The sequence below is a fragment of the Sus scrofa genome, chromosome 5 (genome assembly GCF_054392235.1).
Source record: "Sus scrofa isolate SSC_HxYL_T2T_F1_AM1 chromosome 5, Sscrofa_HxYL_maternal_Yorkshire_Landrace_v2.0, whole genome shotgun sequence".
Taxonomy (NCBI): Eukaryota; Metazoa; Chordata; class Mammalia; order Artiodactyla; family Suidae; genus Sus; species Sus scrofa.
The window spans coordinates 25186988-25405228 of NC_139387.1; the positions used below are offsets into that span (position 1 = coordinate 25186988).

At 47.1% G+C, this 218241-nt stretch overlaps 10 protein-coding genes and 3 long non-coding RNA genes across 90 annotated transcripts; 8 read left to right on the plus strand and 5 right to left on the minus strand.

Moving 5' to 3' along the window:
• Positions 1-22385: 22385 nt before the first annotated feature.
• PYM1 (PYM homolog 1, exon junction complex associated factor) lies at positions 22386-42588 on the minus strand. Of its 5 annotated transcripts, none has more exons than XM_013997620.3 (4): positions 42419-42588; positions 42001-42103; positions 23727-23820; positions 22386-23337 (listed from the first exon to the last, which is right to left on the minus strand). In XM_013997620.3, the coding sequence occupies exons 2-4, from the start codon at positions 42077-42079 to the stop codon at positions 22854-22856; spliced, it is 657 nt and encodes a 218-aa protein (XP_013853074.1). In that variant the 5' UTR covers positions 42080-42103; positions 42419-42588; the 3' UTR covers positions 22386-22853. The 5 variants fall into 5 exon arrangements, with proteins under 5 accessions (XP_013853074.1, XP_005663942.1, XP_084812201.1 ...); XM_005663885.4 differs by having other exon boundaries at positions 42001-42131; XM_084956075.1 differs by having other exon boundaries at positions 42001-42155.
• DGKA (diacylglycerol kinase alpha) lies at positions 41889-69091 on the plus strand. 14 transcript variants are annotated; one of them, XM_085024742.1, is made up of 25 exons: positions 41889-42640; positions 45214-45341; positions 50840-50993; positions 51419-51492; positions 51829-51961; positions 52214-52288; positions 52746-52795; positions 53159-53233; positions 53429-53548; positions 53661-53775; positions 54352-54440; positions 54571-54690; positions 54886-54984; positions 55157-55240; positions 55455-55528; positions 55666-55740; positions 56406-56491; positions 56583-56672; positions 66416-66576; positions 66817-66881; positions 67118-67208; positions 67761-67959; positions 68070-68190; positions 68381-68441; positions 68714-69091. In XM_085024742.1, the coding sequence occupies exons 3-25, from the start codon at positions 50930-50932 to the stop codon at positions 68795-68797; spliced, it is 2205 nt and encodes a 734-aa protein (XP_084880868.1). In that variant the 5' UTR covers positions 41889-42640; positions 45214-45341; positions 50840-50929; the 3' UTR covers positions 68798-69091.
• A 79-nt stretch (positions 69092-69170) lies between these two features.
• On the minus strand, positions 69171-78555 carry PMEL (premelanosome protein). Its single transcript, XM_021091780.2, has 11 exons — positions 78449-78555; positions 75155-75265; positions 74854-75000; positions 73407-73541; positions 72869-73030; positions 71978-72622; positions 70851-70967; positions 70537-70621; positions 70222-70427; positions 70031-70118; positions 69171-69420 (listed from the first exon to the last, which is right to left on the minus strand). The coding sequence occupies exons 1-11, from the start codon at positions 78522-78524 to the stop codon at positions 69279-69281; spliced, it is 1914 nt and encodes a 637-aa protein (XP_020947439.2). The 5' UTR covers positions 78525-78555; the 3' UTR covers positions 69171-69278.
• A 795-nt stretch (positions 78556-79350) lies between these two features.
• On the plus strand, positions 79351-85725 carry CDK2 (cyclin dependent kinase 2). 5 transcript variants are annotated; one of them, XM_005655594.3, is made up of 8 exons: positions 79351-79645; positions 80362-80439; positions 80551-80671; positions 81908-82078; positions 82770-82871; positions 83570-83713; positions 84017-84220; positions 84498-85725. In XM_005655594.3, exons 1-8 carry the CDS (start codon positions 79530-79532, stop codon positions 84600-84602), a joined length of 1041 nt encoding a protein of 346 aa, XP_005655651.1. In that variant the 5' UTR covers positions 79351-79529; the 3' UTR covers positions 84603-85725.
• Positions 85726-86946: 1221 nt separating this feature from the next.
• Positions 86947-106293, plus strand: RAB5B (RAB5B, member RAS oncogene family). Of its 14 annotated transcripts, none has more exons than XM_084956087.1 (8): positions 86947-87212; positions 88226-88286; positions 99158-99277; positions 100866-101127; positions 102145-102296; positions 102566-102688; positions 103269-103362; positions 103696-106293. In XM_084956087.1, exons 4-8 carry the CDS (start codon positions 100965-100967, stop codon positions 103809-103811), a joined length of 648 nt encoding a protein of 215 aa, XP_084812213.1. In that variant the 5' UTR covers positions 86947-87212; positions 88226-88286; positions 99158-99277; positions 100866-100964; the 3' UTR covers positions 103812-106293. The 14 variants fall into 14 exon arrangements, 12 of the variants coding, with proteins under 12 accessions (XP_084812213.1, XP_084812212.1, XP_084812207.1 ...); XM_084956086.1 differs by having other exon boundaries at positions 86947-87012; XM_084956084.1 differs by lacking the exon at positions 99158-99277 and adding an exon at positions 87972-88099 and having other exon boundaries at positions 87189-87679.
• A 367-nt stretch (positions 106294-106660) lies between these two features.
• LOC110260685 (uncharacterized) lies at positions 106661-108784 on the minus strand. Its single transcript, XR_014803390.1, has 3 exons — positions 108724-108784; positions 107123-107168; positions 106661-106799 (listed from the first exon to the last, which is right to left on the minus strand). It is a non-coding gene; the product is annotated as an uncharacterized LOC110260685 (long non-coding RNA).
• A 110-nt stretch (positions 108785-108894) lies between these two features.
• SUOX (sulfite oxidase) lies at positions 108895-113740 on the plus strand. Of its 3 annotated transcripts, none has more exons than XM_085024718.1 (5): positions 108895-108949; positions 109631-109696; positions 110350-110474; positions 111025-111202; positions 111435-113740. In XM_085024718.1, the coding sequence occupies exons 3-5, from the start codon at positions 110425-110427 to the stop codon at positions 112842-112844; spliced, it is 1638 nt and encodes a 545-aa protein (XP_084880844.1). In that variant the 5' UTR covers positions 108895-108949; positions 109631-109696; positions 110350-110424; the 3' UTR covers positions 112845-113740.
• A 175-nt stretch (positions 113741-113915) lies between these two features.
• Positions 113916-141284, plus strand: IKZF4 (IKAROS family zinc finger 4). 37 transcript variants are annotated; one of them, XM_084956011.1, is made up of 13 exons: positions 113916-114217; positions 118704-118831; positions 124008-124062; positions 124215-124440; positions 125087-125184; positions 127272-127421; positions 129170-129263; positions 130812-130916; positions 131901-132161; positions 133010-133177; positions 135975-136124; positions 136777-136908; positions 137476-141284. In XM_084956011.1, exons 6-13 carry the CDS (start codon positions 127335-127337, stop codon positions 138234-138236), a joined length of 1758 nt encoding a protein of 585 aa, XP_084812137.1. In that variant the 5' UTR covers positions 113916-114217; positions 118704-118831; positions 124008-124062; positions 124215-124440; positions 125087-125184; positions 127272-127334; the 3' UTR covers positions 138237-141284. The 37 variants fall into 37 exon arrangements, with proteins under 37 accessions (XP_084812137.1, XP_084812136.1, XP_084812141.1 ...); XM_084956010.1 differs by having other exon boundaries at positions 124011-124062; XM_084956015.1 differs by lacking the exon at positions 124215-124440.
• LOC106508334 (uncharacterized) lies at positions 116807-127284 on the minus strand. Of its 3 annotated transcripts, XR_014803384.1 has the most exons (4): positions 127222-127284; positions 120602-120778; positions 119916-120072; positions 116807-119485 (listed from the first exon to the last, which is right to left on the minus strand). It is a non-coding gene; the product is annotated as an uncharacterized LOC106508334 (long non-coding RNA). The 3 variants fall into 3 exon arrangements; XR_002343978.2 differs by lacking the exon at positions 119916-120072; XR_014803383.1 differs by lacking the exons at positions 119916-120072; positions 127222-127284 and adding an exon at positions 126954-127014.
• A 4013-nt stretch (positions 141285-145297) lies between the features above and the next one.
• Positions 145298-147337, plus strand: RPS26 (ribosomal protein S26). Its single transcript, NM_001097481.2, has 4 exons — positions 145298-145324; positions 145585-145762; positions 146866-146996; positions 147232-147337. The coding sequence occupies exons 1-4, from the start codon at positions 145322-145324 to the stop codon at positions 147265-147267; spliced, it is 348 nt and encodes a 115-aa protein (NP_001090950.1). The 5' UTR covers positions 145298-145321; the 3' UTR covers positions 147268-147337.
• Positions 147338-185850: 38513 nt separating this feature from the next.
• LOC146403272 (uncharacterized) lies at positions 185851-187851 on the minus strand. The gene is made up of 2 exons (XR_014803385.1): positions 187645-187851; positions 185851-186966 (listed from the first exon to the last, which is right to left on the minus strand). It is a non-coding gene; the product is annotated as an uncharacterized LOC146403272 (long non-coding RNA).
• A 68-nt stretch (positions 187852-187919) lies between these two features.
• On the plus strand, positions 187920-208199 carry ERBB3 (erb-b2 receptor tyrosine kinase 3). Of its 2 annotated transcripts, none has more exons than XM_021091799.2 (28): positions 187920-188152; positions 191587-191738; positions 192585-192771; positions 193739-193864; positions 194766-194831; positions 195207-195325; positions 195434-195575; positions 196354-196467; positions 196556-196676; positions 198261-198334; positions 198488-198578; positions 199091-199296; positions 199470-199602; positions 199806-199896; positions 200113-200267; positions 200868-200921; positions 201543-201684; positions 202882-203001; positions 203115-203213; positions 203388-203573; positions 203741-203896; positions 204345-204420; positions 204874-205020; positions 205110-205207; positions 205304-205492; positions 205652-205723; positions 206069-206363; positions 206548-208199. In XM_021091799.2, exons 1-28 carry the CDS (start codon positions 188071-188073, stop codon positions 207069-207071), a joined length of 4017 nt encoding a protein of 1338 aa, XP_020947458.1. In that variant the 5' UTR covers positions 187920-188070; the 3' UTR covers positions 207072-208199. The 2 variants fall into 2 exon arrangements, with proteins under 2 accessions (XP_020947458.1, XP_084812098.1); XM_084955972.1 differs by lacking the exon at positions 187920-188152 and adding an exon at positions 191184-191344.
• A 1023-nt stretch (positions 208200-209222) lies between these two features.
• On the plus strand, positions 209223-217260 carry PA2G4 (proliferation-associated 2G4). Of its 3 annotated transcripts, none has more exons than XM_084956065.1 (14): positions 209223-209438; positions 210603-210723; positions 211512-211668; positions 211922-212027; positions 212120-212189; positions 212316-212408; positions 214281-214344; positions 214571-214649; positions 214803-214881; positions 214971-215104; positions 215375-215469; positions 215590-215717; positions 215858-215911; positions 216127-217260. In XM_084956065.1, exons 3-14 carry the CDS (start codon positions 211614-211616, stop codon positions 216190-216192), a joined length of 1023 nt encoding a protein of 340 aa, XP_084812191.1. In that variant the 5' UTR covers positions 209223-209438; positions 210603-210723; positions 211512-211613; the 3' UTR covers positions 216193-217260. The 3 variants fall into 3 exon arrangements, with proteins under 3 accessions (XP_084812191.1, XP_020947459.1, XP_084812190.1); XM_021091800.2 differs by having other exon boundaries at positions 211540-211668; XM_084956064.1 differs by lacking the exon at positions 210603-210723 and having other exon boundaries at positions 211540-211668.
• Positions 217261-218241: the final 981 nt, after the last annotated feature.

Below are 218241 nucleotides of genomic sequence, written 5' to 3' on the forward strand. Positions count from 1 at the left end.
AAGAGAGCTTACAGACTGGGTGAAGCCAACCCAAGCAGCTGAAAAGAGGATGCCAGGCAGGAGGTGCTCCTCCCTGAGAGTCACAGGGCAGTGGGAAGATTCACAGAGTAGGCAGGCTTTGGTCTGGGCTGCAAGTTGGATGGAGTAATTGAGTCCCGAGGAACAGGGATAGCTAAGCTGAGAAAAGCCAGCTGTGCTCAGAGAGAGGTTCTGAGGCTCCACTTCGTTCACCACGGAGCCTGCCCCAGCCTAGCTCAATGCTATAGGTGGTGCTTAAAGAATCTTTGTCAAATGAATGATCAGGTGGGAGAGTGCCTGGGAGGGTCTTGGATGCTATTTTAAAAAGAAGAGAAATTTTTACATTAACCCCCACCCGCAACGCTACTCTGAGTTCACAGTGGATTAAGAACCTGACTGCAGTGGCTCAGGTCGCTGCGGAAATATGGATTCAGTCCCCAACCTGGTACAGTAGGTTAAAGGGGACAGCACTGAGGCAGCTGTGTGTGGTGCAGATCGAAGCCGTGGCTCAGAGTCAGTCCCTGGCCTAGGAACTTCCATGTGCCTCGGGAGCAGCCATAAAAAAAAAAAAAAAAAAAAAAAAAAAAAAAATCCAAAAAACCCTATTTGTGTTACGCATTTTTTTTTCTATTTTTTTCCTTTATTTTTTACCTATTTATTTATTTGCGGTTGTTTTTTTTTTTTTTTTTTTTTTTGTCTTTTGTCTTTTGTTGTTGTTGTTGTTGTTGTTGTTGCTATTTCTTGGGCCGCTCCCGCGGCATATGGAGGTTCCCAGGCTAGGGGTTGAATCGGAGCTGTAGCCACCGGCCTACGCCAGAGCCACAGCAACGCGGGATCTGAGCCGCGTCTGCAACCTACACCACAGCTCACGGCAACGCCAGATCGTTAACCCACTGAGCAAGGGCAGGGACCGAACCCGCAACCTCATGGTTCCTAGTCGGATCCGTCAACCACTGCGCCACGACAGGAACTCCCTATTTGCGTTTTTATCTATTTTTTTTTTATTTGTTGTTGTTGTTGTAGTCTGCTGTGTTAGGCAATTTATATATCATTTCATTCTCACTATACTCCGATGAGGGAGGAATTATTCTGGCCATTTTTCATGAGAGGAAAGGAGTCCAGAGAGGGACACTTGCCTAAGGACTTGGAGTCCCTCTGCTGACTCTGTAACCCGTGCTCTTTCCATGCACCACACTGACTTTTAGAGCTTTGTTCTCTAAGTGGTCAGGAGCCACAGACATCACCATCATCATTTGTGCATCACACAATATTTACATACCATCCAAATGCACAAGGAAGGAGGGATAGGAAGGTTGGGAAAAGGTTACTGAACTCATGCTCTTAGTAGGACCTCAGTTCTGAGCCCTCCCCACACCGAAGACTGAAAGGCTGGCAGGCCACAACCCTTCACACCCCAGGGTTCAGGGTCAAGGCAGGGGATCCTCCTTACTCATATCACTGCCCTCAGTGATGCTGGTCCTCTTGACCCACTCAGCTCTCAACTGGGTAACAATCAAGTGACTAAGTCCCCAAATGGCCAGTGACAGACAAGGAAGGACAGAGCCTCTGTCTGCTGAGTGACTGATGAGTAGCTGATGCCCCCAGGAAATGAAGCAACCCACTCCATTCAGCCCCCTGCAGGGCTTTTCTCAGACCTGCCTTTCTCTTCCTCTTTCCACCCCTGCACCCCTCAATCCCTCTTCTTCTGTGAACAGGACATGGACCAATTGAAAATTATATGTTTTTTTCCTGATTAAAGTCTTTTGTCTCTTTTTTTTCCCCTGAATTAAAGGTATCCATGTGCTTTTTGTAGTAAATTTGGAAAATACCAAAATAAGCAAGGAAGAAAATGAAAACCACCAGTAAATTCTACCCGGAGAGAATGACTAGTAACACTGTGATACATTTCCTTGAAACTGTCTGTGGCTCTGAGTTGAGCTCCAGCTCTGCCAGCCCAGCCTCAGCCCCTGAAGACTGTGGGTGGGATGGAAGAGAAAATGGTGGGAAGTGGCCTGAGAGGATGGTGGGGAGAGACAGGAGCGGAGGTGGGTGTGGGGAGAGAGAAAGGAGTAGAGTAAGACCAATGATGGCAAGTTATTCCCTCCCCTTAGGCACCTCATGTAGCAAAAAATACAGGGAGGAGGGAGAGGAAGGAAAGCTAAGGAGTGTGTGTTGGTGTGTTAGTGACAGAGATGACGGTTATTATAAAAGGTAAACGGTGTCGGAGTTCCTGTTGTGGCTCAGCAATAACGAACTTAACTAGTATCCATGAGGTTGCAGGTTCAATCTCTGGCCTCGCTCAGTGGGTTAAGGATCCAGTTGCCTTGAGCTGTGGTGTAAGTTGCAGGTGCAGCTCGGATCTGGCGTTGCTGTGGCTCTGGCGTAGGCCGGCAGCTGTAGCTCCGATTGGACCCCTAGCCTGGGAACCCCCATATGCCGTGGGTGTATCCCTAAAAAGGCAAAAAGAAAGGTAAAGGGTGGGCACTTCTGGCCTTGGAAGTCCCTGAGGGATGGAACCGCTTTTTTTTTTTTTTTTTTTTTTTTGGCCACACTCTCGGTGGCACATGGAAGTTCCCAGGCCAGGGATCGAATCTGAGCCGCAGCTGTGGCCACACCAAATCCTTAACCCACAACACTGGGCTGGGGATCCAACCTGCATCTCTGCAGAGACCAGAGCTGCTACAGTTGGATTCTTAACCCACTGCGTCATAGCCCACAGTGGGAACTCCGGAGCCACTTTTAGATACTAAGGAGCCAAGGAGAGATCAGAGTGAAACAGTAAAATCTGCCAAATAACTCATTTCGTTTAAATCTCCGCAACAACATCCCTGTGGGCTGGCGTTCTCACCTTCTCCAGAAAAGGAAACTGAGTCTCTAATAGGTTGCTTCAGGTCACAGAGCTAAGGAAGCAGCAGAGCCTCAGACTCAAGCTCTGATCTTTGCCGTCTCCAAAGAGTTGCCGCAGGAACCCAAACAAACCCCTTGAGCCAGGAGCTGCAGGCCGGGCATGTATGCAAGACTGCATGACTAACTGTTCCCATAACGGCATCATGACCACCCCTTCCGCCAGCCCCCCTGAGCCGGGCTGACCCAACTCTTTTTTCCTCTGAATTTGTCATCTCTCACTGGGGGAGATATGGGAATGTGTGTGAAGGGTTAGGACATGTGGTCTGTCTGCCCCAGAAAGAGAACATGAGTCCAAGAGAAAGATCTCCTGGGTTCTTTGGCTGGCTTACTCCCTGGAAACTGGTTTCCCTCTCTGCTCACACATTGTGACAGAACGGTTTGTATAGAAAGATTCTTAATTAAAATATTTTAGGAGTTCCCTTGCGACACAGTGGGTTAAAAGGATCCAGTGATATCACAGCTGTGGGTCAGGTTCCATCCCTGGCCTGGGAACTTCCACATGCCAAGAATGCAGCCAAAATATTAATAATAATAATAATAATAATAATATAATATATTTCTGGAGTTCCTGATCTGGTGGCTTGGGTCACTGAGGAGGCAAGGGATTGATCCCTGGCCCATTTCAGTGGGTTAAGGGATCAGGTGTAGTTCGCAGCCACAGCTCAGATTCAATCCCTGGCTTTGTTAACGTCCATGTGCCATGGGAGTGGCCTTAAAAAATAAAAAAAAAAAATAAAGATTTTAACAGTAGCAGCAGGGAGCAGGTAAGACTCTGAGAGTTATGTTTGTTTATTTTTGGTTTTGTTTTTTCATTTTTGGCTGCCCTGAAGCATATAGAGCTCCTGGGCCAGCGATCAGATCCTTAACCCGCTGTGCCAGGCCGGGGATCAAACCTGCATCCCAGCACTCCCAGTCACCAATCCTGGTGCACCACAGTGGGAGCTCCACTGTGAGTACTTTCTGATGATCTGGGTCTGTGGGGCTGTGGGTGGAAGGCAAAGGTTGGTAGGAGGTCTCTAAGTTCAGGAGAAGCCGATCTCTAAACCATCTCCCACCCTCCTCTGACAGCCATCCTGAATGAGTGAATGGGTGGCCTGAATGGGGTGGCCTGGGGGGCTAGTCATCCTAAAATAGAAAGGGCAAGTCTGGGGCCTGAAGTAGGAAATCAGAGGTGAGAAAATGAAAGGTGGGAGTTCCCGTCATGGCTCAGTGGTTAACGAATCCGACTAGGAACCATGAGGTTGTGGGTTCCATCCCTGCCCTTGCTCAGTGGGTTAATGATCCTGCGTTGCTGTGAGCTGTGGTGTAGGTTGCAGACACGGCTTGGATCCCATGTTGCTGTGGCTCTAGCGTAGGCCGGCGGCTACAGCTCCGATTTGACCCCTAGCCTGGGAACCTCCATATGCCACGGGAGTGGCCCAAGAAATGGCAAAAACGGCAAACAAACAAACAAAGAAAAAAAAAAAAAATGAAAGGTGTAGCCAAGTTAGAAGTAGCCTAGACCCTGCTCCTGACCTAGAGAAATGCAGGAGAAATGCGGTCTTAGCCTCTGGCCTGTTTTCCGTTCAGAGCCCAGAGGGAGTCAGGAGAGAGGGAACGCACCCTGGTAGAATGGGATTGAGTTCAAGCCGCCAAGCTGTTACCTTGGAAACCTCTGTTTTTAAGAGGACCCCCCCAACACACACACACACTCCTTTCATTAGTCATGAGTTCCTAGAAGCCAAATAGGACTAGTGGCCAGGATTGTGCACAGCTGGAATGAGTTAGTAACCAGGAAGTGGGAGGGGTTTGGGATGGCTCAGGCCTGGGCCAGCATAATCTGTTCCCAGGATGTCCCAAATTTCCTCAATCCCTATTACAAACACTTGTTAGCATTCCCTCCCACCCAGTGCTCCTTGAACGCGCACCCCATCTGGGACTGGCCTGAACTGGCTTGGTTGAGAGGACATCAGACTCAAATCCTTAAGTTCTTCAGATCCTGTCACAGTGTTGGGGAGACCAAGTTTTTTGTTTTGGCTTTTTAGGGCCACACTCATGGCATATAGAGGTTCCCAGGCTAGGGGTACAATAGGAGCTGCAGCTGCCAGCCTATGCCACAGCCACAGCAATGCCAAATCCAAGCCACATACGTCTGCAACCTACACCACAGCTCAAGGCAACGCCGGATCCTGAACCTCCTGAGCCAGGCCAGGGATGGAACGTGCATCCTCATGTATACTAGTCAGGTTCATTAACCGCTGAGCCACAACAGGAACTTCCAAGGGAAGACCAAGGTCTGCTCCCCTTCTCCAATTCAGACAAAGGTGTTATCCCATAGAACGACCCTGGAGATGCTGGAGGCTTCTGCTGATGGCGCCATTACCTGGCACAGTGCTGAGGGGATGCATGAAGAGATAATGTCTTGGAGTTCCCTCGGTAGCGCAGTGGTTAACGAATCTGATTAGGAACCATGAGGTTGAGGGTTCGATCCCTGGCCTCGCTCAGTGGGTTAAGGATCCAGCATTGCCATGAGCTGTGGTGTAGTTCGCAGACGCAGCTCAGATCCTGCGTTGCTCTGGCTCTGGTGTAGGCCGGTGCCTACAGCTCCGATTAGACCCCTAGCCTGGGAACCTCCATATGCCGTGAATGTGGCCCTAGAAAAGATTAAAAAAAGAAAAAAAAAGAGAGAGAGATAACATCTAGCCTCTGGATGAAGGAGAGGAGTAGAGGAATAAGGAGTTTAACTGTTCTTTTAGCATCTGGGATGATAGGGAAATGATGGTAACAAAAGGATTTTTGCGCCTTTCTGGGAACGACAACATTTCCCCCCTTTTTTTTCTTTCTTTCCTTTTTTTAAAAAAACTCAGTGAATCTTCTTATATTTATAGTTGCGCAACCATCATCACAACCCAGTTTTACATTTCCAGAGTTCCCTGGTTGCTCAGTGGGTAAAGGATCTGGCATTGTCACTGCAGCGGCTCGTGTTGCTGCTGTGGCGTGAGTTCAGTCCCTGGCCCAGGAACTTCCACATGCTGCAGGTGTGGCCAAACAAAGAAAAACACAAAACAAAACAAAAAACCCCCACATTTCCATCCCCAAATCCTTTTACTTAATAAAAACCAAACTGATCAGAGTTCCCTTGTGATGCAGCAGGTTAAGCATCTGGTGTTGTTACTGAAGGGGCTCAGGTCCCTGCTGGGGTGCCGTTTCCATCCCTGGACTGGAAACTTCCACGAGCCACAGGCCTGGTGGGGGAAAAAAAAAACAACCAAAAACCCAAACTGAGCTTTATTGCTTTTCTCAAGCAAATTGGGATGTGAGGGAGAACTTTGGCCTCCTGTCTAAATTCTATGACCCCAGGAAACAGATCTACCCTAATGTTTGGGGACTAGCATAGCCTGGAAAATCTATGTTTGGCTCACTTTAGTGTTGGCAAAAGTGTTTGTTAGGGGCTTGGCAAGGGACAGAGTTTGGCACTGACTTCCCCTTTTGAAGAGGGTAGAAACCAGATGGGGGAGGGGAACCTTGGGAAAGACCCAAATTTCACTGTTTTCTGTCAAGCCAGCTACTGTGGAGAAGGCTGTTGGGGTGAGAAGGCTGCCCTTGATGGGGGAAGCATCTAGGGAGAGGGTTCTCTGCATCCCCTCCTTTGCCTCTCACTGGCTTAAGAAGGATGGTGGGTGTTCCCCAGTGTAGTTCTGTTTTTGTTTTTTAGGGACTTCATTAATTACATAATGGAGGAAGCATCGACACTGGACAAGCATATCCTGCACAGAGTGAGGGAGAAAGAGCTAAAGGATTTTAAAGTGACAGAGGGGCACGATTCCAGTTTGAGTTGGAGCTGCAGGCAGTTTTGGCATAATGAGCACTGCCTCTTAGCTGTGAAAGAAATTTCTGAAAAGGGAAATAGGAAACAAGAGCTGAGAATGACCATGGAGACAGAGTCTCCTTGCCTGCCCGCTTGCATCTCTCACAAGCGTTCTATCCTAATAAATATATTTCTTGCAAAAAAATAAAAATAAAAAAGAGAGAGAAAGACCACCGATCCTAAGGAAGACAGTATTCTCAGAATTTTTATCCAGAAGCCATTCTTAAGTTTGTGTGCTTGCCTGTTGCCCATTTTTGTAAGACCCCTTAGTGTGTGTGTGTGTGTAATTACAGGAGTGACGATTCCATATTGTAAAAAAACTGAGATGGTACATAATTATCTGCCTATTTTCAAAAAGGAAGCCAGGAGTTCCCTGGTGGCTCAGCAGGTTAAGGATCCAGCGCTGTCACGGCTGTGGCACATGTTCGACCCCTAGCTTGGGAACTTCCATATGCAGCAGGTGCGGCCAAAACAAACAAAAAAGAAGCCAGATATTGATGTGGTGAAAGCACACTGGGAGAAAAGATTAAAGAGCTCTTTCAAAACCAAAAGCTGGAACAGGTAGAAAAATATCCACAAAGCAAGGCTGGCCACTAACCAGAGTAGCCATAGTGATCAATAAGATCAGAAAGAATTTTTTTTTTTTGTCTTTTTGCCTTTTTTTTTTTTTTAGGGCCACTCACACGGCATATGGAGGTTCCCAGGCTAGGGGTCTAATTGGAGCTGTAGCCGCCAGCCTATGCCAGAGCCACAGCAACAAGGGATCCAAGCCGAGTCTGCAACCTACACCACAGCTCACGGCAACACTGTATCCTTAACCCACTGAGCAAGGCCAGGGATCGAACCCGCAACCTCATGGTTCCTAGTCGGATTTGTTAACCACTTCGCCACGATGGGAACTCCAAGGTTAGAAAGAACTTATTGGCAAGGTCATCCCTCTGCTATGAAGCCAATGGTGGTGGCCAGTGGCAAAAAGAGAGTAAGAGAGAAGAAAGAGAAAAGGGCAAGGGTAACAAGGTTGGGAAGCTGACAAGCATGTGAAACCAAACTCGGTTTTTTTATTTTTTTTTTATTTTTTATTTTTCCTAGGTCTGCACCTGTGGCACATGGAGGTTCCCATCCTAGGGGTCAAATTGGAGTTACAGCTGCCAGCCTACGCCACAGCCAATGCAACATCAGATCCCAGCCTCGTCTGCAACCCACACCACAGTTCACGGCAACACCGGAACCTTAACCCACTGAGTGAGGCCAGGGATTGAACCTGAAACCTCATGGTTCCTAATCAGATTTGTTTCTGCTGCGCCACAACAGGAACTCCCAAACTCAGTTTAGATTAAGGTCATGGGAGTTCCCATCGTGGCTCAGCAGTAACAAACCCACCTGGTATTCCTGAGGATACGGGTTTGATCCCTGGCCTCACTCAATGGGTTCAGGATCTCCCATTGCCATTAGTTGTGGTGTAAGTTGCAGACACGGCTAGGATCCGAGTTGCTGTGGTATAGGCCAGCAGCTGCAGCTCCAATTCAACCCCTAGCCTGGGAACTTCCATATGCCCTGGGGTTTGGCCCTAAAAGGAGCAAAAAAAAAAAAAAAAAAAAAGTGTATGTGCATGTGAGCACACTCCTGGGTATATTCCACATACACGAATTTATATTAAGGTCCTGTATTGATGGCAAAGAGAAAGTTATTTATCTTTCTTTTTATGACACTTAGGTTGCTCCCATATCTTAGCTATTGTAAACAGTGCTGCTATGAATATTGGGGTGCACATATCTTTTCAGATATATACCCAGGAGTGGAATTGCTGGATCATATGGTAGTTCTATTTTTAGTTGTTGTTGGTTTTTTTTGTTTTTTTTTTTTGTCTTTTTGCTATTTCTTGGGCCGCTCCCACGGCATATGGAGGTTCCCAGGCTAGGGGTCCAATCGGAGCTGTAGCCACCGGCCTACGCCAGAGCCACAGCAACACAGGATCCGAGCCGCGTCTGCAACCTACACCACAGCTCACGGCAACGTGGGATCGTTAACCCACTGAGCAAGGGCAGGGATCGAACCCGCAACCTCATGGTTCCTAGTCGGATTCGTTAACCACTGCGCCACGAGGGGAACTCCCTATTTTTAGTTGTTGTTTTTTTGTTCTTTGTTTTTTGTTTTTCTTTTTAGGACCGTACCCATGGCATATGGAGATTCCTAGGCTAGGGGTCCAATTGGAGCTGTAGCTGCCGGCCTACACCACAGCCTCAGCAATGCCAGATCCCAGCTGTGTCTGCAGCTACACTACAGCTCACGGCTACACTGGATCCTTAACCCACTGAGCGAGGCCAGGGATCAAACCTGCGTCCTCATGGATGCTAGTCAAATTTGTTTCTGCTGAGCCATGATGGAAACTCCCTATTTTAAGTTTTTTTTTAAGGAAACTCCATAATGTTTTTTACCATGGCTACACTAATTTTCACTTCCACCAACAGTTAGTGAGCCTCTTGTATCTGAAAACTTGCAACAAGTTTGGGAATTCTTTGACCATTATTTCTTCACAGAGTTTTCTGCCCCATGTTCTCTTTCCTCTCTTTCTGTGACTCCAATTACACTTATTTATATTAGATTTCTGATATGAGAAGGTTCTGGAGTTCTGTTTGCATTTTTCAATCCTCTTTTCACTCTATATTCTACAAATTAGTTCATTTTTGTATTGATCTGTCTTCAAGTTCACTGACTTTTTCCTATCTCCAAACTGCTGTTATGTTTATTCAGTGATTTTCAAATTTCGAATGTTATATTTTTCAGTTCTAGAATTTTCATTTGGTTCTTTTTTTTTTTTTTTTTTTTTTTTTTTTTTTTTTTACTGGTTTCTACTCTTCTGATATTTTTAAATTTCCCATTTATTATGAGCATGTTTCTCTTTACTTCCTTCAGTGTTGTTATAAGACTTGCCTTAAGGTCCTTGCCTGATGGTTCTAATATCTGGGTGACTGCATCAGTCTGAGTTCAGCTAGGAAAGAAAACCCACAGAGTATGTTAAACAAGAGAAGTTTAACATGCTGATGACAGACAAGGGGCTGTGGTGCCACACCCGCAGGACTTGCTGGAAATCTGCCCTATGAGGCAGCAGGGAAAGCTGCTCATGGGAAGATGTCTCACCTTTCACTACAAAATTTCCTGAGAGGGTGGTTACCATGGAGAGCTGTTGGCTTCTGGTTACCATGGGTGCTGCTGGTCACCATGCACTGGAGAAGCCATGCATTGCAGCAGCCTGCAGAGGGAGCACATCAGAGTTGCCAGAAGGCTTTTCTCCTGCAATGTCTCTCCAGCACCTTCTACTGACAAAACTTGTGTCCTCTGGCAAAGGAAAAAATATTCAAAGGGCTCCCATCCATTTTCATAGAATAGGCAAAAAGGGTGACTTTGGAGCGGAGAGTCGATAAATCAGTAACCAGAAAAGTTATTTTTGGATCTTTGTAGATTGCTTTTCCCTTGAGAATTTATCACACTTTCCTGGTGTGTGTGCGTGCGTCTGTGTGCGTGTGTGTGTCTGTGTGTGTGTTGAAGATTTTTGTGTGTATCTGCAACTTTGTGAGCATTACAGTATTGAGATTCTCTTTTCTTTTTTTTTCCCTTTTTCTTATTTTGGTCTTTTTGCCATTTCTTGGGCTACTCCCGCGGCATATGGAGGTTCCCAGGCTAGGGGTCTAATCAGAGCTGGAGCCACTGGCCTACGCCAGAGCCACAGCAATGTGGCATCCAAGCCGCGTCTGCAACCTACACCACAGCTCACGGCAACGCCGGTCCTTAACCCACTGAGCAAGGCCAGGGATCGAACCTGCAACCTCATGGTTCCTAGTCGGATTCGTTAACCACTGTGCCACGACGGGAACTCCTGAGATTCCCTTTTCTGTTACAGTCCTCTAAAGAGTGTTATTGTTTCTGAGCAGACAATTAACTAGATTAGAATCAAACTACAAATCCTGCCTCAGCAGTAGTGGGCAGTAGCTCAGATTTTATTTAAATGATTTTATTTATTTATTTTTGTCTTTTTAGGGCCGCATCCACGGCATATGGAGGTTCCCAGGCTAGGGGTCAAATTGGAGCTATAGCTGCTGGCCTACCCCACAGCCACAGCAACACCAGATCCAAGTCGAGTCTGCAGCCTGTACCACAGCTCGCGGCAACACCAGATCCTTGACCCACTGAGCAAGGCCAGGGATTGAACCAACCCCATGGTTCCTAGTCGGATTAGTTTCCGCTGCGCCACGATGGGAACTCCAGCAAAAAGAGAATTTGGAGACCATATTTTATGACTTTCTGCCCAGAGACACTTTCCAGACAATAGTACAGGGATAGGAAATCCAAGCAGAATTATAGTGGTTTTGCTGGGCTGCAGGGACAGAGATCAGATCTCGGAAGAGTACTGGAGAGAAGAGAGCTATGTGAAGAAAGAGCTCCACAAATTTTCATAGTTGCCCTGAGAGTTTTTGGCTGGACAATAGGCTGCCTATGCCTGGGAGTGAGAGGGGAGACTCCATGAAGCCAGACAAAAATCACCTACCAGGTAAAGAACAGCTGCTGAAAAATTATGAAGTGAATAATTACTGGCACTTACAGAGGGATGGGAAAATTATAGAGTTCTAATCAGTCACACTGCAGAGACTTTGTTGAATACTTAGAGCATTCAGCAGAGACATTAAAAAACCTATGCCTGGGAGTTCCCGTCGTGGCGCAGTGGTTAACGAATCCAACTAAGAACCATGAGGTTGCAGGTTCGATCCCTGGCCTTGCTCAGTGGGTTAAGGATCCGGCGTTGCTGTGAGCTGTTGTGTAGGTTGCAGACGCGGCTCGGACCCTGGGTTGCAGTGGCTCTGGCATAGGCTGGCGGCTCCAGCTCTGATTAGACCCCTAGCCTGGAAACCTCCATATGCCGAGGGAGTAGCCCAAGAAATGGCAAAAAGATAAAAAACAAACAAACGAACAAACAAACAAAAAAACCTATGCCTGGGAGTTTCTGCTGTGAGCAGTGGGTTAAGATTCCAACTGCATCAGCTCAGGTCGCTGTGGAGGTGATGGTTTGATTCCTGGCCTGGGAACCTCCATATGCTGTGAGTGCAAAAAAAAAAGTTATGCTTTAGGAGTAGGGCTCCTCCAAACCAAGGCTACTCTGGAGGTTCCCATTGTGGCTCAGCTGTAACAAGCCTGACTAGCATCCATGAGAGTGCAGGTTCCATTCCTGGCGTCACTCAATGGGTTAAAGGATCCGCCATTACTTTGAGCTGTGGTGTAGTTTGCTTACGAGTCTTGGATCCTGCGTTGCTGTGGCTGTGGCATAGGCTGGCAGCTGAAGCTCTGATTTGATCCCTAGCCAGGGAACTTCCATATGCTGCAAGCATGGCCCCAAAAAAAGAAAAAAAAAAAAAAAAAAAAAAGTAAAGCTACTCTATACGGTCTCTAATAGAATTAAAAACACACCTCAGGGAGTTCCCATTGTGGCTTAGTGGGTTAAGGACCCAAGGTTGTCTCTGTGAGGATGTGGGTTCTACCCCTGGCCTCACTCAGGGAGGTTATGGATCTGGCATTGCCACAAGCTGTAGCATAGGTAACAGATACAGCTCAGATCTGGTGTTGCCTTGGCTGCAGCTCTGATTTGACCCCTGGTCTGGGAATTTCCATATGCCACAGGTGAGGCCATAAAAAAGAAAAAGAAAACACACCTTAAAAGTATCAAGCTGTTATATAAGTAGTTAGCTGGCTGCCAGAACAAAACCCAACATTCTTTAAAGGAAAGCAATAAAGTCCAGAATTTCAACAATGTAACATTTACAATGTCTAATAAAAGATTACTAGACATGCTCCTTCCAACCACCAAATAAATTAGTAAATAAATAAATAAAACTAAAAAGGGAAATATGATGTATATAGCTAGTAGCTATCAGGCAATAAAAACAAATCCAGAGGAGTTCTTGCTGTGGCTCAGCATGTTGAGAAACTGATATAGTGTCCGTGAGGATATAGGTTTGATCTATGGCCTTGCTCAGTGGGTTAAAGATCCAACATTTCCACAAGCTTCAGTATAGATCACAGAGGTGACTCAGATCCAGCACTGCTGTGGCTGTGGCATAGGTTGGTAGTTGCAGCTCTGATACGACCCCTAGCCCAGGAACTTCTATGTGCCACACATGAGCACCCCCCCTCAAAAAAAACAGACCCAGAGGAGTTCTCTTATGGCGCAGTGGGTTAAGGAACCTGGCTTTGTCACTGCAGTGACTTGGGTCACTGCTGCGGCACAGGTTCAGTCCATGCTCTGGGAACCTCCAATATGCCAAAGGTGCAGTCAAAAAGAAAAACAAAAATGAAAACATGGAGTTCCCATCGTGGCTCACTGGTTAATGAATCCATCTAAGAACCATGAGGTTGTGGGTTTGATCCCTGGCCTCACTCAGTGGGTTAAGGATCCGGCGTTGCCATGAGCTGTGGTGTAGGTTGCAGACACGGCTCAGATTCTGTGTTGCTGTGGCTGTGGCATAGGCAGCAGCTGTAGCTCCGATCTGACCCCTAACCTGGCAACCTTCATATGCCACGGTTGCAGCCCTAGAAAAAAGATGAAAAAAAAAGCAAAAAACAAAAACAAGAAAAACCACACCCAGAAATGAAAGAAATCATGGAGTTAGTAGACATGAATTTTTAAACACCTATTAAAATTTCAAGAGAAAGGAAAATCATAAGTAAAATGCAGAAAGAAATCAGGACTACAAAAAGAAGTAAAAAATACCATTGTATGGCCTTAGCAGCAAATTAGACAATGCAGTTCAAAAATCAGTGAACTTAAGAACATAGAAATAAAACCATCTAAAGTTAATCACAGAAGGGAAAGCTGGGGGGGAAATGAACACAGCCTCAGTGACCTGTCAGACAATATCAAGTACTCTACCATACATGTAATTTGGAATACTGGAAAACAAGAGGAACAGAAAAGAATATTTGAAGAAATGATGGCAAAAAATCACCAGATTTAATTGTTAAAATATCAATACACCCAGAACCAAAAAGTTTGATGAACCACAAGCAGGATAAACACAAAGGAAACTATACCAAGACATAGTATTAATCAAATTGTTGAAAACCAGTGATACAAAGGACATTTGAAACGAAGCCAGAGGGAGTTCACTGGTGGCCTAGAGATTAGGAATTTAATGCTTTCGCCACTGCGGCCTGGGTTCAATCCCTTGTCTGGGAACTGAGATCCCACATCGAGCTGCTGCACACTGCAGCCAAAAAAAAGAAGAAGCCGGAGAAAAAGATCATTACACGTGGAAGAAAAGACAGGAATAACCATTAACTTCTCATCAAAAATGAGACAAGACGAAAAACAATGGAATGACACCTTTAAAGTACTAAATCAAAAAGGTGTTTGAGTTCCCGCTGTGGCTCAGTCTTAACGAACCTGACTAGTATACATGAGGATTCAGGTTCGATCCCTGGCCTTGCTCAGTGGGTTAAGGATCTGGCATTGCCATGAGCTATGGTCTAGGTCACAGACGCAGCTGGGATGTGGTGTTGCTGTGGCTGTGGCGAAGGCCAGTGGCTACAGCTCTGATTTAACCCCTAGCCTGGGAACCTCCATATGCCATGGCTGTGGCCCTAAAAAGACCGAAAAAAAAAAAAAAAAAAGAAAAGAAGAAGAAGACAAAAAGACTTTTTTTTTTCTTGTCTTTTTGCCTTTTCTGGGGCTGCTCCCATGGCATATGGAGGTTCCCAGGCTAGGGGTCACATCGGAGCTGTAGCTGCCGGCCTACACCAAAGCCACAGCAACTCAGGATCCCAGCCGCATGTGTGACCTACACCACAACTCACGGCAACGCTGGATCCTTAACCCCCTGAGCAAGGCCAGGGATAGAACCCGAAAACCTCATGGTTCCTAGTCAGATTCGTTAACCACTGAGCCACGACAGGAACTCCGACAAAAAGACATTTTAAGGCAAACAAAAGCTGAAAAAATTTATCACTTGCCTTACAAGAAACATTAAAGAAGGTTCTTCAGATTGAGGAAAGATGATACCAAGTGAGAACTAACATCTACACAAAAGAATTAAAGTCATGGAAATAGTAAACATATGCGAAAATATAAAACACATCTAAAAATTGTTTTAGGAGTCCCCGTCGTGGCTCAGTGGTTAACGAATCTGACTAGGAACCATGAGGTTTCGGGTTTGATCCCTGGCCTTGCTCAGTGGGTTGGGGATCCGGCATTGCCATGAGCTGTGGTGTAGGCCACAGACGTGGCTCGGATCCTGCATTGCTGTGGCTCTGGCGTAGGTGGCAGCAACAGCTCCAATTAGACCCCTAGCCTGGGAACTTCCATGTACCACGGGTGTAGCCCTAGAAAAAAAAAAGACAAAAAGACAAAAAAAAATTTTAAAGATTATGAACTCATTAAGACAAAAATAGTAATAATATATACTGGGATATATGCAGAAGTAAATTGCATGACAACAATAGCAAAAAAAAAAAAAAGGGAAGCCATATTATTTGAAGGTAGACTGTGATAAGTTAAAGGTTCATATAGTAAACCCTAGAGCAACTACTGAAAAAAATAAAGAAATAAAATTAATAGAAGAGAAAATGAAATACTAAAAATACTCACTCCAAGGTCAGCAGGAAAAGAGAAACGAAAGGAGACAGGACAAGTAGAAAACAAACTGCTTAGTGGTTGTGACTTAAAGTCATCCATGTCAATTGGAATTGTCTGTTTATGGACTTGGCTTATTTTTCTATTTGAAAGCTTGTCTTTTCTTGCTGCTTTGCAAGAGCTCTTTACATAATAAAATATAAATCCTTTGTTCTAGATGCTTTCTGCCTTTGATGTTATGGTCAGGAAAACTTTCCCTTCCCCCAACAGATAGCATTTTGATAAGGAAGATGACAATAGTTGAAACTCTTTTTTTGGCTGCACCCATGGCATGTGGAAGTTCCCAGGCCAGGAAATGAACCTGTGCCACAGCAACAACCTGAGCCACAGCAGTGACAATGCCAGATCCTAACCTGCTGTGCCACCAGGGTACTCCAAGAACGATATAAACTTAAACACTGAGATAGAAAAGCATAAGCTATATTTAGGAAATAAATATTGAGTTGGTGAGTTTGGCTATAAAAAGCACTCAAGGAAATCACAGGCTATAAGTTGCAAAGGTAATTCAGGACCAAAACATTGAGTGCTATCTTGGTCTATTCAGGCTGCTAGAATAAAATACCATACGGTAATGAAAAAAAAAAATCATTATATATTAAAAAAAAGAAGGAAGAGAGAATGGAAGAAAAATACCATACCGGGTAGCTTATAAACAACAGAAATTTACTGCTCACTATGGGGAGGGACAAGATAGTGGTAGGTGATTAAGAGCTACAAACTACTATGTGTGAAATAAATAAACTACAAGGATATATTGTATAGCACAAGGAATACAACCAGCATTTTTTTTTTTGGCAGTGCCTGAGGCATGTGGAAGTTTTCAAGCCAAAGATTAAACCCACGTCACAGCAATGACAATGCTGGGTCCTTAACCCACTTGGCCTCCAGGGAACTCCTAGCCAATATTTTATAATCATTATAAATGGAATATAACCTTTAAAGACCTGAATCACTATGTTGTACTCCTGAAACATATAATATTGCAAATCAACTATACCTCAATAAAAAAAAGTTGGAGTTCTCTTGTTGCAGTGAGTTAAGGATCCAGCGTTGTCACTGCAGCAGCTAGGGTGGCTGCTGTGCTGTACAGTTCAATCACTGGCCCAGGAACTTACACATGCTAAGGGGGGAAAAATGAAAAAAAAAAAAAGTTGCTTGCAATTAGGCTGTAAGTCTGGGATCAGGATGCCAATATGGTAAGGTGAATACCCTTTTCCAGGTCTTGGACTTTTTTTTTTTTTAGGGCCTCACCTGAGACAAGTTCCCAGTCTAGGAGTCGAATCGGAGCTGCAGCTGCTGACCTACTCTATAGCCATAGCTTGGGATCCAAGCAACATCTGCAACCTATACCACAGCTCACGGCAACACCAGGATCCTTAACCCACTGAGTGAGGCCAGGAATCAAACGCTCATCCTCATGGATACAGGTCAGGTTCATTACCACTGAGCCTCATCGGGAACTCCAGGTCTCAGACTTCTTGTATCCTCACATAGTGGAAGGAATTCAGGAGTTCTATGAGGTCTCTTTTATAAAAGCATGAGTCTCACTCCTGAGGGCTCCACCTTCATGACCTAATCACCTCTCAAAGACTCCTCCTGCTACCTTTTGGGGATTAGGATTTCAGTATATGAATTTGGGGAGACATAAACATTCAGACCATAGCAATTGCCTTGATTACTTGATGAAGGGGCTTGGTCTCCATTGGGTAGGCCAAAGGGAATCCACTAAACATTGATGAAATGATACCATCAACACTGGGCTTAAGGGAAGTAAATCTTGTTTAAGGTCAAAGTGTGTGGCACCTATTGGGGAAGCGGGTAGTGGAGAGGGATCTAAGTTGGAGACCAGTTGGTGTCCTTTTGCAGTCATTCAGAAGAGATTAAGATACCCACGTAGATAATGGATAAGGATAAAAATTATATGATTACTCTAAAAACCAATAGCCTCAGGTTTCTTCCAGTGTTTAGTTTTAGACAAATTGAATCAGAAGCATCAACATCCAGATAGGAGATACTGGAAAGGCAGGTTTTAGACATGACTGGACTGGAGAAAGATTGGGAGTTATTAACAAAGAGGTCCTGATTGAAATCACAAATGGAAACAACGTCACCAGGGAAGACCTGAGTACAGCAGAACCTTGTGGATTTCTAGAATGTTGAAGGGCTCCTATTCATCCTTCCAGACTAAGCTTTAGACTAGATATCATCTCCTCTGGGGAGGATCCCCTCATCACCTCTCCTCCTCGGCTGATTTAGGAGTCCCTTCTCAGATGCCACAGGTCCCTGTGTATGCCTCTAACAGAGTATCTTTTTTTTTTTTTTTTTTTCCTTTTCTAGGGCCATTCCCGTGGCGTATGGCGGTTCCCAGGCTAGGGGTCCAATCGGAGCTGTAGCCGCCGGTCTACACCAGAGCCACAGCAATGCGGGTACCAAGCCTCGTCTACGACCTACACCACAGCTCATGGCAACACCGGATCCTTAACCCACTGAGCAAGGGCAGGGACCGAACCCGCAACCTCATGGTTCCTAGTCGGATTCGTTAACCACTGAGCCACTAGGGGAACTCCTAATAGAGTATCTTTGCATTTTATTATTGTTTAGTGTTTGCCCCTTTGTTTTTCTTGAGGTTCTAGAAGGGAAGTACCAAGATATATCCAACTTTGTGTTCTCCTGGCCTATAGAAGCCTCTTGAAAAATGTTTGCTGCATTTAATCAAATTCCGTATCTTGTTGCTTTCCTGAAGAAGAGGTCTTTTAACATTTCTCTCAGGAGTGTCTATCGTGGCTCAGCAGAAACAAATGTGGCTAGTATCCCTGAAGCCGTGGGTTTGATCCCTGGCCTCACTCAGGGATCCAGCGTTACTGTGACCTGTGGTGTAGGGGGCAGATGCAGCTCAGATCCTGAGTTGCTGTGGCTGCGGCTCCAGTTCGACCCCTAGCCTGGGAACCTCCATACGAGGCCCTAGAAAGAAAGAAAAATATCTCTCTCCCCTGCTCTCAGCCAATTCTACTACCCCCATGTAGCCAAATATTCTTTTTTGAGTATAACCTTCATTCCTTCATGGCAATTCAGCATCTTCTTTGATCTCCAAGGGAGAATGGAAAGCATTCCTGTTCTCTTCCTTTCTACCTAAGTAAACCTATCTGCTAATTTCAAAAAAAGCTGGAGTCTAGGGACAAGATAACCTGCAAACACTGGCCTCTCGCAGTACCACCTAGTGGACAATAAGAAATTAACACAAGGGGAGTTCCCATCGTGGCGCAGTGATTAACGAATCCGACTAGGAACCATGAGGTTGCGGGTTCGATCCCTGCCCTTGCTCAGTGGGTTAACGATCCGGTGTTGCTGTGACCTGTGGTGTAGGTTGCAGACGCAGCTCGGATCCTGCGTTGCTGTGGCTCTGGCGTAGGCTGGTGGCTACAGCTCCGATTGGACCCCAGCCTGGGAACCTCCATATGCCGCGGGAGCAGCCCAAGAAATAGCAAAAAGACAAAAAAAAAAAAAAAAAAAAAAAAAAAAAGAAAAGAAAAAAAGAAAGAAATTAACACAAGGGAATTCTCTTGTGCTCAGCAGGTTAAAGTTCAGGTGTTGTCACTGCAGCGGCTTGGGTTGCTCCTATGGCTCAGGTTTGATCCTGATGCTGCAAGTGTGGGAAAGATAGAAAGAGAGAAAGAGAAAGAAAGAAAGAAAGAGAGAGAGAGAGAGAAAGATAGAAAGAAAGAAAGAAAGAAAGAGAGAGAGAGAGAGAGAAAGATAGAAAGAAAGAAAGAAAGAGAGAGAGAGAGAGAGAGAAAGAAAGAAGGAAAGAAAGACAGACAGACAGACATGGGTTCTGAGCCTGTGAAGGTAAAAGGCCAATCCTAAAATAACTCACCTCTAGATCCCTAGAATCTTTGGTATTTACACATTGGGAGAGAGGATTCATCTACAAGAAGGAAAGAAATGCTAAATAAATAGTAATATAGTCTCAGAAGTAAAAAGAAAGCCAGGTACTAATGTACTTTGCCATAAGCCTCTATGGTCCTTGGGGAAATAATTAAACCAAAATCCTTCTACCCCACCCATTCCAAATATAAAGACCAGAAGGAGAGTGTGTGATGCCCCAGCTCCTTTGAAATTTCCTGCAAACCAAGGTAAGGTAAATATCTTACATTCTAAACCAATACTCTTAAATATCTTGGAACAAAATTATCATGAGACTTTTTTTAAAAAAATTCTCAAATGGCTGTATATGGAATAAGATTTTTTATTAGATTATAGTTGATGTACAATGTTGTAACAATTTCTACTGTACAGCAAAATGACTCAGTCATATGTATATATACACATTCTTTGTTTTTTTTTTTTTTTTTTTTTAATGGCTCCACTCACAGCACATGGTGTTCCCAGGCCAGGTATCAGATTCAGGCCACACCTGCAACATGTGCCACAGGTGAGGCAATGCCAGATCCTTTAACCCACTTCACCTGGCCAGAGATCAAACCCATGCCTCCACAGCAACCCAAGCCACTACAGTCAGATTCTTAACCCACTGTGCCACATCAGGAACCCCTACACACTATTTTTTAATATTATTTTCCACCATGGTCTATCCCAGGATATTGGATATAGTTCCCTGTGCTATACAGTAGGACTTTATTGTTTATCTATTCTATTGTTTTTGTTTATCTTTTTTTTTTCTTTTTCTTTTTATGGCTGCACCCATGGCATATGGAAATTCCCAGGCTAGGGGTCGAATCAGAGTTGTAGCTGCTGGCCCACGCCACAGCCACAGCCACACTAGATCCGAGCTGCATCTGCGATCTACACCAGAGCTCAGGGCAACACCAGATCCTTAACCCATTGATCAAGGCCAGGGGTTGAACCTGCATCCTCATGGATGCTAGTCAGATTCATTTCCACTGAGCCACGACGGGAACTCCTTGTTTATCTATTCTAAATGTAATAGTTTGCATCTACTAACCCCAAACTCCATCCCACTCCCTCCCCCTCTCCTTTAGCAACCACAAGTCTGTTCTTTATTTCTGAGTCTGATTCTGTTTTGTAGATAGGTTCATTTGCGCCATATTTTAGATTCTACATAGAAGTGATATCACACGATATTTATCTTTCTCTTTTTGACTTACTTCACTTAGTATGATAATCTCCAGTTGAATCCATGTTGCTGCAAATGACTTTTTTTTTTTTTTTTTCTCTTTAGGGCTGCACCCCATGGTGCAGGGAAGTTCCCAGGCTAGGGGTCTAATCAGAGCCACATCCACAGCAACTCAGGATCCAAGCTGCATCTGTGACCTACACCACAGCTCACGGCAATGCCATATCCTGGACCCACTGAGCGAGGTCAGGGATCAAACCTGAAACCTCTTCGTTTCTAGTCGGATTCATTTCCGCTTTGCCACGTAGGCAACTCCCTCTCTATTTTTAGGTTTTTTTGTTTGTTTGGTTTTTGTTTTTGCTTTTTAGGGCCACACCTGTGGCATATAGAGGTTCCCAGGATAGGGGGTCTAATCAGAGATACAGCTGCTGGCCCACGCCACAGCCACAGTAACGCCAGATCTGAGCCACGTCTGTGACCTACACCACAGGTCACGGCAACGGCAGATCCTTAACCCACTGAGTGAGGCCAGGGATGGAACCCTCAACCTCATGGTTCCTAGTCGGATTTGTTTCTGCTGCACCACAACAGGAACTCCTCTATTTTTAGTTTTAATGAGACATATTTACTTTTTCTTTTGGCCACACCTGTGGCGCGTATAAATTCCTGGGCCAGGGATTGAACCCGCACCACAGCTGTAACCAGAGCCACAGCAGTGACAATGCCAGATCCTTAACTCACTGAGCCACCAGGGAACTCTGAGAAATATTTACACTTATTAAGCATCACTCTCTGCTCTTTTCTACTCTATTTTTTTAAGAAACAATACTGGATCAAACCCAAATCCTCATGGATACTAGTTGGGTTTGTAATCTGCTGAGCCACCACGGGAACTCCTGTGGCATAGGTTTGATCCCTGGCCTAGGAACTTCTGCATGCCACAGGGATGGCCTAAAAAATAAAATGGAATAAAATAAAATAAAATAAACACAGTAAGGGGGATAATAAGTCCCCATCGCTATGCAGCAAAATGATGACATATAAATTAATGTCAAATTGCATTTGTTCTTTTTCATTTTATTATAACACTAATTTCTTTCTTTTTTATTTAATAATGATTTTTATTTTTTCCATTATAGGTTTACAGTGTTCTGTCAATTTTCTACTGGACAGCATGGTGACTCAGTTACACATACATGTATACATTCTTTTTTCTCACATTACCATGCTCCACCTAAGTGACTAGATATAGTTCCCAGTGCTATACGGCAGGATAATTTCTTTTTTTTTTCAGGGCCACGCCTACAGCATGGAAGTTCCAGGCTAGGGGTAGAATCAGAGCTGCAGCTGCCAGCCCATGCTATAGCCACAGCAACACCGGATCTAAGCTGCATCTTCAATCTACACTGCAATTCAAGTCAACCCTGTTTCCTTTAACCCACTGATGGAGGCTCAGGATCAAACCCAAGTCATGGCAACTAGTCAGGTTCATTACTACTGAGCCACAATGGGAACTCCTATGACACTAATTTCTGTTCACTGAAGTCTGAGCAAACATACAGAAGTCAAAGTGTTGCTAATTTGGTGATACGTATCATTTTTAAAAATCACAGGGAAGGAGTTCCCTACTGTGGTGCAGTGGGTTAAGAATCCTGTATTGTCTCTGCAGTGACTCTGGTTACTGCTGAGGCAAGGGTTTGATCCCTGGCCTGGGAACTTCCATGTGCTGTGCATGTAGCCAAAAAAAAAAGGGAATGTTACTCCCGAAACTTATCTTCCTGTGCCAAACTGAAGGGGATAAGACACCTACAAGAAGGTGAAAAGAAAAGAGGCAAAGCAAGACATGTTGTCTACTTGAGTTTATTCTGTTCTTTAAAAAAAAAGAAAGAAAAAAGAGAAAAAAAGAGGTGAGGGATGGAGGGGGAAATATCCCATAAACACTGTGAACAGGAACCAAGACTCCAAGACTTGGGCGTACTCCCCCTACCCTCAACCTCCGTTCTCCAAGAGATTCCCACCCGCCCAATTTTCTTTTAAACAAGACACCCAAATCAGCAGCAAAGGTACCTGGGGTAGTCACTGAGATTTTAAACACTGGGAATAGGAGAGGGAAAAGTCCAAAAAAATAGGAGTTGGGAAGACAAGGGAAGGAATGAGGGAGATGCTAGGCTCTGGAGGACGGAGTTGGGCCATGAGAGGTGGAAGTGAGCCAGTACGGCGCTCCCCCTCCTGACTGCTGCTGCCCACCTTCCCCAGGACCCCAGAGAGCCCCATGGTTTGTTTTGCAGTCCATCCCCTGTTCCCCAAGGGCCTCACAGGCCCAGCTCCAAGTCCTCTAGCTCCTCCTCCAACGCCCTCCTCCTCGCCAGCTTCTCCAGCTGCTCTTTGCTAGGCTGGCTGATTTCCCCAGCCTGGATCCGCTGCTGCAACTCTTCCACCTGCCGAAGCTTCTTCTTCAGGTTCTTTATCTTCTTGGCCTTCTCGGTGGTGGCAGCTGAGTCGGGCTGGTCTGAGGCAGCTGTAGGCACTGCTCGGGAGACCTGTGGAGCACTGGGGGCTTGGGCTGTCTCTCCCAGGGTCACCTTCTCGAGAGTCCGGCTCAAGGTCTCCGCCTCCCCTTTCTCCTGCTGCTGCCGCCTCTTCTCCTTCCGCTTCAGGTTGCGTTTGGCTGTCTTGGAGAGGCCTGGCTCACCACCTTCAGGCCTGGATGCGGTGACCGGAGTGGTGGCCTCAGGGCTCAGCCCGGGGGGCAGTTCTGGTTTACTCTTGAAAAATTTCACATATTTGTTCTCATACCTGCGGAGAACAGTGTCAAAGAATCAGACTTTTCCAGGCTTTTTCTTAACCTTTACATATTACTTTAGCCTTTTCTCCTTCTTGCTTCCTTCCTCTACCTACGGTTCCCTCCCCAACTTCCTTCTGTTTTGCAGGTTGCAGGATCCCTAGGTCCGAAAGCTCTGGATTTCTCAATGTTATTTACAGGTTCTGCTGAACAGAGGCCACAGGAACAGGACTAGTCACCTGGTTACTCATCCCTTACTCATCCCTGAATCCCGGCCCCCTCCTTCCATTTCCTAGGATCCTGGGATTAGGGAATTCTTCCCTGAACTCATAAGCAGGCACACATGTTCTTTCTTGCTATTGGGACCCCATTAAATACCCCCTCCTCACGCCTAACCACGCACACTGGGACCTCCTCCTGGGGCACATAGCCTTCTTTCACCCTCCGTTGCTTTCGCCAGGTCCCGTCAGGTCGCTGTGTTGAGGCGATGTACTTGCCTGAAATGGGAGAATTAAGTTGGAGAGTTACTCTAATTTTCAAAGAGATCCCAGGATGAAAGAATGCACCCAGCACCATCCTTCCACTAAATGCAACCATTAAAGCATTCTTTTCTCATAACAACCCTCTATCTCTCTCTCATCATTATTTACTGAGTGCCTATCCACTGTGTAATACACCGTCCCCGCCCTCCGGGAGTTTCTACTTTTATAATCTAGTTGGCAAGACAGGGCAGGCACAGAGGAAGTTTAAAAAAACACAAGAACAGCATGGGGACATAAAAAGACAGTACATGACTAAGAGGCTAAAAAGGATGAAAAAAAAGAATCACGGGAAGGAAAAATGACCTGAGATGTTGTAGAGAAGGGGAAGTTTTATTAAGGTGGATGGTGAAAAACAAAGTTCCGGGAATCTATACTGTAGATATAAAAGTACCAGCACACAAGGCTATGTGTAAAGGATGTTTGAATTATAATAGGTTGCTGCATTATTTAAATTAATAAAAAGCTGACAACTTGAACAGCCATCAATAGATGTGGGTCATCTACATCCTGGAACACCAAGCTGGTATGAAAAAGAATGTCAGATACAGAAGGTCCCTCTGTGTGGCGCAGTGGAAACGAATCAGACTAGGAACCATGAAGCTGTGGGTTCGATCCCTGACCTTGCTCAGTGGGTTAAGGATCCAGTGTTACTGTAAGCTGTGGTGTAGGTTACACACAGCTCAGATCCAGCATTGCTGTGGCTCTGGCATAGGCCAGGGGCTACAGCTCCAATTCGACCTCTAGCCTGGGAACCTCCATATGCCATAGGAGTGGCCCAAGAAATGGCAAAAAAAGACAAAAAAAAAAAAAAAAGTTAGATATAAATGCACTGACCTTGAATGGTATTCGTGACATACTAAGTGAAAAAGCAAGTTGCAGGATGTGTATAGATCCTCAAACTTTGTAATTTCGGAATCCCCCATACACTCTTATTTTGCAATCTTATGCATTTCAATATGCAGTATTTTTAAAAAATCATGTCTGTTAATCTCATCAGAAAAGTGTGTTGTTGTTGCTGTTTGCCACACCTGTAGCATGTGGAAGTGACACGCAGCTGCTGCAGTGACAAGCCTGGCCACACCTGCAGTATATGGAAGTTCCCAGGGTCAAATCGGACTGCAGCTGCCAGACTATGCCACAGCCACAGCAATTCGAGATCTGAGCCGTGTCTGTGACGTACACCACAGCTCACAGCAACACCAGATCCTTAACCCACTGAGCAAAGCCAGGGATCAAACCCACGTCCTCATGGATATTAGTCGGGTTCATTACTGCTGGGTCACAATGGAATTCCAGAAAAGTCTTCACGGTGAAGCTGTCACATTTATAGCAGCAGAAGTTTTTCAAAATTTAAATTTCCACTTGAAGCCTGAATTTTATCATTGGCAACAAACACTGTTGGTTGTTTTCCTTGAAATGACAGGCTCATTTCTTTGGTTTTTAGGAAAATGCCTATCACATACTCAGGTCTGAAGAGTTTGTCAGTGATTCTTTCAAGTGAAAATGGGGTACTATGTAAAGGAAGCTTGTTTAGCTTGCAATTCAGACGACTGCACCAGCGCTTTTCCTTGAGACACCGTCTCCCTTCAGTGCACAGCAGTGTTTTATGCTTACTTCCCATTTATTTCACAGAGAACACTAAAATGTAATTTTTAGTTATAAGATGAACAAATTCTGGGGATTTAAGGTATAACGTGGTGATTATAGTCAGTAAAATGGGATGTGTATTTGAAAGTTGCTACGAGACTAGAGTTTTTTGCTAGTTTGTTTTCTTTTCTGCCGCACCCATGGCATGTGGATCCAACCTGAGCCACAGCAGTGACAACACTGGATCCTTAACCCATTGAGCCACCGGGAAACTCTTGAGAGTAGAGTTTTAATGATCTCACCGTAAATCAACGAAGCGGTAATTATGTGAGGTAAAAGATGTGTTAACTAACTTTATGTGGTAAACCTTTTGCAATATGTGTGTATCAAATAATCACATTGTACATCTTAAATTTACAGAAAGTTATAAGTCAATCATTTCAATAAAGCTGGGGAAAATAATAGATAAATAAAAAGATGTTATTAAAGGGCCAGGATTTTATTAACCATTTTTATTGCATCATCAAGGATATTGTGAAAGTGGCATTATTTACTGCAAGCATGTGGCAGTGAAAGACACAATGACTAGTATGGTTTGGTGCCAGTCACCTTGAGTAGTGCTAAGGGGCCAGCAGTTTGACCCACCATTGTCTTTGTACCCTCAATGCAAATGTCAACCCAGTAAGACAGGCAAATAATGTCTTAGTATATTATCAAAATAGCTATGCTGGCAGACGTCTGGAAAGGATCTTAGAAAATTCCCAAGGGTCCTGGACAACATTTTGAGGGGCACTGGTGTACAGTATGCTTCCATTCTTGTTGGGCAAGAAGCAGCACTTAGAGGTCCATACAGTTCGTGCATGGGAACAAAGAGAAAAGTGTGGAAGGACACACACCAAGATACAAAGACTTTAATGCTGGTTACTTTAAGAGGAATAACAGGGAAGAAGAGGTAGTAGAAACTACTAACCTATTAACTATTAATAATATATATTTTTATTAACAATAATATAATTTTATTAACTATGTAACAATATATATTTTTAAACACATATGTTTATATCTTGTGCTATTATTTTTCTTCTCCTTTTTTTAAGTATCACTTAAAAAAAAAACAAAAAAAAAAAGGAAAAGAAAAAAAAAGTAAAAAATATTTTAAAAATAAGAAGTCAGGAAGTTCTCTTGTGGCACAGCAGATTAAGGATCCAACATTGTTGCAGCTGTAGCACAGGCCACAACTGAAGCTAGGGTTCAATCCCTGGCCAGGGAATTCTACATGCTGCAGGTGCGGCCAAAAAAAAAAAAGGGAAAGAAATCAATGGGAGCTCCCTGGTGGCCTAGCAGTTAAGGATTCAGTGTCATCATAGCTTTGGTGTGGGTTCAATCCCTGGCCCAGAAATTTCTGCATACCATGGGAGTGGCCAAAAAAAAGTAAAGTCTAGAGCCTCCCACATGGATTATACATCATTACATGAATTGGGTTTTTATTCAAAATGCAAAATCATTAATAAATTAAAACTTAAAAAGGGATATGATTTGACAGGTTGAGGGGATGTGGGAAAGAACAAACATAAGCCAAGAAAGGCTTGGATGTGGGGATGGCCTGGAGTATGTAGAAAACAGACAGCAGAGAAGTCCAGGAGAATCAGACAGCTCATGTTGGGGAATAACATGAAGCTAGGATGAAAATTAAAAATGGCCCCAGATCTTAGAAAGCCTTAAAAACAAGGTCAAGGAATTTGGAGTTTATCTAGTGAATAAAAGAGGGATACTGGAATTCCCATCATGGCTCAGCAGTTAAAAAACCCAACTAGCATCCAAGGGGATGCAGGTTTGATCCCCGGTCTCACTCAGTAGGTTAAGGATCTGCCGCTGCCATGAGCTGTGGTGTAGGTCACAGACGCGGCTCAGATCCCGTGTTGCTATGGTTGTGGTGTATGCCAGTGGCTACAGTTCCGACTGGACCCCTTATCTGGGAACCTTCATATGGCATGGGTGTGGCCCTAAAAAGACAAAACATTTAAAATAAATAAATAAATAAAAGAGGGCCACTGAGGATACTGTTTACTAAGCTGTGACAGTTTAAAGACAAAGAATAAAAAGTCAAGAATTAAAAACAGAGGCTCCATGGAAGCTCTGGAAGGCCTGAGCTTAGAGCCAGGCTGTGAAGAGTCAAACTAAGGTAAATGAAAAGGGAAGCAGATTGGGGTCTAAACAGAATCATAGTCAAACAAAATTTCAGGGAAGGAAATGTTCAGGAGATGGTGACTAAACCAATCTGCTGAATCGGGGCTGATGCAAAGTAAATGGGAGGGAGTTCCTGTGGTGGCTCAGCAGTAACAAATCCGACTAGTATCCATGAGAATGCGGGTTTGATTCCTGGCCTCGCTCAGTGGGTTAAGGGTCTGGTATTGCTGCAGGTTGTGGTGTGGGTCACAGACGAGGCTCAGATCCCATGTGGCTGTGGCCTAGGCCAGCAAAATAATAATAATGATAATGATAATAATAAAGTAAATGGGAGAATATTCAGACCTTGAAATGCCAGTTAAGGAGTTTAATATCTGGCACACTGCAAGTATTCAATGAATATCAAATGAAAGAATCTTTTATCCAAAGCAGAGTTTTAGGGCAATTAATCCGGCATGATGAAAAGATGAATTATTAAGGGAAAACAGTGGAGACTGGGTAAATCAGTCAGGGAAAAAAAGACTGCAATAATCCTGGCATGAGAGACAGTACTTGCTGGGAATGGAAAGGAAGAGAATGATGCCATATACATTATTCAACGCTTGGTAATTCACTGACTGGGGGAGGGGTAAAGAGGTTAAAGTCAAAGACAATTCAAAACACTATGTTTTAGTCATCCTAATCTTGAGAATTTAGCATAAGAAAATAGTTCAATTGGAAAAAACAAAACCAGAAAAAAGAAGGGGGATTAATCGTGTGAAAATTATGGTATTACCTATAGATAAAAATTAAAACAAACTTCACATCCAGTTATATAGGAATGGTTTATAATATAGCCATTAAAAATAATAATGACAGGAATTCCCATTGTGGTGCAAGAGGATCAGCAGCATCTTGGGAGTGCTAGGATGTGGGTTTGATCCCCAGCCTGGCATGATAGGTTGGAGATCCAATGTTGCCACAGCTGCGGCCTGGTTGCAACTGCAGCTCAGGTCTGATCCCTGGCCCAGGAACTCCATATGCCACAGGATGGCCAAAATTTATCTTATTTTGATAAATTAGAATCATTAATATGATATAGTAGAATGTAAAACATAATAAAAAATTATATATGCATCAAGACTTGTTATTAAATGTTATGCTTGGTGATTTAGATTGTAAATAATTTTTCCTTTTAAAAATTCCCATTAGGGGAGTTCCCGTCATTGCTCAACGGAAACGAATCTCACTAGCGTCCATGAGGGTGCAGGTTCAATCCCTGGCCTTGCTCAGTGGGTTAAGGGTCCGGTGTTGCCGTGAGCTGTGGTGTAGCTCAAAGATGTGGCTTGGATCCTGAGTTGCTGTGGCTGTGTCTGTGGTGTAGGCCAGCACCTGAAGCTCTGATTCGACCCCTAGCCTGAGAACCTCCATGTGCCACAGGTGCAGGCCTAAAAAGACCAAAAAAAAAATAAAAAATAAAAAATTTCCATTAGGAGTTCCTGTTGTAGCTCAGCAGGTTAAGAAACCAGCTAGTAACCATGAGGATGTGGGTTCGATCCCTGGCCTTGCTCAGTGGGTTAAGGATCCGGCATTGCTGCAAGCTGCGGTATAGGTCACAGATGAAGCTCGGATTTGGTGTTGCTCTGACTATGGTGTAGCCAGCAACTGCAGTTCCAAATTGACTCCTAGCCTGGGAACTTCCATATGCCACAGGTGTGGCCATAAAAAGAAAAACAAAATTCCCACTAATGTTGTTATAGTGGAGGTTTTTAAAAATCTTATTTTGGGAGTTCCCGTTGTGGCTCAGTGGTTAAAGAACCCAGGAGGATGCAGGTTCAATTCCTGGCCTTGCTCAGTGGGTTAAGGATCCAGCGTTGCCCAAAAGCTGTGGTGTAGGTCGCAGATGCAGCTCAGATCCTGCGTTGCTGTGGCTGTGGTATAGGCTGGCAGCTACCCTGACAGCCACCCTAGCCTGGGAACCTCCATATGCTGCAGGTGCAGCCCTAAAAAAAAAATAAAGACAAATCAAAATCTTATTTTGGCTTCAAAACGTAAGTTTGAATCAATGGCTTGGAGAATGGGTACACAAAGGAGCATGAAATTACTTTTGACCAGGTAACTTATAAATATTTTTATGGAGGACAGAACATCTTTGTAATCTTTGGAAGATGAGCAAGATTTAGACAGGTGGAGGTGGGGGAGTGTGCTTATGAGGAAAGAGGAAAAAGGGAAATATTTCAGGCTCAAAGGACACCATAAACAAAAGGACAAATCAGACTAGTTGGGTAGAGGTATTTAAAATTCTTCCTGGATTCCTGTTGCTCTCAAGAGTATTTGCAAGGAAGATAGAACCACACACAAAGGCCTTCTGGACCCAGCTCTTGCTAGTCTCTGGTCCTAGCACCCAGTCACTCACACCCTCAATGCTCCAGCCACTGAAATATTCACAAATCTCACCTGTGTCTTTATTCTCTATGCCTTTTGTTTTTCTTTCCTTTGGCGTGGAATTAACTTTTCTTGATTGTTACCTAATTCCTACTGGCCTTTAAAGGTCAAGTTCAAGTATAAACTCAATGAAGTCTCTTCTGACCTCCGCACCCCAAACCAGTTGAGAAGTTGCCCTTTGTGCATCCACAGCACCTTTTTGGCCTTTTATCATGATCTAATGTTTAACATAATTGCTTGCCTGAGAGCAGAGACTTTGATCTTTGAAGCAAAGGGCCTGGCCCATAGAAGACTGTAATTAATTCAAATTAATGAATAAACACATTTAAGTATCATACTAGGGAATAGGAAGAATCCAGTATATTTTGGGCAAAAGGCATATGTAATAGGAAAAGAGACTAGTACAGATGATCTGCTCAAAGCATTGCTTTAAGAAGATTAACCTGAAAATGTGTAACATAAACTAAAAGGTAGGAAAAATAAGAAAGCAAGAGCTGTGAGTTCCCGTTGTGGCACAGCAGAAACAAATCCAACGAGGAACTATGAGGTTGTGGGTTCAATCCCTGGCCTCACTCAGTGGGTTAAGGATCTGGCATTGCCGTGAGCTGTGGTGTAGGTTGCAGACGCTCAGATCTAGCATGTGGCTTGGCAGCTGTAGCTCCAATTGGACCCCTAGCCTGGGAACCTCCATATGCTGAGGGTGCAGCCCTAAAAAGCAAAAAAAAAAAAAAAAAAAGCAATAGCTACAATGTAAGAAGACTTGATTTAAATGGTCTCTATGGGTGTTGAAAGAAAATGAAATTCATTATGAAAAATAAGCAAACAGGATCTGAAGACTTTCAAGATTTGAATGAGAGGAAATCCCTGAAAGTGCTACAGCGGATTTAATCTGGTGCTTTTCATTCACATGTTTTCTCTTATTTTTCACAATATACCTGTGGGTACGTAAGGTATATAGTAGTAACATGGTTCACATGTGGATTTTAAATGTTTATTGGGTACTTATTGTTGTGGCAGGCACTGTGACAGGAGCAGGAGGTACAATAATGACTAAATAAAGCAAGCAAGGGTCTTGCCTTCTTAGAGCATGCATTCTAATGAGGAGGAAAGGTAATAAATAAGAATACAAATAAATAAATTACAATATCACTTTGAATGTGGACAATTTGGAGGAGAAGAAAAACTACTGATATAAACAAAGTTCAAAGGAGAAGAAAACTTTGTGAAAATAATTCAATTCTAGGTAGGCAGTGTTTTCTATGGAATTAAGGAAAAAAGGACAATGCTAGAAACATACATTTAAGCAAACTGCAGAGATTATAGTTGAAGGTTTAACACTAGTAAAGATGGAACCTGAGAAAAGATAGGGCAAAAGCTTCTTGAATGACCAGCCTAAATGGAAGCCCTCAGAGATACAAATGGCCCATTATCATTGTTTGTGGAGCATCAACTGCATGTTATCTTGGTGGTGTTCTCTGGCCTTGATGATACCCAAAAGTCAAGTCAAAAAGAAGGGAGAGGTTTGCCGATTCCTAACCCTAAAATAAAAACCACGGGCAAAATATTACGATTTCCACGTTGCATCTTCCAGAGAGTCAGAAACCAGAGGTTAGAGACTGGTACTGTAAGGACTTTGTAAGCCTCATTGTTTCCCATCTGCTGTTGTGTAATCCTCAATCTGTTTCTTTAAACTGAAAAGGGCCTTGTTTTCGGGGGTGGCAGGAAGACAGTGAAGAGACAGCACAGCAAGGCTTGAAAGAACTCCAAGGGGTTAGGTGGAAGTAACTGTCAACCTGTTCAAAGTTAAGAAAGGAGATCTGCGTCACAGATCTGAGCCTGAGGATGACCTTAGGGCCAATGACTCTAAGACTGAGATGTGGTTTCTAACATAGAAACTGAGGAAATATAAGAAGGAAGGATACAATTTGGAGGAATGGTCCTGAAAAAAGTCATGATTATTTTTGTCAAGGAGGAAAAAGCGTCAGCAACAGCAGGAAATGATCCTAGAAAAGACAGACCTGGACAGTCCAATTCCATGGAGACCAAAAGTTTGAAGTAAAGGGCAGGTGATTAGCAGTATTAAATACTGCAGAGATATAGCAGAAATTATCACCGACTTGTAAATTAACTATACTTCAATAAAACTTCAAGAAATACCACAGAGAGATTAAGGAAAAGGAGAACTGAGCAGAAAAAAGGTTAATGATTTTGGCAATTTGGAAATCCCTAATTATGTTCAAGAATACAGCCTCAGAAAAGAGTGGTCAGAAACTAGACTACAAATTAATTAAATGCAATAAATATTTATTGAAAGCCTCCTATGAGAAAATACTATACCAAGGATTATAGGGATTATCAAGATCAGGAAAATGGCCCCTACTTTCAAAAAATTTACAGTTTAAGTAAGGAGGAGGGTGGGCAAGTTAGGCAAATAAAGAATAAGACAAAAATATAAATGTAGGAAGTTCACTGATGGCTTAGTGGGTTAAGGCTCCTGCGTTTTCACCACTGTGGCTCTGGTGGCTGCTGTGGCACAGGTTCAATCCCTGGCCCAGAACCTTCCACATGCTGCAGGTATGACAAAAAAGAAAAAAGAGAGAGAGAACCTAAAATAAACATTGCAATATTCATATATATGTCTTGGGTATCCCTAAGAGACCTTGAAACATACATATAAGAGATTTCAAGAGAATAAATATGTAACTAACGAGACCCCATTTGATAGGGGAAGTGCCAGGAAATTAGGAAAATCTCAGGGACTTGACCTTAAAGACTAGCTAGTAGTAGTAGTAATAATAATAATAAATCTATGGCTCATATTTTTGCAGAGAAAGGAAGGAAAAGGGCATTCCAAGAGGAATAAGAAGCAAAGTGATGCCAGTGTGAAACACAGTATGTTAAGAACAATTAGGAAAGAATATTTATTAATAAGTGACTACATTATACTAGGAACTTTACATACACTACCTCATTGGATCAAGACAAGAGCACACTATTATCATCTACAGCTGAGGAAACAAGAGTCTTCAAGAGGTTAAAGATATGTCCCAAGATCATAAAGGCAACATATAGCTGAGTCCTCTTTTTTAGTGGGGGGGTTTTTTGTTTATTTTTGTTTCTGGCCACACACAGCATGTGAAAATTCCTGGGCCAGGGATGAATTCTCACCACAGCTGTAACCAGAGCCACAGCAGTGACAACACCAGGTCCTTAACCCACTGAGCCACCAGGGAACTCCTAACTCAGTTTTTATGCTGAAGCTTACATATCACCACACTGCTGTTCCATCAGTGTTATACTATACAGACCAGTTTCACTGGAGGGTTTGGGCAGAGACATAGTATGTAATGATACTGTACTGAAAAGTAGTTTGTGCTGATATTAGAGAGGAGCAAATGGTCCATATGTAAATTGGATAGTCAATTCCAAAATGATAACAGCAGCTATTGAGTGCTTGCTTCATGCCAAGTGCTTACATACATTTCTTACTTCATTTTCACAACTCCATGAAGGATTATTCTTTTCATAGATAATGAGAAATTTAATAACTTGCCCAAAGTTACAATGTCAGTAAACTGCAACAGAATTTGAAGGCAAGCTATGGATTTCAAAGGCCGTGCTCTTTACACTGTTGTATACTATGTGATAAACGAAAAAAAAAAAAACCAAAAACTTCAACCTCACTAAATAATCAAAGGAAATACAAATTAAAACAATAAAATATCATTTTCACCTATTAAAACAACAGAATTTTTAAAGATGGGAATGCCAATGCAGTCAAAGAAATGATGAAACCAGTATATTCATATATTGTCAGTGGTAAAACCCTTTAGAAAGCAATCTGGCTAACTCAGCAAGAAAGTATAAGGAGTCCTATCACTTAGCAACATTTCCCAAAGGTTTAGTTATATGAAACATTACTTCCATAAGCTATTAAAAAGGATTACCCCAAAAAATTATTAATTAAGTTTAGGAAATTCTGGGTTAAACATTAAGACTAAAATGACTTATGTTCTTATTCACATGATTTTTTTTTTTTCTTTTCTTTTTAGGGCCGCACCCACAGCAAGTGGAAGTTTCCAGGCTAGGGGTTGAATGGCTGCTGCAGCTGCTGGCCTACAACACAGCCACAGCAATGCCAGATCCAAGCTGTGTCTGTGACTTACATCCCAGCTCACGGCAATGCTGCATCCCTAACCCACTGAGCGAGGCCAGGGATCAAACCCACATCCTCATGGTTCCTAGTTGGGTTCATTAACCACTGAGCCATGAAGGGAACTCCTCACATGAATATTAAGATGAGAATGTGGTTTACAGTGGTTATTTGACCACAGGAACCTAATTTTTTTTTTTACCACACCCACGACATGCAGAAGTTCCCAGGCTGGGGATCTCTCGCCACAGCAGTGACAACAGCCACTGCAGTGACGCCAGATACTTAACCCTCTTGACCACAAGGGAACTCCATGGAATCTTGTTTTCATTTCAGTTTTTTATGTTATAGCACATTTCACGGGACAATTAAATGTTCTGAGGACAAATTTTGGGAAGTACAGCCATTCGGGATGATCCAAGTTATGGGTTTTCTTATTCTATTTATTTACTTATTTATTTATTATTTTGTTTTTTTAGGGCTGCATCCACGGCATATGGAGGTTCCCAGGCTAGGAGTCCAATCGGAGCTACAGCTGCCAGCCCACACCATAGCCTCCACAACATCAGATCCAAGCCGCATCTGTGACTACACCACAGTCCAAGGCAACACCAGATCCTTAACCCACTGAGCAAGGCAAGGGATCGAACTCCCATCTTCACGGATCCTAATCAGGTTCCTTACTACTGAGCCATGACGGAAACTCCCCAAGCTATGTTAAACAGATATGCTATATATGTGCATAAAAATAAAAACTAAAAGGAAATGTAACTGTAGCTGCCTTTGAGTTCTAGAATTACCAAATATGCATGTGACTTTTATACTAGTTAGGAAAATATTTTCTAAGTTGTCTACAGTTAATATGAATTAATTTTATAATTAATTACAAATAAATAAAAGTCTGACTCCCCAATCTTGTAATTGTACTTATGGGAAATCTATCCTAAGAAAACAACCCTAAACGCACACCAAAAATTTTTTTTTCTTTTTATGGTCATACCTGCAGCACACAGAAATTCTTGGGTCAGGAGTCAAAGTGGAGCTACAGCTGCGGCCTGTGCCACAACCATGGCAACACTAGCTCCAAGCCAAATCTGCAACCCACACCACAGCTTGCAAGCACCAGATCCTTAATGCACTGAGTGAGGCCAGGGATCAAACCAGCATTCTCACAGAGATGACAGGTCCTTAACCTGCTGAGCCACACAACAGGAACTCCCAAAAATTTGTGCAAAAAATATTCATAGAGTTCTTATAATAAAAATTCTGGAAATAATCTACAAGTCCAATAACAGAAGAAAGGTAAGAGAGGGTCTATGCTCAAACAATAAAACACTCTGATAGTATTTTAAAAAATGTTTACAAAGAGTTTTCAGAGCAAGGAAAAATATTTATGTCATGAGGTTAAACGAAAAGGCAACACACAGGGAGTTCCCCTTGTGGCTCAGTGGAAACGAATCCAACTAGTATCCATGAGGATGGGGGTTCAATTCCTGGTCTCATTCCAATGGGTTAAGGATCCAGCGTTGCCGTGAGCTGTGGTATAGGTCAGAGACTCAGCTGGGATCCAGCACTGCTGTGGCTATGCTGTAGGCCAGCGGCTACAGTTCCCATTCAACCCCTAGCCTGGGAACTTCCATGTGCTGTGGGTGCAGCCCTAAAGAGCAAAAAAAAAAAAAAAAAAAAAGCAACATATACAACTATATATACCATCTGATTCAAAAAATTTCTTTAATTTTTTTTTTTTTTTTGTCTTCTTGCCTTTTCTAGGGCCACTACCTCACGGTTCCTAGTCAGATTCGTTTCCGATGTGCCACGATGGGAACTCCCAAAAATATTTCTAAAATGCACAGAAAAATAAATATCAGAAAGGTAAATGCCAAATTTAACAGTGGGCTCTGGGTGGATGAATTATACTTAACAAAAATTACATAATTAAAATTGTACTTAAGGAGTAGTTATCTGGTAACAGTGTGTCAAATGAACTGGAACAGAGAGATAGAGGCAGGACAGCTATTTAGGAGGTCACAGCAATATTTGCAGAATAAAGGAAACTAGAATTTTGTCAGGCACCAAGATTTACCCAAGTATTCTGTTTGATATTTTGCACATACAGAGAACCATTTCTTTTTATGTGCCAGACGGGTACTTTTTTTTTTTTTTGGCTGCAGGCATGCAGAAGTTGCAGGGCCTGGGATCAAACCTGTGCCACAGCAGTGACAATGCCAGATCCTTAACACAATGAGCCACTAGGGAACTCCCAGGAATGTATGTACATTATTTCATTTAAATTTTAATTCTCACATTATTGTTGTAGGAGTCACTATTACTACATTGTAGAATTCACTATTCCTGTTTCATTCATAAAGAAACTATAGCTTGGATTCCCTATGCTTAAAATCCCCAGGCTAGGAGTTTCTGCTGTGGTGCAGTGGGTTAAGGATCCAGCATTGCTGTACTACAGCATAGGCTACGCTGTGGCTTGGATTTGATCCCTGGCCTGGGAACTCCCATATGCCATGAGTGCGGCCATAAAAAATAAAAAATTCCCAGGCCATATTACTAACAAGTATTGAAGATGGGATAAAGGTAATGGCAGTAGGAAGAGAAGAATGATATTTGGACAACTGGAGTGGGTAAAAAACAATGCAAAAACAACACTCTAGTTAATTTTGTTAATAGCAACAAAATACCTAGTGCTATGATCTAGATGATCCCATACCATTCTTCAGTAAAAGGAACAAGGGCTCCTTGGAGAAATGGCTGATTCTAGGACTGGGGCAGGAAATATATAAGGTAAGCCTGGACCATCCTGTAATGTCAGAAAGTAAGAACTAAAACAACAACAACAACAAACTTAACACTGAAGGAAGTATGTCAACAGGACATGGGGCCAACTAAAAGAGCTCCCAATGTCCAAAGCTGGAACACTTGAGCAACACAATAAATAAAATAACCCAAAGTTCATACTGATATAAATGACTGAATAAATAAATGGGGTCGAAGAGACAAATCTCTTGCACAGAATTCCAAATGATACATATAAATACTTCATCCTTATGGAGGGGAGCATAACTCCCCACTATTTTTTTTTTTTTTCTGCTTTTTTAGGGCCACACCCTTGGCATATGGAAGTTCCCAGGCTAGGGGTAGAATCGCAGCCACAGCTACAGCAACAGCAACTCAGGATCCAGGATCCAAGCCATGTCTGTGACCTACACCACACTAAGCAAGGCCAGGGATCGAACCCAAATCCTCATGGATACTAATCAGGTTCATTTCCACTGTGCCACAACGGGAACTCCCATAACTCCCCACTCTTTAAGTGTAGGCTGTGAATAGTGACTTTCTTCTGAAGAGTACAAAATAGAAAAGATTGGGAGGGGGTAGGGGAGTAACTTTTCAGTGGAGAAATCTTCTAAACACTACCAAACGCAACAAGGAGATCATGGTAAATACCAAAAGTAAAAAAAACTTTGTAATAGTATCCTTGATTTAATATGATGAAAATGTCACTTTAACTTCTTCTTTTTTTTTTTTTTTTTGGTATTTCTTGGGCCGCTCCCGCGGCATATGGAGGTTCCCGGGCTAGGAGTCGAATTGGAGCTGTAGCCACCAGCCTACGCCAGAGCCACAGCAACGCGGGATCCGAGCCGCATCTGCAACCTACACCACAGCTCACGGCAACGTGGGATCATTAACCCACTGAGCAAGGGCAGGGACCAAACCCGCAATCTCATGGTTCCTAGTCGGATTCGTTAACCACTGCGCCACGACAGGAACTCCCCACTTTAACTTCTATGGTTGTCCCCATGAGAAGCCAACACTCATGTAGCCCCATGAGGAATACATCAAATTCCAATAGAGGGGTATCCTGTAAAAATGCTTGATCGATATTTCTCAAAACCCTCAAGATCATCAAAAATAAAGTCTGAGAAACTGTCACAGCTGATAGGAGCTTAAGGAGATATGAGAACTAAATGTAATATGGTATCCTGGATGGGATCTTGGAACAGAGAAAAAAATCAGGTAAAACTAAGAAAATCTGAATAATGTAGGGACCTTAGTTAGTAACAATGTATGAATACTGTTTCATCAATTGCAATAAAGACACCATATAATGTAAGATGTTAATAGCGGAAACTGAGTGTAAGATATATGGGAATTGTCTGTTATCATTTTCTCAATTTTTCTATAAATCTAAAATCCTTCTAAAAAAATCTATTTAAAAATTTTTAAAAAGAGAGAAAAATGGTGCAACATATTGATCCTGGGTTGGCTAGAACAATGGTGCCTTTAACAGAAATAAGGGAGGAAAAACTGATACTGATTATGGTCAGACTGGATTTAAGGTGTAACAGTATATCCAAGAATGAAAGCTACTCACCAACAATTAGAAAAGGGAATTGGCAACTCAGGAGAGGCTGGTGCTAGAAATAAACCATTGTAAAGAGCTAAGGAACAAAAAAACAGTGAGGAAATAGAAGTAGTTATGTGTAGACCTGACATTCAAGAAATCAGGCTATGAACAGGATAAGAAGCAGAAACAGAGCTCCCACAGTGCAGTAGATTAAGTATCCAGCATTGTCTTTGCAGTGGCGTGGGTATGATCCCTGGACCAGCACAGTGGGTTAAGGATCCAGCATTGCCACAGCTATGGCATAGGTCACAGCTGCTTCTTGGATTCAATAACTGGCCTGGGAACTTCCACATGTCGCAAGTGTGGCCAAAAAAAAAAAAAAAAAAAAAAAGAAGAAGAAGAAGAAAGAAAAAGAAAAATAACAAACCACCTTGATTTTTCAATGAAACAGAAAGTGAGGCCATTTGCCACAAGAAGCATTAAAAGGGATGGTCACAGAATGCTGGGAAAAGCAGGGGAAATAGCCATGGCAGAATGTAAGCAAATCGAGAAAGAAGAATTGAAGCTGTGATCTTGGCTGAAGTTAACATTAAGTTATATTATACTGAAGGTGTATATCTGTGTCTTTTCTCTAGCCATGTACTAGGGCCTAGAAGCAGAAGCCAAGAAAACAGGTGATAGGATGATCAAGGTAACAGAAGTGCTGACTTAGTACAGAAGATCAAAATGAATGAAGAAAGCAATGATGATATAGTGACTCGTCACATAGGTCTAGCAGGGCAGCATCAAAAGTAGTCATGAAGAAGTTCCTGCCATGGCACAGTGGGTTAAGAATACCACTACAGTGGCTCAGGTCACTGTGGGTTTGAGCCTTGGCCTGGTACAGTGGGTTAAAGGATCCAACAACCACAGTGTAGGTCGCAGCTGTGATGCGGCTTCAATCCCTGGCCAGAGAACTTCCACAGATCAAAAGTGTGGCCATAAAATTTAAAAAAAAAAAAAAAAGTCATCATGAACATACTGGTGGACTCACCAAAATGGGAAATGTCAAGCACCAGAGAACCTAAGGAGGGGAAAAAAGCCGATTCTGTGGGTGTATAAGTAATAAAGGTGATTGGGTAAAGAAGCTAAAATAAGTGATGGAGGAGCACCTGAAGGGGGAGGCAGTGTCATAGGTGAGGTCCTATGTAGTAGGTCCAGATTGTAGTGACTGTGATGTGTAACTGGTTTGAAAATTCAAAGGAAAGTCAATGGTCTCATTCGGAGGAACTAAAAAGATAAGAGTATTCCAAAGATGTTGCAGTTACTGAGAATAAGTGGTGACACTGAGAAACAGAATGGAGAAAAAAATATGATACAACACCTTTGGGTCCTTGTGGGCAGTGGATGATGGCCCTGAGGTTTTAGAGAAAATGCTCTAGCTGCATTGCAATACCTATGAGAATTACAGTGACAGTGGTAGATCAATGTGCTGGAATTAGGGAAATAAAAAAGCAATGTGATTCCTTCTCCTTTTCCACATAGAGATAACAGAAGATACCTCTTGGTGGGAGAGTAGGGCAAGATGTGATATCTGGATTTTCATTAAATCAGAAAGAAAAGGGAGTTATGGAGTTCCCAATGTGGTGCAACAAAATGGGTGATGTCTCTGCAGTGCCAGGACACAGGTTCAATCCCTGGCCAGGCACAGTGGGTTAAACAATCCAGTGTTACCATTGCTTCGGCACAGGTAGCAACTGTGGTTCGGATCAGATCCCTGGCCTAGGAGGGTACTACATATGCCCTGAGGTGGCCAAAAAAGACCCAAAAAAAAAAAAAAAAAGCACAGTGGGGGATTATCACATCAAAGCAAGTTGAGGATATGGCATTATCACTGCAGCAGCTTGGGGCACTACCATCCCACGGGTTCGATCCTTGACCTGGGAATTTCTTAGTATCATGCGTACCGCCAAAAAAATAGAAAATGAGTAATGTTTTCAAAGTACACATTGAAAGGAATTAGTTGAAGAAGGACCTACTATGTAGAGTGCAGAAGAGATTGTATCACTATGAAATGTGAGGTTGCAGAGAAATAGCAGAGACTTGGGTCGTCATTAAACATGATAGGAGAGGTGGGTGAGATGTAACATGGAAAACATCAAAGCAAGAAGCATAAAAGGTACATTTTAAAACAGACTGCATGTACCAAAGCACACACACACACCATCACTTCTACAGAATACACATACACAATGAGGGTGACAAAAACCAGTTAACACCTTGCCTTATACAGCAGTTTATAAATCGCTTTCACATACACTATCTTATCTGATCATCACTGAGTAAATATTACTATGCACATTTTTCTAAAGATGAGTAAATTAGGATGGGACACAACCAAAATGAAAATCTTGATTCTCAGTTTTCAACACGTAAACCTCACATACACAGGAGACACTTAAGCATCTCAATCAGACAGGCTGGAAATTCTTTTCTATGCATAAGGAATAGTGGGTTCTATAAATTTGTCCGAGGGCTTGCTAAAGGCCACTAAACACTTTCTTGTTTGCCTTCTTCCTCCTTAGATCCCTCAACTCCAGTCACCATCACCAGAGAAGGTACAGAAGGGTGGTGCCATCAAGGAGAAAACTCTAGCTGAAAGTTTTAATATGTTCCACTTCCCTTCACACCTCTGAACTTGAATGACCCAACGATGAAGATGAGGGAGTGGAAAAAGCACTATGCAGCAATGAGGAGGGCTCCAATAGATATAGCTTTCAGAAAAAGAATTAAAACGGGACTGGGATAGGGCAAAAAGCAGGCATACTGAGATGGGGGAGGGGAAGAGGGGAAAAGCAGGAATTGGAGGGAACTGAGAGTGGAGGAGCCCCCCCAAGGCTGAAGAACCCAAAGCAGATATAGAGACTCCAACTGCTGGAGAAAAGCTAAGGGTCCACGAGGGTCCCGGAGCAAAGACCAGCACTGAAGGACCCCTGGGTTTGGGTGACCGGAAGCGGAGACCCCCAAACACGAGACCAGAAGGGGGCGCAGGTGACACCCCGTAGGAGAGAATGAATGGGGAAGGCGGTCCGGAGGGCGGGGCAAAGGAGGGGCCCCGGGATGGGCGGGGCACAGACCCCTTTCCAAGTCCGAACCCCTGCCCCGAGAGCCCGGGGAGAAGCGGCTCCGCGTCTCCCGCACTCACCGCCGGTCTCGTCAGTTACATAGGGAGTCGCCATCTTGAAAACGCAAACCACTTCCGGCGTGAGCGGGCTGGGGTCCCGCCCCCCTCCCCACCGGAAGTGGAGTGGATCGCAGCAAGCCACCATTTTAGTCTTAAAGGGAGAGTACACCATTTCATAGACTGAAGCGGAGGAGGAGGAAGCGAGTAGAAGCGGAAGACTTTAATCTAAGAGCCCGTGGGCTCTTTTACTGCCACTGATACCGTTAAGTGAGCGCCTGCTGCGTATATAGCAGTTCTCTGGATGCCGAGAAAAGTTCCGAGGCACAGCTCCTCTCCTCATAGACACTCTTCGTCCGTCTAGGACCTGCGAGAGAAAAGGGGGCAAGGCCCACCTGCACCCAGGAAGGGAGGAGGGGCTAATAAGTGAGAAAAGGAAGAATATTCAGGCCCGAGCCTGAACCCAGGTCCCAGAGCATCTGGGGGACCTGGGGCGGGGCAGCGTAGCTCTGGGAACGCACTGGGGCGCTCCATGTTGGGGGCGAAGACCCCAACTGACCCTCTCTTAGAAGGTGGGGAGGTCGAAAGCGCGTGCTAATTGCCCTTGGCCGCTCAGCTCGACCCTTCGAACCGAGAACCGCGAGAGGGGCGTGCAATGCGGAGGACGCTGCCGGTCAGTCACCTGTCCCCGCAGCCTCAGAGTTGCCCGCGGCTTCTACGGCTTTGGAGGCGGCGGGCCAGGCTGGGCGGGCAGCCCTGGCCTGGCTCTGCCCCTGGAGCGGTCCCGGAGACTCGGGCGACGAAGTGACTACGGCCCCAGTTTGCTCCGGCCTTCGACTCGGGACCCTTCTCGGGCTTGGCCCCAGGGTCAGGAGGGCAAGGTGAAGGCTTCTGGGCGGACCCAGTTAGTATTCTAATTAACCTCGTCCGAGGCACTGTGACTGGGGATCCAAAGCAGGGCAATGCGCCAATAATCTGGGCCATGCGGTCACTCCCTCTGCAGCCCTGCCCTGCCCCGTGCCTCCCAATTCTTTAGACAACCCAAAGGTTCTCCCTCCCCCTCTCTTTTCGGCAAATCTCGTTCCTTCTGGGCTAAGTCCTGCTGAACTCGTTTCCCTGCAGCTTGGGAGGGGCCGGCTACAGGTTCCTCTCCTCAGGTGTCTGCCCTGCCCCCTTCTCCCCTCATGTTGCTTTTTCCTTATTCACTCGTTTATCTTCCTCCAAATCCCCCACTTTGGTTTAGGTTGATATCCAACAGAAGGACTTACTGGCCACCTCTTACACCAGTCTGCATTTCCCACTTAAAGAACAACAACAACAAATCCTAAGAGCAGTGGCTGACCAGGAACTTGCTACAGCTTTGAAATGAAACTTGAGAAGTTTTCTAGGGTCACAGCTTGCCTTCCCTCCCATACTTCACCTTCCCGAGTCCCACCAGAGATCCAATTCAGAAGATCTCAGGAGTTCCCGTCGTGGCGCAGTGGTTAACGAATCCGACTAGGAACCATGAGGTTGCAGGTTCGGTCCCTGCCCTTGCTCAGTGGGTTAACGATTCGGCGTTGCCGTGAGCTGTGGTGTAGGTTGCAGACGCGGCTCGGATCCTGCGTTGCTGTGGCTCTGGCGTAGGCCGGTGGCTACAGCTCCGATTCAACCCCTAGCCTGGGAACCTCCATATGCTGCGGGAGCGGCCCAAGAAATAGCAACAACAACAAAAGACAAAAAAAAAAAAAAAAAGATCTCAAAAAGACTCATTTAAAAACTGACTTGCATTCAATACAAAGTCATTGCAAGTGTTCTAACACTGCCATCTTTAACCCCTGCTCTTTCAACAAATGTGCTTCATCCCTGCTGGGTTTAGTATCCTGTCCGTAGCCCTGTTACTAATGATTAAAGGTAGGAGTAAGATGAAGCTTGTAAAAACTAGTGGGATGCATTGGTCCTTACTGTACTGAGAAGTTCTGGTACTAGTACTAGTGGGCTAATCTATGGACCTTTCTGCAAGAAGCAGTCCTAAAGTGGCTCCTGTTGACCACCCAATCCTAGGCCCCCTATATGCCCTCAGTCATCCTGCCTCAGTTCTGGGGTTGACAGGAAATGAAACTCAGTTGTCTGCCTAGTAGACCTGCCTGGGACCCAACCCTGAACTCCGGATGTGCCCCCCCACACACACCACCCTGAGGAGGAAGAGGGGAACGAAGAGGCTGGGGAGAACAAGGCTGTTGTTTTTTCCTTTCCCTTTGTTCATTGTGGTTTCTTTCTTTCTGATTTTTATGATGTGGTTGATTAAAGAAATGAGCACCTGGAACTGTAGGCATTAGACGCCTCCTCCTTAGATGTTTCTTGGCCTTTCTTCCTCCCACCCCAACCAATAACTGACTGGGGTATGATGGAGCCCAGACCCTAAAGAAGACACATGTCTAGAGTATGACTGATTCCAACTTATTCCATACTAAATCACCTCATGACCCACTTTGAAGTCTAAAAAAATATCTTAAAAGGAGCATCTTTAACTTCATGTAGGCACACAGCTGAGAATGATGGAGTAAGAAACACAAGTCATACATAGGGTGATAGCACTGCAAGTGTTATTTGCAAGGAAAGCTGAGTACCTTAAGGCTTAGTATCATTCCAGGATTTCTATGTGAGGGGCTCAGCGGCAGAAAACTGATTGGAAGAGGGGCTAGGGGATCTGTTCTTACTTCTACTGAATGTTTGTTTAGGATGGATTACAGTGGGAAGGCCTTACACGCACAGCCACACACAGCAAGCCACTCTTTGGTGCGGTCCCTAAGCTGGGCTATGTCTTTGGATGTCCTGCAGAACTAAGTACAGACCTGGTGCATAATAAGCCTTCAAAAGTACTTATGATTCTATGACTAAGGAGGTCATATAAGAAGGGGAGAGGAAGGATGGGGAGTGGCAGGATCCTGGTCTTTTTTAGAGGGAATGTCCTTGTCTTTTTAAGATTAGAGGGAAGACAGGAGCAGAGGCCCTCTCTAACCCCTGCTTCAGACTCCAGTTCAGATGCAACAACAATACTTCCAAACCCTATTACTCAGCAGCTGTATTTCTGATAAAAATGGAGGATTCTCTTCCAACAAGTCTATCTTGAAACAGTCAAGAACTGCTTAGATCCCTCTGTTTCCACTAGAGGGCCTCCTGTATTCATTCCTTCTCTCCATCCCCCACCAAAAGTATGTATATATTATATGTGTGTTTGTATGTGTGTACATACACACACAACAGGCAACAGGCACACACACCCTTCCAATCAGAGCGCTCCCCTCCCCCTCTCTTCCACTAACAGGAGTAAGAGGGAAGATTCCAGGAGCTCAAGCTTTTGTTACTTATGTTACTTCATTGAAGGGTAGGAGGGGGTTAGACAAGGTTGGGGCGGGGCCAGGGAACAGGATGCCTAGGTCCTCAGTTCCTACCAGTAAGTCCCTAGGCCTCTGTCTGTCTCCCTTGCTCTACCAGCCTTACCAGTATCCATGCTGTTCCAAGTGCTTTAACTCCAGAATAGATACCAGACGGGAGGAGCCGAAAGGATCTCTTCACCCAGACTTCTGGCCAGGGCTTTCTACACCACCTGCCAAGACTAGCAGGTAAAGTGGGTTGCCTGGAGGGTTGGGGCACTGGAGAAAGGGTCGACACAGACCAGCATGCTTTTAGCATTCTCGACCCCAGAATTAAGGGAAGAATCTGAGCCTTGAGAGAAGGAGGTGTCCTTGGCTTGGAAAACAAATATGACACATCTGAAGTTTGGGTTTAACGGAGGTGAGGAACCTGGAGGCAAAGGTGGGCAGATTCTCTCAAGTCGTGTCAAGCTCTGTGGAGCCCATGGTGGCAGGGAGGTGTTTGGTCTTAGAATGTGCGGTCTGGAACTCTGGCCTTGCTGCTGCCCAATCTCCTGAGTATGAATTCAATCCATAGTGGATGCAGAGGAAGTCCCCTGATGGCAGCAGTTAGGAAGGAGAAGGTGAGTCGTTGGGTGGGTGGGCAACTGCCAAGGTGTGTCATCAGCTGGCCCGCCCCCTATCTTGGCCTCCCAGGTTTGGGATGCGGGGAGAGGCTATGAATGACTGGGGGGGGGGGGAAGGGGATCGGAAAGATACAAACAGAGCTGCTACGGGGGCGGGAAGCTGAGTAGCGCAGGAATGTGGAGAAAGTGGCACAGACCAGAGCCCTGGAGATATTCGGGGAAGGGGGAATCGGGTCTAGTGAAATAGAAGTTCATGGAGTTGGGGGCGCCCGGCACCGGCGCGGGCGGGCGGGCGGGCCGGCCGGGATGGGGGGCGGGCGGCTGTGTCGTCAGGAGCGGGGCGGCCCCGCGGCGGCCGCGTCTGCCTGGCCCGTCCCCTCCAGCCCAGCTCGGGCTCCAGCTCCCGCGCCGGCGCTCCAGCTCCGACCGCGCGCCCTCCGCAGGCAAGGTAGAGACCCCCGCGAGCCCCCCGCTGCCTCCCGCCCTTCCGCACCGGAGCAGGCGCGGGCAGGGGCCGCGGGAGGGGACGCCCCACGGGTTGGGGTAGGGCTGCTGGGCCGAGAAGGAGGAAGCGTGACAGCTGGAGTAGGTAGCTAGAAGGGTTTGCGCCAGGAGCGGGGGGCAGCGGGAGGGCTGGCCCAGAACCCGGTAGGCAGCTTTCCCCCGCCCCAGACCTTCCCCTCCATCTCTCCCAGTCGAACGGACGGATGCTGAAGCTGTCTCCTAGGGACCCGAGTCGGAGGAAAGTCAGTTCTGGAACCTCCGCAGCGCTGCACGGGTGAAGAAGGGCTCTTGTTTGGCCTCCTGGTCCCCAACTTCCCACCCCTCTCCTTTCCACACCTGTCACGGGGAAGTTTCTGAAACTACCTGGGTCTCAATCCCACTTTTCACCTTTAAATGGAGGAAATGAGATTTACTGAGGAAGAAATGCAAATATTGCTGGGCATCTCCTCAACCTCATAACGTTCAAGCCCACATCCCCCAACCATGCCAACATCGTAACTTCCTCCTGTACTGCACAATGACACCCCTACACACACACACAAACACCACCACCTTTATCAGGCAACACTACCATCTGTGATGCTTGTGGAGGCTTAACAGATTTTAAGGCTTCAAGCCAAATGATTCCTTCTCAGGGGCCAACGACTAGTAGCAGGGATGGGCAGGAAAAAAAAAGACCCTCCCCCAATCCTCAGGAAGAGGAGGATTGCAAACCCTGGGGTAGTTAAGGGATTCAGAAGTCCAGGTAATCAGGCCTGGACCCCCAAAGGGGAGGCCCTGCCCCTTGGGGTTCCTCGCTGGGTCAGCCTGAGTGTCTAGGGGTATAGCTGATTCTTTGAGTAATGTTAAACCTACATGACTGGGAATGTGAGCAACGAATCTTGAAGTGAAAGAAGAAACTTTAAATGTTAGCACTGGCTGTGGAAATCATATTTATCTCTTGGTTACCAGCAATTTTAGCATTTAATGTTTAAAATAAGATCTAGAAGACCAGAGGCACTGAGATATAATGGATTGGACTAAGGACAGAATGTCTAGAGTTTGGGTGTAACCCTGAGAAAGAGGCTGTCTCTCTGGGCCTCAGTTTCCTCCTCTGCTAAAATAAGAGAGTTGGCGCCTCCCATCTCTGAGGATGTTCTAGGATTCTCTGCCTCCAAGTCAGCTTCTTACTGTCTCATCCCAAGTTGGTAGGGTCGGGCAGGGAGAGGAGGGAAGGGTGAGTCACAAATAGCTGGCGGGCGGGCAACAGACCCCACCCTCCCAGACCTAGCATTGCCTGGACTAGTCCAGGTTATCGCTACAGGGCTGGGATGGAGCAGGACAAAATTGGACTTGTTCCAGGTTTTTAAGGCCCTGGACTACTAAAAGAACCCCCAGGAGCCTTATTATATCCAAAGTCCCAGCCCAGGGATGTCCTTGGACCCTGACAGTCTAGTTTCTGTAGCCGCCTTCTTACCCTCCTAGAGGCAAAGTACAGGATCCTGATATTACATGTCTTCGCCTGAGATATGACACAACGGGGGAGGCATGCAACTGGGCTTCACTGCTGCTGGGGGTCTCTAGAATTTATGCCTTCCTGGTCAAAGGCACCATTTTTCCTGGTCTCCAGATGTGTTTCTCTGGGTATCACCCTTGTATAATAATAATAATAATGATAATATTAATAAGCTAATGTTTATAACTTTCTCTGTGCCATACAGTTTGCTAAGTATATTGCATCTATTACCTTTTTTAATCCCCACATTGTGTCTGATTTCTCCAGTACCCATTTTACCGATGAGGAAACAGGTTCAGGGAGATGAAATAACTCTACGAAACAGAATTCTAATCCATGGCTATCTAATTCAAAAGTCCATTCTCTTAACCTCTGCTGTATACTCCATTTAAGGGGGGCTAGGAAGGGTTATTGTGAAAAGAGAGGCAAGAGAGAAATATTGTGTCCTCTCTCCGGTTCGTCCCTTGTTTGCACTCTTCCTGGCACTTTCTCCCTCAGCTTCCACTTCCTAGAACTTTGGAGCCATCTAAGAATCCCCAGAGATAATCAGAGAGGCTAATTAAGCCATACAGGCCCCATTAGCCATAAGACTATTATGTATTCATTAGATCTGTTGGCAGTAGAAGCTGGATTATAGAAAAGGGCCAGATGGGTGGAGTCCTTCCTCCAGATATCAGTGTCCCAGAACCCCCTTCTAAGTGTTCCCAGGGAGTTCCCTTTGTGGCGCAGCAGAAACGAATCTGACCAGTATCCATGGGGATATGGGTTCAATCCCCGGGCTCGCTCAGTGGGTCGGGGATCTGGCGTTGCTCTGAGCTGTGGTGTAGGTCGCTGATGTTGCTCAGATCCCGGGTAGCTGTGGCTATGGCTGTGGTGTAGGCTGGCAGCTGTAGCTCTGATTAAACCCCTAGCCTGGGAACTTCTATGTGCAGCACGTGCGGCCCTAAAAAGCAAAAAAATTAAAAAGTGTTCCTCAGAAAGCCTCCAGAACAGGAATGGTATACTGCACAGAGGTGAGCAGCAGAGATGGCCCAGGGACAGAGGCTACACAGGTTCTTGCACCATCAGAAAGGAAATTCTAGTAGGCCCCAACTGCCTCCTTAAGTCTGACCCAACAACCCTCAATAAGTGGGCGGATGGGCAGAGGGGAGAGAAAAGGTCAGAGCCTTGAATGGAGTACCACAATAAGTCCTTCTTAGAATAATTCATTCACTTAACAAATATTTATTTCGCACCTACTGTATGTGTTCCAAACTGTCTCACATTCCCCTGACTGTCAGGATGGATACTCTGGCATCCCATTTAACCATAGTTGGATTAATAGTCCCCAAATATGACTCCCTAATTTTACACAGTTGTAATCTGTACAGTCAATATGGAGCACTTCCAATATGAAGGGCTCTAGGTATTGGGGATACAGCGGTGAACAAAATTGACAAGCTCCTGCCCTGTGAAACGTAACATTTTGGTAGAAGACAAACAGTAAACAAAGAAGCAAATAAATTGGCAAGAAAATTTCCATTAGTGATCAGTCCCCGATGCAGGAAACAAAGGAGGGTGCTGTGCAAAGGAGGGGGCTCCTTTAGGACAGAATAATCAGAGGAGGTCTCTTGGAGGACCTGACATTTCAGTTTAGGCAAGTCAGCTCTGCCAAGAGTAAGGAAGGGTGTTCCAGGCAGACAGAACAGTGAGTCTCACGGCCCTGAGCAGGGAAGAACTTGGCGTGCCTGAGGAACAGAAAGGAAGGCCGAGTGTGTGAAAGGGGGAGGCAGGTGTGGCCCCTGCCACGCAGTTCTTGGGTTGGAGCCTTAGCTCCTCTACTTAACACCCGCCTTGGGAAGCCCCAACCTCTTTAAGCTCCAGTTCCTTCATCTGTAGAATGGCTATACCAATGATTTCTTGTCTCATAGAATTTGATTTTACTTGTTAATGCAATAATAACCACCATTCCTTGTCGGCCTCCTGTTTGCCAGGTGTTATACTAGGCACTTTATATATATCCTTTGACTTAATCCTTACAATTATGAAAGATAGGTATCATTCGCCTCATTGTATAACTGTAATTTGCCCAAGTCAGGCAGTGGTACCAGAGCTAAGAATGGAACCCAGCTATGACTAATCCCAGTTCTGACTGACTCCAAAGTGTTGCTGCACTTATGCTAATGTACGGTATTATTGTCATTGCTGTTCTTGAATCCTCAAGGCAAGTTGCCTTCTGCACCTTGGTCCCTGGGTTAGTGATCCAGGTGATGGCTCCTCTTTGGTCCCTGTATCTCCTAACTGGAAGTTGAGGCTCCCTAAACACTGCTAACCTAGCAGGGTGGAAGAAAGGTCCCTGCACTCACACAACCCTCCTGGAACGGAGAAGCCAGGCAGATGCTCGGAGCCTTCTTCCCTACCTCCTCCCGCTCTCTCTCTGCCCGGGTCCCCGCCCTTCCCTAATGGAACTTTGCAGGACGCTGGCGAGGCGGGGCGGGGCTGGGGACCCGGCTAGAGCTGGTTCTGTGTCGCGCGCGGCAGAAGCGCTAGAGGTCGTTGCGGGGTGTGGGTGGCGCTGGGAGTGGGTGCCAGAGCGGGGGCCGGGGACCGCGGCTGGAGGCGGAGCAAGATGGGATCGTGCCCCTGGTGGCGTGCCGCCATCTCAGTGAGAACCACCGGAGGGCTGGGACTGCGGGATCCGAAGGGAGATGGGACAGAGCGCAGGCCCGGCAGAGACTGCAGAGATTGGGGTGGAGGGAGAAAAGGTAGAAGCAGACGAGAGGCAGCGCTCACAGAGACACATATAGCCTGCGAAAGCGGGGGTGGGGGCGGAGGTGAGGGTGGTCAGAGATGAATCAAGACAGATTGAGAGAGAAATCAGAGAGTTGGAGAAGGAACCAGAAATGTTGGAGAGAAAGTCAGAGATGAGTCAGAGAAACAAGAGACATAGGACAGACACTGGCAAGGAGAGAGAGAGAGAGAGACAGGGGAGAGGAACACTTGGAAAGGAAGAGACTTAGGGAGGGACTCAGAGAGGAAAGAACAGAAATAATGGTAGGAGTGGAAAATGAACAGCGTAAACAGAAGCAAAGAGGTAGACGCACTGGCTAGTCCTGCCACATGCTCTTGTCATCTTCCTGCAGGCCCACCCCTGGAAGCAGAGGTCCCGGCAACGGCTCCAGGAGCGCTACTACCAGGCTGTCTTTCTGGTCATTCTTAAGAGAAAAAAAAAGATGTCCAAGGAGAGGGGGCTGATAAGCCCCAGTGATTTTGCCCAGCTGCAAAAATACATGGAATGTGAGTCTTCCACTCAGTCGTTCAGTTCTAGACACTTAGATAGTCCCTCCTCCTCCTCCTCCTCCTCAGCCCCCACAGCTCCTCCTATTTCCCCCAGTGGCCTTGAGGATCCTCCCAAGAGATGGCTGGCAGGGAATGAAACCCGAGGGAAATGGGGAGATGCTTGGGATCTTAGCTCTCTACCCATCTTTCTCTGAACCCTGACTGCATGCTCCAAATCTCAGAGAAGAGGAGTAAAGAGGGCAACGGCTTTGGAGGATCTGAAATGTTTCTCTCTCTGTATTTCTGTGTTTCTTCTTGGAATTTCTCCTTTTTTCATCTCACCGGACTCTTCTTTCCTATTGGAGGTCTGGGTGGGACTCTCAGAGTGGGCAGGGAGAGCTGAACACAACTAATGCTCTGCTTTCCCTCTCGTCTCACCCTAGACTCCACCAAAAAGGTCAGTGATGTCCTAAAGCTCTTTGAGGATGGTGAAATGGCTGAATATCTCCAAGGAGATGTGAGTGGCAGCTGGGAAATCCTTTCCTTCACCAACTCCTCCCATCTTTGTTTTTGCTACTCCATTGGGATGCCCAACTTCCAGGGATTATTCTTGGGCCCAACCCTTGCTATCCTCTCTGTGGATACCCCAGCATCCATTGTTACTGCAGCTACCGCTTTAGGACAAAACCAGAGATTCTGTTAACTCAGGATTCAGCCCAAGAAACCATACTCCTGCCTTGGATGCTTCTCAATGCTGCACTTACTGTCACTGTCCCCACCACTCCCAATTCTTCAGTCCCCAACTCTCTCATCCTTCAGACCCCCCCAGGGTAATGCCAAACTCTCATCATAGGCCATTGGGTACGAGGGATTCCAGCAATTCCTGAAAATCTATCTGGAAGTGGATAGTGTTCCTAGTCACCTAAGCCTGGCACTGTTTCAATCCTTCCAGACTAGTTACTGCTCAGAAGAGACTGTAAAAAGAGGTATGGTCACATAGGTGGGACTGGGCCGGGCCTCTAGCAGAAAAGTCAAATGAAGTGTGGATTGAGGGGGGGGTTGAATTGAGTCACATGTTGGGGAGCAGGGTCGGCAGGGAGTTGTAGAGGGTAGCCAGGCTGCTGTAGGAGCTGGAGGGAGGAAGCTTAAAGGGAAGAGTTAGAACAAACAAAGGACAAGAGAAGAGCCAGACTGGAGGGAGCGCCAACCTCAGATCTGCTGTACTTTCTTGTAACCAGATGTGGTGTGTCTCAGTGATGTCTCCTGCTACTTCTCCCTTCTGGAGGGCGGCCGGCCAGAAGACAAGCTAGAGTGTGAGTTGCCATTCTGGACTGGGAGAGGGGAAGAAAGATGAAAGGAGAGAGGGTATTCCCCCAGCCTTCCTTCCCTCATTTTTTCAGGATTCCTAAAGGCTGACAGGGCCAGACAAAGGTGGGGCCAGAGAATGGACCCATTTCCTCTGTTTCCCCAGGCTCCTTATACCTAATGCCATCTGCCTTAGTCACCCCCGTTCCCATGTCTTGTGTATTGTCATGTGGGTGGCCGGGGATGTTCTTGGGAGGTACGGATCGTCTGCCCTATCAGGTGCAGTGAGGGTGGAATCCAGGCTTGTTTCCCCTCCCTTTTTGTCTGCTGTCTCAGTCTCAGCCCCAAGTCCTGGGCTCTTCATCCAAAAGGTTTCTCCTTATCTCTTTGTTTCCCCTGTATTCTGTTATGAGTTCTCTGGATATCCCTCACAAACTGACCCTGGCCCCCTAAAACACCCCACAGTCACCTTCAAGCTGTACGACACGGACAGAAATGGGATCCTGGACAGCTCAGTGAGTTGGGGGACCTGTATGCTGGGCAAGGGAGTATGTGTCCATTTGTCTGTGCTCTCCTGTCCCAACTCTTCCAGGATCTTAAGAAAGAGAGGAAGCTAGAGGGAGAAGTTGAGTCTAGTAGGACTAAATTTGGGAGCAGGCCCCAAGCTCTTGACCCTTAGAAGAGGATGCTGGAGACATGAATTGGGGGCTGCCTTGCAAACCTACGAACACACATAGACATTCATTTACTTGGCAGAGGCACCTGAGAATGAGAGGGGGTCTGCGGGTGGAATTCAGGGACCCTGATTTCTAGAGGAGAGTTTGGGTGATGGTAGTGAGGTGGGATATGGCTGTGGTTCTTATCCTCTTGGCCCCCAGGAAGTGGACAGAATCATCATACAGATGATGCGAATGGCTGAATACCTGGATTGGGATGTGTCTGAGCTGAGGCCGGTAAGGTGATTTTTCCTGCATGTTTCTTCTTATACCTTCTCCCTGGTACATCCCTCATCAGCCTTACCCCATCTCTGACAGGCAGTCTGGTGCCCTTGTCTAGGCTGGCTAGGCTGGCTAGGCTGGCTGGAGAGGTGTCAGATCTGAAGGGCTACTCACACCCAAAGTCTACCCACCCCCCCATTCTCTGCTCAGATTCTACAGGAGATGATGAAAGAGATTGACTATGATGGAAGTGGCTCTGTCTCCCTAGCTGAGTGGCTCCGGGCTGGGGCCACCACTGTGCCATTGCTTGTGTTGCTGGGTCTGGAGATGGTGAGTAGGAGAGATGGTGAGGATGGGTAAAACAGTTGCCTTGGGTTGTGCTTGCCAGAGGTTGGCCCTCTAAGGGCTTAGACACTCCCCAGCATCTGCTGTGCCCTCCCAGACCTTGAAGGACAATGGGCAGCACATGTGGAGACCCAAGAGGTTCCCCCGACCAGTCTACTGCAACCTGTGCGAGTCGAGCATTGGTCTTGGCAAACAGGGGCTGAGCTGTAACCGTGAGTGATGGGGCCTGGGAGCGTGGGAGCAGAAGGGCAGCCGGGCTATCTGAGGGAACACGGCACTCAGAACTTAGAGACACCTGGGTTTGGATCCTGGGCTCTGCCACTGACTAGTTATGTGACCTTGAGGAAAGCCACATACCTTCTTTAAGTCATAGTTTGTTCAGCTGAAAATGAAGTAACTGTGAGCATTAAATAAGTTGATGCAAGAAAGGTGCTTCATGCAGTGCATGTATATACTCTTAAGTCTGCAATAAAAGTTAGCTATTATTATTTTGTCGTCATCGTTCTTGTTATATCTGAACCTTCTTTACATCGTCCAGCTCAGTTCCTGTCATATGAATGGAGTAGGGTTGGGTGTTTGGTAGAGATTGCTCTTTTAGGGGGAAGAGTGAGCAAAAGGCACAAGTCTCCGAGGTGAGCTCCCACCCTAAATTTTAACTCTTTACCACACCCTCACAGCCAGGGGTTGGAGGTCTTGTTTCAGTAAGTGATTCTGCTTTAGCCGCAGTTAAGGAGGAAATAGGAGGAGGGGCTGCACCTAAGGCTCTGACCTTCTTCCCTCTTGCCCAGTATGTAAATACACTGTTCATGACCAGTGTGCCATGAAGGCCCTGCCCTGTGAAGTCAGCACCTATGCCAAGTCTCGGAAGGACATTGGTGTGAGTGACCCCATGCCCATTCCATCACCACCCACATCCTGGCCCTGGCCCTTAGCCCACTGCTGCCCTCAGCCTTTCCCTAAGTCTCTGTTCAGACCCTCTCAGACAAGGGACTGCCATTCTCCCTAAGGTCCAAACACATGTGTGGGTCCGAGGAGGCTGTGAATCTGGGCGCTGCGACCGCTGTCAGAAAAAGATCCGGATCTACCACAGTCTGGTTGGGCTGCATTGTGTGTGGTGCCACCTAGAGGTCAGCTCTGGAGCTATCCCTCCAGCCTTGCTTTGGGGACCTCCCTAAACTGCCTGCTTTCCCTGGCCTCCTCCAGCACATCTCCCTTGCACCACAGTTGCCCTGCTCCTGACGCCACTCTTTGAGTACCAGACCCCAAGTTAAGAGGTGATGGGGTTCCCTCCATGATCCCTCCGTGCCTGCCTTGTCTTTCAGATCCATGATGACTGCCTACCAGCCATGGGCCATGAGTGTGACTGCGGGCTGCTCCGTGATCACATCCTGCCTCCATCTTCCATCTATCCCAGTGTCCTGGTGAGACCCTTGGGCAGCAGCTGGGGACAGGAGTGTTTCCTCAATTTACACATGGACCCACAATGTCATTTAGAGCCGAAAGTCTATATTTTTAGGATTCAAGTCAGACTCTGAACTGTTTATAGGGTCACACAATGCAGTTTCCCTTCTCTCTGCTCTCCTCCCTTCTCAGGCCTCTGGACAGGAACGTAAAGTTAGCAAAACAAGCCAGAAGACCACAGATGATTTAAATTTGAGCACCTCTGAGGCTCTGCGGGTACAGGGCTAAGAGGCTCGGGCTTTGTGGTGGGGACCTCATGGGGGGGAATAAAGTGGGAAACTTGGGGAATGGGGCCTGCTCTCCAGAAGCCCCTCCCTGGTAGAGGAAGGGAGAACCTCGTGGGGGGAATGCCAGCCCTCTGCCCCTGTCTTCAGGGCCCCTCCTCACTCTGGCAAAATCTTGCTTTCCTTATTTTCTTCCCTCAATGCAGATTGACCCCGTTTCTAACACGCACCCACTTCTGGTCTTTGTCAACCCCAAGAGTGGCGGGAAGCAAGGGGAGAGGTACGAAGCCATGTCCAGGGTCTTCAGAGTTTGGGAATCTATGTGTAATGGAGGGGACATGCCCTGAGGAGGACATCAAGAGAGTGGGGTACAGAATATCCATTCCCTGCCATGAGCTCTCCTTTGTCCCCACCTAGGGTGCTTTGGAAATTCCAGTATCTACTAAACCCTCGACAGGTGTTCAACCTCCTCAAGGACGGTCCTGAGCCAGGGTAAGTAGAGGTTAGGGACTCTATCTCAGTGTTTTTGTGCCCCTGCCTATCTGCGTAAGGTGGAAGAGAGTAGGAGAGAGTGCATGTTTGGAGGGGAGGGCTATGGCAGCCCAAGAAACGACTTTAGAGGGCTGCTTTTACTGGTTATCCCCATCTCTGAATACTCTGGCTCATCTTTGTTCTGCTCTCAAAGGATGGAAATACAAGTTTCTCCCTCCCCACTGAGTGGCTATAGTTTTCCCCATTGTATTTTTTTCTCTACCCTTAATAGAAACAAGCCTTTTGACAAAAGGAAAAGGGATTGTAAGAGTTCCCTTCATGGCTCAGTGGTTAACAAACCTGATTAGGACCCATGAGGATGCGGGTTCAATCCCTGGCCTCACTCAGTGGGTTAAGGATCCGTGAGCTGTGGTGTAGATTGCAGACGCAGCTTGGATCCCACATTGCTGTGGCCTTGGTGTAGGGGGGTGGCTGTAGCTCTGATTGGACCCCTAGCCTGGAAACTTACATAAGCTGCAGGTTCGGCCCTAAAAAACAAAAAGAAGCGGGTGTGGAGGGATAGGGGTTGTAAGAAATGAGAGACAGGAAGCACTCTGCCTGTGCAGGAGTTGGGCAGCCTCAGTCCTGTTATCCTTCCTCATCTTCTCTCTCACCTTTTGTCTCAGGCTCAGATTCTTCAGAGAGGTTCCTGATTACCGGATTTTGGTGTGTGGCGGAGATGGCACAGTAGGCTGGATCCTAGAGACCATCGGTCAGTGCAGGGAGAGGCTCTGGGCAGGGCACAGGGGCAGTGGCCTTCCAGAGCTAATTTCCTCCATCCATCTCATCACCTGCCTCCTCAGACAAAGCCAACTTGCCTTTTGTGCCTCCTGTTGCCGTGTTGCCCCTGGGCACTGGAAATGATCTAGCTCGTTGCCTAAGATGGGGAGGAGGTAAGTGTTTAGAAATTGTTTTCCTGGGGAATGGGGAAGTTGGGCAGGAAGGGACAGGCACATAGAGAAGACATCTAGGCATCTGGTGTAGAAAGAGGGTCGGTGGAGAAGAGAGACAAAGACACGTGGATTGTCCCAAAGGAAAAAGAGCTTTGGAAAAAGCAAGGACCACCGTCTGAACCTGGAAGGGTCAAGGGTGACAGTCCTCTTCTCCATAAACCTAAAAATATCCTTCTGTTTCTTCCTGAGTCTTAAGGCTCAGAGAATCAAAGAATATAGGGGTGGAGAGGACAATGTGAGAATAAGGAAGGTTTTATAAGAGTGAAGCCAGATGCTGAGTGATGGAGTTAGCAGGGAGCTTGGCCATGATTCATTCATTTATTCAACCAATCACAGTTGATCCTTGAACAACATGGGCTTGAACTGAGCTAGTCTACTCATATGTGGGTATTTTTCAGTGGTAAATACCACAGGGCTATACGGTCCATAGTTGGTTGGGTCCGTGCATGCAGAGGAACAATGGCTACAGAGGGCCTACTCTAAGTTAAACATGAATTAACCCACTGCGTTACTCAAGAGTCAACTGTAATCAAGGGTCATTCATTCATTCATCATAATTTTTCCCAAGTCTGTTGTGACAGACTCCTAACTGAGCTCCCACTTCTAGTCTCTTTCCTTTCAAAGAGGAAGGTCGAGGGATGGTATCATTAGATAAAGAAGTCATAAAAACAAACAAACAAACAAAAATAAAAACCCTTCTCTAAAAGCAAAAAAAAAAAAAAAAAAGAAAAGTCATTGTGTGGAGTTCCCATCGTGGCTCAGTGGTTAATGAATCCGACTAGGGACTCATGAGGTTGCGGGTTTGGTCCCTGGCTTTGCTCAGTGGGTTAAGGATCTGGTGTTGCCATGAGCTGTGGTGTAGGTCGCAGACACGGCTTGGATCCTGAGTTGCTGTAGCTGTGTCATAGGCTGGCAACTGCAGCTCCGATTCAACCCATAGCCTGGGAACCTCCATATGCCGTGGGAGCGGCCCAAGAAATGACAAAAAAAAAAAAAAAAAAAAAAAAAGAAGAAGAAGAAGAAGTCATTGTGGGGGAGATTGAAATGGTCTTAGAATTGAGGCTTTTGGATTCAGAGTTCAGCTCTGAGATCTTGCAGGAGATTGTGGAAGAGAGGTCTGCTAAGGAGCATGAAAGGTATTCCAGGTTGAAGAATTTTTGTGAGGCTACAGGAACCACCAAACAACATGTACACTAAGGAAAGTGTGTCATTCATTAGGGCTGGGACGCACAGCTGGATGCACCCTGGGCAATGGGAAGAAGGAGGACTGGGTTGCACAGGGTCCAGATTATGGAGGTTGTGAATGCTGTGCTGAGGAGCTTCCAAGTCTATCCTGCCAGAGGTCAAAAGCTGACAACCTACAGAAATAATTTGTGTGCTTCTGTATTGTTCGCCTTGCAGTGTTTTACATTTTTGTTTACCTTGGCGATTTTTAGGAAATGAGTCAAGTATTCTTCAATTTACCACAATCCCCTCAGCTTCCATTTACTCATTCAGTTTACCTTTCTAGCCACTGAGGCATTTGAATGTGTAATCATGAAGCACAGCAAACTGTTGAATTCATGAATTCACTAAAAGAAAAAAATTGGGGAGTTCCCATCATGGCATGGTGGAAATGAATCTGACTAGTATCCATTAGGATGCAGGTTCGATGCTTGGCCTTGCTCAGTGGGTCAGAGATCCTGCATTGCCAGTGAGCTGTGGTATAGGTGGCAGATGCAGCTCCGATCTGGCATTGCTGTGGCTGTGGCAAAGGCCGGCAGCTGTAGCTCTGATTCGACCCCTTGCCTGGGAACCTCTATATGCTGAGGGTGCGGCCCTAAAAAGCAAAAGAAAAAAAAAAAAAGAAAAAAATTTATTGTACTTTGTATATAATATAAATTACTCTTTATTTAAAATATTATTTCAGGAGTTCCCGTCATGGCTCAGTGGTTAACGAATCCGACTAAGAACCATGAGGTTGCGGGTTTGATCCCTGGCCTTGCTCCGTGGGTTAGGGATCCGGCGTTGCCGTGAGCTGTGGTGTAGGTCACAGACTTGGCTCAGATCAGAAGTTGCTGTGGCTGTGGCATAGGCCAGGCGGCTACAGCTCCGATTCGACCTGTAGCCTGGGAACCTCCATATGCCACGTGAACGGCCCTAAAAAAGACAAAAAAAAGAAAAAAATTTCAGAAAGTAGAAATATTTCTGCATGTTACAGTTTAAATCTTGCATGTAAACATATGACCCCCTTTTTTTGGCCTTTTTTTAAATTTATTTTTTTTAAATTATTATTTTATTTTTTAAGATTTTTCTTTTCTTTTCTTTTTTTTTTTTTTTTGTCTTTTTTTTGCCATTTTTTGGGCTGCTACTGCAGCATATGGGGTTCCCAGGCTAGGGTCAAATCAGAGCTGTAGCCACCGGCCACACAGCCACAGCAACTTCGGATCTGAGCCGTGTCTGTGACCTACACCACAGCTCACAGCAATGCTGGACCCCCAACCCACTGAGCAAGGCCAGGGATTGAACTTGCAACCCCATGGTTCCTAGTCGGATTCGTTAACCACTGAGCCACAACGGGAACTCCAAGATTTTTATTTTCTATTATAGTTGATTTACAATGTTCTGTCAATTTCTGCTGTACAGCAAAGTGAGACAGTCATACACACACACACGCACACACACACACACACACACACACATATATATATATACACATTCTTTTTTGGTTTTAATTTTTTAATTTTTTTTTTTTTGTCTTTTCGTCTTTTCCGGGGCCATACCTGCAGCATATGGAGGTTCCCAGGCTAGGGGTCCAATCAGAGCTGTAGCTGCCAGCCTGCACCAGAGCCATAGCAACTCAGGATCCGAGCTGCGTCTGCAACCTACACCACAGCTCATGGCAATGCCAGATCCTTAACCCACTGATCAAGGCCAGGGATCACACCTGCATCCTCATGGATGCTGGTCAGATTCATTAACTGCTTAGCCATGACGAGAACTTCTATTTTTTTTTATTTTTAAAATGATTTTTATTTTTTCCATTATAGCTGGTTTATAGTGTTCTGTCAGTTTTCTACCATACAGCAAGGTGACCCAGTCACACATACATATATGCATTCTTTTTCTCACATTATCATCCATCATGCTTCATCATAAGTGACTAGATACAGTTCCCAGTGCTATACAGCAGGCTGCCATTCCAAAGGCACATCTATTAACCCAAATTCCCAGTCCATCCCACTCCCTTCCTCTCCCTCTTGGCAACCACAAGTCTGTTCTCCATGTCCATGATTTTCTTGTCTGTGGGAAGGTTCATTTGTGCCATAAATTAGTTTCCAGATATAAGTGATATCATATGGTATTTGTCTTTCTCTTTCTGATTTATTTCACTTAGTATGAGTCTCTAGTTCCATCTGTGTGGCTGCAAATGGCATTATTTTGTTCTTTTTTATGGCTGAATAGTATTCCATTGTGTATATATACCATGTCTTCTTAATCCATTCATCTGTCGATGGACATTTAGATTGTTTCCATGTCTTGGCTATTGTGAAGTGTGCTGCAATGAACATATGGGTGCATGTGTCTATTTCAAGGAGAGTTTTGTCCGGATATATTTTGGCTGGTTTTTAAATTCTCAGTATCTGACTTTGTTTTCATTTAAAGTATTAGATTTTGAAATCATGAATTTTGAGTCCTGACTTTGTGTTTTGCAAATGAGACTCTCATATCTGTTTCTGCTAATTCTCTCTGAAACAAGAAAATAATGATATCAATATAGCACTAATGAAAATTTGTGTTGATATTGAAAAAAATCATAAGATTTGAAGAGGGGTTGCCGAAAGGAATACTGCTGTGGAAGTTATAGAAAGATGGATTGGAGGAAGGAGGCAGGACCTCGATTGTGGTAGCCTAGTAAAGAGATGATGAGCACATTGGGAGTTCCCGTCATGATTTAGCAGAAACAAATCTGACTAGTAACCATGAGGATGCAGGTTCGATCCCTGGCCTCGATCAGTGGGTTAAGGATCCAGCAATGCCATGAGCTGTGGTGTGGGTCACAGACATGACTTGGATCTGGCATTGCTGTTGTTGTGGTGTAGGCTGGAAGCTGCAGCTCTGATCCGACCCCTCGCCTGGGAACTTTATATGCTGGGGGTGTGGCCCTCAAAAGACAAAAAAAAAAAAAAGAGAGAGAGATCGAGAGAGATGATGAGCACAAAGCAAAGGCAGTACCAGTGGAGTCATGAGGTGGAAGCCACAATACTAGGTAACTAATGGACTGTGGTAAAGACAAGGAGGTAAAGACAAGTCTAGGACATTTTCTAGGTCTGTGGACTGAGCAGATGGGGGTGCTATGAATTAAAATAAGCAATACAGGAGGAGGACCAGTTTAAGGAAGAAAGGTAGATTCAGTTTTGGACATATTGAGTTAAGGTATTAGTGGAGCACCCAGATGGGGATGTGTGGTGGATAGTTAGAAATTGATGTTAGGAAGTGAGGAGAGAAATCAAAGCTGAAAATACGTGTTTGAAACTCATCTGCTCCTAGGAGGTAACTGACATCCTAAAGTAGATGAGTTCCCCAGGGAAAGAGGTAAGAAGAGGGAGTTCCTGTCTTGGTGCAGCAGAAATTAATCTGACTATGAACCATGAGGTTTCGGGTTCCATCCCTGGCTCAGTGGGTTGAGGCTCCGGCATAGCCATGAGCTGTGGTGTAGGTTGCAAATGCAGTTTGGATCCTACATTGATGTGGCTGTGGCATAGGCCAGCAGCTGTAGCTCTGATTAGACCCCTGGCCTGAGAACCTCCATATGCCGCGGATGCGGCCCTAAAAAAGCAAACAAAAAAAAAAAGAAGAGAAGGTGGATAAGGACAGCCAGATCCTGGTAAACACCCTATTTAAGTATTGAACAGAAGATGATGAATTACTAAGGGACTCTGTATTAGTGTCCTATTGCTGCTGTAACAAGTCACCACAATTAAAACAGCATGAATTTTTTTCTCATACAGTTCCGGAGGGCACTACTGCAAAATAAGTTTCCACCGTGCTAAATCAAGGTGTTGGCAGGGCTGTATTTTTTCTAGAGGCTCTAGAAGAGAGTCCTTTGCTTTTACTTTTTCCAATTACTAGAGGCTGCCTGGATTCCTTGGCTCATGGCCCCCCTTCCATACCAAACTCTGTTTCCATTGTTACATCTCCTTCCATGGCTCTTCTCTCCTGCAGCTTTCTTTCACTGATAAGGAGCTTGTGATTACATAGAGCCAAGCCAGATAATCCAGGATGATCTCCCCATCTTAAACATCCTTAATTTAATAACATCTGCAAAGTGTCTTTTGGCATTTAAGGTACCATATTTACAGACTGTGGATATTAGGATGTGGATCTTTCTTTCTCCCTTTCTTGCTTTCTTGCTTTCTTTCTTTCTTCTTTAGGGCCACAACTGCAGCATATGAAAGTTCCAGGCTAGGGGTCGAATCAGAGCTACAGCTGAGGGCCTACGCCATAGCCACAGCAAAGGGAGATCCGAGCCGCATCTGTAGCCTACACCACAGCCTGCAGCACACCAGATCCTTAACCCACTGAGTAAGGCCAGGGATGGAACCCGAATTCTTACGGATACTAATCTGGTTTGTTTCTGCTGAGCCACAATGGGAACTCCCAATATGTGGACGTTTCTGAGGGGCCATTGTTCTGCTTCCCACAGAGACTAGGAAGAAACAGAGTGGGTCCTCTGTAACTTAGTGATATTTTACAGGCCAAGTGAGAAACTTGAGTTAAAATGAAAAGCTAAAGATATACTACTGGTTTTGGCAGGAATTATCGACAGTCTTTGCCAAGAGAGTTTCAGCAGGGTGGTATGGAGAAAGGCAAATTACACTGATGGAATGTGAGGAAGTGAAGACTTTTTAAAAATCTTTTCTACCCCCGATTACAAAAGTAATAATGCTTGTGTTAAAAAAAACAATAATAACAATACTAATTCAATCATTCTAGACATACATGCCTAGTAAGTAAACATTCCCTGTAATCTACTCCCTAAAGTTTTGGAGTCTATTCCTCCATGTTTTTCTCTCTAGACACATACTGATATGTCTTTAAGCACTGAGAGCATCTCACTGATGTTTTACTTCTTTATTTTAACTAAACAGTTCATCTTGGTTATCAGTATATTTCAGTACAATTAAGATTTGCCTCGGAGTTCCCGTCGTGGCGCAGTGGTTAACGAATCCGACTAGGAACCATGAGGTTGCGGGTTCAGTCCCTGCCCTTGCTCAGTGGGTTAACGATCCGGTGTTGCGGTGAGCTGTGGTGTAGGTTGCAGACGCGGCTCAGATCCTGCGTTGCTGTGGCTCTGGCGTAGGCCAGTGGCTACGGCTCCGATTAGACCCCTAGCCTGGGAACCTCCATATGCCGTGGGAGCGGCCCAAGAAATAGCAAAAAGACAAAAAAAAAAAAAAAAAATTAAAAAAAAAAAAAGATTTGCCTCATTCTGGTTATTACTAAACAGCATTCCATTGTGTGACTACGTCATGGTTTATTTAACTAGTCCCATATTGATAGACATTTGGGTAGCAGTTTTTGTTACAAACCATGGGGCAGTCTATCTCTGCACACAGATGTGAGAATTTCTCTAGGAGAGGAGTTCCCCTCATGGCACAGCAGAAACGAATCCAACTAGGAACCATGAGGTTGCGGGTTTGATCCCTGGCCTCGATTAGTGGCTTAAGGATCCAGCGTTGCCATGAGCTGTGGTGTAGGTTGCAGATGCGTTGTTGCAATGGCTGTGCATAAGCCGGCAGCTATATCTCCGATTAGACCCCTAGCCTGGGAATTACCATATGCTGAGGGTGCAGGCCTAAAAAGCTTAAAAAAAAAAAAGAAAGAGAGAGAGAATTTCTCTAGGAGAGATTTCTAGAAGTGGAATTGCTGGCTCAGAGAGTATGAACATTTTACTAGTTTTGTTGTTGTTGTTGTTGTTGTTGTTGTTGTTGTTGTTGCTATTTCTTGGGCCGCTCCCGCGGCATATGGAGGTTCCCAGGCTAGGGGTTGAATTGGAGCTGTAGCCACCGGCCTACACCAGAGCCACAGCAACATGGGATCTGAGCCGCGTCTGCAACCTACACCACAGCTCATGGCAACGTCAGATCCTTAACCCACTGAGCAAGGTCAGGGATCGAACCCACAACCTCATGGTTCCTAGTCGGATTCGTTAACCACTGCGCCACGACGGGAACTCCTTTTTTTTTTTTTTTTTTTAAATCACACAAGTAGGGAGTTCCCGTTGTGGCTCAGCGGTATCCACAAGGATGCAGGTTTGATCCCTAGCCTTGATCAGTGGGTTAAGGATCTGCCGTTGCCCTGAACTGTGGTGTAGGTCGCAGATGCAGCTCGGATCCTGTGCTGCTGTGGCTCTGGTACGCTGCCAGCCCCACATCCAGTTTGACCCCTAGCCTGGGAACTTACATATGCCTCGGGTGCGGTCCTAAAAAAAAGAGAAAAAAAAAAAAAAGTCATAGGAATAGGAGTTCACTGGTGGCTCAGCAGGTTAAGAATCTAGCATTGTCACTACTGTGGTGCATATTCACTTCCTGGCCCAGGAACAAGGGCATGTGCAAACAAAACAAAACAAGAAAAACACAAATAATGCATCAGTGCATTTTCACTTTGAAAGATTTTAATAAGTAAAATGGGAGTTCCCCTCATGGCGCAGCAGAAATGAATCCAACTAGGAACCATGAGGTTTCAAGTTTGATCCCTGGCCTCACTCAGTGGGTTATGGATCTGGTGTTGCCATGAGCTATGGTGTAGGTTGCAGACACAGCTCAGATCTGGCATTGCTGTGGCACTGGTGTATGCCAGCAGCTGTAGCGCCAATTAGACCCCTAGCCTGGGAACCTCTATATGTTGCGGGTGCAGCCCTAAAAAGAAAAAAAAAAAAAAAGTAAAATGTATAAGTCTTCACATACAGGGCACATCTTCCCTATCCCCCCACCAAATTCTATGTTCCTCCTTAGAAATAACCATTGTTTCTTATTTGCACCCATTCTTCAGTTTTCAGATGCACACACACCCCCTTCTAAACAAACATAAATAGAATCATACCACACACATTGTCCTGGGACCTCTGTTTTCATTGAACATGTCTTGGAGAAATTTCCATGTTAATACATAGAGATGTCATTCTGATTTCTATAGCTGCACATTACTTCGTGGCATGGGTTTGGCATGATTCATGTAAACTCCCCCTCCTAATGGGAATTTCGATTGTTTCCAAACTTTCCAATTTTCCAATTTTAGTGTTTTAGTGAGTATCTCTGCAAATATCCTTGTTCGTCTATCTCTGTGCATGTATGTTTTTGTAGGAGAAATTCCTAAAAGTGGAATTGCTGCATCAAAGGATATGTTTTGATAAAATTTGATAACATTTTGATAAAAGTTGCCAAGTTGCCTTCTAAAAATGAAATACCAATTTATGCTCCAACTAACAGCAAATGAAAGTGCCAGTTTACTTGTAATCCTGTTAACACTTGGTTTTCTCTGTCTCTTTAGTTTGTCAATCTGATAGGCAACAAAAGTTAATTTACAGCTGTAATTTACAATTCTTGTAATTACTAGTAATATCGAGCATCTTTAATATGTATATTGGCCATTTATATTTCTTCTTCTGTGATTAGATTATTTGCCCATTTTTCTATTGACTTTTTTTTTTTTTTTTTTTTTTTGCTGCACCTGAGGCTTACAAAAATTCCCAGGCCAGGGATCAAACTTGCACCATAGCTGCACCAGAGCCAGTGACAATGCCAGATCCTTAACCTGCTGAGCCACTAGGGAACTTCTAATTCTGTTTGGGGAATTTTTTTTTTTTTACACTTTTTAAATATAAGATTTGTAAGCATTTTTTTTCTTTTTTCTTTTTTTTTAGGGGCACATTTGTAGCATATGGACGTTCCCAGGCTTGGGGTCAAATCAGAGCTGCAGCTGCTGGCCTACGCCATAGCCACAGCAATGCTAGATCCAAGTTGCATCTGTGACCTATACCACAGCTTGCGGTAACGCTGGATCCTTTACCCACTGAACAGGCCAGGGATTGAACCCACATCCTCATGGATACTAGTTGAGTTCTTAACCCGCTGAATCACAACGGAAACTCATTCCCTGGCTATTTTCTTTAATCTTCTGTATGAACTTTAGCATTATTGTTAGAGGTGCACACATATTGGAAATATTCACCCTCCATGATGGTTACAGTGTGGAGAAAAAGATCAGCAAGAGTCTGGCCTTAAGATTGGTCCATGGTGGAATTCCTGTTGTGGCTCAGTGGGTTAAGAACCCAACTAGTATCCATGAGAATGCAGGTTTAATACCTGGCCTTACTCAGTGTTTAAGGATCTGGTGTTGCAAAAGCTGTGGTATAAGTCTCAGATGTGCCTTGGATCTGGTGTTGCTGTGGCTGTAGAGTAGGCCAGCAGCTGCAGCTCTGATTTGACCCCTAGCCTGGGAACTTCCATTAAAAATAAAAATAAAGAAAGATTGGTCCATGGGAGCCATGACTGAGCAGCCTGGCCTTTCACTACTTAGAGTTAGAAGGGTCTGCAGAACCAGAACAAAGGATTCCTGGGAATTTGTGGAACTGGGAGCTGAGAGGAAGTCCATCTGAGACCTGAGGCTCAGTGCTAACCTGTCTTCTCCCCCATCCTTAGGTTATGAGGGACAGAATTTGGGGAAGATCCTCAAGGATTTAGAGGCAAGTAAGGTGGTACACATGGATCGATGGTCCGTGGAGGTGATACCCCAACAAACTGAAGAAAAGAGCGACCCAGTCCCCTTTCAGATCATCAATAACTACTTTTCCATCGGTGTGGTCAGTGGCGTGGGACATGGGGGTGAAGGGAGGAAGTGGGAGTTAAGCAGGCGGAGGTCAGAAAGGAAGAGGAGAGGAGAAGGGGAGGGGAAGGGAGCTGTGACACAGGGAAATCAGGAGTGAGGTACAGTGGTGTGAGTTGCAAGAAAAGAATGTTGCTCCCAAACTGGAGAGTAAGAGAGAGGGTTCTGTGCTGAGAGACGAGGCAGCTTCTGATCTCACATGCCCTAAACTCCCCAGGATGCCTCTATCGCTCACCGATTCCACATCATGCGAGAGAAATATCCTGAGAAGTTCAACAGCAGGTGAGGGGCAGGGGGTGGATGCGGGTGTACACCGTGGCAGGAAGCAGGTTGTGGCCAAGTTTGACTCAGTGCTTAGATGGGCAGTGACACTTCTAGGAAGCCACTCAACCAAGCTTCCCATTCCCCATGGGACTGTGGTTGGGAGGTTGACACCCTTCCCTGTCACTTAGCCCACCTCTGCCAGCCCTGTGTAACTTGTCCCCTCCCTACTGGGCCTGGTGTTGGGGCCGACACAGAATGAAGAACAAGCTGTGGTACTTCGAATTTGCCACTTCTGAATCCATCTTTTCAACATGCAAAAAACTGGAGGAATCTTTGACAGTCGAGGTGGGTATGATGAGACCCAATCCCATATCCTTTTTAACTTTTTTTTTTAGTTTAGTTTTTGCTTTTCAGGGCTGTACATTCGGTGTATGGAGGTTCCCAGGCTAGGGGTCGAATCGGAGCTACAGCTGCTGGCCTACACCACAGCCACAGCAATGCCAAATCCAAGCTGAGTCTGCGGGCTACACCACAGCTCACGGCAACACCGGATCCTTAACCCACTGAGCGAGGCCAGGGATTGAACCTGCAACCTCATGGTTCCTAGTCAGATTCTTTTCCACCGAGCCATGACGGGAACTCCCCTTTTTAACTTCTAATTTCTTAGTTTCTCCATCGACAGGTGCCCTCCAGAACTTCCCTTATTCTTGAACCTATGCTTTGACCTCCCAGCTTCCCAATCCTGATTCCCAAGTTCTCAAGACTCACCAGTCCCTGTTTTTCTCCATCCCTTACAAACCTCCAAATCCTAGCTTACCCAGTTTCTTATCTGGTGGAGGGAGGGGTCATACCCTTAACGATGCTGTGGGGTAAGGGCCTGTGCTCTCATCCCCTCAGATCTGTGGGAAACCATTGGATCTGAGCAACCTGTCCCTAGAAGGTATCGCAGTGCTGAACATCCCAAGCACTCATGGTGGCTCCAATCTGTGGGGTGATACCAAGAGACCGCATGGCGATATCCACGGGATCAACCAGGCCTTAGGCGCCATGGCCAAAGTCATCACCGACCCCGATATCCTGAAAACCTGTGTACCAGGTAAGAGGAGCAGCCTTGGGAGCCGAGTGGGTGGGACTAAGGGGAAGATACGAGTCTCTTTGGAGGCACCCTGCTTCTATGAAACCTGTCTCCCTCCTTCCCACCCCCAGACCTAAGTGACAAGCGCCTGGAAGTAGTAGGGCTGGAAGGTGCAATTGAGATGGGCCAGATCTATACCAAGCTCAAGAATGCTGGACATCGGCTAGCCAAGTGCTCTGAGATCACCTTCCAGTAAGGAAAACTCCAGCCAGGGGCTCTGAGGGAAGGAGTGGGGCCAGAAAAGCAGAGGGTCCTGAGAATGTGAGGAGGGACTCTACTAGGTCTTCCTCAGTCACAAAGGGTCTCAAAGCCAACCCGAGAAGAGAGTGTTGGTAGTCAGTTGGTAAGGAAATTGACACCCCTCTGCCTTGACCTCACACAGCACCACAAAAACCCTCCCCATGCAAATCGATGGAGAACCGTGGATGCAGACGCCCTGTACGGTGAGTATTGCCGGTGCTTGCCAAAACCCAACCCTCAGGGTCCATGGATCCTAATTTCCATTCCACAGCTTCTTGACTTCCTCCTGAGGCCTGAAGTTCCCCTGTGTCCCCTTCCTCTCAAATCCTGGTTTCTCAGCCAGAGCCTTCCTACCATGGCCTCTCCAGGACCCTGGAAATCCACTCTGAACTCCACAGATTTCCCCCCAGATCCCTGCTTTGGGCCAGCGCAAAGCACCAGGCCCTGCCTCTGAATGTGCCCCCTTCCCTTCCAGATCAAGATCACCCACAGGAACCAGATGCCCATGCTCGTGGGCCCGCCCCCCCGCTCTTCCAATTTCTTTGGCTTCTTGTGCTGAGGGGGGACACCTCAGCCTCCAAGCCGGCCTTGAACCCACCTCATTGTCCCTGGACTCTACTCCCTAGGCTCTGTACATTGCTGCCACACCCTCCTGCCAGCTCAGGGGAGTGTAATACCCTCACAGTATTTATTATCCTGCACAACCTCCACTATTCCCCATGAACCCATGCACACACACGCACACACACACACACACACACACACACACACACACACACACACATCACAGAAAATACATTGAAGTGCCTCTCTGAATAAAATAACTTTTTTTTCCCACTGGGATAAATGTTAAGTAAGTGGTACACCTCCTTCCTTTATACCTCCACTCCTTAAATGACACAGATTCTCCCAGAAACAAGGAAAAAACAGCACAAGGTTCTGAGTATTTATTTCAGGCAATGGTAATCCCCATGGGAAGATGGGAGAAAAGATGGACATTGCTGTCCACCTGGGTAAAGCATGACAGCACGTGAGCCTACTCAGACCTGCTGCCCACTGAGGAGGGGGCTGTTCTCACCAACGGGGCAAGAGCGGAAGCCCCAGGGCAGACGCAGCCAGGGTGATCTACCATGCGGCAGCTGGGGGAGGGGGAGGGCCGAGTCCTGCTTCATAAGTCTGCGCCTGATATTGGGAACAAAAGGGGGATACTGGTTAGCAATGGTCAAGGGCAGCCTGTTTGTGCTTCTCCAAAGAGGATAAACCATATCCCAGGTTTACTTAGCCTAGATCCTGGGTTCCTCCCCTTCTTCTCACCAACAGGATTCACCCTCTCTTGTTTTTATGGGCTCCTCTGTCCATTCCCCTCTTACCCTACACGCTTCCCTGCCTTGAGGACCTTGGCACGTCAGGCCTGGGGACCGGCCCTTCTTATAGGTAGAGAACTCAGTTCGCCCACCTCTACTCTTAATATCCTTAATAACAACAGTCATCTAAATCATCATTTATTGCATCTTTGCTTCAGAACTGGGTGCTTTATTCACATTGTCTAGAATCCTGACAACAGGATTACACAGGGCAGGTATTAGTTTTCCTACTTTTCAGAGGCTCAGAAAGGTTAAGCTACTTTCCCGAGGTTTCACCAGCAAGACTGCAGCCCACACCTGTTTAACTTCCAAGACTAGGCTCTTTCCTGGACACTATGCTTTGAAGAGGGTGGTGGTCCTTCTTCCCTTGAGGAAAAGTGAGTGGTGGTAATAAGGAATAAGGGGGTTGAGTGGGATGGGGCTCTTACCTGTATATCAGAGATGCAAGTAGCAGAGCTATCAATACCAACAAGATGCCCACGAACAGGGGAGCCTGCCCAAGGCCTGATTCTTGACCTACATAAGCAGAATCCCAGGCACAGCTAGTGTCAGTATCTGCTTCCTGTCAAATAGCCTCTGCCACTCTGCTTCGTCATCCTACCTCTTGTCGGATACCTACCAGGCATGACAAGCTGGGTGCTGACCATTGCCAAGCTGTTGGTGTCAGCCAGAGACACATTGAGGCAGTAGGTCCCTGAGCCGCCCTTCAGCACCTGGTGCAGAACCAGCTGGCAGGCTGGGCTGGGTGACACGGGCTGACACAGCCGCTGGGCGGGGGGCTGGCACCCTGGTGATGAGATGTCCATACAGGCTTCCTTGGGTAGTCTGAGAGAGATGTCAGCTCATGTCAGGGAGTCTGGGAAGGAATATTGGACACCAGAGAGCCGGGCAACAGTCAACCCAAGAGGTCTCAGGGCAGCCAGTGGACACTCACCCGCCTTGGCAAGACACAGTCAGCTCAAATGCATCCCCTTCACTGGATGGCACAGCCTGCAGGATCTCAGCACTCTCAATACCCTCTGCAAAGTTGCAAGATTTTAAGTCTGAGATTCCTCTCCATCTTCCCAAAGGCCCACGGACAGGAATGTCCTAGGGCTGCCTCCCCATCCTCATGCCATCAAGTGAAAGCCCTGATATTTGGTATTCTTCTTGTCCAGGTGAGTAACTCCTTCCAAGGTGTGCTTCCACTGGGCAACCATAGGTAGCTCATGCCTCCCTCCACCAGCCCCTAAAGACAGCAAGACTCACGGACAATGTCCAGGGTGAGAGAAAAGGAGCCGTAGCGATACAAAACACAATCCAGGGGGACTTGTCGCTTCACCAGGATTAAGGTGGCTGTGCCATCCAGCAGGGGGCTCTGGGAACCTGGCAGGGTGGATAGAAAAGGCAAAGTCAAGTGACTCACCTGGAAACAGAAGCAAGATGGCATTTTTCCAGGTAGAGCCAGAGCTACTGGATCCAGGCTTGGCATCAGATAAGACCTGGGATATCTTTTATAGATAAGGAAATGGAGGCTCCGAAGGAGAAATGACTGCATCAGAGTCACACAGGGGGAGAGTTGGAGTTTTAAAAATACCTAATGTGGAGTTCCCATTGTGGCTCAGTGGTAAACAAATCTAACTAGGAGCCATGAGGTTGTGGGTTCCATCCCTCGCCTCGCTCAGTGGGTTAAGGTTCCAGCGTTGCCATGAGCTGTAGTGAGGTCGAAGACGGGGCTCAGATCTAGCTTTGCTGGGGCTGTGGCATGGGGCAGCTGCTACAGCTGTGATTCAACCCCTAGCCTAGGAACCTCCATATGCCATGGGTGCAGCCCTAGAAAAGAGCAAAAAAACAAACAAACAAAAAAACCCCACAACCCTAATGTTTAGCACACCCCACACTGTGCCAGGTCCTGGGCTACACACTTGACATATATTAATTCATCATAGTGTTACTATCTCATTCCTCCCTTTTCAGTGTACCTACCACAATTGCAGGTAGACCTACTTTGGGATGGGAATCCAAGGGTGGGAAGTGGTGTCAGAACCTGGGAAAGATTTCTATGCATTCACAATCAGAAAATGAGATATAAATATTATGCAAACTATCACAGACTGCTCCCTGACCTTCCCTTCAGGGAACAACTCTTCATGGGCAGTGAAGCAACAACCTCTTTCCTCATGGCCTAGGAGAAGACCCTGGGTTTCTGAACTCTGGATCTAGTCTGTGTCATTAAGAGGGACTTGAGGAGTTTTAAAGCCAGTGATGATTCTGAAGGGACCTGATTGCTAAGCTAAGGATTAGGTGACATCTGGGTCCTGAATAAGTCTTTCGGCTCTTTAGAGTGATGACAAATGCCCCACCTCAATGGGCTTCATTCACACTGGCCCTCTTACCTGTCAGACCTTCTGTAGGCATGAATGGGCTGACATCTGGACTCTCAGGCTCAGGGGTTGGTACCTCTCCAGCTGTGGTCTCCACCAACTCTGTAGTTGTTACCTGTGCAACTGTGGTTCCAGAGGGCTCTACAGTTGGCATTACTGCAGGTGTGGTACCCCTGACTTCTGAGGTTGGTGCCTGATCAGGTGTAGTACCCATGCCCTCTGCAGTTGGCACTTGCACAGCTGTGGTTCCAGAGGGCTCTGCAGTTGGCATCTGACCAGGTGTAGTACCTACAACTTCTGTGGTAGGCACTTGCTTGGCTGTGGTGCCAGGGGTCTCTGCAGTTGGCACAGGCCCATCTGTGGTGCCTGGAACCGGGGAGGAGCCACAGGAGGTGAGGGGAATGGCAGCCTGCAGCACCACTTGGGCGGTGACAGGGCCAGACTCTAGGTAAGTGTGAGTGACCACGAGTGCCCGAGAGATCAAGGTCCCAGTGTTGTCTCCAAAGTCCCAGGTGTAGGAGAGGTCAGCCCCAGCCAAATAGCCACTGGGGTCATGGAGCTGGAGGGCAAAGGTCAGAGGTTGCTTTCTCAGGAAGCGCTTGTTCCCTCGGTCCAAGGCCTGCAGCTGAGACACACTCACGGAGAAGGGCACCTGGTCTGGGATTGGAGCCAGAAAAGGTGAGAACAAGGCCTGGGCTGCAGCTTCTCCTTTCATAGCCACACCCTCTAATCCCAAGCCACCTGGCCCTTCAATGGCCTCGAAGCCCCACATTCCTCTGCCCAGGTCTTCCTGGCTTTGTCCCCAGAGCTTACACACCATTTCCTCTTTCCCTTTTTCTGTCCAATGAAGCCTCCCGCCTTCTCCTGCCCTGCAACTGGCCTTGTCCCTTCCCAAATCCTTACCAGTAACGGTGAAGGCTGAGCGAGAGTGAGCCAGGGGCACGTAGCTCTGGGACCCCCGGCGGTGGTAGACAGTCACTTCCATGGTGTGTGTGCCCAGCACTGCCTTGCCTGTCCCAATGCTCAGTCCAGACACAGGGCCCCCCAGAACTTGCCAGTACTGGCCTGAGGTTTTTGGAGAGGAGAGTAAGGAAGGGGATTACTGGTCACAGGGGACCGACACAAGATTAGAGACAGGACACCAGAGAAGGGAGGTTGGGAGTTGTATTGAGGATGGTTATTTCAGAGGGTGTTTGGAAGCTCACAGATCAGGGGACAGAAAGGCATTCTAATAAGGGGTTCTGTTGGCTGGGGACTATAATCAGAGAAGGGTTCCCAGAAGTATCATAGATTGGCTAGGTGCTGTGGAAGAGGAAGGAGCCGGGGAGAAGTGAAGATTGGGGAAACTCACGGAGTTAAGAGGTGGAACCAAAAGGAAGGGGATGAGGTGGGAAGAGGGGAATCCAGGTGTGGATGAAATGGCAGAGGAGGTGTCTCTCACCCCAGGCCTTCCAGACATAAACGAAGCTCCTCCTCTGAGACGAAGGGCCAGGTGGGCAGGCCGCCCCATCAGGGAAGATGCAGGTAGCATTGGGTTCCTGAGGATACACCGGCTGTCCTCCCCACACCTGACTCCCTGAAAGGAAGATACTAAGTCACCCTCAAGCCCTAGCATTCCTTACCATACACTGAAACCTTTAACATGGCTCCCAGAGAGGGCTCTGGGAATATTGCCTAGCTACAAAATATATTCCCCTTGGTATAACTCATGGGGGGTGGGAGTGGGGAAAATAGAAACTATAATTAAAGATTCCTGGGAGTTCCCATTGTGGCTTAGTGGAAATGAATCCAACCAGTATCCATGAGGATGCTAGTTCAATCCAGGGCCTTGCTTAGTGGGTCCGGGATCCGGTGTTGCCATGATCTGTGGTGGAGGTCACAGAGGCAGCTTGGATCTGGCGTTGCTGTGGCTGTGGTGTAGGCCGGCAGCTGTAGTTCCGATTCAACCCCTAGCCTGGGAACTCCCATATGCCGCATGTGTGGCCCTAAAAAGACAAAAAAGAAAAAGGAAAAAAAAAAAAAAGATTCCCATGTGTATGCTTACATAGGAAAGAGATTGATTGGAAGGCCATGTAGCAAATGTTTAGAATGATTTGCTCTAGCTAGTGGGATAAAAATAAAAATAACAAGAGTTCACTTGTGGCACAGCAGGTTAAGGGTCCTGCATTGTCACTGCAGTGGCTTGGGTCACTGCTGTGGCGTAAGTTTGATCTCTGGTCCAAGAACTTCCATATGCTGTGGGTATGGCCAAAAAAAATTGTAAAAAAAAGTGAAAATAACAGCACCAGCTTACATTTATTGAGCCTGTACTATAGGCTAGGGCAGGCATGATGCTAATTTTTTTTCTTTTTTATGGCCGCATCTATGGAATACGGAAATTTCTGGGCCAGGGATTGAATCTGAGCTGACACTGAAGCTGCAGCATCACCAGATCCTTTAACCCACTGCACCAGGCCTCCACCACCACCCGAGCAACTGCAGTTGGATTCTTAACCCACTGTGCCACAGCAGGAACTCCTAAATTCTTTATGTGTCATCACATTTTAATCCTTACACCAAGCTTTTAAAGTAGGTGTCATCTCCATTCTACAGATAAGGGAATAAAAGCACAAAGCAATAAAGTGACTCGCCCAGGGTCACATACTACTAACAAGTTTAAATCTAAGTCTGTCCAACTTCTATGTCCACTGGGGTCTTTGGTCTCATTTAGGGGACTATAATTTTTTTTCTTTTTTCTTTACCTGTGTTTTCTAATTTTTCTGCAATGAATATATATTACATATATAATTTATTTAAAAAAAAAAGCAGAAGGGGCACTCCTTGAGCTCATTGGGGATACCAGGGATTCTGAGCCCTAGGAATGAAGCCTAGAGTTGAAAAGTACTCACCATTGATGATAGTGTTGTTGGCCCAGATGACCTGTCCATCTGGCAGCACCTTTTGGCTTTTAGGAAAGTGCAGGGCAATAGAGAAAGAGGCATTTGCCCCAATCAGTGTAGGCCCATCATTGCTGACCTTCAGCGATACCCGGCCACCTGGAAAGGACAGCTGCATTAGCTGAGACTTCTTGGCTTCCCCTCTTCATATGCCTTTCCCCTCTCTATCCTCCCAAGCCACATTCAGCCCATTCCTGCCCCTCTCCCCACCCCATTGCCATTGTACCCTTCTCAGAAATTGCCCAGTTCCCACCTCTCCAGCAGTCAGGTGCCCGGATTTCTGTCCACTCTGGATATAGCTGACTGTTCCATGCTTTAGTTCTGAGCTGCCTTGAGACACCAAGCCAGTCCCTGCCTCTGGGCCCTAAAGGGAAGGTACCATGAGGGTCTAAGGTCATCACTCTCTCCCTTCTCAGGGGATAACAGTGTCCCATGTCATACCACTCACTCTCAGATTCAAAGTGCATTTTAATTTATGGAATACCCACCACATACCAGGCACTGTGCTAGGTGCAAAGAACTTCAGAAATGGAAAAATAAAAAAAACAAACAAAAAAAAGTCCCAAAGGGATTCAAGTTAAAGAAGATGAAGCAGACATGTATTGTAGTAAATACCCTATAAATTACCCAAATTCAAGGCACTGTTTAATATGAGCCATAACAGACATGCATGAAGTACAACAAAATGACAGACTAAAACAGATTAATTCCATTCTGGTGGATTTGGAAAGACTCAGCAGGGAGTTGTCCTGTGGGATAAAGCATTCCAGGCAGAAGGCCCAGCATGAGCAGATGCACGGAGGCATGGAAGCACATGGCATGATAGGGGACCACTAGCAATGTGGTTGATGTACACTGATAGAGATAAGGCCAAGATGGGGTGGGGGCTTTGAGTAACAGGCAAAGAAGTTTGGCCTTTAGCCTGTAGACAAGGTTATCTCAGAAGATTTTGTTTCTTTGTTTTATTGAGATATAATTAAAATACCATAGGAGTTCCCGTTGAGGGTGCAGAGGAAACAAATCGACTAGGAACCATGACGTTGCAAGTTTGATCCCTGGCCTCACTCAGTGGGTTAAGGATCCAGTGCTGCCGTGAGCTGTGGTGTAGGTTGCAGATGTGGCTCGGATCTGGCATTGCTATGGCTGTGGTGTAGGCCCACAGCTATAGCTCCAATTAGACCCCTAGCCTGGGACGTTCCATATGCCACGGGTGTGGCCCTAAAAAAAAAAAATAAAAATAAATAAAAATACCATAAAATTCACCCTGCAAAAGCTTTTGATCATGATCAGATTTGTAGATTTGTGTTTTAGAAGGATCACTATGGCAAACAGGAAGGTGGATCAGAGGGAGGTGGAAATTGGGGATGGGGGCAAACGAATTATTACAACTGATTGAGAGGTCTGAAAAAAAGGGATATGATGGATCTCCATATGCCTCACCCAGATCCAACAACAATCAGCATTTCGCCACATTTGCTTTATCAGTCCTTTGTTGTGTTTTGTTTTTGTTTGTTTGTTTTGGTTTTGTCTTTTCTAGGACCACACCTTCGGCATATGGAGAGTCCCAGGCTGGGGGTCTAATTGGAGCTGTAGCCACTGGCCTACCCCACAGCCACAGCAATGCGGGATCCGAGCCGTGTCTTCGACCTACACCACAGTTCATGGCAACGCCAGATCCTTAACCCACTGAGCGAGGCCAGGGATGGAATCCAAAACCTCATGGTTCCTGGTTGGATTCATTAACCACTGAGCCAAGACAGAAACTCCCTGTTTTGTTTTGTTTCGGGCTAAAGTACTTAAAAGCAAATCCCACACATGATGTTATTTTTTCTTTCATTCTAGGACTGCATCTGCAGCATATGCAAGTTCCCAGGCTAGGGGTCAAATGGGAGCTGCAGCTGCCTGCCTATGCCACAGCCACAGCAATCCGAGCTGCATCTGCAACTTACACCAGAGCTGAGTGAGGCCAGGGATAGAACCTGCATCCTCATGGTAACTAGTTGGGTTAGTTACCGCTGAGCCACAATGGGAACTCCCAACATCATGTTATTTTAAACCCTACAAATTCAGTATGTATCTGCAAAAAGATTTTTTTTTTTTTTTTGCTTCTTAGGGCCACACCCACAGCATATGGAAGTTCCCAGGCTAGGGGTGGAATCAGTTGCAGTTGCCACAGCAACACTGGATCTGAGCTGCGTCTGACCTACACGAGAGCTCGTGCCAATGCCGAATACTTAACCCACTGAGCAAGACCAAGGATCAAACCCGAATTCTCATGGATACTGGTCCAGTTCATAACCGCTGAGCCACAATAGGAACGCCTGAATATTTTCTTGAGGAAACACAATGTTAGTTCATAACAAAGTTACCAAACCCATCCATTTGAAATTTCATGAATATCTAGAAATGTCTTCTTATGACTTAAAAAAAAAATTAGGGGATCAGGCGTTGCTGTGAGCTGTGGTGTAGGTCGCAAATGTGGCTTGGATTCCGAATAGCTATGGCTGTGGTGTAGGCCAGCAGCTACAGCTCCGATTCAACCCATAGCCTGGGAACCTCCATATGCTGCTGACACAGCCCTAAAGAGACAAAAAAAAAAAAAAAAAAAAAAAAAAATTTTCCAAAAAGCACAATATTTTTAAGAACCTCAGGTGGACATTTACAAACAGAATGTGTCTAGAGTACAATAAGGAACATAGTAAAAGAAAAAGACTTGAAACTGCACCAAGTATGAAGTCAGATCAAGAAGAAGTTCCTAGAAGTCTATGAGACCAGGGGTCTAGAGAAAGTGGTAGATTAGGATTCGATGTAGATATTTCAGCATGCCAGAAACTATCCTAACTCCATTTCTAACATGTACCAGAAATCTGGTCGATTCTGCTGGGGGAGACCTGGAATCATCCCACTGAGCATCCCACAACTAGAGCAAGAGAATCATAAGATGCCCCATTCTTTGTCCACTTCCAACCCTCCCTTCCTCAGAGCAGCACGGGACATTCCAGACCCTCTCACCACTCCCACCCCCACCCCTCGCTCCTGTCACGAGGCCACAATCCCCCAGAGCCCTTTCATGTGATGCTCAGCTGAGACCCCTCTGCCTGACTTCCAGCCCCAGAACAAAAGCCTGTGTTTGCCCATGCCCATCCCAAAGAGGAAATGTGGTACCTCTTTACCCTCTATTCAATACCACATTCTCTTGTTCCTCGTTGGAAATACTCTATCTCAAGTGCCTGAGACATTGCCTAAAAGAGTCTCCCTCTCATTTTATCCCCTTGGATCCCCTGCTCCAGCTCACTGTCCACGGGTCTCAGAATTAGGGCCACAAAGACCCACTCTTCTCTTGCCCTTCCAAGCAGATGGGATTATTTTTAGGCTCAGTCCCAAATCTCCATGTGGAGAGAGAGTTCATGTGCCCATGTCCTCACTAAATCAAATGGGAGGGAGAAGTCTGAGGCATTGCTGGTATTTCCCATTAGGGAGGGGAAAAGCAGAGCAGGTGTGCAACCCCAAATTCACACTTGCTCATGTCTACACTCCCCATACTCACCTTCTGTGGCCCCCACAGCCAGAAAGGCACCCATCACAGCCACATGGAGAAGGCATTTTCTGAGCACCAGATCCATGGTATTCTTCCTTCCAGCAACCAAAGGCACTGGGGCAAAGGACAAGCCCCTATATAAGAAAGGGGTGCTCATTTGCATAGCCCTTCCCCCTTTCCCTCCAGAGGAGGCCTGGGAGGAGGAGGAGGACCTGAGAAAGGCAGAACTGGGGAGGGATCCTGGTCCCTGGACATCTTGCTACGCAGTGACAGTTTCTGGCTTCACAGGGTCACTCTCAACACTCCCCCGCCCAAAGAATTGACTGAAGGGCAGCAACATAGCATAACACGTACCCTACACACACAATCCATCATGGGAGAGTGGATCAATCTATTGTGAGTCAAACCAGAAACCTGTCAAAAAGACTGTAGAAACAGCAACCCTGCATCCAAAAACAGAGATTGTGTAGGATAGGCTGACAGAGGCAATGACTCCTCCGAGGTCCAGGAAACCCTTGCAAGGAGCTTCCCAGCTTCCTGCTTTTCAGAGAAGGTTCCCTGGGCTAGGTGGAATTTAATCTTAGATCAGTGCACATTTTCCTAAGGGTGGTGAAAACCCGGTTTAGATATTAGGAAATCCCTACAGACTCAAGGTACAGGTAGAAAACTCGAGCCCAAATCAAATACTAGGAACACGATATTTCACCTTCCCACCTAGGTTAAAACTTGACTTAATACACCTCAGAAACTTGCGCTGGGAAGGGTCGTTTGGGGCGTGGCGGAGCGCAGGACGGGCCCTTCCCACTCTGACGTTAACCAATAGGAAGATCTGGGGGCGGAGCCAGGGAAACGCGGGAAGGAGGGGCGGGGCTTCTGGTGGCGGTAGGGAACTGGCGGGGGGAGGCGGCAACATTGTTTCAAGTTGGACAAATTGACAAGAGCGAGAGATACGCTGCGTTCCATCCCGACCTGGGGCTGCCGTGCAGGGCCCTGTTTCCCCCTCCTCGGCCCCCGAGAGCTGGGTGCCGCTTTCTGCTGGGTTCCCAGGCCCCCGCTCCAGGGCCGGGCTGATTCGACTCGCTAGCGCTTCATGGAGAACTTCCAAAAAGTGGAAAAGATCGGAGAGGGCACGTACGGAGTTGTGTACAAAGCCAAAAACAAGGTGACGGGAGAAGTGGTGGCGCTTAAAAAAATCCGCCTGGACACGTGAGTGGCCTCTGTACCTGGGACTCCTCTAACTCCGGAGCTCCTTGAGTGCCCCCCACCCCCACCCCAACAGGCGGGTAGCCATCCAGGGACCGGAAGGTAGTAGGGAGGGACTTCTTTTGAAGTGGAGAGGTAGGTTGAAGGACAGTACAGGGTTTCCTTGTGGAGAATATAGGGTAGTGTAGAGTCCATGGGAAATTTCCTTTCCAAAGGCGGGTGATGCCCGAAAATGTACAGTCAGAAAGACTCGGGAAGAGGAAGGAGGCCTCTGATTTGGGGTCCAGGACTCCCCGTGGAGTTGGGTTTTGTAGAAAGCGGTAAAGAGCAACTTTTTGAATACGAACTTTCCTCGCTGTCTCAACCCCACCCTCATCTTAGAATTCTCTCCCCCTTTCAAAAGAATGGCAGTTGAAACTCACTGGCCCCTCTCGGAGGCTGGGTGCTGCTACTCCCCCCACCCCCACCTTTTTTCCCCCAGTTAACCTTCTTCACTTTCACCAAGAGGCTTTGCTAATCTACCCCTGGGAAAAGAAGAAATAATGACCTTAATGTGTCCAAAAGCCCTTCCTGTCCACCCATGAATTAATCCCTGACACCCCTTTTCTCTCATTTCCCTAGAGGATGCTGGGGTGGTGTCTCTGGTGGGGTCATGACTGGGCTGGGGAAAAAGGAATATTTGTAACCACATTCCCATCTGCTTTCCCAACTTCTCCAAGTGAGACGGAGGGTGTACCCAGTACTGCCATTCGAGAGATCTCTCTGCTTAAGGAGCTTAACCACCCTAATATTGTCAAGTAAGTATGCATCCGGGAGGTGCTCTGACAGTAAAGGAAGATGTGTTCTGTTTGTGTTATCTGGACATTTCTCTCCCTCACCTCTGTTCCTGGACATCCCCCCTTCCCTAGGTTGCTGGATGTCATTCACACAGAAAACAAACTCTACCTGGTTTTTGAGTTTCTGCACCAGGATCTCAAGAAATTCATGGATGCCTCTGCTCTCACTGGCATTCCTCTTCCCCTCATAAAGGTAATCCTTCTCATCAGTTCCTCCCCAACATGGGCATGTCTTGGGGGCACTTAAGACAGATAATTAAGACTGAGTGATGATTTGTGATCTTGGCTTCATTCCCAGCCGTCATCCCCCTATCATGCAAACACAATCACACATACCTTTTGTGTGTGTGTGTGTGTGTGTGTGTGTGTGTGTATGGCTCTTTCACCGCTCATTATGCTTATTAACCCTAGGGCTGGGCAGAAGAATCAAAGTTGAAACTCTTGTGAGTCAATTTAGCAGCTCAGGTGGAAGGTGAGATGAAACTCAGATAAAAGGTGGAGTTCCCACCGTGGCTCAGTGGTTAACGAATCCAACTAGGAACCATGAGGTTTCGGGTTCGATCCCTGACCTTGCTCAGTGGGTTAAGGATCCGGCATTGCTGTGAGCTGTGGTGTAGGCCGCAGACGAGGTTTGGATCCCATGTTGCTGTGGCTCTGGCATAGGCCCATGGCTACAGCTCTGATTAGACCCCTAGCCTGGGAACCTCCATATGCCTTGGGAGCGGCCCTAGAAAAGGCAAAAAGACAAAACAAAAAACAAAAAACAACAAAACTCAGATAAATGGGACTGGAGAGCACTTGGTAAATTCTTTAAAAAAAAAAAAAAATTGGTGGGAGAAATAGCCAGTGAGTCTCTATTGTCTGTTTTGCTGGGTTCTTTACTCCTGGAGCTACTTTTAATCTATCAATAAACATTTATCCAACACATTTATTGAAGACCCTCAATGTGCTAGACACAGAATATGGAAAAGAGATGCAAAACTGAATAAGACAGGGAGTTCCCGTCATGGCTCAGCAGTTAATGAATCTGACTAGCATCCATGAGGATGCAGGTTCAATCCCTGGCCTCGTTCAGTGGGTTAAGGATCTGGCGTTGTCGTGAGCTATGGTGTAAGTCACAGATGTGGCTTGGATCCTGTGTTACTGTGCCTATGGCATAGGCTGGGAGCTACAGCTCCGATTTGACCCCCAGCCTGAGAACCTCCATATGCCGAGGGTGCAGCCCTAAAAAGCAACAAAACAAAACAAAAAACTGAATAAGACCTGATCCTTATCCTCACTGGGCTGATAGTCCAATGGGAGAAAGCATGTAAATGTTTAATTACAATCTAACATAATAAAGGCTTTAGTAGAAACTCTGGAGGCACAGAGCAGACCCTAATTTGCTCACTTTGGTGTAAAAACACAGTCCCTTCTCTCCCCTTGTCAGAGTTATCTGTTCCAGCTGCTTCAGGGGCTAGCTTTTTGCCATTCTCATCGGGTCTTGCACCGAGACCTTAAACCTCAGAATCTGCTTATCAACGCAGAAGGATCTATCAAGTTAGCAGACTTTGGACTGGCCAGAGCCTTTGGAGTCCCTGTTCGTACATACACCCATGAGGTGAGCTCCTCTCTGCATGTCTTCTCTGAATTTCTTGGGAGGTGAGGTGTTAACAGGGACATTCACAAAGTTACTAAAAATATCTGGCTAGCAGTTTCTCTATCACTAGATGGAAAGTTATCTCTGATGCCCCAAGAGGTCTTAGAGTATGCACAGACTTCATATTTTGATAGATACTAAGCTAGGAGAGCTGGATGGTACACCATTAAAATTATGACTGCTTGCCTCAAGTCTTCCAAGAAAGTTGTAAATTGAGGATTCAGAAAATTTGGGGTTCCAAGGACCATGGACTAGGCTACTCTAGGATAAGAGGCTGTCCCAGGAGTTCCCATCGTGGTGCAGCAGAAACAAATCCGACTAGGAACAATGAGGTTGCGGGTTTGATCCCTGGCCTTGCACAGTGGGTTGAGGATTTGGCATGACTGTGGCTGTGGTATAGGCCAGCAGCTGTAGCTCCGATTGGACCTCTAGCCTAGGAACCTCCATATGCCAAGGGTGTGGCCCTAAAAAGCAAAAACAAACAGACAAGAAGCTGTCCCGGTTATTAGAGGACATCAGAGGGAAGGAAAGGATGGAAGAAAAAAAGCTTCTTTTAAGAGGCTGAGAGTCAGCAGCGTAGTGTCGAGGAGCTGAGATGTTGGAATCTCCATGCCCCATATACTATCCTTCCCCTCCCTACTCTTGTCCCCAGGTGGTGACTTTGTGGTACAGAGCACCTGAAATCCTTCTGGGCTGCAAATACTACTCTACAGCCGTGGACATCTGGAGCCTGGGCTGCATCTTTGCTGAGATGGTATGCAGGCATGCCCGAGTTCCACCTGGCCCACTCCTCCCCACATTCAGGAACGACAGTACTGTTTCTTGGCCCAGGCTCATGGTCCTTCTCTCATCACAGGATCCCTCCTCTAGAGTAGCACAAAGGAGGTTGGTAGGGAAAGAATAGGACTGTCATCCTCAATGTCTGCCACAGTGTTAGGCTAGCCTCAATCAGCCCTAGCAGCCAGCATTCATGTCTTATCTCCAAACTGAGCTAAATCATTTCTGCAGCCATTTTAGCTTCAGCCTGCTTATATTTGGGAAAATGAGTTCCTTTTAGCATCTCCTTTATTTGGCCTGTAGACCTTACTGTAGGGCACTAGGAACACAGTGGTGAGGCCAACGGTGTTCGCTGTATTCACAACTCTTCTTTAAACTGCAGGCTTAGATCATACCCCCCCTCAACCTCTGGCTTTTCAGATTGAAGGATCCCTAAGGCCCAGTCTTGTAAGGGAGCTCTCATCCCCTTTAATGCAACAGTGGAGTGAGCTGAGTTTTCAAATCAAATCAGCCATATGTTTTATGGTCCCTTATCTGGGTTGTAACTGGGGGCTTGGAGACCATTAGCCTATATATATATATATATACATACATATAATGTGCATTTATCCCCCAGTACATTATCTTACAATTGCCCATATTCGTCTCTCAATTCATCAAAAAATATTTGTTAAGCACCTAGTATGTACCCAGCACCATGCTAGGTGCTGTGGGGAACACAGAAGAAATGGAAGACACAGTCTCTGCCCGCTGTGCTCCTATCTAGAAGTGGCTGCATCACAAGGAGGGGGGATGACCGCAGTGTCTACCCCACACCCCGTGAGTGGCTTGGGATCCCTTTGCTACATGTCAGTGGCACCCCAGACATTCACCCCCTCCCAGCCCCACCCAGCCTTGGGGATCTGCAAAGCCATGGTTGGGGGAAGGAAGGAGGGGGCAAGGAGACAGATGAAGGGACTTCATTGTCTCAGGCTCTGTGTGACTGACCCCATGAAAGACCCTGGGGAGGGAGTCATGGGGCCCTGCTGAACTTCCACTGCCTGTGGGAACCTCCATTATCCAATGGGCAGTTGTGACTGACGTCAATGTGGGTCTCGGCCTTTCCTCTTTCCCCATTTTCAGGTGACCCGCCGGGCTCTGTTCCCTGGAGATTCTGAGATTGACCAGCTCTTCCGGATCTTTCGGACTCTTGGGACCCCAGATGAGGTGGTTTGGCCAGGAGTTACTTCCATGCCTGATTATAAACCGAGTTTCCCTAAGTGGGCCAGGCAAGATTTTAGCAAAGTTGTGCCTCCCCTGGATGAAGATGGACGGAGCTTGTTATCGGTGAGAGTGGGGAGTGGGCACCCATTTCCTCTCATTTACTCCCCCAGGGCTGGGTTTTTCCAGGGTGAAGGAAGAATGAGGCCCTGGACTCCTGGTCTCAGCGTTTCCCTAGCTTGTGCTTCCCTATGGCTGTTGGCGCACCTGTTAGATATAGGGAGGGAGGAAATGGGAACTCTACCTTGGGTGAAAGGAATTGTTTTCCCAATTTCTCAAGATACCTGCTGCCCATTTAGTCCATTATCACGTTACTGAACTCAGCATACATCTCTCCCTCCAGCAAATGCTGCACTACGACCCCAACAAGCGGATTTCAGCAAAGGCAGCTCTGGCTCACCCTTTCTTCCAGGATGTGACCAAGCCAGTACCTCACCTTCGACTTTGATGGCCTTTGTGAACCCTACCCCTCGTCTCACCCTCTCCTCCAGTGGGGGCCTGATCTGGCTTGGCCCAGGGCTTTTAGCCCACTGTTCTTGTCTGGCTGCCTTAGCACTCACCTGCTCCTCTCAGCCAGCCAACTTTGGAGAAACAGGGGGTAGAGGGGAGCAATAGGTGAAATTGAAAGGAAGCTTCAGTATTAGATGCACTTAAGTCAGCCTCCACCACCCTCCCCCCCTCCTCTTAGTCGTTACTTATGAGAGCTGGTATTTAAAAAAAACAAAAAAAAAGACTGACTCTTTCTCCTCCCACCACACAGGGATTGCCATCCAGTCTCTGAAAGCCCAGAAATTATTTTCTGTGTTTGGGAGACCCCAAATCTCCTGCAGCCATTGCGTAAAGCTAACTGATAACAGCGGGGCTAAGTTGGAACTTTTGAAACCCAAGCAAAACAGAAACATAGGGAGGGACCTGTTTTAAAGAATTAGGTTAAAAAAATAGATCCAACCAGTTTATGCCCTAGTTGTAGTGTTTCATCTCACCTAACAGTCTGGGAGATTCAAGACTCCCAGTCTCTGCGGTGCTAGTGAGGCGGCAGTAGAAATGGTTGCTCCTAGTCTTCTTGCCTGTCCCTCCTACAGGCAAGAGGTGTCTGGGACGCTCTGGGACAAAGACAATGCTTCACTGAGGCCTTAAGAGGCAAGTGAAAAATGTTTGAATTTTTCTCTTCCTTTTAAGAGTCTTAGTTCATCAGGTGCTAAGTCCTATCTTCCTCTGAAGGCCACCCTCATAAGAGTGAAAGTTAAGGTTTAGACATCGTTTTGAGAATGCTGACACTTTTTTAGGGCTGTGACTGAGTGGGGGCATTGGGGAAAAAATATTTCTTTAAAAGAAGGATGAACAATTATATTTATATTTCAGGTTATAGTAGTTTTTTAAGTGGGAATGGGTGGATTTGTTGCCCTGTGCACCTTGGGGTTTATAATGCAAATGTTTTAAAAAAATTTTTTTTTCTTTTTATGATTTTGTCTCTTTCCTCCAACCTTTTGTCCTTGAGTGTTCTTGCTGTTAACATTATTTGTAATTTAGTTTATAATTCATTAAAAAAAAGTTCTTAGTTTTATAGCTCATCTCTGTGTTTTACTGAAAGAATGGTGTGTGAGAGAATATGAATGTATGCGATAATTGGTTTCAGACTCCTTTTCCTAATCTCTGTGCAGGGCTACCCACCCCATCCCCATTTTGATCTCTGTGATGCAACTGGGATAGTGCCGAGGGTGGGCAAGGTGGGAATTATTGCCCTGATTTTACAGCTAGGGAAACCGAAGCTTATGTATTTCCTACTTCTCTTTCCCCACAAACTTACATCTCTCCTTGCCCCCACAACACCTACACATAGACATATATCCCATACACATACGTACGAGGTGCCAGTTCCAGAATTTCAAGGTTAGGGTTTAGGAGCAGCAGTATGTTTGGAACTGGGCTCCATGGGAATTTGCATTGACATTGCATTTCCCAGGAAGCTCCCCTTTTTTTCCTTTTTGTTTCATATCACAAACGGTAAAGTTTTCCAAAGTAGTTTATTCATATTTACGTACAATTGAGAATATATCAATCGTCTTATGAAAAATTACTATAACGGGGCTAAAGCCTCCTCAAGTTACCACTTCTAGGAGTTGCCATTGTTTCATCTCACCAAAAAAAATCTCAGACTGCCCGTGGGCCACCCTTCGGAGCCCCACTGAAAGGAGGAAGCACCGATGTGAAGGGTACTTAAATTCCCAGGCTCCAGGTCCCGGAGAGAAGTATTTCCCTTTACGCCCGCGAATTTGTCATAGAGGGCGGGGCGCTGAAGGCAGGCCTGCCGAATACGGGGGAGGGGCGGAGGTCAGTAGCGGCCTTCCAAAGCCTTTCGACCCCGCCTTGCCTGCCATTCAAGTCTCGAATTTTCGAAGTACTGGTTAAAATTTCACTTTGACCCGCCTCCGTCGCTCACCTGATTAGATGTTTATGAGTCAAAAGGCGGGGTCATGAGGATGTCGAGAGTTTATTGGTTGAGGTACACGCCTGTTAGTGGTGTACCGCCCCCTATCTCGGGGAGCTCACTCTTTAGTGGCTCCTCACCTCGTCCATCTCCAAGGTTTCCCTCTCTGTATTGGTGCAGAGACCCGTCTGTCCAGTCCTTTTCTCGTACTCATTGGTGATAGCGCCGAAAGAGATCCGCCTTTCTCCAGAGGATTGGCGGATTAGGGCGCACAGAGCCCACCCTCTGTGGTAGGCGGGTAGTCGTGCAATTGGCTGGGGCCCCCGCCCCAGGGCGAGGAGGAGGAGGAGGGGCAGGAGGGTTTGGTTGAGCTGCAGCTGTTTGTCTGTTCGACACAGGCTTGGGCCCGACGGGGGAGACGGAGCCCCAGGTACCTGGCTGATGGAGCCCGCAAGGGCAGGGGCGGAGGCGCCCCGGAGAGGAGAGCGGCCTGGCCTGAGGGCAGAGGCGGGTCTAGGCCTCCGCGAGGGGTTGGAGTGGCCCACTGGAGAGGGGAGAAGGGGGCCGGGCCCCAGCAGGCCTAATGGGGGCGCTGAGGAGGGGGCCGGGCGGGCTGGGAGCCCGAAGTTGGTGAGTCGGGAAGGCGGCTGGGTGGTGTTGGCTGCCGGGCTGGGCGCCGGCGCGGGAGGCCCGTGGCTCGCGTGCGGGCAGGGGCAGGCCTCTTTGAGCCTCGCCGAAGAGGGAGGAGCTGGGGAGATGGGATGGGGCGGCGGGTGAGGTAAGCCCATGCCGGGAGGTGAGGAGGGGTCAAGCCCGACGCCCGGGCCCCGAGGGGAACCGGGGCTGAGGCTCTCTCGAGAGGTCTCAGTGGAAGGGCCAGAGAAAGGTTCTTAGCTGTGTAAGAGGCATTCTTTTCGGGCAAAGTGACTATTATAAAAATAACTAGGGTGCTCCAGAGTTGAGCCGACAGGGATTTGGGTTCAGTGAGGGAGAACCGAGACAAGCCAAGAGAGCTTTCTTAATCTAGAAGACTCGGAACTGGAGCAAGGGAAGCAGGGTCTCGCATCAGTTATGGGAGCTGCTGGGAATGCTAAAGGGTGAGCTAGAGGCTCAGGGTCTTGCGAGAACTCATGCTTTTGTTCCCATTACGTGTGGAGATGTGGTAACTTGAAGTTTTTTGGTACTCCTGGGGTAGCCAATGAAGACAAAAGTAATTTTTTTTTTCTCTAACTGTTGGCCGTTCACACACTTTAGACTGCAGTCTCTGTTTCTTCTTACCTCCTGTTTCATGTCCTGTGAAAAAGCTAAGAAGTCGGCTTTGGGGGTGTTCATTCGTTTCTTTCCTACTTAATAATGTGGTCTTTATTGGATACCTTGTCTCTGACCCAGCAATGGAGAATCAGTGATTTATTTTCTGCACTGGAAATGGACTTAGGGATCCCGCAGCCATCCAGAGACCTTCTGACCATAGTTGGGGAAACTTTCGTGGCACTTGGACTTGGGTATTTCCCAGGCAGGTAATGGTTAGGTGGAACCAAGCCTGGAAATATGAGGTGATATCACTGAGGAAGGGATTTGGGGAAGAGTGAGAAATTCCATTCCAGAAGGTTGGCATCACCCCTGTTCTTTGTCTCCTTCTTCAGGAGCCCCGGTCTCTGAGCTATTAGAAAGTTGGGTCAGATGGAGAGGCACTTGGGGAAGGAGGTGAGTAGAGAAAAGGAAAATGGATTTAATAAGACGTGAGAGTCCCCTCCTCCCATATATTTTGAATGCTCTACTGACCTCATTAGTCCCCTCCATAGATTGGAGCTTATTGGATTTTCCCTTATTATACTTCCCTCTTTTTCCCTTTTATACCAGCATATTTTGTAACGACATTTCTTCTTAATTAGAAAAGTAATATGTACATATTTTTAAATATTCAAGTTTTACAGAAGTATAAAAAGTATAAATCCTCCCACATATACCTCCCTCCTTTCATCCAGAAAGGTCAGAGATAAGAGATAGCAGATCAGACTAATCTTACTTCCCTTTGGGGGATATGCCACCCAAGGCAATTCTGTTTTCATGTTCCCACCAAACTCTGGTTTCTCATTCTTACAGTTTCCCTTCTGAGATGATACTCTGTTATTTATTGTGCTCCTTTCGCAGTTCATTTTGTCTTGCTTTTATCAAATTCAGACAAGCAGAGAGTTGTGCTCTGGGTTATCCCTCACATCCTTACACACACACACACACACACACACACACACACACACACACACACACACACACACACACACACACACTCACACACACTTTGTGTAGTGGGTATTCTAGGAAATGCCCAAATAGATGGCCAAAACTTCTTTTTCTTTTATGGGCAGGAAAGATCAGTGAATCATTTCGTTTGAGTGAATTATTGGCATCTCTGCCGAAGTGAGGAATTTGAGACTTCTATCTTCTGGTTCATGGTCTCTGCGTGTTCAGAGTATGTGACTGTCCATTCATTATCCCAAAAGAAGAGGCTAGTTCTCCTAAGGGGCCCCTGTATCTGTCTTTCTATAGTGATAGAAGAAGCTTCCAAATTTCTCTGAATTTGAAATCAGTTTTCCTTTAAATCTCAGTACAGTTGGGACATTTACTATACCACCTTCTTAGTTGAATTTGCCCTTACTGGCTTTAGAAGCTCTGTAATGTGCCCAGCCTTTGTACGGTGCCCTCAGAAACCTGGATTATTGCCCCCCACCCCACCCCTGGAGCTTTTATTTTCTCTCCTGCAAAGCCAGTCCTAGAGAAAATTGTGTAGATGTGTATGTGTGTATTTGTATTCTAAATCCTCACTAGGCTTTGCCATTTCCTGCATCCTGATGATATCTTGTCACTTTCTTCTATACATCCTTTCTTGTCTTTTCCACTTTTTCCTTAATCAAAGTTTTCCTTCAAAAAATGATCTGGAGGAGTTCCCATTGTGGCTCAGTGGGTTAAGAGCCCGACTGGTATCCATAAGGATGTGCTGGCCTTGCTCAGTAGGTTAAGGGTCCAGTGTTGCCACAAACTGTGGTGTAGGTGGCAAATACAGCTTGAATCCAGCATGTCTGTGGTGTAGGCCAGCAGCTGCAGGTCCAATTCGACTCCCTAGCCTGGGAACTTCCTTAGGCCACAGGTTCAGCCCTAAAAAGCAAAAAAAAAGAAAGAAAGAAAGAAAAAAGGAAATCTGGACTTGCTCCATATTCAGGTATAAATAACAATCACTTAAAGTATTAACTCTTCCAAGAGTATTTGCTTCTTAAGAGGAAGCTAAGGAGTGGAATTATCAATATAGAATTTCAATTGTATATCTGAAGTTAAAAAATATATTTGAAATATATTTGGAGAAGAGGACTTTCCCATTGCCATTGAAGTCTTACCTCATCTCTTCAACTATTAATTAACTTTGCCCAGAAGCAAGGATTGCTCTCCTATAGTTTGCTTGTTTGTGTGCATTGATATGAATTTGACTTATGAGGGGACTTAGGGTAGGAGAATCCAGTGTATACAACCTGCTCCCTTATCCTAAGGCATTTCAGATTGGAAAAGAACCAAAGTATAAGAGAATGAATTTAAAATAAGGAAATGCTACAGCCTTCTAGGAGGAAGGATACCTTAAAACCCTGCACAAATACACTCCCACTTCCCAAGAATGTTTTAGGAAAGATTTAGTCATTTACTGATAGTAACTGAACGGAGGAAGGAGCCACCAAGGTGAGCAGTGTGTGCAGATTTTGGGGCCAGGTTGTAGTTTCTATTGAGGGGCAGTAGGTACCTTTTCAGAGTGTCCTCTAGCTCTGTGATGGTATGATTTAAAAAAACAAAACAAAACAAAAACAAAAACTTGGATTTCTCAAATCCGAGAGTTAATAGAGATATTGACCCAAAGCTTTTTTGAACACCTAACATCAGAGAACTTTGTTTTTAGCCACAGTTGCTTCAGTGTTAGAGTGGAAGGACTGCATACTTGGTGTGATTAGGCCATCTGAGGCATAGTAACGGGTGACAGGAAAAGCAGTTAGCCCATGTGAGTTGCAACAGTACCTTGTGGGCTGGGTCCCAAGAGGGCCCTCCATCCAAGGAAGATCACAAAGAGGCAAGAGATTCTCTGAGGCCGATTAAAAGCTTTCCTAAATGGAATTAAGAATGTATCCAGATGGCACAGAAGGAGAGGAGTAGATGGAAGAAGGAAGCAGGATTGTTTTGGCCTAAATTAATTTATGGAGTATTTAATGAACACCTACTAGGGACCAGGCATTGTGCTCTGCTCTGGAGATTCAAGATGACATAAAAATTAGTCACACTTGGTGAGGAGTTCATAGTTTAGCAAAGCGGACAGACACAGTTAACTCATGTAGTATAATAATGTAATAAATGCTGTGATAGAAATACAGCCTTAATACTATAGGATTCCAGGAAGCAGTGATGAATTCTGCTGGGGCTGGAGAGTAATTATGCACTTCACAGAGAAGGTGACATTTGAGCTTGGCCTTAAAAGATACATTAGGAGTTTGCTAGGCAGATAGAGTGGGGAAAGGCATTCTGACCTTTCCTAGGTCAATAATAGGGAGTTTGCAGTACCATGCTGATAAGAGCTAAGAATGTTTTTGCCTCTTGGGGAAATATAAGGGAGAGGGTGGGGGAAGTGGAAGGATCTCATTTAAGCCATTGACTCAGTGGTTAACTCTGGATCAACACCATAAGCCAAGTAGTGGAACTCAGTTTAAGATTTTGGTAATTGGGGTATAGACACAGTTGGAGAGTTATTTACTGGCTTCTGCTCTATTTTCTCTACCCAGTAAAACTCACATTAATCTCAAGGCCCACTGAATCGTGCAGAAATTACCACTACTTTCCTTAGCACCTTCCACAGAATTGTTTCTATTTCAGCTGTCCTGGCAGGGGTTGGTTAAGACCTTCTGGAGAGGCATAGTAATGAGTGAGTCTTCCTGTCAGAAGGATATGGGACTGGATTCCAGTTCCTAGGGAAGGCTTGGGTCATTCTAACTTATTTTTTTAGGCCCATAGGAAGTACTTAGCCAAATTGAATAGAGGCAGAAACTCTATGGGATGTAAGCTCTTACTCCTCTGGTCTCTTCTTTGGATTTCAGTTCAGAGTTCAGCATCCCCTGCTTCCTTAAGAGGTTTAGTAGTATAATAGAAGCAAGAGTACCTGACTGGGAGTACTTGCTAGAAGACTTGCTACTAAGCAGTTGTGTGATAGCCGGTTGAATGGTAACACCTGGCAGGTTGATTGATTTCTCTTTTTTTTGCCTCAGTCTTCTCACCTTAAAATACAGAGACTGGACTAGGTGACCCATAGACTACCCCTTATTTGGCAAACTGAACCTACAAGGCTGGCATTTGGAAAGGGGCTTGTCTTCAGTGGCTCTATACCTGGAACTCAGCCTCTATTGATAGATGACAGACTTCTCTGTAGTTGGCAGGCTAAGAAACCTTTTCTTTTTTCTTTTTTGGTCTTTTGTCCTTTTAGGGCTGCACCCACAGCATATGGAGGTTCCCAGGCTAGGGGTCTAATTGGAGCTATAGCCGCTGGCCTACACTACAGCCACAGCAATGCCAGATCTGAGCCACGTCTTCGACCTACATCACAGCTCACAGTGGTGCCAGATCCTTAAACCACCGAGCCAGGTCAGGGATCAAACGCTCAACCTCATGGTTCCTAGTCGGAGTCGTTTCTGCTGCGCCACCACAGGAACTCCGTAAGAAACCTTTTCTATTTATGTTTTTCTTTGCTACTAGGAGAGCTCCCCACACTAAATAACTTGACCCCCCTCATCCTCTACTTTCCCCTTCCCCAGTGAACTGATGCCATGGTCAAGCCTTAATCCTCCCTAGTTGTTTTTTTGCTTTTTATGGCCACACCTGCAGCATATCAAAGTTCCCAGGCCAAGGGTCAAATCAGAGTTGTTGCTGCTGGCCTATGCCACAGCAACGCAGAATCTGAGCCGCATCTATGACCTTCACCATAGCTCATGACAATGCCAGATCGCCAACCTACTGAAAGAGGCCAGGGGTCAAACCTGCATCTTCATGGATATTAGTTGGATTCGTTTCCACTGCACCACAACAGAAACTCCAGTCTTCCCTAGTTAATGGTCATTTGATAAGCCATTCTTGTGGAGCTGAACTTCTAAGGGAAGTTAAGTCTGATTTCTTCTCTTCTGGACTGAAAAGGTTGAAGGGAAGAAAAACTTCCTCCTTCCTTTTTTTTGCATCAGGTTTGAAGGTAATAATCACACCATCTGAGTGGTTGGCTGTGGTTTATTTTTTGCCTTTGGATGGATCAACTATTAGCAAAAATAATATCGCTGAAATAGGAGAAAATCAATTCCTATTTCTGTACCCCAAATCTTTTGAGAGTCTAGCTTTGCATAAGAAACATGGTATCCTTATTAATATGTTGGGATTAAAAGTCAAAGCACAGTCGGAGTTCTTGTCATGGCTCAGTGGTTAATGAACCCGACTAGTAACCATGAGGTTGCGGGTTCGATCTCTGGCCTCACTCAATGGGTTAAGGATCCGGCATTACCATGAGCTGTGGTGTAGATCGCAGACTCGGCTTGGATCTGGCGTTGCTGTGGCTCTGGCATAGGTCAGCGGCTGTAGCTCTGATTAGACCCGTAGCCTGGGAACCTCCATATGCCATGGCTTCGGCCCTAAAAAGACAAAAGACCAAAAAAAAAAAAAAAAATCAAAGCACAAAGATGGGCAGCCCATCAATTACTGTGAACTGAGAAGTTAAGACATATTCATGAGATGAAACATTAGGGTGGGAGATAGTCTTTTCTAACCCAGTAGTTACTAATCTCTGACAGTTCAAGCAAGTTTGCTGGTTGCTGATGGGCTCTGTTTTGATTTACCATCTGTGAGGATTAGTGACCATGGGCTTTGCAATTTGAACAATTGTGATGTTTCCTATCTTCACACTTCTCCAACTCCCTACTGTTTTCCCAGGCCTGGAGTGATGTGTGCTCATGAGAATTCAGTCCATTCTAACTCCCATGTTTTCATATTGAAGAGTAGTAACATTGAGGCTTAGTGTTCTGCCCCTAGGATCACATGCTTTGAAATAGATAAAAATGTGAGGGAGTAAGTCCAAGAATCTAATAACTTTCCCTGTTGCTTTTTAAGAGTATAGTAATGTATGTCACCTAAAGGAAACTTGATCAGCTTATCATCTGTAGGTTTTTTCCTATTATGTCATCTGTTTTCTGTTTTAAAGTGTAGCTATGATGGCCTAGCTTCTTTTGCTATGAACCGGTAGGTGTGAAGACCTACATAAATGTGTTTTTAAAAATAACTCATCCTCACAGATGCTGAGAAGCCTTAAGACAAACAAATTTCTTAAATGTACCCAAAACTTTGGAAATGAATTCAAATTCTGTCTTTTGCTACTTTCACCTATTATCCTCTCTACACCACCTCTAGATCCTCATAGATAAGGAAGCCGAGGGAGTGAGCGGCATAAGACCGCAGTGGGGTAATTGGCAAAACAGAGAGTAAAACTCAGGCTTGCCTGATTCCACGGCTTTTAACACTGCACGAGACTGCCTCAGTTGACTTTGGCTTTACATTTTCATAATTATACTCCATAACTTTACTATCAGGGTTAGAGAACCTAGAGAGTTATATTCAGCTCTCATCTTAATTTCACCTGGAAGTGCTTTTATAGGCTGGACAGAAAGTAGATTTCCTAATAACCCATCTTTCAGTGTCAGATCTCTCCCACGTATTGTTTTTTAAACTTTTGATCATGGCTTTTTCTTTTGTCTGTACCCACAGCATGTGGATGTTCTTGGGCCAGATATCGAACCCATGACCTAGCCGTGACAATGGATTATGGCTCATTTAAAAAAAAAATTTTTTTTTCTTTTTAGGGCCACACTTGCAGCATATGGAATTTCCCAGGCTAGGGGTCAAATCAGAGCTACAGCTGCTGGCCTGAGCCACAGCCACACCAATGCAGGATCGGAGCCACATCTGCGACCTACCACCACAGCTCACAGCAACGCCAGATCCTTAACCTATTGATCGAGGCCAGGGATCAAACCTGCTTCTTCATGGATACTAGTCAGGTTCATGACCACTGAACCACAATGGGAACTCCTAAAAAAAATTTTTTTATATCATAATTCAGTGTGTGTACATACACCCGCAAATAAAACAGTAAATCATTTTCTTATGATTCTTACATTCATTTGCAATCTGTTTGATTTTTTTTTTTTCTTTTTTGGCCATGCCTGTAGCATGCAGGACATGTGGAAATTCCCAGGTCAGAAATCAAAACTGTGCCACAGTTGTAACCAGAGCCTCAGCAATGACAATGCTGGGTCCTTAACCTGCTGAGTCACAGGGAACTCCTGATTTTTTTTTTTCCTTTTTTTCTTCTTTTTTTAAAAAATATACTGATCGTGATCCACCAAGTGATTTCAAGGTCACTATTGGCTTACAGCCCACAGTTTGGGAAACACTGCTTTAAGTGTTCGAGGATGAAAAGAGCTAAAGAACTATGACTAGTGGTTAAGAAGCTAATTAATACTGATTCTTGCAGTACTGGTTCTAGAATTTTCTTTCTTTCTTTCTTGAAGGCTGCCCCTCAGCATATGGAGTTCCCAAACCAGTGATCAGATCTGAGCCTCAGTTGCAACATACACTGCAGCTGCAGCAGTGCCAGATCCTTAACCCACTGTGCCAGGCTGGGGATTGAACCTGCATCCCAGTGCTCCAGAGATGGCACCAATCCAGTTGCACCATAGTGGGAACTTTTGGTTCCTAGAATTTTGGACATGATGGACCAATTAATTTAAATTTGGAGGTTTTTTTAATTTTTCCACCTAAGTATGTTTATAAAGCTTACTACTTCCTATCAACACCATTATTACTGTCATTATTATTATTTTGTCTTTTTTTTAGGGTGGCACTCGTGGCATATGGAAGTTCCCAGGCTAGGGATCAGATTGGAGCAGTAGCTGATGGCCTCCGCTACAACACTAGATCCAAGCCACGTCTGCAACCTACATCACAGCTCATAGTAATGCCAGATCCTTAACCCACCGAGGGAGGCGAGGGATTGAACCTGCATCCTCATGGATGCTAGTCAAATTCATGTTCGCTGAGCCATGACGGGAACTCCAACAGTTATTTCTTTTTTTTTCTTTTTTTTTTTTTTTTTTTGTCTTTTTTTGCCATTTCTTGGGCCGCTCCCACGGCATATGGAGGTTCCCAGGCTAGGGGTCTAATCGGAACTGTAGCTGCCAGCCTACGCCAGAGCCACAGCAATGCAGGATCCGCAGGATCCGAGCCGCGTCTGCGACCTACACCACAGCTCATGGCAACGCCGGATCGTTAACCCCCTGAGCAAGGACAGGGACCGAACCCACAACCTCATGGTTCCTAGTCGGATTCGTTAACCACTGCGCCACGACGGGAACTCCCCCAACACTATTATTTCTTAAGCATTTATACAGAAGGGGTGGGGGTGTTATGTAGGAAACTTTATTTTTCTTTTTGGCTGAACCAGCAACATGAGGAAGTTCCATGGCCAGGAATTGAACTTGCACCACAGTTGCAACCTGAGCCACAGCAGTGCTGGATCCTGCTCTACCACCATTAAACTTTAAAAATACATGTATTTCCCTGTTAGAAAAAGAAAGAATTATGTAGAATGAAAAACATCTGAGGGAGTTCTCATCATGGTTCAGTGGAAGCGAATCTGACCAGTATCCCTGAGGACACAGGTTCGATCCCTGGCCTTGCTCAGTGGGTTAAGGATTGGCATTGCTATGAGCTGTGGTGTAAGTTGCCAGGTGTGGTTCAGATCTGGAGTTGCTGTGGCTGTAGTGTAGGCCAGCAGTTACAGCTCCGATTCACCCCCTACCCTGGGAACCTCTCTATGCCATGGGTACAGCCCTAAAAAGACAAAAAAAAAAAATCTGAGTTCTTCATGTACCACTTTCTTCAGTCCCACTCTTTTCATTGTTAATAGATGAGTATGTATCTTTCCATATCTTTTTCTTTGCAGAATTTTGCTTTGTTTTATAGAAATAGGATCAACTGTTTGTTTTTGTTTGTGTGTTTGCTCTTTATTTTTAGGGCTGCACCTGCAGCATATGGAAGTTCCTAGGCTAGGGGTCGAATTAGAGCTGCAGCTACTATGACCTATGCCACAGCTCATGTCAACACCAGATCCACTGAGCAAAGCCAAGGATTGAACTCAATGTCCTCATGGATACTAGTCGAGTTTGTTACCACTGAGCCACAACAGGAACTCCCAACCATGTGTTTTTTTCCTCCAACTTTAGAAATTTTTTTTCTTTTTAGGGCCACACTTGCAGCATATGGAAGTTCCCAGGCTAGGGTCAAATCCGAGCTACAGCTGCCATCCTGTGCTATAGCCACAATGTAGGATCCAAGTTGTGTCTTCGACCTACACCACAGCTAACAGCAATGCCAGGTCCTTAACACACTGAGCTAGGCCAGAGATTAAACCTGCATCCTTATGGATACCAGTCAGATTCATTTCCACTGAGCCACAATGGGAACTCTGTAAAAGGGTACTTTTAAGCTGAATAAATTAGCTTTCTGAAAAACTTGCTCTATCATTTTTTAAGAATTATTTCATCATAGACTATTGAAAACTTCATCACAAAGCAGCACGTGTATATCTGGAGTCTTAGGACTCACTGGCCTAGAGAACTGCAGAATACTCAGTAGGATCAGAGTAACTTCTTACATTCCTATTCCTTAATCTAGTCTACTTTGGGACTTTTCTGAGTTCTTATTTCTATTTCATTTCTCTGTTAACTTCCTCTTTACACTTTTTTCCCTTTTTTTTCTCTGCCTCTTTTATATCATGGCTGCTCTTTAAAAATATATTGATAACAACTAATATTAAGATATTCTTTAATAATCTTTTCTGTGAATCAGGGCCACTAAATAACTATACCTGTCTGACTTTATTAACATGCTAAACACATCTTTCACTTGATCCTCATGGCTACTCTGTGAGGTAGGTGTTTTTTTCCATTTTATCAAAGTGGAAGGTAAGTCTCAGGGAAATTTTCTTGATGTCATATTAATAATGATTAGTAGCTTAATATTCATTGATGAAGCACTTTTAAAATGTCAGATACTTAAGTCCTTTGATGTATTATCTCATTTAATCCTCACAACAACCTTATGAAGTAGGTGGCCATAGGCTATTATCCCATTTTACAGATGAGGAAACAAATGTACAGGTAGTAAGCAGAATCATAAGATAAATTCAGTGACTCGAATGCCACAGTCTTTGTTCCTCTATACTTCCTCCTGTATGGTTTTCCTTTTCTTTTTTTTTTTTTTTTTTTTGGCTTTTTGGCTTTTTGCCTTTTCTAGGGCTGCTACCATGGCATGTGGAGGTTCCCAGGCTAGGGGTCGAATCAGAGCTGTAGCCACTGACCTACACCAGAGCCACAGCAACACGGGATCCAAGCCATGTCTGCAACCTACACCACAGCTCACGGCAATGCCAGATCCTTAACCCACTGAGCGAGGCTAGGGATTGAACCCGCAACTTCGTGGTTCCTAGTTGGATTCGTTTACCACTGCACCACGATGGGAACTCTGTTTTTCTTTTCTTTTTTTTTTTTTTTAAGAGTTCACGTATTTTATTTATTTATTTATGTATGTATGTCTTTTTTTTTTTTTTTTTTTTTGCCTTTTCTAGGTCCGCTCCCGTGGCATATGGAGGTCCCCAGGCTAGGGGTCCAATCGGAGCTGGAGCTGCTGGCCTACGCCACAGGCAGAGCAACGTGGGATCCTAGCCGCGTCGGAGACCTACACCACAGCTCACAGCAACGCCGGATCTTTGACCCACTGAGCAAGGACAGGGACCGAACCCGCACCCTCATGGTTCCTAGTCGGATTCGTTCACCACCGCACCACGACGGGAACTCCTTTTTTTTTCTTTTTACTGCCGAACCCATGGCATATGGAGGTTCCCAGGCTAGGAGTCTAATTGGAGCTACAGCTGCAGGCCTATACCACAGCCATAGCAATGCCAGATCTGAGCTGTGTCTGTGACCTGCACCATAGCTCACAGCAACGCTGGATCCTTAACCCACTGATTGAGGCCAGAGATGGAACCTGCATTTCATGGATGCTAGACAGATCTGTTTCTGCTGAGCCATGACAGTAACTCCTCTTTTTTCTGTCTTTATAGCATTGCAGAGATTCTTAATCCTGATTTGATCCCAAAGCAGTTTGCTGTAGTGACAAAATAATGTTTCCCTCTGTGTTTCATAGAATATGATGTTTGTGGACTCATTGGAGTCAACTTTGGAGAAGGAAAAAATTATTTTGAACAAGCAAAGTACAACCTTAGCAATATTTACATTTGGGGGAAAGGTTTTACGTGCTTTGCTTATGCTAACACTTCTTTGAATCTCATAGTTGCTTTCCCCTCAGAGGCAGGATGATGAAAAATATTCAGGTTTGGATGGTTGGACATTCAAAGTCCCAACTTCTCTCTTTTTTTCTTTCTCTGTCTTCTCCACTACCACCAGCTTTCTTAGCCAATTGGAAGGTAGAGAAGGTGGTTCAGTTTTATTCTTTCATCAAGTATTTATTGATTGAAGATTTTTCCCCTATACTCTCTTCTGAAGATTTCTGCATGTGTTTAGAAGGTACACCTTCTTTCTCTGCCTCTAATTTGGAGGGCTACAGCTGTTATTTAGTGTGGAGGGTATTCTAATCCCTAAGCACCAGGAGGACAGCTGCAAGTTGAATGTCAAGCCTACTGACTCAGACTTGATAGATGTTCAGACTTGGGTAGGTGGCAGAAGCAAAGTGAAAGAGATAATTCTGAATGTGGTCTGTTTATCTATTTACCTTTGACAAAAAATGAAAAAAGATTTTCTGGTAATTGTACCATAGGTTAGACTTTCAGAAATAAGTTTTTAGAAATGGTTGTGGGAGTTCCTGTTTCAGCTCAGCAGTAACGAACCATGAGGACCAGGGTTCGATCCCTGGCCTTTCTCAGTGGGTTAAGGATCTGGTGTTGCTGTGAGCTGTGATGTAGGCTGGTAGCTGCAGCTCCAATTTGACTCCTAGCCTGGGAACATATGCCACGGATTCAGCTCTAAAAAGACCCCAAAAAAGAGAAAGAAATCGTTGTTTATGAAGGATGTTGAGCCAGAAGCTATCCCGCTACTCTTAAGAGAGGTGACTTTTATCCCACACCTCCAGAGTGAATTTCTCTAGAGGGGGTCGACAAGGACAGCAGCGGGATACCAAGGAGATAGTAGGGATCTAGGGTACTTTTAAGTGGATCTGTGTGTTCTTCAGGCCAACGAAAAGTTGATCAATTTGCTATTCTTTGAAGACCTAGTGGGGATTGATTGGGAGATTAAAAATTTGGAGTTCCCTGGTGGCATAGTGGTTAAGGATCTGGCATTGTCACTATTGTGGCTTCCAGGTTACTGCTGTGGCATGGGTTCAGTCTTCTGGCCTAGAAACTGCCACATGCCGTGGATGTGGCTGAAACAAAACTACTCTCATAGTTTTCAGTCTCTCCATTTCACCAAACCCTAGATGCAATTCTTATTTTATAGTTTCCTACTCTTAAAACTGAGTGTCAGCTGCCTGGGACTCTCAGTGGTGTAGCCTTTTAATGGTGGGTGGTTATAAAAGGTCCTCATAGGAGCAAGGAAATAGATTCTATCCTTTCTTTAAAAAGTGATTACAGGAGTGTCCGTCATGGCTCAGCAGAAACAAATCTGACTAGTATCCATGAGGACGCAGGTTCCATCCCTGGCCTTGCTCGGTGGGTTAAGGATCCGGTGTTGCCGTGAGCTATGGAGCTGTTGCATAGTTCTCAGATGCAGCTTGGATCCTGAGTTGCTGTGGTGGTTGTGTAGGCCAGCGGCTACAGCTCCAAATTCAACCCCTAGCCTGGGCTCTATATATGCCAAGGTTGCGGCCCTAAAAAGACAAAAAAAAAAAAAAAAGGTGATTACAGCTGGAGCTCCCACTGTGGCACACCAGGATTGGAGGCATCTTGAGAGGGCTGGGATGCAAGTTCCATCCCCAGCCTGGCACAGTGGGTTAAGGATCTGGCATTGCCACAGCTTCAGCTTAGGTTGAAACTGTGGCTTAGATCTCATCCCTGTCCCAGGAGCTCCATATGCTAAGGAGGGGTCGAAAATGGGGGTGGGAGGTGACTACAGCTGTAAATGACCCCATGTTTAATTTTATCCACTTTTTTTCTTGCAGGACTGTTGAAGCCTGGAAGTCCCCTCCCTCCCCCCTCCCCCCTTTGCCGCTTTGTGGCATCCCCCTCCCTCTACCCTTTCCCACTCTGATAATCTCGCCATGACTAGCAGAAGCACAGCCAGGCCCAATGGGCAGCCCCAGGCCAGCAAAATATGCCAGTTCAAGTTGGTCTTACTGGGTGAATCTGCAGTAGGGAAGTCTAGCCTGGTATTACGTTTTGTCAAAGGACAGTTCCACGAGTACCAGGAGAGCACCATTGGAGGTGAGTACTTCAGGGAGAGAAGAGGTTCAATGCTTAGAAGGGCTATTGCAGGGAGATGTAGGGACCTGATTGTGGAGCTGGCCCTCTTAGCTCCCTGGAATGGAAATCCTTTATGAAACAAAAATTGCTATTGTCAACAAGCACGTCTGTGTTCATCCTTTTACTTCTAGAAGAAAGGTAGAAAGGTTGGCCTTTACATACCAAGGAAACCACTAATTTTTTATCTCAGTCTGTTTTTCTCCTCCCACTCTCATCTTAATGCCAGTGAGGTTCAGTTGAGTGTCATCTTGAGCAAGGTTGTTTTGGGGCAGTTGTTCATAATCGAAAATGTACGTCAGAATCACCTAGGGAACATTTTCATCCTATGCATGCTTAGGCCTTACCCTAGATCTGCTGATTATGATTGGAGGTAGGGTGAGGTTGGTGGCAATATACACATGTATGTTTCAAAAAGCTTCATGATCCTGAGGCCCACATCTGGTAAAACAGGATCTTTTTTGAGAACTCCCATGTTACTTCTTCCCCACTTTTATTAGTCACCTTGGAAATGTGTTCTTGGGCCAGAAGAATATATGAAAAAGTAACATTCAAATAATATTGATAACGTTGGGACTTCACTTCAGACTTTAAAATCCTCTAATCAGTTCTTGATGTGACTTTTATCCGAGGCTTATTATCTCTGTCATTATTGCATACTCCTCTCCTTTGGTTAGAAGAGGGAGGACTCTTCTAGTTCTTTTTGTCCTCAGAGTTTATGACGTGCCCCATGCCTTAGCTAGGGAAACTTGTGGCAGGAGGGACTTAACCGAGAACAGTCTTAATTCTGGTTCCTGGATCTGGAGGAGAACACTAAACCTTTCTTTTATACAAGAAGAGAATGCTAAACTTTTCCTATAGCTGAATGGCCTGGGTGGTGACTGGTCCTAGACTGAGAGTGGAGATATTTTGAAGGGGGGTGGAATGTTCCCATTCATCCTCCAACTTACAACAACTTCTCCTCCATTCTCTCATTCATAGCGGCCTTCCTCACCCAGTCTGTTTGTCTAGATGACACAACAGTCAAGTTTGAGATCTGGGACACAGCTGGGCAAGAGCGATACCATAGCTTGGCCCCCATGTACTACAGAGGTGCCCAGGCTGCAATTGTGGTTTATGACATTACTAATCAGGTAAGTGGGCTGAGAAGATTGTCCTTGCTTTTATTTATAGGAATTAAATTAGGTGGGGGAGAGAAAACCGGTTCTTGAAATAGCAAATAAGAATACAAAGTATGCTTCCAAGTGCTGAGAAGACAGAGGTAATGAGTTACCAGAGACAGGTGGTTTCAGTGAGTGAAGGCTGCTTAGAAGAGGTGAGTTGTGAGATTGGGTTTTGAAGGTGATGGGCCTAGACTGGCAGTCATTCCACCCTACCCATTCTTGTCTTTGTGTTTTCCTAGGAAACCTTTGCCCGAGCGAAGACATGGGTAAAGGAACTACAGCGACAGGCCAGTCCTAGCATCGTTATTGCCCTGGCAGGGAACAAAGCGGACCTGGCCAACAAGCGCATGGTGGAGTATGAAGTAAGATGGCCATAGAGTCCCTAACACACTCCCTCTGTGCTTGGGACCTCTTTTTTTTTTCCAAACCTGTCCTCTCTAAAAACCTCATCTGAGGACATTCATCATCTCATTCCCCAGTTCTGCACCAAGTTAAATACAGCAACTCTGTGACCCTAATGACAGCCAGGAGATTTTAGAGGAGTCAGAAGAAAATTCCAGAGCAGAGGGGTAGGGGAGTACCAGTACCAGCTGTGGGAGTACCAGCTGTGGGGGTACCAGTGTGAAAAGAGGAAGGAGGGAGCAATTGAATTTGAGGTAAGGGACTACTCAAGTGTCAGACCCCCAAAGCCCCCAACCAACTGACCTTCTCCCCTGTACTTAAGATTCCTAACATCTGTTTATAGCATTAAGTGGTCTAGACCATGGGTTATCCCTTGAGGGAGTCATCACCGAAATATGGTTCTGGGGCCAGCTGGCTCAGAGGGTCAATTAAGGGGAGGGAACCTAGGATATTGCCTACCCCTGATGCTACATGGGAGTGGAAAGGCAGTACTTGTTGCTGCCCTACCGTCTGAATACCAGTACACCCCACCCTTTGCAGGAGGCCCAGGCGTATGCAGATGACAACACCTTATTGTTTATGGAGACTTCAGCCAAGACAGCTATGAACGTGAACGATCTCTTCCTGGCAATAGGTAAGGTCAGAGCAGCCTGAGGTCTTCCTATCTTTTTCCCCTGAGGTCTAGGCAGGATGGATAACCCAAGTCATAAGGATTAAATGGGAGTGTCTCCTCTTGTGAAAACTTTAGGTATGAAAATACCTTGTAACTTTACATCATGACCTCCACGTTTTGGCTGCAGCTTGAGCCCCCTCATCTTCAATATAGTTTACAATGAACCCTCCCCCCTTTAGAACATTCCTTTAGTCTCTCCCATCTCCCCTTTCCCCCACTTCTCCCCACCCTGTAATCTTTTTGGGGGATGAGTAAAATCTACCATACTTTGTTCCCTTCTGTTTTTATCTCTAGCTAAGAAGTTGCCAAAGAGTGAACCCCAGAATCTGGGGGGTGCAGCAGGCCGAAGCCGGGGTGTGGATCTCCATGAGCAGTCCCAGCAGAACAAGAGCCAGTGTTGTAGCAACTGAGGGGTGGCTAGCAGCAAACAAGTATGAAGCTAGCACGAGAGCTAAGAAATAACCTCCATCCCCACCCCTCAGCACACAGCCCCTACGGTAACAGCACACTGAGCCCTGGCTCCCAAGGGCTGCCTCCTGACAGCTCCGTCATGGCACTTTTTAACGCTTCAGCAACAACACCAGGCAGCTGTTGCCACTGGCCTCCTACCCCTACTCTGGGGCCTGGAGGTCAGATCCCCCAGGACTTACCTTCCAAAACAAACTTTCTCCACTTTGTATTATAGGTGCAAGACAGTGACCTACTTACCTTTCCTCCTTTTCTTCCCCATTTTTTCAAAAAACGTTGTCTCCTGCCCCTTTCCCTTCAGCTTTTGGTCAGTCTCTGTTCTTGATCCCCTTTTCCTCCTCTCCCCAGGGTGGAGAAGGTGGTGAACCCAGGAACTAAGAAGGAAGGAGGTTTTCAGTTCAGTCACATTAAAGGCCCTGGGGGAAAGTAAGGCTCAGAGCAGGAAGGAGTAAAGAAACATTGTCTTTTTGTTTTATTTGGTTGGAGTTTCTCATGTTTGAAAACACTGCAGTATCCATAAGTTGGCCTTGTGGAGGGTGTTTTTAGGTAGAGGTGAGAATGGAAGGCAAGCTCTTGGGCACCATGTGGGAGTCTTGTTGTTAGCTAACTGGGCAGAGGTGGAAGAGGTGGAGATGCAGTGTCGTCTGTGGCTCTGGAACTCTTCCCAGGCCTACTTTCCCCTCACCCAGCCACTTAGGTAGCGTCTCTCCCATAATGGGAGAGGTTCTGGACTCCAGAGTCCTCCAAAGAATCTTCACTGGTTGCCTGCATCTTTGGCTCTGCTGTGATCTAAATGGAGGAGGGACCAGTTTCTGACACCCATCCTCTGACTTATACATATGCATTTTTTTTTTTTTTCCTCTCTCGTCTTCAGATGGCCTCAGCCCCAGCCACTATATCCCCTGCAGTTTGCACTTTAATTGATGGTAGTTCAGTTGTGATACTTGTTTTATGGGGGTTTTGATTGATTTACCTGCCCTCTTTTTAATTAAATGGAATCCGAGGTGTGTATGAGGTTTGGGAAGGGGCTGTAGAGAACAGTACTGGTGGCAGCTACTCAAGCCCGGTCTCCACTGCTAGCTTCCTCCAACTCTGATTCTTACTTCACCTGTATTCTTGCCATCCTAACTCTTGGGTAGAGGTTTACCTTTCCTGGAGAATTAACTGAGTAACTGTAGAGCAGCTTCTCAGGATAGCATAGGTCATTGTAGGGGAGTGAAGAGGAATCCAGCAAGAGGGAGGAGTTTTTTGTCCTTTCCCAGGGTTCTCATTCAATTTGATCCACTCATTACCAGTCTTTTGTACTTCCCTGTAAATAGGTATGATCTTTATTCCTACTGTACAGTCTGTTCTGTCTCCCCCACCTCCCATCAGACCCTATTTTGTCCTTTATTAGTATCTTTAGTTTGGTCCCTTCATGCTTATCCCCAAACCCACCCCATGCAACCAGTGGTTTAATCCACATACCACTAGCATGTAGTTCTACAGAAGCCTACTTGTGGCCCCCTCATATCATAACACCTGTTCCTGTGGACAGGGAATGACTGGCACTGAAGGTCCCTCACAGTTGTCCCGTATCACCAGAGGACGTTGGTCCTTTCTTAATCTCTAGCCTCTCTTCATATCCCTCATCAGGTATTTTATGATGTCTTTGGGAAGCCATCAAGGCAAGAGACAACTCTAAACTCCTTCTTGTTCTAGCCCAGAATTTGGGAGAAATAAGATAGACGAGGCCATAGTAACCTAGGATTGGAACCTTTCTGCCCTTTTGGCGTGCAGACTGCCTTCTGTCCCAGAGCAGCTCAGAAATCCATGAAGCTGAGATTCTGAAGGACCCAGCTTAGGTTCTTCCACTTAGGCCTCAATTCCCTTCCTTTTCCAGGGGCAGCCTTAGTTCCCGTGGCCCTGAAACACACATGCATTTCCCCCTTCTTTTCCCAGCACCCACTAGCCCCCAGAAGTACCCGGTGCATCCTTACAAGTGGAAGAACTTAGGATGGCTCTTTTAAGTCTCTTAGAAATGAAGTCCTTTCTCTGTACAGCTTTCCCCATGGAGCAGGAGTGAAGATGTTTCATTGCCTTGGGGTTGGGAAACCATTTCTCCAGGCCTCTTCTCCCCTCCCCTGCCCCCCTTAGGAACAGGATTGGCCTTAGCTTCTGGGCCTATCTGCTGCCTTTTGTCCACTTCCTCTCAACTCTTCTGCTTTCCTTTGAGCTCTTTGGGGCTTGGGGAACCTTAGTTTTTTTTATTTCCCAGCTCTTAATTTTTTTCTTCTGATCAGTTGGTTTTTTTTTAAGGGGCGGGGTGGGGGGGAGGTTGGTGGTTTTTTTTCTGTTTGTTTTTTTTTTTGCTTCTAAAAAAAGCATTTGCCTTTTTTCCCTTTCTTCCTCTCCCAACATAACAATCGTGGTAACAGAATGCAACTGCTGATTTACCGATGTATTTAATGTAAGTAAAAAAGGAGAAAAAAAAAGTGTATTGGAGTGTTGCTTCTTTTTTTTTTTTTTCTTTTGCTATTTCTCTGATACTAGAAATTTGGAGGAAAAGGAATATGTTATTGAATCAGAAACACACCCTCCCTTGCATCTTAGTACCTCCTTATTCCCATTAATTTTTTCTTGAATAGTGAGATAGCTCAATTTGGAAAATAGCCCCTTTATTGCTGTTTAATTAGTCCTGTTCCCAGGCCACTGGAGAGCTTATCAAGTCTGACTGTAGCTTATTAGGCCATCATAACAGAATGGGTATTGTGGTGCAAAAGAAACAAATCCAACTAGGAACCATGAGGTTTCGGGTTTGGTCCCTGTCCTTGCTCAGTGGTTAAGGATCTGGTGTTGCCGTGAGCTGTGGTGTAGGTCGAAGACTCTGCTCGGATCCTGCGTTGCTGTGGCCCCTAGCCTGGGAACTTCCATATGCTTTGATCATGACCCTAAAAAGCCAAAAAAAAAAAAAGCCAGAATGGGTAGTGGTCTATGAACTTCTGGGCAGACAAGTGACGAGATTGGAGGGAGAGGCGGTATTTTTGAATTAACATTTTTGATTGATAATGTGGCTACTATCTCATTAGGAAATTCCGCTCTTGTTTCATACTAGAAGCCCTCAATCCATCAAAATCTAAGTGGAAGTGGATAGGGGGAGAATGACACAAAGAAGTGATTAATTAACATCTGTAGGAGGAGTTTTCAATTCCAAAGGATCTGAAGGACAGACACCACGACAGCCTAGTATTCAGCCCTGTCTTTGACAGCTTACCAGCTGTGGCCTCAAGTTATTTAGCTGCTCTCTGCCTCAGTGTCTTCTGTAAAATGAAGAAAAGTTGAGATTTAAAAGATTAATTATATAAAGTATGTGTGTGGCTTTATGTAAGGTGACATTCTTAGGCAAAAGTCTCATTCCATGGCTTCAGATAGTCCATAACTGACTTCTCTGTATCTTTGGGCTGAGACTTTTTTTTTTTTTTTTTTTTTGTCTTTTTGCCTTTTCTGGGGCCGCTCCCACGGCATATGGAGATTCCCAGGCTAGGGGTCTAAATCAGAGTCAATGCTGCCGGCCTACTCCAGAGCCACAGCAACGTGGGATCGACCTACACCACAGCTCATGGCAATGCTGGATCCTTAACCCACTGAGCAAGGCCAGGGATCGAACCTGAAACCTCATGGTTCCTAGTTGGATTTGTTAACCACTGCACCACTACAGGAACTCCCTAAGACTATTTTTAAGACTGCTATAGTAGGTTGGGTGTCGGATCTCTGATGATTTAATTATACACAGTTCATTTGGGGATCTTTCTTTTTCCAGAAACTTTAACGCCAAAATCACCTTTGCATTGTCAATTCCTCTTTCGGTTTATCTCTTAGCGCTCCTCCCACAGCTCCTTCATTCCTAGTGAAAGCTCTTAGGAGAGCAGAAAGGGAGGGGAACTGATTTTCCAAAATTAAAGATGAAGACCTTCACTTAAGGCTGTAGCTCAACCTTCTAGTCTCCAGAGGGCAGTGTGGATACGTTTGCCCCAGGTTCACTGCTAGCCAATGACAAGATTTCACTTCGGGGCCAAATGATAAAAGGGTAATAGCAAACAATGTTCTATTATGCCCTTTACTCTGAGATTATGAGCACTTACAATGTTCCCCTATTTTGGGGTGTTAAAATGTCATTTCTCTTATTAAGTAACGATTTTTAAAAAATTGACCACTAAGCAAAAAGAAAAAAAAAAAGGTGGCTATTCAGTGTTGGTTCTATAATCTGGGGAGAAATTAAACTAGTCTGAAGAATCTCTTTGAATTGTTATGTAGACCCCATTTCTGCTCTCGTTCCTGGATATAAGAGAATTGAGCACTTGCTCTTGTTTCCTCTAAAATACAAACAGGGCAGGAGTTCCCGTCGTGGCTCAGCGGGAACGTATCCTTGAGGGGGCAGGTTCAATCCCTGGCCTCGGCAGTGGGTTAAGGAGTCTACCTTGCGGTGAGCTGTGGTGTAGGCCAGCGGCTACAGCTCCGATTCCACCACTAGCCTGGGAACCTCCATAGGCCGCGGATGAGGCCCTAGAAAGACAAAAGACAAAAAAAAAACAAAACAAAACACAGGGCTGTTGCAGTTGCAACACAGACGTTTGTGAAAAACAAGATAAGAGGCGGAGCTCACCCCCCCCCCCGCCCCCGGGAGAAAGCCGTCTGAATCCCGAGGCCTCTAGTGAAAGCACTTGTGTCTCAGATAGCTGGGAGGGGAGCACTTGTGTCTCAGATAGCTGGGAGGGGTAGGGACATCCCTCAGCCCAACCTCTGGGCGTCCTCATCACTTTGCACTGCCCCGAATTCCGGACGTCCTTCTCCGGCGGGGTAAAAGCAAAAACTTACCGTTCTAGTTCCGAGCCCAGGTGGCATCCCCGCCTGCCTCGGCCTCCAGGAGGCGGGGCACAGCAGCAGGGAGGCGGTCTATGGCCCGCCAATGACTTGGGGACGAGCAGAGGGGCGAGAGTGGTCCTTTACTCTAGCCCAACGTCACGGCGCAAGCCCCGCCCCCTCGCCGACTGCGGCTGGGCGCTGAGCGGGTGAAAGAACCACGGTGCGGACGGCGAACCCGGTAAGGAACCTGGGGCCGGGAGGAGGCAGGACTAGTAACCGGGAGGAGGCAGGACTAGTAACCTGGGCAGGGGCGGCGCGGGGTCGGGGGTGGTGTTGGTCCTCAGGGGTGCTCCGAATCCCAAGGACAACAAAACTGCTAGTCCCCGCCTCCACTACCGCTAGCCGAGTGTTCCTGGGGCCGCGGGGTGTTGCTACTAGACACTCCTGGGCCAGCTGTTGGGCGACATGGAACCGGGTGCTTGTGTCTTGGTGCTGAACACATCCATATTCTACCAAATTTTTCCTCTGGGGAGTGACTGGCGACTACCCGCACAAGGCGGTGCCATCTGTTTAGCGGCAGACTGCCTCTCCCAAACCTGGGATACTGGGCTGACCGAGTCTGCCTGCAAGTCAGTCCTACCTATGCAGCTCCAGTCTGCTTTTAGTAGGCTGCTGGGATTGAGGAAAGGTGGCAGGGAGAGTGAGGGTTCTAAGGCCCAGGAGTAAAATGCAGACTCCACTCCTATTTCTAGCTTCCTCCTAGTGTCTCTGCCAGCACCCCTCTTTAGCATCTCGTCAGCAATTCTGCCTCTTCTCACCCCTCCCCGCTTTGGCCCTCCTGGGGTCAGTGATCTGCTCAGTGCTTTAAGGAAGAAACTGCGCAAGCCAGCGCAGAAAAATTACCTTCTTCCGTCTCTAGCCCGTCCCCTGACACCCTGGACATTAACTCCTCGATCTGCTGAGCTCACTGGAATGGCCAGGCCAGGTAGGGGTGGGAACCCCCGGTTGGGGCCCAGTTCCCAGCCAGGTTCAATTTTTATTTATTTTTTTAGGGTGGGTGGAGGGAGAGGAGGGAAAGGCCTTCAATGACAGTGTTATTACTTGTTGGCTCATCACAGCAGTTCTGCTAGGTAGGTCTCATTTGACAGATGAGGACACAAGTTCAGAGAGGCTTGGTATCTTGCCCAGGAACAGGGCTGGTCAATGGCAGGGCTAGTTTCACAAACACAAAGCGTTGACTCCAAAATCCAAGCTCCTCACCCCATCAGGCTGCCACTATCTTTTTCACCTTTTTGTGTCTAAGTCAGTATACCCCTCAGTTGTCCTCTGCTGAATTTAGAAATAATGAACAGGCAAACTGAGCCTCTGCCTTTTAGACCTTTGGCCCCCATTGTTCTCTGTAGTGGACAAAGTAGAGAGTGGAGGGCGGGAGATAGGTAATTCTAGGAGACCCCCTCCCACCCCCTTATTCCTTTCCATCCTGTCAGCATAGTCTGTCTCCAGAGTTCTCCAGGTTTTCTATAAGGACCCATTTGGACCCTCACTCCCATTCTTTGGCCTCAATACCACAGAAAAAAGTTTCCCCATTTGTCCAGAGAGCTCCTGGCTGATTTCTGTCCTCCCACCCATTCCCACAAGCTGCCCTAATCTCATCACCTCCCAGGACTCCCTGTCTTTATCCTGGAATCTTCCTCCTATCCCAGGTGTGCTACAATGCTGCTGCTGCGCAAAGTTGTGCTTCCAGGAATCCAGCAGGCCTGCAGGTAGGCCTTCCAGTTTCTGGCTCATATCTTCTACCCACTGTACTTTTATGACTCTTATCTGCCAGATAAGATCATTGAGATAGTGACCTGGGAGGAAAGGGAAAGCCACATCCCACATGTCCCACCCATCCCTGAGAAACTAAGTCCTAACCAAAGGAACCAATGGCTAACCTGGGAGAGGTTCACCCCGGGCCTTCTCTGGCCCTTTTTTTTTTTTTTTTTTTTTTTTTTTTTTTTTTTTTGTCTTTTTGCTATTTCTTGGGCCGCTCCTGCGGCATACGGAGGTTCCCAGGCTAGGGGTCGAATTGGAGCTGCAGCCACCAGCCTACACCAGAGCCACAACAACGCGGGATCCAAGCCGCGTCTGCAACCTACACCACAGCTCACGGCAACGCCGGATCGTTAACCCACTGAGCAAGGGCAGGGACCGAACCGGCAACCTCATGGTTCCTAGTCCGATTCGTTAACCACTGCACCATGATGGGAACTCCCCTCTGGCCCTTTTTTATGATGAGAAGTGTGCTACTAAGAAGGCCTCTCTCTCTTCCAGACTCAAGTCCACTCCCTCAAGGCTCTGCATTCAGGCCTGCTCTACAAATGATTCATTTCAGCCCCAGCACCACATCCTCGCCTTCTCTGGTGATCACTCCAGCACCAAGGGATGGAGAGTCATGGGGACCCTGCTAGGCCTCGGTGCAGTGTTGGCCTATCATGACTACCAGTGCAAGGTAAGGGAAGGAAGGAACTTCACTGTCAGAACAAAGGGGCCCTAGTGAGCTCCCAGGCAACCCAGCCTTTACCACAGAACCCATGGTGACCCTGCCTTCATGCACAGTAGAGATGGATTCTGTTGCCTCCATTCCCCAGTGACCCCAATTTTGTGGGTTAGGTCAAGGTGAGCTGGAGTGATGTCTTCTTAACATTTGGTTCCCTTTTGCCTCACCTCCACCCTGCCTGCAGGCTGCTCAGGAGCCACCACGCATATACACGAGGGAGGAAGTGAGATCCCACAGCAGCCCTGAGACTGGGATTTGGGTGACTTTGGGCTCTGAGGTCTTTGACGTCACAGAATTTGTGGACCTACACCCAGGGGGGCCATCAAAGCTGATGCTAGCAGCCGGGGGTCCTCTAGAGCCCTTCTGGGCCCTCTATGCTGTTCACGACCAGCCCCACGTGCGAGAGATACTGGCTCAGTACAAGATTGGGGAACTGAGCCCTGAAGACAAGGCACCCTCCACCTTGAAGACCTCTGACCCTTATGCTAATGATCCTATACGTCACCCAGCCCTGAAGGTTAACAGCCAGCGCCCTTTTAATGCAGAACCTCCCCCTGAGCTGCTGACAGAAAACTACATCACACCCAACCCGATCTTCTTCACTAGGAATCACTTGCCTGTGCCTAACCTGGACCCAGACACCTATCGCCTGCATGTAGTAGGGCCACCTGGGGGTCAGTCACTGTACCTATCCCTGGATGACTTGTACCAGTTCCCCAAGCATGAGATCACAGTCACTTTGCAGTGTGCTGGCAACCGGCGCTCTGAGATGACTCGGTTCAAAGAAGTAAGAGGTCTGGAGTGGAATACAGGGGCAATTAGCACTGCACGCTGGGCTGGGGCACGGCTCTGTGATGTGTTAGCCCAGGCTGGTCACCAACTCTCTGAAGCTGAGGCCCATGTCTGCTTTGAGGGATTGGACTCAGACCCCACAGGGACTGCTTATGGAGCATCCATCCCTCTGGCTCGGGCCATGGACCCTGAAGCTGAGGTCCTGCTGGCATATGAGATGAATGGACAGCCTCTGCCTCGTGACCATGGCTTCCCTGTGCGGGTGGTGGTTCCTGGCGTAGTGGGTGCTCGCCATGTCAAATGGCTGGGCAAAGTCAGCGTGGAACCAGAGGAAAGTCACAGCCACTGGCAGCGGCGGGATTACAAAGGCTTCTCTCCATCTGTGGACTGGGACACTGTAGATTTTGACTCGGCTCCATCTATTCAGGAACTTCCTGTCCAGTCAGCCATCACACAGCCCAAAGACGGGGAGACAATAGAGTCAAGGGAGGTGACTATCAAGGGCTATGCATGGAGTGGTGGAGGAAGAGCTGTGGTCAGGGTGGATGTGTCTCTGGATGGGGGCCTAACCTGGCAGGCGGCTGAGCTGGATGGAGAAGAACAGCGTCCCCGAAAAGCCTGGGCCTGGCGGCTATGGCAGCTGCAAGCCCCTGTGCCAGCTGGGAAAAAGGAACTGAATATTATTTGTAAGGCTGTAGATGACAGCTACAATGTGCAGCCAGACACAGTGGCCCCAATCTGGAACCTCCGAGGCGTGCTCAGCAATGCCTGGCACCGTATCCACGTCCATGTCGCCCCATGAGAAAGTGAAATGGAATCATCTGCGCTCCAGAACCACCTTCTTAACATCCAGCCTTTGGCCTCATTACCACAGAAAAAGCTTTCCCTCCACCTCTCCATGTTTTGGATCACAACCCTGATGATGTCTTTGTAAGCCATAGGCAGGTAGACACATCACACATTTCCGCTCAAGCAACCAACCCTCTTTGATACTATGTCACATACCCCTTCTGGCCAGTGACCCTGTACCGGGAGGTGAGAGCTACTGGAGAAAAGGGCTAGGAGTAGGAAAAGTAATTTTGGAAATAGTGCTAATTACTAACCCTATCTCCATTTCTAATGACTGTCACCACCGAGGCCTTGTTTTGCTTTTCTTCTTGGATTCTTCACTGCATATGTGAGGGTACGTGTAAGAAAAGCCTATGTGCAACTTTTTACTGCCTCCCTAGGTTCCCAGGGGTAACGACGGTTCCACTTTTCTAAATACATCAATAAAATATCTGTTTAAGACCACCAATCTGAAAAAGCAAAAAACTGACTTTGGGGACCTCTTGAGGCTGAGAAGTGAGCAAATTGCAGGAGGGAGGTACACTAATGCTGGGATATCTAGTGAGATAACCTCAAACAAACAAAAGGTGGGGGGGAGAGGAAGCAGGTGCAGGGAAGTTAAGAAGCAGGGTTTCCTTTACTAAGGTCTGTCAATATTGGCAGAGCTGCTAAGATGAATGACCTCAGCATACTACCCAAGAGGAAATTTTTTAATATCTGACATGTTTAAGCCCCTCCCCCTACAATTCCTACATCTTTGGCAGGAAAAGGCAAAGAATGCTAAGAGGTTAAAAATCAATATTGTCTTAGGAGAGGCCAAGGCAAAACTTGGCACTAGCTGCAGATGTGCCAGGCAAGCAGGGCGTCCAATGTGGCCTAGTTTGCAAAAGAGATGCAGATGAAGGGGCAGTCTTTTGAGTTACCCTCTGCCAACGACCGACCGCGCCTTCAGGACTTGAATCTTTCGGCGCTCGGCTACTCTCCCCTAGCTCTTCTCTCTCCAGCTGTCTCCCCAGCTTGGGGGCGCTCGGTGTTCGGCCACGACGCCTGTCGCCTGGTAGTGGGACCGGAAGTTGTTCGGGGGAGGGGGGACTGCTTGCTGGGGGGGTTTATGGGGGGGGCTCGTCCCTCCTCAGGTGAAGACGCTGATGGAGATGGAGCCGCCGCCGCCGCTGAGCGCCCGGGTCCAGCCTCCGGCCCGGTCGCGGCAGCCTCAGTGACCCCACTACCCCCGCACTGGGCCGACCGGGCCAGAGTGGGGGACCCCCGCCGCCCCGCCCCCCTCTCCCCCAATACCATCCCCTCTCCCTCACCCCCCCAGCCTGCGCGCGCGCGGAGCTGCCTCAGGTGAGTGAGGGGCGGGGTTTGGGCGAAGCGCGAGGGGCGGGGCCTCGGCCGCCGGGGGCGGGGCCTGAGGGGCTTGGGCGTGAAGGGAGGGGAGGCGGGGGCGGGGGCGAGGCGGGGAGTGGGTCTTAGGGTGAGCTGCGGCCCAGGGGAGGGTGCTGGCGCTGGGAGTTTCGTGAGGAGGGCCACAGGTTTGAGGGGGAGGAAGCAGGGACGTAGGCGTACTGAAAAGGCGGGAGATGGGTCAAGGCAGAGGACCGACGACAGACAGAAGTGCGCGAGGCTCTTTCGTAGGGTATGGCTGGATAGAACAGGATAGTTAGAGAAAGAATTAAACTGGTTACCTGGGCAAGAAAGCAAGAGGCGGCGGGGAGGGGGTTGTCATCGGTCAAAAGGTTAGAGAGAAAAACATAGGCCCTAAGTGGGAAGAGTGGGAGGCAATGAGATATATATATGGTATAGAAGAAACTTAGGGTGGAGTGAAAAGTGCTGTTGGGGTACTGGGTAAGGTGAGGAGTCTAGGGAACCTGAGAAGCAAGGCTCGGAAGGAAGAGATTCACTGCATAGGAGCCCTAGGAAAGAACTATAACCCAGGAAGCCCTGGGGCAGACAACCCCAGGGAACAATAGACTTGGGAAACAGGTGTGAACTAAAACAGCACTCCCTGGAGTTCCTACCATGGCTCAGTGGTTAGCGAACCTGACTAAGAACCATGAGGTTACAGGTTCGATCCCTGGTCACACTCAGTGGGTTAAGGATCTGGGGACCCTGACCTGTGGGGTAGGTGGCAGACATAGCTTGGATCCCACACTGCTGTGGCTCTGGCGGTAGGCTGTCCAATTAGTCCCAGTCTGGGAACCTCCCTATGCCATAGGTATGGCCCTAGAAAAAGGCAAAAAGATGAAAAGAGAAAACAGCCCTCCCTGTACCTCATACTGCACCATCTACAATATCCCCTTGTCTGCTGGAGTTGTAGATCCTCACTATGTTTGATTTTTGTGCCTTTTTCTTTTTTTTTCTTTCTTTTTTTTTTTTTTTTTTTAATGACTGGTTTTGTTTGGTGACAATGGGATGTTTAATGGGATAGACCTTTAGATATGAGATGTTTAGGAAGTAATAGTAGCCTGTTTACCCCTCCAATTTTCTGAATTTACTATCTCTGCTTCTGGGAGCATTTGAGGTATTACCAACCACATTGTGTCATACTTTGCACACTTTCTTTCACCTCAGTCCCTTCTCTTATAAACAAAACTCTCTGCAGTTATAACTCATCCACCCCTACTTACATGTTTGGTAACTCCAGCTATACCCTATTCCCCCAGTCTGAGCCCTCAAAGCATCAGTGATGAACTTGGTATGGTGGTGACTTGCTCACAGGTCAATCCTAGGCCTTCCAACATCGTGGCCAAGCAGAAGGCTACTGAGGCCTGGCTATTTCTCTTTACTGCTGCTTGTTCCACTTGCCTAGGTCAAGTACACAATTCATATCCTTAGGAAGCATTAAAAACAGGTGTCTGACTACCCAAAGTGTTTCCACTTAAGATAACTCAGATTCTGGGAGTTCTCCTTGTGGCGCAGCAGAAATGAATCCGACTAGTAACCATGATGTTGTGGGTTTGATCCCTGGCCTCGCTCAGTGGGTTAAGGCTGTGGCCAGTGGCTACATCTCCAATTCAACTCCTAACCTGGAAAAATCTCCTTATGCTGCAGGTATGGCCCTAAAAAGCGAAAAAAAAAAAAAAAAAAGGTAACTCAGATTCTGAGGACAAGACCAGGTAAAAGGCCAAATCAGACACTCTTTAAGTGTAGCATCTTATTTGGTAAGGATATATGAAATGCCCAGCTGGGAATTCCTCATCTTCTCATGAGTCTGCCAGAAGGTCCGTGAATCTTGCTTTGTGGTGTGTGGGGAACCTCAGCCTTCCCCACCAGCAGCCTAATTCAGAGAATCCAGATAGCTCTGTAGGTCATGAGAATAGTGGCTTCTGGGATAAGAAAATAAAGTTTTTTGGGTTTTTTTTGTTTGTTTGTTTTTAATCCTTTTAGGGCCATAGATTCAGCATATGGAAATTCCCAGGCTAAGGGTCAAATCGGAGCTGCATCTGCCAGCCTACACCATGGCTACAGCAATGCCAGATCCAAGCCACATCTTTGACCTATACCACAGCTCACGGCAATACTGGATCCTTAACCTACTGAAGGGCCTGGGATCAAAGCCTTGTCCTCGTGGATACCAGTCAGGTTCATTACCACTGAGCCACAACAGGAACTCCAAGGAAAATAAAGTCTTTAAGAAAAGAAAAATTAAAAAAAAGAAAAAAAAAAGAAAAGAGCCTTACCATGAGAAGCAGGAGAGTTCTCATCGGTGCTTCGGGGGGGGGGGCAGGATGGTGGGAGCGGCCCTCAGCCTGGCAGCTTCAGAATTATATCTTGTCCTACTCAATAGATGCTGACGTCTCAAGCAGAAAACATAATGTCTTTGCTGTCCATTGAGTACAGTTAGTTCAGTTGTAGCTTCTGGGCAATCCCTATACTCTCAGTAGGTTAAGGCTAAATCATGTTTCAGGGCTTGGCTCAGAGATATGTGCTAAATTTTTTCCAGCATAAATGCAACTGAAAGTTTATTCTGTATTTCCTCTTAGTACATGCTTAGTACTTCCCAGCATGGAAGGAACATTATCCCAACTTTTATCCTATCTTTCCTCCAACATCCACACAGAAATTATTTTCTCCCAGATTGGCCATCTCTCTTCCCTCAACACATACACACAAATAGTTAAGGAAAAATATGGAAAAGTTATTGTTGGGCAAGTGTTGCTAGCCTCGTTTTAGTCTATAGGAACAAATAAAAGTGTGTAACCCTGTGTGTGTAGTCAATGCCACAGGCAAAGGGACTCCCTTTCTTTGTTGGTCTCTTGACCCTGCTGAAGAAGGCTGTCATTTCCAGGCTCTTTGATTTGCCTCCTTTTCTCAGAAGAGTTGTGGACTTTGTATTGGAAACAGAGACAGGTTCAAGGTTTTGTTTTGGGTTTTTGTGTGTGCGTGTGTGTCTTTTTAGGGTCATACCCACGTCATTTGGAAGTTCCCAGGCCAGGGGTTGAATTGGAACTATAGCTGCCGGCCACAGCTACAGCAACACAGGATCTGAGCTGTGTCTGCAACCTACACCACACCTCACAGCAGCATCGGATCCTTAACCCACTGAGCAAGGCCAAGGATCGAACCCGAATCCTCATGGATACTAGTCAGAATCATTACCACTGAGCCACAATGGGAACTCCAGTTTTGAGTTTTATCAGATGGAAGCACCTAAGGGTAGTGCTGGTATAAATGGACTGGTCCCTTCCAGGGGTAGCTTCAACCTTGTAGATTTTGCTAGAATACCTATGCTGGTATAATCCTTGAACCCAGGAAACCCTGTTCCTATATTAAAGATATTTAGTGAGGAGTTCCCTTCATGGCTCAGGGGTTAACAAACCCAACTAGGATCCATGAGGATGTGGGTTCAATCCCTGGCCTCTCTCAGTGGACTAAGGATCTGGTACTGCCATGAGATGTGGTGTAGGTCGCAGATGTGGCTCAGATCTGGTATTGCTGTGACTGTGGTGTAGGCCAGCAGCTACAGCTCCCATTCAGCCCCTAGCCTGGGAACTTCCCTATGCTGCAGGTGTCTTCCCCCCCCCCCCAAAAAAAAGCCAAGAGATTGGGGATCATCTCTCAACTCCATTCTAGCTCCAAGATTCCCCAGGTCCTAGAGCACCCCTGCTCCAGGCCTGCCAAAGGAAGGGAGGCTGGTTAAATTGGATTGTCAGAGCAAGATTCTTTGTTAGCAGAAGAGCCTGAAAAACATCTTTCTGGCCCAAACAACAGTGAGTTCCTTTGGTCAGCATGCTGTTAGGGACTTCTGGCCAGGACTGCCACCAAAGCAAGTATTCCTCTCTCTCCCACCTTTTTGCCACCCTACCCCAATCAGAATAGTTAATTGAGACTTCTGTGTCCTTTCAAACTTCACTTGAGAGAGTGAACCCTGTGTTGGGGCATCTGGCTCCAAAATTGATTATTATAAAACTCAAGTTGAATGGCCCTGCTCTACTCTAAGCCACCCCTGCCCACATATACAGCTGAACAGCAGTGACCTTGTAGGGCCTTTCTATAAACATAGGGCTTATATACTAAAACCCAGACCCAGAAAGTGTCATGTCACCCAGAAACACCCAGAAAGTGTTAAATCACCTAGTGATTTAAAGTGCTAAGTTTGGCTCTTTCCTTAGTTCCTTAAGTTCTGAAATGAAACCCAGAAGGGGTGAGATTGTTTCTTCTCCGCCCCATAAACCTTAGTCCTCCCTCTCTTCCGCAGTCTGCATGGGGAGGCCAGGGAAGCCCAAAGAATAAGAGATGCATCCATCTGAGATCTAAAAGGAGACAATGAAATGATATTTTCCCACTGCCCAGGTATTGTGTTTCCAGCTCTTTCCCCTTTTTATTTTAGAGACTGGCCATTCCTAGGGTGACCTGGGCACTCATCCCCTCCGCATTGCTCCCCAAGCACTTGGATAACGAAGCTGAGCTGTCTTCATCTGTGTTGCATGTAGACAGAAGGTCACTATCCACAACCTGGTGAGAAAATGAGTCAGATCTTCCTTCCTTCCTTCCTTTCCTTCCTTTCTTTCTCTCTCTCTCTCTTTCTTTCTTTCTTGCTCACCCTGCTGCATATGGAGTTTCCAGGCCAGGGATCAGATCTGAGCTGCAGTTGTGACATATACCACAGCTGTGGCAATACCAGAGCCTTTAACCCACTGTGCCAGGCCAAGGATCGAACCTGCATCCTGGCACTGCAGAGATGCTGCCAATCTTGTTGTGTCACTATGGGAACGCTGAGTCAGATCTTTCTGCTGTAAATACAGACACATAAGCAGAGAAAAGATTGGTGGGTTTCCTTCAGAGGGCACTACATGGACCCGAAAGATCATTTCAGAGCTGCCATTTGCCCGATGTCAAGGCCTGGTTCCTGGAAAGGGGCATATAGTCAGGTTGCAGACAAGGCCTGTTTTCACCTTTTCCCTCAAGCCTTTGCCCCTTACCCTTCTGCAGTTATGCATAGTCCTGATAAAGAGCAGAGCCGGCTATGTGGTTCCAACATATTTTTGCTCAGATTTCATTCAGTTCAGGAAGGCGCAGGCAGGAGAGGATGATGCTCTGGGTTTGGTGTACTTGTAGTACCTGAACCGCTCCATCCCAGGCAGGTGGGAAGTTCTGTCTTGTTAATAATCACTGGAAAAAAAAAAATTACCGGGCTCCACCTCGGATCCCAGATCCTGAACCAGAGAAAAAACTGTTCCACTTCCCCCTGTTGCAACCAAAAGGATGCCATGGCTCCTTGCCCTTCTCTCCACTTCCACCCTCTTTCCCAACAATATCCTCCTCGCTACCTTTTACCCACTAGGCCACATGGAGTATGTTTTAATTTCCAATTTTGGTGTGTCGTTGGATCAAACAGGGTTCTTTGGAGGATTGGAAGAGCTTTAATTACTTGTGATGCCCATCTCATTTCAGGCTTTCAGAGTCTCTACGTAGATAAAACTTGACTTTCTGATATTTTTGTCACTAATAGACCTATGGGAAGGTTTTTGTGGAGATGGGGAGATGGGGGTGATAGCTGATACCTGATCGACCCTCGGAAGTCAGATTTGTCTCAACTTACTGCTTGTCAGGAAGTATGGTGGGGAATCTTCTGTCTAGAAGGGATGTCCTGGAGTTCCCTGGTGGCTCAGGGGGTCAAGGATCCAGTGTTGTCACTGCTGTGGTTCGGGTCACTGATGTGGCACAGATTTGATCTTTGGCCCAGGAACCTCTGAATGCTGTAGGTGCGGCCAAAGAAACAAACAAAAAATCTAGAAGGAATATCCAATCCTGCCCACGCCTGTTCAAATGTGATATCACACTGATGGGAGAAAGCCAGGGCCATGGAAGATTCTTGTTATGGTGCCAGGTGCATTCAAAAGAATAGGGAAGAAGACCTTTGTCTCCAAAGGTTACAGTGACCAACCTTCCTCCCTCCTCACAGAGATACTTCCTTTTGAATTGGGAAACTGGCCGTTTCTAGTTGTTGTGTATTCAGCTCACTGAACTGAATTCGCAGTACATATGTGCCCACCTCCATCAGGGAATGATGTCTGTGTTGCTCTCAAGCCAGTTTCCTTTTGAGATCTCTGAGCTAAACAAGCTTCTCCCTCCTTATACCTCCTCCCCCTGCAGTGTGTCTCCAATTGGCACTGCCTCATTTGACCCAGATCCTCTAAGGAGACAGTAGGATCTGCCTGGATGGCCAGGCAGGGGAGGAGGTGCTTTGAGGGGCAGGGAGTGGGAAGGTTGAGAGGGATATGCTACCTGGAGACTTGAGCAAACAGTGAAGTACATCTCCTGATGCACTCCTGGCTCTCGGAATACCAGGATCTGGAACAGCAGAATCTCAATCCTATCTCACTCCCAGGGCTACCAACTTGGCACTTAGACCAGTTGTAGGCAGCTAAAGGCTGATTTTGCCCAAGATGTGTCATGGAGCACCTGTTAAGAACAATTAAGAAACAGAAGAGCTCGGTTTACTTCTAGGAACAAAGTCCAACTCAGAAAACAACTCCTTCAGACCCTTCTGGAAATTGTTTTGGGGCCATTTGGGCAGATGTCCAAGAATGAGATGCACTTCCTGAGCTAGTACTAGCTGAATGCTATGCTTCAACTGTTCTGCCCACCCAGTGCCTGTCTAGCTGCTGGTACACACACACACACACACACACACACACACACTTGCATTAGCATATTTCTCTTCATAGGGCCTGCTCAACTTGTTCCTCCTTTTTTTCTTTTCTTTCTTTCTTTTTTTTTTTTTTTTTTTTTTTTTTGGTGTGCTTTTTAGGCCCGCACCTGTGGCATGTGGAAGTTCCCAGGCCACGGGGTCAAATCAGAGCTGCAGCTGCCAGCCTACACCAAAGCCACAGCAACGCAGGATCCAAGCCGTGTCAGTGACCTACACCACAGCTCATGGCAACGCCAGATCCCCAGCTCACTGAGCAAGGCCAGGGATCGAACCTGCGTCCTCATGGATACGAGTAGGATTCAATTCCGCTGCGCCACAACAGGAACTCCTGTTCCTCCTTTTTAAGTAACAGACCCCACTCCCATAAGGATGGCACCAAAAGAGAAAATGTTGGAACCAGGGAAAAGCAAGGAGATCCACAAAGGCTATGAGTACCCTGGCCTTCGGAAGAAAGCAAAATTGTTTAATGGAAGGAGCACATCTTAGAGTGACAGATTTGTGTCTTTTTGTTGTTCCAGTCTCACTATGAGCCCTGAGATAAGTCACTTAGCTGCTCTGAACCTCAGTTTCTCCAAGCAGAAAATAGGGAAAATTCTGCTGACTCTTGCTTCTTCTGCATGGGAGGGTGTGTGTGTGTGTGTGTGTGTGTGTGTGTGTGAAGTCACGTGTGGCGTCTTCAGTTTTGCAAAATCCCAAAGGGCAATTATGGAGCTAATGATTCGGAAATGAAAGGGGCCCCATGAGTACCAGACCACCCTCCCTTGTATTTGCATCTCTGACCACCGCAAGTTCTGTGGCTAGTTCCAGAGAGTGTGAGTTCACTAACCACTGTGGACTTGGGCTCTTCTCATCATTGCCCCTAAGGGAAGCTTCAGGGAACCACTTATTGTGGCTTGGTCTAGCAGTTTGGTCCCAACGCTCAGTCCATCCCAGGGAGGATGTCAAGAAAAGAGGAATTGAAAATAAACTTAGAGAATTTTTTCTTCCACACTCAGGCCTCCTAGGTGAGTCTAGGAATCTCTAATGAAATTTGGAGAGAGCTACTTTGGGAGGCAATGGAAAGCCCATGTCTCGGGTGTTTTTGTGAAACCTTTTAGAAGAGTATGACATCTTCTTGGCACTAGAGAAGAATGAACCAGGATTGTGGGGGGAGACAGGGTAATAGATACTTTCCCCATGTCTGCTCTCCAGAATCCTGCATCCTGATTCTATCAGTATAGTTTTACAAGCAAACCAAATTTTCATCCATCTGCCTCAATGAGATCCTTCAAAGAGACCAAGAATTCTGGAAGCTCAGGCTGCTCCCTTGCCCCACTCTAGCTCCCCCAAATCTGCCCTAGGGTATTTATTTTTCATTTGATTACTAGTGAAAGCATTTTGGGATGTATGTAAATTTCCACCAAATAGATTTTTTTTTGTCCTCCCACAGTCTCCTAAGGAGATAATTCAATGCAACAAATTATCACTTTTAATTGTTCTCAGTTCTTGATTGTTTAATACTCTCCTGCCACTTACTGTTTGCCTTTCCTCAAAAAGACTACCTGGGCCATGCCCACAGCACGTGGAAGTTTCCAAACCAGGGATCAAACCCAAACCACAGTAGCGACCCTAGCCACTGCAGTGACAACTCCAGATCCTTAACCCACTGTGCCACAAGGAAACTCCAGGCTACCTATGTTTTATTTATTTATTTTTCTTTCATGGCTGCCCCGTGGCACATGGAGATCCCAGGCCAGGGATCGGATGTGAGCCGCAGTCTTGACCTAAGCTGCCGCTGCAGCAACGCCAGATCCTTAACCCAACTGTGCTGGGCTGGGGGTCAAACCAGTGCCCCAGCACTCCCAAGACACTGCAGATGCACAGCAGGGACTTCTACTTGCTTTTTTTTTTTTTAGGGCCACACCAATAGCATGTGGAGGTTCCCAGGCTGAGGGTCCCAGCAACACTGAATCCTTAACCCCCTGAGGGAGGCCAGGGATTGAACCCACATCCTCATGGATACTAGTCCGGTTCGTTTCTGCTGAGCCACAATGGGAGCTCCCCTATCTGCATTTTAAATTCAGACTCCTCCCCAACTCCCTTTAAAAAAAATAATAAACAGGAGTTCCCGTCGTGGCGCAGTGGTTAATGAATCTGACTAGGAACCACGAGGTTGCGGCTTTGATCCCTGCCCTTGCTCAGTGGGTTAATGATCTGGCGTTGCCATGAGCTGTGGTGTAGGTCGCAGACGCAGCTCGGATCCTGCGTTGCTGTGGCTCTGACATAGGCTGGCAGCTACAGCTCCGATTCGACCCCTAGCCTGGGAACCTCCATATGCCGTGGGAGCAGCCCAAGAAGTGGCAAAAAGACCAAAAATAATAATAATAATAATAAAATAAATAAATAAATAATAAACATAGCAAGGTAATTGACAAGAAGTAAGGGGGAAACCAAAGGTTTAATTTGTCTATTACACCTTCAGTAGAGGACACTTCACTGAACCTGAGGTGGGCAGCTCTCCTTCCTCCATCTTCTACTCCTCTCCCCACCCCCCCTCCCCGCCACCCACAAAATTATATACCAAGTGACTCAACCTAGCTTCTTCCTCTTATTACTACCCCATCCTTGACAAGGTTTAGAGCCTCCATGGAGCTGTTCCTTTGCCCCCTGAGGACCGAGCTGTAAGCTGTCTCCCATCCTATCCCATCAGCTCCATTTACAGGGAGAGGGTCTCCTCTCAAAACCACACAATCACAGACCAGTCTGGAATAAGATGGTGTTTCTACCCAAGAGACTGGGGAAGCCTGCATAGGGTGGGGGTTGGAGGAGAATCGGGGTTTGAAAGTCAGGGTATGTTGTTTTTCTCACCAGAGCTTCTTTAGGATAGGGTCAGAGCACATGTAAGGGGACCTGTAGGGTTCTTTCTAACTCCAGAATGTTAGAGAGAAAGCGGCTTCCTTCCCAGATCTGGCTCCTAATAGCAGCTGTTTTCTCTTCCAGCAGAGTCTCTCTAAGATGGACATAGAAGACTCCAATGGCCGCTCTTATATGTCTGGTATGCCCTCTTGTGCATTCTGTTTGTCGGGGGCTGGGAGCAGACACTCTCCTGTGGAGCAGAGTGGAAAGCCTTCCATCCAGCATGGGACCTCTGAGTGCCCTGGTCACAGAGTGTGCATTTATGTTGGTCACTTTATATTCCCTAAACAGGGATTCTCTTCCCAGACTTCTTGGGAGGGAGAGAGAGGGGAAGAAACTAGGAGCAGAATATGAGTGGAGACTCAGAGAGAGAAGTGATTTGAAATGAAGAGATGGAAGAGAGACATGATTCCTTCCCCCATGCTTTGAGGTCACCAGCCAAACATGTCTTTCTGTCCCAGCCAGGTCGAGAGTGGAACAGGGTTTCAAATCGCAAAGGCCTGTAGGGGCCAGACAGGTACGTCAGTGAGTGAACTGGGTTCGGGTACTGAGCAGAAAGAAGAGAAGAATGGTCACTGTCATGGACTGGGGTGTCCACCAGGCGTTGCCATGTGGGAATGTGTATCCAGCATGGCCAAAACTTCTGGTTTTTCAAAAAAGATCAGAAATTAGGATTTTGTAGGAAATGTCACCACTTAAAAATAATAACTCTGCATTTTAAAACATGTTCCATAGGGCAGGCCAAATTTGTCTATGGTCTCAATTCAGCCAGTGGGCCAAGAGCTTACAGCCTTTGACGTAGAGATAGCCTCAGTTCTCATTTCCCCATCCTTTTCATGATCATAGCATTTTGTAGCTTATTATACCTGCCAAAACGCTCCCGTTGCCGCAGAAGAGGTCCCTGCTTGTAGTGTGAAAGTAATCAGGATCCTCTCAGAGTTTCATAAGATGAAAAGAAATGAGGAACTTCATCTGGCTCCCTCTCCGAGGGTATAGAAAAGGGCCTAAGACAGACCTTGTCTCTAGGATGGAAAGAATCATTTGGGGGGCATTGGAATGTCCGGGCAGGAAATGGTTATAAGAGGTGAGGGACGCCAAACTTGGATTTTGACATGATGCATAGCCCCACCAGTAAAAATAGCTTATTTCTTTTTACCTTAAAGTGGGACCAATGGAGGAATTATGGGCATGCGCTAAGGGAGATCTTGAGATGGGTCAGATACACATATGAGAGTCATTGGCAACACCTGTATAATCTAAGGTAGGACGTTGACTCTGTCCCCTTTCTCATTTAAGGAGGGAAGGAGTTGGAATGGGTACAGACATTTGACACCTGCTACATGCTGGACAGAGCGACAGTGATCAGGTGGATTGATTTAACTGCCAGAGACTTTATTGGAACTAAAGTCATGGCCCTTCTGAGGAACCAGCCAATCCTGTTACCTCCTGCTCACTTAAGCCTATTCAGAAGATCACTATTGAGCAACACCTCTTCTCAGGACCCTGCCTTGGTGCTGGGGAACCCTCAGATGGAGAAAAACCAGCCCCCGCCCTAAGGCAGGCAATGAGAAGACTAGGAAGGTGGCTGGGGAAATCGCCCATGGAGCTCTTTTCAGTCCAATCTCTGGAGCATGCTGGACATTAGAGGAAAAATTCCGAGGGCGTTGGCTTCACTGTCTATGAAACCAAGCTCTCACTGCTTTTAACAGGTTGGCATTTCCTAGATAGGAAGAGGCCTCTGCACAGGATGGTTTTTGCACAAAGGTGGAAGCCAGAAACCCCTCATCCGTGTTTTGAGAATTCTAGATGTCAGCAGCTCCTTTAGAGAGGGACAGGGGAAGATCAAGGGACGGCTGCCATTAGCTCTGAAGAGCAGCCCCTGCAGGCCCCTGCAGGTGGCTGAGACAGTCCACCCCAGGTTGCTCCTGAGAGCTCCTCTGAGCAGCCCCTTCAAGGTCATCACAGCTCTTCTGCTCCACTCCTGGTGGCCTTCCCTTGCCTGGCCACTTGACGACAGGTGGATCTCTCCTTTTCTTCAAAGAGATTTTCCCACCTCACAGAACCTAATTCCAAAAGTCTGCCTTTTCTCTCCATATCCCTTTCTAAAGCTACAGATCATTCTCTCCTGGGGAAGAGAGGGGGGAAAAAGAGGAATCCATTCATTTACCACATAGATGCTCTCTCCCCCGCCCGCCCCCCACCACTGCCTGTCTTTCAAGGGAAACTGAGTTGCTCAAACCTGGCTCATGCAATTAATTGACCGAGTAGTGCTTGTCCCAAGTTTTCTGGGACTGTGAAATGTTTAAGGGAACCTTGGCAGAAGGGGACCCAGGGGTAGGCAGCCCAAAGTTTCGCGGCCCCTCCCACCCCCAAATTCTTGGAATCAGAAAATCTAGTCTCCCAAAGTAGGTCAGCGCGTCAGTGAGCAGCTCCTCTGGAAGGGAAGGGAGCAGAGGCCTTGTCTTGATAGAGGGCGGATTCATCCAGGGCTGTCGGCTGCTGGGGCCCCAGGGGCACCGGAGGGGAGGGGTGGGGAGGTGGGGAGAGTATATCAGTACTTTGCCTGGGATCGGAAAGGACTTGGGGCCACAGAGCAGCACTAGCCTGAGATCAGACTGTGCAGGGAAGGGGGAGGCTCTCAGATCTCGAGAGCGACCTCCCTCCTGGAGAGGGAAGGAAAGGAGGGAATACCAGGGCCTGAGTTTGGTGGAGGAGGGGCTTTCTGAGAGCCTTGAAGCTGCCCCGTGTCCTGGGCCCCATGACCTCTGAGGCCTTGGCTTCCCCAGCTGGCAGAGGATTGGGCCTTCCCTGGGGGCCCCCCTCTTCTCCCCCCCGACCCCGAGGGCCCATCCATCTCTCGCTCTCTCTCTTGCCTCTCTCAGGCATTTGTTGTGCAGTTCCTCTTTGTCTGCTGGGCACGAGGGCAACGGCATCTGTCTCCCCCTCCCTGTGCACACCCCCCACCCCCAGCCCTTCACTGGCTTGGGAAAGGGATGCTGTAGCCCAGCGCCCCCCACCAGACACACTTACACATTCTCTCCAGCCCCCTCCCCAGGCACATCCAAGCGTGCGCTGCTCGTGCTCTCTCTCCCCCTCTCTCCCTCTCCCTCTCTCTCCCTCCCTCTCTCTCTCTCTCTTTCTCCCTCTTTCTCTTGCTCTCTCTCTCTCTGTCTCTCTCTCTCTCTCTCTGTCTCTCTCTCTCTCACACACACACACACACACACACACACAGATACACACACACACACACCCTGGGCTCAGCTCTTCTTGCTGGCTGCAGCCGTGGGCCCCTGCTCACCGTGCCGCTGCCGCTGCCTGCGAAATGACGGCGGTTCCCCTCACTTCCAGGAATCCACGCTTCCTGGAAGGTGAGTGGCTGGGCTCACCCCTGCCTGCCACCGAGACGCAGACATGCACACACCACCCGCGCTCCCTCGCCGTTTCCAAGGCGGCGGCCGCATTCGCACCCCAGGGTCTCACCGGCAAGGGAAGGATAATGTAAGTTCAGGCAGAAGGTGGCTAGTGGAGGGGGGGAAGGGGGGTGCTGGGGCAAGGGAGCCAATTCAGTAACAACTCCCAAGCCTGAGGAGAGGGAGAGGATGGGGGCTGTGTGTGTAGCGGGGGAGGGGGCGTTCCTCCTTACACTTGCGGAGGATGGGAAAGGGTGTTTGGTGTTGCTAAGCAAAGACTGCGACTTGGACAGTGGGAGCTTGTGGTGACATCTTGATTAGGCCTTGGGGACAGATGTAGAGCTGCCTGGGGTGAAATGCCGAGACAGGCCCGGGTGGGAGCGGGTAATAGAGAGAATCGAGGTAAAGAGGAGCCCCGGCAGCAGATGCCTCAGCCTAGAACTGAGATCCGAGGGGCTTCAGCCTCCTCCCCACAATAGAGCTGGGGATGGGCGTCTTTCTTCGCTCCTGTAGCCACTCTTCCCTGCTAGCAGGCTAGCATCCTGCCCCCTGGAGCCCATGGTCAAGAAGGGGAAAGCAGTTAGGATGAGGTCCCTTACAGAGAAGTGTGGAGGCTCTCAGACCTCATTCCTGGCTCTTCCCTTGAGGTGGCCACTCTGAAGGGATGGAGGAAGGGCGGCGGGAGCAGAGGGCTAGGCTCCCTCAACATGGGAAACACGTTTAACCTGTGGGACGTCGCTCTGGCTCCTTTCTCCCTCCTGCATTTCTGCCCGGTGCCCGCGTCCTGGTCCCTCTGATGTGAACCTCATGATTTGGCTTTGCCCTCTAGGGTTCAGCCAGTCTCTGATGACTTTGACCAAGAAAATTTCTCTGAGACCTGAGAGCAGCCTTAATTCTTGGCTTTGACAATCTGGGATTTCTTGGGAGTCCCAGGCATTTGAAATTCCCTCACTGGGGTTTCTGGGGCTGAGAGAGGAACTGCTGAACTTCCTAAATCTGACTCTAGTTCTCGTCATCCTCCGGCTAAAACTCAAAATCCCTGGAGCCCTAAAAGGCTTTCTGACCCCTGAAGCAGATTCATTTTTATGTATTAGCCCCATAAGCGTCAGCTTGAGCCTATTTTGCCTCCTCTTTATCCCAGGGAGGGCAGCAGCATCAAAGGGCCCCTTGAACTACTAGGGTGACTCTGGAGGTACCTGCTCCTCCTCTTGTTCCCAGGTCTTAATAGGGAGAGCCACAAAGGGTGTTTTCCCCTTAATGTCCTAAATATCCCGTTAAGGCTATTTTACCCATATGTCAAGCCCCAGGCCCCAAGAGGTAGCCTTAGTCTAGCAGGCTGGGACCAGTGATGGATTTCCAGCAAGCTCACTCATCCTTTTAGGGTCAAGGACTCAGTGCCAAGGCCCAGAGCCCTGTTCTTCCCCAATTACTAACACCCAGTGCTTTAGGACAAGTCAGCACTAACATTGGGAAAGGAATGAGAAAATAAAGGGTATCAGCCCTTTTCACCTCAGCAAACCCGACTCTTAGTTGAAAGGACATATCATGAAACTGGATCTGAGTCTACAAGTCTCAACTCACAGCTCTGAGATGCTCACTTCACGATATGTGTGTGGTCCTGATTTGGGGCCACTTTTCCTAGGTAACCATGGCTCAGCTAAAGAGCCCCAGCGGGGGAACCTCAGTTTTAAGCCTTAAGGCGTCTTCTATAGAGAGTGAACAAATTTGCTCAGGCTTTGATGGGATCGAATGGGGGAGATGGGACTGTTAGGAGAGGATATGCACGGGAAATGGTCCCAAAGTCCTGAGTGGTTGTTTTCTTCCCACTGACCAAAGCTGGAGAGGGATCCCTCAGGAGGGTGTGTTCCGGATTTCTTGCCTCAGGCCCAAGACTCCAACCATTTTATAATGGAATCTTTATTTTGTGAAAGTAAGTATGTGCGTAGCTGGGAAATTGGGTAAAGTACTAATAGGTGGACTTTAGGGATGAATTTTAGGGTTTGTCTCTCTCTCTCCCTCTCTCTCTCTGTCTTCCACACTTAGGCCTGTGTGTACACATCTATGCATGTTCATGTTAGCAGATAATGTAGAAGGCTATGGCTATGTTCATCCCCGTAGGTATGTTCTCTTTATGTGTATCTACATATGTGATATGTGTCTGTGTGTGTGTTTATCTACACCTATTTTATTTCACCTGTATGTTTGTGCAGAAGATTGTGGGGAGGAGGGATTTTTTTTAAAAAAAAGACATGACTCGTATCTTCAGGTATGTTATCTGATTTTTAAAAACTTATATGACACTCCTAAAAAGCATTTTAACACAGCAGTTCATTAAGTTCAAATGGCTATATCGAGAATAAACTGATTCTTTCCCTATCAAGGGAACATCAAGTAGTAAGTATAGGATTGGAACCATATCAGATGGAGGCTTTCTAGAGTGGCCCCATTTTTGCTGATTTTAGAAAACGTCTAGGGCCCAACTCTCCCCTGTTGAAACAGTGGCTCCCAGCTGGCTGTACAGGTGATGGTTAAGGACATGGGTACTTAGTGTTTGTGGTCAGATCTGGGTTCCGCCACTACCAGCTCTGTGACTTTGGACAAATGACATAGTCTTATTTTGTGCCTCAATTTCCTTATCTGCAAAATTGAGGTAATATTGACACCACCTTCACAGGGTTGCTGTGAAGATTACATGAGATAATTCATTTAAAGTGCATAGAACGATGGAGTTCCCATCGTGGCGCAGCGGAAACGAATCCAACTAGGAACCATGAGGTTGCGGGTTCGATCCCTGGCCATGCTCACTGGGTTAAGGATCCAGCGTGGCCATGAGCTGTGGTGTAGGTCACAGACGCGGCTCGGATCTGGCATTGCTGTGGCTCTGGCGTAGGCCAGCGGCTACAGCTCCGATTCAACCCCTAGCCTGGGAACCTCCATATGCCGCCGGTGCGGCCCTAAAAGGACAAAAGACAAAAAAATAAAGTGCATTGAACGATGCCTGGCATATAGTAAGCACTCAATTAATGTTAGCTGCTATCACTGTGATTACTATTATTGTCATTAGATTCAGGGACAATTCCAGCTGCCCTTCCTGCAGATTCCGAACCTGGTGTCAGGGGCTCCGGAGAGGAACAGTAGGGAAGAACGTCTGTCCTGAACCGCCTCCCTCCTCAGGCCCCCATTTTCCTCTCCACCCCGGCCCGCCCAGCCCCAGCCCTGCTTCCTGTGGACGTCAGGCAGTGATGCTCTTCCCCTCAGGCCTAGATGAAGGTAGGGTGGGCAAGGCACAGCCACTGAGCTCCAGGGAGTCAGCACCGGGCACCCAGACCGGCGAGGGCACAAGGTACCGTGCCCAGTATACAGCACTGCCTTGCGCAAGGCTCCGGGATAAATGTTTGTGAATTTTGAAGCAATCAGACCACGGACGGTGGATGGCTCGAGCTGCAGCTTCACCTTGCCTCTTGTTCTCTCCTCCAAGGTAGCGGGGACTCATCTCTGGAGAAGGAGTTCCTCGGGGCCCCAGTGGGGCCCTCAGTAAGCACCCCCAACAGCCAGCACTCTTCTCCCAGCCGCTCTCTCAGTGGTAAGTGCAACCTCCTCCCCTCGCCTGGCACTGGGCGCCCCATTTGTGTTTGGCCCTTGATTCGCTTGCATGGCGGCCATTTCCCCATTGCTGCCTCCCTCAGGTTTCCAGTTCAGTCTCTACAGCACTGGGGAGCTCAGTGTCTAGGGGTCCCCTGACTTCTGAGAGGAGAGTCAACGGTGACTGCCCAGGGACCAGGGTGGGATTAGAAGAGGCGTGGGTGGGATTAAGGGAAATGCTCCAAAGAGAAATTCTGGAGTAGAGAGATGGTCACGAGCGAGAGTCAGATAGGAAAGACATAAGGAGGATCCCTCCTCATCACGCACCCCTCAGTCTCCTGCCCAGACAGGGTCCCCATGACTGCCCCTCCTCAGCTGGCCCCGGATCTGTGACATTCTCTAGATGGTTGAAATCGCCAGGAATGTAGGTCAGAGCTAGAGCCAAAGCTTTCTCCTCCGTGACTCCTCCCTCCCTCCTCCGTCCCCCTCTCCAGATTTCTACAGAGGAGAGTAGAGGTGCTAGTGCTAGGACTGAGAGGACAATGTGAGCCATGTCTCCCTTCCAGTTTTGCTCTCTCTTTCGCCCGCCGACTCTGGTCTTCCGAGGACCGTTTTCCCGCCACTGTTACTTGCTGGCTTCCTGCCCAGGGCCAAGCCAGACATTTTTCTTAATGACAAGAGAGAGAGTGGAGGAAAAGGCTCCCCTTAGCCTCCTCCTCTTCCCAGTGACTGAAGACATCCCATGTACCCTACTCTTTTCTCTCTCAAAACCCATTTGCCTGATCGCTGGGATAGGAGGAAAAGGTTGTTACAGGTCCCAACGGGACCCCACCCAGGATACTTAGGGCATTGGCTTCTTTTAAAGCCTGAATGTCTGTCTCCAGGCTTGGAGACAGCCGTTTGGACTTCAGGAGTGCCATTCTGGCCCTTGGGCAGGTTCCCCCCCTTTGCCTGCCTCTGTCCTAAACACCCTTCCACCCTCCAGCCAACTCCATCAAGGTGGAGATGTACAGCGATGAGGAGTCGAGCAGACTGCTGGGGCCAGATGAGCGGCTCCTGGAAAAAGATGACAGTGTGATCGTGGAAGACTCCTTGTCGGAGCCCCTGGGCTACTGTGATGGAAGCGGGCCAGAGCCTCACTCCCCTGGTGGCATCCGGCTGCCCAATGGCAAGCTCAAATGTGACGTCTGTGGCATGGTCTGCATCGGACCTAACGTGCTCATGGTGCACAAGCGCAGCCACACGGGTGAGTCAGCCAGGCACTGGGGTGGGGGGGGTCCCTCTGATGGGCACTCGGGGGTGGGGGGGTTGGCGAGGCAGAGGCAGTGCTGGGAGGCTGTGCCATGGCGGGTGGTTGGGGGGGCTCGGAAAAGGAAGGTTCTCTCCCATCACAGTTTCTAGCTGATGATAAAAGGGGGTTGGAATTTGGACTCCCTCAACTCCTGTACTTCCTGCACTTTCCTCAGCTGTTGTGACAAAGAAAAGCTGATTTTTCTCTTAGGAGGTGATGGAGGAGAAGGTGTGGTAACCTCAAGAAAAGTTCTGGGGAGTTCCTGTCATGGCTCAGCGGAAGCGAATCCGACTAGCGTCCATGAGGATGCGGGTTCGACCCTGGCCTCGTTCAGTGGGTTAAGGATCCAGTGTTGCTGTGAGCTGTGGTGTAGGTCGCAGACATGGCTTGGATCCTGCACTGCTGTGGCTGTGGCGTAGGCTGGCAGCTCTCCGATTGGACCCCTAGCCTGGGAACCTCCATATGCCACCAGTGTGGCCCTAAAAAAAAAAGAGGAAAAACAGAAGCTTTTGCTTCTAGGACAGAGTGGGCCCTGTGGGGCTCAGTCTTGGCCCAGTGTTCCAGGCCTGGTGCCCTTGTCCCTGCCACACACACCTCTCGTCCACACCTTCCCAGGGTGAGGCTGTTCCCAAGGGATCTTTATAAAGCAGAACTTGCATGTGCGACGCAGCCCTGCCTCTCAGAAACGCGTCCTGAGCACCTTCCATCCCCTGGGGCAGGAGGGGGCAAAGGGTGAGGGGACTAGGTTCAACCTTCAGAGTTCCTCACGCCCGGTCCTCTGGGATCTGTTCCCTTGCTCGCAGGGGAAAGGCCCTTCCACTGCAACCAGTGCGGTGCCTCCTTCACCCAGAAGGGCAACCTGCTCCGCCACATCAAGCTGCACTCTGGGGAGAAGCCCTTCAAGTGTCCCTTCTGCAACTACGCCTGCCGCCGGCGTGATGCTCTCACCGGCCACCTCCGCACACACTCGGGTCAGTGCGCTGTCGGGTACCCCCGTGAACAGAGCTCAACCCCTCCCCTTGTATGGGGGGAGCACCAGTGCCTGCCATCAGGGGGGCAGAGCACTCACAGAGCCTGGCCCCAGGGCCCCAGGGGGAATTCAGGGGACTCTTTGATGGGGTAATTACATTACATCTGCCACCTCTGTGACATGGAGCAAAAGAAACATGGGTGGTATTCTTGGCTTTCAACAAGTCACCCTCCCTGACTTTGTTTTTAAAGTTCATGCTGATGCCAGAACCATCTGGGCCCCATGACCTCCCTCCCCACCCCCCAACTTCTGAGCACCAGGGAAACAGCTCCTTCCACTCCCTTGGGTTCCAGGCCCCACACCTGTCACCATCTTCACCTCCCCCCACAACACCAGAGGCCTGGGGCAGTCTCTGCCTGCCCTCCCCTCTACTTCCTGCTGGTTCCTGTAAATATCCATGGGCCTCCCAAACCGGAAGAAAGGAAGCCTAGGAAAAGAGTATCCCATTTCTGTTCCCCATCCCAAGAGGCTGTCACTGTCCTGGAGGCAAGAGCAAATCCACAGGGTGCCTGGAGGTCAGTGTTTGGAACAGTGCCAGGGAACTGGACTGGCCAGGTTTCCTAGCCCCAGCCAAGACGGGTTGAGTCAACATGTTTCTGAATCAACTGGACAGATAGCACGTTTAAAGCATTTTACTAAGTTTTCAGCTTTTGGCTTGGACTTGGGAAGAGGCCAGGAGCTGAGCTGGCAGGAAGGAGGGAGCTCAAGACTGGGAGAAGGCAGGAAGAAGGGCAGAGGGGAAGGAATTAGTAGGGTCTGTCCTTGGAAACTTTCCTTGCTGTTTTTCCCTTCAGCTCTCCTGGGCTGGGATTTAAAGGGACAGAGCAATCCACCTCACCACCCTCTGCCGTTCCCAGCCACCTGCCTTGCTCTGGATTCTCTCACTTTGGAGCCAGGACCTCTTTCCGTCTATGTCTGTGGAGAACCAGGGAGAAAGATCATTCCCGCCCGTATCATGCTTTATCATCTGCAAAGCATTTCACTTGTGTCTCCTCCCCCGTGCGATCCTCATAACAATTCCAAGGTAGATGTTAGGATCCCAGAGCAGTTCTGCAGCTTTGCTGGAATCCCATTGTCGGGTGCCAGGGAGTCCATGCTCCTTTTCTGAGGAAAAGGGGTGGCTCCCCCTGCTGGTTTGGAACAAGGATGGCCTGGCTCCTAGAATGCCTGCCAACAGCAGCGAGGCCAGCTGGGCGGATGTTGGACATTGCTGTGTAGGAGATTATTAGGCACAGAAGCAGGTACAGATATACTGTTAGGTCCCATCTCTGTGAGATGTTTTCTATCACAACCCACACTATAGGAAAAAAGGAGTTCCCCCCGCTGCTGTTAAGCCGCTTCCCCAAGAGTCTTGGGTGAATGAGGACCATGACATTTGTCTCATCTTCCAAAAGCTCAGGTTTACAGAGCAAGAGCAAAATGGCAGTAGACTGACTGAGTCAAGACCAGTTTGGGTGTGGGGTGGGCGGGCGGTTATTTCTAGCCTCCTGGAGATACCTTCTCCGGTCTCTCTGCTCAGAAGTAGCAAGATATGTCCAACAATACCTGTTTCTGTCCTCTCACAAATATCATCTCTCAAGCAGTATTTAAAGGAAGTGTTTGGTTTTTTGTTTTTCGTTTTTTTTTTAGGGCCACACCTGCGGCATATAGAAGTTCCCAGCCTAGGGGTGGAATCTGAGCTACAGCTGCCGGCCTACACCACAGCCAGAGCAATGCCAGATCCACGCCAAGTCCTCGACCTACACCACAGCTCACGGCAACACTGGATCCTTAACCCACCGAGCAAGGCCAGGGATCGAATCTGCATCCTCGGGGATACTAGTCAGATTCGTTTCCGCTGAGCCACGACGGGAACTCCAAACCCGCTTCTTCATGGACACTAGTCAGGTTCGTTACCGCTAAGCCACAACGGGAACTCCCTAAAGGAAGTGTTGATCTCAGTTTTCCCAACCTTTTTTTATTCAGTGGAAACAAAATCTTTATAAACTGTTTTTATTTAAAAAAAAAAAGGCCCCCCCAAACTTAGTGTTCTCTTCCTTTTATTCTTCTCTTTACTCTCTTTGTATTCTTTTATTTTTATTTTTGTCTTCTCAGAATTTCTCTGTCAGTGACAGTTTTTCTAGGGCTCTTTTGCTATCTCAGTATAGAGAGAAAGAATGAAAAATAAGCAGTAAAACCAGGCCGGGGATGGTGGTAAAAGTACACGTGCAGGTCAGTGAAAACTGCCCCTCCCCACCTTGGTAGATCTAAGGACTCCTGTGTCTGTCACCCCAGCCCACCAGTTTCCCCCAAACTGAAGCAGATAACTCGTAAGCAAAAAAATCCCCTTGTCTGATAAACAGCACTTACACCCGCCTGCCACATGGAAAGGTTAAACCACAGTCTGGGCCCCAGACTCTTGAGATCCTGGGGTGGGGCCAGCCTGCCTGCCAGGGATGATCTCCCACGAAGCCCCTGAGTCCCCCCTTCCTCTGAACCTCAGTTTGACCATCTTGAAGCCCACCCGTGGCTCCCGGTCCCCCCACTCCTCCCATGGCTGCGCTTTGCCCCTCTACTCCAAGGTCTGGTCACCTGTCCGAGCTTGCGGCGGAAGCTGGGGAAAGGAAGACAAGCAGAAGAGCTCAACAGAGCCACAGCCCTCCCTCCTCACGTCCCGGAACGACTGCCCCTGGACACCTCTAGAGCCAGGGCGCAGGGGCAATTAAGCCGATGTGCCTCCCCTCCTCTGTCCTCCACAGTCTCGTCTCCCACGGTGGGCAAGCCCTACAAGTGTAACTACTGCGGCCGGAGCTACAAACAGCAGAGTACCCTGGAGGAGCACAAGGAGCGGTGCCACAACTACCTGCAGAGTCTCAGCACTGAAGCCCAAGCTCTGGCCGGCCAGTCAGGTGAGGCTGAGGGCGAGCCCAGCACCTCCCCCCACAAAGGCACGAGGTCCGGGAACAGAGCCAATTCCCCGGTAAACCTGCCGAGCACCCCATGTGGTTCACAACCCCGTGGGGGGGCTGTGACCCATGTCCTCAGTCTAACGGGAGCGAGAGAGCACAAGGAAGTATAAAATCAGGGGGCAGGAATTCCCATCATGGCACAGTGGTTAACGAATCTGACTAGGAACCATGAGGTTGTGGGTTCGATCCCTGGCCTCGCTCAGTGGGTTGAGGATCCAGCATTGCCGTGAGCTGTGGTGTAGGTTGCAGACTCGGCTCAGATCCTGCGTTGCTGTGGCTCTGGCGTAGGCCGGTGGCTACAGCTCCGATTAGACCCCTAGCCTGGGAACCTCTATATGCTGCGGGAGCGGCCCTAGAAAAGGCAAAAAGCAAAAAAAAAAAAAAAAAAAAAATTGGAGACAGATATATATCACTGTCCCAAAGTGTCAGAAATGTGCTGTGGTGAACTCTCGATGGGGAGAAGCGGGCAGAACCCCATTTCCCAGGCACCGTCCTCCACTCCTGCCCTGCTGGTTTTCTTCAGGCAAAGGCTGCTGGGCCACTGCTACCCCTGCTCAGTGGTCACTACCTGTCCCCACCTCCTTCCCACTAGGTGATGAGATACGGGACCTGGAGATGGTGCCCGACTCCATGCTGCACTCATCCTCTGAGAGGCCAACGTTCATTGATCGTCTGGCCAACAGCCTCACCAAACGCAAGCGTTCCACCCCCCAGAAGTTTGTAGGTAAGAGTCCAGCTTTACGCCACAGCTCAGTGCTGGTTGCCACTTGACCCGTTGGGTCTGGAGATTTGCTCAGGGGAAAGAAAGTGGGCTGGTGGTCTCTGGTGCTCAGGCAGGCTCTGTCCCCAGAACAGGAGGGCAGGAAAGGGGGAGAACATCCCTGGTGAGGGGGGAAGGGTCAGCGTTGAGGGCTCCCGGAGTGATTGTGAGAGGGGAGGGGAGGGGGGCTCAGGTGCTTCCAGTTTCTGGGAGTTGTAGGGACTTCAGTCTATGGGGCTGCAAGAAGGGCCCCTAGAGAGGAGATGCCTTCGGGGTCTCCTGACCTGGCCCTGGTCATTAGCTCTCTAAGGCCTGGGGGCTTTATAGGGAGTAATGAAGGATTTAAGACCTGTGGGCTGGGACGGAGTCCTCTAAGATCATAGCCCAGGACAGGGACCTGAGCTCTAGAGAAGCAGGTGAGGGGTGGTAAGTAATGTTACAGCCGTGCCCGGGGGAAAGAAAACAGAGGGCATCCTGAGGGAGCTTAGGAATTAGCCAGCCCAGGCCTGCTGAGCCCCTCCTCTCCCGCAGGCGAAAAGCAGATGCGCTTCAGCCTCTCGGACCTCCCCTACGATGTGAACTCCGGCGGCTATGAGAAGGATGTGGAGTTGGTGGCGCACCATGGCCTGGAGCCTGGCTTTGGAGGTTCTCTGGCCTTTGTGGGGGCAGAACACCTGCGTCCCCTCCGCCTTCCACCCACCAACTGCATCTCAGAACTCACACCCGTCATCAGCTCAGTCTACACTCAGATGCAGCCCCTCCCCGGTCGACTGGAGCTGCCTGGGTCCCGAGAGGCAGGTGAGGGACCCGAGGATCTGGCCGATGGAGGTCCTCTCCTCTACCGGGCCCGGGGCCCCCTGACTGACCCCGGGGCATCCCCCAGCAATGGCTGCCAGGACTCCACAGATACAGAGAGCAACCACGAAGATCGGGTTGGGGGGGTGGTCTCCCTCCCTCAGGGTCCCCCACCCCAGCCCCCTCCCACCCTTGTGGTGGGCCGGCCCAGTCCTGCCTACGCCAAAGAGGACCCCAAGCCGCAGGAAGGGTTATTGCGGGGCACCCCAGGCCCCTCCAAGGAAGTGCTTCGGGTGGTAGGCGAGAGCGGTGAGCCGGTGAAGGCCTTCAAATGTGAGCACTGCCGCATCCTCTTCCTGGACCATGTCATGTTCACCATCCACATGGGTTGCCATGGCTTCAGAGACCCCTTCGAGTGCAACATCTGTGGTTACCACAGCCAGGACCGGTACGAATTCTCTTCCCACATTGTCCGGGGGGAGCACAAGGTAGGCTAGCGACCTACTGCCCTCGCCTACAGGAGTCTAGCCCTTCCCCACCACATCCCGAGGAGTTTGGTTGTGTGGCCCCCACCACTGGCTACCCGACTTCACACTTGACCCTGACCCCTCCTCCCCTTTGCTCCTCCTTGTCCCTGACTGATCCAAGCATTGTGATGAAACTCGTCTTTCGCTTCTGTTTCTCCTTTTTCTCTACTCCTCTCGCCCCACCATACTCACTGAGTTATTTATTAATGTAATTTGTTTTCTTTTCCTTTTCCTTTTATTTTATTTTTTTTTTAACCTATATGAGTCACTTACCACACCCACACTTTCCTGCTCACAGTCCCCTTCCACTTTAGGCCTAATTTTTCTCTTTGATCCGGCTTTCTCCAGCAGCCCCGGGGGTAGGAAGCTCCTCTTAGTGCTAAGAAACCATGAGCTTCTTGATTGAAGTCCTCGTCTTTGACATGATCTGACTCTTCAGTTTGGATGCTGACAGCTCCCTCTGGCCCTACCTTAGCTCTGCGGCATTATGTCTCCTCTCCGGGCCCCTTCAGCCTGGTCCTCCATACCTCTTGTGCCCTCTCACTTTAGGCAGCTTGCACTAATCCTGAACGAATGAAGAAATCCCTCCTTTGGAAGTAGAAGAGGCTGAAGAAAATCCCCCCCAGGCCCCAGGGGACTGAGGGTCCTCCCGATGTCCCCCTAGGAATATGAATTCCCCAAAGCCCACATTCAGGATCTGCCTCTAGGATGTGATCTCTCTCTCTCTCTGTCTCTCTTTCCTCAAATGACCCCACAGCACTGCTGTACTCTCTTCAACCTGCCAGTCTACTCAGTGGTGGTGTTTCTCTCCTTGGAGTGCCCCAGTTTTATATTCTCAGGGGCCAAGGCTAGGTCAGCAATCCTCTGTCTCTGACACGTTTGGAGCCACAGGTGCCTAACTGGGAACCAGGGAAGGGGATGGGTCAAAATTCTTCTCTTTCTCTCCCACCTCTCAGACTTCTTCACTCTAGTGACCTTCCTGGCTCTCGGGGGCTCCTCTGGTCCCAGTCCTATGAGAAACTGGTGGGCACCCTTAGCCCCACAGCCATGCTGCCTTCTTCTCGCCCTTAGCAGGATTCGCCCTCTCATTCCCGGGCTTCTGGGCCCTGTTCTTCGGATCAGTGGCAGGGAGAAAAGGATGTCTCTTTTCTCCCTTCTAATTTTCAGTATAACCAAAAATTACCCCAGGATGAGCACGGGCAACTGCCCCCTCCCCATTCCACTCTTGTCCCAGCAAGAATGGGATGGACGCAACCGAACTGGGGGTCGTCCTTTACTGCCCCCTCTCCCCTCAGCTCCCAGACGTCGGGCAGGAGGGGGGCACTCTCCTGACTACTGCAGAGACCCCTGGCTTTTTGGGTAGCCAAGTTAGCGAGAAGGGGGCAGGAGGAGATCCAGCTCCCCCGCAAGTGGAGGTCTCTTTCTACACGTGTTCCCTGGCCAAGGACACAGCCATCCCATTCTCTGCTTCCTTGAGATTCAAACCAAAGCCTGTTTTTCTATATTTAAAGAAAAAAAAAAAAGTAAAAACCAAACACAACACCTCACAAGTTGTAACACTTGGTCCTTTTTCTCTCTCTCTCTCTCCCCTTTTCTCTTCCTTCCATCTTTCTTTCCACACGTCCTTTCCTCATTGGCTCTTTTGCCTCCTACTTTTTCACTCCCTATCAGGGATAATTTAGGGGGATGGTAAAGGGTTGGCTAAGGAACAGACCCTGGGATTGGGGCTCTTAAGGGCTCTAACAGAGTCTGCCTTATCCTCTTATGGGAAGGGAGACCCTAAAAAACATCTCTTCCTCCTCCTCTTCTCCCCCTTTATGTGATCTCCCCAACAGAACCAGATTGTCGGGGAGGGGCATCGTGGGTTGACTGTTCCTCCCTGACGATGTAGCAATAAACAGATGCTGCCGAGGGCAGAGGATCGGGGAGTCAGCTGGGAGGAGAGTGGTCTCTGGAGAAGGGGAGAGGCTTCTTGAGAGCACCCCAGGGAATTGGCTCCTGTTTCAGAATGGCAGCAGAGCTGAGATTAATAACCGGGGTTCCCCTCAGTGACTCTGGTTATTGAGCCCCTTCCTGTTAGACCTGCCCTCACCCCACCTCTTCTGCGTCTGCTGTGTTTTTGGTGACACCTCATAAGGACTAGTCCCTTCTGCGATATCAGAGCCTTAGGGTGCCCCGTCCCCTCCCCCAGTCAGTTTTGGCACCTGTAACCTCCTGGAACATGAAGGACTATGCTCTGAGGCCAGACTCCGAGCCCATGAGAGCAGAGACTGGACGGGCAAGACCAGGTGCTAAGGAGGGGAGAGCAGGGCTCTCTGTCTCTCTCCAGACCATCACTGCACTTTAACCAGGGTCTTAGGTACAAAATCCTACTTTTCAGAGCCTTCCAGCTCTGGAACCTCAGACATCCTCATGCTCTCTCCCAGCTCCTTTTGCATAAAAAAGTAAAGAAAAAGTTAAAAAAAAAAAAAATTGAAACCCACACGGAGAAAAGAGGTGTTTTCCTTTTATATTTAAAATCAACACCACACAAAAAATTTCTAAATAAACAATTTTCCAGACCTTTGTTTTTCGTGTCAGTGTCCAAGCTGCGGATGGGATTTTGTAATACTTCTGGCAGCTCCTTTCCTTGTGTACATAATATATATATTATATATATTTTTAATCAGAAGTTATGAAGAACAAAAAGAAAAAAATAAAACACAGAAGCAAGTGCAATACCACCTCTCTTCTCTCTCTCCCAGGGTTTCATTTGTAGCCTATGCTTCGTGTCTCCTTGGACTTTACCCCTTCACCTCCTCCTCTTCCTCTGGTTCCCCCCCCCCCTTTTTTTTTTTAAAAAAAGAGTTTTTCTCCTTTCTCAAGGGGAGTTAAACTAGCTTTTGAGACTTATTGCAAAGCATTTTGTATATGTAATATATTGTAAGTAAATATTTGTGTAACGGAGATATACTACTGTAAGTTTTGTACTGTACTGGCTGAAGGTCTGTTATAAATAAACATGAGTAATTTAACACCCCTGGTTGTTTTTGCAGACTTCCTTTGCCTTGCTTTTCTGCTGCCTTGCTTTTGCAGCATACTGTACTAACTACTGAGCATTTTGAAGGTGATGAGGTGTTTTTGTTTTTTTCTTTTTTTCTTTTTTCTTTTTTTTTTTTGGCTTTATAGGTCCATTCCCGTGGCATGTGGAGGTTCCCAGGCTAGGGGTCTTTTTTTTTTTTTTTTTTTTTTTGTCTTTTTGCTATTTTCTTGGGCCGCTTTCCCGGCATATGGAGGTTCCCAGGCTAGGGGTAGAATCGGAGCTGTAGCCACTGGCCTATGCCAGAGCCACAGCAACGTGGGATCCAAGCCTCGTCTGCAACCTACACCACAGCTCACAGCAACGTCGGATCATTAACCCACTGAGCAAGGCCAGGGATTGAACCTGCAACCTCATGGTTCCTAGTCAGATTCATTAACCACTTAGCCTTGACGGGAACTCCTAAAGGTGATGAGGTTTTAGACTGAGAGGAAACTAAACAAGAATGCTCAAGCTGGAGTTTCTGTTGTGGCTCAGTGGTAGTGAAACCCCCTAGTATCCATGAGGATGCAGATTCCATCCCTGGCCTCGCTCAGTGGGTTATGGATCCTGCATTGCTGTGAGCTGTGGTATAGGTCTCAGACCCCTAGCAGGTGTGACCATTAAAAAAAAAAAAAAAATACTCAAGTTGTTGCTGCAGAATAGCAGAAGAATGTTAAACCTGGACTGGGAAGTGGAGATAGTCCCACCAGGAGTGCCTTCAGGATAGGAGAGAAAGTGTACCCTGCCTATCTGTCCAAAGCAGAGATTCATCATATATTTGTTGAGTACTTTCTAAGTGCAAAACACACTGTATGCCCGGGGAGAAACAAGACATAGTGACAGGAATGATGGTGATCATAGGGTATACCACTTTCTGAGTATTTCATAAGTGCCAAGCATTGTGTCAAGTATAGAGACAGCTTATGAAAAAAAATGTTCAGCGTTTCATGGCTCAGCAGTTAACAATCCTGAGTAGGATCCATGAGGATGTGGGTTCGATACTTGGCCTTGCTCAGTGGGTTAAGGATCTGGTGTTGCCGTGAGCTGTGGGGTAGGGCGAAGATGAGGCTCGGATTCTGTGTTGCTGTGGCTGTGGTGTAGGCCAGCAGTTACAGCTCCGATTAGACCCCTAGCCTGGAAACTCCATATGCGGCGGGTGTGGCCCTAAAAAGAAAAAAAAAAAAAAAAAAGTTCACCACTACTAGAGAAGAAATAAAAGCCCAAGAGAGAATAAGTAACTTATCCAACACTTATCAGTCAGTAAGTGACAGAACGTGGATTTGAACCTAGAGTATGCTATGTTACTCCAAAGTCTGCGTCTATCTCTTAATGCCCAGTAATCCAGCCAGTAAAACCTCTGGGCTATGAAAATCCAAAGAAAAGCCAACATAGGAACATTAACTTTGTTCTGTCTTAAATATTAATTATTTTCTGTCCCCTTCACTGAACTTTTTTCTATTCTATCTACCTCATTGCCATTCCATACGATACTGTCTGCCTTGTATTTTCCATGATATCGAGGTGAAAATTAGAGATACTTCTATCTAGAATCTATCATTTTCCATGCCCCATTGAAACTATCAAACAGAAACTCAAAATAGCCTATGAATATAGTGGTTTTAAAGCCAAAATAAAAGTTAGAAAATAAGGAGTTCTCGTTGTGGCGCAGTGGTTAATGAATCCAACAAAGAACCATGAGGTTTCGGGTTCGATCCCTGGCTTTGCTCAGTGGGTTAATAATCTGGCATTGCCATGTGTGAGCTGTGGTGTGAGTTGCAGACGAGGCTCAGATGCGAGCTGCTGTGGCTCTGGCGTAGGCCGGTGGCTACAGCTCTGATTCAACCCCTAGCCTGGGAATCTCCATATGCCACAGGAGCAGCCCAAGAAATGGCAAAAAAATGACCCAAAAAAAGTTAGAAAATAAATTTTAGGGAGTTCCCGTCGTGGCTCAGTGATTAACGAATCCGACTAGGAACCATGAGGTTTCGGGTTCCGTCCCTGCCCTTGCTCAGTGGGTTAACGATCCGGCGTTGCCGTGAGCTGTGGTGTAGGTCTCAGACGCGGCTCGGATCCCTCGTTGCTGTGGGTCTGGCGTAGGCCGGTGGCTACAGCTCCGATTCAACCCCTAGCCTGGGAACCTCCATATGCCGCGGGAGCTGCCCAAAGAAATAGCAAAAAAAGCCAAAAAAAAAAAAAAAAAGAAAAGAAAATACATTTATTTTAACCCCAATAAAGGGGGTTAGAGATTAACAGAAACTATGATGTGTTGTTGGAGGCAAAGTGAACCTGGTGTAGTCAGACTCCAGAATGACTCATGAATGAAGTATTGGTCTCAATCTATACCAGCTTGGGTCTAAATAGTGGGAGGTCCTTCTGACACCCAAGTTTCTTCAATTTTGGAGACAACTGAATGGTTGGCTACCCATGTATAGCGATTCCTGCTCAAGCTTAAGAGTTTCTGAAGGCTCTTCAGATGTAAATGGAGGAGTTTCCATTGTGGCTCAGCAGGTTAAGAATTCGACTAGTAACCGTGGAGGATTCAGGTTCCATCTCTGGTCCTTGTCAGTGGGTTTAATGATCCAGTATTGCCGTGAGCTGCAGTGTAGGTTGCAGAGGAGTCTTGGATCTCGTGTTGCTGTGGCTGTGGTGTAGACCAGTAGCTGCAGCTCTGATTCAACCCCATCCTGGGAACTTCCATATGCCTTGGGTGCAGCCCTAAAAAGAAAAAAAAAAAGAAAGAAAGAAAAAAAAAAAAAGAGGTAAATGGAACTTAAACATAAATAACAAGGTACATTTCAATAGGAGGCCAGAGTCATCAATGAGTGGTGAAATCACCTTAATGGGAATTGATGAACACTTATTAAAATAAAATAGAAAATACCAGCGCACCTTATGTCATAAGGGCTTTGTTTCATGAAATTTTTGTTTCAGTTTTGTGTGTGTGTGTGTGTATTTGTATTTGTATATGTATTGAGTACCAAAGTAAAATATATTTTTACTAGGAGTGTAAGTCAAATCATTTAGGTCACCAGTCCAACTTATACCTCCATCCACTTATTTGTTTCTTAGGTAAGAGAAAGCATAGTACAGTGGAGCCAAGAAACCTCTTACTAGCTCCCTGTAACTTTGGGCAACCTCAGTTTTAACCTCTCTACTCCTCAGTTTTTCAATCTGTCGTGGGATCCCTGAACCTCTAGGGAATTCCCATGTAATGTAAGGATAATATTAGAAGCTTCCTTGTAGACTTGTTGAGGGTTAACTGAGTTAATATTTATACAGTGCTTACTACAGTGCCTGGCACTATGTTTGCAAGATCCAGGAACAAAAAGGTGAATGAGAAATAGCCCTAGCACCGATGCACTTGTCCATGACTCCTCCCTGCTGGGTTTTCTCAGTATTAGAAGGAGGAACTAATAACATGTTTTATTCTTCCCCCAGCCTCCCGCCCCCAACATCTTCCTTTTCTGTCATGCACCAAAGAAACGAGCAGAGAGCGTCCCCCAGTGGCCGGTGGAGTGATGTCGCCTTCCGTTTAAGGGCTTGGGGCCTGGGGACTGCCAACTCCGCACTACAACTCCCACCATGCATCTCTTCCCCTCCGACCTCTAATAGGCAGTGTGACAAGCGGTCTTGCGCCGGGCAACTTCCCCGTCTTGCGTCGCAAAATACAGATAAATGCCCAGAATTACGTCCGGGGTAAGGTGTTGCAAAGGTTGCTGGGAAACACATAACCGTAATTTTCTTCCGCCAGCAGGTTAAATAGTCCCTTGGTCACTTTGTGCCACGGAAAAATAAACTCGAGAAACACCTTTCTACCATAGATTTCAGCAGAAACGCTGAATAATAAATAACATTTGAATAAAGGTGATTGCCGTCCTTGGCGTGCGTCCAGGAGCCGTCTAGGAGGAATCCCTCGGCATGAGCGGAGGGATCTCGCACTATATAAGAGAGCCGAGCCGTTGGCCACTTCCTCTCTCGCGTCTTCGCTTCCAAGATGGTGAGTTATGGCGCGTGGTGAACGATTGGGGCCGGGTGAAGGCTGAGTGTGAGCCAGATGAGATTGTGGGGGTTTTAAAACCTGGACTACGGTGAAGGAATGGAAAGAGCATATGTTTGTTCCAGGCTTGGGGGGGTTTGCGGAGGGACTGGAGATCTGAGTGGCTCTTCTGGTGGTTGCCGGCGGGAAATGTGGCCGGAAGGGGTCTAAGGCTGGGTAAGTTGCGAGCCCTTCTTAATGGTGTTTTCATCCTGATGCAGACCAAGAAAAGAAGGAATAATGGCCGTGCCAAAAAGGGCCGCGGCCACGTGCAGCCTATTCGCTGCACCAACTGTGCCCGATGCGTGCCCAAGGATAAGGCCATTAAGAAGTTCGTTATTCGGAACATTGTAGAGGCCGCGGCGGTCAGGGACATTTCCGAAGCGAGCGTTTTCGATGGTGAGTGAGCTCCCGGGGCGAATCGGTATCTTAATATTTAAGAAGTGTAATTTTTTTGTGGCGCGTATTCGATCCCTGGCCGAGGAACTTCCACATGAGGCCGAAAGCTGTACATACATACTTTAAGACCTAAAACCACCTCTCCCCGCCAACCCGTGCGGTGCACAGGCTTTGTCGTAGTAGTGTCCGAGCAATCTCCTTGTGTTTTTAAGGTTGTCGGTAGAAGAGAATTGAATCTTTGCTGCGTTTGCCACTTTGAGCTGTGTCTGGGGAGGGAGCCTTTTTGTGGTAGTGCTCACTGAGTCATTTAAGAAAGGAAGCATGTCTACTTAGGTTCACGAGGGTGATCTTTGGAGCAATATGATGTTGTTTTAATCGTTTTTCTTTTTAGAGACAGTGAGCTTTTTTAGGCGGGGGCCCTGGACGGTGTTAGGGCTGATGTGATTGTTGAAGAAACTAGATTCTTGGTGGTATAACATCTGTGGTGTGAATTTGATTCCCATGATGACAGGATGGGTTAGTAAGGGGGTGTTTATTCGTGAAACTATGTTTTTAGGTGTCAGAAAGTGAATAGTAGCTCTTTGGAGTGAAATCTTGTAGATATGCCTAAATGAGTTTGTTTACTTTTTTGTTTTTGTTTCTTTGCCATTTCTTGGGCTGCTCCTGCGGTGTATGGAGGCTAGGGGTCGAATCAGAGCTGTAGCTGCCAGCCTTCGCCAGAGCCACAGCAACACGGGATGCAAGCCGCTTCTGCAACCTACACCACAGCTCACGGCAACACCGGATCGTTAACCCGCTGAGAGGGGGCAGGGATCGAACCTTCAACCTTATGGTTCCTAGTCGGATTCGTTAATCACTGAGCCACGACGGGAACTCCTGTTTACTCCCCCCCCCCCCCCCCAAAAAATGACCGAACTTGAGAACTTCCCAGGCCAGGGGTTGAGCCTGCACCATAGCAGTGACAATTCCAGGTCTCTAACCTGCGGGGCCACCAGGGAACTCCTGGGTATGTTTACTTTTGCCTGATAGAATGAACAAGAAAGAACTGCGTGAGGTGGGTGTGCAATACATGATATCATACCTCTAAATTTTCTGTTTCTTAGCCTATGTGCTTCCCAAGCTGTATGTGAAACTACATTATTGCGTGAGTTGTGCCATTCACAGCAAGGTAGTCAGGAATCGTTCTCGTGAAGCCCGGAAGGATAGAACACCTCCACCCCGATTTAGACCTGCGGTGAGTATGTAAAAGGTGTGGGAGCCAGAGGGGTGATGGGGGAAAGACACATACGAGGACTCAAGGAATATCAAAAGTGGTTAGAATCTGGTTCAGATTGAGTAGCGTAATCTTTGATGTGTGTTGGTTTTCCATGCATTTATGGCCCAGATACATTGTTAGTGGTAGGAGGGCAGTGGTCAAGTTCTTTAAGGGAGACTCTTTAATTTACTGTTCCATTTTTTTTGTCTTTCAGGGTGCTGCCCCACGACCTCCACCAAAGCCCATGTAAGGAACTGAGTTCTTAGAGACTGAAGGAATTCTATCCTTTAAAAAGACAATAAAATGGAGACTATACTTAATATGGCATGTTGAGTGTGTGTTGCCAGATATAATGGGGGTTGTGTATGTTACAGGAACTGTAACTTCACCACATATTGAACTCTGGAGTGTCACATAGTCTTTTTCATGGAGGCCAGGGTGGTTATGTAAGTTAAACCTCAACTCCTGTGTTTCTCTTACATTTCTGTCTTTGACCTCCCCAATTTGCATAGCTATGGGGGAGAGGAGTTAAAGCATCTGTATTAGGTTAATTCAACCTGGCATGTTGGCGTAAACTGGTGTTCTAAGAACAGGATAAGGAGTTTTGTGAGGAACTCATCAGGAAGCAATTTAGACTGATCTGGGTGTGAGTATCTTTAGTGGGGGACACAAGGCTTTAATGGAAGTTTATGGCCTGAATAGCTTCATGGGATCTGATTCCAGATCCTTAACTTCGTTAATTCACCTCTTTGCCTTGAATTGGTTTGCTGGTTAGCCAGTTCTCACCCAACCTTCATCTTTCTGCAGTGATTTTCTCTATCAAGTAAAAAAGCCCAGGACACCAGGTATTCTAGAAACTTGGGGGGGGTCCCACAAGAAGATATTTCCCCCACAATGTGAGGAAGGGTTGTACCTAATGTGACCTTTACAGCAATGGTTCATTTGTCCCAGAATTCAGAAATTAGAAAGTCGCCAGCTAAGGATATGCAGTTGATCCTTGAACAGTGTGGGTTTAACAGTGGCGTTGTTATGGTTTTCAACAGTTAGTTGAACTGTCAGATGTGAAAGCAGGGATGTAAACGGCCAGCTCTAAAGTTAGTTACATAAGGATTTTTTTGGTTAAGGGCCAAACCCATGGCACATGGAAGTTCCCAGGCTAGGGGTCACATCAGAGCTGCAGCTGCCGGCCTGCATCACAGCCACAGAAACACAGGATCCAGGCCAAATCTGACCTACACCACAGCTCACAGCAGTGCTGGATCCCTGACCCACTGATTGAGGCCAGGGATCAAACCCACATCTTTGTGGATCCTGAGCCAAGACGGGAACTCCCATAGGAATTTTTGACTAGGTAGTGCCCCCTAACCCATGCCTTGTTTGAGGAGCAACTGTATGTATGAAAAATTTTTGGGGGAATGGATTGAAATACACATTTGCCGGGGAACATGTTTTCGCATGTGTCTATATTCAAAGGAATATGATAGCAAAGAAGGGGTGGAGTATTTCAGCTCATGGGGTAGTCCTTTTAATTGGGGAACCCTTTATGAAATCCCAGTTGGAAACTGTTGACCTCGACTTGCCTTCGGTCTGTGTACCAACATGTGCTGGAACAGCTGTGGCAAGTCCTGAATTTGTTAAAACACTGAATGTAGGCAGGACAGTCTATCCTTTGGAGAGACCTACAATGTCAGCTCTTTCATTCCTCTGTAATGATCCCTTTACACCAGGAATAAAACACTGGATAGTAGAAAATCAGATGCAAGGTGAAAATGCTACCAAACCTAATGGTTCCAAATCCTACCTTGCTCAGTAAAACCAGATTCAGGTAAGTCCAGGACTGTGTAATTACTGTGAGAGTTCCCTTGAGATATTTATAGACACAGCTTATCCTTTTTTCGGGATAGGCCTTAACTGAGATGTAAATTCACGTGTTCTCCCATGAATTTAAAATTTGATTCATGAGTTTTTTTTTTTTCTCTTTTGGCGATAGCTCTGGCAACACTAGATCTTTAACCCACTGCAGGCCAGGGCTTAAACCCATGTCTCAGCAGTGATCCCAGCCAAAGAGGGCTTTCCATGTGCTTCAGGCTCAAATAGCCCCAGTCTACCACCAGGTGTAAGTCAGATCTGGTAGGCAACCAGGATATCCAGTGTCCGCCTAGGTAGGAATCCATCACTTATCACAGAAAAGAAAACCATATATGTAGTCAGACATGGCCTGCAGTTTAGTTTGAGGTCTCAGTATATTTGGACCACAAGATCAACAGCTTGCTTTGCTTAAGTGTGGACTGAGGTTCTAGTAGTTGGTCACAAAGAAGACTGTAGACCTTTGAGCCTTTGCCTCCCTCCCACCCCCAGCTTGTTTTAATGGAGTATTGGGTAGGGGGGAGATAATTGCTGTCTCAGCACCTCCCTAATATATTCTCTAGACTTGATATATTTTCTAGGCTTGATGCGTGAGGAGTGTTTAAACCAGTTAGAAGCCTCTGGACTCTTCCACCTATTGATCCATGTTCACCTGTGAGGTTATTGGATTTCAAGTCAATTCCCCGTGGTAACTAGAATTTATTAAGGGTCCTGGAACACATTTTCCTTCAAACTGAATTCCTAAATTTTTTATTTTTCTTCGGCTACCTCTCCATACAAGGAAAAAGCTACTATCACACTACTTTTTAAGTTTACACATTTAGTGTGTTCCTTCAGTAACTATCAGATATAGAGTGTTGCTTTCATATGCACTAACTAGCTTGTCAGAAGAGACTGAAGAGTAGATGAAAAAAATGGGCTGGAATCTATATTCAATTACTTGTTCAGTAAGTAGAAATTATGTATGTACTTGGCACTTTATTTCTGACTACAAGTACCCTATTAAAACATGTCTGTGGAGTTCCCTAGCAACTCAGCAGGTTAAGGATCTGGCACTGCTGTGGTTCAGGTTGCTGATGTGGTGCAGGTTTGCTCCCTGCCCTGGGGACTTAAATGTGCTGCAGACAAGGCCAAAATAACATTGAGGTGATTTTGTTCCTTTTAATTGCTGAATAACATTCCATTGTGTAATATGTACCACATCTTCCTGCTCCACTCCATGTCGATGAGACGCCAACATCGGATGCTTTCACTGACATGGAGTTTGGGGGGTGTGGACACAGTGAACTTTGCAGAGCAGATGCTGACTCACAGACATTGAAAAACTTATGGTCTCCAGAGGAGACAGTTGGGGGTGGGGGAATGTGCATGGGTTGTGGGATGGAAATCCTGTGAAATTGGATTTCAATGATCGTTATACAACTACAGATGTGATTAAAAAAAAACAAAAAACATTGAGGTGAACCTAAGAGTGTAAATCTCACTTCTGATACTTTGAACTGAATATATAATCTTGGGTGACTTACCTAACTTCTGTCTTCAGTTTTCTAATTTTTAGGACAGTATTAGATGTGGTTTAGGTGATGTGGAGTGATCATTTATTCAAAACTATTCAGCTTCCCAGTGGCACAGCAGGTTAAGGATCTAGCAGTGTCACGGCAGTGGTTCAAGTTTGATCTCTGGCCCCAGAACTGCATGCGTTGGAAAAGACTATTGAGTACTTGCTATGTGCCAGATTTTTTTTTTGTTTGTTTTTGTTTTTGTTTTTGTTTTTTTGCCTTTTCTAGGTCCGCTCCCTCAGCATATGGAGGTTCCCAGGCTAGCAGTCAAATCGGAGCTGTAGCCGCCAGCCTACGCCAGCCAGAGCCACAGCAACGCAGGATCGAGCCGTGTCTGCAACCTACACCACAGCTCACAGCAATGCCGGGTCCTTAACCCACTGAGCAAGGACAGGGATCGAACCCTCAAACTCATGGTTCCTAGATAGATTCATTAACCATTGCGCCATGACGGGAACTCCTCTTTTTTTTTTTTTTTGTCTTTTCTAGGGCTGCACCCGAGGCATATGGAGGGTCCCAGGCTAGGGGTCTAATCAGAGCTGTTGCTGCCGGCCTACACCACAGCTCACAGTAGTATATGTTAGTGGGGGAGAAATGTTAGGAAGGGCTGCAGTTTGGAGGTTTTTTTGGGGGGAGGGTTTGGCACCACCTGCAGCATAAAGTTTCCAGACCAGGAGTTGAATCCAGCCACAGCTGCAGTAATGCCAGATCCTTAACCCACTACACCACAGCAGGGACACTGAGGCTTCAGTTTCATTTTTTGCTTTTTAGGGCCACATCCATGGCATATGGAGGTACACAGGCTAGGGGTTGAATTGGAGCCTCAGCTGCCGGCCTACACCACAGCCACAGCAATCCAGGATCCGAGCCACATCTGTCACCTACACCAGAGCTCATGGCAACGCCGGATCCTTAACCCACTGAGGGAGGCGAGGGATCGAACCTGCAATCTCGTGGTTCCTAGTCAGATTCTTTTCCACAGCACTACAACAGGAACTCCATGGCTGCAGTTTTAAGTATAAGGTGGCTCAGCAGATGAAGAACCCGACATAGTGACCATGAGGATGCAGGTTTGATCCCTGGCTTTCTTCTGTGGATTAAGGATCTGGCACTGCCTGCAGTGTAGGTAACAGATGCAACTCAGGATCAGCCGTGGCTGTAGCTGCAGCTCCAGTTTGACCCCTAGTGTGGGAACTTCCATATGCTGCAGGTGCAGCTGTAAAAAGAAAAAGTTTTGCACATTTAATTAGAAAATTAGGGGTTGGGATTAACATACACACTGCTATATATAAAATAGATAGCCAACAAAGACCTACACTGTAGCACAGGGATCTAAGTACCTTGTAATAACCTATAATGGAAAAGATTTCTGAAAAAAGAATAGATGTAATGTGTGTGTGGGAGTTCCCTTTGTGACTCAGCACGTAACAAACCCAACTAGTATCCATAAGGATCCAGCAGTTGCTATGAGCTATGGTGTAGGTCAGATCTCGAATAGCTGTTGCTGTGGTGTAGGCCAGCAGCTACAGCTTAGATTTGACCCCTAGTCTGGAAAGTTCCAAATGCCACAGGTGTGGCCCTAAAAAAAGATAAAAGTGTGTGCGTGTGACCGAATCACTGCTGTACACCTGAAAGTAATACAGCATTGTAAGTCAACTACACCTCAGTAATGTTTTTTGGAGTTCCCTGGCAGCCTAGGGGTTAAGGACTTGGTGTAGTCACTGCAGCAACTTGGGTCACTGCTGTGGTGCAGGTTTGATCCCTGGCATAATAAAAATTTTTTAATGACTTGAAAGTATTGGCATTCCCATCATGGCTCAGCGGTTAACAAACCTGACTAGTATCCATGAGGACATAGGTTCAATCCCTGGCCTAGCTCACTGGGTTGATAGCATTACCGTGAGCTGTGGTGTAGGTCGCAGACAAGGCTTGGATCCCACATTGCTGTGATTGTGGCATAGGCCAGCAGCTACAGCTCAGATTTGACCCCTAGCCTGGGAACTTCCTTATGCTGTGGGTACAGCCCTAAAAAGACAAAAAAATTAAAAATTTTTTTAAATATTGGAGTTCCCATCGTGGCACAGTGGTTAACGAATCCAACTAGGAACCATGAGGTTGCGGGTTCGATCCCTGGCCTTGCTTAGTGGGTTGGGGATCCGGCGTTGCCTTGAGCTGTGGTGTAGGTTGCAGACGAGGCTTGGATCCCGAGTTGTTGTGGCTCTGGCGTAGGCTGGCAGCTCCAGCTCCAATTCAACCCCTAGCCTGGGAACCTCCATATGCCGAGGGAGCGGCCCAAGAAATAGCAAAAAGACAATAAATAAATAAATAAATAAATAAATAAATAAAAAGGGAGTTCTCGTTGTGGCTCATCAGGTTAAGAATCCAATCAGTATCCATGAGGATTCGGGTTAGATATCTGGCCTCACTCAGCAGGTTAAGGTTCATAGGTCACAGATGTCTGGATCCCATGCTGCTGCAGCTGTGGCGTAGTCCAGCAGCTGCTGTTCCCATTCAGCCACTAGCCTGGAAACTTCTGTGTGTCATATGACCGTAAAAAGAAAAAGCAAACAAAACAAAACAAAAAACATTTTAAAAGTTACAGTGAAGAGACAAGCTATTTGGATAAATGGGGAAAGCTTTCCAGCAGAAGGAATAGCAAGTGCTAGTGCCCTGTATATATGGCTGGCATGTCAAAAAGAGCAAGGCAGCCAGTGGCTAAATTTAAGTCAGCTGGGGGAAAGTGGTTCAGGTCTACAATCCTTTATTTGAAATCCTTGGAAATTTATTTGCATTGGAATTTCTTTTTTACTTTAGAACAGTAAAACAGAGTAATACGTAACTCTCTCAAAGTGATTTGGAACAGCACCCCAGGATCAAACACAGTATTTCTGCAAAGTATAATAGTCATGTTAAGTAGGAAAAAGACTTTAAATTACCTGAGTTTCATGTCAGGTTTTGCTGCCATATAAGTTCAAAAAAAATCTTCACATTTAGAGCTGTTTTGGTTTTTTTCTTTTTCTTTTTTGTCTTTTGCCTTTTCTAGGGCTTCCCCCTCGGCATATGGAGGTTCCCAGGCTAGGGGTTGAATCGGAGCTGGAGCCACTGGCCTACGCCAGAGCCACAGCAACGTGGGATCCGAGCCGCGTCTGCAACCTACACCACAGCTCATGGCAACGCTGGATCCTTAACCCACTGAGTGAGGCCAGAGATTGAACCAGCAACCTCATGGTTCCTAGTCAGATTCATTAACCACTGCGCCATGACAGGAACTCCTGTTTTGGTTTTTCAATTGCAGACAAGGGATTGTGTACCGATGGTACACAAAATTAGAGAAGACAGGTGTAGATCTCCTAAGCCCTTCTAGGCCCTGGCAGAGACCCCGGATTTCATTCAAAGTCTGATAGTAAACAGTGAGATACCACTTCACACCCACTACGATGGCTGTAATTTTTAAAAGATAATAACAAGTGCTGGTGATGTGAAGTTGGAACCTTTACACATACCTGCTGGGAATGTAAAATGTAGCCACTGATAAACTTGTGGAAAAAGAATCTGAAAGAGGATGGATGTGTGTACACGTATAACTGAATCACTTTGTTGTACAGCAGAAATTATAAATCAACTATGCTTCAATAAAACTAAACAAAACAAAACCAAAAAACAGTGTAGCCACTTTGGAAAACAATCTGGCAATTGCTCAGAAAGTTCAACACAGGCGTTCCTATTGTGTGCTCAGTGGGTTAAGGACCCAGAATTGTCTCTGTGAGGATGCAGGTGGGATTCCTGGCCTCACTCAGAGGGTTAAGGATCTAATGGTATTGCAAGCTTTGGCGTAGGTCACAGATGTGGCTTGGATCTGTCATTGCCGTGGCTGTGGCCTTTGCCACAGCTGCAGCTCCGATACAACCCCTAGCCCAGGAACTTCATGCGCCACAGGTGCAAACATGAAAAAAAAAGTTACGTATGACCCAGCCATACGTTTTAGAGAACTTAAAACATACATGTATCCACACAAAAACATGTGCATGAATGTTCATAGCAGCATGATTCATAATAGCCAAAAAATAGAAACAACCCAAGTATCCATCATCTGCAGAATAAATAAATAAAATGTGGTACATTATTACCACAATAAGTTTAGTAAATGTCTCCTCATAGAAACAAAATTAAAGAAATGAAAAACATTTTTTTCTTTGTGATGAGAGTTCTCAGGATTTACTCTTAACAACTTTCATATATACCATACAGAAGTGCTAATTATATTTATCATGTACATTACATCCCTAGTACTTATTTATCTTATCACTAGAAGTTTATACCTTTTGACCACCTTCATCCAGTTCCCCCTCCCCTCACCCCCAGCTATTCTTTTTCTTACACCACAACTACATCCGAAGTCCTAGGTGAGTATTTCCCAAACTTAAGACTTTTGTATCTCTCTTGGTCTTTCTGCCATATTTATAGTCATTTTTGTTAAATGGACTCATTTTTACATATTTTTATTATTTTAAAAAATCAGTATTCCTAATGGAAAATTAATAACATCTATTTAGAAGGTCACTTTTTAAAACTATATAGTTTTTAAGTTTAAAAAAGGGCTTATCACTAATTTTTATCACCAAAATGATTTTTTTTTTTTTTTTTTTTTTTTTTTTTTGCTATTTCTTGGGCCGCTCCTGCGGCATATGGAGGTTCCCAGGCTAGGGGTTGAATCGGAGCTGTAGTCACCGGCCTACGCCAGAGCCACAGCAACGTGGGATCCGAGCTGCATCTGCAACCTACACCACAGCTCACGGCAACGCCAGATCGTTAACCCACTGAGCAAGGGCAGGGACCGAACCCGCAACCTCATGGTTCCTAGTCGGATTCGTTAACCACTGCACCACGATGGGAACTCCTCCAAAATGATTTTTATCACCCAAAATGATACCTTCCAAAGTGATCCCAAAAATGTCCCTAGGAAATGTCTCACAAGATCAGAGCCAATGTCTGAATGGTCAGTTATATTGCCTGACATACAGCAAGTGCTCAACATTTGTGGATGAATAAATATGCTTGGCCTGTGGAAAAAGCAGAGGTTAATGAAATAATTTCCTTTGTGTGAAGGAGAATCACCTCTACCATTTGAATACAATGTGCAGTCCTAAACTGCACCTCCCGAAAGATGATTCAGAGTGCTTGGGATTGGAGTTCCCCAGCCATGGTATTATGGGATCGGTGGCATCTCTAGAACACTGGGATGCAGGTTTGATTCCCAGCCTGGCACAGTGGGTTAAGGATCCAGAGATTCCTCAGCTGCAGTGTGGGTCGCAACTGTGGCCGTGATCTGATCCTTGGCTTGGGAACTCCATGTGCCACAGGGCGACCAAAAAAGGGGGGAAAAAAAGTGCTGGGATTGGGTCTGGGAATTTGCACTTTAATAGCGTCCCAAGCAATTCTGATGCAATTGGGCTCCAGACTACACTTTGAAAAATATTAAGGAAGTATACTAGAAGAAGAAGAATATGAATGATTCGTTTCCTATAGTTTGAGAATATAAACATGGAAATCATGGTACTATTTCAGTCGTGATCGACTGGTGGATGAACAAGTCCAAGATCAATTGGGAGAAAAGGGAAGCCAAAAAGGAACTGATTGGAAAAAATAAGGGTGGCTGAGAAACTGAGCATCTTGAGCAAGAAGGCAAATTCCGAAGGTGTAGGGGAAGTGGCTGCGGTTCCCCTCCCCCAAATTGGTGGTAATGCAAAAGGTAAAAAATTCAGAAAGTGCAAAAGCATACATAGTGCAAAAAAGGAGACACAATTATAATTCGTTTCCTAAGTAAATATACTACAAGCAAATACATATATATGTAATACATGGTAGCACACGACATACATTCTGCAAGAGAAGAAAATGTTATGAGGAGCAGGTGATCAGCTATGCCAATTGTTGTTAATAAGTCAAATAAGAATTGAGAAATGACAACTGCCTTTAGCAACATGGAGTTATTAGTGATCTGGACAAGCAGTTTCAGTGGAGTAGTGGGGGTAAAAGCATGATCAGAGTGGGTTCAAAAGAGAATGAAGCCTTCCCCTTGTGGTGCAGCAGAAACGAATTTGACAAGATCCATGAGCATGCAGGTTCGATCCCTGTCCTCGCTCAGTGGGTTGGGGATTCAGCATTGCCATGAGCTGTGGTGTTGGACGCGGATGCGGCTCAGATCCCGAGTTGCTGTGGCTGTGGTGTAGGCCAGTAGCTGTGGCTCTAATTTGACCTTAGCCTATGTGAGAATTAACATAGGTCTTTTCTATCAAAGCAAGCCTTGGTTACTCCATTTTGTTGCTGCTTTGTCTGAGACACCCTCCTCCGACCCCCTCTTTCCTTCTTCTCCCAGTAACAATTTGTTTCAAATTAGCCAACCAAAAAGAACGTGGGCCCTAACCTGACCAATGGGAAGGGGGCAGATATACCGCCTGCTTTAGGGATAAATAGGAGGAGTCTTCCTTCTCCAAGCATGTGCTTTTTGAGCACTTGCGCCCTTCTGCAGAAGAGCCTTTTCAAGATCTCTCTGGGTTCATGTGTCTTTCTTTCCAACACTGACGATCAGAGCCAGAGTCACTTTAACCCAACACCTGGAAACTTCCATATGCCACAGATGCGGCCCTAAAAAGAAAAAAAAAATTTTAATTTAGAAAAGAGAATGGGACAGTAGTTCCCTTGTGACACAGCATGTTAAGTATCCAGCATTGTCACTGCCGTGGCTTTGATTGCTACTGTGACTCGGGTTTGATCCTGAACCCGGGAATTTCTACATGCCACAGATGACCCCCCCCCAAAAAAGAGAATATGACAGAATATCTCTAACATACGTTGTCATTAAATATGATACTGATTTTCAGAGTTCCCATCATGGCACAGTGGAAACAAATCCAACTAGGAACCATGAGGTTGCCAATTTGATCCCTGGCCTCACTCAGTGGGTTAAGGATCCGGCATTGCTGTGGGCTGTGGGTAGGCCAAAGCTATAGTTCCAACAGGACTCCTGGCCTAGGAAACTTCATATGCCATGGGTGTGGCCCTAAAAGAAAAAAAATTACCAATTTTAAAAAGAGAGGATGGGAAGAGAAGACTTTAGAGATTTATTTTATTTTATTTTATTTTATTTTATTTTATTTTAATTTTTGGCCACAGCATGTGGAAGTTCTGGGGCCAGGGATTGAACCACAGCAATGACCCAAGCTGCTGGAGTGACATCAGATCCTTAACCTGCTGCACCATAAGAAATCTCCTAGAGACATTTTCTTTTTTTTAGGGCCACACCCATGGCATATGGAGATTCCCAGGCTAGGGATCTAATCAGAGCTAAAGCTGCCAGCCTATGCCAGGATCTAAGCCATGTCTGCAGCCTACACCACAGCTCACATCAACACTGGATCCTTAACCCACTGAGCAAGACCAGCAATCAAACCCACATCCTCATGGGTCCTAGTCGGATTTGTTAACCACGGAGCCATGACGGAAACTCTTAAGGTCCCTGTTTCTACGTGGGTTCCATCCCTGGCCTAGAAACTTCTGCATGCCACAGATATGAGCCAAAATTAATTAAAAGTACAATGTGATTTTTTTTTTTTTTTTTTTTTTTTTGCTTTTTAGGGCCTCACCTGAGGCATATGGAAGTTCCCAGGCTAGGGGTCCAATTGGAGCTGTAGCTGCTGGCTTACACTACAGCCATAGCAACGTGGAATCTAAGCCATAACTTCTACCTACACGCCAGCTCAAAGCAACACCGTATCCTTAACCCAGTGAGTGAGGCCAGGGATCAAAACCTCATTCTCGGAGTTCCCGTCGTGGCGCAGTGGTTAACGAATCTGACTAGGAACCATGAGGTTGCGGGTTCGATCCCTGGCCTTGCTCAGTGGTTTAAGGATCCGGCATTGCCGTGAGCTGTGGTGTAGGTCGCAGACCCGGCTCGGATCCCATGTTGCTGTGGCTCTGGCGTAGGCTGGCAACTAAGCTCCGATTCAACCCCTAGCCTGGGAAACTCCCTATGCCGCGGGAGCGGCCCAAGAAATAGCAAAAAGACAAAAAAAAAACACCTCATCCTCATGGGTACTAGTCAGATTCATTTCCGCTGTGCCACAACGGTAACTCCCAATCTGAAAAATTTTGACGTATGTATATACTTATGAAACTATTACCATACTCTCAAGATTATGAACATATAGGTCACCCCAAATGTTGCCTCTTCCTCCTTTGAAATGTCACCGTCCTGTTATTCCCAGCCCCACACCCAGGCAACCACTAATCTGCTTTTTGTCTTGTATATTAACTTGTATTTTTCAGAATTTTACATAAACAAAGTCCTACAGTACATACTTCTTTGTCTCACCTTTTTTTTTTCACTCAGCTTAATTATTTTGAGATTCATCACTGCTGCATGTTCCAATTGTTGGTTCCTTTTTATTGTTGAGTGGGATTTAATTATTTGGATGTACCATCTATTCATCATCTATTCACCTACCCATGGGCATTTGTGTGTGTTTCTAACTCGGCTATTATAAATAAAGCTTTTATAAACATTTATGTACCTAGTCTGTGTGGACGTATGTATTTATTTCTCTTGGGTAAATACCTAGGAATGGAATCACTGGCTGGATGAGTCACATTGTAAGTGTATATTTAACTTTTTAAAAATTTTCTAAATTGTTTTTCAAAAGTGATTGCACCATTTTTACATTCCTACCAGCAGTATACGTAAGTTCCAGTTTCTTCACATCCTCTCTAACACTTGGCTGTCTTTTTAATTTTAACTATTCTAATAGGTATGTAATGCTGTCTCATTGTGGTTTTAATTTGTTTTTCCATAATAACTAATGATGTTGAGCATCGTTTCATGTTTTCGGTTTTTTCGGTTTTTCTTTTTTGGTTTTTTTTTTTTGCGTTTCAGGGCCGCACCTGCGGCATATGGAAGTTCCCCGGCTAGGAGTTGAATTGGAGCCATGGCTGCCAGCCTACACCACAGCCACAGCAACACAGGATCCAGCCCGCATCTGTGACCTACATCACAGCTCATGCAACGCTGGATCCTTAACCCAGTGAACGAGGCCAGGGGATTGAACCCGAATCCTCATAGATACTAGTTGGATTCATTTCCACTGTGTCACAATGGGAACTCCCCGTTTCATGTTCTTGTTTGCCAAATACGTCTTTTTTTTTTAAGATTTTTGTTTTTTCTATTATAGTTGATATACAATGTTCTGCCAATTTCTTCTGTAACCAAATATGTCTTCTTTAATGAAATACCTGTTTGAGTCTTTTGCCCTTGTTTTTAAAATTAAGTTGTGGGAGTTCCCTGGTGGTCTAGTAGTTAGGATTGGGCACTTTCACTGCTGTAGCCCGGGTTCAATCCCTGGTCTGGGAATTGATATCGAGTCAACACATGCCACAGCCAAAAAATAAAAAATAAAGTAAGATAAAATTAGATTGCTTATTTTTTTCCTTCCAGGTTTATTGAGACACAATTGACATACGGCCCCGTGTAAGTTTGTGTACAGCATAATGATTTGAATTTAATAAATCATGAGATGATTACCACAATAAGTTTAGTGACTGTGGAGTTCCTGCTATGCCATAGCAGCAGTCTAAGGATCTGGTGTTCTGTCTGTGGCGGTGAGAGTTCAATCCCTGGCCCAGCCCAGTAGGTTAAGGGTCTGGGTTGGTGCAGCTGTGATGTCTGCTGCAGCTTGGATTCATTCCCTGGCCTGGAAACTTCCATATGCCAGGGGTGCAGCCGAAAAAGAAAAAAATATATAAATAAATTCCTTAAAAAGAAAGTTTAGTGACCATGCATCATTTCATATAGATACACAATAAAAGAAAAAGAAAAAAAATTTTTTTCTTGTGAAAAAGAAAAAAAAATTTTCTTAGGCTTTACTTTTAACAACTTTAAAAATTTTTTATTTTAGGAGTTCCCGTCGTGGCTCAGTGGTTAATGAATCCGACTAGGAACCATGAGGTTACGGGTTCGATCCCTGGCCTTTCTCAGTGGGTTAAGGGTCCAGCGTTGCCATGAGCTGTGGTGTACGTTGCAGACGCAGCTCAGATCCTGAGTTGCTATGGCTCTGGCGTAGGTCGGTGGCTACAGCTCCAATTCAACCCCTAGCCTGGGAACCTCCATGTGCCATGGGATGTGGCCCTAGAAAAAGGCAAAAAGACAAAATATATATATATATATATTTTAAAGTTTATTTTATTGAAGTATGCTTGATTTATAATGTTGTGTTAATTTCTGCTGTGCGGCATCGTGACTCAGTTACCTATATTTATGTGTGCATATATATATTCTTTTTCATATTCTTTTCCATTATGCTTTATCTCAGGATATTGAATACAGTTCCCTGAGCTATACAGTAGGACCTTGTTGTTAATCCAGTCTATATGTAATAGTTTGCATCTGCTAATCCCAAACTCCCAGTCCATCCCTCCCATACCCCACCTCCTCCTTGACAACCATAAGTCTGTTCTCTATGTCTGTCTGTGAGTCTATTTCTGTTTCATAAATATATTTATTTGTGTCATATTTTAGATTCCACATAAAAGTGATATCATGTGGTATTGGTTTTTCTCTTTCTGACTTACTGACTTAGTATGATAATCTCTAACTCCGTCCATGTTGATCCAAATGGCATGATTTCACTCTTCTTTATGGCTGAGTAGTATTCCAGTGTGTATATGTAGGACATCTTCTTTATCCATTCATCTGTCTATGAACATTTAGGTTGTTTCCATGTCTTGGCTGTTGTGAGTAATGTTGTGATGAACATAGGGGTGCATGTATCTTTTTGAATTAGAGTTTTGTCTGGACATATGCCCAGGAGTGGGATTGCTGGATCGTATGGTAGTTCTATATTTAGTTCTAACAAACATCTATACTGTTTTCCATTGTGGCTTTACCAACTTACATTTCCACCAACAGTATAGAGGGGTTCCCTTTTCACCACACTCTCTCTAGCATTTATTTGTAGACTTTTTAATGATGGCTCTTCTGACTGGTGTGAGGTGGTACCTCATTGTAGTTTTGATTTGCATTTCTCTAATAATTAGTGTTGTTGAGCATCTTTTTATGTGCCTATTAGCTATCTGTATGTCCTCTTTGGAGAAATGTCTATCTAGGTCTTTTGCCCATTTTTCTTTATTTTTTTTAAATTTTTTTGCCCCAACTGTGCCATGTGGAAGCTCCTGGGCCAGGGATTAAACTCAAACCACAGCAGCAAACTGTTTCACTGCTGTGACAGGCCAAATCCTTAACCCACTGTGCCACAAGGGAACCCCCCATTTTTCTATTGGGTTGTTCTTAATTTTTTTTTTTTTTTAGGGCCTTACTCACAGTATATGGAGGTTCCCAGGCTAGGGGTAAAATCTGAGCCATAAAAAGACAAAAAACAGAGAGTTCCCATCATGGCTCAGTGCTTAACAAATCTGACTAGGAACCATGAGGTTTCGGGTTTGATCCCTGGCCTTGCTCAGTGGGTTAAGGATCTGACATTGCCGTGAGCTGTGGTGTAGGTTGCAGACAAGGCTCAGATCCCAAGTTGCTGTGGCTGAGGTGTAGGCTGACAGCTACAGCTCCTAGCCTGGGAATCTCCATATACAGTGGGAACGGCCCTAGAAAAGGCAAAAAGACAAAAAAAAAAAAAAAAAAAAAGACAGAGAACAAAACAAAAAAATAACTGGAAGTTTGTACCTTTTGACCACCTATCTCCAATTTCCCCCAACCCTGCCTCTAGTAACCACAAATCTGATCTTTTTCCAAGTTTGTTTTTGAAGTATAATTGACCTAAAATACTATGTTAGTTCCTGTTGCATAAGATAGTGATTTGATATTTCTATACATCACAAAATGATCATGTAAATCACCTATAATAAAATAAAAATCTTAAAAAAATGATCACCAGTTTCCATTGTAGCTCAGTGGTAATTAACCACACTAGGATCCATGAGGCCGTGTATTCAAACCCTAGCCCTGTTCAGTGGTTTAAGGATCCGGCATTGCCGTGAGCTGTTGCGTAGGTCGCAGATGCAGGTAGGATCCCATGTTGCGGTGGCTGTGGTGTAAGCCAGCAGCTGCAGTTCTGATTCAGCCCCTAGCCTGGGAACTTCCATATTTGCAGATGTGGCCCTAAAAAGATGAAAAACAAAACAAAACAAAATAAAAACAAAAAAATATGATCACTGTAGGTTACTTGTTTTTTATTACGAATGCATATCATTTATCCAATGTGTGATTTGCATGTATTTTCTTCCAGTTTGTAGCATACCCTTTCTTTTTTGGCTTTTTAGGGCTGCACCTGCGGCATACGGAAGTTCCCAGGCTAGCGGTCTAATCAGAGCTGCAGCCACCGGCCCACACCATAGCCACAGCTATACAGGATCCAAGCCTTGCCTGCGACCTACACCACAGCTGGTGGCAATGCTGGATCCTTAACCCACTGAGCGAGGCCAAGGATGGAACCCCCATCCTCATGGATACTAGTCGGGTTCGTTACTGCTGAGCCACAACGGAACTCCCTTAACTTATCCTTTCATTCTCTTAATAGAGTTTTGTCTGGATATATGCCCAGGAGTAGGATTGCTGGATCATATGGTAGTTCTGTGTTTATTTTTCTTTTCTTCTTTTTATTTTATTTTATTTTTTTTTTTGTCTTTTTGCCTTTTCTAGGGCCGCTCCTGCGGCATATGGAGGTTCCCAGGCTAGGGGTCGAATTGGAGCTGGAGCCACTGGCCTATGCCAGAGCCACAGCAATTCAGGATCCGAGCCGAGGCTGCGACCTACACCACAACTCACGGCAATGCCGGATCCTTAACCCGCTGAGCAAGGCCAGGGATTGAACCCAAAACCTCATGGTTCCTAGTAGGATTTGTTAACCACTGCGCCACAATAGAAACTCCGTATATTTATTTTTCTGATGAACCTCTATACTGTTTTCCATAGTGGCTTCACCAACTTACACTCCCATCAATAGTGTGGGAGGGTTCCCTTTTCTCCACACTCTCTCTCCAGCATTTGTTATATGTAAACTTTTTTTTTTTGTAAACTTTTTAATGATGGCCATTCTGACCAGTGTGAGGTGGTTCCTCATTATAATTTCATTTGCATTTCTCTAATAATTAGTGTTGCTGAGCATCTTTTCATGTGCCTATTGGCCATCTGTATTTCTTCTTCGAAGAAATGTCTATTTAGGTGGCCCATTTTTCGATTGGGTTGTTTGTTTTTTTGTTATTGAGTTGTATGAGCTGATTGTATATTTTGGAAATTAAGCCCTTGTCAGTCACATTGTTTGCAAAAATTTTCTTATTTTCTCCCATTCTGTGGTTTGTCTTTTCATTTTGTTTATGGTTTCCTTTGCTGCGCAAAAGCTTCTAAGTTTGATTAGAAGCTAGAACCTAGGAGTTCCCGTCGTGGCGCAGTGGTTAACGAATCAGACTAGGAACCATGAGGAGGTTGCGGGTTCGGTCCCTGCCCTTGCTCAGTGGGTTAACGATCTGGGTTGGCCCTGAGCTGTGGTGTAGGTCGCAGACGCGGCTTGGGTCCCGCATTGCTGTGGCTCTGGCATAGGCCAGTGGCTACAGCTCCGATTAGACCCCTAGCCTGGGAACCTCTATATGCCACAGGAGCAGCCCAAGAAATAGCAAAAAAAAAAAAAAAAAAGAAGAAGAAGAAGAAGCTAGAACCTAAGTTAGGTCCTATTTGTTTATTTTTGGTTTTATTTCCAATGCCTTGGGAGTCTGACCTCAGAAAACATTGGTGCAGTTTATGTCAGAGAATATTTTTCCTGTGATCTCTTCTGGGAGTTTTATGGTGTGGTGTCTTATGTTTATGGACTTGAGCCTTTGATGCGTCTGGACAAACTTTTTGTTTTGCTACCAGACATACGTTTTTGTCTGTAGATGGCTTGCCAGGAGTGCAAATTTGGAAGACCTTTTATATAAAGGTGTGAAGAGTTAGGTTGGCTACAAGGCATGGAGCAAGGAGTTTTAAGCAAGCTGGCCTTCTCTGACCTTTAAGATTTTAAGGGCATCAATGACAGCAGCAGAGTAGCAGTCATGCAGTTTATCAGTTGGCAGGTAGCTGGATGGATGCTTATGGGATAGAAGATCAAACAACGTTCAATTTTAACAAATCTCTATACACCAAAAAAATCATAATCATGTTTTTTAAGAACATGGAAATAGAGAATTAAAATGTTTTATTTACAGTGGGAAAATAAAAATAAATAAATAAATAAAATTAAAAAAATAAATAAATAAAATGTTTCATCATCACTCGTTTGCTTTACCCCACATTGCACCTTAAATAGTCTCAGAATAAGCTAGTAATACCTCCTCCACCAATTATGATTACTGAAATCAGATTTTAAAATTTTTGTAGGAGTTCCCGTCATGGCGCAGTGGTTAACGAATCCGACTAGGAACCATGAGGTTGCGGGTTCGGTCCCTGCCCTTGCTCAGTGGGTTAACGATCCGGCATTGCCATGAGCTGTGGTGTAGGCTGCAGACGCGGCTCGGATCCTGCGTTGCTGTGCCTCTGGCGTAGGCCGGTGGCTACAGCTCCGATTCAACCCCTAGCCTGGGAACCTCCATATGCCGAGGGAGCGGCCCAAGAAATAGCAACAACAACAACAACAACAACAACAAAAGACAAAAAAAAAGACAAAAAAAAAAAATTTTGTAAATGCTATCCCCATTCTCTCCCCCCCCCCCCTTTTTTTATGGCTACACCCACAGCATATGGAAGTTCCCAGGCCAGGGACTGAGTCTGAGCCACAGCTGTGACCTATGCTGCAGCTGCAGCAATGGCACCAGCAGCACGTGGAAATTCCCGGGCTGGGGGTCTAATTGGAGCTGCAGCTGCCTATACCACAGCTGCAGCAACTCCAGATCCGAGCCCACTGATCAAGGCCAGGGATAGAACCAGAATTATCATGGATACTATGTTGGGTTCTTAACCTGCTGAACCACAACCCGAACTCCCTGATTCTCTTTTTTCTTATAGTAACTTGCTGTTGCTCATTTTCACCTGAATTTAATTTTTCTGAAGGACTTGCTCAGACAGTTTTCCCATTGTGACAGAACTCCCTCTTCTGCTGCTTTGGATAATATTCAAAAGCATAGTCACATGAGAACCCTTGTGGCAAGCAGGTTAGGCGTTGTCCTTGCAGCAACTCGGGTTGCTGCTGTGGTGAGGGTCTGAGAGTTTGATCCCTGGCCCAGGAACTTTCACATGCCATAGATAGGTAGACAGCGGCTTGCTCTGAGATTTTCTAGCTTTCTACCCCCACCCCACTTTTCTCCAAATCTTCTCTTCCTTTGTCTCTATTATTGCTGTCCTGCTCAATTTTGGTGGTTTTGTTTTGTTTTTTCTCTTCAGGGCTGTACCCGCATATGGAAATTCCCAGGCTAGGGAAAGCTACAGCTGTGGGAGCTACAGCTACCGGCCTACACCACAGCCACAGCAACATGGGATCGGAGCTGCGTCTGTGACCTACACCACGGCTCACTGCCAACGCCCATCCTTAACCCACTGAGTGAGGCCAGGGATTGAACCTGCATCCTCATGGATCCTAGTCATGTTTGTTAAATGCTCAGCTACAAAGGGAATTTTTTCTTTCTTTTTTTAGGGCCACACCTGTGGTATATGGAAGTTTCCAGGCTAGGGGTCGAATCCGAGCTGTAGCCGCCAGCCTAAGCCACAGCCACAGCAACGTGGGAGCCAGACTGCATCTGCAACCTACACCAAAGCTCAGGGCAATCCCGGATCCTTACCCCACTGAGCGAGGCCAGGGATCGAACCCGAGTTCTTATGGATACTAGTCGGGTTCATTACCCCAGAGCTACAGGAACTCCCTCTGCTCAATTTTGATTCTTCTCTCAGCAATTTTTCTTCAGTGTGGGGCCCATCCTGAAAAGGAGCCCTGGATGATCAATTTGGAGAGTTCAAAGAGGTGACGTTACTCCAAATGCTTCAGTCCTTACTGGCGTGCACGGGCCCTTGCCTTCATCCGCCACTGGAGGGCGCAAAACTTCTCTCAATTGCACTCTGCTGCCTCTGTCAGATTGGCCTGCCAGGCTTTCTATTTGGAGTTTCTCTGGTTCTCCTATTTCTCTGACATCCATGGTTGCTTCCTCTGCTCTCTCTTGTATTGATGCCCATCAGAAGCCGGTCCTGCGGCTTTGGGTGTTCATACCCACTGCTTATATTTTGGAGTTTGTGGGGATACCTTGTCATCTAATTTTGTAAATGTTGCCCATGGATTTTTGTTTTTGCCAACTAGTTGCTCTGTTTTTTCACATATATATATATAATTTTTTTTTTTTTTTTTGGCCTTTTAGGTTCGTACCTGCAGCATATGGAAGTTCCCAGACTAGGAGTCGAATCGGAACTACAGCTGCCAGCCTACACCACCGCCACAGCAGTGCTGGATCCAAGCCACCTCTGCGACCTACACCACAGCTCACTGGCAATGCCGGATCCTTAACCCACTAAGAGAGGCCAGGGATCGATCCCACAACCTCATGGTCACTAGTTGGGTTTGTTAACCACTGAGCCACGACAGGAACTCCTATTTTTTTTTTCTTTCTTTTTGTTTTGGTAGCATTTGAGAAATCCAAAACCTGGATGAGGCTGCCATCACCTCATCACACATCCCCTGCCCCTTACTCTTGTGTTGGACCCTGCTTGTGCTTTATTCTTTTTTCATGTTGCAGTGATACTTGCCTATTATCTTTTCCTCCCTAGTCTGTAAGTGCCATGAAAACTCAGGAATAGCATCTGGCAGTATAATTGGGGCTCAATAAATATTTGTTGAAAGAAAAAATTTCCAGAAAAAGCAGCATATTTGGAGGTTGAGAGAAAAGAGTCAGTTTGTGCCAGATATACAAAATGGGACAGAGAGAAAGATGGAGGACTTGGCCAGGTCAGTGTAGCTCTTATAAGCCAGTTAAGGAGTTTGCCCTTTATCTTGAGGGCAATGAAAATCCTTTTAACATTTTTAAGCAAGGGGAGTGGTCTGATGAAATTTCTGGTTTGTGTGTTTGTTTTTAAATATCCATTAACAATCCATTTTAAAGAGAATGGATTGTGGGAGGCTCAACGAAATGAATCTGATTAGTATCCATGAGGATGCAGGTTCGATCCCTGGCCTCACTCCTTGGGTTAAGGATCCAGCCTTGTGGTGGTAGGTGACAGACTCGGTTCAGGTCCTTTGTTGCTGTAGCTTGGTGCAGGTTGGCAGCTACACCTCGATTTGACCCCTAGCCCGGGAACCTCCATATGCCTCAAGTGCAACCCTGGAAAAAGACAAAAAGACAAATAAATAAATAAATAAGAAAGGCATGGCAACAACAACACTATATGAAGTGACACTATGATGAAATTGACCACAAATGTAATTTACTTTTTAAAAAACATTTTGTTTTTAAAATTCACATTGAGTGGAGTTCCCATTGTGGCTCAGCAGAAACAAATCTGACTAGTAGTATCCATGAGGATGCAGATGTGATCCCTGGCCTCGCTCAGTGGGTTAAGGATCCAGTGTTGCCGTGAGCTGTGGTGTAGGTCACAGAAGCAGCTCAGATCTGCCATTGTTGTGGCTGTGGCGTAGGCCAGCAGCTACAAGTCCGAATAGACCCTTAGCCTGGGAACCTCCATATGCCCCAGATGTGGCCCTTAAAAAAAAATAATAAAATAATAAAATAAAATTCACATTGAGGCGTTCCTGCGGTAGCACAACAGGATTGGCACTGACTCTGGAGTTCTGAGCCATGGGTTCAATTCTGGCTGGCATGGCTGGTTAAGGATCTGGCATCACTGCAGCTCTGGCCCGGGTCGCAACTGTGGCTCAGATCTGATCCCGGCCCAGGAAGGCATCTTTTCCTTTTTTTAATTTATTTATTTATTTATTTTTTGTCTTTTTGCTATTTCTTGGGCCGCTCCCGCAGCATATGGAGGTTCCCAGGCTAGGGGTCGAATCGGAGCTTAGCCGCCGGCCTACGCCAGACCCACAGCAACGCGGGATCCGAGCCGTGTCTGCAGCCTACACCACAGCTCACGGCAATGCCGGATCGTTAACCCACTGAGCAAGGACAGGGACCGAACCCGCAACCTCATGGTTCCTAGTCGGATTCGTTAACCACTGCGCCACGACGGGAACTCCTATTGGGAGTTTTATTGATAATTAAATACCTTGGGGCAGCCAAAAGAGGGGGAAAAAAAATGAAACAAAATAAAATAAAATATTCACACTGAGATATGATTCACAGTGGGTTACAAGTTCTGGCATTGCAGCAGTTACCCCTCAGATCTGATCCCTGGCCCGGTGCTGCAGGGTGGCAAAAAAAAGAAAAGAATAAATATGTGGAGAAATGATAGGACAAAAAGTTTTAGGCTTCTAAGAGTGGCATACTATGGGAGGAAACTAATGGAGTGAGTTTTGTTTGGAAATTTCTCTGGTCCCTGAGCTAATAAGAGTCTAGAATGTCTCCAGTAAAGGAGAATTTATATCTGCTTTTAGGCAGAAAAATAGGAGAGTAGAGAGAGAGGTTTATTCGATTTTTCTCTGTTTACTGGTTTGGTTTGGTTGTTTTTTTGTTTTTTTGTTTGTATTGGCCCAATCCAAGGCATGGAAGTTCCTGGGCCACAGATTGAACCCATGCCACAGCGCAACCCTAGCCGCTGCAGTGACAACGCCAGATCCTCAACCTGCCGTAAGACAAAAGAACTCCCTGCGTTTGCTGTTTTTAATTGCCTTCAGCTCAAAACAATTTTTGTGTCAAAGAAGCATGTTTTGAGGTGACCTCTTCTGGCTTCCTTCATCATCTTTTGGCTATTATGAATAGTGATGTAATAAACATTCGTGAACACGTTTTGGCGGGGACATATGTTTTCACTTCTCTTGGGTATACAACCAGCAATGGAATTGCTGGGTCATTTAATTTAGTCTGTGGCTCCATTAATAGACAGAGCATTCAGGATGTGCTAAGTGTTAGCCCCATTTGTAATCTGATATTCAGTTTCAGGCTACGCACATTGACAAATGGGACCATGTACAGCCAAGAGAGACAGGGGCCGTAGAGAAAAGGCTGTTAAGCCAGTCACTAGAAGAACAATGGGAGGACTTAGAGACCATTGGTTGGAGAAAAGAAAGCTAAAGAGGAAAAGAGACTGAGTTCCTGTTGTGGCTCAGCAGATTACGAACCCAACTAGCATCCAAGAAGATGCAGGTTCAAGCCCTGGCCTCGCTCAGTGGGTTAGGGATCTGGCGTTAAGGCTCAGTCCTAAAAAAGGCAAAAAAAGGGTTTTTTTTAATTTTTAATTTAAAAAAAAGGAAAAGAGAGACATCTTCAAACATCTGAAGGGCTGTTACATAGAAGAGGAATTAACAAGAGGGTAGAATGAGGACCACTGGTAGAAATTACAGAGAAACATAAATGATCTGAAGACTTTCCTTCCTTCCTCCCTTTCTTCTTTCCTTCTTCCCTCCTTCCTTCCTTTCCAATTATTCCACTTTTTGGCTACATAACACGAGAACAAAACGAAAAGTACAAAAGGATATGCAGTGATGTCTTATATTCAGTTCCCCTTCTTACAGGCAGTTTTCTTGTGTGTCCTTTAAGATGTACTTTAAACAGGAGTTCCCGTCCTGGCACAGTGGTTAACGAATCCGACTAGGAACCATGAGGTTGCAGGTTCGATCCCTGGCCTTGCTCAGTGGGTTAAGGATCTGGCGTTGCCATGAACTGTGGTGTAGGTCACAGACTCGGCTTGGATCCTGCATTGCCGTGGCTGTGGAGTAGGCCGTTGGGTACAGCTCCGATTGGACCCCTAGCCTGGGAACCTCCATATGCCACGGGTGCAGCCCTAGAAAAGGCAAAAAAGACAAAAAAAAAAAAAAAAAAAAGATGTACTTTAAACATATAAAAACGGATTTTTTTTTCGCCCTGCCCATGGCATTGTAGAAGTTCCCCAGCCAGGGATGGAACCGGTTGCCACAGAAACAACCCAAGCTGCTTCAGTGACAATGCCAGATCCTTAACCCACTGTGCCCAAGGAAACTCCTATAAACAGATTTTTTATTTTTTTCTTTTTGTCGTTTTAGGGCGGCACCAGCAGCATATGGAGGTTTCCAGGCTAGAGACTGAATCAGAGCTGCAGTTGCCGGCCTACACCACAGCCACAGCAATGCCAGATCCGAGCCAAGTCTGCAACCTACACCACAGCTCACGGTGGGATCCTTAACCCACTGAGCGTGGATGCTAGTCAGATTCGTTTTCCGCTGACCCATGATGGGAACTCCAGAGTTTTGACTTTTTAAAAACAAATTTAGTGTGTTTTTAGAGTAAAAAATGTTTCCAACTCTCATAGTGGTCCAACCCTACAGTGACTGAAGCATTCCCTATCCTGAGGGTATGCAGGGGAAATTGACAATCATCCATTAATCTTCTGCAGTGTATCTTTATTTCTTTTTTCTTTTTTTTTGCTTTCTTTTTTTTTTTTTTTTTTTTTTTTTTTTGCTTTTTAGGGCTGCGCTTGTGGCATATGGAAGTTCCCAGGCTAGGGGTCAAATCAGAGCTACAGCTGCTGGCCTCAGCCACCGCCACAGCCACACCAGATCCAAGCTGCATCTGTGAACTACACCACAGCTCACAGCAATGCTGGATTGCTGACCCACTGCAAGGCCAGGGATCGCACCTGTAGCCTCACAGATAATAGTCTGATTTGCTTCTGCTGCGCCACAACAGGAACTCTCTCTCTTTCTTTTTCTTTCTTTCTTTCTTTCTTTCTTTCTTTCTTTCTTTCTTTCTTTCTTTCTTTCTTTCTTTTTCTTTCTTTCTTTCTTTCTTCCTTCCTTCCTTCCTTCCCTCCTTCCTTCCTTCCCTCCTTCCTTCCTTCCCTCCTTCCTTCCTTCCCTCCTTCCTTCCTTCCCTCCCTCCTTCCTTCCTTCCCTCCCTCCTTCCTTCCTTCCTTCCCTCCTTCCTTCCTTCCCTCCTTCCTTCCTTCCCTCCTTCCTTCCTTCCCTCCCTCCTTCCTTCCTTCCCTCCCTCCTTCCTTCCTTCCCTCCCTCCTTCCTTCCTTCCCTCCCTCCTTCCTTCCTTCCTTCCTTTCTTGGCTGCACTCGAGTCATGTGGAAGTGTGACAGTTCTCAGGGGCAGGGGATCCAACCTGAGCCACCAGAGTGACAACACTGAATCCTTAGCCCACTGAGCTGAAAGAGAACTTTGGATAGCCTTCTCTTGCAGTTTGTTGAAGAAAGATTATTGTCCTATAAAATTTGCTGCATTCTGGATTTTGCTGACTGGGTGGTATCTTTCCTTGTCCTATGAATTTTCTGTAAATTGGTGTTGGATTGAAAGGCTGATCAGATTCATATTTGATTTTTTTCTAAAACTCCCTAGATGATGATCTGTTCTTCCATCAGGAGCTGTATAATATCTGGTCATTGCTTTTTTGAGGTGTTACAACTATTATCGCTCGAAGCTTAAATCCATACATCCATTAGGAGTTGCAAAATGGTGATATTCTAATTCTTATCCTGTCTTCCTTTATTAGTTGGCATATTCTTTTTTTTTTTCATGGATGAGAAAAATATTCCATCTCCAAAATTAGTCTAACAGAATCGAGGGTGCTGTATGTCTTCCCCCAAGGCTTTATAATATATTTAGAACAGTCTGGGGGCTGTGGGTGCACCCCCAACTCCCAGTGGTGGCGGGATATTTACACAGAGCTGGGTGGTGTTGGTTGTGCCAAGCCTCTCCCTGCAGCTAAGGGACTGGGAGCACTGACAGGGAAGTGTGGCCCCACAGCCCCTAGGGGTGGGCACCTGCCCTGTCCCTCAGCTGTCTGGAAGGTGACCCAGAGGCACTGACATGGGGTTGTGACCCCACACCCAAGAGGGAGCAGACTGTACAGCAGTGAGCAGGGGGCTGCCCACTCCCAGGGCAAGCAGGGGACTCAGGGCAAAAGAACCTGAGTGAGGAGGAGAGGAACCTCAGGGAAGGCCCTGCAGCCTCATTCACTTGGCAGGGAACCCCAAGTGACTGCAGAATGCCACCCCTCACCCACCCTACCCCCACCTGGATGCCCAGCTCCTTCAGGCCAGGGAGAAGCCCAAGGCACTTGTCAGAACAGCAGGTGGGGCACTTGGAGCTACTCCAGGTGGCTGGAGTAAAAAAGTGCCCTCCTGGAGGTGTGGGTGAGGCCCTTGGAGCACAGGCACAGGCTGGCAGGCAGGAGCTCTCTCCAGGCCCTGGTCAGCTCTGACTGGCAGCAGGTGGGAAGAGAGGGGACCTGGCATATTCTTATCATGAGAAAACTCCCCTCAGTGGGTTACTCTGATGCATGGTTCATATAGGAAAGGCAGAATAAAAAAATAAAAAATAAAATAAAGGAGTTCCCATTGTGGCTCAGTGGTTAATGAATCCGACTAGGAACCATGGGGTTGCGGGTTCAATCCCTGGCCTCGCTCAGTGGGTTGAGGACCCAGCGTTTCCATGAGCTATGGTGTAGGTCGCAGACATGGCTTGGATCCGGCGTTGCTGTGGCCCTGGCATAGGCCAGCAGCTGTAGCTCTGATTGGACCCCTAGCCTGGGAACCTCCATAATGCCAAAAGACAAAAAAAAAAAAAAAAAAAAAGCAAATGCAAAATAAATGTTTGAAACTTTATCAAGTGTTTTCGAAATAATGGGTTTGTTCCCTATTATCTTCCACTGATGACTAATTTATATTTCTTGAAGGAACATTATGAACTCATGGATTTAATTCTGTTTAATGTGCCCCAATCCATGGTGGTTATTACCTTAATGACACAGGGATGGTTACCTTGGGATTCTATTCAGGTTTGGCTCTTCAATTCTTCTCATAGAAACTTGGTAATCTTTGATAGTTTCTCCAGTTCTCTCTTCAATCCACCATAAATCAGGTTGAATTCCCACCCCTTGAGAAAAATTTGTCTTGTTAAAGTCATCAAAAGAAACAAACAAACAAGGAAGTTCCCGTGGAGGCCCAGTGGAAACGAATCCAACTAGGAACCATGGGGCTGCGGGTTTGATCCCTGGCCTCACTCAGTGGGTTAAGGGTCTGGTGTTGCCGAGAACTGTGGTGTAGGTCGCAGACTTGGCTTGGATCCTACATTGATGTGGCTCTGGCGTAGGCTGGTGGCTATAGCTCCGATTATATCCCTAGCCTGGGAACCTCCATTTGCCGTGGGTGCGGCCCTAAAAAGACAAAAAGACAAAAAAAAAAAAAAAATTAAAAGCCTCCATATGTGATCAAATCCCTGGCCGTTTTGTTTTGTTTTGTTTTGTTTTTGCTTTTTAGGGCCACACTCTAGGGAGCTCCCAGGCTAGGGGTTGAATCAGAGCTGCAGCTGCTGCCCTATGCCCCAGCTCATAGCAACGCCAGATCCTTGACACGCTGAGGGAGGCCAGGGAACAACCCACTTCCTCATGGATACTGGTTGGGCTTATTACTGCTGAGCCACAACAGGAATTTCCCCTGGCCAGTTCTTTTTTTTTTTTTTTTAAATTGCCTTTTTAGGGCCACACCCACAGCATATGGAGGTTTCCCAGGCTAGGGGTTGAATCAGAGCTGTAGCCATTAGGCTACACCACAGCCACAATGACGTCAGATCTGAGCCGCTTCTGCAACCTGCACCACAGCTCACGGCAACATTGGATCCTTAATCCACTGAGCAAGGCCAGGGATCAAACCCACGTCCTCATGGATGTTAGTCAGATTCCTTAACCATTGAGCCACTATGGGAACTCTGAAATCTACCAAACATTTAAAAAACTGACACAAGGCGTTCCCGTCTAGTGGCCTAGCAGTTAAGGATCTGGTGTTGTCACTGCTGTGGCTTGGGTTCTATCCCTGGCTCAGGAACTTCTGTATGCCATAGGCACAGTCAAAAAAGAAAAAAAAAAGCTGTTATCAGTCTTTCTCAAACTCTTAAGAAGAGAAGGAAGGAATAGGAGAGAGAAAAAATGCCTAACTCATTCTATGGGGCCAACATTACCCCAATACAAAAATCAGGGAGTTCTGTTGTGGCTCAGCAGTAACAAACTTGATGAGTATCCATGAGGCTATGGGTTCAATCCCTGGCTTCGTTCAGTGGGTTAAGGTTCTGGCGTGGCTGTGGCATAGGCAGGTGGCTACAGCTCCAATCTGACCCCTAGCCTGGGAACTCCCATATCCCGCTGGTGTGGCCCTGAAAGACAAAATAAATAGATAAATAAATACAATTTTTAAAAAGTTTTAAAAAGACAGGAAAAGAAATTCACAAGAAAAAAAATTAATGATCAGTGTCATTCAGTGTATTAATAGTGCTGTGCAACCACCACCTCTAAAACATTTTAATCACCCTCAAATCAAATGCCATATCCATTAGGCAGTTACTCCCTGTACCCTCCTATCCCTCTCCTTGGCAACCCCAGTCCTTCTGTTTTTATGCATTTTCCTATTCTGGATAATTTATATAAATAGGATCAAACAGGAATTCCTGCTGTGGCACCGTGGGTTAATGATCTGGCTTGTCCCAGGCCCGGCGAGGTAGGTTAAGGATCCAGCATTGTTGCAGCTCTGGCATAGGTCACAGCCGTTTGTATGACTGAAAGAGGATAAAAAAGGTGTGTGGAGGAGAAATCAAACAATATGAGGGAGTTCCCGTCGTGGTGCAGTGGAAATGAATATGACTAGGAACCATGAGGTTGTGGGTTCGATCCCTGGCCTCACTCAGTGGGCTAAGGATCCGGCGTTGCCATGAGCTGTGGTGTAGGTCGCAGACGCAGCTCAGATCTGGCATTGCTGTGGCTGTGGCATAGGCTGGCAGCAACAGCTCCGATTCAACCCCTAGCCTGGGAACCTCCACATGCTTCGGGTATGGCCCTAAAAAAGACAAAAACCAAAAAAAAAAAAACAACCATTGTGGGATTTTTCATGCCTGGCTTTCTTTCACTTACAGTAATATTTTCAAGGTTTATTTGCATAATAGCATGTATCAATATTTCATTTTCTGTAACAGGAAAACTGAATATTTTACCATTAGGAAGACCTCTGTTCAGTCCCAAGTTTTTTTTTCCCAGTGCAGGGCCTGTCCCTATACTTGTGTACAAAGGTATAGTTATACAACCCCTTAGATTTGGTTAGTATGTTATGCTATGTTCACGTTGCACCCTTAAATCTCTGTCTTTTTTTTTTTTTTTTTTTTTTGTCTTTTTGCTATTTCTTGGGCCGCTCCCGCGGCATATGGAGGTTCCCAGGCTAGGGGTTGAATCGGAGCTGTAGCCACCGGCCTACGCCAGACCCACAGCAACGAGGGATCTGAGCCGCGTCTGAGACCTACACCACAGCTCACGGCAACGCCGGACCCTTAACCCACTGAGCAAAGGCAGGGACCGAACCCGCAACCTCATGGTTCCTAGTCGGATTCGTTAACCACTGCGCCACGACGGGAACTCCAAATCTCTGTCTTTATTTCAAGAATCTGAGCATAAGGTGTGGCCAGCATTGTGAGTGAAATTTTCAGTGTTAATAAAATAGTATTATACTCCCCCAAAAAACTTACCATTAGGTATAATATTTGCTATAGGATTTTGGTGGATACCCTCTATCAAATTTTTTAAAGTTCCTATTGGAGTTTTCATCATGGCTCAGCGAAATGAATCTGACTAGTATCCATGAGGACGCAGGTTTGATCCCTGGCCTCACTCAGTGGGTTAAGGATCTGGAGTTGCCGTGAGCTGTGGTGTAGGCCAAGGGCTACAGCTCTGATTCAAGCTCTAGCCTGGGAACCTCCATATGCTCTGAGTGCGGCCACAAAAAGACCAAAAAAAAAAAAAAATTACTATCTGTTCCTAGTTAGTTAATATGTTTTTTTCAAAATCATCAATAGGTGCTGAATCTAATCAAATAATTTTATTTTAATTTTGGGATAGGACTCCATGATTTTTTCCCTTTATACTGTTAATGTGGTAAATTATATTGTTTGATTGTCCAATATTAAACCACACTGGAATTACTGAAATAAACCCATCCTGACTACAACGTTTTATCCTTTTGGCATATTAATGAATTCTATTTGCTAATATTTTATGTAACTAATATTTTGCATCAAAGGTAATGACAAATGAGTGTAATTTTCCTATTTTGTAATTATTTTTTCAGTTATAGTGTCTCATAAAATGAATTGGAAATTTTTTCCTTTTTGCTCTTATCTAGAAAAGTCTTTGTAAGAGCTTCCTTAAATGGAATGATTCACTCGTACATCTATTGAGATCTAGAGTTTTCCTGTGGGAAAGGTTTTGTATTAAATTTCTTGAATAGATATAGGAACTTTCAGAATTTTCAATCACTTCTATGCAAACTATTGCCTTTAGAATGGATAAGCAATGAGATCCTGCTGTGTAGTGCTGGGAACTATGTCTAGTCACTTGTGATGTAACATGATAATGTGAGAAAAAAGAATGTATGTATGTATGTATGTATGTGTGACTGGGTCACCATGCTGTACAGTAGAAAATTGACAGAACACGCTAAACCAGCTATATATGTACATGTGTGTGTATATATATATATATATTTTTTGTTGTTGTTGTTGTTGTCTTTTTGCCTTTTCTAGGGCCGCTCCCACAGCATATGGAGGTTCCCAGGCGAGGAGTCTAATCGGAGCTGTAGCCACCAGCCTATGCCAGAGCCACAGCAACACAGGAGCTGTGCCACGTCTGTGACCTACACCATAGCTCATGGCAACACCGGATCCTTAACCCACTGAGCAAGGCCAGGGATTGAACCCGCCACCTCATGGTTCCTAGTTGAATTCATTAACCTCTAAGCCGTGACGGGAACTCCCCGTATCGTCATTTAATTCACCAGTCTGGTCCCTGCAAAAAGCAAACGGATACTGGAGTTACCTCTGTGGCACAGCAGGTTATGGATCCAGCATCGTCTCTAGGGCTTCCTGGGTTCAAGCCCGGGACCAGCACAGTGGGTTAAAGGATCCAGCATTGTCAGCAGCTACAGCTCGGATTCAGTGCTGTCCAGGAACTTAAAAAAAGACCCCGACCCTGGAGGATTATAGTGAACTACTGCAAACTCAACCAACTACTAGCCCTAATTGCAGCTTGCCAAATGTGGTATCATTGCTAGAGGAATAACAGGGCCTGGAGTATGTAACTTCTGCTCTGCCAAACACATTCTTTCCTATCAGAAAGGAGAACAGAAACAGTTCATATTCACTTGGAAAAGGCAAGAATATACATTTACAGTCTTGCCCCAAGGCTACGTTAAATCTCCCACCCTCTATCAGAAAATAGTCTAAAGAGACCTGGCCACCTGTACATCTCTCAGAAATTCACTGTATTGATCTGGCATATTGATAGCATGATGCAGATAGGACTGGTTGAGCAGGAAGTGGCAAATATGTCAGATGCCTTTTGGTAATACGCTTGCTCCCCAGAGGGTAAGATATTAACCTTTTTTCAGAGTTCCCTGCAGAATTAGTTGAAACATTGTGACTAGTCAGCAGTCCAACTTGTCTTCCTGTCTAACCTTGTTTCCTTCTTTTTCTGCAAGTGTTGATCCCAAGAGCACTCACTTATAAATTGTTTGCACTCTCATCTCCACTTTAGAATTGACTTCCCTGGAAACTCAATCTGTGATCAAGGGAAAAGCTTTACCAGGCAAAAATTAACCAAAAGCAAATTTGGATTTTAGTGTGATAAAATTCAAGGCAAAAAAAAATATGTATATATATATGGGACAGGAGTTCCCGTCGTGGTGCAGCAGAAATGAATCTGACTAAGGAACCATGAGGTTGCAGGTTCGATCTCTGGCCTCGCTCAGTGGGTTAAGGATCTGGTGTTGCCATGAGCTGTGGTATAGTTTGCAGATTCGGCTTGGATCTGGCGTTGCCGTGACTGTGGCATAGGCTGGCAGCTGTAGCTCCGATTCAACCCCTAGCCTGAGAAACTCCATATGCTGCGGGTACAGCTCTAAAAAGGGGAAAAAAAAATGGGACAAAGGAGAGAGGGTTACGTAACAATAAAATAAACAAGAAAGCAAGAAAATATAACCATCATAAATGTGTTTGGCAAAGTAGACTCAAAATATATAAATTCTGGAGTTCCCGTCGTGGCGCAGTGGTTAACGAATCCGACTAGGAACCATGAGGTTGCAGGTTCGGTCCCTGCCCTTGCTCAGTGGGTTAACGATCCAGCGTTGCCGTGAGCTGTGGTGTAGGTTGCAGACGCGGCTCGGATCCCGCGTTGCTGTGGTTCTGGTGTAGGCCGGCGGCTACAGCTCCGATTCAACCCCTAGCCTGGGAACCTCCATATGCCGAGGGAGCGGCCCAAGAAATAGCAACAACAACAACAACAAAAAGACAAAAGACAAAAAATAAAATAAAATAAATAAAATATATAAATTGTAATAGTTAACTTTATTGAGTACCTTCTATCTGCCAGGCATGCTCTATAGGCTTTACATGTATTATTTTTTTACTCTTCATTATAATCCTATAAGAAAGAACTATTATTCTCCCCACTTTACAGCTATAAAATAGCAACTGACAAATTCAGGAAAGAAAAATTAAATCAGCTATTAGCTGTAAACCAACTCTAATGGAAAAAATAATAATCAGGAGTTCCCGTCGTGGCTCAGTGGTTAATGAATCCAACTAGGAACCATGAGGTTGCGAGTTCGATCCCTGGCCTTGCTCAGAGGGTTAAGGATCTGGCGTTGCCGTGAGCTATGGTGTAGGTTGCAGACGTGGCTCAGAACCCGCATTGCTGTGGCTCTGGTGTAGACTGGCAGCTACAGCTCTGATTAGACCCCTAGCCTGGGAAACTCCATATGCCGTGGAAGGGGCCCAAGAAATGGCAAAAAAAAAAAAAAAAAAAAAAAAAAAAATCAACTACTGGAACTGGAGTTATATACATAGCTGTCTTAGAAACAGATGAATCAAGCAGACAAACAATATGCAGAGGTATAGAAGATCTGAATAGTTCAATTAACAAGCTCAATATATTATATATGAAGAATTCCACATCTAAAAAACACATACTACACTTTTTCTTTTCTTTCCTCTTTTACGGCTGCACCTGCAGCATATGAAAGTTCCTAGGCTAGGGGTCAAATGAGAGCTGCAGCTGTGGGCCTACACCACAGTCACAGCAATACCCAGATCTGAGCTGCATCTATGACCTATGCTTGAGGCAACACCGTATCCTTTAACCCACTGAGTGAGGTCAGGGATCAAACCTGAATCCTCATGGATACTAGTCAAATTCTTAACGTGCTGAGCCGCAGTGAGAATTCCAATATTACATTTTTTTTTTCCCACTGTACAGCAAGGGGGTCAGGTTATCCTTACACGTATACATTACAATTACATTTTTCCCCCCAATATTACATTTTAAAGAAATATTATTGGGAGTTCCCATCGTGGCTCAGAGGAAACAAATCTGACTAGTATCCATGAGGACACAGGTTCGATCCCTGGCTTCACTCAGTGGGTTAAAAATTCAGCATTGCCATGAACTGTGGTGTAGGTCGCAGATGTGGCTTGGATCTGGCATTATTGTGGCTGTGGTGTAGGCCAGCTGCTACAGCTCTGGACCCCTAGCCTGGGAACCTTCACATGCTTCGGGTGCGGCCCTAAAAAAAAACAAGGAATCATTATTGGAGTTCCTGCTATGACCCAACGGGATTGGTGGCATCTTGAGAGTGTTGGATGCAGGTTTGATCACCAGCCCAGTCCAGTGGGTTAAGGATCCATTGTTGCCACAGGTTTGGCTTAGGTCACAACTGCAGCTCGGATCTGATCCGTGGCCTGGAACTCCACATGCCAGGGGGTGGCCAAAAAAAAAAAAAAATCAATATCACACAGCCTATGTTTTATTATTGTAATGCAATAAAATAAGTTACAAAAAAAGGATAACTTTTTATTTCAGTAGTTGACTTACAATGTTAATTTCTGCTGTACAGAAGTGATTCAGGGAGCTCCCGTCGTGGCACAGTGGTTAACGAATCCGACTAGGAACCATGAGGTTGCAGGTTCGATCCCTGGCCTTGCTCAGTGGGTTAACGATCCGGCGTTGCCGTGAGCTGTGGTGTAGGTTGCAGACGCGGCTCGGATCCCGAGTTGCTGTGGCTCTGGCGTAGGCCGGCGGCTACAGCTCTAATTAGACCCCTAGCCTGGGAACCTCCATATGCCTCAGGAGTGGCCCTAGGAAAGGCAAAAACACACACACACACAAAAAAAAAAAAAAAAAAAAAAGGAGTGATTCAGTTATACATATATACCCACACACTCGTATATATATATCCTTTTTTATATTCTCCATTGTGGTTTATCCCAGGATATTGAATATAACTCCTTGTGCTATACAGTAAGACTTTATTGCTCATTCATTCTAATATACAATAGTTTGGAGTTCTGTTGTGGCGAAGTGGATTAGGGATCTGGCGTTGTCACTGCAACAGCTTGGATCAATATTGTGGTATGGGTTTGACTCCTGGCTCTGGAACTTCCACTGCCACAGACGCATCCAAAAAAAAAAAAAAAAAAAAAAATCCAACCTAGGATTACATATAATAGTTTGCATCTGCTAATCCCAAACTCCCAATCCATCCCTCTCCCACCCTGTCTGCCCTTTGGCAACCATAAGTCTGGTTCTCTATATCTGAGTCTGTTTCTGTTTTGTAGATAAGTTCATTTGTGTCATATTTTACATTCCACATATAAGTGATATCGTAAGGTATTTGTCCTCCTCTTTCTGACATACTTCACTCTTCACTTAGTATGATAATCTCTAGTTATGTCCATGTTGCTGCGAATGGCATTATCTCGTGGGTTTTTTTTTTTAATGGCCAAGTAGTAGTCCCTTGTATTATATGCAGCATATCTTCTTTATCCATTTATGTCGATGGACATTTAGGTTGTTTCCATGTCTTGGCTTTTGTAAATAATGCCACTACGAACATAAGGATGCATGTATCTTTTTTCAGTTTTTTGAGGAACCACCATACTCTTTTCCATAGTGGCTGCACCTATTTACATTCCCACCAACAGTGTAGGCAGGTTAAAGGATAACTTTTTTTTTTTTTGGCCACACCCATGGCATGCTGAAGTTCCTGGGCCAGGGATTGAATCTGAGCCACAGCTGTAGCCAAAGCTGTAGCAGTGACAATGCTGGATCCTTAACCGGCTGAGTCACAGGGCATGCCAAAGGATAACTTATTAAAGTTGCCAAATGTCTATGAACGAAAAACATATTATTGGAGATTAAGGATCTGGCATTGTCACTGCAGTGGCTTGGGTCACTGCTGTGATGTGAGTTTGATCCCTGGCCCAGGAATTTCACGTGCCACAGATGTGGCCAGAAAAAACAAAAACAAAAACAAAAAAAACCAGCCCAGAAGTTCCTGTTGTGGCTCAGCAGTAAGGAACCCAACTAGGATCCATGAAGATGTAGATTCCGTCCCTGGTCACAATCAGTGGGTTAAGGATCCAGTGTTGCCATGAACTGTGGTGTACGTTGCAGACGTGACTCGGATCCTGCATTGCTGTGGCTGTGGTGTAGCCTGGCAGCTGCAGCTCCGATTCAACCCCTTGCCTGGGAAATTCCATATGCTGAGGGTGCCCCCCCCCCAAAAAAAAGCCCATTTTTACTATGTAGTACTAGCACTTTTTAGTATTAAAAATCTACTGCCATCAAAAAATAGTGCTGGAACAACTGGACATATATGTGCTGGGGTGGGCAGGGAGAGATTATGGGACCTAGGAAGGATGGATTACCAAAGGACATATAGAAATTTTCCTGGATGATGGATATGTTCCATATCTTGATTATGGTTATGGTTATATACATGTATCAAAACTCATCACATTGTGGAATTGAAGTTCTCATTGTGGATCAATGATTATGAACCCAACTAGTTCCATGAGATGTGGGTTCAATACTTGGCCTCGCTCAGTGGGTTGAGGACACAGCATTGCCTTGAGCTGTGGTGAGGTTCGAAGACATGGCTCGGATCTTGCATTGGTGTGGCTGTGGTATAGGTTGGCAGCTGCATCTCTGATTCAACCCCTTGCCTGGGAACTTCCATATGCAGTAGGTGCAGCCCTGAAAATGCAAAAACAAACAAACCAACCAACAAACAAAAACCCCACAAATAGGAGTTTGCATCATGGTGCAGCAGAAAGGAATCCAACTAGGAACCATGAGATTGCGAATTTGATCCCTGGCCTTGCTCAGTGGGTTAAAGATCCATCGTTGCCGTGAGCTGTGGTGTAGGTGGCAGACTTGGCTCAGATCTGGCATTGCTATGGCTGCAGCATAGCCTGGCAGCTGAAGCTCCGATTAGACCCCTAGCCTGGGAACCTCCATATGCCACAGGTGCGGCCCTAAAATGACAAAAAGACAAAAAAAAAATTATATCTCAATTACATTTCAGTAAATGTGTTGCAAGCGTGGGGAATAAAGTCTTGAAATATATCAAGTTCACAAATCATAAGATGTGAAACTGACTAATTAGATTTTACCAAAATTAAGGATTTCTGTTCAGTAAACAATATTATTGACAGAGTTAATGATGAAAGTTGGAAAGAGATATTTGCAATGTCTAAAATCAACGAAGGACTAATATCCAAAATATATAACAATAAAGTGCTATAAAGCAACTTATTTTTTTGGTCTCACCCTTGGCATATGGAAGCTCCCAGGCCAGTGATCGAATCCAAGCAGCAGCTGGGATCTATGCCACAGCTGCAGCAACACTGGATCTTTAACACACTGCGCAATGCCAGGCCAGGGATTGAACCCAGGCAGCTGCAGAGACAGTGCTGGATCCTTAACCACAGCAGGAACTCCCCAAATCAGTTTTTAAAAATGGGACTCTCAGAGGTTCCTGTTGTAGTTCAGTGGGTTACGAACTCACTGGTATCCATGAGGATGCGGGTTTGATCCCTGGCCTTGCTCTGTGGGTTAAGGATCTAGCGTTGCCATATGCAGTGCAGGTTGCAGATGCAGCTCAGATCTCGGGTTACTGTGGCTGTGGTGTAGGCAGCTGCAGCTCCAATTCGATCCCTAGCCTGGGAACTTCCGTAGGCCACAGGTGAGGTGTGGCCCTAAAAGGCAAAAGAAAAAAAGGGGGGGGGGAATCTCAATAGAAGAATTAGCAAAGGAAAATGTATAGGCAAACCAAAGTGAGAAAAAAATTAAGATATTCAAACACATTAAAGAAATGCAATGAGATATTTTAAATGCATGGCAAACTGACAAACTAGAAACCTGACCAACGTCAAGTACTGAGGAGAAGGTTGAGATGGAGAAGTTGCACTGCTAGTGGTGAGGCATTCCAGAGAGTGTGGAGCTCAGTGTTCACAGAACATTATCACAGAACCAAAGGAGATGTGTAAGTCCAAGGATATTTATTACCGCATCACTCGTGGTGGCAGCAAGCTGGAGGCACAATCACTGGAGTGGTGAGCAAATAATGCATAGGGACCCACATAGTAGAATACCTTCCAGAAGTTAGGAGCAAAAAACTAGAAGGCCATGGGGTGGGGGCGGCATCAAAGAAAGGTTATTTGTTTTGTTTTATTGTTTTAAGATGGCAGATATTTCAGCATACTTACATGTTTGTGGGAATGAACTAGTAGGGAGAAAAACTGATAATATAGGGGAAGGGGCTAATTCAGGAAAAAAGACAAGAAATGGATTGAGGAGTTCCCGTCGTGGCTCAGTGGTTAACAAATCCGACTAGGAACCATGAGGTTGCGGGTTCGATCCCTGGCCTTGCTCAGTGGGTTAAGGATCTGGCGTTGCCGTGAGCTGTGGTGTAGGTCACAGACACAGCTCGGATCCTGCGTGGCTGTGGCTGTGGTGTAGGCCAGCAGCTACAGCTCCAATTTGACCCCCTATCCTGGGAACCTCCATATGCCGCAGGAGAGGCTCAAGAAATGGCAAAAAGACAAAAAGACAAAAAAAAAAAAAAAAAAAAAAAAAAAAAAAGAAAGAAAAGAAAGAAAGAAATTATCATGCTAAGTGAAGTCAATCAGACAATGAGACACCAACATCAAATGCTATCACTGACATGTGGAATCTGAAAAAAGGACAGAATGAACTTCTTTGCAGAACAGATACTGACTCACAGACTTTGAAAAAAAAGAAAAGAAATGGACTGAGGTATAGAACTGGGGGTGGAGTGAGGGTAGAGGCTGAGGGATGGGAATGGGAGAGGACAGTTAGCTTAAATAGCAGCAAAGACAATTCGCTGTAATGCGATTGAAATCAGAGTATATAAGTGAGGATGGAGGTGAATTGGCCAGATAGGTGGTAGAAAAAGATGTTTGTTGTTTTTGTTTTTTTGGGTTTTTTTTTTTTTTGTCTTTTTTGGGCTGCACCTGAGGCACATGGAGGTTCCCAGGCTAGGAGTCGAATTGGAGCTGTAGCCGCCAGCCTAAGCCACAGCCACAGCAATACCAGTCCGAGCCACATCTGCCACCCACACTACAGCTCACGGCAATGCTGGATCCTTAACCCACTGAGTGAGGCCAGGGATCAAACCCAAGTCCTTGTGGATACTAGTTGGATTCATCAACCTTGGAGTCAAACTCCAAGGATGTTTTCTTTTGATTACTTTCACAGTAAATAACCACGGTCATCAGCTAAGAGTAAGGAACAATAAAGGAATGCTGGATTACTGCAGAGAGGTTCATAAATAAAGTCTCCTTTCTTTTTCTTTTTTTTTTTTTTTTGTCTTTCTAGGGCCACACCTGTGGTATATGGAGGTTCCCAGGCTAGGGGTCCAATCTGAGCTACAGCCATGGTCTTCGCCACAGCACCGCCCGATCCGAGCCTTGTCTTCAACGTACACCACAGCTCACGGCAACACCAGATCCTTAACCCACTGAGCAAGGCCAGGGATTGAACCCATAACCTCATGGTTCCTAGTTGGATTCATTTCCACTGCGCCACAAAGGGAACTCCTAAAGTCTCCTTTCTTTCTTTTATGGAGTCAGGGCAGCACCCAACAGAAACAGCCTCTTATTTGTCAGCTTTATTCAGTGTTTACATCCCTGATGTTAGCATAATGTATTGAAGAATGGACCTGCCAGCAGGCCAGAGAATTTAGTTGAGGGAAGGGGTGGGGTTGGTGATAACAGGAAGAAATAAAACTAGCATTCAGTAATGAGGAATTCTTCCTGCCTTTTTGCATTAAATACAAACAACAACCTTTAAGTAAATATGACTGCTCTACAAACAAGGAAACTAAGGAGGGTTTTCTCCTGCAGAACCAGAGCTTTGAACAACAGGTAGAGGTGGATGAGTAATAAAATGAAAGGTCCCTTAAGTGGTATTAGCCCCATTATCTGGTGGGAGTTTGATTTTTAATTTATTTATTTTTCCTCTGTACAGCATGGGGACCAAGTTACACTTACATGTATACATTTTTTTCCCCACCCTTTGTTCTGTTGCAATATAAGTATCTAGACATAGTTCTCAATGCTACTCAGCAGGATCTCATTGTAAATCCATTCCAAGTTGTATCGGGAGTTTGATTCTGAGCAGATGAAGCTCCAGTCTCAGTGCGACTTAAGAAATCCTAGGCAGGAATTCCCGTTGTGGCGCAGCGGAAACAAATCAGATTAGTAACCATGCGGTTGTAGGTTCGATCCCTGGCCTCGATCAGTGGGTTAAGGATCCTGTGTTGCTGTGAGCTGTGGTAAAGGTGGCAGAGGCGGCATGGATCCCGTGTTGCTGTGGCTGTGGTGTAGGCCAGCAGCTACAGCTCCGATTTAACCCCTAACCTGGGAACCTCCATATGCCGTGAGTTCAACCCTAAAAAGCAAAAAGAAAGAAAGAAATTAATTCTAGGCAAAAACAAAAACCTGAGTGCCTTCCCCCTTCTGATCATCTTATCATCTCAGCCATCCTCACCAGGTGGCAAATGAATGACCTTGGAATAGTCCCACATTTCCAGCTCTGTAAAATGGAGAGTGATGTCCCCTAATTCACCTAATTTGTATGTTAAGTGAAACGTTCTCTAAGTTGGAGGAAAGGGCTGCAAACGACGTAGTTTCCGTATATATATGTTAATGTTTCTATTACTATTATGACTGTTATGTAAGTGGTCAGGGCAAGGTGAACGCCCAGAGGGCAAAGGTAGCCTCCGCCAAGGAATGGGCCCTCCAGGGCGCATCTCAATACGGAGCAAGTTTAAAGAATTTTAGCCAGTAATCTTGACTCGGGGTGAGAGGTTGAATTTGTCTTAATCAAGGCTCAACCGTTCTTGAAGTCTTCGGGCTTGAAACTCTAGGAGAAAAAAGTAGGCTTTCTGGGCAAGATCCGAAATGCAACGCGGATTGGGGCCTCACTGCCACCCGCTGGGCACCAGGGGGTGCCGGTTGGATCCATTTGAAGTCTGGCTGGCTTGGGGGCTGCCACTCTGGGTGCGCCAGACCGCCTCTGGACAGGATCCGGGGAGCTGGTGGTAGAAGTGCCCGAGGTTCATGACTTTCGGAGACGCAGTGCCCTTTCCGCGTCCCCCTCCACCTCATTTCCAGCGACACCCGGGCACAGAAGGCCTGGGAAAAGTGTGAGCGCCTGTGGTGGGAACGGTGTGCCCATCTGGGTCCCCCGAAGAGCGGCGAGGACCGCGACCGCTCCGACGGCGCGGTCAGACTCTTGTTCAAGGGGAGGCAGCTGTTCTTCCAGGCAGCCGTGGGGGGCAACAGAGGGGACGGCGACAGGTGCGGGAGCCCCTCCCGGGGTGGAAGTGAAAAGGCGGGCTTCGGGGTCTGTTCCCAGGCTGGAAGCCACCCCCGCCCCCCAACCAAATCCCCGGGAGAGGCCCGGCCGGCGCCGGGTCTGGAGGAGGAAGCGGCCGGAGACAGTGCAATTTCACGCGGCCTCTGGGGCTCGGGTTCCTGGGCAGGGTGGATGAGTTATGGGGTTTCGAGGGGGTTTGGGGGAAACTGAGGTGGCCTGAGTGGGCGGCAAAAACACCCTCCCACTCAAAAACACACATGCAGAGAAACATTTACATTCAGATAGAAAATCCCCCAAGTGACCCAACCGGCTAGGGGAGTTGAGTGATTTGGTTGGTGGGCGAGGCCAACTTGCAGGGGGCTGGGCTTTGGAGCGCTCTCCCCACCCCCATTACCTTTCTCCTCGGGAGGCATTTGGGGGCGGCTGGAATCTTGGCCTCTCCTTAGTCCAGCTCCTGGAGAAAAATTAGGGTGAGACCCATCCGCGATCTGCGTGGCCCCAGTTGCCCGGCACTGGAGCTTGGGGCGCGCTCGGGGCGGGCCGCCGAGGCTCCAGCAATCGCTACTCCAGCCTAGCGCCCGAGGGGGCGCGGCCGTGACTCACCCCCTCCCCCTGCGCTCCCTCCTTCGCTCCCTCGCAGACTACACCCCTCCCCTGCTATCCCGCCCCGGACTCCGGCTCCGGCTCCGGTTGCAATTCGCAACCTCCTCTGCTGCCGCTACCAAGTCGCTGGTGGCTCAGGTGGCTCCGCTTCGATGTCCTAGTCCAGGGGCTCCCCCGGCCGGATTGGGCTGGGCTCCCCTCACCCGCCGCTGGAGTCATGAGGGCGAACCGGGCTCTGCAGGTGCTGGGCTTCCTCCTCAGCCTGGCCCGGGGCTCCGAGGTGGGCAACTCTCAGGCAGGTAAGCGGCGCGGGAGCACCGGCAGGCTCGGAACTCGGGATCCCGAGCGGAGCGCGCGGGGTCCGGGAGGGCAGGGGCAGGAACCCGGGCTGTGCTAGGCTGGGGTACGGAGCCCCGGTCCGCTGGGACCCCTCCTGGGCGGGGAACGTCAGGATCGGGTTCTCGGCGTGGTCCGGGCGGGGAGAGGATTCCTGCACCACCACCTTCCCCTGGGCACCTCCTCCCTGGCCCGTCGCGGACCCTCTGATTTGTCTCTCGGGATAGGGCTGATGCGCAAACATTCACACTTCTGAGGGACCCTGCAGGAAGGGGAGCTAGGACCCCCATTCTGTAAACGTGAGGGCCTGATTGGAGGTGGAGATCTTGGAGGGAGCCGGGCGGGGAGAGGGGGTCTCGGTTTGCACCCATCCTCCTGCCCCCTCCTGCCCCCTCCTGCCCTCCACCACCTCCAGTTTGGTTGTTTTGCCGACAGGGCGGAGCTGTGGAAGGGGTGTGTGTGTGTGGGGGGGGGTAGGTTGTTGTTCTCTTGTGTTGGAAAACAAGAGCAGCACCTCCTCTTCCGTGAGTGGGTCTGCCCTGGGGAGAGCTGAGATTAACCCCAGGGCCAAGTCCAGGTGACAGCAGGTTGAGAGGCCACGCAAACACTGCCTGCCTCCTTTCTCTCAAAATAATAAAAGTTGGCTGGTTCCAGACTCGACCAACCTGTTTTTAAGACCCCGATCAATTCAACTGGTATTTATTAAGCATCTACTATGTACAAAGCCCTGGGCCAGGAGATGAAGGGGCAAGGACTTCCAGTGGCTGTTTCTCTCTCAGGGCCCACAGGGCTCCTCTCCCATCTTCTGAGGCGCCTGTCCTCCGAGTTCCTTCTTAGACACAGCTTCCCCCCCACCCCCCATTCTGTTTATTGTCTGGCTGTCTCTAGGAGTCTAGACAAGAGTCAGTTTGCTCCACTATTCCTCCTTCTACTCCCATGCCAGCTGAACTCACCCCTTTGGGGTGTCTCTGGGACCGTGGACACCTGAGGGGTGCTGGGGTTGCTGGCATGGGAGGAATCCTGTTGCTCTCCTCCCCTCCCCCCCAGACCTCAGCTTGGGGTTTGGCACAGCCAGGGCCCCTTCCCCAGGGTGGGAGTGGGAGAAACACCTGTGCTTCCCTCACAGTTGCTGGGCCTAAATTTAGAGCCTGGGATCTTGAGATGTGAACACTCCCAGCTGGTGGAGGGTGGGGGTCTGGGGATTGAAGTGGGAGAGACTGAATGGAGGGACTCTATCACTGTCCCATCCAGACCCCTGGAATCTTCAACCCAACCGGGAACCCAGGAGTCCCAGACCCTGGCCACCTTCCCCGAGGGAGACAGGAGGCAGGCATGGTTGGGTCTCTTTACCCTTTATCTGGATCCTGCAGCCTCTGGGCATCCGGCCCTGTCTCAGTCCTTCTATAGCCCCTTTGTCCTGCCTGTGATGGGGGTGGGGGACTTTGGAGAGGAGGCCTGTGGTTGAAGAGGGGCTGGAGATTCTTGCTCTGACCCACCCCAGTGCTCTCTACCAAAAGAGGGCCTGTGACACTGGCTCTCCCAAGGCCCCTGGTCCCTGAGTACAGCAGAGATGGTCTGTTTCCCCTCCCCCTCCCCTCCTCCCCAGGCTGCCCAGTTCCTCCTGAGAGGTGTTGTTCATACTCTCTTCCCGCCCAGCCACCCAGCCCTTTGCTCTCTGTTTGTGTAATACGGACTTTACCCTCAGGGAGGCAGGGAACTGGGACATCTTACTCTGTAGCCTCCCAAGCACAGACACAAAGTCTGCACAGACACATATGGGCAGGTGGGATGGATGGGGCCACCTGAAATACTTCCTGATAAGGAAGCCCAAGGACAGAACCAGTAGAGATTTTGGGGCCAGTAGGGGAGCTGTGTACATGTTTGTCTGTGTGTGTGTGTGTGTGTACACGCACACATCCCGCTTCCCTGTGTGGAAATCTTGGCTCCTCCCTTATCAGGGGAGAAGGGTTGGCGCCTTGACTTGGAAGAGAGGGTGTCCTGCCAGGAAGGGGGTTGGGGTGGGGCTTTTCCAGAAATGACTAACCTTCCTAGTCGTTTTCTTTTTAGCCCAAGGACCCTAGCATTCCCAGGCTCCTCTGGGAGCGCCTGGCCTTTTTACCCCTCTGCTAGGTCTAGCTCATCCCATTCCCTTTAGGAGGTGTGACAGGGAATAGAAGGCCTTCAAAGGTCAAGTGGGCAGACTAGGGGTGCATCTTGGAGGAGGGCTTGGGGCCTCACCAATCTCCCTTCCTCCGTTCCCGCTCCTGCCTCCCACTAGGCTGCCACTGCCTCAGGGAAGGGTGGCTGGAACAGGTGGTATCTACTCCTGCTCCCGCTCCGCTCGCCACAGTCTTTTTCTGAGCCAGGGGAGAGACAGGGGTAGTAGAGCTTCAGGGTCGAAGTTTTCCTGGAGCCCCTGTGGGGGTAAAGTGAACCCCCAAGACGGACATGCCCCATGAGTCTAAGCTCTCCTCAATGTGAGTGAACATGGCCGTGTTGGAAGGCTTGGTAATGAATCCCCTCTGACAGTGAAATTGGGTAGAAGGCTTAGAGTGGAGGTGGTGGCACCTCTTTCCATCCAGCTTCTCTGTATTTGCTGAAAAATACTCTAGGGCTGGAAAGGGTGATGCTGAGGGAGCTGGAGTGTGTTGGGATGGAGAAGGGAGCGGGAAGGGAAGCCAGAATTCAGGAAGGGGGTGCAGGATAGGCTACGAGCTCCTTATCTACCAGCTTGAAAGACAAAGCTCACATTGACCCCATCACCACCGCTAGTGGCCCCCTGCTAGTGAGGTCACTTGTCGGAGCCCAAGGCTTGAGGGTGGAGGGGGGGTTGCTGCTGAGGACAGGGTGTCTGGGGACAGGGTGGGGCAGCCCCCTCCTCCTAGATAGAATCGCCTCATTGTGGGCCGGACTGTGGCCCCAGGCACTGCCCCCACCCTCTGCCCCCATCCCACCCTCAGTAGACACAATAGGGGCTGTGTGCTGCCCCAAAGAGATATTTATTGCAGGGTGGGGGTGGCGGGGGAGGGGGAGAGGAGGGTAACCAAGTTGGTCCTTTTCTAACTTCTTTTAGGGAAGGGAAAACAACCCTACAGCCTCCTAGATTAACTCCTTAGTACCCAAAGTCATACCCAAAACGGGGAGAGGAAGGCCAGGTGGGAAGAGGAAACCTTTGCACCTTCTTGTTCAGGGGAATGGTGAGGGAATTGTGGGAAGAGAGGAAGTTGAGGCTCTTGGTCCAGACCTGTGTGTCTGCCTCTAGGAGTGAGGATGGAGGCAGGTGCCTTCTGATCTGGTTGGATGCTACTGGGAGAGGGCAGCCAAGCGGGTCGTCTTGGGGGACAGGGCTGAAAACTTGGGCCCGGCCCTCTGTCACTCTCACCTCCACTCATAACAGTGTGCCCTGGGACTCTGAACGGGCTGAGTGTGACCGGCGATGCTGAGAACCAGTACCAGACCCTGTACAAGCTCTACGAGAGGTGTGAGGTGGTCATGGGGAACCTGGAGATCGTGCTCACGGGACACAATGCTGACCTCTCCTTTCTGCAGGTGAGAGCGCCAACCCCCCTCTGCAACCTCTTCCCCCTCAGCCTCCCCACGGAAGCCTCTTTTCTGTCCTCGGGGCTACCCACTGCTGGAGTTCAGCATTCCTAAGACTTCATGCTTTCTAAAAGCCAAAACTGTAGGTTTATGGGGCCGTGGTTGGAATCTGGGACCTGTGGTCTGGTCGCGGTAGCTGGGGATACCCAGGGACTGGCCACGAGAAGCGGACAAGGCTAGGGTGGGATTCTGTACCAGGGACCGATATGGAGAGACACCTGCAGACTGGGATACCCGAGGAGGGGAGAAAGGGCTAAGCCAAGGACCTTCCTGACGTGAGGAGCCCTGAGAAGGCAAGGCAAGGAGCCTAGAAGTCCTCGCTTGTTTCTGCTGCCTGTCTTCATGGCAGAAGTCGGGTGGCACATTTTACTTCCTACTCAGAAATAGGACTCAGGAAGAATTAGAATAGTTGGGGCTGGGAGTTCCCGTCGTGGCTCAGTGGTTAATGAATCCGACTAGGAACCATGAGGTTTCGGGTTCGATCCCTGGCGTCGCTCAGCGGGTTAAGGATCCGGCCCTGCCGTGAGCTGTGGTGTAGGTCACAGACACAGCTCGGATCCTGCGTGGCTGTGGCTGTGGTGTAGGCTGGCGGCCACAGCTCGGATTAGACCCTTAGCTTGGGAACCTCCACATGCCGCGGGCTCAGTCCTAAAAAGACAAAAAGACCAAAAAAAAGAAAAAAAAAAAAAAAAAAAAGAATACTTGGGGCTTTCTCAGTGCCGCAGGGAGGAAGAGGGAATTGAAACTTGTTGCCCTGCCGACCCTCTCTCACTGATGTGATCTGCTCCCTGACAGTGGATCCGAGAAGTGACCGGCTATGTCCTCGTGGCCATGAACGAGTTCTCTACGCTGCCACTGCCCAACCTCCGGGTGGTGCGAGGGACCCAGGTCTACGATGGGAAGTTTGCCATCTTTGTCATGTTGAACTACAACACCAACTCCAGCCACGCTCTGCGCCAGCTCCGCTTTACTCAGCTCACCGGTCAGTGCCTGGTGCTTCCCTCCAAGCCTGCCCCTCAGCCACCCTGTTGACAGCTGCCTCCTTGCTGATGCTGAGACCGCTCGCTTCAAGGGCCCTGTTCAAAGTGCCCATCACCTTGAGCACACGCTCTAAAGGCCCCCTCCTCTGAGTTCCCGTTGTGGCTCAGCGGTTTAAGTACCTGACTAGTATCCATGAGGATGCGGGTTTGATCCCTGGCCTCGATCAGTGGGTTAAGGGTCTGGCATGGCCCTAGGCTGTGGTGTAGGTCGCAGCCGCGGCTCCAATCTGATGTGACTGTGGCTGTTGCAGAGGGCGGCAGCTGCAGCTCTGATTCGACCCCTCGCCTGGGAACGTCCATATGTTGTGAATGAGGCCCTGCCAAAGGAAAAAAAATAATAATACAGACCCACTCCTCCTGAAAAGTAGAGGGCCCTAAGAGGGACCCCAGGAGAGGAGGGGCCCTGGTGGGGCTGGAGTTGGAGCTGGGGCTGTCATGCATTCCTAACTTCTGAGTACAGTGTGCCTTCCCTGGGACTGAGAATCCTCTCTCCCCTCCCCCCCTCCCAAATTCCCCCAAGCGGGAAGACTACAGAGGTGAAATGCCACCTGGCCACTTCTATGTCACTCTGTCCCATCCCAGTCAGTTGAAAAACACACAGGTAGGGCATGCGGGGGTGGGGGTGTGGGTTTGAGTCAGGGATCGTCTCTGCTTCTTTCCCCTCCCCTCCCCCACTGGCTAAACCGGATCCGGACAGGTGTCTCAGGAGGCAGGACTTTCGGCCCAGCTGGCTCCTCCTCTTTCTTACAAAGCGAGCCTTCTTTTCAGTTTGGACTTAATTGGACACATCTGTCTGCCCCATGTCCCCTGCTCCTGACTCCAGTGGTCTTTCAGACAGGTGGGGAGGTGGGGAAGGGGGGGACTACCCTGACTAGTCCTTGACCCTGTCACTTCTCTTCCCTACCTCAGAGATTCTGTCAGGAGGTGTTTACATTGAGAAGAACGACAAACTTTGTCACATGGACACAATCGACTGGAGGGACATTGTGCGGGACAGAGACGCAGAGATAGTGGTGAAGGACAATGGCAGGACTTGTGAGTGGCCGTGCCAAGACTGCTCCCCTGCCCCCAGCCTACCAGAGTGACTCCTTCTCCGTCCTCAGTATATCCCCAATCTGAACCCACCCCTGCACTTAACGAACCTCAGGCTCTAACCCAAGGAACCTGCCAGGAGGGTGCTGATTGGTCCCCTAGAATCCAAACCGCAGAAGCATTACGTCAAGGAAAGGGGCTAGGAGTTCCTATCGTGGCACAGTGGAAATGAATCCGACTAGAAGCCATGAGGTTTTGGGTTCGATCCCTGGCCTCGCTCAGTGGGTTAAGGATCTGGCATTGCCATGAGCTGTGGTGTAGGTTGCAGACACGGCTCAGATCCAGCGCTGCTGTGGCTGTGGCAGAGGCCGGTGGCTACAGCTCCAATTACACCCCTAGCCCGGGAACCTCCATATGCTGCGAATGCGGCCCTAAAACAAGACAAAAAAAAAAAAAAAAAAATAAGGAAAGGGGCTAAAGAGCTCCGTGTTGTAAGGGGGAAGGCAGATCTCTGGACTCCACATCCATTTCTCTTTCCACTCCAACATCTTCCCATCGTGGAACCTACTTACCCGTGTCTGCTGCTCCCTGTCTACTCTCTTGCACATGTTCCTGCTGGGTTCAGTTTGCCAAGGAGGCACCAAATTCCTGGGTTGGGACTGGGCTGAATGAGGCATGTGCTCCAGGCCCTCCCCTCAGCTGCCCTGTGGGTGGTGTGGAGGCGTGGCTCCACCCCCTGTTGACAGGTTCACTTGAGCCCAGCCCTGCCCTGCTCTGCGAGGAAGCTGCCCTGGCTCTTTCCTTCCCTGGAATGGGTGCCTGCGTGCTGACGTCATGCACTGTTGATTCAAGCAAGCCTTTCTTGGCTTTGACAGCCTCTTGTCTCACTTTTCCTCCCAACCAGGTCCCCCCTGTCATGAGGCGTGCAAGGGACGATGCTGGGGTCCTGGACCAGAAGACTGCCAGACATGTAGGTTTACTTCATTCTAAAAACTTCAGGGAGTTCCCTTAGTGGCTCAGCAGGTTAAGGGTCTGGCATTGTCCCTGCAGTGGCTCGGGTCTCGGCTGTGGCTTGGGTTCGATCCCTGGCCTGGGAACTTCCACATGAAGAGAGTGGGACCAAAAAGAAAAAAACAAAGAAACAAACAAAATACTACATATCTAATAGTAAAAAAATTTTTTTAAAAAGCAAAAACTTCAAACTCATATACACTCATATATCTTTGCCCACCCCCTGCCTGTGTCAACACAAGGGATGGGGATGAGCCTAGAGGGCAAGAGGATGAGCAATGGCCTCAGTACAGTCCTATGAGCCCTGACAGCCGTGCTTTTTCTCCCTCCACAGTGACCAAGACGATCTGCGCCCCTCAGTGTAATGGTCACTGCTTTGGGCCCAACCCCAACCAGTGCTGCCATGACGAGTGTGCAGGGGGCTGCTCAGGCCCTCAGGACACAGACTGCTTTGTATGTACTGTTACCGCCACTTCCCTGTTCTGAAGTGGGATATGGGCTTTGGGGAGGAAGTAAGGGTACATTTGTAACAGGAGTTTTATGAGCCCTCTGTGTTCTTAGGCCTGCCGGCTCTTCAATGACAGTGGAGCCTGTGTACGCCAGTGTCCACAGCCTCTTGTCTACAACAAGTTAACTTTCCAGCTGGAACCCAATCCCCACACCAAGTATCAGTATGGAGGAGTTTGTGTAGCCAGCTGCCCCCGTAAGTGTCTGAAGGGAAGGAACAAGGGTCGTGGAACCAGAATATTAGACAGAATTTTAGGAGGCACAGTGGATCAAGTTGGGAGGTTAATGGAGGGTATAGGGGAGTTCCCTTGTGGTGCAGTAGGTTAAGGATCCAGCACTGTCACTGCAGTGGCTTGGATTGCTATTCTGGTGAGGGTTTGATCCCTAGCCCGGGAACTTTAATATGCCGTTGGTGTGGCCGGGGTGGGGGGGGGTGGCAGCGGGGGAAGGAGGTCCCGTTGTGACTCAGCGGAAGCAAATCTGACTAGTATCCATGAAGCTGCAGGTTCGATCTCCGGCCTTGCTCAGTGGGTTAAGGATCCGGCGTTGCCATGACCTGTGGTCACAGATGCGGCTCAGATCCTGAGCTGCTGTGGCTGTGTTGTAGGCCAGCAGCTACAACTTCAATTTGACCCCTGGCCTGGCAGCCTCTATGTACCATGAGTGCAGCCCTAAAACAAAAATAAAAAGACAAAAGGCAAAAAAAAAAAAAAAAAAAGAGGGCATGGGGGCAATTGGTTGTGATCATCTAATCACCCCTGTGTCTTGTTTCCCTGTTTCCCCATAACTTCCAGCACTTACTCCTAGTTCTGCTTTTCGGATTCAAAGAGGGCCTTTCTAATCCATGAGACAGCATTTAAGGAACCTCTGGTGATCGACTAGGGCAAATTCAGTGCAGAGCAGGAAGGAGAATGTTCAGGTGGTGGTTGGCAGTGTTCCTCCCTCCTCTCTAATGGTGTCCTCCTCTTTCCTAGATAACTTTGTGGTGGATCAAACATCTTGTGTCAGGGCCTGTCCTCCCGACAAGATGGAAGTAGATAAAAATGGACTCAAGATATGTGAACCTTGTGGGGGCCTGTGCCCCAAAGGTGAGTAGCAGATGATACAGAGTTGGTGAAGAGACCTCCTTTCCCCTGAGATGACTCAGCCCCCACTGGGCCTCTTCTCTGTTTGCAGCCTGTGAGGGGACGGGTTCTGGGAGCCGCTTCCAGACTGTGGACTCGAGCAACATTGATGGATTTGTGAACTGCACCAAGATCTTGGGCAACCTGGACTTTCTTATCACTGGCCTCAATGGGTTAGAGATTCTGCTGTTGTCCCCCCATCCCCCACACCCTCCACCCACTCATCATGCATTGCATTGGTTCAACCCATCATGTGTGGCACTGATCAGGAATCTAGATCATAAAATCTTAGAGGTTGCAAAGGACCTGATAGTTCTTGACTCAACTTCCTACTCAGGTCTTGAATCTCCTCAGAGACACCCCTAAGCAATCCAGCCAGCTGAATGACAAGGGACAGGGACAGTGTGTCCTCCTTCTTAAAGTTTTCTAAAAGTTCTTATTTAAATTTAGATAAAAATCTGTCTCCCCATGACTTGAAGCTATTTCCCCTGGTTCTGCTCCTTGGTTCAGAGCCACAAAGAGCAAAAAGGGACATTCTAATCCAAGGAACTGCACTTAGAGAGTGTGTGTGTGTGTGTGTGTGTGTGTGTGTGAAAGAGAGAGAAGGAGACAGAGAGAAAGAGAAGAAACCATTAGGGCCACTTGTCTTCTTTGGACAAAATTTTAGATCTACACTAAAGCTGCAAAAAATGGGGTCAAGATTGCCCATACACTTAAAATAATTTTTTTATTATAGTCGATTTACAGTGTTGGGTCAAATTCTGCTGTACAGCAAAGTGATGCAGTCCCACACACTCTTTACTAAGATCTCTGAACCACAACGGGAATTCCAAGAACATTTTATTAAATCGGGGAAATTAGCATTGATACAAAATGTTATCTAATCTACACACCTAATCAGATTTCACTAATTGTCTTAGATCTTACATTTGGTTAAATTGCTTCAGTCTTCTTTAATCTGTAACAGTTCATGACCATGACATTGTTGATAAGTACAGGTCAGGTGGTTATAAAATATAAAAAAATAAGGAGTTCCTGCTGTGGCACAATGGGATCAGTGGTGTCTATGCAGCGCTGGGACGCAGGTTTGATTTGTGGCCTTACACAGTGGGTTAAGGACCCAGCATTGCCACAAGCTGCAGCACAGGTCGAAGATTCAACTCAGATCTGGCATTGCTGTGATTGTGGCATAGGCCGATTTGACCCCTAGCCTGGGAACTTCCATATGCCAAAGGTGCCACTGTAAAAATATTTTAAAAAAAGAGAAGTATCTTATGGGGGACATCTGCCTGGAGCGATTTTTATAAGAATTGCCAAATGATTTTCTAATGCCATCGTTCCTTCTGCATTATTTGTTGGCATTCTCACATTAGAGTCTTCCCTTCCTGTTTATTCATTAATTTGATTGTGTATTTACTCTGTGTGGATACTTGTTTTATTCAATATTTCATAATCTCTTACAATCATTTCAGTTAATCAGTTCAGTTGTCCCTGATCTGCTCATTGTGGGACCCCATCGAGTGGGCTCCCATGTACCTTAGGCTCATACCCTTCATGCTTTGAGCTTATCCTAACTTTTTTGCATGAGACACTGTAGGCTTGTGTTATATTTCTCCTGTCTCAGTCATTTTTCCCCAAGGGCCTTGTTTCCTTTTAATGGCGAATGGCATTCGGAAACGAAGTGCCAAGGCCTGGCATGTCCTCTGCTACTGGGTTATGCGTCTGCCTTGTTGACTGGTTTTTACTGTTCTCTCCAGAGACCCCTGGCACAAGATCCCTGCTCTGGACCCAGAGAAGCTCAATGTCTTCCGGACAGTGCGCGAGATCACGGGTGAGTGGGAGGAGAGGCTGCCCTCTCTGAGAGGGATAGTTGGACCACTGGCACAAACCGCGGGATAAGCCCTTGAGAAAATCATGTCCCAGGTGAGCCCGAGGAAGGAAGGGGAGAGATGCCCCATTCATATGCCCCTCTCCCACCCCTCAGGTTACCTGAACATCCAGTCCTGGCCTCCTCACATGCACAACTTCAGTGTCTTTTCCAATCTGACGACCATTGGGGGCAGAAGCCTCTATAAGTGAGTAAAGGGTATGGAGGTGGTGGCATCTCCTGGCAAAGAACCCCATTTCTTTGGATCCTGGAGTGAAAACAAGGCCTGGTCTCCTACAGTGGGAGTCTGATGGGAAAAAGGCTAAAGGATGGGGACTCCCTCTCTGGGTCTGACTAGCCCAGAGCAGATCTGTTGAATGGAAGTGAATCCACTGTAGGAGTTCCCGCTGTGGCTCAGGGGAAACGAACCTGACTAATATCCATAAGGATGCAGGTTCGATCCCTGGCCCTGCTCAGTGGGTTAAGGATCTGGCGTTGCTGTGAGCCATGGTGTAGGTCACAGATTCAGCTTAGATCTGGCATCGCTGTGGCTGTGGTGTAGATTGCAACTGCAGCTCCGATTCGACCCCTAGCCTGGGAACCTCCATATGCCATACCTGTGGTCCTAGGAAAAAAAAAAAAAAAAAAAAAAGCTGAATCCATTGCAAGGTGAGTTTTCCCTCTGTAGCCTCCTCTTTCATCCCGTTTCCTTGTTTTCAGTCGGGGCTTCTCCTTGTTGATCATGAAGAACTTGAATGTAACCTCTCTGGGACTCCGATCCTTGAAGGAAATTAGTGCTGGACGCATCTACATAAGTGCCAATCGGCAGCTCTGCTACCACCATTCTCTGAACTGGACCAGGCTGCTTCGGGGGCCTTCAGAAGAGAGACTGGACATCAAGCATAATCGGCCCCGCAGAGACTGCGGTGAGGGAAAGGGCCCATGGGGTGGTGGGAAGAGGGAGTCAGGGAAGAGAAGGGTGTAAGGGCTCTTCTACCCTGGAAGTGGGGGTGGGATGGGAGACATTAGGTTGGGAGCATTTGGGACAGGGTTGGTCGGGAGACCTCAGTCCCTTCCTAACCTACCCCTTCCTTTCCAGTGGCAGAGGGCAGAGTGTGTGACCCGTTGTGCTCCTCCGGGGGATGCTGGGGCCCGGGCCCCGGTCAGTGCCTATCCTGCCGAAACTACAGCCGAGGCGGCGTCTGTGTGACCCACTGCAACTTTCTGAATGGGTACAGGGAGGGGAGAGAGCCAGGAAGGGGGTGAAGGGATGGAGGCCAGGATGGAGCTGTTCAGAAGGCAGCTGAAAGCCTTTAGACAACTTTCTGCATCTGCCTTGGAGGGGATTAGGTAGGAGGTCCCGTGGTTGGGGGATCAGGGCCTAAGGTGAGGCCTAAGGTGACCCCCCTCCCTTTACCCCTCCTCCCAACTGCAGGGAGCCTCGTGAGTTTGCCCATGAGGGTGAATGCTTCTCTTGCCACTCGGAATGCCAACCCATGGAGGGCACTGCCACATGCAATGGCTCGGTACAGTAGCAGCCCCATGATCTCTAAGGGAGAGAGGGCAGGGGCAACACCGGAGGGTCTAGGGAGTGATATGGCCAAATCTTAAAGCCACAGAGAGGCACAGGTGGCTAGGGTCTGTGGATGGAGGATCCTAAATGGTTGGTTGTTGGTTCTTGCTGGGAAGTATGGCCTTGACCTTAGGATCTCATGCTTCCTGATTTTCTCTCTTCCACCCAGGGCTCTGATGCTTGCGCCCAGTGTGCCCATTTTCGAGATGGGCCCCACTGTGTGAGCAGCTGCCCCTTTGGAGTCCTCGGTGCCAAGGGCCCCATCTACAAGTACCCAGATGCTCAGAACGAATGTCGGCCCTGTCATGAGAACTGCACCCAGGGGTCAGTGAGGGGATGACAAAAGGGTTTTGGGGGGGAGTTCCCATTGTGCCTCAGCGGAAATGAATCTGACCAGCATCCATGAGGATGCAGATTGATCCCTGGCCTCGCTCAGTGGGTTAAGGATCTGGCGTTGCAGTGAGCTGTGGAGTAGTCCAGCAGCTACAGCTCCGATTCACCCCCTAGCCTGGGAACCTCCATATGCCATGGGTGTGGCCCTAAAAAGGGGGGGTGTTAGGGGAGAGGGAGGAGCACAGAGGAAAGAAGAGGGCGCAGGGAGCAGAAAGAAGAAAGGAACTATGACTTAAGAACCACTCCTGGCAGTGTAGTGAAGGATTGGAGAAAGGGGAATTCAATAATAAGATTATACTGCAGTTTGGGGAACCTGGAATAACCCCAGCTCAGGGGAGTTTCATTCAAGAGAGTGACTCAGGGAGGGTTGGTGAGCTAGAGCTGGGAGCCAGGTCTTGGGTTATGCTTTGGGCTCCAGGATGGGCATCCATGGTAGGGTCCGAAGAAATGTTGTATGTTGAGGCTGTTAGAAGTGAGTCTCCCATGGGAGGCTCCCAAGCTCCCACTTAGGGAGGTGACTTTCTTCTCCAGGTGTAAGGGACCAGAGCTACAAGACTGTTTAGGCCAAGCACTGCCACTGATGAGGTATGATGGGTTTGGAGATTAGGGAGCTGGGAATATTTGAGGGAGGGCGGTTACCTCCTGGGGAGAGTTGAGTCTCTGTTCATTCTGGCCTTCTATATACAGCTACTGTCACTGGACTCAGGGACATAAGAATCCAGGCTTCTGGCCTTCCCTTCCTAAAATTAACCTGCAGTAGTCCAGGGGGTGGGGTGGGGTGGGGGTGGAGATTTAGGTTAACCCCTTCAGTGCTCAAGGATGTAAGTGTTAACTTTGGAGTTCACGTCATGGCTCAGTGGTAACAAATCTGACTAGTATCCATGAGGATTTGGGTTCGATCCCTGGCCTCGTTCAGTGGGTTAAGGATCTGTCCTTGCCGTGAACTGTGGTGTAGGTCACAGACGCGGCTCAGATCTGATGTTGCTGTGGCTATGGCATAGGCTGGCAGCTGTAGCTCTGATTTAACCCCTAGCCTGGGAACTCCCATATGCCGCATGTGCAGCCCTTAAAAAAAAAAAGAAAAAACACCAAAAAACAAGTGTTAACTTTTTGCCTCAGATCTGTGCCATACCTTTAGTACCGGTACAGATGACGTTTGTAAGGGAAGTTTGGACCAGGGTAATGCTGGGCTTCTCTGTCCCACAGCAAAACCCACCTGGCAATGGCTTTAACAATGGTAGTAGGACTGGCAGTGGTTTTCCTGATCCTGGGCAGCACTTTTCTGTATTGGCGTGGGCGCCGGATTCAGAATAAGAGGGCTATGAGGCGCTACTTGGAACGGGGTGAGGTAAGTGCCTAGATGACTCTTGAAATGTATCCTATGCCATCACCCTTTTAAGAGCCTCTTTCTTCCCTAGAGATTTGATCCCTTCAAGGAGGTAGTATGGTCCACTAGAAAGGATTCTGGGAGTTCCCGTCGTGGCTCAGTGGTTAAGGAATCCGACTAGGAACCATGAGGTTTCGGGTTCCATCCCTGGCGTTGCTCAGTGGGTTAAGGATCTGGTGTTGCCGTGAGCTTTGCTGCAGGTCGCAGACGCAGCTCGGATCCCGCATTGCTGTGGCTCTGGTGTAGGCCAGTGGCTACAGCTCTGATTGGACCCCTAGCCTGGGAACCTTCATATGCCACGGGTGTGGCCCTAGAAAAGGCAAAAAAAAAAAAAAAAAAAAAAAGGAAAAGAAAGGACTCTGGCCAGAGAAATGGGAGACATGAGTTCTAGTCCTGATTTTGCCATTAATTCACCACCTGACTGAAAAAGTTACCTTCCTTCTCTGAGCCTCAATTGATACAGAGGAAACTAGAACATTCATCCTGGAGTTACCGTTATGGCTTAGTGGTAACGAACCCGACCAGTATCCATGTGGAAGCAGGTTCGATCCCTGGCCTCACTCAGTGGGTTGAGTATCCAGTGTTGCCTTGAGCTGTGGTGTAGGTCACAGATATGGCTCAGATCAGGCGTCACTGTCACTGTGGTGTGGGCAGGCAGCTGTAGCTCCAATTTGACCCCTAGCCTGGGAACTTCCATGCTCCGCAGGTGCAGTCCTAAAATAAAAGCAAAAAAAAAAAAAAATTCATCCTTAAGGATGGCCGTAGGGGTGAAAGTGCTTTGAAAATCGGAATTGTATAAAAGTGCTTAAGGTGACGGTATTACCAACTCTCTCCCCTACAAAGCCCATCAAAGGGAAAGCAAAACCCTCTAGGTTTCTGATCTCATGAACACAAACAACTTCCTCAGCCCTCAGGGTCTGCAATGCTTTCCAAGGCTGGAGACATTCTTCCTCCTGCTCCCACCCCCCTGGGCTTTGCTGCTCTTGGCATCCACCTATGAGGAGGGGCTGGAGAGGGACAGGGGAGCGGGTTTTCCTGAGTCCCTCTTTCCCATCTGCTCTTTTTTTTTTAAATCTGCTTTTTAAAAATTTTTTTAAAAATTTAAAGTTTTATTGAAATATAGTTGATTTACAAGGCTGTGTCCCATCTGCTCTTCAGAGCATAGAGCCTCTGGATCCCAGTGAGAAGGCTAACAAAGTCTTGGCCAGAGTCTTCAAAGAAACAGAGCTGAGGAAGCTTAAAATGCTGGGCTCAGGGGTCTTCGGAACTGTGCACAAAGTGAGTGGCTCACAGGAAGTCTGGGGAGGTGGGGAAGGGATCTAGGGCAAAGGGGAGAAAGACTGAGGGAGGGGAGGATGACCTCAGGCTGACTCCTGCCCAAAACTTCCCAGGGAGTGTGGATTCCTGAGGGTGAATCCATCAAGATTCCCGTCTGCATTAAAGTCATTGAGGACAAGAGCGGACGGCAGAGTTTTCAAGCTGTGACGGATGTAAGTGAAGGCAGGGTGTTCTGTGTGCCACTAGAACAGGGTCAGTATTAGAAGCATGGTCTTGTGTTAGCAGATACTGTGTTAGCCATGGTGGCGTCCTTGAATGCTGGGGGAGCCCTGGCCTGGGTATGTGTGAACCTGCTTGTTTCCAGGATAACCTTCTGTGTCTCTTAGCATATGCTGGCCATTGGCAGCCTCGACCACGCCCACATTGTACGGCTGCTGGGACTGTGCCCAGGGTCATCTCTGCAGCTCGTCACGCAGTACTTGCCTCTGGGCTCCCTGCTGGATCATGTGAGACAACACCGGGGGGTACTGGGGCCACAGCTGCTGCTCAACTGGGGAGTACAAATTGCCAAGGTGAGTGAGAGGAGCCTTGAGGAGTTCTGTGATGAAACTGCCTAACTGGGGGCCTGCAGGGAGGGGACCAGGAGGTTGAAGTGCTGAGAGGTGCCGTAGGGTTTGGGGTGATTCTGGATCTCAAGGACCAATTCCCTCAACCTTGAATATACTTCCTCTCCCTATAGGGAATGTACTACCTTGAGGAGCATGGCATGGTGCACAGGAACCTGGCTGCCCGAAATGTGCTACTGAAGTCCCCCAGTCAGGTTCAGGTGGCAGATTTTGGGGTTGCTGACTTGCTGCCCCCTGATGATAAGCAGCTACTGCACAGTGAGGCCAAGGTAAGTGATGCAAAGGCAGAGTTCCTGTTGTGGCTCAGTAGGTTAAGAACCCAATATAGTATCCATGAGGATGTGGGTTTGATCCCTGGCCTTTGCTTAGTGAGTTAAGGATCCAGTGTTGTGGTGAGTTGTGTTGTAGTTGGCAGACATGGCTCGCATCCTATGTTGCTGTGGCTGTGGTATAGGCTGGCAGCTGCTGCTCTGATTCGACTCCTACCTAGCCTGGGAACTTCCATATGTTCTAGGTGCAGCCCTAACCCCCCCCCAAAAAAAAAGTAATAAAAAGTTAAAAGTGTGTGGTTTTAAACATACTCAAGAGTTTAAAAAAAAAAGTTGCAAAGGCTGGTAAGGAGGTAGGGGTGTAGGAGTTCCCTGGTGGCCTAGTGGTTAAGGATCTAAGAACATGTGTGGAAATCAGCTGATGACACCTTTATCTTTAATCCCTCAGACTCCAATTAAGTGGATGGCCCTAGAGAGTATCCACTTTGGGAAATACACACACCAGAGTGACGTCTGGAGCTATGGTCAGTCCCCCTGCATGCCCTCCATACCATCACTGGCCCAAATTTCAAAGTTGCCTTCTGAGACCCTTTCTTAGAATCTCTAAGCCAGGAATTCCCTTCGTGGCTCAATGGTTAACAAACCTGACTAACATCCGTGAGGATGCGGGGTTGATCCCTGGCTTTGCCCAGTGGGTTAAGGATCTGGTGTTGCTGTGAGCTGTGGTGTAGGTTGCGGACGCAGCTCGGATCCTGCATTGCTGTGGCTGTGGTGTAGGCTGGCAGCTACAGCTCTGGTTTGACCCCTGCCTGGTCTGGGAACTTCCTTATGCCACAGGTGTGGCCCAAAAAAGACAAAAAAATTTTTAAAAATCTCTAAGCCCTTCATTCCCTGTGTCAGATCAAATTCTGCCTTGCTTCATCTGCATGCCCATGTCTACTATTTTGTCATTAACTAGTCATGTCTTCCTATGCCAGGAGTGACAGTTTGGGAGCTGATGACCTTTGGGGCAGAGCCCTATGCAGGGCTGCGACTGGCTGAAGTACCAGACCTGCTGGAGAAGGGGGAACGGTTGGCACAGCCCCAGATCTGTACCATTGATGTCTACATGGTCATGGTCAAGTGTGAGTTACCTGCTGACCTCAGGCATTTTCTAAGTGACTTCCCTCCCTATTCCACTCCCCTCTTAATGGCTCTACTTCCTTACCCTCAGGTTGGATGATTGATGAGAACATCCGCCCAACCTTTAAAGAACTAGCCAATGAGTTCACCAGGATGGCCCGGGACCCACCACGGTACCTGGTTATAAAGGTGAGTAGGGACTAGCAGGTGCCAAGGAGATTTAGAGAAATGGGGGCTTGGCTGGGACAAGGATCGACCTCAACAATCAACCACCTGCCCTTACAGAGAGAAAGTGGACCTGGGATTCCCCCCGGGGCAGAGCCCCCTGCTCTAACAAACAAGGAACTGGAGGAAGTAGAGCTGGAGCCGGAACTAGACCTGGATCTGGAGTTGGAGGCAGAGGAGGACAACCTGGCCCCCACACTGGGCTCTGCCCTCAGTCTGCCACTTGGAACACTTAATCGGCCACGTGCAGTAAGGCGCTTTCCAGTTACCCAAGGTTTTCTGCGCCCTGAACCTTCTGCACACCTGTGCCTTCCTGAACCCCACAGATGTCCAGATTAACCACTCAAAGGCTACCATGATACATAGACTTCTCTCTTAATCCAAACTTCTTCACATTTTTCATTCTAGAGCCAGAGCCTTGTAAGCCCATCATCTGGATATATGCCTATGAACCAGGGAAATCTTGGGGAGGCTTGCCAGGTAAGATCTGTCTCTTTAAGAGGATACCAAGGGAATTTCCTGGCGGTCTAGTGGTTGGGATTTGGTACCTTCATCACTGTGAGGCAGCCCAGGTTCCATCCCTGGTCTGGGAACTGAGATCCCACATCAGACCTCTGCACGCCTCAGCATGCCCCCCCCCAAAAAAAAAGGGTATGGAGAAGCTGGGTGGCAGAGTGTCTTAGGATTGATACGGGAGTGTGGGAGGGAGACTTTAGCAAACTTTGAGGTTTAATCAGTGTCCTACAGAACAGAAGCTACTGAACAACCCAGTCTCCTAAACAAATCTCTCTTCTTCCCTTGACTCTGTGTAAATCTCCTCCTTAGGAGCCTGCAGTTTGTAGGGGTAGTGAACGGTGCCCCCGTCCAGCCTCTCTGCACCCAGTGCCACGGGGACGCCTGACATCAGAGTCATCGGAGGGCCACGTGACAGGCTCTGAAGCTGAGCTCCAGGAGAAGGTATCGATGTGTAGAAGCCGGAGCCGGAGCCCTCGGCCACGAGGAGACAGTGCCTACCATTCCCAGCGCCACAGCCTGCTCACTCCTGTCACCCCACAGTCCCCACCAGGGTTAGAGGAAGAGGATGTCAATGGTTATGTCATGCCAGACGCACACCTCAAAGGTGCCTGACTCCCTAGTCGCTTCCTCAAATCTTTCTCTACTCCTCCTTCTGCAGGCTCCCCTTAATCCTTTTGTCTTCGTTCATCATATCCCTCCCTATTCATTTTTTTCCTAACCGCCCCCAACCCCATTGCCTCTTTCCATGGAGTTCTCCACATACTTAGCTGCTCTTCTCAACCCCCCAGGTACCTCCTCCCGGGAAGGCACCCTTTCTTCAGTCGGTCTCAGTTCTGTCCTGGGGACCGAGGAAGAAGAAGAAGACGAGGAGTATGAATACATGAACCGGAGGAGAAGGTGCAGTCCAGCTCGTCCCCCAAGGCCAAGTTCCCTCGAGGAGCTGGGTTATGAGTACATGGATGTGGGATCAGACCTCAGTGCTTCCCTGGGCAGCACACAGAGTTGCCCACTCAACCCTGTGCCCACCATGCCCAATGCCAGCACAACTCCAGATGAGGACTATGAATATATGAATCGGCGACGTGGTGGAGGGGGTCCTGGGGGGGATTATGCAGCCATGGAGGCCTGCCCAGCAGCTGAGCAAGGGTATGAAGAAATGAGAGCTTTCCAGGGGCCTGGACACCATGGCCCTCAGGTCCATTATGCCCGCCTCAAAACTCTACGTAGTTTAGAAGCCACTGACTCCGCCTTTGATAACCCGGATTACTGGCATAGCAGGCTTTTCCCCAAGGCTAATGCCCAGAGAACATAACCTCTGCTCCCTGAATACCTCAGGGAGCATTTGATGGCAGCTAGTGCCTCTAGAGGGTACCCCTCTTCTCTTTAGCCCCTCTCCCTCACAGGTCTCAGCGCCATTTCCCTAGTCCCAGACAATTCCATTCAAACTTTGGAGGCCTTAAACGTGTTGACACAACGTTCTTGTGGTATATAGCCAGCTGTGCACTTTCTTCTCTTTCCCAATCCCAGGAAAGGAGATAGTTTTCCTTATTTTGTGCTCTTTCCCAATCCTATTCCTCAACTTTCTCAGGGGAACTCCCTGGAGATATGAAGGATTCCTCCCCATATCCCTTTCTCTCAGACTCTGACTTGTTGAGACTAGGCTTTAAAGTGTGACTTTGTTTCCCAGCAGACTTTTAAGGAAGAGGAAAGGGGGGAAAATGGCAGGAGAAAGTGAGATTTTTGGCTTATGATTCTTAACCCCCTAGAAAGAATGAGATGCTTAAAAATCTTGTGAAGAAAGAGGTTGGGAGTATATAGTAATGATTACTGTTCATTGAACGTTGACTGTGTGCCAAGTATCATCTAAACTTACCCATCTCACTTAATCCTTGACACCAATTCTGTGAGCTAGGCATTATCCCATTTTACAAATAAGGAAACTGAGCCTTAAGGAGATTAAGTAAATCAAGTAGCAGGTCCAGGATTCAAAATTTTCCAATGCACCATGCTCTTAGTGTAAGGTGTCAAAGAAAACTGATGAAAGTCAGAGCACTAGTAAGAGGTATTGTCTTCTTGTGTTTGCACTGAATCAAGTCTAACCCCAATATCCACAGCCTCCTCCTACACCTGGACTGCTCATCTCAGCAAGTGGGAGTAAGGGGGTGGACAGAAGGAAAAATAACTGGACATCTCTGTGTAAACCGTAATCTTCGTGTGCTACATATGATATCTGCCTAAGGGACAGACTCAGACGGTCCCCAGAGCCATTTTTTAGGAGCAGTTCTCATTCAGTAGTGGGAAGCTTCCAGTGGAGATGAAAAAGAGGACCCGGCTTCAGACCTCAGTTCCTTTGAATGGGAAACTGGGAGTATCTGTTTTTATCCCTCAAGTTTTTGTTTTGTTTTTATACATGTCTGAATAAAGATGCCAAGGTTTTGCAGCTTCTTGTCTAACGACAAACTTTAGTGAGTGGACAGATCAGCCCTTTTCTCCGTTCCACAGCAGAGAATGGCTACCATGGCATGCTTCCTTCTCTGTCTCCCCACAGTCCTACTTGGCCCCCTGTAGCTTTCTCCAGCCCCACTTTCCTTATAGTCTCTTTAGACAAGCAAAGGGTACAGTCCTTTTCATTTAAGCGTTTTACTAGGAATCTGTATAGGGCAACCGACTAACTGGGAGTAACAAAACAACCAAACAAAACACGTTTGGGGCAGTTAGAAAAGGCCCCAAGAGGTAGAATACTGAAACTCTCAAACGTTTCACAACTTTAAAAAAAAGTGTCCGTCTTAGGTGCCATCAAAGCCTGTTGTTGGAACAATAGTGCCATCTTCAGAGGGAGCCGGCCTCTAGACTTGGAAGGCTGTACATGGATAATCCCACAGAAATCTGGTGCCCAGTTAGTCCCTGCTCCACGCACTCCGGGTCTCCTTCCACACTCGCTCTGCCCCTCCCAGCACCTGAGGACGATCGGACTGGCCAGGCCGGTCCGCCTGCCGCTCCAGGGATCCGAGGAAGGGCGTACCCAGCCTCCCCGCCCTTGATACAATCACCCCCACTCGTCTCTGCTCCACCCTGCCCCGCAGCCTCCAAACCCACGTCCCCGCCGTAGCTCCGCCCCCTTCTCCCTTAGCCCGCCTCCCTCTATTACGGGTTCTCGCTCAGCGCTCCTGGTGGATATGGTTTTTCCGGGAGAGACCACGCTTCCCCTCATGCTCTCCAACGGCTCCGCCTTCCCGCCGGAGCCTGACCCTTCCCAGCGTGCTTGGCGATTCCGGCGTGCGAGGCCCTCGGAGGGCAAGGCCCCAGGGCCTGGCTTAGGGGCGCGAAAGGCAGGCTGGGAATTGTAGTTCGCGAGTCCGCGAGGGCAGCTAGAGGCTGGCGGCGGGAGGGACTCGTTGTCCCAGCATGCCCTGCGCATCAGCCCGCGCGCTCGCAGTTTCTCGCTCTCGCCCGCCCGCTCCCTAGCTTGCTCGCGCTTTTGCTCGCGCTCTCCTCGCGGATCGAAGGGGCTCTGGCCACAGCCTGTGGTTGGGAAGGGCGACAGAGGCAGCGGCTCAGGAGAAACGAGGCTGCGGTGGTGGTGGTGGGAAGATGTCGGGCGAGGACGAGCAACAGGAGCAGACTATCGCCGAGGACCTGGTCGTGACCAAGTATAAGATGGGGGGCGACATCGCCAACCGTGAGTGCGGCCTCGGGGGTCCGGAGATCGAGGCTGGGAGGGAGAGGCAAGGGGGACGGTGCTTGACGAGCCGGTGAGGGGCTGGAGCGGTGGGGTCATGCAGAGTGGGCTAGTGAGGGCCCCCCGCGGGTCTGCTGGGTTTGGCGTGGTGGGAAGGCTCGTTATCGCGTTTGGGACCTGAGCGGCTAGGCCTGGGCTGGAGTCTGTGAAGATGCAGGCGGGTGGCAGGGAAGAGCGCAGAGCGGGGCCCCGGCTGGCTCCGACCCTAGGCCCTTGGTAAGGAGGCAGGGCGTATGTCCTGCTCTTCATCCTTCTGTCTGGATCTCTGCCTCTGATTTTGGCAGCAGGGAGGCCACCTCGGAAACGAAACGCTCCTCTATTTTGTCGCTGCTCCCCGCCGTCAGGAGCCTAGCCGGCACGTGTTGCCGGGTCCCCAGCGGATCGCCGGCTCCCTTCCTCCGCTACAGTCCCTGACACTAGCTTCCCTACCACGTGCTTTGCTGTAGTCTTTCGTTCTTTACTTCAGCTCCCTCCCTGGAGGGGGCCGCCTTCTACTCTTGGGCCAGCTCAGGGACCGTTGGAGGGTACCCCTGGAGAACCCCTAACATAACTCTTGGAGACGTATCTGGTTGTTCTTGAAGTTATCATCTCCAATCTGCGCAGATAGCTTTAGTTAGTTGTCAAATTTGATTGCTCTCAGGGGTTTGACAGCTCTAGGAGTGTTTTGAGGTTCTTTTCACCCCAACCAGGCAAACCTGTGTAGAGCACTGGTAAAGGGGAGACTGACTTTATAGGATCTCGGAAGTTATCCTTATGGGGGCTCGCTCAGACTTCTCAGCAGCTGCCTGCCACTCTAGGCAGATGTCTCACTTTCTCTTTTCTCTCTTTGCGATTTAAAACCCAGTTAGGGGACAGAAGATGCTTGTCTTTGGGCTTTTAAATGGTTTTGACAGTAAAGATAGGTATTTAGGATGCCTTTGATCCTATGGCTAAAAACCTGAGTTTTTCAAACTTCCAAAAAATCCCCAAAACTTGGATCACAAAAATCAAACCTATAGTTCACTTTGGGCCTTGGAGAGGATATCCAGTGAACAGAACAATGCTTTATAACATAATGGACATTTAGTGGTTTGAAAACAGAAAAACTTTTTTTTCCTCTTGCAGTTTATAACTTCTGAGGCACTTGGGATTCCAGATACCAGTTGGAAACTCTTTTGGGTCACATACCTCATTGAGATCTGCTAAAAGCTATAAGCCCAAGCTTGCTGAAGCCCAGAGACCTTAGGTTAAGTCTCCTTGACTTGTTATATAAAGAAATAAGTCTACATATTGAGATTACTAACACTTAATTGGGGTGTCTGGGAAGGGAAGAAGGTAGCATTTAACAATGCATCAGCTTCGGGTCAGCAATTCTATGTCTGCCCTCCTGTTGTCCCTGACGCCTATAAATTTCCCCCAGTCTGCTTTGCCAGTGTGTTGGATACCTTGCTGAGAACCTCCTTGAAGTTCATGACTCTGTCCTGCACACCTCAGCTATCATCTTGGGAAAGTCTGCCTTGCCTAGGGAGACAGACAGTGCATACAGTGTCACCAGTTGTCACAATGTATAAGGAAGTGTTGGCTCTTTTTAGGAAAGGAAGGTAGCAATTTAGAGATGGATAGGTAAGTACATTCCAAGAGGCACAACTTTTTTTTTTTTTTTTTTTTTTTTTTTTTTGTCTTTCTGCCTTTTCCAGGGCCACTCCCTCGGCATATGGAGATTCCCAGGCTAGGGGTCGAATCAGAGCTGTAGCCACCGACCGGCCTACACCAGGGCTACAGCAATGTGGGATCCGAGCTGCGTCTGCAACCTACACCGCAGCTCACGGCAACGCCAGATCCTTAGCCCACTGAGCAAGGGCAGGGATCGAACCCGCAACCTCATGGTTCCTAGTCGGATTCGTTAACCACTGCGCCACCATGGGAACTCCCAAGAGGCACAACTTGTTCTCTCTTTCATCCTTAAAGCAATGGCACCAGGAAATGTTTAGCTTTGAGGTATTGCTTAGATGGTAACTTAGACAACACTTGCAGGACTGATCCAATGGGATTCTGTTCCCAGGGGTACTTCGGTCTTTGGTGGAAGCTTCCTGTTCAGGTGTGTCGGTACTGAGCCTGTGCGAGAAAGGGGATGCCATGATAATGGAAGAGACAGGGAAAATTTTCAAGAAAGAAAAAGAAATGAAGAAAGGTAAAAATAATCCCCCACTAATTTCCTGCATTTGACCCTTATTCAGTCCTGTTTGTTTTATTATAATGATGCACCCCCAGCTCCAGCACTGGTTGAGATATTTGGAATGATAAGGGGGATTCAAGCAGTTTCCCATCTAATCCAAACTGATTAAACTTAGGCAAGACCCTGATGAAAATTCTTTCATCTTTCTGAGGGGCAGCAGGCCTCTAAGAGAGCACGCAAGGCAATAAGGCTGATTGTCTCTTTACAGGTATTGCCTTTCCCACCAGCATTTCAGTAAATAACTGTGTATGTCACTTCTCCCCTTTGAAGAGCGACCAGGACTATATTCTCAAGGAAGGTGACTTGGTAAAAATGTAAGCTTAAGCCATTTCAGAGCACTTGTCTTTGTCCTAAGCATTCACAGTAGTGCCGGTTGCTAATGCTCTTCTCTGCTCTTGTCTTTCAGTGACCTTGGGGTCCACGTGGATGGCTTCATCGCTAATGTGGCTCACACTTTTGTGGTTGATGTAGCTCTGGTAAGTGAACTGCTTCTCTCCTGACCACTGGCTGCCCTTACGTAAGGGTACATAGATATTACCTGAATGACCAGCTGAGTTAAAGACTGGTCCAGGAAGGCACTGACTGCATTTCCTTATCTACAGGGAACCCAAGTAACAGGGCGGAAAGCAGATGTCATTAAGGCAGCTCACCTTTGTGCTGAGGCTGCCCTACGCCTTGTTAAACCTGGAAACCAGGTAAGCTGTTTTAGTCCAATTCCAAAGGCTGATAGAGCCAGGGGTGCATGAGGCATCTGCATGTAGCTATTCTGTATTGAACTGCCAACTTCTCTTACAGCCTCCTTCTAAAACAAACTTTTTTTTTTGCTTTTTAGGGCCGCATCCGTGGCATATGGAGTTTATATATTCCCAGGCTAGGGGTCCAATCGGAGCTTTAGCCGCCGGCCTATGCCACAGCTCACAGCAACACCGGATCCTCAATCCACTGAACGAGGCCAGGGACCAAACCCACAACTTCATGGTTCCTAGTTGGATTCATTTCTGCTGCATCACGATGGGAACTCCCCAACAACTTTTTTTAAAATCAGCTACATTTTAGGTTGGGATTTCTAAAAGAGAAGAGGCAGGAACAAAGAGCTTAATACCAAACAATTTAACTCTGAGTGCCTGCCTTAGATGGATGCATGGTTTCATGCTGGGTGTAAGGGGATATGTGGCCCCTTCCTCATGGAGCCCATAGAGATCCTTCTCTTTTCATGTTTTGGTTGTGCATCTTTCCCCCAAATAATTCGAGATTGATAGCATACAATAAAACATATGTAGAAACTCAATTTTAGAAGCTCATAAAACAAGATTCATGATAGTATCAATAAACCAGTGGCAAAGAGAGGCCGGAGGCCCTCGCGTGACAATATTAGGAAGCTCAGGGATCACCCTTCTCATGAATTTGGTGTGTTACCAGTGGAGACGTTTCTCTAACACTTACGCTTCCAGAGACCTATTTAATACTTAGAGCATCCTCTTTCTTTTTTTCTCTTTTTGTTGCTCCTTTTCTATGCTCTTGTTTGTTTTTGGTACTTTTCATCGATTTGTCCCCATTGTTACTTAATTGCATCATTTGAACTTAAATCTCTGTTGTAGCTTTCCTATATTGATACCTAATTCATAGAGCTGTTATAGAGCACTTTGAACGGTGCCTTCCACATAGTGAATGTTGTGTTAGCTATGATTTTACACATTATTTCCTCATCTGTCTGTAAAATGGAAAAAATTTAACTTATCCCTCATTCTCACAGGGTTGTGAGTACTGAGATGATCCACATAAAGTGATTATCACAGTATCTGGCGTATAGTTTAATAATAGCTGTGATTGATAATTTACTTTTCTTTTGAATGGTAGTTTAGGTGAGGATCAGATCATATTTGAAAGAGATAAGAAGGGGAAAATAAGAGCTAGGTAGGTTAAAATGCCATGCCTAATGGACTAACCACCGGACTATTGTCAGAAAACCTAGGTTTATACCAGATTCTTTCAGTTAACTGGTTGAACCCTGGGCAAGTCATTTAGCCTTTCTGAACATCAGTTTCCTCTAGGTTGTGATAGAGACCTGCTCTGTTCATCTTCCAGGATTGTTGTCTAAGTAGACCATCTTCGTGAAAGCGCTTTGTAAAATGGTACACAAATGTGATTTCTAGGTTGTAGGGCTATGAAATGGAAAACCAATGAGAACTGTATTTTTTTGTTGTTGTATTGTCTTTTTAGGGCTGCACCCACAACATATGGAGATTCCCAGGCTAAGGATTGAATCAGAGCTGTAGCCACCAGCCTTCACCACAGCCACAGCCACAGCCACGTCAGATGCACGCCTCGTCTGCGACCTACACCACAGCTCACGACAGTGCTGGATCCTTAACCCCCTGAGTGAGGCCAGGGATCGAACCTGCACCCTCATGGATGCTCATCAGATTTGTTTCTTCTGAGCCACAACAGGAACTCCTGAGAATTGTATCTTCTGGAGGATATCAGAACTCCATTCTTTTATGCTTCTTATTTTCATGACATCTTACCAGCTCCAGTATCTTACCTTTTACTTGATCTTGTACTTCTAGAACACACAAGTGACAGAAGCCTGGAACAAAGTTGCCCACTCATTTAATTGCACACCCATAGAAGGTGAGACCTCAGATAGCAGGGTTGGAGGGTGTCTAGGTAGTTTAACAGACTTAAGACTTTTGCTCCCTTGAGGATCCATCCTGGCTCTGTTGTTACAAGCCAAGCCCAAAACCTCAGTGCCCTGGGCTCTCATTGCCTGGCCCACGGTTCTCCTTGGGTGGGTGGGTAGGTTGGAAACCTTTTTTGATTCTAGATGGGTGGTACCATAGGCCCTGTCTATCCACAGGTATGCTGTCACACCAGTTAAAGCAGCACGTCATCGATGGAGAGAAAACCATTATCCAGAATCCCACAGACCAGCAGAAGTAGGTGCCCATCCTGTCCCTTACCTTCTGCCATACTAAAGTAGGCAGGAACGCCTTCTGTACTCCAGGCTGATCTTTAATCTTGTCCACCTTCTACTCTAAGCTCCAGGAACTGTGTATTGCTCTTTACAGTTCCCTTTCGGTTCCTTTTAGGAAGGACCATGAAAAAGCTGAATTTGAGGTACATGAAGTCTATGCTGTGGATGTTCTCGTCAGCTCAGGAGAGGGCAAGGTGAGGAGTGTTGACTGGAGCTGGCAAAGAGGGCTGGCTGAGGGTGTGTTCCCAGAGCACCAGACCAAAATGTGATCTCACTTTTCTAGGCCAAGGATGCAGGACAAAGAACCACCATTTACAAACGAGACCCTTCTAAGCAGTACGGCCTGAAAATGAAAACTTCACGTGCCTTCTTCAGTGAGGTCGAAAGACGTTTCGATGCCATGCCTTTTACTTTAAGGTACAACTACACTTAGCAAGGACAAGGCTTGGACCTGGGATGAAGCATGGCCCACACACCCAGGGACACTCTTCCTTCCCCAGCCCGCCCTCCCTCTCCCCTCCTGCCTAGACTTGTAGCTCCAGCCTGTGCATGTGCGTCTCCCCCTCTCCTAGAAGGCAGTATGAAAAAGCAGTCCTACTACGCCTTTCTGCCTGAGGATAGGAGTTATTTTAAAACATGAGCAGAATGGGAGGTTAAGGGTACCTGACCTTGTCTTTCTCTCCCCAGAGCATTTGAAGATGAGAAGAAGGCCCGAATGGGTGTGGTGGAGTGCGCCAAACATGAACTGCTCCAACCATTTAATGTTCTCTATGAGAAGGAGGGTGAGTCCCAAGAAGAGAGTTGCACTGTGGAGCCCCTGATTGTGGTCCCCTCCTTCCTCTGGCTCCTCAAAAGACTGTGACATGGGAATGTTTTATCAAAACACTTTCTTTCTCTCACAGGTGAATTTGTCGCCCAGTTTAAATTCACAGTTCTACTCATGCCCAATGGCCCCATGCGGATAACCAGTGGTCCCTTTGAGCCCGACCTTTACAAGTCCGAGATGGAGGTCCAGGATGCAGAGCTCAAGGTTAGTGGGGGGTGGAAAGAGGCAAGTATGTGGCACTTGGCCTGGGAGTGAGGACTAGGTGACAGGAAAGTCCTGAAGAGCTACGGTGCTGAGAGTAGCCCTTGGGAAAATTTGTTTTCCTTCTTCCTCCTATTTTCCAGGCCCTCCTCCAGAGTTCTGCAAGTCGGAAAACCCAGAAAAAGAAAAAAAAGAAGGTTTGTTATGATTCTCCCTCTCTGGCAGGGTGAACCTGATCCCTCTTGATTCCACCTTCCAGGGTCGTGTGGGCGTAGAGATTTCTGTATGTCCTTTATTTCCCCCCTTCTCAGCCCTGGCCTAGAGAATTAGGCTATTTTTATCCTTGGTCCCCCAGACTCTACCCCAGGTTGTTGGAAACTGACACATCTCCCTCTCCTTTCCATGAATATAGGCCTCTAAGACTGCAGAGAATGCCACCAGTGGGGAAACTTTAGAAGAGAATGAAGCTGGGGACTGAGGTGGGTCCCATCTCCCCAGCTTGCTACTCCTGCCTCATCCCCTTCCCACCACACCCCAGGCTCTGTGAAGTGCAGTTCGTCTTCTCCACCCAGGACCGCCAGCAGAGCGGGGTCTCCCTGTCCTCCTCCCAGCCCCCAGCCCAGCCCCCTTCCAACAACAACCAGCTCCAACTGACTCTGGTCTTGGGAGGCCAGGCTTCCCAGCCACCGAAGACTACTTTAAATAGAAAAGAGAAATTGAATAATAAAATCAGGAGTCAAAATCCATCGTCTTCAAGCCCCTCTTTCTAGCCTTTTTCTACTGTTCTCTGCTTGGTCGAGGTTTATGGCCCTACAACAGAACGGGGAGGAGGCTAAAGTAGCCACCACCACCAAAAACAGCTGAAATGTTTTTATACCACTCCAACGGCAACATTTTCCCATCTGTTGGGCCTTGTTCCTCTCTTTTCCCACTCTTCCCACGTATTTTATCAGGCCTCAAAATAGAGAAGGAGCTATTCTTCAAATTTGTTTTCCTTCACATGTGGCAGATTCCTTTTATGATCCAGGCTATCTAGTCAGGCCCCTCCTGTTTTTAGGAGCTGGAGCCTGCATTTATTTGCCAAGGGATTCTCATCTATCAAATGGATCCTCATTTGTAAATCTTTGTAGTCAATTTTATTCTGCAGGACTCCCCCCCTCCCCACTTCCACAAAGCTGTAAAGAAGTAATCCATCTCAACCTTGTCCCATTTCTTTGGAGTCAGCAGGGTTCTTCCCTTGCTCCATGTTAGAAGCCTGAGCTGGAAGCTCAATTGTGGTTTTGTTCCCTGTTTGAAATATATTGACCTCCCTTCCTTGAAAGAAAGACCAGGAACCAGAAGAGCAGACTGACTGAAGAGACAAAACTCCTGGCTTTCTGAAGCTGTGGACTCAGATTGGATGAATTGCTAGGGGTTTGGAGACAAAGGTGATGAATTGCAGTACCTCTGGCATGCTGTCCCAGGGAACTAGGGCTCCTGCTAACTTATGAGGTTTTTAAACATTGAAAATGACATGGCATTAAAATAAATTTGGATTTGCTCATAATCTTGTGTCTCTATGATACTTATTTGATGAAGGTGGGGGAGTGAGTTGAAAGGATCATTTGAAACCAGTTTTCTACAGCCATATTCTACCTTTCTTTTTAAAAAAAAAAAAAAAATCCTAAATCCTGGGTTCTGCAAATTCAGAGTAAATTTTATAATGGGAGTTTAGTTTTCTAAAGTAAAAACATAGCCTTTGCTTGCTGCTGACACTTCATTCAGGACACTTAATGTTTACTGCAAAAAAAAAAAAAAAGAACACTTGGGAGTTCTCTTGTGGCACAGTGGGTAAGGAGCCAGCATCACTGCAGCGACTTGAGTTGTTGCTGTGGCAGTTTCCATCCCTGGCAAGGGAACTTTCCACATGCCACAGGTGCAGCCAGAAAGAAAAAAATAATAACTATGCAAGTGTTTTTTCTTGACTTAGGAAGCCAGGAAGAATGCCTTTAGAATTAGGCAATTTTTCAGGGCCAGTCTGAGATTGGGTGGCAATTTATTAGAGCATTTTACACTGGAGGCATTGTGGATTTGAAGATACTATACTGAATAAAACCATATAGAGCTTATAGACTAGAAAGCAACAGGTGAAATCATAGTGGACTTGATACAAAGTAATTCTGCTGGTGTTTTGTTTGTTTGTCTTGTTTTTCTTCCCATTTTTGGCTGCCCCAGGGCATGCAGAGTTCCTGGGCCAGGGATCAGATCCAAGCTGCACTATAGACCTAAGACCCAAGCCACAGCCGCTGTAACTCGGGATCCTTTATCCCTTGTGCTGGGCCAGGGCTTGAACCTGCATCCCAGCTCTCCCAAGACGCCACCAATCCCACTGTGCCACAGAGGAAACTTTTTTTTTTTTTTAATGCATGCACCAGCGGCATATATAAATTCCTGGGCCAGGGATTGATTCCAAGCCACAGCTGCAGCAATTCTGGATCCTTTAATCCTCACCCAGGGATGGAACCTGGATCTTTGCAGCAACCTGATC

Coding starts and splice junctions, on each gene's coding strand:
- SUOX (XM_085024718.1), top strand. CDS start 110,425: ATGCTGCTGCTGCGCAAAGTTGTGCTTCCAGGAATCCAGCAGGCCTGC. Junction 110,475..111,024: donor GGAATCCAGCAGGCCTGCAG/GTAGGCCTTCCA, acceptor TCTCTCTTCCAG/ACTCAAGTCCACTCCCTCAA. Junction 111,203..111,434: donor ATCATGACTACCAGTGCAAG/GTAAGGGAAGGA, acceptor CCCTGCCTGCAG/GCTGCTCAGGAGCCACCACG.
- DGKA (XM_005663874.4), top strand. CDS start 50,405: ATGGGACAGAGCGCAGGCCCGGCAGAGACTGCAGAGATTGGGGTGGAG. Junction 52,289..52,745: donor GCCAGAAGACAAGCTAGAGT/GTGAGTTGCCAT, acceptor AACACCCCACAG/TCACCTTCAAGCTGTACGAC. Junction 68,442..68,713: donor GGATGCAGACGCCCTGTACG/GTGAGTATTGCC, acceptor CTTCCCTTCCAG/ATCAAGATCACCCACAGGAA.
- RAB5B (XM_084956087.1), top strand. CDS start 100,965: ATGACTAGCAGAAGCACAGCCAGGCCCAATGGGCAGCCCCAGGCCAGC. Junction 101,128..102,144: donor CCAGGAGAGCACCATTGGAG/GTGAGTACTTCA, acceptor TCTCATTCATAG/CGGCCTTCCTCACCCAGTCT. Junction 102,689..103,268: donor AGCGCATGGTGGAGTATGAA/GTAAGATGGCCA, acceptor CACCCTTTGCAG/GAGGCCCAGGCGTATGCAGA.
- RPS26 (NM_001097481.2), top strand. Junction 145,763..146,865: donor CGAAGCGAGCGTTTTCGATG/GTGAGTGAGCTC, acceptor TCTGTTTCTTAG/CCTATGTGCTTCCCAAGCTG. Junction 146,997..147,231: donor CACCCCGATTTAGACCTGCG/GTGAGTATGTAA, acceptor TTTGTCTTTCAG/GGTGCTGCCCCACGACCTCC.
- PA2G4 (XM_084956064.1), top strand. CDS start 209,351: ATGTCGGGCGAGGACGAGCAACAGGAGCAGACTATCGCCGAGGACCTG. Junction 212,028..212,119: donor GAAGGTGACTTGGTAAAAAT/GTAAGCTTAAGC, acceptor CTTGTCTTTCAG/TGACCTTGGGGTCCACGTGG. Junction 215,470..215,589: donor TGTTCTCTATGAGAAGGAGG/GTGAGTCCCAAG, acceptor TTTCTCTCACAG/GTGAATTTGTCGCCCAGTTT.
- PMEL (XM_021091780.2), bottom strand. CDS start 78,524: ATGGATCTGGTGCTCAGAAAATGCCTTCTCCATGTGGCTGTGATGGGT. Junction 72,623..72,868: donor CTCAGCCTTCACCGTTACTG/GTAAGGATTTGG, acceptor CTCCAATCCCAG/ACCAGGTGCCCTTCTCCGTG. Junction 70,622..70,850: donor TCTCACCCTGGACATTGTCC/GTGAGTCTTGCT, acceptor GCAACTTTGCAG/AGGGTATTGAGAGTGCTGAG.
- PYM1 (XM_013997620.3), bottom strand. CDS start 42,079: ATGAGGAGAGGAGCTGTGCCTCGGAACTTTTCTCGGCATCCAGAGAAC. Junction 23,821..42,000: donor CAGCAGGCGCTCACTTAACG/GTATCAGTGGCA, acceptor CTCCCATTTCAG/GCAAGTACATCGCCTCAACA. Junction 23,338..23,726: donor CCCCAGGAGGAGGTCCCAGT/GTGCGTGGTTAG, acceptor TGTTCTCCGCAG/GTATGAGAACAAATATGTGA.
- CDK2 (XM_005655594.3), top strand. CDS start 79,530: ATGGAGAACTTCCAAAAAGTGGAAAAGATCGGAGAGGGCACGTACGGA. Junction 79,646..80,361: donor AAAAAAATCCGCCTGGACAC/GTGAGTGGCCTC, acceptor AACTTCTCCAAG/TGAGACGGAGGGTGTACCCA. Junction 83,714..84,016: donor CAGTGTCTACCCCACACCCC/GTGAGTGGCTTG, acceptor CCCCATTTTCAG/GTGACCCGCCGGGCTCTGTT.
- IKZF4 (XM_084956044.1), top strand. CDS start 130,357: ATGTTAGCTGCTATCACTGTGATTACTATTATTGTCATTAGATTCAGG. Junction 136,125..136,776: donor AGCTCTGGCCGGCCAGTCAG/GTGAGGCTGAGG, acceptor CCTTCCCACTAG/GTGATGAGATACGGGACCTG. Junction 136,909..137,475: donor CACCCCCCAGAAGTTTGTAG/GTAAGAGTCCAG, acceptor CCTCTCCCGCAG/GCGAAAAGCAGATGCGCTTC.
- ERBB3 (XM_021091799.2), top strand. CDS start 188,071: ATGAGGGCGAACCGGGCTCTGCAGGTGCTGGGCTTCCTCCTCAGCCTG. Junction 193,865..194,765: donor GAAGGACAATGGCAGGACTT/GTGAGTGGCCGT, acceptor CCTCCCAACCAG/GTCCCCCCTGTCATGAGGCG. Junction 204,421..204,873: donor GAGTGACGTCTGGAGCTATG/GTCAGTCCCCCT, acceptor TTCCTATGCCAG/GAGTGACAGTTTGGGAGCTG.